Genomic DNA, 288,358 nt, shown 5'->3' with positions numbered 1-288,358 from the left:
CTGTCCGGTAACCGGACGATTCATAGACACGGACCATTCATAGACACGAAGTGCAAAGTTCACAGACAAAAAAAGACCATTCATAGATGGATTTATTTATTTATAGCCTAAATCGTATATTGTCTCTTCAGATTACTTAAATAGACTTTACTGTTACTGTGTGTACATATGTACGAGGTCTATCAGAAAAGTATCCTACCTTTTTATTTTTTAAAAAAACTATATGGATTTGAATGACGTGCGATTACACCAATCATGCTTGAACCCTCGTGCGCATGCGTGAGTTTTTTCACGCGTCGGTGACGTCATTTCCCTGTGGGCAGGCCTTGAGTGAGATGTGGTCCCGCCCTCTCGGCTGAATTCCTTTGTTTCACACGCTGCTTGAGACGGCGCGCGTTGCTTTATCAAAATGTTTTCTGGACCTGTGAGGAATATCCGAGTGGACACTATTCGACAAATTAAGCTGGTTTTCGGTGAAAAGTTTAACGGCTGATTAGAGATTATGGGGTGTTTCTGTCGCTGTAAGGACTTCCCATGGAGCAGGATGTCATGCAGCGCTTCCAGGCGCCGTCGTCGGCCTGTTTCGACCTGAAAACATCCTAATTTAAGGCTTAATTCACCCAGAACGTCGTGAGAGAACAGAGAAGATTCAGAAGAGGCCGGCATGAGGACTTTATGCAGACATTCCACTGTTTAAGGACATTTTGTAATGAAAGACGTGTGCGCAAATTCACCGAGTCGTTTCTGTGACGACTCGGCGAATCTGTGTGCGCAGCGACAGGAAAAACATCTCCGTGTTGAAAACCATTTGTAAAATTCAGGCGGCTTTTGATGGCTTTCAACAAGTGAGTACCTGAGAAATTGTTTAACAGCTGGGCATGTTCCAACTTGCCCATTAAGGTTTCCAACGGAAGTGTTTTTCCTGTTGCGACCCCCCGCGGTCGGGTGCGGCCCGACATGCGACTCTGCCCGCACGTTCTTTCATTACAAAATGACCGTTAACAATGGAATGTTCGAATAAACTCCTCATGACTTCTTCTGAAAGTTCTCTGACGACTTACTGGGTGAACAGAGCCTGAAATGTGGAAGTTTTCAACTTGAAACGGCGAGATGCTGCCGCCTCGAAGCGCAGATCGCCGTCAGGCACCGTGGGCCGTCCTTACGGCGACACTACCAGACCAAAATCTCTCATCAGCCGTTAAAATTTTTACCGAAAACCAGCTGAATTTATCGAATGGTGTCCACTCAGTTGTGCCTTACAGTTTTGAAAAAATTTTGATCAAACAAAGCAGCAGTCTCTGAGCCATTCCCAAAACAGTCAGACGACGTCCCGGATCAACACAGCATTCAGTTTGGAAATGATCTGGTCGTTTCAGCCTGTCAATCGCCGCTCGGAGCGCGGCGCGCCCTCCGCCATTGTGTGCCATCTTTAAACCGGCTGTACCACTCCTTAATCTGTGTGATGCCCATAAAATCGTCCCTGAAAGCCATCTGAATTTTCCGAATGGTGTCCACCTGGCTTTCTCTCACAGTTTCCGGAAAAATTTGATGCAGCGCTGCTCCAGCCGTTCAGACATTTTCCTCACAATGAAAATCCGACGAGGGGGGAGGACGAGTGCTCACTCAAAGCCTGCTCACAGGCGAATGACGCAACCAACAGGCGTGAAAAAACTCACGCATGCGCACGAAGGTTCAAGCTTGGCTGATGCAATCACACGTGATTCAAATCCATAAGGTTATTGCAAAAAATAAAAAGGTCCGATACTTTTCTAACAGACCTAGTATATACAATTTTTTATTGTGTTTTAGAAATGCACCAGGACATTCAGCAGTGACAGCCTGATGTTTCTTAGGGCTCCTTCACACATATTGCGATGTTTGGACGAATATAGTGAAACAGAGCAAAACAGTTCGAATTTGCGCACCACGAAACATTGCGCCGATGGGCAGGTGTGCACGATCCCGGTGCGAGAGGTCATGCATGCAACGGTGTCTTTCAAGCAGGAACAGTGCGAGGTGCACCACATCACGCCGCTTATGTTGAATAATAATAATAAAAAAACAAACAGCAAACAAACAAACCTGTGGGACCACATCACCATCACGCCGGTTATGTGGAATAAATAAACAACAGCAGAAAAACAACAAAACAAAAACAGCCGGTACCTGTGGGACTACATCGTGCTGCTTCTGTGGAATAAATAAACAACACCAAAAAAACAAACAAACACAAAAAAAAACAAAAAAACAGACAGTACCTGTGGGACCACATCACCATCACGTCAGTTATGTGGAATAAATAAACAACAGCAAAAAAACAACAAAAACAGCCAGTACTTGTGGGACCACATCACCATCTCGCCGCTTATGTGGAATAAATAAACAACAACAACAAAAACAGCCAGTACTTGTGGGACCACATCACCATCACGCCGGTTATGTGGAATAAATAAACAACAGCAGAAAAACAACAAAACAAAAACAGCCGGTACCTGTGGGACTACATCGTGCTGCTTCTGTGGAATAAATAAACAACACCAAAAAAACAAACAAACACAAAAAAAAACAAAAAAACAGACAGTACCTGTGGGACCACATCACCATCACGTCAGTTATGTGGAATAAATAAACAACAGCAAAAAAACAACAAAAACAGCCAGTACTTGTGGGACCACATCACCATCTCGCCGCTTATGTGGAATAAATAAACAACAACAACAAAAACAGCCAGTACTTGTGGGACCACATCACCATCACGCCGGTTATGTGGAATAAATAAACAACAGCAGAAAAACAACAAAACAAAAACAGCCGGTACCTGTGGGACTACATCGTGCTGCTTCTGTGGAATAAATAAACAACACCAAAAAAACAAACAAACACAAAAAAAAACAAAAAAACAGACAGTACCTGTGGGACCACATCACCATCTCGTCGGTTATGTGGAATAAATAAACAACAGCAAAAAAACAACAAAAACAGCCAGTACTTGTGGGACCACATCACCATCTCGCCGCTTATGTGGAATAAATAAACAACAACAACAAAAACAGCCAGTACTTGTGGGACCACATCACCATCACGCTGCTGATGTGGAATAAATAAACAACAGCAAAACAACAACAACAACAACAACAAAACAGCCAGTACTTGTGGGACCACATCACCATCACGCCGCTTATGTGGAATAAATAAACAACAGCAAAACAACAACAACAAAACAGCCGGTACCTGTGGGACCACATCACCATCACGCCGCTTATGTGGAATAAATAAACAACAGCAAAACAACAACAACAACAACAAAACAGCCGGTACCTGTGGGACCACATCACCATCACGCTGCTTATGTGGAATAAATAAACAACAGAAAAAAAACAACAACAATAACAAAAAAACAGCTGGTACCTGTGGGACCACATCGTGCTGCTTATGTGGAATAAATTAACACCGCCAAAAAAAAAACAAACAAACCAAAAAATAAATAGAAAAACAGCCGGTACCTGTGGGACCACATCACCATCACGCCAGTTATGTGGAATAAATAAACAACAGCAAAAAAACAACAACAACAACAACAAAAACAGCCAGTACTTGTGGGACCACATCACCATCACGCTGCTTATGTGGAATAAATAAACAACAGCAAAACAACAACAACAACAACAACAAAAAACAGCCGGTACCTGTGGGACCACATCGTGCTGCTTATGTGGAATAAATAAACACCAAAAAACAAACAAACAAACAAACCCCCCCCCCAAAAAGCAGCCGGTACCTGTGGGACCACATCACCATCACGCCGGTTATGTGGAATAAATAAACAGCAGCAAAAAACAACAACAACAACAACAAAAAACAGCCGGTACCTGTGGGACCACATCACCATCATGCTGCTTATGTGGAATAAATAAACAACAGCAAACAACAACAAAAAACAGCCGGTACCTGTGGGACCACATCACCATCACGCCGGTTATGTGGAATAAATAAACAGCAGCAAAAAACAACAACAACAACAACAACAAAAACAGCCGGTACTTGTGGGACCACATCACCATCATGCAGCTTATGTGGACTAAATAAACAACAGCAAACAACAACAAAAAACAGCCGGTACCTGTGGGACCCCATCACCATCACGCCGCTTATGTGGAATAAATAAACAACAGCAAAAAAACAACAACAATAACAACAACAACAAAAAAAAACAGCAGGTACTTGTGGGACCACATCACCATCATGCAGCTTATGTAGAATAAATAAACAACAGCAAAACAACAACAACAACAACAAAACAGCTGGTACCTGTGGGACCATATCACGCTGCTTATGTGGAATAAACAGTGGTGGGCACAGATAACCAAAAAATTAACTTCAATAACAGATAATCAGATAACTGAAAAGTTATCTTTGATAAAGATAAACTGATAAACCACCCAAAAATGTATCGGAAGTTACAGATAATCAATAACCGATTAATTCCAGTATTGGATCTGGTACATTTGCAATTACAAAGAAGCTGAAATTGACTTTTAACACGATCACTTTTGAAAGCATCAAAGCGACAAAAGACCCAAAGAATGAGCCAGTATTTCCATGTTTGACCATGCTGTCCCCTGTAGGAAGCTGCATAGAAGAATCCTGAGAGCACCCACAAAATCAGCTCTCTACTAATCACAATGCTCCGGTCAGGGGGAGGTCTTGAAAAATAATGTCATACTAACTTATGGTTTTGTGAAAATACTGATAGAATAACTCCATTAATGTCAATTCTGTCATTTGTACAAAGTTAAAATATAACATATATCCTTTAATGTTGAATAATGCACTAATTCTGAGGTTTTGTAACAAACACAGACTGCAAAGCATTCTGGGTAAAAGTGCCTTTGCTAAACACTGATTGGTTCAGTCATTCATTATGTAAACCAACTCGTTAATGTGACGTGTGTCGTGTGTTGGTTTGAAGATAAATGTGCTTTTGTAAAATATTCCATTTTTATTTGTAAAAACAGGCATTTTTATGGAGCCCTGGAAGTGTCATCGCAAAATGTTTTGCATGTGGAGAGAATGTGCGCATGTTTTATTAGTGCCATGCGCACGTTTGATGATGTGCGCACATTTTATGATGTTGTAAAATGTGCACTCAATATTAGTAAGTAAGTAAGAAAATTTATTTATATAGTGCCTTTCACAGACATAAGTCACAAAGCACTTCACAGGTTAAAATGCAATAATAAATAATAAAAACATAGATAAAACCAGTTCTTCTTTACCTACAGAGGATAGAGTAGTTTCTTCTGAAAACAGCTCTTTTCTGTTTGCAGAGAGTAGAACAATATACCTATTAGGAAACTTTTAACAGGTAGGTCTCTACTGCTTTTAAGTTTTAAAAATGTTTTTCACTGTTCAGCTGGGTTTACTACATTATCGGTCTAAAAGTTATCGGACTGCAATTCATCGGAAGATAATTAGTCCGATGATGGTTTTTAAAGTTATCTAAAAAGATAATCCGATAATGAAAACATTATCTTCAATAATTATCTGTTATCGGATTATCGGAAGTGTGCCCACCAGTGGGAATAAATAAACAACAGCAAAACAACAACAAAAACAGACGGTATCTGTGGGACCACATCACGCCGCTTATGTGGAATAAATAAACAGCAGCCAATCAAACAAACAAAAAAAAAAAACAGCCGGTACCTGTGGGACCACATCACGCCGCTTATGTGGAATAAATAAACAGCAGCCAATCAAACAAACAAAAAAAAAACAGCCGGTACCTGTGGGACCACATCACGCCGCTTATGTGGAATAAATAAACAGCAGCCAATCAAACAAACAAAAAAAAAACAGCCGGTACCTGTGGGACCACATCACGCTGCTTATGTGGAATAAATAAACAGCAGCCAATCAAACAAACAAAAAAAAAAACAGCCGGTACCTGTGGGACCACATCGTGCTGCTTATGTGGAATAAATAAAAAAGCAAAAAAGAAAAAACATATCACCCACGAGACTCAAACCCGCGCCTTCCAAAAGCTCTGAATGCCAGTCTGAGACTTTACCACTGAGCTACAGAGCTGTCCTTTGAAAGTTGGGGGAATCTGCCTCATATCAAGAAGGACATGGAAGTATTACCAAAAAAAAAAAAAAATTAAATTAAACTCACATACTCTATAAAAATACAGCATTTATCAAGCAAGCAATACAAATATGATCCGTCTGTTCCTCTGGTGATGACCCATGGTCACTGACATACAGTCATGAAATGATATGAATGTGAAGCAGTGTACTCTGATCATATCCACATGTATTGGTCCAGTGCGTCCAGTTGCCGCACACATGTTCTGCCCGACACACGTGTCTTGTGGACGGCTTGCCGCAGCACAGGCACCACGTCATGTGGAACAGAGCTCATGTGGGTGACGTGACTGTCAGATTGCCCGCTGCATGTTCTGATCTGACAGTCCGTTTCAACCTGGCAGGCTGTCATTGTCCGCTCCGTGCGTGTGCTCGCTTGCTGCAGCTTGTCGCCACGGCGATATACGTTTTTATTTATGTCCATAGTGGACAGTTGTTACACTGTAAAAATTTTGACCAAATTGTGGCAACAAAGTGACACATAATATAATTGAATAGATTAACTAAACCTAACCAAAAAGTTAAGTACATGTTAATCAAAGAAACAGTTGAAATGTTTTGGATTTAGTAATAGCATGCCAAATGATGAGTTATATTGCCAAAACATATTTAGTAAATCCTAGTCAATTTCACAAGGAAAGCTGATTCATATTTATCTCAGCAAAAATAATTTAGAATTACTGATTTACTAAATATCTGGGGGAAACCGATTCATATTTACTGATCATCTAGGTGAAATGGACTTATATTTATTAAATATATGGGTAAAATTGATTTACATTTACTACATATCTGCATAAAAATGATTTGGATTAAGTAAATAAAATAAATTATATGAACTCATGTTCCAGCACAAAAGTAAGTCCCTTCGGGTGCTCACTTGTTTGCACTTGGGTTCGCCACAGCAGATCCAAGGTGGACCTGCATGTTGATTATGGCAAAACTTTTTTATGTCGGATGTCCTCCCTGATGCAACTCCACATTCCATTGAGAAATGTGGCAGGGGTGGGATTTGAACCAGGAACTTCCGCACTGAAACGAAGCGCTCTAACCACTAACCAAGTAAGTAAACTGCAGTTCACTTACTACAACAGTGTGAATGTGTTGAATTAAGCAACAATGTGCTAGAACATAAGTTGGGCAGGGGTGGTGGCCACGTGGTTAGTGCACTTGGTTTCAGTGTGGAAGGTTCCCTGTTCAAACCCCACCCCTCCTACATTTATCCACAGATAAATTTTGCAGATTTCGCATTCCGGCATCCGTATCCCCGGAGGCAGTGACCGAAGGGAGAGCACGCGCATTGTGTTCTGCTTGCATTTATCATTTATAGGTATATGATAAAATCGTTATCAAGTTGTTTTACCAATAAATATGGCTTTATACACCCTTCAGAAAACCATACACCCTGAGGCCAAAGTGTCATGATGATGTGTCATGATGATGACGCTGGTGTTTTTGAGGAGGGAATTGACACAGGTGGTCCAAGACGGGAATTCGTAACTCTGCTAATGAAACACCTGAAAGATCGGCCCATTTTTGATGGACCAGAAGGACGGCGGTTCTTGGTTTACAATGCACATGGTATGCATAGGGTTAGATGTGTATTATACTATAGTTGGTTAATGATCATTAATCATATATATCACCTAAGATGTACTTTTTTCCTCTATCGTAAAGTATATAATGTATATTTTCATTTTGCAATATGAATTCATTCACAGCTGTTAGGGAGGATGAATACTTCCTGGCAGGAAAGATGATTGCAGTGTCAATTGTACATGGAGGTCCAGGACCCCATTTCCTGTCTGAAGACCTTGTACATTATTGTGCTGGCCAGCCCTCATTCAAATCAACAGTTAATTTGATAACTGATGAAGAAATAGGGAAAGCTCTGCAAGAGGTGAGAATAGCAAAAAGCTACAGTGTGGTAAGACTGAGTTTTACATAGTTCCTGCAGCGTTTTAAGACAATGTCTATTTCCTATATTGCATACACAGAATTAGCACAATATATGAGGTTTTGATAGGGGAGGGTTATAGCATGCCATATATGGCATATGGCTTGCCTCTACTGGTGGTTGGCTCTCACTGCGGTATTGTATCACTTCCTGTTCCGGAGCACAGCTGTGTTTTTCTGTATCTGTTAGCTGTTTAATCTGCGCAGTTAGATTGATCTAGTTATCTAGATTACGATTTGTTTCCCAGTGTAATCTTTACGTGCCTTAACTAAAGCACTCCTTCTGCTGAATCACCTCTAAATTATTTACACATTATTCACTTTGCATGTTTTTAGGAATCCGCTAGCTTAGCGTAGCTACTAGCTCTTAGCCAATTTAGCATGGCGGCTTCTCCTGTCTCTCCCGCACTTTTCTGCTCTGGGTGTGAAATGTTTAGTTATTCCTCGGCCTCCTTTAGCAGTAACGGTACTTGTAATAAGTGTAGCTTATTCGTAGCTTTGGAGGCCAGGCTGGGCGAATTGGAGACTCGGCTCCGCACCGTGGAAAATTCTACAGCTAGCCAGGCCCCTGTAGTCGGTGCGGACCAAGGTAGCTTAGCCGCCGTTAGTTACCCCATGGCAGATCCCGAGCAGCCGGGAAAGCAGGCCGACTGGGTGACTGTGAGGAGGAAGCGTAGCCCTAAACAGAAGCCCCGTGTACACCGCCAACCCATTCACATCTCTAACCGTTTTTCCCCACTCGACGACACACCCGCCGAGGATCAAACTCTGGTTATTGGCGACTCTGTTTTGCGAAATGTGAAGTTAGCGACACGAGCAACCATAGTCAATTGTCTTCCGGGGGCCAGAGCAGGCGACATTGAAGGAAATTTGAAACTGCTGGCTAAGGCTAAGCGTAAATTTGGTAAGATTGTAATTCACGTCGGCAGTAATGACACCCGGTTACGCCAATCGGAGGTCACTAAAATTAACATTAAATCGGTGTGTAACTTTGCAAAAACAATGTCGGACTCTGTAGTTTTCTCTGGGCCCCTCCCCAATCGGACCGGGAGTGACATGTTTAGCCGCATGTTCTCCTTGAATTGCTGGCTGTCTGAGTGGTGTCCAAAAAATGAGGTGGGCTTCATAGATAATTGGCAAAGCTTCTGGGGAAAACCTGGTCTTCTAAGGAGAGACGGCATCCATCCCACTTTGGATGGAGCAGCTCTCATTTCTAGAAATCTGGCCAATTTTCTTAAATCCTCCAAACCGTGACTATCCAGGGTTGGGACCAGGAAGCAGAGTTGTAGTCTTACACACCTCTCTGCAGCTTCTCTCCCCCTGCCATCCCCTCATTACCCCATCCCCGTAGAGACGGTGCCTGCTCCCAGACTACCAATAACCAGCAAAAATCTATTTAAGCATAAAAATTCAAAAAGAAAAAACAATATAGCACCTTCAACTGCACCACAGACTAAAACAGTTAAATGTGGTCTATTAAACATTAGGTCTCTCTCTTCTAAGTCCCTGTTGGTAAATGATATAATAATTGATCAACATATTGATTTATTCTGCCTTACAGAAACCTGGTTACAGCAGGATGAATATGTTAGTTTAAATGAGTCAACACCCCCGAGTCACACTAACTGTCAGAATGCTCGTAGCACGGGCCGGGGCGGAGGATTAGCAGCAATCTTCCATTCCAGCTTATTAATTAATCAAAAACCCAGACAGAGCTTTAATTCATTTGAAAGCTTGACTCTTAGTCTTGTCCATCCAAATTGGGAGTCCCAAAAACCAGTTTTATTTGTTATTATCTATCGTCCACCTGGTCGTTACTGTGAGTTTCTCTGTGAATTTTCAGACCTTTTGTCTGACTTAGTGCTTAGCTCAGATAAGATAATTATAGTGGGCAATTTTAACATCCACACAGATGCTGAGAATGACAGCCTCAACACTGCATTTAATCTATTATTAGACTCTATTGGCTTTGCTCGAAAAGTAAATGGGTCCACCCACCACTTTAATCATATCTTAGATCTTGTTCTGACTTATGGTATGGAAATAGAAGACTTAACAGTATTCCCTGAAAACTCCCTTCTGTCTGATCATTTCTTAATAACATTTACATTTACTCTGATGGACTACCCAGCAGTGGGGAATAAGTTTCATTACACTAGAAGTCTTTCAGAAAGCGCTGTAACTAGGTTTAAGGATATGATTCCTTCTTTATGTTCTCTAATGCCATATACCAACACAGTGCAGAGTAGCTACCTAAACTCTGTAAGTGAGATAGAGTATCTCGTCAATAGTTTTACATCCTCATTGAAGACAACTTTGGATGCTGTAGCTCCTCTAAAAAAGAGAGCTTTAAATCAGAAGTGCCTGACTCCGTGGTATAACTCACAAACTCGTAGCTTAAAGCAGATAACCCGTAAGTTGGAGAGGAAATGGCGTCTCACTAATTTAGAAGATCTTCACTTAGCCTGGAAAAAGAGTCTGTTGCTCTATAAAAAAGCCCTCCGTAAAGCTAGGACATCTTTCTACTCATCACTAATTGAAGAAAATAAGAACAACCCCAGGTTTCTTTTCAGCACTGTAGCCAGGCTGACAAAGAGTCAGGGCTCTATTGAGCTGAGTATTCCATTAACTTTAACTAGTAATGACTTCATGACTTTCTTTGCTAACAAAAGTTTAACTATTAGAGAAAAAATTAGTCATAACCATCCCAAAGACGTATCGTTATCTTTGGCTGCTTTCAGTGATGCCGGTATTTGGTTAGACTCTTTCTCTCCGATTGTTCTGTCTGAGTTATTTTCATTAGTTACTTCATCCAAACCACCAACATGTTTATTAGACCCCATTCCTACCAGGCTGCTCAAGGAAGCCCTACCATTATTTAATGCTTCGATCTTAAATATGATCAATCTATCTTTGTTAGTTGGCTATGTACCACAGGCTTTTAAGGTGGCAGTAATTAAACCATTACTTAAAAAGCCATCACTTGACCCAGCTATCTTAGCTAATTATAGGCCAATCTCCAACCTTCCTTTTCTCTCAAAAATTCTTGAAAGGGTAGTTGTAAAACAGCTAACTGATCATCTGCAGAGGAATGGTCTATTTGAAGAGTTTCAGTCAGGTTTTAGAATTCATCATAGTACAGAAACAGCATTAGTGAAGGTTACAAATGATCTTCTTATGGCCTCGGACAGTGGACTCATCTCTGTGCTTGTTCTGTTAGACCTCAGTGCTGCTTTTGATACTGTTGACCATAAAATTTTATTACAGAGATTAGAGCATGCCATAGGTATTAAAGGCACTGCGCTGCGGTGGTTTGAATCATATTTGTCTAATAGATTACAATTTGTTCATGTAAATGGGGAATCTTCTTCACAGACTAAAGTTAATTATGGAGTTCCACAAGGTTCTGTGCTAGGACCAATTTTATTCACTTTATACATGCTTCCCTTAGGCAGTATTATTAGACGGTATTGCTTAAATTTTCATTGTTACGCAGATGATACCCAGCTTTATCTATCCATGAAGCCAGAGGACACACACCAATTAGCTAAACTGCAGGATTGTCTTACAGACATAAAGACATGGATTACCTCTAATTTCCTGCTTTTAAACTCAGATAAAACTGAAGTTATTGTACTTGGCCCCACAAATCTTAGAAACATGGTGTCTAACCAGATCCTTACTCTGGATGGCATTACCCTGACCTCTAGTAATACTGTGAGAAATCTTGGAGTCATTTTTGATCAGGATATGTCATTCAATGCGTATATTAAACAAATATGTAGGACTGCTTTTTTGCATTTGCGCAATATCTCTAAAATTAGAAAGGTCTTGTCTCAGAGTGATGCTGAAAAACTAATTCATGCATTTATTTCCTCTAGGCTGGACTATTGTAATTCATTATTATCAGGTTGTCCTAAAAATTCCCTGAAAAGCCTTCAGTTAATTCAAAATGCTGCAGCTAGAGTACTGATAGGGACTAGAAGGAGAGCGTATCTCATCCATATTGGCCTCTCTTCATTGGCTTCCTGTTAATTCTAGAGTAGAATTTAAAATTCTTCTTCTTACTTATAGGGTTTTGAATAATCAGGTCCCATCTTATCTTAGGGACCTCATAGTACCATATCACTCCAATAGAGCGCTTCGCTCTGACTGCAGGCTTACTTGTAGTTCCTAGGGTTTGTAAGAGTAGAATGGGAGGCAGAGCCTTCAGCTTTCAGGCTCCTCTCCTGTGGAACCAGCTCCCAATTCGGATCAGGGAGACAGACACCCTCTCTACTTTTAAGATTAGGCTTAAAACTTTCCTTTTTGCTAAAGCTTATAGTTAGGGCTGGATCAGGTGACCCTGAACCATCCCTTAGTTATGCTGCTATAGACTTAGACTGCTGGGGGGTTCCCATGATGCACTGAGTGTTTCTTTCTCTTTTTGCTCTGTATGCACCACTCTGCATTTAATCATTAGTGATTGATCTCTGCTCCCCTCCACAGCATGTCTTTTTCCTGGTTCTCTCCCTCAGCCCCAACCAGTCCCAGCAGAAGACTGCCCCTCCCTGAGCCTGGTTCTGCTGGAGGTTTCTTCCTGTTAAAAGGGAGTTTTTCCTTCCCACTGTCGCCAAGTGCTTGCTCACATGGGGTCGTTTTGACAGTTGGGGTTTTTCTGTAATTATTGTATGGCTTTGCCTTGCAATATGATGCGCCTTGGGGCAACTGTTTGTTGTGATTTGGTGCTATATAAATGAAATTGAATTGAATTGAATTAAGTAACACACAACCATTTTCATGGGTGCAAGCAACTGAAAATTTTTTGACTGAACATTTTCCGTGAATGGACAGCTGAGCGCTGAAGGTGCGAGGTCCCCTTGGGGAGTCGGAGGCATGCCCCCCTGGAAATCTAGAAAAAATTGTACAATTTGGTGCATTCTGAGAGCACTTTGGTCAGTTTTTGTTGGTTTAAAACACAGTGGTATTTGACTCTTATACTGGAAGAACAAAAATATGTCTCAAGTCTTAATTTTATTAAAATTTATTTTCTATCTTGTATGTATTGTCTGTAATAAGTTTCCACAAATGGACTGACTGTATTAACTGACTTTAATTCTGCTTTCATTGTCTTCATTCTACATTTATCAAATTCTGTCTTATAAAACAAATTAATAATTGCAGCCTTTATGCTTTTAGAAAATAATACACTTAAAGACATGATAAAGATTGCCAATGAAAAGTCTTTTGCCACTTGTAAGTCATTTAAAGCTGATGCAATAGTTAAAAAATTAAATAAAAAAGACCATCAACAGATCAATACCGCATATTAATGCTGAATACGACCACCAGACCAATTTAATTTTAAATAGTGTTGTGAAATACTAACACCAGAATGCAGTGCTTTCAAATGCCACCAGTTTTAATATTAATAATAAAAATCATATCCAGTATCAGGCACGGCGGGTGCCAGGCACCTGAAGTGATTGGACCCAAAATGCAAACTCCCGGACTAGGCTTGGATGTAGAAGAAGTCATGGTCTTTAATTCAGGCTCTGGTTTGGTACACAGGTGATCGGTCGGCGAGACAGAAGCACAAACAGGGTCAAGCAAAAACGCAGTCATGGGCAAGCAGCGTTCAAAGGCACGAGCAGACACAGACATCATGGGCGAGGCAAAAGGCAAAGTCAAAAATACAAAGAAGGATCTGGATACACGGCAAATCAAAACAGGACAAGATACAGAGCTGGTAAGCATGCAAAGACAACAAACGAGCAAGGGTGTGGTGGCTGGGTGGAGATTAAATAAGACAGGAGTTAACAAGGTGCACCTGAGGAACAATCAAGAAAGGGGCGTGGCGAGTGAACGAAGATACTACATTGTGCAAGACAGTGAGGGAGGACAACACAAGGTGGAGTGAAGAAAAGACAAAGATTTGTGAACAGGTGTCAAGAGTGTGACTAAATGAAAACACAAAGCAGACAGAGTTAAAGTGAGAGACAGGGACACATGGCAGGTGCAGAGAGAACATAATCAACTGGCTGTGAGAGATGAAGACTGGAATGCAGGTGCAGCATGTGGAGTGGGAACAAGAGGCAAAAACAAAACTGAGCTACAACTGAATAATATTACCGGGAACAAGAATCAGACATGAACATGAGAACTAGACTAAACATGAACTGGCGAGACGGACTATAACAGGACAGGAAAGCAAACCAGAGATAAACTGGAAAAAACTGCTCAGAGAATAATAAGAAATTTAACACAATGACAAAACTAAACTGGAACAGGCAGACATAAACTAAGTAGAAAAGAAACAAAACCTGACAAGGTGCAAACAGAAAAGAGAACAGCAAAAATAGGCAAACGATAACTAAATGATCAACCATGAAAACACAGATTAATAGAATGGAACTGAGACATGGTCAGAATATAAAAATAACAAGGAAAGAAAGTGACAAAGCAAAATTAGAACGTAGAATAAGCACATGATGACAGTAACAAAAGAAAACAAAGTGACAAATCAAAACAGAACTGAGAATAACCATATGATGAAAATAATATAACTAGTGAATCATAACAAATCAAATCAATTTTATTTATATAGCGCCAAATCACAACAAACAGTTGCCCCAAGGCGCTTTATATTGTAAGGCAAGGCCATACAATAATTACGGAAAAACCCCAACGGTCAAAACGACCCCCTGTGAGCAAGCACTTGGCGACAGTGGGAAGGAAAAACTCCCTTTTAACAGGAAGAAACCTCCAGCAGAACCAGGCTCAGGGAGGGGCAGTCTTCTGCTGGGACTGGTTGGGGCTGAGGGAGAGAACCAGGAAAAAGACATGCTGTGGAGGGGAGCAGAGATCAATCACTAATGATTAAATGAAGAGTGGTGCATACAGAGCAAAAAGAGAAAGAAACTATCAGTGCATCATGGGAACCCCCCAGCAGTCTAAGTCTATAGCAGCATAACTAAGGGATGGTTCAGGGTCACCTGATCCAGCCCTAACTATAAGCTTTTTCAAAAAAGGAAAGTTTTAAGCTTAATCTTAAAATTAGAGAGGGTGTCTGTCTCCCTAATCCGAATTGGGAGCTGGTTCCACAGCAGAGGAGCCTGAAAGCTGAAGGCTCTGCCTCCCATTCTACTCTTACAAACCCTAGGAACTACAAGTAAACCTGCAGTCTGAGAGCGAAGCGCTCTATTGGGGTGATATGGTACCAAGAGGTCCCTAAGATAAGATGGGACCTGATTATTCAAAACCTTATAAGTAAGAAGAAGAATTTTAAATTCTATTCTGGAATTAACTGGGAGCCAATGAAGAGAGGCCAATATGGGTGAGATATGCTCTCTCCTTCTAGTCCCTGTCAGTACTCTAGCTGCAGCATTTTGAATTAACCAAAGGCTTTTCAGGGAACTTTTAGGACAACCTGATAATAATGAATTACAATAGTCCAGCCTAGAAGAAATAAATGCATGAATTAGCTTTTCAGCATCACTCTGAGACAAGACCTTTCTAATTTTAGAGATATTGTGCAAATGCAAAAAAGCAGTCCTACATATTTGCTTAATATGCGCATTGAAGGACATATCCAGATCAAAAATGACTCCAAGATTTCTCACAGTATTACTGGAGGTCAGGGTAATGCCATCCAGAGTAAGGATCTGGTTAGACGCACCTTCACTAATGCTGTTTCTGTACTATGATGAATTCTGAAACCTGACTGAAACTCTTCAAATAGACCATTCCTCTGCAGATGATCAGTTAGCTGTTTTACAACTACCCTTTCAAGAATTTTTGAGAGAAAAGGAAGGTTGGAGATTGGCCTATAATTAGCTAAGATAGCTGGGTCAAGTGATGGCTTTTTAAGTAATGGTTTAATTACTGCCACCTTAAAAGCCTGTGGTACATAGCCAACTAATAAAGATAGATTGATCATATTTAAGATCGAAGCATTAACTAATGGTAGGGCTTCCTTGAGCAGCCTGGTGGGAATGGGGTCTAATAGACATGTTGATGGTTTGGAGGAAGTAACTAATGAAAATAACTCAGACAGAACAATCGGAGAGAAAGAGTCTAGCCAAATACCAGCATTACTGAAGGCAGCCGAACATAAAGATATGTCTTTGGGATGGTTATGAATAATTTTTTTCTCTAATAGTTAAAATTTTATTTGCAAAGAAAGTCATGAAGTCATTACTAGTTAAAGTTAAAGGAATACTTGGCTCAATAGAGCTCTGACTCTTTGTCAGCCTGGCTACAGTGCTAAAAAGAAACCTGGGGTTGTTCTTATTTTCTTCAGTTAGTGATGAATAGTAAGATGTCCTAGCTTTACGAAGGGCTTTTTTTTATAGAGCAACAGACTCTTTTTCCAGGCTAAATGAAGATCTTCTAAATTAGTGAGACGCCATTTCCTCTCCAGCTTACGTGTTATCTGCTTTAAGCTGCGAGTTTGTGGGCTATACCACGGAGTCAAGCATTTCTGATTTAAGGCTCTCTTTTTCAGAGGAGCTACAGCATCCAAAGTTGTGCTCAATGAGGATGTAAAGCTATTGACGAGATAATCTATCTCACTCACAGAGTTTAGGTAGCTACTCTGCACTGTGTTGGTATATGGCATTGAAGAACATAACAAAGAAGGAATCATATCCTTAAACCTAGCTACAGCACTTTCAGAAAGACTTCTACTGTAATGAAACTTATTCCCCACTGCTGGGTAGTCCATTAAAGTAAATGTAAATGTTATTAAGAAATGATCAGACAACAGGGGGTTTTCAGGGAATACTGTTAAGTCTTCAATTTCTATGCCATATGTCAGAACAAGATCTAAAGTGTGGTTAAAATGGTGGGTGGGCTCATTTACATTTTGAGCGAAGCCAACTGAATCTAATAATAGATTGAATGCAAATCAAATCAAATCAATTTTATTTATATAGCGCCAAATCACAACAAACAGTTGCCCCAAGGCACTTTATATTGTAAGGCAAGGCCACACAATAATTACGGAAAAACTCCAACGGTCAAAACGACCCCCTGTGAGCAAGCACTTGGTGACCAGAGGAGCTACAGCATCCAAAGTTGTCTTCAATGAGGATGTAAAACTATTGACGAGATACTCTATCTCACTCACAGAGTTTAGGTAGCTACTCTGCACTGTGTTGGTATATGGCATTAGAGAACATAAAGAAGGAATCATATCCTTAAACCTAGTTACAGCACTTTCTGAAAGACTTCTAGTGTAATGAAACTTATTCCCCACTGCTGGGTAGTCCATCAGAGTAAATGTAAATGTTATTAAGAAATGATCAGACAGATGAGGGGATGGCAGGGGGAGAGAAGCTGAAGAGAGGTGTGTAAGACTACAACTCTGCTTCCTAGTCCCAACCCTGGATAGTCACGATTTGGAGGGTTTAATAAAATTGGCCAGATTTCTAGAAATGAGAGCTGCTCCATCCAAAGTGGGATGGATGCCGTCTCTCCTAACAAGACCAGGTTTTCCCCAGAAGCTTTGCCAATTATCTATGAAGCCCACCTCATTTTTTGGACACGACTCAGACAGCCAGCAATTCAAGGAGAACATGCGGCTAAACATGTCACTCCCGGTCCGATTGGGGAGGGGCCCAGAGAAAACTACAGAGTCCGACATTGTTTTTGCAAAGTTACACACCGATTCAATATTAATTTTAGTGACCTCCGATTGGCGTAACCGGGTGTCATTACTGCCGACGTGAATTACATTCTTACCAAATTTACGCTTAGCCTTAGCCAGCAGTTTCAAATTTCCTTCAATGTCACCTTCTCTGGCCCCCGGAAGACATTTGACTATGGTTGCTGGTGTCGCTAACTTCACATTTCTCAAAACAGAGTCGCCAATAACCAGAGTTTGATCCGAGGCCGAGGAATAACTAAACATTTCACACCCAGCGCAGAAAAGTGCGGGAGAGACAGGAGAAGCTGCCATGCTAAACCGGCTAAGAGCTAGTAGCTGCGCTAAGCTAGCAGATTCCTAAAAATACACAAAGTGAATAATGTGTGAATAATTTAGAGGTGATTCAGCAGAGAGAGTGCTTTAATTAAGGCATGTGAAGATTACACTGTGAAATAAATCTTTATCTAGTTAACTAGTTCAATCTAACTACGCAGATTAAACAGCTAACAGATACAGAAAAACACCGCTGTGCTCCGGAACAGGAAGTGATACAATACCGCAGTGAGAGCCAACCACCAGTAGAGGTGCAGTGAGAGCCCGCCAAGAACACAAAGTGACAAGAAAAACATGGCAGAATAAAACATGATGAAAATAATTACTAATAAATCAAGGCCGCAGCAGACGGGAGACCATGAAAAGGGGAAAAACAAGTCCTCAGCGCCCTGACATGGCCCAGAGTCCCTGACAACCAATAATATATAACAGTATTTTGCAGTGTTTAATTTTACCTCAAAATATATCTAGTCATTTATGAGTCTATTAAAGTGTAAAAACTGAAAGAAATCAATTGTAAGGTCTGAAAGAAGTTTCTGTAGGAGGTATTTTAGCCATAAGTTCAAGTGAGAGGGGGAAAGTGTTGGCTTTGACTCAACGAGAGGATTTAGTACTGTTATAACAGACTGATGCAGCATTGCAACAGTAAGGATGCCGGCTGCCGTATAAGCAACAAAAGAAGGGTTTGTTTTATTGCACAGGGACACACATTTTGTGTTTCGTGTCAAAATAAAGCCATAAAGTGTAAAAACTGAAGGAAATCAATTATAAGGCCTGAAAGAAGTTTCTGTAGGAAGTATTTTAGCAATAAGATCAAGTGAGGGGGGACGTGTTGGCTTTTAAAGTACTTGAAAGACACCGGACTGATTAAACAATAAGGATGCCGGATGTCATTATAAGGCACAAAAGAAGGGTTCGTTTGTTTTATTGCACAGGGACACACTTTTTGAGAGGAGCGCATTTCATATCAAAGCCATAAAATACTTTTTTTTTTTAGTTAGTGGTTTTATATGACATAAGTGGAACATGGAAACAAATTTTGACGGAAATCCGTATAGCTACAAATGGAGGTTTTGCACACATGCCATTTTCCCCAAAGGTACATTTGTTTAGGTGAATTGTAATTGTTGGTAAGATAAATGCAGTTGGAACACAGCAGTGAAAGTGTTTGTGTTCACTTTGCAGATTCAAAGATGGTCTTTCAGCTCTTCAGTTTCTGAGTGCACTACAGCAACACCCTACTTTGCTGACCCCGGTCCTGTGCCACGCTGAAAAGCGACTCACTGCCTTTGAACTTGAAAGAATCTTCAAACCTGACCTCAGCCCTTCAGGAAGTACCAGGAGACTAAAAGAAAGTCAAACGTTGGCCTACTGGGTCGACCTTCTCCTTCATTGTGAAGGTAAGGTTTTTTGTAAGTGCTTGAAAAATCCTATTCCCATGGTATATATTAGTGTTTCTCAACTGGGAGTTGTTTGTGGTGTAATTGTGAAAAAAAAACTTAAAATATCTTTTAAAAAAAGATCCTATTTTGTTCTGGAAGTTACAACTGAATTTAAAATGCATTATATATGTTCATGTCTTTCTTTGCAGAAGGTGAGGCTGCTGTGTCTGTGGAGGATATTTTGATGTTTGCAACTGGGCTGACATCACTTCCCCCATCTGGCTTGGATCCATTGCCACAAATAGAGTTCCTGGATGATTCACCATTCCCAATGGCAAATACATGTTCAAAAGTTTTGAAATGACCACTCCTGGGTTCACACAGTGTGTTTAAATCACAAATGGAATTCGGAATTCAAAATAGTCAAGGATTTGGCTGTTTATAAGCCATATGACTGGATTCCCCTAGAGCTTGGACTCTAAAAATGTTATTTGTTCTTTGGTGCAGTTCTAGATGCACATTGCTTTTGTTAAATAAGTTTTTATAATGTAAGGGTATGAGAGCAGTTAGCATTTTAACAACTGTTTTCAATCAATGATTCTCATAGTGTTGTGTATTTATGAATCACTGTTTTGGATTTAGACTGAAAAAAGTATTTAAAGAGATATTGTTTTCTATAACATAAAATGTAATAAATTCAAATTTATTTGCTTCATTTTTATTCATTATTTCCCAACTTTGAGGTACTGAAGTTGTGTGTGACTAATTCAGACACTTTGTGTACATGTTCCATCATTACAATAAACCTCCCTTCAATTCACAGCTGAGCAGTTTCTTTTAGCTTCAGATAGAGTTCAGTTGAAGACTGGCTTCTGTAAATGAGTGTGCTCCATGGCAAAGTGCATGTTTGCATCCCTGCATGGAGCTCTTGTTGGATGGGCCTCAGGAAAGCCATCAAGTTCAACCTGTTCAACTTTAAATCCAGTCTCTGGAACAAAACCTATGTTAAACAGAAGACATAATTAGATTTATTTAAATTTAAGATAAAAGGAAAACAAACACAAGCATCATCTATCACCAAAGTATTACCTGTGTGGCAAGTAGTAGAGTTCATTGGGCACTCCTCCTGGACATGATGCTGTTCTAGAGGGGTGAATCCTGTGGCTGTTCCACAGTCTCACACACTTATCCAAGTCCTTCTGAATAACACTTCCAAAGCAGTATCTCAGTAAACACTGATGCTCGTGGCTCCTGTTGAAGTATCTGGCATCTCTTATGTCTGCAAATAGCTCCATCTACAACTGACCCCTATAAGAAAATGATAAAATAACACTATCATTTTAAGCATATATGTTTGAATTAATAAATGAAGGTTACACATAATTGAATTACTTTATTAAGGTCACTCACCTTCCCTTTCTGAATATGGACCACCAAGACTCAATCCTCTGGTTGTTTGTGGATGAGCTATACATGTGGCTGGACGCTCCAGAGTAGTAGTCACTGTGGTTGTGACGTAGGCTGCACTGAATTGCGGCCATGGTCTTGTTTTCCGTGCCGCAGTCAGTCCTCAGTCTCATGCGAATGACGCCCAGTTTTCGCACACATGACAGGAAATAGTGAGCGATCACAGCTGTGTTATTATTTGTTGGTCCACATTCAAGCCATAGTACTTTACGTGAAAACCCATCGATACAGCCTGAAAGAGCCAAACCGAATGGCTTGAGTTTAACCATCTGCGTGCCACATATAGTTCAGTCCCATGGAGTGGTAGGTTCTCCTTATGAACCTTCTACGTGCTCTCCTCTCGCACCCCCGTGGATTGAGCTCCCGGAGCAAATTCATTACATGGTCCCTCTTCACTCGCAGATGGTACTTCTGTTTGAGTACTTGCCACATCATGCGGTAGCCAAACAGCTGTCCGGGTCCACGAAGTTCCAGTCATATGGCCCTTGTTATTGCATCTGTAGCGGATAAATCCTTTCTGCGATAAAACCCGGCTTCATTCACTTTGCTTTTCAAAGACCGCAAGCTGATGTGTACATCATGTAAACATGACATCATGTCCACAATTACAGCATACGAATGTCCCTCATTAAAATACCGTATGCACTGCTGCAGCATATCTGGTCTGAGTCCATTCGAATTAAAAACACGAAAAGCAAAACTGCGTTAAGCGGCTCATGTGTTTTCCACAAAATGGGCAAAACATAACTCCATCGCTATCCAACTAAAATAAACTTCAACTTGCTGCTCCTGCTTTCACTTCTGGGTCAACCCCAGAGTTGGGACATTCCCTTTCCAGTTGATACAGAGTGTAAATTTGTTTCGGGACTTGTTAATTTGTTTCAGCATTTGTAAATGTGTTTCATGTCTTGTTAATTTGTTTTCTAAAATGTAAATTTGCTTTGGAACTTGTAAATGTGTTATGGTAATGTAATTTTGTATTATGATATGTAAAATTGTTTTTTTTAAATGTGAATTTGTCTCAAGCTTAGTAAAAGTGTTTCAGAATTTGTAATGTTGGTTTGCACCTCCTGGCCACCGTATTGAAGTCATGTGTGTAGAAATACTTGTGTTTATCAGTCGTGTTACTGCAGTAGTAGTTTGTCTGCAGCATGTAATAGTTCTGGTACCGACCCGTCTTTCATGAAGACCGACAGAACTTCTCTGAGGTCCAGAACGTCGCACGCCGCCGAATCGTTTTCTGACGAGAAGAGGAAACGATCTTCCTCCAGTTTCCCGTGAAGCTCCTCCTTTTCCTCTGGTGGGAACACATCTGGCTCAGTGGCACCTCGGCACCCTCAAACACCACTCATTCTCAAAAGTTCCTACCTGAGGGGGTGGAATTGCTTTTCTTATTGGTTGTCTGTGGCAGGTAAGGCGGGGCCTCTGGGTGAAGGAAAACCAAAGCTTATGAACAGAGATGCTTCACACAGATCAAAGAGCGGATTATATTTTTTTCTGTTACCCAGAAACTCGTTGATTTTCAGAAGCTCCACCTGCAGCCCCTGACCAGCGCTCTCAGCCAGGTGTATGGGGGAGGGGATCTGAGGGTCTGATGGACGCACCTGCACAAAGGTAAAAGTACATGTTGACCATCATCTCACTGGTCTTTCTCCGTCCTCTCAGACTCTTTGCTGTCATGTTAATCAGGTCAAGAATGAGTACAAACCTTCGCTCCTGAGCACAGCAGAGTCATCGTTTCTTCAACGTCACCGCCGCACACAACCTCACAAAGCCTCTGCAAACAAACACATTGTGACTGAGAAGAAGTCGTCAGGCCAGGACCTCCAGCAGGCCCGCAGTCTGACGACGATTCCTGCATCCAAAACGCTCCACACATCACAATAAACCACAGTTAGTGTGCAGCTCAGTGCGGTGTGAAGACCGCGCCTTAAAGACTGTGCCATGAAGACCGCACCTTAAAGGCTGTGCCGTGAAGACCACATGTGAAGACCACGCCCTAAAAGCTGTGCCATGAAGGCCACGCCCTAAAAGCTGTGCCATGAAGACCACGCCCTAAAAGCTGTGCCGTGAAGACCACGCCCTAAAAGCTGTGCCATGAAGACCACACCGTGAAGACCACACCCTAAAAGCTGTGTCACGAAGACCACGCCCTAAAAGCTGTGTCCTGAGGACCACGCCCTAAAAGCTGTGCCATGAAGACCATGCCGTGAAGACCACGCCCTAAAACCTATGTCCTGAAGACCACGCCCCAAAAGCTGTGCCATGAAGACCACACCGTGAAGACCACACTGTGAAGACCACACCCTAAAAGCTGTACTGTGCAGATGCACCCTAAAGGCTGTGTTGTGAAGACCACACCCTAGAAGTTGTGCCGTGAAGACTGCACCCTAAAGGCTGTGCCATGAAGACTACACTGTGAAGACCGCGCCTTAAAGACGGTGCCGTGAAGACCGCACCTTAAAGACGGTGCCGTGAAGACTGCACCTTAAAGGCTGTGCCTGTTGTGTGGGCCGCCAGAAGAGGAGGTACTGCTGGCCCACCACCAGAAGGCACCCTGCCTGAAGTGCGGGCTTCAGGTACGAGAGGGCGCTGCCGCCACGGACACAGCCGGGAGTGACAGCTGTTACTCATTACTTCCTGACAGCCGTCACTCATTCTTCATCACCTCACTCCATAAAACCCAGACGTCATCTCCACCTCATCGCCGAGATATCGTACTTCATTGAAGGTAATATCCTCAGCCGTTTTGTGTTACAATATATCTGTATATTGTGAGTGTTTGCAGGAGTACCGGTTCCTCTTTCTGTGGAAGCTGAGTGAGTGCAGGACGGCACTCTTTTCCCCTGAGGAATCACTGCGGTACTCATCACATATTGAGTGAGAGGTGGAGGTGGCATTCCCACCGTTGTTGTTGCTGTGTGTACACACACCCACACTTGACTGTCTTTGTTCTCGCCAGCAGTACCAGATCCGACAGTCGGAGACGGTGATCACCTGGGAATTCGGGACTTGGCGGCTCCAGTATTCACCAGGTTCGGTGGTGGCGGAAATCATGTGGTTCCGGCCCTTCTCAGGACAGACGTCTTCTATCCTCGAGCCTGCCCACACGTCACCTTTGTAATTTGACTGTAATCATATTCTGAGATTGTCTGTATATTCGTTGTGCACATTTCACAACATTAAATTGTTCCTTTTTGGCTCATCTATTGACCGTTCATTTGCGCCCCCTGTTGTGGGTCCGTGTCACTACACTTTCACAACAGTGCCGTGAAGACCACGTGAAGACCACGTCCTAAAAGCTGTGCCATGAAGACCACGCCCTAAAAGCTGTGCCATGAAGACCATGCCGTGAAGACCACGCCCTAAAAGCTGTGCCACGAAGACCACGCCCTAAAACCTGTGTCCTGAAGACCACGCCCTAAAAGTTGTGCCATGAAGACCACACCGTGAAGACCACACTGTGAAGACCACACCCTAAAAGCTGTACTGTGCTGACTGCACCCTAAAGGCTGTGTTGTGAAGACCACACCCTAGAAGTTGTGCCGTGAAGACCACACCCTAGAAGTTGTGCCGTGAAGACTGCACCCTAAAGACTGTGCCATGAAGACTACACTGTGAAGACCGTGCCTTAAAGACGGTGCCGTGAAGACCGCACCTTAAAGGCTGTGCAGTGAAGACCACATGTGAAGACCACATCCTAAAAGCTGTGCCATGAAGACCACGCCCTAAAAGCTGTGCCATGAAGACCACACCGTGAAGACCACACCCTAAAAGCTGTGTCCTGAAGACCACGCCCTAAAAGCTGTGCCGTGAAGACCACACCGTGAAGACTACACCCTAAAAGCTGTACTGTGCAGACTGCACCCTAAAGACTGTGTTGTGAAGACCACACCCTAGAAGTTGTGCCGTGAAGACTACACCCTAAAGGCTGTGCCGTGAAGACTACACTGTGAAGACCACGCCTTAAAACTTGTGCTGTGAAGACCGTGCCCTAAAGGCTGTGCCATAAAGACCACACCGTGAAGACCACGCCCAAATATCGTGCCATGTAGAATGTGCGGTAAGACCAGCTCTAAAGGCGGTGCTGTGAAGGCCACGTCCTAAAGGTTAGGCTGTGAAGACTGCACCCTAAAGGCTGCAATGTGAAGGCCACACTGTGAAGGCCAAGCCTGAAAGACTGTACTATGAAAACTGCACCTTAAAGGCTATGCTGTGAAGGCTGCACTGTGAAGAGTAAACTCTAAAGCAGGGGTCTCAAACTTAAATTACCAGAGGGTCACTGAGCCTCCAAGCTTGTTGCAAGAGGGCCACTTCAGGTATTGAATAAAAAAGGAAAAAACATTCAAACGTTCGAACAACTGTCCTTCACAACATGAACGATTTTACATTCATATTTGGCTTTTTTTTTTGTCTTATTTGGGTTCACGTCGTAAATATGCTGTGTTCAGGGTCACCTCGGAAATCAGACATTTCTTTCTCAGTCCACACAGTGGGCCAGATTTCACTATATATTGATATCAGGTGGCGGGCAGGATGAAATGGTCTCGGGGGTTGGATTTAGCCCACGGGCCATGAGTTTGAGACCCCGGCCCTAAAGACTGCACTGTGAAGACGGCACTGTCAAGACTGCACTGTGAAGACCGTACCGTGAAGACTGCACTGTGAAGACCGCACTGTCAAGACTGCACCGTGAAGACCGTACCGTGAAAACTGCACTGTGAAGACTGCACTGCCAAAACTGCATTGTGAAGACCACACTGTGAAGACTGCACAGGGAAAACTGCACCGTGAAAACCGCACTGTGAAGACTGCACTGCGAAGTGCCATGAAGGCCCGCCCTGACCTTTGTGCCCACAGCCAATAAGTATTGAGTATAGAAGCTAACGCTAACAGCACAGTAATTACCACCTTACAAACCGACATTGGGATGTTTGTATCTGTTCAAACCATGGATCTTCCCAGTTGGCTATCTGTCCAAACCGTGAACCTTCCCATTCTGGTATCTGTTGGAACCGTGGACCTGCCCAGTCGTGTATATGTCTGAAATGTGGAACTGCCCAGTCGGGTATCTGTCTGAACCGTGGACCTTCCCAGTCATGTATCTGTCTGAACCATGGACCTTCCCAGTCGTGTATCTGTCCAAACCGTGGACCTTCCCAGTCGTGTGTCTGTCTGAACCGTGAACCTTCCCAGTCGTGTATGTGTCTGAACTGTGGACCTTCTCAGTCATGCATCTGTCCAAACCGTGAACTTTCCCAGTTATGTATATGTCCGAACCGTGAACCTTCCCAGTCATGTATGTGTCCAAACCATAAACCTTCCCATTCCAGTGTTTGTAAGATCCAAGCTCTGGCTTGAGATGTTGGATTTGAGGATTGCTGACGGTTTGAGGTTGAGGGTCAGTACCTGTCAGTACCTTCACAGCACCTTTCCTGACTTCCTGGCCCAGATGTTCTGCCAAATTGTGCACCACATGAGAATGTTGGGCACAATCTCCTGATCTACTCATCATACCGAAAAAGACAAAAATATATTGTTGCCCTTCAGACCTGGACCTGTATCCACAGCTGATTTCTCAACACACGACGTACCCTCCAGGTTTTATTTGTATTTGTTGACTCGGAGGTACCTTGTTAATAGGTCAAGGTCTGGAGATTGCTGGTTTGATACTGACCTGGTTCATCAGGGTCTGTGAAGGTGCCAGAGCATGGACCCGTCTGTACTGCCCTTTGCTGTATTTGTTCTGGATGAATGTTGACCTGTCCTCTTCTGATGACTGTGGATGGAGCTGCTCTGCTGCTGGCACAGCTGGAGCCCACACCTGATTGGCCACCAGGTTTCCGTAAGTGATGAACAGCTGGCAGTGAGAAGTTAAATGTCAGCGATGTCCCACCTTCATCTTTATAAAGAGCTGAGGATCTCCTCACCTGGATAAGTGGTTCAGTCCAGACTTTGCTGTCCATCATCAGGCTTCGTACTTTGGACACTTTGCTGCCCAGGTGTCTGTGGTGACCTGAGAGAGCAACGTCATCATTTAGCATGTCTGATGAAAAGCAGAGATTAACCGAGCACAAAATAAAGAAAGAGGAGCTGGACAGTGGATCAGTAATATGTCCCTTATAAAGTCGGACGGGTAGATGAAGATGGCGCTGTGTTTGGACCTTTAGCTGTCTTAAACTTACCAGCGCAGGTGTTACAGATGACAAGCAGCAGGTTGACTGATGCCCACTCAGGATTTGCCTCGCCACAGTCACCACATACTTTGTTGGACGGATTCTCCCAGAGCCGCTGTGCCACCTGGCTGCAGGACAGAGCACTTTGAATCGTTGAGGTCAAGTTGCCCAGCCAGATGGACAGCTCCTTCGACGAAGCAACAGAAAGACTGCAGAAAGGTGGACAGAGACACAGAGAGAAAAGAACCATTTAAAGGAGATCGTGGAGGAGAAACGTGAGCACAGACAGTATCTAAGCAAGTACTTGAAGGTCTTGTATGGGGTGATGAGGGTAAAGGAGTGTTCCCCTGTCGATTTGACAGATGCTATGTTCAGCGGCACAGAGTATGAGGCCACGCCCAGCTGGAAGCCCTCTTTGTTGGGATAAATCCACAGGTCATGATCCCAGACTGCTGCGTAGACACGTCTCCTTGGATCCTTGATGGTGATAAGTCCGTGGCACTGTGAGGGTGTGGGGCTTGGGATACCTCGACATGCCAGCAGAGATGTGACCCAACCATCCTGAACTTCTGAAGAACAAAATGCAAACAAATGTCAGAACCTGCAGCAGTGCCAGAGGCCAGTTTGGACTAAGGGACACGCCTGAACACATTGGAAGAGATACAAAAATACCTAAAACAAAGCATGATAATACCTATCACAAAGCGTGATATGAAACATTTTTCAGAGCAGAGTTTTTACCACAACTTGTACAGTTTTGATTGGGATAGAATTTATTTGATTGCTGATGTGGAAAATGCCTGGAAAGCCAGAAAAACAAAAACTGAGAAGGACTGGTTCAAGTTCAGACAATTATTCATGTCCAGTTGCCATTAGAAATGCTAAAGCAGATCACTTCCTCACTCAAACCACACAAAACCTTAATAACCCAATGAAGTTATGGAAGACAATTAAATCTATTAATCAAACCATTAAATGCACTGAGCTCCCATCTTGTATTGTAACAGACACTCAAAAAATTACAACAAAGCAGAGATGTTGGACTGTTTTAACAAACACTTTGTAGCGTCAGGTTCCTTGTTCGATTCACTTCATAGTACTCACAGAAACTCAGGAGATTCAAGTGTAGATTCTCGTGTTGCTATAACTCACCTTTTAGTTTCACCCCTTTCACAGTCAGTGGGGTACATAAAGCCCTCAAACTCTTAAACATCTCAACATCTTCAGGACCTGACAATCTTGAGCCCTATTTCCTAAAATTAACAGCTGACTTTACAGCCCCACCTTTGACTCACCTTTTCAACCTCATTCTGGCCACAAATGAAATTCCATCAATTTGGAAATCAGCTTTTACTCCCTCTGTTAAAAGGTGGTGATCCAACACTTTTGAACAATTACAGACCAATATCCAAATTATCCGCCTTGGTGAAACTACTGGAATCACTCATCAGTATTCAACTTAAAGAATTTCTCTCTGACACTAATATCTTATCTGATTTTCAGTCTGGTTTCAGGAAGCAACACAGCACAACCACTGCTGCCTTAAAAGTAGTGACATCATAACCACCCTGGAAAATAAACATCATTGTGCAGCCCTGTTCATAGACCTCACACAAGCTTTTCATACAGTTGATCATACATTATTGGAACATAGGCTCACTGCATGCGGACTTTCTAACCAGACAGTAAAATGGTTTCACAACTACCTCTCAGGCCAGACTCAGTGTGTGAAGATAGATGGATTCACATCACAAACACCATCACCAAAGGAGTACCACAAAGATCAGTACTAGGACCTCTACTATTCATTCTCTACATCAATAACATAAATCAGAATATCTTAAATGCACATTCCCATTTCTACGCTGATGACAGTTATCTACAGCTCTGCACACTCACCCGCACAAGCCATCACTCATTTACAATCAGCTTTTGACATTATTCAAAATAACCTTGCTGCCTGTCTTGGCCAGGATGCTCTTACAAAAGAGATTTTTAATCTCAATGAGACTCTTTTCCTGGTTAGATAAAGGTAAAGAAGACATCCAGAAGACTATCGGGAGCCACAGGTCCAGGAAGGCAAAATGACTTTGCTCTGATGTGGACTTGACAGTCCTTATTCCAGTAACCCAGTTAACAGACAGCACCAATGCTAGTATCTGACCCAGAGCTGGAAGAGATCAGGGTCTGATGTGGTACCAGGTAAGTCAGAAGCAGTGGTTTCTGACCTCTTTCATTTTGCCCCCCCACGTGTACTAATGAAAGATAGAGCCCTCCGAGCTCCAACGAATGAAGGGGTTATTTGCAATTAATGAATTAGTTTGTTAATTTATTTATTGGGGTAAAGTTGACATCATGGGTTCCCACATTTTGTCTTTGGTTCATCCAAAGAAAATGGTCTTTGAATCAGTTTTGATGGTCAAGTGTTTTATTATGACCTTATTTCATAGATGAACTTTAAATTTCGATAAAGTCAGAGCAAACAAAACCTTCAGACCAGGTCATCTTTGATGCTCCCCCAAGGGAAGCTCAGACCCCAGGTTGAGAAACCAAGGCATTAGAGTACCATCACTGTGAGCCATGAAGTCGTAGTGCTTCTTCCCGAGGTAGATGGAGAATCTTGCTCGGTCTTGTTTCTTCACATTTGTGACACTGGAAACATGGAACAGCACCTCACTGGACTTGTCCTGAAGAACAAAACAAGTGCATCAATTTCAATTTAATTTATTTCATTTATATGGTGCCAAAACTGCCTCAAAGGCACTTCACAGGAGTACAGTCTAACCTTACCAACCCCTCGAGCAAGAACACAGGAGACAGTGGTAAGGAAAAATGCATCTCAGTGAACCGGTCATTATGGATTAAAATGTCGGCACGTTGCCTCATCTGCCACACCACGAAACTGCAGTGTGTCCTGTTTGGCAAACAGTCAGGCAAACAACTGCTCTAGCCCTACCTTCCACAAGGATCATATCCAGAGAAACACATCATATAGACTAAATGTGGACAATGATGTTCCCTCACAGTGTCAGTGATCCTCCTCATCTGAGTCTCAATAAGTAACTGTTCATTTAAGACAAAGTCATTCCAGTGGGACCCAAGGATCCTCCACAGAGACCTGGGACCAAAGGGATCCAGTCCTCATTTTAGGACACTGGTTAAACTCCATGTCTTACAACCATAAAGTAAGGGTTCTATCTCACTGGGCATGACTGTTGGAGAGCAGTTTGAGACATGAATCAGTGACCAAACGTGAATGAGCAACAGTGCCCACTGAATCAATCAATCAATCAACTTTTTTCTTATATAGCGCCAAATCACAACAAACAGTTGCCCCAAGGCGCTCCATACTGCAAGGCAAGGCCATACAATAATTATGAAAAACCCCAACGGTCAAAACGACTCCCTATGAGCAAGCACTTGGCCACAGTGGGAAGGAAAAACTCCCTTTTAACAGGAAGAAACCTCCAGCAGAACCAGACTCAGGGAGGGGCAGTCTTCTGCTGAGACTGGTTGGGGCTGAGGGAAAGAACCAGGAAAAAGACATGCCGAGAAGGGGGGCAGAGATCGATCACTAATGATTAAATGCAGAGTGATGCATACGGAGCAAAAAGAGAAAGAAACAGTGCATCATGGGAACCCCCCCACAGTCTACGTCTAAAGCAACATAACCAAGGGATGGTCCAGGGTCACCCGATCCAGCCCTAACTATAAGCCTTAGCGAAAAGGAAAGTTTTAAGCCTAATCTTAAAGTAGAGAGGGTATCTGTCTCCCTGATCTGAATTGGGAGCTGGTTCCACAGGAGAGGAGCCTGAAAGCTGAAGGCTCTGCCTCCCATTCTACTCTTACAAACCCTAGGAACTACAAGTAAGCCCGCAGTCTGACAGCGAAGCGCTCTAATGGGGTAATATGGTACTATGAGGTCCCTAAGATAAGATGGGACCTGATTATTCAAAACCTTATAAGTAAGAAGAAGAATTTTAAATTCTATTCTAGAATTAACAGGAAGCCAATGAAGAATGGCCAACACAGGTGAGATATGCTCTCTCCTGCTAGTCCCCGTCAGTACTCTAGCTGCAGCATTCTGAACCAACTGAAGGCTTTTTAGGGAACTTTTAGGACAACCTGATAATAATGAATTACAATAGTCCAGCCTAGAGGAAATAAATGCATGAATTAGTTTTTCAGCATCACTCTGAGACAAGACCTTTCTGATTTTAGAGATATTGCGTAAATGCAAAAAGGCAGTCCTACATATTTGTTTAATATGCGCTTTGAATGACATATCCTGATCATTAATGACTCCAAGATTTCTCACAGTATTACTAGAGATCAGGGAAATGCCATCCAGAGTAACGATCTGGTTAGACACCATGCTTCTAAGATTTGTGGGGCCAAGTACAATAACTTCAGTTTTATCTGAGTTTAAAAGCAGGAAATTAGAGGTCATCCATGTCTTTATGTCTGTAAGACAATCCTGCAGTTTAGCTAATTGGTGTGTATCCTCTGGCTTCATGGATAGATAAAGCTGGGTATCATCTGCATAACAATGAAAATTTAAGCAATACCGTCTAATAATACTGCCTAAGGGAAGCATGTATAAAGTGAATAAAATTGGTCCTAGCACAGAACCTTGTGGAACTCCATAATTAACTTTAGTCTGTGAAGAAGATTCCCCATTTACATGAACAAACTGTAATCTATTAGACAAATATGAGTCAAACCACCGCAGCGCAGTGCCTTTAATACCTATGACATGCTCTAATCTCTGTAATAAAATTTTATGGTCAACAGTATCAAAAGCAGCACTGAGGTCCAACAGAACAAGCACAGAGATAAGTCCACTGTCCGAAGCCATAAGAAGATCATTTGTAACCTTCACTAATGCTGTTTCTGTACTATGATGAATTCTAAAACCTGACTGAAACTCTTCAAATAGACCATTCCTCTGCAGGTGATCAGTTAGCTGTTTTACAACTACCCTCTCAAGAATCTTTGAGAGAAAGGAAGGTTCGAGATTGGCCTATAATTAGCTAAGATAGCTGGGTCAAGTGATGGCTTTTAAGTAATGGTTTAATTACTGCCACCTTAAAGGCCTGTGGTACATAACCAACTAACAAAGATAGATTGATCATATTTAAGATTGAAGCATTAAATAATGGTAGGACTTCCTTGAGCAGCCTGGCAGGAATGGGTCTAATAAACATGTTGATGGTTTGGATGAAGTAACTAATGAAAATAACTCAGAACAATCGGAGAGAAAGAGTCTAACCAAAATACCGCATCACTGAAAGCAGCCAAAGATAACGATACATCTTTGGGATGGTTATGAGTAATTTTTTCTCTAATAGTCAAAATTTTGTTAGCAAAGAAAGTCATGAAGTCATTACTAGTTAAAGTTAATGGAATACTCAGCTCAATAGAGCTCTGACTCTTTGTCAGCCTGGCTACAGTGCTGAAAAGAAACCTGGGGTTGTTCTTATTTTCTTCAATTAGTGATGAGTAGAAAGATGTCCTAGCTTTACGGAGGGCTTTTTTATAGAGCAATGAACACTCATAGCTGAAGATGAATAACATGTTTGCACACAAAGTGTTCAGCTCTTATTATCCTGCTATCCACGTGAAAAGACTGTGGAAATGACCAAGACTGAAACCAATAATGCAAAAAATGAAAGTAATAATAATAAAGTCGAGCGGAGCTCCGTGTGTGTGTGTGTGTGTGTGTGTGTGTGTGTGTGTGTGTGTGTGCGTGTGCGGGGGGTACAGTGCATTTACCGACTTGCAGAAGCATGTCTCTGCTGTCCTCTCTTTAATGACCAGTATACAATCCCTGCTTATATGTGCACTGTGGGAGAGCTGGATTTGAGCAGAGTGCCGCTTAATAAACACATGATGCCATATTTCCTCACTGATTGTGAATTGTCCTCACAGCAAGCACATCAAAGAACTCCACTGCATGTTCTCAGAGAGAGAGGGGGGAGAAAGAGAAAGAGCAAGGAGAGAAAGAGATGGGGAGCGAGAGAAACAGATATATATATATATATATATATATATATATAGAGAGAGAGAGAGAGAGAGAGAGAGAGAGAGAGAGAGAGAGAGAGAGAGAGAGAGAGAGAACAGATCCTGGGGCTGCTGACGACCTGTAGGCGGGGTTTTCCCTGACAGCAGGAAGAGAGCGTATGCACGTGTATGTGAGCTGGATGCAGAGCTGCTGGCTGTGTTTCTGGTTCTGGTTTGGTGTCTGTGGGCTCCATGGCGGTGAAGGGGATGAACGTTTGCACCGCATGCTGTCTGCTGCTGTCGGTGGTCGCCGCCGTGCTCGCGGGGCGGGACTTGTATAAATACCTGGAATCAAACGATTTTTGTTTTCCTGATTATGATCTGCATGGAAGAGCCATGTTTATGTGGCACCTGATATAAGTGCTTCCGGTTTGGTCGGCACCATTGTGGTAAAAGCTGTTTACCAAACACAACTAGGGCAAATGGCAAAAATGGGACTAAAAAAGAATGTACCCTGAAGAAGCAGTAGATGGACTGAAAGCAGCGATTGACAACTTAACTGCAGAAATCTCCGCAGTTAAGAAGCAACAGATGGAGATCTTGAAGTTGGTTAAGGAGGTGAAAGAGTTGCGGCACCGACATGAAGAGAAGGACAAGCACATTGCGCTCTTGGAAAGGTGAGTGAATGATCTTGAGCAGTACACCAGAATAAATGACGTGATTATCTCGGGCATCCAGATTAAATCCCGGTCATACACTTGAGCGGTGAATATTACCAACGGGGAAGAGCCAGATGAGCAAGACGTCAGCTCAACGGAGCAACAGGTGGCTGCGTTTTTACGTACAAAGGGAATCGCTTTGGATTTAAAAAGCATCGACGCATGCCACCTGCTTCCAAGGAAGAACAACGGTGACAAACCAGCTGTTATTTTGAAATTTGTGAGCAGGAAGCACAAAATCACTTTGCTCAAACAAGGTCCTAAATTAAAGGGATCAAATGTTTACATCAACGAGCACCTCACCAAACAAAACGCAGAGATTGCGAAGATGGCGCGCTACCTGAGGAAACAGAAAAAGATACAGAATACTTGGACACTGAACTGTAAAGTCTTTATAAAATTAAATGGGGCACCTGAGGAGGCAACGATACTTGTCATCAAGAGCATGGAGTAGCTGGAAATGTACAAATGAGAAAAGACAAGAACACATACATGAACACGAATTCATCAACTGACAACTTGGACAGCTTAATTCAAAGGATCAATAATATTGACAATACAGAGTTATTTTCCTCTGATCACAGTGATCCAAGCACATGGGATGTGGAATACAATATAGACCCAGATAACTTTTATTTCTCAATGGAAGCAGTTGTCTGTATTACTCTGAAGACCAGTTCAACAGGAACATACAAACAAATGAATCTCAATAATTCATTTGAATAGCAGAGGTCTATATGCTAACTTTGAACAGCTCGAGGATTACTTAAAGCAGCAACCTTTTTATATTTACAAAATCCTGCGGCACACCACTGTCATGTGTCACGTGTCACGCACCACTAACTCAACTGTCTCTACACGGTGCATTAACACGTTAGCAACACGTGCGGTATGACGTAACATAGTATACTATAGTCATGGAGCTGTATATGAGAACTAGAGAGTGCAGTCCCATTGCTGCACACTAAACGAAAAGGTCCCCTTCATGGACAGCGACATGACGTCTCCTAACCGGGCAAAATATTGACAAAGTACCCGGATGTTAATGCATTTTCAATGGAGATCCGTGACTGAACATACTCAGAAAAATGCTTGCAAAATACGTTTTAAAATGCCATTTTGTCCTGGATATCGAGCCAGTAAAATTAAATTACATTAAATTATGTCAGGAAAGTATTAAACTTTCTCTGACACACACACATTCACAAATATTAGTGTTGAAAGTTACACGGATCTGCACTGATAAGCTGCGCTGCTTGGCTGAGCTGCTGCTGTGTTCAACGCAGCGCAGCTCCTAAAACCATTACAATACATTTATATATATTATATTTTTACACAATTATCCTTTATTGACCGAGTTTCATTCATGAAGTCAGCGGTGTGTGTGTGCACATCTCTGTGTGTGTGTGGCAGCACAGCGCCGGTCATTAATCTCATTATTTTAAGGTGCAAAAAAACAAAACTCCCCAGTCTTGTCGAACAATTTTTAGTCTCTAACGACAAGAATTTTAACTAAACATTGGTCTAGCAGTGGAAAATATCAACTAGACATACACTCAACAAAAATATAAATGCAACACTTTTGGTTTTGCTCCCATTTTGTATGAGATGAACTCAAAGATCTAAAACTTTTCCCACATACACAATATCACCATTTCCCTCAAATATTGTTCACAAACCAGTCTAATCTGTGATAGTGAGCACGTCTCCTTTGCTGAGATAATCCATCCCACCTCACAGGTGTGCCATATCAAGATGCTGATTAGACACCATGATTAGTGCACAGGTGTGCCTTAGACTGCCCACAATAAAAGGCCACTCTGAAAGGTGCAGTTTGTTTTATTGGGGGGGGGGATACCAGTCAGTATCTGGTGTGACCACCATTTGCCTCATGCAGTGCAACACATCTCCTTCGCATAGAGTTGATCAGGTTGTCAATTGTGGTCTGTGGAATGTTGGTCCACTCCTCTTCAATGGCTGTGCGAAGTTGCTGTATATTGGCAGGAACTGGTACACGCTGTCATATACGCCGGTCCAGAGCATCCCAAACATGCTCAATGGGTGACATGTCCGGTGAGTATGCCGGCCATGCAAGAACTGGGACATTTTCAGCTTCCAAGAATTGTGTACAGATCCTTGCAACATGGGGCCGTGCATTATCCTGCTGCAACATGAGGTGATGTTCTTGGATGTATGGCACAACAATGGGCCTCAGGATCTCGTCACGGTATCTCTGTGCATTCAAAATGCCATCAATAAAATGCACCTGTGTTCTACGTCCATAACAGACGCCTTACTTACACTCACTGGGTCAACATTATAGCAATATCTCAGATAAAACTGAAGTTATTGTACTTGGCCCCACAAATCTTAGAAACATGGTGTCTAACCAGATCCTTACTCTGGATGGCATTACCCTGACCTCTAGTAATACTGTGAGAAATCTTGGAGTCATTTTTGATCAGGATATGTCATTCAATGTGCATATTAAACAAATATGTAGGACTGCTTTTTTGCATTTGCACAATATCTCTAAAATTAGAAAGGTCTTGTCTCAGAGTGATGCTGAAAAACTAATTCATGCATTTATTTCCTCTAGGCTGGACTACTGTAATTCATTATTATCAGGTTGTCCTAAAAGTTCCCTGAAAAGCCTTCAGTTAATTCAAAATGCTGCAGCTAGAGTACTGACGGGACTAGAAGGAGAGAGCATATTTCACCCATATTGGCCTCTCTTCATTTGCTTCCTGTTAATCTAGAATAGAATTTAAAATTCTTCTTCTTACTTATAAGGTTTTGAATAATCAGGTCCCATCTTATCTTAGGGACCTCATAGTACCATATCACCCCAATAGAGTGCTTCGCTCTCAGACTGCAGGCTTACTTGTAGTTCCTAGGGTTTGTAAGAGTAGAATGGGAGGCAGAGCCTTCAGCTTTCAGGCTCCTCTCCTGTGGAACCAGCTCCCAATTCGGATTAGGGAGACAGACACCCTCTCTACTTTTAAGATTAGGCTTAAAACTTTCCTTTTTGCTAAAGCTTATAGTTAGGGCTGGATCAGGTGACCCTGAACCATCCCTTAGTTATGCTGCTATTGACTTAGACTGCTGGGGGGTTCCCATGATGCACTGAGTGTTTCTTTCTCTTTTTGCTCTGTATGCATCACTCTGCTTTTAATCATTAGTGATTGATTCCTGCTCTCTTCCACAGCATGTCTTTTTCCTGATTCTCTCCTCTCAGCCCCAACCAGTCCCAGCAGAAGACTGCCCCTCCCTGAGCCTGGTTCTGCTGGAGGTTTCTTCCTGTTAAAAGGGAGTTTTTCCTTCCCACTGTTGCCAAGTGCTTGCTCATAGGGGGTCGTTTTGACCGTTGGGGTTTTTCCGTAATTATTGTATGGCCTTGCCTTACAATATAAAGCGCCTTGGGGCAACTGTTTGTTGTGATTAGGCGCTATATAAAAAAATTGATTTGATTTGAATATCGGAAACAAGGATAACGGAAAACAAAGCAGCAAATTTTGAACTGACAGGATATGAACTGAACTACATGAATAGGAAAGATAAAGGAGAGGGAGGAGTGGCTTTGTTTGTGGAGAAAAATCACAAATACAGGGTAACAGACAATATGACAACAACAGGTGGCAATGTGTTGGACTGTATAACAATTGAAATTGATTTAAAGGGTGCTAAAATTATCATTGTTAGCTGTATATATACAGCACCTGGTTCAAGTGTGGAGTTATTTCAAGAATGGATAGAGGAAAAATTTACTAAGAGAAAAAATAATCAAATCTATGTATGTGGAGATATAAACATTGATCTGCTCAACCCACATAACCACAATGCAACAGAAGAATTCATAAATACGATGTACAGTTTGAACTTAATACCCAAAATAACTACACCATCAAGAATCACCATCAATAGTGCTACTCTTATTGACAGTATTTTTACCAACGCTCTGAACAGCGGTACAGTGAGTGGGCTTCTATTAAATGACATCAGCGATCATCTACCAGTATTCACTATAACAAAGCAAATTACCAAAAACAGTAATTTGGACAAAAAGGAATTTTACAAGCGTGAGCGATCTACAGAACACATGAATGTACTAAAAAGGATTTAATGAAGCAAGACTGGAATGCAGGATATGAAACAAGGGATACAGATCAGGCATATGAATATTTTTTAGAAACATTGATTTGTTTGTATGACAAAAACTGTCCTTTAAAACAAATCACTAGGTGCACTAAAAGATCGGAGAACCTGTGGATTACGTTAGGAATTGTAAAAGCATGTAAAAAGAAAAATAGATTATATCAAAAAATTATCAGGAAAAGAACTGAAGAGGCAGAAATAAGATACAAACAATATAAAAATAAATTAACTCCTATAATGAGAAACAGCAAGAGAGAATATGATACAAAATTAACAGATAAGAACAAGGGAAACACAAAGGGAATGTGGAATATATTAAACACTGTTAAAGAGCAAAGGTAATCTTGATAATTACCCACAATATTTTATTGAAAATGGAAATGAAATTAATATGGAGGAGGCAGCCAATAGCTTTAATAGATTTTTTTCTAATGTTGGTTCTGATTTGGCTGCAAAAATCCCTGAACTGAAGAAGGAAGAAAGGCAGCTAGGACAGCTAATAGAAAGAAATCCTCACTCTGTGTCTCTACAACCAGTGGATGAATTTGAAATTATAGGTGTTGTCAGAAAATTTGGATATGACCCCGATTAAAGATGTAATTAATTTAATTTTATAACTGTTAGTTCACGTTTTTAATTTATCATTAATCACAGGTACAGTTCCAAACAGTATGAAGATTGACAAGGTCACACCACCGTTTAAATCTGGTGATAAGCATCATTTCCCCAACTGTAGACCAGTATGTTTATTACCACAATTTTCAATTATTTTAGAAAAATTGTATCGTAATAAACTGGATACATTTATTGATAAACATAAATTATTACATGATAGTCAATATGGTTTCAGGCAAAACAGAGCCACAGCACTTGCTTTAATGGATTCTATTGAAGAAACAACACATTGCATTGATGAAAAGAAAATAATTGCAGGGCTGTTTTTGGATATAAAAAAAAGCATTTGACACCATAAATTGTGATATAAGTTAGAGAGGTATGGGATAAGGAGGGTGGCATTACAATGGGTAAGGAACTACTTAGGAAATAGGAAACAGTTTGTAAAGCTGGATTATTTCTGTTCTTCGTGTGTGCACATGGTGTGCGGTATCCCACAGGGGGCAGTATTGGGCCCTAAGTTATTTATTTTATATATCAATGACCTGTGTAATGTATCTCATGTTTTCAAATCAGTCTTATTTGCTGACGACACAAACTTGTTTAGCGCAAATCACAACTTAAGAGAGTTAATCAGTCACACAGATAGAATTTGGTAAGTTAGCAGAATGGTTTACAGAAAATAATTTTTTATTAAATTTGAAAATAAAATCATGTTTTTTGGAAATTGCAAAGAGACAGAAGAGGTCAAACTTAAAATACAAGTTTCTGTGTAGGCTCTCAGTTGTCCAGGTGGTTTCCATAGTAGAGAAGCTTGAATCTTCAACTGAACTGGGTTGTTTGATGCGAGGACGTTTCGCTTCTAATCGCAGAAGCTTCCTCAGCTAAAATTCTTGCTCTGGTAGTCTGGTTTCTGTCTTGACTCTTGTAGAGAAGAATAACAGAAGCCCGCAAAAGCTGGAGTTTTAAACCTAACCAGACCCCTCCTAATGATGGGACTGACAACTCTCCTGACAATGTGAATGACTCATTACCACAAACAAAAGACTGAAACTGCTTTGATCTGAGTACCCTATTGTAAACAGGGGACAAAGAGTGTCTCAGGCCCCCTCCCCAGTTAAGGCTGGGTTTCAACTCACATACAATGCCTCCTTCACCCCTCTCTCAGACCATTTCTTTTCTTTGGCTAAGATTTTAACTTCCTTGTCCTCAAACATGTGGTTAGTATCTTTAAGGTGGAGATGAACTGCAGACTGAGGTCCACCAGTGCCCTCTCTGCGGTGCCAGTATAGCCTTTTGTGCAACGGCTGCCATAGTGTTACCTATGTAGTGTTCTTTACAGTTTCCTGACATCTGATAGAATAACTACATTGCTCTGTTTGTAAAGAGGGATCCTGTCCTTAGGGTGAACTAATTTCTGTCACATACGTGAGGGCTTTCCGGGACATGTTGTTGTTCTTTAGCCCTTCCCTCTGTAGTTGTGAGCACCTGTAGGGCTCTGTGTTGAAGAGTCCTAATCACCCCGAGCTTGTGTTCAAGGGGGTGGTTTGCGCCAAAGAGCAGATATTGGTCAGTGTGAGTGGGTTTTCTGTAAACCCCTGTCTGGAGCTGCCTGTTCTCTCCAATCATAACATCACAGTCCAAGAAGGCGAAATGTTGTTTCTGGCATCCTCACGTGTGAACTTGATATTGGAGTCCACCGAGTTGATGTGCTCTGTAAAAGACTCCACTTCCCGTTGCTTGATTTTAACCCATGTGTCATCGACATATCTGAACCAGTGACTGGGAGAGATGCCCGTGAATGATGCCAATGCTCTCTTCTCCGCTAGCTCCATGTACAGATTGGCCACAATGGGGATACCGGAGACCCCATCGCACAACCATGGATCTGCCCTGTAGTAATTCCCCCTAAACAGGAAATACATGGTGTTAAGACAGATCTCCAGAGTTGGCAGATGTGGTCTGGTGTAAGTTTGGTCCTTTCAAGTAGAGATGCGTCCTCCAGTAGCCTCTGCCTCACAGCTGAGATGGCCTCAGCAGTGGGGATGCAGGTGAACAACGATGTCACACGAATGACACCATAGTTTCATCTGCCTTCAGCTGAAGGTCCTTGATCTTGTTCATGAAATCTTGTGTGCTCTCCACATGGTGGTCTGAGTTACCCACTAGAGGAGCCAAAATCCACTTGAGGTGCTTTGCCAAATTGTATGTGATGGAATCTGTGCTACATACAATAGGCCTGAGTGGCACGTCCTGTTTGTGGATTTTGGGCAGTGGCGTCCCCAGGGTACAGTCTGTAGTATGCCTGCCTGGGTGATGAGTCCCTCATGATTTTCTTCTTTATACCGCTTGTGGGGTCTCTCTTCAGATGCTTGTATGTGTTGGACTCACTGAGGCAAGTTGTTGACTTGGCCTCGTAGTCCGATGTGTTCAGGACCACCGTGCATCTGCCTTTATCTGCTGGCAGGATAAGGATGCTTTGGTCCTTCTGCAGTGCTGACAAACTTTCCGTTCTTCTCCTGTGATGTTGGATGGACGAGGCTTAGCACTGTTCAGCACTGCTGTGACTCTTAGTCGGAGGGTCCCCAGCTTCTGACTCTGACAGACTGTTAGTTTAATGGCTGACTCTACTGCAGTGATGTAATCTACTGTCAGTATGTGTTTAGGGGGTCAATGAGAAATTTAGTCCTTTAGTGAGCACATCCTTTCTGTCTGTGTAAGAACCCTGTTGGAGAGATTCTTTACCCAGTTTTCCCTGTTCTCACGGAATTTGTCTGGGTGTATCTTTATAACTACCCCCCACTGAAAGTACGCCTTTTCTGCACTGAAGGTTGTGAAACTTCCTGATTTGCTGCGCCTTACTTTTAAATGCTCAGACATTTGAATTTTAACTATGAACGTTGTGATCTTATTATGGGCCTCTTCCCACACTAAAGTTTCTAACCTTTTGTGAAGACTATCAAGATTATTTTGGAGGTCTAATAATTTAAAATTTAAGCCTTCTCAATTCTAAGACCCCAAATCCTCCTAAGCTAACTGTGCTGGATCTTTTTCTGCTGTGTGACCTGCTTCTAGTGCCTCTTTTGCTTCATGCATTTGGGAGAATAACGTTGTTTTTTTGCATCTCAGGTTTAAATCTTAAGTGGTTTCTAAAGTTAGATATCTTTTTAGCAGTCTTTTCCAGTCTTACATACCAGTGCCAGGGCCTCATGCCCACAGTTGGTCGCAATGTTTCTGTGTAGGCTCTCAGTGTGTAGGTGGTTTCCATAGTAGAGCATCTGAATCTTCAATGGACTGGGTTGTAATGAGTCATTCACGTCGTAGGAGGGACAGCTGCCTTGTCATTAGGAGGGTGCTAACTAGAGCCCAATAGGTGCTAATTAGAGCAATTGTTGTCACTAGCCAATAGCAGTCTGCCTCTCGGTCGGCGGGGTTGTTAGGTTTAAAACCTCCCGCTGTGTGGCTTCTGTTTTCTTCTCTACAGGAGTCAAGACAGAAGTCAGACTACCCAGAGCAAGAATTTTAGCTGAGGAAGCTTCTGCAATTTGAAGCAAAAACGTCCTTGCTATCCAGCACACCCAGTCCAGTCGAAGATTCAAGCTTCTCTCCTTTTAAAATACAAGGTGTTGAAATTGAAAGAGTAGTAAAAGAAAATAAATTTCTTGGAGTCATAATTGATGAGAAACTAAATTGGAAGAGTCATATGAAACATAAACAAAATAAAGTCTGAACAAGTCTGGCAGTTTTATATAAAGCAAGCAAACCTTATAAAAACCTTAAAAACCTTATACTGTTCACTAATATTACCATATTTTAATTACTGTGCTGAGGTTTGGGGCAATAATTACAAACTGCTCTAAAACCACTAATCAGTTTTGAAAAAAGAGCAATAAGAATAATCAGTGATGCTGGATACAGAGACCACACAAATCCATTAGCAAAAATTTTAAAAACGCAGGATTTAATAGAGTTTCATATTCTTCAGATATTGTTTAAAGCTAAAAATAAACAATTACCTGTAAATATTCAGAGTCTGTTTATCGAAAGGGAAAATCAATATAATTTGAGAGGTTTGTATTGTTTTCAAATTCAAAAATTTCATACAACATTAAAAGATTTTGTGTTTCTGTGAGTGGAGTAAAAACATGGAATAACTTGAATCAAGAACTTAAATAATGCCAAACAATTCATCAGTTTAAAAAATGAAAAGAAAATATTTTTTCCAAGTATGTCAGCGAAGAGATTTAAGACTGAGTGTTCACAGCTTGAAACTTTGAAGCAGCTTTTGAAGGAAGTTTGAAAGATGTTTTTGTCAATTAAGGACAGATTTGTAAAGGGGGGGGGGGGGTAAAAGTGATTCACTTCTTCCCACTTCTACTCAGACATGCACTTTTTTATTGCTGATATTTTTCTTTCACTATTGTTTTGTATGGGGAAAAAAGGTGAATGTGATGTTTTGATGATAGATCCAATGCTCAATGTCTGTCTGAATCAAATTCATTCATTCATACAGTATTAAAATTGACAGAACTAAATAAATTATTTACAACAATAAAAATTATTTTTACAAGAAAAAGACGCGAGGAGGAAGAGAGGGGAGAGAACTAGAGCATGCCAGATAAAAAAGGTTTCAATAAAATGGATCAGAGCGCTTGTGCATTGCTGCTGCAGAACTGTGCATAAAATAATAGCATTAAATGCGTAAGTCCAAAAAGATCGAATGGTATGGATCTAAATCAAGGCCCAAAAGTTTGTAGATCTGAAAATTAAAAAAAGATTGAAAAAATACATTTTGAAACTGAAAATTAAAGTGTTGTAATCTGAAAATAAAAAAAGACTGAAAAAATAAATTTTGAAACTGAAAATTCAATGTTTGTTCTTGAATTTTATAATAATTTAAAAAAGTATTATCAAAATACAATAAGTGTAGATATATATTTTTCAGTTTAAATAAATTTTTGATTCAGCTCTGTAATTTTTTGATCAATAATTTATTTTCATTCATATTTCTTTTTTTCACCTTCAGATCTTTTTTTCACTTTCAGATCTTATTTTTTCAGTTTCAAACTTTTGGCCCTGTTCTGGTGTGGGAGGGTGTGGCTTCGATTGAGAGGGGCGTGGAATTGTGAGTGACAGGAGAACAATCAGTCCTCACATGATGTTGCTTTCAGGAAACGTGTGTCCTTTGATAGATAATGACTCTGCTCCCGTCTCCATTGTTTATTTACTGCGCAGCAGGTGCGTGAAAGAAAATAGAGAGGATGAACGCTTATTATGAGGCTTATAAACCTCGAGATAAAGCTGTTATTGTGATCGATGTGTTGCAGTTGGTTCAGTGGATCCATATGTTGTACGGATAGTGAATTTATGACGATGTCAAAGTGATGACACAAAGTGGCCGGCAGTTTCACAGTATAAACTTAATGTGACCAGAACCAAGCGGACCGCCCATAAATCCAAATCCAAAGCCGCCAGAAGAGCTCTCCGGCTACCGCTGGTGTAAGAAGCCTCACCGTTACAGGCTGGCACCGTGGCGCTGAGAGAGATCCACCGCTACCAGAAATCCACCAGCTGCTGATTCCACAAGCTGCCGACCAGGTGCCTCGCCGGCCTCCTGCAGAGCATCACAGAGGAGCTCTGAAAGCGGAGGTCGGTCTTGAAGTCCTGAGCGATTTCTCTCACCAGGTGCTGGAAGGGCAGCTTGTGGATCAGCAGCCTCGAGGATTTCTGGTAGCGGCGGAGCACCCAAAGTGCTGCGCCTGTAAATGGCGAGGCTTCTTCACACCGCCGGTAGCCGGAGCGCTCTTCTGGGCGGCTTTGGATTTGGATTTACGGGTCGGTCTGTTTGGTTGGTTTATTTACAGGTATCAAGACAACACAGTGGAGAGAAAGTGTTGAGTCATTATCTATCAAAGTAATCCGGTACAACATATGGATCCACTGAACCAACTGCTACACATCGATCACAATAAACAGCTTTATCTCGAGGGTTAAAGCCTATAATAAGCTTTCATTCTCTCTGTTTTCTTTCACGCACCTGCTGCGCAGTAAATAAACAATGGAGACGGGAGCAGAGTCTTATCTATCAAAGGACACACGTTTCCTGAAAGCAACATCATGTGAGGACTGATTGTTCTCCTGTCACTCACAATTTCCCACACCCCTCTCAATCGAAGCCACGCCCTCCCACAGCAGAACAGGGCGAACAATGTTTGAAACTGTAAAAATAAGATCTGAAAGTGAAAAAAGATCCGAAGGTGAAAAAAATGAAATATGAATGAAAATAAAATTATTTGATCAAAAAAATTACAGAGCTCAATCAAAAATTTATTTAAACTGAAAATATATATCTTACACTTATTTTTATTTTGATAATACTTTTAAATGATTATAAAATTCAAGAACAAAACTTAATTTTCAGTTTCAAAATTTATTTTTTCAATCTTTTTTATTTTCAGATGACGAAACTTTAATTTCAGTTTCAAAATGTATTTTTTCCAATCTTTTTTTAATTTTCAGATTACAACACTTTAATTTTCAGTTTCAAAATGTATTTTTTCAATCTTTTTTATTTTCAGATTACAAAACTTTTTGCCCGTGATTTAGATCCATAGAATGGGGAGTCAATTTCCATTTAATTCAATTTAATTCAAGGGGAGGTGATGGTCTAGTGGTTAAGCGTTGGGCTTGAGACCAGAACATCCTTGGTTCAAATCTCCGCCTAACTGGAAAATCACTAGGGGCCCTTGGGCAAGGTCCTTAATCCCCTATTGCTCCTGGTGTGTAGTGAACGCCTTGTATGGCAGTACCCTGACATTGGGGTGAATGTGAGGCATTATTGTAAAACACTTTGAGCGGCTGATGCAGATGGAAAAGCGCTATATAAATGCAGTCCATTTACCATTTATTTAATTTGTAAAACACCACATTTCATATTTTTTTTTAATTTTCAGTTATATCATGCCAAATCAAAACAAAGTTGCCTCAAGATGCTTTAGATTAGATAAGATTAGATTAGATTAGATTTATTGGTCCCCGTGGGGAAATTTGTCTTCACCGACTGTACAATACATTGTACATAACAAGACAGACAACACAGTAAACTCAATAACACATCACAGGACAGACAACAACAGTATCACAATAGCACAAAATAGGTAGCACAAATATCTACAATAACACTGATAACTAGCCCACTACAGACCAGTTGCCCTGACCTCCCACCTTATGAAGACCATGGAGCGGCTCGTCCTGTCTCACCTCCGCACTGTGGTGAGCGACACCCAGGACCCACTGCAGTTCACCTACAGGCCCAACATCGGGGTACTGCAGCGATTGCTCACCCACCTGGAGACCAGCAGGAGCGCTGTGAGAGTCATGTTCTTTAATTTCTCCAGCACTTTCAACACCATCAGACCGGCGCTGCTGAGGGGGAAGCTGGAGGACATCTCGCCGCCTGGACCATCGACTACCTCACTGACTGCCTGCAGTACGTGCGGCTGCGTGGCTGTCAGTCTGAGGTGGTAAGGTGCAGCACCGGGGCCCCTCAGGGCACCGTCCTCTCACCTTTCCTTGGACTTCACCTACAACATGGACAACTGCCACCTCCAGAAGTTCTCTAATGACTCCGCCACTGTGGGTCGTGTGTCTGAGGGGAACGAGCTGGAGTACCGGTCGGTCATCACAGACTTCATGGACTGGTGTGAGAGCAACCACTTGTGTCTCAACACCAGTAAGACGAAGGAGATGGTGATCGACTTCAGGAGGAAACCACCACCTCACCCACCGGTGAACATCCAGGGGGAGGACATAAAGACTGTGGACAGTTTCAGATACCTGAGTGTTCACCTCAACAGCAAACTGGACTGGACTCACAACACTGACGCCCTGTACAAGAAAGGCCAGAGTCGCCTCCACCTCCTGAGGAGACTGAGATCCTTTGGAGTGAGCAGGCCTCTGCTTAAGACCTTTACAACTCTGTTGTAGCCTCAGCTCTCCTCTATGCTGTTGTCTGTTGGGCCCGGCAGCACAGAGCAGGAGAGAAGAGACTGAATAAGCTGGTCAGGAAGTCCAGCTTTGTCCTGGGCTGTCCTCAGACTCTCTGGAGAGGTGGCTGAGAGGAGGTGTTAGCCAAGTTCAAATCCATCATGAACAACTCCTGCACCGGACTGTAGTGGAGCTGAGCAGCTCCAGAACGATACCACAGGTTGTTCCTCCCTGCTGCTGTCAGGCTGTACAATAACACTGTGAAATAACCACATGCAATAATATGTCCACAAATCACGTGCAATAACAACTCGTTTACAAATCCCAGCACTAATGTCACCTTATCCATCTAAACTCCATTCACATATTTTAATGTGATGCTTCTATAGATGCTTCTATTTTTTTCAATCCCAGTCATATGCACATGTACAGTGGTGGGTACAGTTTCCGATAATCCGATAACAGATAATTATTGAAGATAATGTTTTCATTATCGGATTATCTTTTTAGATATCTTTAAAAAACCATATCGAACTAATTATCTTCCAATAAATTTTCGTCCAACAACTACAAACATTTTTAAAATTTAAAATCAGTTGAGCACCTACATGTTAAAAGTTTCATAGCAGATGTGTAGTTCTACCCTCTGCAAACAGAGGAGAGCTGCTTCTAGGAGAAACTGCTTCTGCAGGCAAAGGAGAACCAGTTAAAAAAAAAAAAAAAAAAAATTCATTTCTTTTAACCACATACTGATATGCTGGCATATCACCAAAGTCACCCAGACGCATACATTTTAACTTATGGTTCCATTTTTAACCAAACTAATTTTGGACAAGTTATTTAAAATTACTGTCACACCTGAAGTTTTATAAAGTGAAAATATCAGATATATGTTTAGTTTTAAAGTAATGCACTAATTTTTAAGGTTTTCGTGTGGACATGCTGTACCCAGCAGTGCATTATGAGTAGGATAGGGTAATCTCAGTATGTTCATGACAGGACAAATGCATTTCAGACACTACTGTTCAGGCTCCACTGACAACAGCATTGAACTCTAGTGCCTAAAACTCTCGTGAATGTATTCTCTGGGTTTATACACATTGTTATTGTATTTGCATTTGTTAGATTACACGCATCTGGAATTTTGTTTTGGCAGGTTTTCACGGTCTCTACTGCCATTTACTGGCCAGTAGTGTTCATGGCAGTATTCGTCCTGAAGCTGGACAGACACTGTATGATATTTTTATTCACTGTACTCTGTTTCAGTTCAAACTGTCTTTAAGTCTTACAGACATAAAGACATGGATGACCTATAATTTCCTGCTTTTAAACTCAGATAAAACTGAAGTTATTGTACTTGGCCCCACAAATGTTAGAAACATGGTGTCTAACCAGATCCTTACTCTGGATGGCATTACCCTGACCTCTAGTAATACTGTGAGAAATCTTGGAGTCATTTTTGATCAGGATATGTCATTCAATGCATATATTAAACAAATATGTAGGACTGCTTTTTTGCATTTGCGCAATATCTCTAAAATTAGAAAGGTCTTGTCTCAGAGTGATGCTGAAAAACTAATTCATGCATTTATTTCTTCTAGGCTGGACTATTGTAATTCATTATTATCAGGTTGTCCTAAAAGTTCCCTGAAAAGCCTTCAGTTAATTCAAAGACTTAGACTGCTGGGGGGTTTCCCATGATGCACCCAGTGTTTCTTTTTATTCACCTGTTTTTGCTCTGTATGCATCACTCTGCATTTAATCATTAGTGATTGATCTCTGCTCACTTCCACAGCATGTCTTTTTCCTGATTCTCTCCCCTCAGCCCCAACCATTCCCAGCAGAAGACTGCCCCTCCCTGAGCCTGTAATTATTGTATGGCTTTTGCCTTACAATATAAAGCGCCTTGGGGCAACTGTTTGTTGTGATTTGGCGCTATATTAATAAAATTGATTTGATTTGATTTGCTTTTGTTGACGTTATGAGTTTTGTCAGCACACCTAGTGAGATACTATCAAATTCTGTAAATCTTGGTAATACCTCACTAGTGGTGCCCACCTCAATAGCAGGGTGTAGTGGCTGGGTTAAGGCATGCTGGGATATGTTTAACCTAATGTCTTCTGTTTTCTTCTTAAAGTAATCAAGGAATTTTTGTGCTGTAAAAGGAGAGCGAACTACAGGTGGTTGTCCATGAATAAGTGTTGCCATGTGTCGAACAAGAACTTTGAGTTATGCTTGTTTTTGTTCATCAAATCAGAGTAATAGGTCCACTTTGTAGCCAATAATGCATGCTTGTAGTCTAAGATGGCATCACGCCACGCAAGGTGGAAGACTTCTAACTTTGAACTACGCCATTTCCGTTCTAGACCATTTTTGATGAGCACAAGCATGATCCGAATAAAACTCATCAATATCTGTGCTCGTGCTGAAGGAAAATTCTCATTGGCTAACTGACTGTCTTCACGCTCTGTGATTGGCCAGTCACACACAGCGCCTGCCCCTCCCTACAGAAACACGTCTGTCTGTGTCGGGAGGGGCACACACACACACACCACACACAGAGGAGTTTGGCTTAATTCTAGCTTAGTGTTCTTCAGCTCGCCTCTTTTTCGGTTTGTATGATATTTAAAGTTACTTGGTGAACTTGTTTCGTAATGAACGCGGTGGGTTTGACAAGACAGAGCTGAAAACGGCTCATGTCGCGTCGGTCACTGCCTGTGGTCATCTTTTTTTAAACCGTTTGTTTGCTCTTTGTTTTCTTGATGATATAAAGTCAGTTGGAAAACTTTGCTCCTAGTGATCGCGATGCTTTTGAAAAGAATACAGTGAACAAGGCTGACATATTATTTCCCTGTTTGCCATCACTGGATGTTTGCATGAATCACCAAGTTCACACAGACCACTAAAAAATCTTACAGACCACTACAGTCTTACAGACCACTTACACACATACACACATGTAGCTGAACACACAAAGTAGCCTATATTAATATTTTTATCTGACACTTTCTCACTGCAGTTCATAAAAATAAACTGGTCAGTTGAACAACCTCTCTCTCCCTCTCACAGTCAGTCAGTCACACACACATACATACACAGACACACATGCACACACAGACACACACACCTGAATAAATATTGTTTAACTTTGTGTGGAAAAAAATGCCAAGAACATTAGGTAGTAAAAATAAATAAATAATTGAGAAAAAAAAAATCACAGTTTGGTCATAAAATAAAAAAAATAAAGTTGTGTTGACTGTGACAACTCTTGTTCATGTATACATAATAGTTCATAATTTCCTACGATATTGAATGTCAATTCTTAGGCTGTATTGTTGTTCATTCATACACTTAAGAAGATTCATGTTCTGAGTTTATAAAAAAAATTGTTCTGTAAATAGTTCTCTTACTTTAGTGATCACAAACATTGAATCTCCATTTTGAGGCTGTTCTATAAATAGTTTTCAAATAAACAATAAATAAAGCAACTTCTGATCAATCCATATCAACTTCACACTTAAAATAATGTACTGATTTAAGCCCCACCCATTTCAGATTAAACCATGCACACTTCCAGTTTATGCCCCACCCACTACGAGTACAGATACAGATAGTGGTGTACTCGTTCATCCCCAGTGATGATCAATAATTAGATGATTCATCAACAATGATTTTGAGGACAGTGATCTTATGTTAATGAGACCCAGACTGGTGGGCAGGCCTCATTTAAGGGGAGGACAGCTGTAGGTTTAAGCCAGCTTTCACATAACCCAGTCATATCTAAGTGATGATCAATAATTAGATCAGTGATCAACAATGATTTTGAGGATAGTGATCTTATGTTAGTGAAACCCAGACTAAGGACCTCAGTGGGGTTGACAGTTGAACGGTTTGGATTTAGGGGTGGTTCCAGAGTAGCATATATAAGATGCCTAGAAGTAGGTTTAGGTTTGAGACATTCCACGCGCGTTGTAGGTAGCAGACACAAAATCTTTGATATTGCTGGAACAACCACTGGGCCATCCTCAATTTCAACATCATCCAATATAGTAATGGATATTAAGTTTGCAAAGCATATCCCTCTATGATTTTTATGGACAGGTCTATGGAAACAGGCCACAGTCTCAACTTATTGAATTTCCCTCCCTGGCAGATAAACTGCACTATCACCATAGTGGATTTTCTGCACTAATTTCCCCGCTAAGCTAATGGATTCCACACCCACATTTGTCATAAGCCTTGCAGGGTCTTTAATCACCTGCTCCGTGGCCTGCTATAAATTCCTAATGTTAGCCTCCCTGTAGAGTTCAGTCTATGTTCGAAGACAAGATGGAGGCACCTTCCCCAGTAGGGTGGAGGCCGTCGTGCATCAGCAAGCCACATCAGCCCCAGAAGGAAGGCCACTTAGCCTTCGTTCTGGGGCCTTGCTGTTTACAAAGTTGTGCCAGCCACCTATTTAATGATGTCAGGCTGCTAAACGCCTCATCAGTACCCCAGGAGGGGAGGGGACCAGAGACTATTAATCGATGTCGACACATCTTTCTGGCAAGGTATATATAACGGATTTTGTATAATGTATTTTTCATTCACATCATATAAAATGTCCCGTCTGATCGCAATGTATTTCCATTAAAAACCCTCTGCAGTCTGGACGTGCACAGCAACAGAGGTACAAATTAAAGTTCAGCTCTTACACACTGGTTTGAAGAAAGTGGAACCGGAGTCATTTCTGTGATTAAAAGTCCGACCGTTTATTTTTTTTCACACCGTGTTCAGACTTGGACCCGCAGCCTGACATGCAGCTGTTAAATCAAACACAAAAGGCTGTGATTTGACACTTTTCTACTTTTAATCCTTCGTTTGTCATCATATTATAACAGTTTTGACAGTGTGCACGCTGATAAATGGATCAGAAAAGTCAGCACATTTACAGCATGAAGAGGAAAATGTCCAGTTTACCTTTGATTTGGAGGTGAAGATTGGCGAAAGAAGAGCTCGTTGAGGGTCAAATTAGTCCAGAATAAAGTATAATCCAGAGACGGAGAACTTTAAACTGTCACACACGTCATTGTATGACACAGAGTTACAGAGCTGCAGCTGCATAAATCAGACTTTAAATTAATTAAAGAAATCATCATAAATTGTAAATTTGATAGCTTAATTATTTTTATATTTATTTTGATAGCACCTGTACCTGGATGTGTTGCTATATGTGGTTAAATGATTTAAAAAATGTTGAAAACATTAAAGTTTCATTCAGTAGTTCAGCACAGTTGGAACCAAAATGGCGCCGTGTTCTGAGTTGATGTTACTCTCTCTATAAAGGCACACTAGTCTCCCCCCCCCCCCCCAACACACACACACACACACACACACACACACACACACACACACACACACACACACACACACACACACACACACACACACACACACACACATACACACACACACACCAAAGCAGGCTGGAGGAGCACATCCAGTCCAAATTTAAAGACGTGCAGGTTAGGTCAACTGGAAACTTTATAATTGTCCAGGTCTCCCATCCAAAAACATCTCAATCTCAATGGGACTAACCTGGTTAAATAATGGTTAAATTAAAAAAGCCTGTCAGTTGATCACATCCTGACCTTGGCTGTGGGAGACACTGACTTACTGTGCGTTTCTTCCACAGAGACATCAGCCTTCCATCCAGAGTTGCCCATAAGACGCTGTGCCTGTGGGACAGAAGACAGATTATAAATTATTTTCACAAAAATCAATTTCACTAATGGCCCTGAACTTGTTTGAACTTTGATTGTTAAATGGAGTTCCTCAGAATCAGTTTTTGGTCCCCACTCGTTTCTATTTAAATGTTATAGTGACATCAGCCATACACAACGCGATGCAATATGAACGCATGTGCTATGTTTCCCATATTACATCATCACGTGCACGGTGTCGTGTTTCGTGGTTGTGCACACAAACACGCACACATACTTGGACAGACTGGAGCAACTCTGCACCTTGAATGAACTGGTATCACGTGTTCACATGACATCCAGGACACACGCACAGAGCCCGAGAGTCCTGAGAGCAAGGACAAAACCACATGTGGGGACATATAAATCCTTCCTGCACTTTGTTTCATTCATGTGCACAATATAAATACTTCATTTTGTAAAAGCTGAAGTAAGTGAAAGGCCCAACCAGGGACAAGAGTTGTGAATTATCTGTAGCTATAAACTCTTTGTGCATCACATCAGTTGCAAACACTGCTTGTTCTATGTCTTATTGCATTAAATAAACAAGTAAATGAAATACATGAAATGTTCTGCACTCAGTAAATGTATTTCTGTGCGTGTTATGATCCACATCAACACCTGATAGCAGCATCTGTCATGTGGGATGTAGGTTCAGTCTAAATTCTCTGCACAGGTCATCTGCACGTCAAGCAGACGCACGTGTGAAAACGAGGTTGTTTGCACACAAACATTTTCAGAGGCTTTGTCACATTCATGTTTCTCTCCATGCAGCTCTGGGGCCTCCATCGCTGACTCTGGCGATGCTGCTGCATGACGTTAATGTGGCGCAAACGCAGTGTGTCATCATGTGGTTTATGGCGTCCCGAGCAGGATGAAGCTTCCCCCAAAACCCACGTTCACGCACGCAAGTGTGAATGTTTCCGACACTCTGAGGTTTGTTTGCTTTGGATGATGACTGTGAGGATGATGATGATGATGACCTGAATCCTTTCCACACGTCTAACCAGCTGGCCCGGACCACTGCGCTCTGTGGGGTTGGACATACGTTGCCCCCCTTCTTCCTTGACACACGAATTGTGGCAGATCTGCAGGAGAAATACACTTAAAACACCAACAACAAAACAAACAAGAAACTGTGTGTGTGTGTGTGTGTGTGTGTTAAGTTGAGACTAGCTTTTTATTGTCATGTGCACAGTAAAAACAGGCAGTTATACCACATAATGAAATTCTTACTGTGTTCATTCTCCCTACAAAATCTGCATGTAGAAAGTTCACATCAGATGATTAAAAACAGATTATAAAATACATATTATTTGACTGAATAATGTATTATATGCACTATTTAAAGGACGTACAGTTTACAGGATGTGCAGTTTATGCAGTATTGCGAATTTTGTGCCATATTGTGTAGTTTTAAGCAGCGTTCCTGCTGTGCAGGAGTCATAAGCTGCACATGTGCATAAACAGCCTAATGGCCTGTAAGTAGAAGCTGTTCCCCAGCTTAGTGGTCCTGGACTTCAGACTCCTGTAGCGTGTGTGAGTGTTGGGGGTGTGTACTGTCCCTGATCAGGCTGTGTGTCCTCTGTAGGACTCTGGTTTGGTAAACATCCTGCAGTGAGGGGAAGGCTGCCCCAGACCTGTGCTCTGAGGTCCTGATCACACGCTGGAGAGCCTTCCTGTCTTGGACTGTGCAGTTCCAGACTGTGGTGGCAGTGGTGAGGACACTCTCAATCAAACACCTGTAGAAGTGCTGAGAATTTTGACTAACCTACCAAATTATCTCAGTCTTCTCAGAAAGTCCAGAAAGACCAGGTGAGGTCATCACTGATGTGAGTGCTGAGGAGTTTGAAGGTTTTCACTCTTTCCATCTCTGTCTCATCAGTGTATAGTGGTGTGTGCAGCTCTCCACTCCTTCTTGGATCAATAACCATCTCTTTGGTCTTGTCTGCATTGAGGTAAAGATTGGCGTCATAATATCAGGCTACCAGATCTGCCACCTCTCTTCTGTATGCTGTCTCATCCCCACCATTGATAACTGTAGTGTCATCTGTAAATTTACTAATGCTGGTGGTGTTCTGGGAGGCTACACAGTCATACATGAAGAGTGTGTAGAGCAGCGGGCTCAGCACACAGCCCTGGGGTGTCCCCGTGCACACAGTTTTTATGCTGGATGTGCGGTTATGAACTTTAACTGACGGGTCTGCCTGTTATGAAATTCAGCACCCAGTTATGGGGGCGGGGGGGTCAGTCTGAGTGGAAGTGGCTTATTTGGGCCACGTGTGTTAAATGTGCATGTCTGCTATGAGTGATGAGTCCTGTCTGCACTTCTTGCCCAACATCCTTTCCTGCTGATCAGTATCTTGGGCCTCAAAGCGAGTGTAGAACTTGTGTGCGCATGCATGTCGTGCATGCATGCGGATGCTTGTGTTTGTGTGTGCATGTGTGTCTACGTGCATTCGTGTGTGTGACTGTGAGCGTGAGTGTGTGTTGTGGGTGTGTGTGGGGGGGGGGTGCATGTGTGCACATGCGTGAGTGGAGTGTGTGTGTGTCTGTGTGGGTGCATGTGTGTGTGTGTGTGTGTTTCTGTCTGGGTGCATGTGTGTGTGTGTTTTTGTGTGTGTGTTGTTTCTGTGTGGGTGCATGTGTGTGTGTGTTTGTGTGTGTGTACAGACTTTGGAATCTTCTGTTTATGGGCTTTTTCTGCTTTTCCAGTTGGGTCGTCACTTTTACAAAGGTGCATCACTGTGTAACCAGGCTCAATGTCCTCTGATTGGTCGACTGAAGTGCTACACAACAAATAGCGTAAAGAAGTGTTATAAATGTGCATAAAATCATCAAACACAGATTCTGATTCATGGAAAACTAAGATGTATCCACTAGGGGGCAGATCACACTCATGATGGTGTGTCTGTTGACTCGCATCCTGTGTAGACTTGTGAATGTCCAGAGACACTTGTGACAGAGGCGTGGCTATAGACAAGTGTCCTGTATCAACCCATGACAGGTCCATGTCCAATGATGTGTCCTCTGTAGACTTATGACACACACAAAAAAAAGCTGAGTAAACTATGGGTTCGGGTTGCTATGCTAACGTCATGTGCAGCTCTCAAGCTTGCCAGGGGACATGGGGGGGAAGCTAATGTCATAATAGCAAAATTTACAACCCCAATTCCAATGAAGTTGGGACATTGTGTAAAATGTAAATAAAAACAGAATATAATGATTTTTAAATCCTCTTCAATTGAATACACCACAAAGACAAGATATTTAATGTTCAAACTGATAGACTTTATTGTTTTGTGCAAATGTTTGCTCATTTTGAAATGGATGCCTGCAACATGTTTCAAAAAAAGCTGGGACAGTGGTATGTTTACCACTGTGTTACATCACCTTTCCTTCTAACAACACTCAATAAACATTTGGGAACTGAGGACACTAATTGTTGAAGCTTTGTAGGTGGAATTCTTTCCCATTCTTGCTTGATATATGACTTCAGTTGTTCAACAGTCCGGGGTCTCCATTGTCATATTTTGCGTTTCATAATGCCCCACACATTTTCAGTGGGCGACAGGTCTGGACTGCAGGCAGGCCAGTCTAGTACCCGCACTCTTTTACTACGAAGCCACGCTGTTGGAACACGTGCAGAATGTGGCTTGGCATTGTATTGTTGAAATAAGCAGGGACGTCCCTGAAAAAGACGTTGCTTGGATGGCAGCATGTGTTGCTCCAAAACCTGGATGTACCTTTCAGCATTGATGGTGCCATCACAGATGTATAAGTTGCCTATGTCATGGGCACTAACACACCCCCATACCATCACAGATGCTGGCTTTTGAACTTTGCGCTGGTAACAACCTGGATGGTCTTTTTCCTCTTTTATCCGGAGGACACAACATCCATGATTTCCAAAAACAATTTGAAATGTGGACTCATCAGACCACAGGACACTTTTCCACTTTGCGTCTGTCCATTTCAAATGAGCTTGGGCCCAGAGAAGGTGGCGGCATTTCCGGATGTTGTTGATGTTTGGCTTTCGCTTTGCATGGTAGAGTTTTCACTTGCACTTGTAGATGTAGCGACGAACTGTGTTAACTGACAATGGTTTTCTGAAGTCTTCCTGAGCCCACGCGGTAAGATCCTTTACACAATGATGTCGGTTTTTAATGCAGTGCCGCCTGAGGGATCGAAGGACACGGACATTCAATGTTGGTTTTCAGCCTTGCCACTTACGTGTAGAAAGTTTTCCAGATTCTCTGAATCTTCTGATTATATTATGGACTGTAGATGATGGAATCCCTAAATTCCTTACAATTGAACGTTGAGAAACATTGTTCTTAAACTGCTGGACTAATTTTTCATGCAGTTGTTCACAAAGTGGTGATTCTCACCCCATCTTTGCTTCTGAATGGCTGAGCCTTTTATACCCAATCAAGACACTCACCTGTGTCCAATTAACCTGTTCACCTGTGGAATGTTTCAAACAGGTGTTCTTTGAGTATTCATCAGCTTTCCCAGTCTTTTGTTGCCCCTGTCCCAGCTTTTTTGAAACGTGTTGCAGGCATCCATTTCAAAATGAGCAAATATTTGCACAAAACCAATAAAGTTTATCAGTTTCAACATTAAATATCTTTTCTTTGTGGTGTATTCAATTGAATATAGGTTGAAGAGGAATTGCAAATCATTGTATTCTGTTTTTATTTACATTTCACACAGCGTCCCAACTTCATTGGAATGGGGGTTGTACCATGGGCCAGACTTCTCATGTCAGCATGGTTGGTTTGGCTTCTGCAGTCTCACTGGATGCAGCCTTAGAAAGATGCTGCTTCTCCATCTGTCTGCTCCCTTGAGTCTGGTCTGCTTGAGGTTTCTTCCTCAAAAAAGGCTTGAGAGTTTTTCTTGACTGTTGTTGCCTCCCTGCTGGCTCAGGTGGGTTGGCATGGTTTGACTTTACCCTTCTAAAGCACTTTGGGATGACTTATGTTGTCATTTTGGTGCTATATAAATTAAATTGAAATGAATGTTGACTGACAGCATTGGTCAACAACAACAAAAAAACCCCCAAAATAACAGTTTTTTCTTGCATGGACTTGGAAAACTGATTTATGGTCATTTTGGGGTGCTGAATCCGAATCTGGGCTCAGATTTCTTTTATCACATCATGTTTTGTTGTGATCAGCATGTTCCATATTGGTGCCATAGGTATTAAAGGCACTGCGCTGTGGTGGTTTGAATCATGTTTATCTAATAGATTACAATTTGTTCATGTAAATGGGGAGTCTTCTTCACAGACTAAGGTTAATTATGGAGTTCCACAAGGTTCTGTGCTAGGACCAATTTTATTCACTTTATACATGCTTCCCTTAGGCAGTATTATTAGAAGCATTGCTTAAATTTTCATTGTTACGCAGACGATACCCAGCTTTATCTATCCATGAAGCCAGAGGACACACACCAATTAGTTAAACTGCAGGATTGTCTTACAGACATATAGACATGGATGACCTCTAATTTCCTGCTTTTAAATTCAGATAAAACTGAAGTTATTGTACTTGGCCCCACAAATCTTAGAAACATGGTGTCTAACCAGATCCTTATTCTGGATGGCATTACCCTGACCTCCAGTAATACTGTGAGAAATCTTGGAGTCATTTTTGATCAGGATATGTCCTTCAATGCGCATATTAAGCAAATATGTTGGACTGCTTTTTTGCATTTGCGCAATATCTCTAAAATTAGAAAGGTGTTGTCTCAGAGTGATGCTGAAAAACTAATTCATGCATTTATTTCCTCTAGGCTGGACTATTGTAATTCATTATCAGGTTGTCCTAAAAGTTCCCTGAAAAGCCTTCAGTTAATTCAAAATGCTGCAGCTAGAGTACTGACGGGGACTAGAAGGAGAGAGCATATCTCACCCATATTGGCCTCTCTTCAATGGCTTCCTGTTAATTCTTGAATAGAATTTAAAATTCTTCTTCTTACTTATAAGGTTTTGAATAATCAGGTCCCATCTTATCTTAGGGACCTCATAGTACCATATCACCCCAATAGAGCGCTTCGCTCTCAGACTGCAGGCTTACTTGTACTTCCTAGGGTTTGTAAGAGTAGAATGGGAGGCAGAGCCTTCACCTTTCAGGCTCCTCTCTTGTGGAACCAGCTCCCAATTCGGATCAGGGAGACAGACACCCTCTCTACTTTTAAGATTAGGCTTAAAACTTTCCTTTTTGCTAAAGCTTATAGTTAGGGCTGGATCAGGTGACCCTGAACCATCCCTTAGTTATGCTGCTATAGACTTAGACTGCTGGGGGGTTCCCATGATGCACTGTGTTTCTTTCTCTTTTTGCTCTGTATGCACCACTCTGCATTTAATCATTAGTGATTGATCTCTGCTCCCCTCCACAGCATGTCTTTTTCTTGGTTCTCTCCCCCAGTCCCAGCAGAAGACTACCCCTCGGTGAGCCTGGTTCTGCTGGAGGTTTCTTCCTGTTAAAAGGGAGTTTTTCCTTCCCACTGTCGCCAACTGCTTGCTCATAGGGGGTCGTTTCGACTGTTGGGGTTTTTCTGTAATTATTGTATGGCTTTTGCCTTACAATATAAAGCGCCTTGGGGCAACTGTTGTTGTGATTTGGTGCTATATAAATAAAATTGATTTGATTTGATTTGATTTGGTGGATTACACAAAAGTTGCTCACTCATGAGTTTGACGCCACTAATCAGCCACAGAGCTATTTAAAAAAATGAGCTTTTCAGTGGTGCCTTACCTGTGATCAGCATAATGTTCCAGATTGTACTTTTTCAGTATATTTCAGTTATTTAGTGTTTGTATACGGTGGTCAATAATGCTCATAAAGGGTGCAAACATCGCAGTAGTTTTGGAAATGCATTCTTATGGGAGTAGCTGCCTTCCAATGCAAACATTATTCTATAAATGGGTGCAACGTAAATTTTTAAACTTTTTAAAATTTTGCTTTCATATCTCAAACACGTGATGCGATTGGCAAAAACTAACACCAGACTCGCATACAGAGCCCCCAAATTACCCCAAATTCACTGAAAAACTCCATGCAGGAGAAATGTGTGTAGTAGTGTGTTATCATGTCAGCATATTAAGGTGTTAGCAGTCGCCTGGCTGAGCTGTGCATTGACCATTAAACTGTCACAGGTGTGTCGGCTCACCCAGACGGTTCCTCTCACAGCAGTTTTGTACCTTTTCTGAGACGTGACATCAAAAGGTGGAGCTTTGCGTCCGTCAGCAGCAGCGTGACTCGACTTAGTTCCAGGATCATCTTCTTCGCTGGTGGACTCTGTGTCAGCTTCCTCCTGGCTGGTCCAAAAAGCCAACGTGGGGATGTCAGGGTCTTCTTTAAGGATGTCAACTGGAGCAGAACAAAACGGGCAAGTCAGACTGATATCACACAAAGACTACGGGGTCATTCCGTGTGAAATCATCAGATTTTCCAAAATCTTCCCGGGTCACCGACTCAGATTCTCATGATTTTTTTTACAAGAACCCACATATGTCTGATGAACACATGCAAAATATTTTGTGCTTAATTTCAAGTAGTTTTTAGATATAATTTTTTTTAATCAGGGTACCCACAATCCTATTTTTCATTTTTAAAAGGCATTATCTCAGCTAAAAATGCAGATATAATGGACATTTGGAATACACCTTATTTGGGCACCCCAGATACAGTAGTAAATTTAAAAAATGGGATACAGAGCTATTTTTTCATTCTGTAGCATCACAAAAATGGCAGTTTGTTCATTCTCACAAAAAATTACAAAATTTCAAAGAGCTGTACTAAAGAAGGGATTCAGTGGATAATCTTCGTATTGTAGAATACACATATCTGGGCTACTAGTGATATGTGTGTAAAACATTGTGGTCATAACTTGAAGTGTTTTTGAATTATTGACTCTTGAAAACTGAACATGATCGCAGAAAGTCAAAAATAGGCCTCCAGTCTCTTTGTGATTTGACCACGTGGGCAAGTGCTCAGCCACTTCATTATTTTTTGTGGAGAGCATATTCATATACCAACTTTATGTCAGAATATTTTTATCTAGCTCAAATGCCTTCATAGTGAAAAAATGTGCAAAGTAGCGTACCGTGACATGGTGTGAACCAATTTGAACCTGTATTTGTATATTCAGAAAGCAATATATCAGCTCTGAATGGAAGCATAAAGCTCAAATTTGGTATTTACAATATTTGGCACCCCAAAATAATGGATCAACTTTGAAAGACAGATTACTCAGCTTATTTTTTCTTTCATGGCATCATAAAATTAAAATTCAGTCAACACAATTTACAAAGTTTTGAAGAGCTGTAGTCCGAGAGTAAATTGAGAGAAAATTTTGATATTTCAGAATTTACTTTCTCTAAGTAAAATATATTTCTCAGGATGGGGGTTTCTCTCTCAAAGCAGGTGAAATCTTGCATGGTACAGTAAAGTGTATAGACGTGTCTATTCTACCTCTCGTATGGTTAGCATACTGCTGTAGTATGGAACTGTGCTTCTTATCCCTTTACCTCATCTTATTAGCAATGGAACATGTTCATCTAAATTCTGGGTCTGTTGGTGAAGCTCAGTTCTAGCTCTCAGTAACCACCTTAGTATTCTCTCTGCTTTGCTGTTGATTGACTGCTGGTCAGTTAATGCCTCAGGTGCAATTATTTCGAGGCACTGACAGCACCACTGACTGATCGTGGCCCTGCACCACCAAGGTGCTGGACTGACCTCAGGATGCCACACTTGTTTCACCACTGACCTGAGGTCTTTGCCTGGACATGAATGCCTGCATATTAAAGACCCAGCTTGGACTCTAATTTTGTTGCTTTTCCATTTCTTCTGTCTGTAAAGAAATTCTTGTGCAATCTGTAAAACCTTGTAACTGTCACAATGGTCTAAGCAGTGGGTCACCGCTCTAAGTCTGGTTTGCTTGAGGCGTTTTTCTAACTGCTGTCGCCTGTGTTCTTGCTCAGGAAGGTTGGTGAGGTTAGACCTTACTCCTGTGAAGCGCCTTGAGGAAACACTGTTGTGATTTGGCACTATACAAATAAATTGAACTGTTGATGCTCACAAGGTGGGAGGAGGAGTTATTACAGTGCTTCCAAGTGCCAAGAACTGGAGTGAGAAGAATCATCGAGCAATTCAAACAGAGTCACACAGAACAGAACAAGATTGGCAGAGGTAGGAAGAAGATTTCAAAGACTCTTGAAAGAAAACTGAGAGACATGTCATCCTGCCAGCATGTCCTTAATGTCCACTTCCACTTCCAGCGCACCTCGATTGGGGTGCAATGATCTACCCAAAGCGAGCTGAACTGACCCAAACTGACTCCCATCATGATAACTGTATATTACGGACACTCATATGGTGGTTGACACTCAAACAGAACTCACCTGTCCAGCCGGACAGCGGGACGCACAGCTTCTGCGTGAGGTGTCATAACTTCCGATTGGTCAGCTGGTGTGCAACCCTCATATCATCCGATCGCTCAGCTGCTCCATGAGGCTGGCAAAATCAGATAGCACCGCAGCCCTGTGGCACATATAATGTCCGATCGCACTGCCTCTGCGGGCAGTGGCGGTTCTACACTGAATTACTCCCCGGCGAGAGCCCCTCTGAGCACCCCCCCCAAAAAAAAACCCAAATTTTGCACAAACACTCATTTTTATTATGCAATTATTATTTTTATATTTTAGAAGTGCCCCTGAAATTGTCATTGAAATTATAATAACTAGAATATAATTTATTAATTTATATAGCGCCAAATCACGAGTAATCGCCCCAAGGTGCTTCACAAACATTTAAAAGCAGAATAAAATGAAATAAGATTAAAACACAATAATAAAAAAAATTTAACCATAATAGGTAAAAGAAGTAAAATAAATAAAAAGACTATCAATCAATCAATTTCAATCAATTTTATTTATATAGCGCCAAATCACAACAAACAGTTGCCCCAAGGCGCTTTATATTGTAAGGCAAGGCCATACAATAATTACGTAAAAACCCCAACGGTCAAAACGACCCCCTGTGAGCAAGCACTTGGCGACAGTGGGAAGGAAAAACTCCCTTTTAACAGGAAGAAACCTCCAGCAGAACCAGGCTCAGGGAGGGGCAGTCTTTTGCTGGGATTGGACCAGAATTTTCCACGGTGCGGAGCCGAGTCTCCAATTCGCCCAGCCTGGCCTCCAAAGCTACGAATAAGCTACACTTATTACAAGTACCATTACTGCTAAAGGAGGCCGAGGAATAACTAAACATTTCACACCCAGAGCAGAAAAGTGCAGGAGAGACAGGAGAAGCCGCCATGCTAAACCAGCTAAGAGCTAGTAGCTGCGCTAAGCTAGCGGATTCCTAAGAACACACAAAGTGAATAATGTGTAAATAATTTAGAGGTGATTCAGCAGAGGGAGTGCTTTAGTTAAGGCACGTGAAGATTACACTGTGAAACAAATCGTTATCTAGTTAACTAGATCAATCTAACTGCGCAGATTAAACAGCTAACAGATACAGCGAAACACCACTGTGCTCCGGAACAGGAAGTGATACAATACCGCAGTGAGAGCCAACCACCAGTAGAGACTAAAAAAAGACACACAATCAAATAAAACAGGGAGAACAGATGTGTCTTCAACCTGGCTTTAAAAGTCTCCACAGAGTTCGACTGTCGCATTAGCGCAGGCAGATCATACACAGAGCTGGGGCGCGGTGATAAAAAGCTCTCTAACCCGCTGACCTTTTCTTCACCCTCGGGACACACAATAGTCCCGCACCCTGTGAACGCAGAGCCCTTGCCGGCACATAGGACTCAACTAGGCCGGCCACATGGGGGGGCGCCAGTCCGTGAACAATTTATATAGGCCAATAGTAACACCTTAAAATCTGATCTCAAGGAGACCGTAAGCCAGTGAAGGGATTCCAGAACAGGCATAATATGATCAAACCTTCTGCTTCGTGTCAGAAGTCTGACAGCAGCATTCTGAACCAGTTGAAGACCCCTGATGCTGGACTGTGGTAAACCAGAAAACAAAGCATTACAATAGTCCAATCTAGAAGAGACAAACGCATGAATCAGAGTCTCGGCATCAGCCATAGACAGGATGGGACGAATCTTTGCTATATTTCTTAGATGAAAGAAAGCAGTGCTCGTAGTGTCCCTAATGTGGAGGTCAAAGGACAATGTATGATCAAAAATTACCCCAAGGTTCCTCACTTTGTCAGTATGATGTATAACACATGAACCTAGGCTAAGCGCTAGCTGATCAAATTGATGCCGATGTCTTGCTGGACCAAGAACCATCATTTCAGTCTTATCAGAGTTCAAAAGTAGAAAGTTGCTAGACATCCAACTTCTCACTGCTGTGAGACAGTTCTGTAAAGATTTTACGTGGACAGGATTTCCAGCAGCGATCGACATATACAACTGAGTGTCATCAGCATAGCAATGAAAAGCAACCCCAAAATGCCGCAAAATGTTCCCAAGGGGTGCCATATACAGGGAAAAAAGCAGGGGACCGAACTTCATGCCCCTAAAGTCAGAGGTAGTGTCATTGCACAAAACACATTGGGAACGACCAGACAGATAAGATGTCAGCCACACGAGCAGTTCCAGTAATCCCAAAACAGTTTTCTAGCCTATCAAGTAGAATATGATTATCAACTGTGTCAAACGCAGCACTGAGATCCAGCAACACCAAAACTGTAGTAGTATCCGAGTCCATTGCTCACAGAAGATTATTAACTACTTTAATAAGTGCTGTTTCTGTGGAGTGATGTCTTCTAAAAGCAGACTGCAGTGGCTCAAAAGGTCATTCTCAGTAACATAGTCCACAAGCTGCCGTGAAACCACCTTTTCCAGAATTTTAGAGCAGAATGATAGATTTGATATCGGCCTATAATTTTTCAGTACACCAGGATCAAGATTAGATTTTTTTGAGTAATGGTTTAACCACTGCAGCTTTAAAACAATTTGGAACAGATCCAGAGTTTAGAGAAAGGTTAACAATTTCCAGCACAGTCGGCCCAAGAATGGGCCAAAGATCCTTAAACAATTTTGTTGGTATCAAATCAAATCAATTTTATTTATATAGCGCCAAATCACAACAAACAGTTGCCCCAAGGCACTTTATATTGTAAGGCAAAAGCCATACAATAATTACAGAAAAACCCCAACGGTCAAAATGACCCCCTGTGAGCAAGCACTTGGCGACAGTGGGAAGGAAAAAACTCCCGTTTAACAGGAAGAAACCTCCAGCAGAACCAGGCTCAGGGAGGGGCAGTCTTCTGCTGGGACTGGTTGGGGCTGAGGGGAGAGAATCAGGAAAAAGACATGCTGTGGAAGAGAGCAGAGATCAATCACTAATAATTAAATGCAGAGTGGTGCATACAGAGCAAAAAGAGAAAGAAACACTCAGTGCATCATGGGAACCCCCCAGCAGTCTAAGTCTATAGCAGCATAACTAAGGGATGGTTCAGGGTCACCTGATCCAGCCCTAACTATAAGCTTTAGCAAAAAGGAAAGTTTTAAGCCTAATCTTAAAAGTAGAGAGGGTGTCTGTCTCCCTGATCTGAATTGGGAGCTGGTTCCACAGGAGAGGAGCCTGAAAGCTGAAGGCTCTGCCTCCCATTCTACTCTTAAAAACCCTAGGAACTACAAGTAAGCCTGCAGTCTGAGAGCGAAGCGCTGTATTGGGATGATATGGTACCTTGAGGTCCCTAAGATAAGATGGGACCTGATTATTCAAAACCTTATAAGTAAGAAGAAGAATTTTAAATTCTATTCTAGAATTAACAGGAAGCCAATGAAGAGAGGCCAATATGGTTGAGATATGCTCTCTCCTTCGAGTCCCCGTCAGTACTCTAGCTGCAGCATTTTGAATGAACTGAAGGCTTTTCAGGGAACTTTTAGGACAACCTGATAATGAATTACAATAGTCCAGCCTAGAGGAAATAAATGAATGAATTAGTTTTTCAGCATCACTCTGAGACAGACCTTTCTAATTTTAGAGATATTGCGCAAATGCAAAAAAGCAGTCCTACATATTTGTTTAATACGCACATTGAAGGACATATCCTGATCAAAAATGACTCCAAGATTTCTCACAGTATTACTAGAGGTCAGGGTAATGCCATCCAGAGTAAGGATCTGGTTAGACACCATGTTTCTAAGATTTGTGGGGCCAAGTACAATAACTTCAGTTTTATCTGAATTTAAAAGCAGGAAATTAGAGGTCATCCATGTCTTTATGTCTGTAAGACATTCCTGCAGTTTAACTAATTGGTGTGTGTCCTCTGGCTTCATGGATAGATAAAGCTGGGTATCATCTGCATAACAATGAAAATTTAAGCAATGCTTTCTAATAATACTGCCTAAGGGAAGCATGTATAAAGTGAATAAAATTGGTCCTAGCACAGAACCTTGTGGAACTCCATAATTAACCTTAGTCTGTGAAGAAGACTCCCCATTTACATGAACAAATTGTAATCTATTAGATAAATATGATTCAAACCACCGCAGCGCAGTTCCTTTAATACCTATGGCATGCTCTAATCTCTGTAATAAAATTTTATGGTCAACAGTATCAAAAGCAGCACTGAGGTCTAACAGGACAAGCACAGAGATGACTCCAGTGTCTGAGGCCATAAAAAGATCATTTGTAACCATCACTAATGCTGTTTCTGTACTATGATGAATTCTAAAACCTGACTGAAACTCTTCAAATAGACCATTCCTCTGCAGATGATCAGTTAGCTGTTTTACAACTACCCTTTCAAGAATTTTTGAGAGAAAAGGAAGGTTGGAGATTGGCCTACAATTAGCTAAGATAGCTGGGTCAAGTGATGGCTTTTTAAGTAATGGTTTAATTACTGCCAACTTAAAAGCCTGTGGTACATAGCCAACTAATAAAGATAGATTGATCATATTTAAGATCGAAGCATTAATTAATGGTAGGGCTTCCTTGAGCAGCCTGGTAGGAATGGGGTCTAATAGACATGTTGATGGTTTGGAGGAAGTAACTAATGAAAATAACTCAGAAGTTATAGGATCAAATAAACAAGTTGTGTTTTTAGAAGACATCACAAGTTTTGTCAGCACACCTAGTGAGATACTATTAAATTCCATGAATCTAGGTAGCACCTCAGTGGTAGTCCCCAGCTCAGTAGCTGAATACAATGATTGGACCAAAGTATGCTGAGATGTGCTCAACCTAATATCTTCTATTTTCTTTTCGAAATACTCCAGAAAGTCCTGTGCTGAAAAAGGAGAACGACCAACAGGTGGCTGTCCATTAATAAGAAATGCCACCATATCAAACAAAAACTTTGAGTTATGCTTGTTTTTGTTGATCAATTCAGAGTAATAGGTCTGCTTCGTAGCCAATAAAGCATGCTTGTAATCTAAAATAGCTTCACGCCACGCAAGGTGGAACACCTGTAGTTTGGAACTACGCCATTTCTGTTCTAACCCTCTAGCCTTCTGCCTAAGGTCACGCAAATAACTGTTGAACCAAGGTGTCCGTGCCTTGGGAAGGCATGGCCTTAATAGAGGAGGCGCAATCTTATCAAGTGTGGTTTTTAGCACTAAATTCAGGCTATCCGCAAGACTGTCTACCGACTGAAAATTTATCAAGCTTGAAGTTAAGATTTCTGGTAGTCTCGCTTCAAGTTCAGTCAAAGTTGAAGGTTTAATACGTCGCCGCAATGATAGGCAAGGTTGTTGCAGCGTAATTGTAAACCTAATAAGCGAGTGGTCAGAGACCGCTGATGCAAGAGGCAGGATGTCAATATTTGTGACAGCAAGGCCACGTGCAAGAATCAAATCCAGAGTATTACCACTGATAAATGTTGACCCATGAATGAACTGCCGAAATCCTGGTGCATCCATGATTTCCATAAATGATTTACAGAGGGGATCAGAGGGCTTATATATATATGAATGTTAAAGTCACCAATAATCAAAATGTTGTCTGCACTAGTTGAAAGACTAGAGATGAACGCGCCAAATTCATCTAAAAAATCAGAATATGGGCCAGGAGGCCTATAGACAGTGACAATATAACATAGCTTATTTCCAGTTTTAGTTCTGACTGGTTAAACTATGCTTTGTCACAAAATAGAGTTGTAGCAAACGGCAAATGTTTGTCTTTGAAAGTACCTACAGATATGAAAATACAGAGCTAATTGTTAACCCAAATGATGGACATAAATAAGTACAATTTTATGGTGAAATTAGATCTTGTGTTTGTTAAGACTGAATTATTGTGATACAGTGAGGAAAATAAGTATTTGAACACCCTGCCGTTTTGCATGTTCTCCCACTTAAAAATCATGGAGGGGTCTGAAATTTTCATCTTAGGTGCATGTCCATTGTGAGAGACATAATCTAAAAAATAAAAAAAAAAATCCGGAAATCACAATGTATGATTTTTTAAATAATTTATTTGTATGGATGTTGGAGTTATTCGGTAGATACACTGTTTTATTTTATCATGCATGTTTTGTGTTCTCTGCCCTGGTAGAATGTAGTTCTCTCTGCTCTGATAAAGTGTATTGTACTGATGTGATGGGTGAAGGTTACTTAAGATATGTGACATGATGTGTTTCTGCAAGTTGTGGTATTTCTGTGTGCACGCTAAGCTCTTTTTATGACATGTGAAGATGACTCAGGCAGGATGCAGCCGAAGCTGAGCAGTAAGATAAAGAATAGAGAATTGAATGTTCCAACCACAGTGTGATTGTGATACATCAGTCCTTTTGCTTGAAGAAGTGTGATTGATCGTTAGATGTCTTAAACACATCTTAACCGAGCCCAAGATTAAAAAGGTTCTGAACATCCTGAATGTATTGTGCAATCAGCAGTTCTGCGGCAACAGCTCACGCGCTATCACTCTTTCCCTCAGGAGCTGTACCGCCCATGTATGTAGGGAAGTCCTAAATAAAAAGAGCGGGAGCGCAGGCCAGACTTTAGTGTAGCTTTGGTGTACAGCCTGACTGCACTCCTCGCGAGCTTAAATTGAATTCTATCTCTCACTTGTTTTATTGCCTGGTTGTCTCTTCCTCTTATGAAAAGGTACAGTATTCTGAACCCGACAATGGACCCATAAGAAATCATAATATAAGAATTACAAGAAATTACATAGAATCACAGATCTGGCAACTTGCTTCTGACGGATTGTTTGTTGCTGTGACGCTACTCTGAACATCACACGGTTGTACACGCTTCTTTTATTTCTGTTTAGCACTCTTCTGGTTATTAACTGTATCTGCTCTGAACGTTATTTAACAGTCTTGTTGTGAGCGGTTAGCTTTCACTAGCTAGGTCGACTCCTCCCCTCCCCCATCATGACTTTTTATAGCTGTTTCTTTTTTACCCGTTTAATACTTCTGTTTGTTTTTCAGTCGAACTGCTGTGAATTTTAAATAATTATTTTACTCCTGTGTAAAATCTTAGGAGCGGCTAGCAGACACCCTCTCTACTTTTAAGATTAGGCTTAAAACTTTCCTTTTTGCTAAAGCTTATAGTTAGGGCTGGATCAGGTGATTATGCTGCTATAGACGTAGACTGCTGGGGGGTTCCCATGATGCACTGTTTCTTTCTCTTTTGCTCTGTATGCACCACTCTGCATTTAATCATTAGTGATCGATCTCTGCTCCCCTCCACAGCATGTCTTTTTCCTGGTTCTCTCCCTCAGCCCCAACCAGTCCCAGCAGAAGACTGCCCCTCCCTGAGCCTGGTTCTGCTGGAGGTTTCTTCCTGTTAAAAGGGAGTTTTTCCTTCCCACTGTAGCCAAGTGCTTGCTCACAGGGGGTCATTTTGACCGTTGGGGTTTACATAATTATTGTATGGCCTTGCCTTACAATATAAAGCGCCTTGGGGCAACTGTTTGTTGTGATTTGGCGCTATATAAAAAAAAATTGATTGATTGAGTATTTTACTTGTGTTAATTTTAGGAGTGTTTTTTCTCTCTTGCTAGGTTGACTCCTCCCCTCCCCTGTCATTATTTTTATAGCTGCTGCTTTTTTATCTGTTTAATACTTCTGTTAGTTTTTCAGTGTAAATGCTGTGAATTTTAATTCATTTATTTGTGTCTGTGTACCCCTTAGGAGTGGTTAGCTTATCCATTATTGGTTAGCTCGTGTTTGCTTGGCTACATTCTTGAATTTCTTAGTGCCCAAAGTACACTACAAATCCTACTTTACACCCTCCGTAAATCCTGCGTGATGTTGGAAGATAGGGTGGCTCTCTTAGAGAGCCGTGTCCGTAAGTTAGAGCAGCTTCTTAGCTCAGTGGAGTTAGATGTTATGGGCACTCCAGATGAGGTTAGTGTTGGGCCGGCAAGCAAGCCATTAGCATCAGTTTTGAAACGCCAGCTATGGAGGATGACTTTCGGACTGTGGCTAGGCGGAGGAAGCCCCGTAGGGCTTGGTGCCTGGTTGTGGCACCACGATCACACTTGCCAGTGCGAACTGTGAATTGGTTCTCCCCCTTGGATTTGCCTGATGTAAATTCTTTGAGCCCACAAGTGACTTCCACTCCTGTCTCCAGGCCGAAACACTGGATTTAGTGATAGGGGATTCTATCACCTGCAAAGTCAGGTTACAGACGCCAGCTTACGTTAAATGTATTCCTGGGGCCAGAGCTCCCGACATCTCATCTTAGGGTGCTGATGCTGCAGAAGGGAAGACAGACAAAGGAACATGACAAGAGATATAGTCACATAGTTATTCACGTTGGCACCAATGATATCAGGATGAAGCACTCAGAGGTCACAAAAATGGACATAGAGAGGACTTGTGACCTTGCCAGAAAGATGTGTCGGCATTGATTAATAGTCTCTGGTCCCCTCCCCTCCCAGGGTACTGATGATGCATTTAGCAGGCTGACATCGTTAAATAGGTGGCTGGCGCAGCTTTGTAGACAGCAAGGCTTTAGCTTTATTGATAACTGGCCTTCGTTCTGGGGCCACCGTGGCTTGCTGAAGCCGGACGGCCTCCACCCTACTGGGGAAGGCGCCTTCATCTTGTCTGCCAACATAGATAGAGCTGTATAGGGAGGGTAACATTAGGAATCTACAGCAGGCCATGGAGCAGGTGATTAGAGACCCTGCAAGGCTTATGACAAATATGGGTGTGGAATCCATTAGTTTAGCGGGGAATTTAGTGCAGAAAATCCACTATGGTGATAGTGCAGTTTATTTGCCAGGGAGGGAATTTCAACAAGTTGAGACTGTGGCCTGCTTCCCTAGTCGTGTCCATAAAAATCATAGAGGGATGTGCTGTCCAAACTTAATACCCATTACTATATTGGATGATGTTGAAATTGAGGATGGCCCAGTGGTTGTTCCAGCAATAGCAAAGATTTCATGTTTGCTACCTACAACGCGCGTGGAATGTCTCAAACCTAAAACTACTTCTAGGCATATTATATATGCTACTCTGGAACCACCCCTAAACCCAAACAGTTCAACTGTCAACCCCACTGAAGTCCTTACACTGGGTCTCATTAACATAAGATCAGTACTGTCCTCAATATCATTGTTGATCAATGATCTAATTATTGATCATCACTTAGATATGATTGGGCTATTTGAAACCTGGCTTAAACCTACAGCTGTCCTCCCCTTAAAGTAGACCTGCATTGAAATAAATGTCGTCAGATTTCAGAAAGAAATAGCTGATATGTATTTATAAGACCCTTGTGAATGCAGTAAAGTAAATCTGTAAGCCCAAATTTGTAATTCAGCGGAGAAATCTTCGTTTAAAAATGACAGATTTGCAGCTAAAATTTAGCCCTCTGTGAAAACAGTTTGTACAGCCGTATCATTTCCATGACGTCAGGGACAAGACAACGCGCTCCCGCCTTCAGTCCGATCCCGCATTGAAATTGATTTTATCTGTTAGTAATGTTACTTATAGACGTCCTGGTTTCAACATCCAAAAGTAAGCTGCAATGAATGTGAGATACAGATCTGTGTGCTCAGATCAGCAACGACATCGACAGCGGGCGCCGTTCTTCCTTTCCCACTCTCTGCCTCCGCTGTGCTTATTAAGTATGCGGGCTCGTTAACGAGCTCGTTAACCACCAACGCGGCCCACTCACACCGCCCGTGTCTGCTTTGCAGCTGATGTTGTGCCAGATTCAGCGCACAACACCGGCATCACCTCTCTGTCTACTGAATAGAGCTGCAGCACACTTGGCACAAGTCCTGAGATTACGCTCGCTGTTTTAATGCGAAGCGGCCGGTACACCTGTTGCTGCAAGGACAGACTTCTTGCGGCAAAATCCACAGCACTGCACGTCTCGGCAATCGGAGCCCCAGAGCTCCATGGACGCTGAGAGAGGTTTATATATTTTTAATGACTGGGAGTCTTTGCGGGTCTCGCCTCCATATCCCGCGATGGTACCGGAGGTGAAAGACAGTAGATTTTCATTGCGACACCACTCAATCAAACGGGCGTATGAAAAAGTCCCCCAAAATAATTTTCAAGCACAAATAAAAGAAATGTGTACTCATCAAACGTGCCGTAAGACAATATGAAGTTTTAAAAAAAGTAGATCCTTCCGTATAAGACAAGAAAATGTGCAGATGCAAACTGACGTAAATCCACAAATTACAGTTGGCGCGCAATGCATGCTGGGAGAGAGGGTCTTCTCCGTGACGTCTCGGCAGCATCCATGATGAGAGGGACAGTTTTGCGGAGGGCTAAATGTTAGCTGTAAATTTGTCATTTTTAAATGAAAATTTCTCCATTGAATGACAGATCTGGGCTTCCAGATTTACTTTACTACATTCAGAAGGCTCTTATGTGTAAATGTAAGTCATTTTTTGGTCCAAAGATCTGACTGCATTTATTTCAATGCAGGTCTACTTTAAATGAGGCCTGCCCACCAGCATATACATTTAGTCACGTCCCTCGTGATGCGAAGCAAGGCGGGGGTGTTGTTCTTATTTACAATTCTAGGTTTAGCTTATTAGCTTTTGGGGGTTACAAATATAACTCGCTTGAGCATCTGATTCTCCGCTCTGCTCAGGATATTACACATTGCCAAGGTCAGAAGAATAAAAATCAGTCGTATTACTTTGTCACTGTATATAGGCCTCCTGGCCCATATTCTGAATACTTTGATGAATTTGGCACGTTTATCTCTAACTTGTCAACTAGTGTAGATAACATTCTGATCATTGGTGACTTTAACATTCATATAAATAAGCCTTCTGATCCCCTCTGCAAATCATTTATGGAATTTGTGGATGCATTAGGATTTCGGGAATGCATTCGGGATTTGATGCACATTAGTGAAAATACCCTGGATCTGGTTCTCGCACGTGGTATTGCTGTCACGAATATTGACATCATGCCTCTTACATCAGTGGTGTCTGATCACTCACTTATTAAGTTTACAGTTTCGCTGCCATGTTTAGTGTAACAACAGCCTTATATATCATTATGGCGATGCATCAACTCCTCAACTAAGACTGAACTCGAAGCTAGACTGCCTGATGTCTTAGCTTCACATCTGACAAATACCCAGTCAGTAGACAGACTTGTGGATAGTTTAAACTCAGTGCTCAAAACTACACTCGAAATGATTGCACCACATGTGTTAAAACAGCGCTCGCCCAAATCACAGTCACCTTGGCTCAATGATTATCTGCGTGACCTCAAGCATAAAGCAAGAGGTCTAGAAGGTAAATGGCGTAGTTCAAAATTAGAAGTATTTCGCCTTGCGTGGCGTGATGCTATCTTAGACTATAAGCATGCATTATTGGCTACAAAGGGGACCAAATGCTCTGATTTGATCAACAAAAACAAGCATAACTTGTTCGACATGGTGGCAACACTTATGCATGGACAACCACCTGTAGTTCACTCTCCTTTTACAGCACAAGATTTCCTGGTTTACTTTGGGAAGAAAATAGAAGACATCATGTTAAACATATCCCGGCATGCCTTAACCCAGCCACTACACCCTGCTATTGAGGTGGGCGCCACTACTGAGGTATTACCTAGATTTACAGAATTTGATAGTATTTCACTAGGCATGCTGACAAAACTCATAATGTCAACAAAAAGCACAACCTGTTTATTTGATCCTATACCAACAAAACTATGTAAGGACCTGTGGCCCACTCTTGGGCTGACTGTGCTGGAAATTATTAATCTTTCTTTAACTTCTGGATCTGTTCCTAAATGTTTCAAATGTGCAGTGATTAAACCATTACTTAAGAAACCTAATCTTGACCCTAGTGTAATGAAAAACTATCAGTCGATATCAAATCTATCATTTTTCTCTAAAATTCTGGAAACAGTGGCGTCACGGCAGCTCGCAGACTATCTTACTGAGAATAATCTCTTTGAGCCACTGCAGTCTGCTTTTAGAAAATATCATTCCAAAGAGACGGCTCTCACTAAAGTGGTGAATGATCTTCTGCTTACAATGGATTCGGACACTACTATGGTTCTGTTGCTGTTAGATCTTAGTGCTGCTTTTGATACAGTGGATCATCATATTCTACTTGATAGGCTGGAAAATCATTTTGGGATTACTGGGAGTGCCCTTGTATGGCTGACGTCATACTTGACCAGTCGTTCTCTCTGTGTTTTGTACAGTAACACTACCTCTAACCTTAGTGACATGAAATTTGGGGTTCCACAGGGGTCTGTCTTAGGCCCCTGCTTTTCTCCCTTTATATAGCACCCCTTGGGCACATATTGCTTGTGGCATTTTGGGATTACCTTTCAGTACTATGCAGATGATAGTTATACATGCCGATAACTGCTGGTAATCTCATTCACATAAAATCCTAAGATTGCCTTGCAGCAGTGAGAAGTTGGATGTCTAGAAACTTCCTACTTTTAAACTCTGATAAGACTGAAATGATGGTTCTTGGTCCAGTGAGACATTGGCATCAGTTTGACCAGTTAACGCTCAGCCTCGGCTCGTGTGTCATACATCACACTGACAAAGTGAGGAACCTTGGGGTAATTTTTGATCCTTCGTTCTCCTTTGGCCTCCACATTAGAAATATTACTAGGACTGCTTTCTTCCACCTGCGAAATATAGCGAAGATTTGTCCCATCCTGTCTATGGCTGATGCTGAGACCCTGATCCATGCATTTATGCCTTCTTGATTGGACTACTGCAATGTTCTATTTTCTGGTTTACCGCAGTCTAGCAATAGGGGTCTCCAATTAGTTCAAAATGCTGCAGCCAGACTTTTGACACAAAGCAGAAAGTACAACCACATTACACCCATTGCGGCGTCCCTTCACTGGCTTCCTGTCCCAGTGAGATTCAGTTTTAAGGTTCTGCTACTAACCTATAAAATTATTCATGGACTGGCACCTCCCTACCGAGCTGACCTAATTAAACCTTACGTACCGGCCCGGGCTTTACGTTCTCAGGGTGCAGGACTACTTTGTGTCCCAAAGGTGAATAAGAAGTCTGCAGGTCACAGAGCTTTCTCTTATCAAGCCCCTGTTCTGTGGAATGATCTCCCTGCATCAATAAAACAGTCAGAATCTGTGGAGATTTTCAAGTCCAGACTTAAGACGCACTTATTTTCCCTTTCATATGGCTAGCATACTGGTACAGTTTTGTTTTACGCTTTTTACTCTTATAATTAATTTATTTGTAATTGGAGCCGGCTGCGGCCTCAACTTTACCTAAATTCTGGGTCTTTTAGTGAAGTTTGGGGCTAGTGGTTGGCGATCACCTTAGTATTTCTCTGTTTTTCTTGTTGTTTAATGCTTGCAAATTATACAGTATTTTTTGTCTTTCTGATGCCTGATTCCGTTTTTTCTCTCTGTTTAAGGTGCAGCTCCATCCAGAGATGGGATTTGTATTTGCCAATTTGCACCAATAGCATTTCTTGTATATTCGTCTGTGAATTGTTCTGTAATTTATGTTTGTAGCATGGCCCAAGCAGAGGGTCACCCCTTTGAGTCTGGTCTGCTTGAGGGTTCTTCCTCAGAGGGAGTTTTTCCTTACCACTGTTGCTCTGGGGGTTGGTAAGGTTAGACCTTACCTGTGTGAAGCGCTTTGAGGCAATTCTGTTGTGATTTGGTGCTATATAAATGAAAATAAATTGAAATTGAAAAATTGTATGTTACTGCTGCAAATAAGTATTTGACCCCCTACCAACCAGCAAGAATTCTGGCTCACACAGACCTGTTAATTTTTCTTTAAGAAGCCCTCTTATTTTGCACTCTTTATCTGTATTAATTGCACCTGTTTGAACTTGTTACCTGTATAAAAGACACCTGTTCACGCACTCAATCAATCACACTCCAACCTGTCCACCATAGCCAAGACCAAAGAGCTGTCTAAGGACACCAGGGACAAAACTGTAGACCTGCACAAGGCTGGGATGGACTACAGGACAACAGGCAAACAGCTTGGTAGAAGACAAGAACTGTTATGATTATTTATTAGAAAGTGGAAGAAACACAAGATGACTGTTAATCTCCCTTGGTCTTTGATTCCATGCAAGATCTCACTTTGTGGGGTAGGGATGATTCTGAGAAAGCTCAGAACTACACAGGAGGACCTGGTCAATGACCTGAAGAGAGCTGGGACCACAGTCACAAAGATTACATTAGTAACACATGATGCTGTCATGGTTTAAAATCCTGCAGGGCAGCAAGGTCTCCCTGCTCAAGCCAGCACATGTCCAGACCCGGTTGAAGTTCACCAGTGACCGTCTGGATGATCCAGAGGAGGCATGGGAGAAGGTCATGTGGTCAGATGAGACCAGAATAGAGCTTTTTGGAATCAACTCCACTTACCATGTTTAGAGGATGAGAACAACCCCAAGAAAACCATCCCAACCGTGAAGCATGGGGGTGGAAACATCCTACTCTGGGGGTGCTCTTCTCCAAACAGGACAGGACGGCTTCCATATTGAAGGGAGGGTGGATAGGGTCATGTATTGCGAGATTTTGGCAAACAACCTCCTTCCCTCAGTAAGAGCACTGAAGATGGGTCATGGCTGGGTCTTCCAGCATGACAATGACCCCAAACACACAGCCAGGGCAACTAAAGAGGGGCTCCGTAAGCAGCATTTCAAGGTCCTGGAGTGGCCTGGCAGTCTCCAGACCTGAAGTCAATAGAAAATCTTTGGAGGGAGCTGAAACTCCAAACCTGAAAGATCGAGAGAAGATCTGTATGGAGGAGTGGACCAAAATCCCTGCTGCAGTGTGTGCAAACCTGGTGGAAAAACTACAGGAAATGTTTGACCTCTGTAATTGCAAACAGAGGCTGCTGTACCAAATATTAACATTGATTTTCACAGGTGTTCAAATACTTATTTGCAGCAGTAACATACAAATAAATTATTAAAAAAAATCATACATTGTGATTTCCAGATTTTTTTTTTTATATTATGTCTCTCACAGTGGACATGCACCTAAGATGAAAATGTCAGACCCCTCCATGATTTCTAAGTGCGAGAACTTGCAAAATCGCAGGGTGTTCATGCTCTAGCTCCGCTGAAAAAGAGAGCCTTAAATCAGAAATGCTTGACTCCGTGGTATAACCCACAAACTCGTAGCTTAAAGCAGATAACCCGTAAGCTGGAGAGGAAATGGCATCTCACTAATTTAGAAGATCTTCATTTAGCCTGGAAAAAGAGTGTGTTGCTCTATAAAAAAAGCCCTCCATAAAGCTAGGACTTCTTACTATTCATCACTAATTGAAAAAACTAAGAACAACCCCAGGTTTCTTTTCAGCACTGTAGCCAGGCTGACAAAGAGTCTATTGAGACAAGACCTAGAGCTCTATTGAGCTGAGTATTCCTTTAACTTTAACTAGTAGTGACTTCATGACTTTCTTTGCAAATAAAATTTTAACTATTAGAGAAAAAAATTATTCATAACCATCCCAAAGACATATCTTTATGTTCGGCTGCCTTCAGTAATGCTGGTATTTGGCTAGACTCTTTCTCTCCGATTGTTCTGTCTGTCTTAATTAATGCTTCGATCTTAAATATAATCAATCTATCTTTATTTATTTTTTTTTTCTTTAATATTTATTTCATTCATTTAAAAGAAAAACAGAAAAGCAAAAAAAAAAGCACCACAATACCAGAATGAAAAGGAGCAGAAAGAAGAACAAGTCTTATGATTTCTGCCCCTTTTAACAATACAATCTTTCAATATACAGCATCATAGTCAACATTATTTAACAGATTGCATTTCTTTAACTTGTCACATACCACTGACCCATTTCATAATTATGACCATTAATTAATAGATTACATCACTGACAGGTTACATACTTACTTAATACATCTAATTTAATATGTTTTTTAACTAATTTAAGCGACCTTAATTCTTTAATTTCTTTATTAAGATTGTTCCATAATTTGACACCATTTACTGCAATACTCCTTTCCTTTACTTTGGTTCTAAATCTTGTTTTTTTAAAGACTTCTATTCCTTTCAATTTATAACTACTTACTCTTTTTTCAAACATATTTTGAATGTTTGTTGGTAAAGTATTTTTATTAACTTGGTACATCGTTTGTAATATTTTCAAATCAACTAAATCATGAAATTTAAGTACCCTATACTTAATAAACAATGGATTAGATGAATCTCTAAAACCACTGTTACTAATCACTTTTAAAGCTCTTTTCTGCAAAATAAATAAAGGTTGTATATAGGTTGTATATGTTGATCCCCAGATTTCTACACAGTAAGTTAAATATGGGACAATCAATGAATTGTACAATGTTAATAAACCATAACTATTTAATGAATATTTGACTTTATGCAAAACAGCAATGGCTTTCGCTATTTTTCCTTTTATGTAATTTATGTGTGACTTCCATGTAAGATCTTCATCAATCATGACTCCTAAAAATTTCATTTCTTTTACCCTTTGTATATCCATTCCATCTATTTGTAATGACACATTATTTTCTTTCGCTCTATCATTAAACAATATGAAATTTGTCTTATTAATATTTAGTGACAATCTGTTTATATCAAACCAATGTTTAACTTTTTCCAACTCTGTATTTATCACTTGTGCTACTTCCTGTATATCTGATCCAGAGTAAAACAGCGTTGTATCATCAGCAAATAAAATGCTGCCAAGCACATTGGATACATTCACAAAATCATTGATATACAAAATAAACAGTTTGGGTCCAAGTACCGATCCTTGTGGTACTCCATAAATAATGTTACACAATTCTGATTTGGTATTATTTATCTGAACAAACTGTTTTCTATTTTCTAAGTAGCTTTTTACCCACTGATGTGCAACACCTCTTATTCCATATTGTTGTAACTTGTGGAGCAATCTTGAGTGGTCTATAACATCAAAAGCCTTTTTCAGGTCAATAAAAATACTTACAAAATAATCCTTATTATCTATTGTTGTTGATATTTTCTCTATTAGTTCCATAATTGCCATAGCTGTCGAATGTTTTGTTCTGAATCCATACTGAGCATTATTTAAAATATGATGTTTCTCAATAAATTTATCCAATCTTGTTACAAAAACTTTTTCCATAATTTTAGAAAACTGTGGAAGCAATGACACTGGCCTGTAATTAGAAAAATTATGTTTGTCTCCATTTTTATATAATGGGACTACCTTAGCAATTTTCATTTCATCTGGAAAAACCCCAGTTGACAGAGACAGATTACAAATATAAGTAAATGGTTCAATAACAATTTTTATTATACTTTTTACAGTCATCATGTCTAAATCTTCATGGTCAGTTGATCTTTTGCTTACACAGTTTTTTACAATATTTCTTATTTCATCTTTTTCCACATTGTCCAGGAAAATACTATTGACCGTATTTACCAATGTACATAATTTATCTTCTATTATTGGTTTATTTCCCACCAGACTTGACCCTACATTTGAAAAATAATCATTAAACCCATTTGCAACTTCTTTTATATCATATATCTCTTTATTTTCCTTAACAAAGTAATTTGGAATAGTTTCTTTCGTTCCATCACTATCAATCACACTTTTTATAATTCCCCATGTTACCCTCATATTATCTTTACTCTTATTTAGTTTTTCACTGTAATAATCTTTTTTTTGTTTCCTAATTATTGTTAATAGTTTATTTTTATATTTTTTGTATTTATGTTCTGATTCCTTTGTTTGCAATTTTAAAAAGCACCTGTATAAATAGTTTTTCTTTGCACAAGCATTTTTTATTCCCTTTGTCAGCCATGGTTTATTTACTCTTTTCTTACTAATTTCAATTAATTTACAATTTTTATTGTATGATTTCATCAATATTTTCATAAATGAGTTATATGCTACATTAACATCACTGACATAAACTTCTTCCCAGTTTTGATTTTTAAGGTCATATTTTAATGCCTCTAAGGCTTTTACTGACTTATCTCTTTTAAAGTTTATATCAGTTTTTTTTGTTGTACCTATTTTTATATTTAAATATTGAAAAAATTGGTAAATGGTCGCTAATATCTGTCATGAAGATCCCATTCTTGATAATTTCATCTGTTCTGTTTGTAAATATATTATCAATTACCGTTGCACTTTGCGATGTAATTCTGGTTGGTTTTGTTATCAAGGGGAATAACCCCAAACTATACATTGTATTCACAAAATCACTTGATCTTTGGCAGCTGGAGCTTTCTATGTTAATATTAAAGTCCCCACACATAAAAAGCGTTTTGTTTTTAATTTGATGGAATAATTCAATTATTTTATCTGTAAATTTCACAACACAAGAATCTGGTGCTCTGTATACACAACTAACTAAAATATTCTTAGATGTTTCATGTACAAGTTCCACTGTTACAATTTCTATGACATCATTCATAATTGTCATTTCTTCAACAATTGTACACATCAGATCTGTTTTTGTATACAGAGCAATACCACCGCCTTTTTTATATCTTCTGTTTACAAAATACAGCTCATATCCCTCCATTTGAACTTCATCCATGAGATCATCTTTAAGCCAAGATTCAGTGATTGCAACAATACTAAATCTATTTTTAAACTGATTTAAATAATCTTTTATTTGTGACATTTTACAATACAAGCTTCGACTGTTTATATGTATGAGTGACAGGGTATCTTCTGCAATTTTTTCACTATTCAGCTGTTCTACTGTATAATACTCACAACCAATCGTTTTTAAGTCAAATATACTTTCATCAATATTAGTGTCTATGTCATATATTTTATCCTCTGTTTCCATGTTTGATCTGATTTTTTGTTGGTCCAATTACCAACAGATGTTATATTTGATTGTCTATTCAGGTCTGTATTTCGTAAGGTCCTCCATGTTTTTGATTTGTATACCGTTTGTTCCTTCTTTCACTCTAATCCACACCCTACAATTCCAGACCCATGTAGCTACAATATGTTTCTGTTTTCTTAGTAGTCTTGCTTCCCTAGCAATATCTGCATTTTTTTTTGTTAGATGCTCATTTATATAGACACTCGTTCCTTTCAAATTCTTTGCCTGTCTTAATAACTCATATTTATATTTTCTGCTTGTAAATTGTATAAGAATGTTAGATAGTTTATTTTTTCTATCTTTAGTTGGAATAGTATAACAGTCTGATATTGTATCTTGATGGATGACAACACCTTTTTGATATAAAAAGTTTGTAACTTGTTGTTCCAATGATTGTCTTTCTTCAGGTGGTGCATTCTCCCCACTGGCTCCACCAGAATCCACCACCCTTGCATATGTCCGATGCCTTGTTTCTAGTCCAGATATTATAACGTCATCTTTTCTAGTAAATTGTTCAAGTTCATCTACACGTTGCTCAAGTTTCTTAATGATCTTGTCCTTCTCTTTAACCAGATTTTGGAGTTCTTTAATTTCCACCATCAGTTTGTCTAGATTAGACATGTCTTTTGATATATGGTTTAATGAGGTCTTTATCTCCTCTATATCTTCCTCGAGTTTATCTGTTTTCCTGGGTGGTGCCATGCCGACTGTCGTGGCTCAGTATGGCCACTATTGATTACAAAAACAATTCTCACCAGTAGCCTCCACCACCACAGGTCCGGTAGCCGCACCCCAACCCTCCCCGTTGCTAACCTCGTTCACAGCCGCCCCAGCCACGGTCGTAGCCGCCGCCAGCCCTGGATGTAGCCGCTGCTAGCCGCGGATGTAGCCGACGCCTCGGGCCTGGATGTATCGCCGCCACCGATGCCTCGGGCCTGAATGAACCGCCTCCACCGATGCCTCCGCTGCTAGCCTCGGACGTAGCCGCTGTTAACCTCGGATGTAGCCGACGCCTCGGGCCTGGATGTATCGCCGCCACCGATGCCTCGGCCTGGATGAACCGCCTCCACCGATGCCTCCGCCGCCAGCCACGGATGTAGCCGCTGCTAGCCTCGGATGTAGCCGCTGCTAGCCTCGGACGTAGCCGCTGTTAGCCTCAGATCTAGCTGACGCCTCGGGCCTGAGGTTTAGCGCTGGGTTCAGTCAGACGCTGGTCCGCTCCTCAACTCGCGTTTTTTCTCAAAATGTGACCCATCTGTGGTGGTGTGCAGCAACTCAGACTCCTCCTGTCGTAGTGTCATGTCAGCACTGACCCTGACCTATTAGTTGGCTATGTACCACAGGCTATGTACCACAGGCTTTTAAGGTGGCAGTAATTAAACCATTACTTAAAAAGCCATTACTTGACCCAGCTATCTTGGCTAATTATAGGCCAATCTCCAACCTTCCTTTTCTCTCACAAATTCTTGAAAGGGTAGTTGTAAAACAGCTAACTGATCATCTGCAGAGGAATGGTCTATTTGAAGAGTTTCAGTCAGGTTTCAGAATTCATCATAGTGTTGTGTGGGCCGCTGAAGAGGAGGTACTGCTTGCCCACCACCACCAAAGGGCACCCTGCCTGGAGTGCGGGCTCCAGGCACCAGAGGGCGCTGCCGCCTCACAGGAGCAGCCGGGGTGACAGCTGTCACTTATCACCTATGACAGCTGTCACCAATCATCTGATCATCAGTGGTATATCAGCAAGACGACATCTCCACCTCTTCGCCGAGATATCGCTCTACCGAGGAAGTAACGTTCTCAGCCGACTATATTGTCTTCCTGACAGGAATACCTGTTGCTTTGTGTGTTTGGATAACAGATATTGTGTTGTTTTCTTCCGACGAGAGGTGGAGGTGTTTTCCCACCATACGTATTGCTGGGTGCAAACGCACCCACATCTAACTGTTTTTGTTCCTCGCCAGCAGTACCAGATCCGACAAGCGGAGGCAGTGGCCACCTGGGAGTTCAGGACTTGGCGGCTCCAGTATTCCCGGGGTTCGGTGGCGGAGGAAATCGTGTGGTTCCGGTTCTGCTTTGGACAGACGTCTCTTATCTTCGAGCCTGCCCACGTGACACATTTTGTGAATTGACTTCTTTTCTATTATTGTAATTCGCCGTGTTTGTTGTGCTTATTCACAACAGTAAAGAGTTGTTATTTGACTTCCTCCATTGTACTTTCATTTGCGCCCCCTGTTGTGGGTCCGTGTTCCTACACTTTCACAACAGGATATCTCGGCCAACGTCATGGACCCCGAGGGGCGTCAACCGGCTGTTGAACGGCCAATGGAAGAGCAGGGCGCACAGGCGTCTGCAGGAGGAATGATTGGTGAGTTGCAGCGTATCCTCACCGCTTTTACGGCTCGGTTGGATCTGATGACCGAGCAGAACGTCCTCCTTAACTGCAGGGTGGAGGCTCTCGCCGCGCAGGTGGAAGCGCGCCCTCAGGGCGCTGCTGCGGCTCCCCCTCCTGTCGATCCTGTGCGCAACAGTGACGTTCCACAGGTCATTCAACGACCCCTCCCACCTTCCCCTGAAGCATACATAAGCCCTCCAGAGCCGTACGGGGGTTGAGTGGAGACGTGCGCAGACTTCCTTATGCAGTGTTCGCTCGTCTTCGCACAACGTCCCGTCATGTACGCGACTGATGCTAGTAAGATAGCTTATGTGATTAATCTGCTTCGCGGTGAGGCACGCGCTTTTGGGCTACAGCGCTCTGGGAGCAAAATTCACGGCTCCTTCAGACATATGATGGGTTTGTGAGGGAATTCAGAACAGTGTTCGATCACCCAAATAGAGGAGAGACCGCTTCAGCCGTGCTGCTGTCAATGAGACAGGGGCGCCGGAGCGCAGCTGCTTATGCATTCGACTTCCGCATCGCGGCTGCGAGGTCCGGCTGGAATAGCACTGCCCTCCGTGCCGCCTTCGTAAACGGACTGTCATTGGTCCTGAAGGAGCACCTGGTGGCTAAGGACGAACCGCGGGATTTAGACGGGCTTATTGATCTCGCTATACGATTAGACAATCGGTTAGAAGAACGCCGTCAGGAACGAGACGAAGGGCGTGGCCGGGCACGCGCCGTCCCTCTCCCTTCCGGTTCCGACCGAGTTCCGCCCACCCCACGCTCCACGGCCTCTACGCTCCATGTGGTTACAGCTCCCCCTGCTGATGAAGCTATGGACATGAGCAGGGCCACATTTAGGCCACCAGATAGACAGAGGAGGCTGGTCCGCGGAGCGTGCTTTGTTTGTGGCTCAATAGAGCATCAAGTGAGGGACTGCCCCGAACGGTTAAACACCAACGCCCGCCCCTAGAAACTGGGCCAGGGGTGGGCCAAGACATTCACGTGGGACATACCCATATTGCCACACGACTCCCAGTTACAATCCTTTATGAAGATTTAACCCTTCAGGCCCCAGCACTGGTGGACACGGGCTCTGAAGGGAATCTGCTAGACAGCAGATGGGCCAGGGAGGCAGGGCTCCCTCTGGTGGCGCTTACTTCACCTGTGCAGGTGCGGGCACTAGATGGCTCCCTACTCCCTCTAATCACACATAAGACACCACCAGTAACCCTGGTGGTGTCAGGGAACCACCGGGAGGAGATCGAGTTTTTTGTGACTCCTGCCACCTCCCGTGTGATTCTCGGGTTCCCCTGGATGTTACAACACAATCCCCGGATCGATTGGCCGTCCGGGGTAGTGGTTCAGTGGAGCGAGACCTGCCATCGGGTATGTTTAGGTTCCTCGGTTCCTCTCGGTTCCCAGGCTAGGGAGGAGGTCAGAGTCCCGCCCAATCTTGGGACGGTGCCAGTGGAGTACCATGACCTTGTGGATGTGTTCAGCAAGGACCTGGCGCTCACCCTTCCCCCGCACCGTCCGTACGATTGTGCCATTGATTTGGTTCCAGGCGTTGAGTTCCCGTCTAGCAGGCTGTACAACCTCTCACGACCTGAGCGCGAATCAATGGAGACCTACATCCGGGACTCGTTAGCTGCCGGGTTGATCCGGAATTCCACCTCCCCGATGGGTGCAGGTTTCTTTTTTGTGGGAAAGAAAGATGGCGGACTTCGTCCATGCATTGATTACAGGGGGCTGAACGAAATCACGGTTCGTAACCGATACCCGATGCCCTTGTTGGATTCAGTGTTCACGCCCCTGCATGGAGCCCAAATATTCACAAAGCTAGATCTTAGAAATGCGTATCACCTGGTTCGGATCCGGAAGGGAGACGAGTGGAAGATGGCATTTAACACCCCCTTAGGTCACTTTGAGTACCTGGTCATGCCGTTCGGCCTCACCAACGCCCCCGCAACGTTCCAAGCATTAGTTAATGATGTCTTGCGGGATTTCCTGCACCGATTCGTCTTCGTATATCTAGACGATATACTCATCTTTTCTCCGGATCCTGAGACTCATGTCCGGCATGTACGTCAGGTCCTGCAGCGGTTGTTGGAGAACTGGCTGTTTGTGAAGGGCGAGAAGTGTGAGTTTCACCGCACTTCTTTGTCATTCCTGGGGTTTATCATCTCCCCCAACTCCGTCGCTCCTGATCCGGCCAAGGTTGCGGCGGTGAGAGACTGGCCCAAACCTACCAGCCGTAGGAAGCTGCAACAGTTCCTCGGCTTTGCAAATTTCTACAGGAGGTTCATTAAGGGCTACAGTCAGGTAGTTAGCCCCCTGACAGCCCTGACCTCGCCAAAAGTCCCCTTCACCTGGTCGGATCGGTGCGATGCCGCGTTCAAGGAGTTGAAACGGCGCTTCTCGTCTGCACCTGTTCTGGTGCAGCCCGATCTTAGTCACCAGTTTGTGGTTGAAGTGGACGCCTCGGACTCAGGGATAGGAGCCGTGCTATCCCAGAGCGGAGAGACCGATAAGGTCCTTCACCCGTGTGCCTATTTTTCCCGCAGGTTGACCCCGGCCGAACGGAACTATGACGTCGGCAATCGAGAACTCCTTGCGGTGAAAGAGGCTCTTGAAGAGTGGAGACATCTGTTGGAGGGAACGTCCGTGCCATTCACGGTTTTCACTGACCACCGGAACCTGGAGTATATCAGGACCGCCAAGCGGCTGAACCCCAGGCAAGCCCGCTGGTCACTGTTCTTCGGCCGTTTTGACTTCCGGATCACCTACCGCCCCGGGACCAAAAACCAGAGATCGGATGCCTTGTCCCGGGTGCATGAAGACGAAGTCAAAACGGAGTTGTCGGATCCACCGGAACCCATCATCGCGGAGTCCGCTGTCGTGGCTACCCTCACCTGGGACGTAGAAAAAACCGTCCGGGAGGCCCTGGCACGGAACCCGGACCCCGGAACTGGGCCGAAGAACAAACTTTACATCCCACCAGAGGCCAGGGCTGCAGTCCTGGACTTCTGTCATGGCTCCAAGTTCTCCTGTCATCCGGGGGTGCGAAGAACCGTGGCAGTTGTCCGGCAGCGCTTCTGGTGGGCATCCCTGGAGGCCGACGTCCGGGACTATATCCAGGCCTGCACCACCTGCACCAGGGGCAAGGCTGACCACCGCAGGGCATCGGGACTGCTCCAGCCGCTGCCTGTACCTCATCGCCCCTGGTCCCACATCGGCCTGGATTTGTCACGGGCCTCCCGCCATCTCAGGGCAACACCACCATCCTCACGATAGTGGACCGATTCTCCAAGGCGGCCCACTTCGTGGCCCTCCCGAAGCTCCCTACTGCCCAGGAGACAGCGGACCTCCTGGTCCACCACGTCGTCCGGCTGCATGGGATTCCAACAGACATCGTCTCCGATCGCGGTCCCCAGTTCTCCTCGCAAGTCTGGAGGAGCTTCTGCCGGGAACTGGGGGCCACGGTGAGTCTCTCGTCCGGGTATCATCCTCAGACCAACGGGCAAGCAGAGCGGGCCAATCAGGAGGTGGAACAGGCCCTGCGCTGCGTGACAGCCGCGCACCCGGTGGCCTGGAGTACCCATTTGGCCTGGATCGAGTATGCCCATAACAGCCAGGTGTCTTCAGCCACCAGCCTCTCCCCTTTTGAGGTATGTCTGGGGTACCAGCCCCCGTTGTTTCCGGTGGTTGAGGGAGAGGTCGGTGTGCCCTCGGTCCAGGCCCACCTGCGGAAGTGCCGTCGGGTGTGGCGCGCCGCCCGTTCTGCTTTGCTAAAGGCCCGGATGAGGGCAAAGTCCCATGCAGACCGTCGGCGGACCCCGGCCCCTGCGTATCAGCCAGGGCAGGAGGTGTGGTTGTCGACAAAGGACATTCCCCTCCAAGTGGACTCCCCTAAACTGCAGGATCATTACATCGGTCCCTTCACGATCCTCAAGGTCATCAGTCCAGCCGCAGTGAGGCTTCGGCTTCCGGCCTCACTGCGTATCCATCCTGTTTTCCATGTGTCCCGGATAAAGCCGCATCATACCTCACCCCTCTGTACTCCGGGTCCGGCACCGCCTCCTGCCTGGATCATCGATGGCGAGCCGGCTTGGACTGTGCGCCGGCTCTTAGATGACCATAGGATGGGCCGGGGCTTCCAGTATTTGGTGGACTGGGAGGGGTACGGACCTGAAGAACGCTCCTAGGTGAAGAGGAGCTTCATCCTGGACCCGGCCCTCCTGGCCGATTTCTACCGCCGCCACCCGGACAAGCCTGGTCGGGTGCCAGGAGGCGCCCGTTGAGGGGGGGGTCCTGTTGTGTGGGCCGCTGAAGAGGAGGTACTGCTGGCCCACCACCACCAGAGGGCACCCTGCCTGGAGTGCGGGCTCCAGGCACCAGAGGGCGCTGCCGCCTCACAGGAGCAGCCGGGGTGACAGCTGTCACTTATCACCTATGACAGCTGTCACCAATCATCTGATCATCAGTGGTATATCAGCAAGACGACATCTCCACCTCTTCGCCGAGATATCGCTCTACCGAGGAGGTAACGTTCTCAGCCGACTATATTGTCTTCCTGACAGGAATACCTGTTGCTTTGTGTGTTTGGATAACAGATATTGTGTTGTTTTCTTCCGACGAGAGGTGGAGGTGTTTTCCCACCATACGTGTTGCTGGGTGCAAACGCACCCACATCTAACTGTTTTTGTTCCTCGTCAGCAGTACCAGATCCGACAAGCGGAGGCAGTGGCCACCTGGGAGTTCGGGACTTGGCGGCTCCAGTATTCCTGGGGTTCGGTGGCGGAGGAAATCGTGTGGTTCCGGTTCTGCTTTGGACAGACGTCTCTTATCTTCGAGCCTGCCCACGTGACACATTTTGTGAATTGACATCTTTTCTATTATTGTAATTCGCCGTTGTTTGTTGTGCTTATTCACAACAGTAAAGAGTTGTTATTTGACTTCCTCCATTGTCCGTTCATTTGCGCCCCCTGTTGTGGGTCCGTGTTCCTACACTTTCACAACACATAGTACAGAAACAGCATTAGTGAAGGTTACAAATGATCTTCTTATGGCCTCAGACAGTGGACTCATCTCTGTGCTTGTCCTGTTAGACCTCAGTGCAGCTTTTGATACTGTTGGGGAGTCTTCTTCACAGACTAAGGTTAATTATGGAGTTCCACAAGGTTCTGTGCTAGGACCGATTTTATTCACTTTATACATGCTTCCCTTAGGCAGTATTATTAGAAAAGCATTGTTTAAATTTTCATTGTTACGCAGATGATACCCAGCTTATCTATCCATGAAGCCAGAGGACACACACCAATTAGTTAAACTGCAGGAATGTCTTTCAGACATAAAGACATGGATGACCTCTAATTTCCTGCTTTTAATTCAGATAAAACTAAAGTTATTGTACTTGGCACCACAAATCTTAGAAACATGGTGTCTAACCAGATCCTTACTCTGAATGGCATTACCCTGTCCTCCAGTATACTGTGAGAAATCTTGGAGTCATTTTGATCAGGATATGTCCTTCAATGCGCATATTAAGCAAATATGTAGGGCTGCTTTTTGCATTGCGCAGTATCTCTAAAATTAGAAAGGTGTTGTCTCAGAGTGATGCTGAAAAGCTAATTCATGCATTTATTTCTTCTAGGCTGGACTATTGTAATTCATTATTATCAGTTTGTCCTAAAGTTCCCTGAAAAGCCTTCAGTATTCAAAATGTTGCAGCTAGAGTACTGACAGGGACTAGAAGGAGAGAGCATATTTCACCCAATATTGGCTTCTCTTCATTGGGCTCACTGTTAATTCCAGAATAGAATTTAAAATTCTTCTTCTTACTTATAAGGGTTTGAATAATCAGGTCCCATCTTAGTTTAGGGACCTCTTAGTACCATATCACCCCAATAGAGGCGCTTTCGCTCTCAGACTGCAGGCTTACTTGTAGTTCCTAGGGTTTTTCCTGTGGAACCAGCTCCCAATTCAGATCAGGGAGACAGACAACCCTCTCTACTTTTAAGATTAAGCTTAAAACTTTCCTTTTTGAAAAAGCTTATAGTTAGGGCTGGATCAGGTGACCCTGAACCATCCCTTAGTGTGCTGCTATAGACTTAGACTGCTGGGGGGGTTTCCCATGATGCACCGTGTTTCTTTTTATTCACCTCTTTTTGCTCTGTATGCACCACTCTGCTTTTAATCATTGGTGATTGATCTCTGCTCCCCTCCACAGCATGTCTTTTTCATGATTCTCTCCCCTCAGCCCCAACCAGTCCCAGCAGAAGACGCCCCTCCCTGAGCCTGGTTCTGCTGGAGGTTTCTTCCTTTTAAAAGGGAGTTTTTCATTCCACTGTCGCCAAGTGCTTGCTCACCGGGGGTCGTTTGACCGTTGGGGTTTTTCTGTAATTATTGTATGGCTTTTGCCTTACATATAAAGCGCCTTGGGGCAACTGTTTGTTTGATTTGGCGCTATATAAATAAAACTGATTTGATTTGATTTGTTCAAATACTTATTTTCCTCACTGTATAAGCAAACCAACTAGCATTGCCCGTACCCAAAACCGCCACTGGCTGCGAGGGGGGAGGGTGGTTGTGGGGGGAGCTTAAACTCCGATCGCACATTGCAGAGGGTCCGTTATATGTGAAAGGAAATGTTCATTCTGAGGGGGCAGTGTCCTGACAGACAGAGTGGGAGAGTGAGGGAGGGGGCGAGCAAAGATGTAACGCATATCACACATGACACATATTGGGCTTTTGGACAACACTGATTTTACACATGCGGGGCATCGACACGTTACATGTGATGGCCCATCACGGACTCCTCCCCTCCTCTCCTGTGGTTGCCTTCCAGACTTTCTGTTTATTATAGATTGAACATCTTGTTCTAATCGTTTGGATGAGCTGTGCTGTGGTGCGCTGTGCTGTCGCAGTGACTCGCACTGACACTCAGTGTTTTGAATTGTTATACAATGTTCACGTGAAGTTCACATCATTAATGTGTGCCAGATTTGAACATTTAAACATTTTCTTTGCACACTTGCATGAAGCCGTGCACGGTTTACAACGGTTTGAGACGAGTTTACTCCCTGCCATGGCAGGTTGCGTATCAGTGCACGGATCAAATTTGTGCAAGTGTCAAGGCACCTTTACACAGCTGTCCCTCCCCAGTGTGTATCAAATTTTTTTTTTTTTTTTTGTTTTTTTTTGTTTTCTCATTCCGGCTGATTCTGCTGATCCTGTACACGTGTTTGAAGAAAGAAGCCCAAAGAAGACCGTCCCCACAGTGAGACACAGTGGTGGAAGTATTATTCTGTGGGGACATGTCAGTGGGTCTGGAACTGTGAATCTCCTCAAGGTGGAAGGAATCAAGAGGAAAGAAGGATGCTGTGAAGATTTTGAAAGAAAACCTCAAGCAGTCAGCAGCAAATCTGGGCTGAGTCATCACTTGTCTTCAACACGACAACGACCCAAAACATATGTGGCATTTATATAGTGCTGTTTGATCTGCATCACACGCTCAAAGCGCTTTACAATAATGCTCACAGTGGATGGCCACGAATTTAGGCAAATCTGACACCAAGCTCAGTCTGTACGTCTAACAATCGATGAGAACCGTGTAGAATCCTTTTGCTTCTTTGTCTTGGTTAAATGACTCATTCTGTTATCTGGGACAGTGCTGGTTGAAACAGCACAGTCCGATTTCAGCTGGGCTGATGGGAAGATCAGTGAGTGAGGATCATCTTGTTCAGGGAAATGTTGATTAAGACCAAGTCTCATCCGTTCTCCGTTCTTCCCGATCTTGTTCCACCCTGTTACCATAATTTAGCACCTGTGTTTAGCAAATCTAAGGCAAAATCTCTTCCTTCGCACCGTGTTCATGATTGTGCCGTAGATCTTCTGCCTGGGGCCAGCCCGCCTCAGGAGAAACTATATTCCGTGTTGGTCCCTAAATGCACCACCGCAGGACTATATTCAGGAGTCGCTCGGTGCAGGTTTGATTCGGCCATTTGGGTTAATTGTCATTTGGGTAAATAACATTACTGTCAAAAACCATTATCCGCTTCCTTTGATTTCTTCCGTGTTTGAGTCAGTAAGAGGGCCCCAAAGTATTTTCTAAGCTGGACCTCCGTAATGCGTATATCATTTGGTCAGGATAAAGCAGGGGGACGAGTGGAAGATGGCTTTTAACCCTAAACCCTTGTAATGATGTCTATGGAGTACTTAAATAAATTCGCCTTTGTTTATTTAGACAACATTCTGATTTTTTCCCTCTAGTAACACTTTATATTAACTGCACACTATAAAGCATAGTAAAGCATTTACAAAGTGTAAGTAAATGCTTAAATAACTACTTAAAACATTTACAAAGTCTTCTTTTTTATTAGCTACTCATTGATAAGCATAATAGATGGCTTAATAATTATTAACAAAATATGTAATGTCTTTATAAAACATTTATAATGATTTTTAAATCTCTATAAACCATTTAAGAAAAGTTCATCATTTACAAACATAAATTCAGACACTATTCATTAGTGATAAAATTACTTTAAAAATCATATTTTTATTGTCTTTACATTTTTTTCCCTTACAATTATTAAGCCTTTACTAGCTTTAGTAAACCATTAGAATGCTCAATGTATCAGTTAGAACATTTGCAAAATTGCATGAACTACTTTTCCTTATTCCTCAATACTTATGTATGATTAGTTAATATGTACAAAGCTCAAGTCTCTTTCCCATCACTATAATGTATGTTTTAAAGACTTTATCTGTGTATGAATTCTTTTTCAATGTACGAATAAGCCTTAACTGAGCATTAGTTAAGCATTTGTAATATACTTGTGTGTGATTAAATTTGTTTTATAACTCATTTGTATATGCTTAATATATATTTTAATCACAATTTCAAACAGTTGACCAATTCACTTTTATATCCATTCACAAACACTTATCACGCATATTTTTGTTTGAGGAGTGCGGGTTCATTCATCGCTGGTCTTAAAAATCTAACGAGGTTTTAAATCCGACGATATAAATTCACATTGATCAAGCGGATAGAAACAATGTGACTGCTTGATGATTTTCAACCTTAGAATACGTCAAGCAGTTAGATTTGGTATGCCTTAACCCAGCCACTACATGAGGTGGGCGCCATTACTGAGGTATTACCTAGATTTACAGAATTTGATAGTATCTCACTAGGCATGCTGACGAATCTTGTAACGTCAACAAAAAGCACAACGTGTTTATTTGATCCTATACCAACAAAACTGTTTAAGGGCCTGTGGTCCACTCTTGGGCCGACTGTGCTGGAAATTATTAATCTTTCTTTAACTTCTGGATCTGTTCCTAAATGTTTCAAATCTGCAGTGATTAACCAGTACTTAAGAACCTAATCTTGACCCAGTGTAATGAAAAACTATCAGCCGATATCAAATCTATCATTCTGCTCTAGAATTCTGGAAGAAGTGGTTTCACGGCAGCTTGTACTATCTTACTGAGAATAATCTCTTTGAGCCACTGCAGTCTGCTTTTAGAAATATCATTCCACAGAGATGGCTCTCACTAAAGTGATGAATGATCTTCTGCTTGCAATGGATTCGGACACCACTATGGTTCTGGTGCTGTTAGATCTCAGTGCTGCATTTGATACTGTGGATCATCATATTCTACTTGATGGGCTGGAGAATCACTTTGGGATTACTGGGAGTGCCCTTGCATGGTTGACATCATACTTGTCCAGTCGTTCTCACTGTGTTTTGTACAGTAACATTACCTCTAACCTTAGTGACGTGAAATTTGGGGTTCCACAGGGTCTGTCTTAGGCCCCCTGCTTTTCCCCTTTATAGCACCTCTTGGGCACATATTGTGGCATTTTTGGATTATGTTTCCTTTTAAACTCTGATAAAACTGAAATGATGGTTCTTGGTCCAGTGAGACATTGGCATCATTTGACGAGTTAACGCTCAGCCTAGGTTGTGTCATCATCATCACTGAGAACGTGAGGAACCTTGGGGTAATTTTTGATCCTACATTGTCCTTTGACCTCCACATTAGCGATATTATGAGGACTGCTTTCTTCCACCTGCGAAATATACAGAAGATTCATCCCATCCTGTCTATGGCTGATGCTGAGATCCTGATCCATGCGTTTATCTCTTCTAGTTGGACTACTGCAATGTTCTGTTTTCTGGTTTACCGCAGTCTAGCATTAGGACTCTCCAATTGGTCCAAAATGCTGCAGCCAGACTTTTGACACAAAGCAGAAAGTTCGACCACCTTACACCCATTTTGGCATCTCTTCACTGGCTTCCTGTCCCAGTGAGATCAGATTTTAAGGTTCTGCTACTCCTCTATAAAATTGTTCACGGACTGGCACCTCCCTACCTAACTGACCTAATTAAACCTTATGTACCAGCCCGGGCTTTGCGTTCTCAGGGTGCAGCACTACTTTGTGTCCCTAGGGTGAATAAAAAGTCTGAGTTTTCTCTTATCGTGTCCTTGTTTTGTGGAATGATCTCCCTGCATCAATAAAACAGTCAGATTCTGTGGAGACTTTGAAGTCCAGACTTAAGACGAACTTATTTTCCCTTTCGTATGGCTAGCATACTGGTATAGTTTTGTTTTATGGTTTTTACTCTTTTAATTCATTTTATTAGTAAACTGAGGTGCCGTGGCCCTCAACTTTACCTAAATTCTGGTCTTTTAGTGAAGCTTAGGGCTAGTGGCCGGCGATCACCTTAGTATTTCTTCTGTTTTTGTTGTTGTTTAATGCTGACAAGTTATGCAATATTTCTTGTCTTTCTGATGCCTGATTCTGTTTTTTTCTCTCTGTTTAAGCTGCAGCAACATCCAGAGGTGGGAGATGTATTTGTGCTGGTGACCCTCCTGTCCTATGCACCAACAGCATTTCCTGTATATTCGTTTTGTGAATTGTTCTGTAATTTGTGTCTGTATCATAGCCCAAGCAGAGGCTCACCCCTTTGAGTCTAGTCAATCAATCAATCAATCAACTTTTTTTTTATATAGCGCCAAATCACAACAAACAGTTGCCCCAAGGCGCTTTATATTGTAAGGCAAGGCCATACAATAATTATGAAAAACCCCAACGGTCAAAACGACCCCCTATGAGCAAGCACTTGGCTACAGTGGGAAGGAAAAACTCCCTTTTAACAGGAAGAAACCTCCAGTAGAACCAGGCTCAGGGAGGGGCAGTCTTCTGCTGAGACTGGTTGGGGCTAAGGGAGAGAACCAGGAAAAAGACATGCTGTGGAGGGGGGCAGAGATCGATCACTAATGATTAAATGCAGAGTGATGCATACAGAGCAAAAAGAGAAAGAAACAGTGCATCATGGGAACCCCCCCACAGTCTACGTCTAAAGCAGCATAACCAAGGGATGGTCCAGGGTCACCTGATCCAGCCCTAACTATAAGCCTTAGCGAAAAGGAAAGTTTTAAGCCTAATCTTAAAAGTAGAGAGGGTATCTGTCTCCCTGATCTGAACTGGGAGCTGGTTCCACAGGAGAGGAGCCTGAAAGCTGAAGGCTCTGCCTCCCATTCTACTCTTAAAAACCCTAGGAACTACAAGTAAGCCTGCAGTCTGAGAGCGAAGCGCTCTAATGGGGTAATATGGTACTACGAGGTCCCTAAGATAAGATGGGACCTGATTATTCAAAACCTTATAAGTAAGAAGAAGAATTTTAAATTCTATTCTAGAATTAACAGGAAGCCAATGAAGAGAGGCCAACACGGGTGAGATATGCTCTCTCCTGCTAGTCCCCGTCAGTACTCTAGCTGCAGCATTTTGAATTAACTGAAGGCATTTTAGGGAACTTTTAGGACAACCTGATAATAATGAATTACAATAGTCCAGCCTAGAGGAAATAAATGCATGAATTAGTTTTTCAGCATCACTCTGAGACAAGACCTTTCTGATTTTAGAGATATTGCATAAATGCAAAAGGCAAGTCCTACATATTTGTTTAATATGCGCTTTGAATGACATATCCTGATCAAAATGACTCCAAGATTTCTCACAGTATTACTAGAGGTCAGGGAAATGCCATCCAGAGTAAAGATCTGGTTAGACACCATGCTTCTAAGATTTGTGGGGCCAAGTACAATAACTTCAGTTTTATCTGAGTTTAAAAGCAGAAAATTAGAGGTCATCCATGTCTTTATGTCTGTAAGACAATCCTGCAGTTAGCTAATTGGTGTGTATCCTCTGGCTTCATGGATAGATAAAGCTGGGTATCATCTGCATAACAATGAAATTTAAGCAATACCGTCTAATAATACTGCCTAAGGGAAGCATGTATAAAGTGAATAAAATTGGTCCTAGCACAGAACCTTGTGGAACTCCATAATTAACTTTAGTCTGTGAAGAAGATTCCCCATTTACATGAACAAACTGTAATCTATTAGACAAATATGATTCAAACCACCGCAGCGCAGCGCCTTTAATACCTATGACATGCTCTAATCTCTGTAATAAAATTTTATGGTCAACAGTATCAAAAGCAGCACTGAGGTCCAACAGAACAAGCACAGAGATAAGTCCACTGTCCGAAGCCATAAGAGATCATTTGTAACCTTCACTAATGCTGTTTCTGTACTATGATGAATTCTAAAACCTGACTGAAACTCTTCAAATAGACCATTCCTCTGCAGGTGATCAGTTAGCTGTTTTACAACTACCCTCTCAAGAATCTTTGAGAGAAAAGGAAGGTTGGAGATTGGCCTATAATTAGCTAAGATAGCTGGGTTAAGTGATGGCTTTTTAAGTAATGGTTTAATTACTGCCACCTTAAAAGCCTGTGGTACATAGCCAACTAACAAAGATAGATTGATCATATTTAAGATTGAAGCATTAAATAATGGTAGGACTTCCTTGAGCAGCCTGGCAGGAATGGGGTCTAATAAACATGTGATGGTTTGGATGAAGTAACTAATGAAAATAACTCAGACAGAACAATCGGAGAGAAAGAGTCTAACCAAATACCGGCATCACTGAAAGCAGCCAAAGATAACGATACATCTTTGGGATGGTTATGAGTAATTTTTTCCTCTAATAGTCAAAATTTTGTTAGCAAAGAAAAGTCATGAAGTCATTACTAGTTAAAGTTAATGGAATACTCAGCTCAATAGAGCTCTGACTCTTTGTCAGCCTGGCTACAGTGCTGAAAAGAAACCTGGGGTTGTTCTTATTTTCTTCAATTAGTGATGAGTAGAAAGATGTCCTAGCTTTACGGAGGGCTTTTTTATAGAGCAACAAACTCTTTTTCCAGGCTAAGTGAAGATCTTCTAAATTAGTGAGACGCCATTTCCTCTCCAACTTACGGGTTATCTGCTTTAAGCTACGAGTTTGTGAGTTATACCACGGAGTCAGACACTTCTGATTTAAAGCTCTCTTTTTCAGAGGAGCTACAGCATCCAAAGTTGTCTTCAATGAGGATGTAAAGCTATTGACGAGATACTCTAACTCCCTTACAGAGTTTAGGTAGCTACTCTGCTCTGTGTTGGTATATGACATTAGAGAACATAAAGAAGGAATCATATCCTTAAACCTAGTTACAGCGCTTTCTGAAAGACTTCTAGTGTAATGAAACTTATTCCCCACTGCAGGGTAGTCCATCAGGGTAAATGTAAATGTTATTAAAAAATGATCAGACAGAAGGGAGTTTTCAGGGAATACTGTTAAGTCTTCTATTTCCATACCATAACTCAGAACAAGATCTAAGATATGATTAAAGTGGTGGGTGGACTCATTTACTTTTTGAGCAAAGCCAATAGAGTCTAATAATAGATTAAATGCAGTGTTGAGGCTGTCATTCTCAGCATCTGTGTGGATGTTAAAATCGTCCACTATAATTATCTTATCTGAGCTAAGCACTAAGTCAGACAGAAGGTCTGAAAATTCACAGAGAAACTCACAGTAACGACCAGGTGGATGATAGATAATAACAAATAAAACTGGTTTTTGGGACTTCCAATTTGGATGGACAAGACTAAGAGACAAGCTTTCAAATGAATTAAAGCTCTGTCTGGGTTTTTGATTAATTAATAAGCTGGAATGGAAGATTGCTGCTAATCCTCCGCCCCGGCCCGTGCTACGAGCATTCGGACAGTTAGTGTGACTCGGGGGTGTTGACTCATTTAAACTAACATATTCATCCTGCTGTAACCAGGTTTCTGTTAGGCAGAATAAATCAATACGTTGATCAATTATTATATAATTTACCAACAGGGACTTAGAAGAGAGAGACCTAATGTTTAATAGACCACATTTAACTGTTTTAGTCTGTGGTGCAGTTGAAGGTGCTATATTATTTTTTCTTTTTTAATTTTTATGCTTAAATAGATTTTTGCTGGTTATTGGTGGTCTGGGAGCAGGCACCATCTCTACGGGGATGGGGTAATGAGGGGATGGCAGGGGGAGAGAAGCTGCAGAGAGGTGTATAAGACCACAGCTCTGCCTCCTGGTCCCAACGCTGGACAGTCACAGTTTGGAGGATCCAAGAAAATTGGCCAGATTTCTAGAAATGAGAGCTGCTCCATCCAAAGTAGGATGGATGCCGTCTCTCCTAACAAGACCAGGTTTTCCCCAGAAGCTTTGCCAATTATCTATGAAGCCCACCTCATTTTTTGGACACCACTCAGACAACCAGCAATTCAAGGAGAACATGCGGCTAAACATGTCACTCCCGGTCTGATTGGGGAGGGGCCCAGAGAAAACAACAGAGTCCGACATTGTTTTTGCAAAGTTACACACCGATTTAATGTTAATTTTAGTGACCTCCAATTGGCGTAACCGAGTGTCATTACTGCCGACGTGAATTACAATCTTACCAAATTTATGCTTAGCCTTAGCCAGCAATTTCAAATGTCCTTCAATGTCGCCTGCTCTGGCCCCCGGAAGACAATTGACTATGGTTGCTGGTGTCGCTAACTTCACATTTCTCAAAACAGAGTCGCCAATAACCAGAGTTTGATCCTCGGCGAGTGTATCGTCGAGTGGGGAAAAACGGTTAGAGATGTGAACGGGTTGACGGCGTACACGGGGCTTCTGTTTAGGGCTACGCTTCCTCCTCACAGTCACCCAGTCAGCCTGCTTTCCCGACTGCCCGGGATCTGCCAGGGGGGAACTAACGGCGGCTAAGCTACCTTGGTCCGCACCGACTACAGGGGCCTGGCTAGCTGTAGAATTTTCCATGGTGCGGAGCCGAGTCTCCAATTCGCCCAGCCTGGCCTCCAAAGCTACGAATAAGCTGCACTTATTACAAGTACCGTTACTGCTAAAGGAGGCCGAGGAATAACTAAACATTTCACACCCAGAGCAGAAAAGTGCGGGAGAGACAGGAGAAGCCGCCATGCTAAATCGGCTAAGAGCTAGTAGCTACGCAACCTAGCGGATTCCTAAAAACACACAAAGTGAATAATGTGTAAATAATTTAGAGGTGATTCAGCAGAAGGAGTGCCTTAGTTAAGGCACCAGACAGGCCATGAAGCAGCACAGGTAACGCACGGCAACAGCGAACGCACGACAACGGTGCTAAAATAAAATAAAAATCCACTAGACACGCTGTGGAGCAGCACAGGTAACGCACGACAACAGTGCTAAAAAAAAAAATAAAAAAAAAATAAAAATGAAAGCGTTAGCAAGCTAGTTAGCTTGCCAACGCTGATGAAAGTTAGCTGATAAAAGTGCTCCGTCGCGATGTTTCGACCGTTAGAGGTCTTCTTTAGGCGTTGGAGCACGGTGAAAAAGTAAAAAAAAAGTAAAAAAGTAAAAAGTAAAAAAAGTCTTGAAAAAGACTGTTAGTTCAAAGTCCAAAGCAGCAGGTAGCAGTCTCTGTGTAAACAGTTCCAACAGAGAGCCAAAATTCTGATGCAACGTCTTCCTCCGTTTCAAGTCTGATGATGTGTTCAGACACACTCTGATGATGTGTTCACACACAGTCTGCTCGAGGTTTCTTCCTCAGAGGGAATTTTTGCTTACCACTGCTGCTCTGGGGGTTAGTAAGGTTAGACCTTACTTGTGTGACGCGCCTTGAGGAAACTCTTGTGATTTGACGCTATATACATATATAAATAAAAATAAATAAATTGAAAATCAGAAGGCTTATTTATATGAACGTTAAAGTCACCAATGATCAGAATGTCATCTGCACTAGTTGACAAGTTAGAGATGAATGCACCAAATTCATCTAAGAATTCATCTAAGAATTCAGAGTATGGGCCAGGAGGCCCATACTCTGAATTTTTATCCTTCTGACCTTGGCAATGTGTGATATCCTGAGCAGTGTGAGAATCAGATGCTCAAACGAGTTATATTTGTGACCCCCAACAGCTAATAAGCTAAACCTAGATTTATAAATAAGAGCAACACCCCCACCTTGCTTCACATCACAAGGGATGTGACTAAATGTGTACGCTGGTGGGCAGGCCTCATTTAAGGGGGAGGACAGCTGTAGGTTTAAGCCAGCTTTCACCTAACCCAGTCATATCTAAGTGATGATCAATAATTAGATCAGTGATCAACAATGATTTTGAGGATAGCGATCTTATGTTAGTGAAACCCAGACTAAGGACCTCAGTGGGGTTGACAGTTGAACTGTTTGGGTTTAGGGGTGGTTCCAGAGTAGCATATATAAGATGCCTCGAAGTAGGTTTAGGTTAGAGACATTCCACGTGAATTGTCGGTAGCAGACACGAAATCTTTGATATTGCTGGAACAACCACTGGGCCATCCTCAATTTCAACATCATCCAATGTAGTAATGGGGATGAAGTTTGCAAAGCATGTCCCTCTATGATTTTTATGGACACGTCTATGGAAGCAAGCCACAGTATCATCTTGTTGAATTTCCCTCCCTGGCAGATAAACTGCACTGTTACCATAGTGGATTTTCTGCAGTAATTTCCCCACTAAGCTAATGGATTCCACACCCACATTTGTCATAAGCCTTGCAGGGTCTCTAATCACCTGCTCCGTGGCCTGCTGTAAATTCCTAATGTTACCCTCCTTGTGGAGCTCTATCTATGTTCGCAGACAAGATGGAGGCACCTTCCCCAGTAGGGTGGAGGCCGTCCAACATCAGCAAGCCACGGCGGTCCCAGAACAAAGGCCAGTTATCAATAAAGCTAAAGCCTTGATGTCTACAAAATTGCGCCAGTCACCTATTTAATGATGTCTGCCTGCTAAACGCCTCATCATTACCCCGGAAGGGGACCAGAGACTATTAATTGATGCTGACCCATCTTTCTGTCAAGGTCATAAATCCTCTCTATGTCCATTTTTGTGACCTCTGAGTGCTTCATCCTGACATCATTGGTGCCGACGTGAATAACTATGTGACTATATCTCATGTCATGTTCCTTAGTCTGTCTTCCCTTCTGCAGCGTCAGCACCCTAAGATAGGATGCAATGTCAGGAGCTCTGGCCCCAGGAATACATTTAATGTCAGCCGGCATCTGTCCAACACGAACCTCATCTGGAGTGCCCGTAACATCTAACTCCACTGAGCTAAGAAGCTGCTCTAACTTACAGACATGGCTCTCTAAGAGAGCCACCCTATCTTCCAACATCACACAGGATTTACGGAGGGTGTAAAGTAGGTAAAGTAGTGTACTTTGTGCACTAAAAAAATTCAAGAGTGTTGTCAAGCAAGCACGAGCTAACCAATAATGAATAAGCTAACCACTCCTAAGGCTCACCCAGGATTCACACAGACATAAATAAATTAATTAAAGTAGCAGAAGTATTAGACTTGAGGAACAGTATAAAAAAACAGAGAGCAGGTAGCAGGTAAAAGAACAGAAGAGGAATGTGATGAACAAATAACAGGTGCAGAGAGAAGTCGTTATTGTGGGATGCTTAAGTGGTTTATAGATAATTAAATAATCACTTATAAATGTGTTATAAAGATATGGATATGTATATATTGTTATTAATAATTATTAAAGACAATAAAAATATGATTTGTAAAGTATTTTTTATCACTAATGAATAGTGTCTGATTTTATGTTTGTAAATGATGGACTATTAATGATCAAATTTACTTAAATGGTTTATCAAGAATAAAAAAAATCATTTATAAATGTTTCATAAAGATATTACATATTTTGTTATTAATAATTATCAAGCCAACTATTTATGTTCTTACCAATGGGTAGCTCATAAAAAGAATGCTGTAAATGTTTTGCAAGCAGTTATTTATTATTATTAAGCATTTAATTACACTTTATAAACAGGCAGGCACACAGCTGCTACTCATGGTGCTTGTGAATGCTAAAAATAAATGATGCACAGCAGAAAACACAATACAAGGTCTGTTAGAAAAGTATCGGACCTTTTTATTTTTTTCAAAAACCTGATGGATTTGAATCACGTGTGCTTACATGAGCCAACCTTGAACCTTCGTGCGCATGTGTGAACTTTTTCACGCCTGTCGATTGCATCATTTGCTGGTAAGCAGCCTTTGTGTGACGTGTGTGTCGTGCGCTCTGCGTTTTTTCATTCCAAGGAAAAAGATGGAACGACTGGAGCAGCGCCGCATCAAATTTTGCCAGAAACTGGGCGACAGCCAGGTGGAAACCATTTGGATGATTCAGACGGCTTTCGGTGACTTTTCAGTCGTGTGACTATCCGAGAAATTGCGGAAGAGCTGGACATGTCACAGCATGTCCTGTGAGACTTCAACACGAAGGCACTTTTGCTGTGCCATCAGCAGCAGCATGAATTTCACAGCCACTCTCTTTCATGGCTAAATCTTCTGTCACAGTGGAATGTACCGAAAAAGTGCTGATGTCCACCTCTTCCACAATTTCTCAGACAGTCACACGACGGTCCCACATCACCACAGTGTTCACTTTGGAAACGATCTGGTCATTTCAGCATGTTGATGGCTGACCGGAGTGTGGCTCGCTCTCCACCATTGTGTGGACGTCTTTAAACCGGTTGTACCGCTCCTTAATCTGTGTGATACCCACTGGATCGTCACCGAAAGCCGTCTGAATTATCCGAATGGTTTCCACCTGGCTGTCACCCAGTTTCTGGCAAAATTTGATGCGGCGCTGCTCCAGTCGTTCCGTGTTTTTCCTTGGAATGAAAAAATGCTGAGCGCACGACACACACCTCACACAAAGGCTGCTTACCAGGAAAGGATGCAGTCAACAGGCGTGAAAAGGTTCACGCATGCGCATGAAGGTTCAAGGTTGGCTCATGCAAGCACACATGATTCAAATCCATCAGGTTTTTGAAAAAAATTAAAAGGTCAGATACTTTTCTAACAGACCTCGTAAAAGTGCTTCATAAGAGGAAGGAATGACAGATTGTAGGAAAAGTGTTTCCCTCTGTTGTGCATCAATGATGTTTAGCACACACGATCACGATGAGTACCAGTTATGTGCACCCCTGTTTATAAATGCTTCTCTAATGCTTTATAGTGTGCAGTTAATATAAAGTGATACCGTTTCTCCAGATCTCGAGACCCACACTCAACACGTCTGGTCAGTATTACAGACTCTCTTGCAGAATGATTTGTACATCAAAGGAGAAAAATGTGAGTTCCACACGTCCACGGTATCCTTTCTAGGGTTTGTTATTGCGGAAGGTAGAATTCAGACAGACCTGGATAAGGTGGCGGCACTGTGTGAGTGGGCGATGTGCGGTAGCCGTAAGCAGTGGTGGGCACAGATCCACTAATCTGCTAATTATCGAAGCTAATGTTTCTTGTTCAGCAAAGGTTCTGTTGGCCACGCATGATTACCGATATTACTGAGTTTGTGAATACCTGTCAGGTTTGCACCATGCACAGGTCCTCCACCTGGCCACCGGCTGGTGCTCTTTTACCTCTGTCTGTTCCTAAGCAGCCTTGGATTCATATCTCCATGAATTTCATCACTGGACTTCTGCCTTCAAAATGACATACGGTAATACTGACTGTGTTCGATCGTCTGTCTAAGATGTGTCATTTTGTACCGTTGTCTAAGTTGCCTTCTGCTAAGGAGCTAGCCGAGATTATGCTAACTCATGTAATCCTAACTCATGGTTTTCCACAGGACATCATCTTTGACTGGGGTCCACAGTTTGTGTCGGGATTCAGGAGGGAATTCTGCCGTCTCCTCTGGGCCACCTCTAGTCTCACATCAGGTTACCATCCACAAGCAAATGATCAGACAGAATGATTTAATCAAGAATTAGAAAAGGTTCTTAGAATTTTATGCTCCCAGAATCCATCCACTTGGGCATCACAGTTATCATGGGTTGAGTAGCGCATAATAGTCTACTATCTGCTTCATCTGGGTTTTCCTCATTTCAGGTCATTTTTGGTAATCAGCCATCCTTGTTCTCTCCCGTTAGTCTGCATTCCCCAGTCCCATCTGCCCTCAGTCTGGTCATTCAGTGCCAACAAACCTGGGAGCAAGCTCGGCGAGCTCTCAGTCACTCTTCCGTCCTTTATAAGGCCGCGGCTGCCTGTAAGCGCTCCTGCTTATTCTGCAGGCCAAAAAGTTTGGTTATCCACCCATAACTTACCTCTTCGTGGGGTTCCTTGCAAGCTGGCTCCCAGGTTCGTTGGTCCCTTTCCCGTGTCTAAGGTCATCAATCCCATTTCCATCCGTCTCCAGTTGCCCAAATCCATGCGCATACATCCCACATTTCATGTTAGCAGTGTTAAACCGTTCTGATCTAGTCCTTTGTGCCCTCTGACCGTTCCCCCGCCTGGTGCATGGAGAGGGGGCCTGTTTTTTCTGTACGGTGGCTTTGCGTCGGCGTGGCTGGGGTGTTCAATAGTTGGTTGATTGGGAGGGTTATGGTCCAGAGGAGCGGCCGTGGGTTCCCTCCCGCTTTATTTTGGACCCTGGTCTCATTAGGGATTTTCATTAGGCCAGTCCTGCTGCTCCTGGGACGTCTGGGGTCGGCCCTTAAGGGGGGAGTACTGTCAGGATGCGAGTTCTGTCTGGTTTTGTTTTCATGTTTTGGCTTGGTTGTGTGCTTTTGTTGGATTTTCTTGGTTTTATTGCTTTCCTGTTTGTTTATTTTATTGTCGGGTTCTTCCTGCTTGGGTCTGTCTGTCTCTCTCTTGTCTGTCTCTCCTGGCTCTTGGTGATGGGCTTCTCCCTCTCTGGCCACTCCCTCATTCTGGTGCATTCCACGCACACCTGCTTTCAATGTGCACCTTGTCACCTGGGTGTATATGTGGCTCCCTAGATCTCTGTCTTTCGTCAGATTGATGCGCCCTGTGCTTTCTCTCCAGCTCTGTTTTTGTATTTTTGACCTGCCAGCCTCACGTGTGTTTTGACTACCTGCTCGTTTCCTCAACCACGCCTTTGCCTGATGCTCCTGATACTGTTGCTCATTTTGGACTATCTTCCTGTGTACCCCGTTTACTATCTCAGGAAACTGTTTTTGCATACAGAGCTTTGTGTCTGAGTCCTGCATTTGCTTGCTGCCTCATCCGTCAACCAGACCTGATCAGTGGCAGAAAATGAGTGAATGAATGATGTACCTGTTTGAGAGTTCACCATCTCCATGATCTTTGACACAGAAGGAGGCTTGTGCTTTCCATTTGCAGTGGGTGGAGCTGATGTCACTCCTCCTTGGTGGGGGCTATCTGTGGGGTTAGCCACACGGCTAACTGTGTCAGCTAAACTGGGTATGCTGGTGCTTAGCGAGCTCACCATGTGGTCCAAACTAGCAGGACAGGAGCCAGCAGTCTCAGGTGTGGAAGTAGAGGTGGAGTTTACCATAGTAGTCATTGGGTTCATAATAGTATTGGCAGCTCCAGCCAAGCTGGCTACGGGGGCAGGGGTGTTGTTAGTTAGGGTGTCTTTGGTGGGGTCGGACCCACTGATGGATGCCAGGACCCCGGCCAGAGAAGGAATGTTGGCGGAGATGATGCCAGTGACACTGGTCAGCGTGGGAAACGCGGCACCATGATTCAATCCAGCAGCAGGGGGAGGAGCATCTTCATGTAGGAGGAGAGGACAGAGATGACATCATTAGCAGCTAAATGTAGATCAGCAAACCAGTTGACACGGCTGTCAGTGAAGTAACTAGTCCTTCAACCAACCTATTTCTCAAATGCTCACAAGAGGCTTTGTCAAATGTCTAAGTCTGTGAAGTCCGTCCGGACTACAACTCTTTATAGTCAAAGGGGGCGAGTATTTTGTTTCATTAAAGTCCAAGAAGTAAAGTTTAAGTAACAGACATATCATGTGACCTGTCAGGGCATTCTTGGGTGTGGTTTATCTGTCAGTCTTACTGTCCCAGCACCAGGATTTGGTAAACCCTAACTGTAATCAATCACACGATAAACCAGCGTTTCATACCTGCACTTGGATGAAGGCCATTAGACAGGTGCTTCTCACTGCCCACATCTCTGCACAGCAAACATGACATTTAGCACGTCAACACCTAGAATTCTCACATAAACTCACAGGTAAACGTACCCCTTTGATGAGGGGGCGGAGCTTAGACTGTTTCGCTGATAACAAGCCCGTGGCTTCGGAACAGGACGAGTCGTCATCTGCAGGAGAGAAAAACATTTTAGTGGACATGTTTACTTTCAATTTCAATTTATTTTCATTTATATAGCACCAAATAACAAAGTTGCCTCAAGGTGCTTTACACAAGTAAGGTCTAACCTTTCTAACCCCCAGAGCAGCAGTGGTAAGGAAAAACTCCCTCTGAGGAAGAAACCTCAAGCAGACCAGACTCAAAACCCTCTGCTTGGGCCATGATACAAACATAAATTACAGAACAATTTACAAAACAAGTACACAGGAAATGCTATTGGTTCACAGGACAGGAGGGTCTCCAGCACAAATACCACACCCATCTCTGGATGGAGCTGCACCTCAAACAGAGAGAAAAAATAGAATCAGGCATCAGAAAGACCAGAAGTACTGTGTAATTGGTCAACATTCAAACTGCACGTCTGAGCCGGTCCACATGGTTCCTAGAAACCTAGACCAGATGATATTCAGTTGGTTTGGGTCTCACAGTACCTTTAGGTGCTCATAACATACATCTGGTTCACAACCTATATATCCCACATGCTTCTGTTGTTTGAAGGGTCCCATTCAGATTTTGGAACTTGGGTTTATTTGTTTTAAGTATTTTTAGTATATATTAAATAACTGTAAGGAAATAATCTAGTGACAAGCAGTTTCAATGTTTTGAACACCAATAAAATTTACCTGCTTATCTGTCTCTGTTCACCTCATTACTGATTTGTCTGTCTGTCTGTTTGTTTGTCTGTCTGTCTGTCCACCTGATTACTAGTTTGTCTGTTTGTTCATCTGTCTCTGTTCATCTGTCTGGTTACTGGTTTGCATGTCTGTTCCTCAGTCTGTCTGTTCATTGGACTTTCATTTCACCTGATTACTGGTTTGTCTGTCTGTCTGTTTGTTTGTCTGTCTGTCTGTTTATTTGTCTCTGTTCATCTGTCTGGTTACTGGTTTGTATATTTGTCTGTTCCCCAGTCTGTCTGTTCATTGGACTTTCACCTGATTACTGGTTTGTCTGTCTGTCTGTCTGTCTATTTGTCTCTGTTCATCTGTCTGGTTACTGGTTTGTATATTTGTCTGTTCCCCAGTCTGTCTGTTCATTGGACTTTCCCCTGATTACTGGTTTGTCTGTCTGTCTGTCTGTCTATTTGTCTCTGTTCATCTGTCTGGTTACTGGTTTGTATATTTGTCTGTTCCCCAGTCTGTCTGTTCAGTGGACTTTCATTTCACCTGATTACTGATTTGTCTGTCTGTCTGTTAATCTGTCTGTCTGCTCACCTGATTACTGGTTTGTCTGTCTGTCTGTTCACCTGTCTGCCTGTCTATCCGTCTGCTTCTTCTTCAGCAGTGTTATGTGTCTGCTCTAACTGTATCTGTCTGTTTACTCGTCTTTAGCTGTCTGTCTCTCTTTTTGTCTGATTTCATGTCTTGTTGTCTCTTTATCTATTTGTCTCTGTGTTCAGCTGTCTGTCTCCTTTGTCTATTGTCGTGTTTGTTTACCTGTGATTTGTCTTCAGTGTCCAGCTGGAGTTCCAGTCGAAATGATTTGTGCTGTCGATCGTCTTTCTGTCTGTTGGTTTCTGTTCTGTGTGAACACTGATGAACACGGCTCGGTTAAAACACTTCATTCAGTGGACACGCCCTGCACTGTCCTGACTGTGCACTGTCCTGACTGTGCACACAGGAGGGCGTCAATGTTTTATAGGAAAAAAAAAAGACTGTACAAAATTTACACAGGTTTTTTTTTAGCTGTATAAAAGTTTGCTCATTTAAAATAATAAATGTCTCAACCTGTACTTAAAGAAAAACCGTGAAAGCTTTTCTGTGTGTGTGTGTGTGTGTGTGTGTGTGTGTGTGTGTGTGTGTGTGTGTGTGTGTGTGTGTGTGTGTGTGTGTGTGTGTGTGTGTGTGTGTGTGTGTGTGTGTGATTGTGAGTAGTGGTGACTTCAGCTGTTTTAACCATTTAAGTTTTAACAGTGCAGTCAGTGAAATCTGGTTTGACCTGTTGGAGGAATGTGTGCTGAGTCACACCTGAGACAAACACCTGGGCCTGAGTCGTCTCAGCGCGTTCCCAACTCAGCCTAAAGATTCCTGCTCAAGAGTCTTTAGGCTGACAGAGATCCAGCGGACATCCGACAGCAACTCTGAGCAAGGAGGAGACAGAAAGTTTGATCTTTGTGAGGAGGCAGGGTTGACCCCATTCCTAGGTATGACACAGTCCTCAAAGAGCTGTGATTGGCTGTCATGGAAAGATGAGAAATAAAAAAAAACAGTGCGCTCGGTGCTCCTAGTTATGAACGGATAGTAAAATCAACCGATCATATAACCTGAACAGTAATAAGAAATGTGTCATCATGAAAATAATTTAATGTCCTGATGATGAAACTCAGCAAAACTAAAAGAATAGTTACACAGCTTGAAAATGTTTGAACAAACCTCATTCACATGTAGATTATCTATACATTAAAAGCGTGCATGAGTTTATTTAGTAAGTTCAATGTAAATACATAATATAATTGTAAATACATTAAAAATACATGGATGACACAAGGAAGTGAAAACATTTCCATTGTGGTCCATTTAAAAATCAAATGACACCATAGAAGTAATAATAAAATATACTGATAATAATAATACAGTAATGATAATATTACTGTGTGTATATGATAACAAGAACCTAAACAATTTATAAATACATTAAGACAGTAAATTAACATTAAAATTACATAATTACATAATTACAGAAAAAAGAGTTGAGTTCTTCTAAAAATTGTTGCAGTCTGAGATTCTAAAAATATTCTGGACTCACACACCATTCCAACTCATAGAAACGCTGAATAATTTATTACCAACTGTGAAAAATGTCAGCTACCTATTTTACAAACATGACCCAATCTCGAGCCTGTGGATCCCCATGGACAACACGCAAGTATATTGATTAGCTTATTGTTAGGTTTCCGCGCTGGTGCGTGCTGTAATCCAAAGCGAGATCAGAGGTTGCAGCACACAAACCAACAGGCGAGTTCCGGCTGCTGACGTCACTGACTTTGATATTAATGACAGAATTTACATGCAATGGTCATTTTCCCCGTGTCCAGGTGTCAGTGTTGTGATGACCTTCATCTCAGGCGTTATTCTGTTACTATGCCAGGTGGGAAGGCAGCTCATTCCTGATGAGGTTGACCACAAACATTATCGCTGCACCATCAAGCCGGCAGCATGTTACTGAATCACATACAGAGAATATCTCTGCTTCCTCTCTGTCTTTCTGCCATCTTCTCTGTTTAAGACACTCTTAGGCTTCTTAAAAGTCCATTACTGTTATGTGTCGGACGCGGGCGGAGAACCGACCCAGCGTTTGACAGGACCCAGCATAAAAGAAGCAGAGCACGGTTCAAAGGAAAACAAGTTTTAATTAACACAGTGTATTAAGTGATAATAACCCAAAAGTCAACGGGCTGGCGAGGTGGAAAAACGGCGCGCACCCAGCAGCGCAAAAGGACCGGAGCCACAGCAATTCTGGACCCCGCCGACACCCCCCAGGTGGCCGCGACAAACCGAGTCTGTGAAGGAAGAAACCGTAAGGTGAGTCCAACACTCTCCACACAGAGAGACAGCTCAAAGGTGCACACAATCAGCAAAACACTTCCTGGCCTAAATGTAAAATCAGCTTCTCTCCCCGCAGGCACGGAACAACTCAGTTCAAAACTCCACTGCAGTAGAAGCTGATTTAGACGATTAGCATAGCATAACAGCTCAATATAACAAGGTGTGAGGGACACCAAATTTGGTGATCAGGGTGAGGTCCTCAAACTCAGCCCCACGTCAGCCACTCAGTCCTGAACGCATACCACCTGGTGGGAGAAACAGAAAAAAAAAACAAAGCCAGCCAAACACCCCAGCCCACAACAATTACTTTTATCTTAGCAAGGGAAAATTCTAAGGAATGTCTAAGAATTCAAGGAATTCTAAGCTTTTTCTTAGAATGATGTCACTAGGAGCTGTTTTTAGCCTGACGATGCTCCGCGGATACGGGCCCTGAAGTTTTAGGGATGACAGAGTCAATCAGCTCCACCAGGATTAAATCCAAAGCAGTTGGAGAACAAAACAAACAAACAGAAAAATCCCAACATGATAAAATTCTAAAGTACAGAAGTGTAATGTATAAAAAAAAATCAACCCAGAAATCACATTTTTCTAAATTAACAACTTATGTTTTAATTTAGACAGCCAGCTCTCTGCCTTTACCAGTCAGACTGCCAACATTCAAAAGTCCACACTTTCATTTCCACCCTTCTGGTTTTCCTCTTCTTTCACTGTCTGTGGACACGTTCTCCTCCTCTTCTTCTTCCCCCAGCAGTAGCCTAATATCCGTCGGCACCCTGTTGGGCAACGGCACCGGTGGCGGTCGTTGTTAACCCGCGCCTCGACCGATCCTCTATGGAAATTTGGTTTGTTATCTGCATCTTTATTTTTTTGGCTCATTTTACACTGGAGGCCCTTCCTGATGCAGCCCTCCTCATTTATCTGGGTTTGGGACACACACTCAGAGTGTACTGAGTGTACATACACACCCCGTGTGGCTAAGAGGAGAAATAAGAGAAAGCAAGATGTTGGCAGCAGTTGTTGCTAGTGATGAGATTTTATCTGAGAAGTTTCCAAAATGTAGCTTAAATCTAAAGTGTCTGTTCCAGTTGTGTGATGGGAAAGAAATAGCACAACACTTTGCAAGCAAATATGAAAATTTGTTTAACAGTGTCCCATCTGATCCTGTAAATATGAAGTACATCTATAAGTATTTGGCCAAATGTGGACAAGCTGAGGACAGAGTTGTAAAATATTGTGATGTTCTTCAGGCTGTTGAAGCATCAAAGTCAAATAAGGGTGACTGTCATGAAGGTTTTATGTCAAATCATCTGATGGTGTCAGGTCCGCGACTGATTATTCACTCGTTAACCTCAGTGTTCACTCAAGGGTACAAACTGAGAGATTTGTTGGCTGGCACAATCGAGTCTATTCCTAAAGAGAAAAGACGTGTGTGTGTGTGTGTGTGTGTGTGTGTGTGTGTGTGTGTGTGTGTGTGTGTGTGTGTGTGTGTGTGTGTGTGTGTGTGTGTGTGTGTGTGTGTGTGTGTGTGTATAAGCACTAACTATAGAGGCATAACATTATGTAATTCTATGTCAAAGATTTGTGATATTATTGTTATGTGTCGGACGCAGCTCGGAGAACCGACCAGCGTTTGAAGGACCCAGTATGAAATAAGCAGAGCACGGTACAAAGGATAACTGAATTTAATACATAACAGTGATGTGATACAAAACAACAAAAGAATGTGCGGTCTGGCGTGGTGGTGATACGGTGCGCTCCCAGCAGCGCTAACGGTCCGGAGCCAGAAGCCGTTCGGACCCAAGGACCCCGCCGACACCCCCCAGGTGGCCGCAACAAACCGAGTCTGTGAAAGAAGGAACCATTATGTGAGTCCACACTCTACACACAGAGAGACCACTCAAAGGTGTATATAAACAGCAAACACTTCCTGGCTTAATTACTAATCAGCTTCCCAACCTGCAGGCATGGAACATCCAGTTCACAAAACTCCACTGCAGTGGAAGCCGATACATGACTAACGTACAGCTCAATATAATAAGGTGTGAGGGACACCACATTTACTGACTGTATAAACGTTAGTCACAAAATCTAACGTACCTCAGGAAGTGTGCTGACGAGCGTGAGACCTCACCCCCTCCTCTTTCACAGACCGTGCATCAAACCCTGGACGTTCTCTGCATCCACTGATGATGAGATGGCTCCCGAGACGACGATCTCACCCGTCTGGTCACAAGGTCGAGTCTCTGGCAAATACACACTGTATACTCCAGTCTTAAATGCCACCATGTTCCAATCCATATAGATGCACCACAGCTGTGAGTCCTGACGAGCCGCAGGTGATCAGGGTGAGGTCCTAATAACCTCAGCTACACAGCCACTCAGTCCCAAATGCAAGCCACCTGGAAGGAAAAACAAAAGACAGAAACAAAAAGGCAGCCAGGCCCCCCAGCCATACAACAGTACCCCATCCTCACGGGAAGCCTCCCGGCGACCACACAAACCTGGCCCAGGAGAAACACCCCCCTCCAGGGACCATGGCTGGAAACCGCATCTGCATTCGTCTTCCAAAAGCATGGTTGATGTCCTCTCCTCTGGCTGCATCCTTGCCTTTGTTTCAGTCAGTCACTTAGCACAGGTGTGGCCAGGAGTTCTTAAACCTGTGCCGTCAGCCTTTATCCAACCATGTGCGGTCATTAGTCATAAAACAAAAAAAGACAAACACAAACAACCAAACCACCCCCCCCTCCCCAGGGGACCGTCCTATCAAATCCCGGGATGAGGAGAAAAGAAAAACCCCAAACTTAAGCTTACAAATAAAATCGCTAAAACACCCCCCCCCCCCCCCAAACGACATGTAGGGACCAACACCCCCCAGAGGACTTCCCGCCAGCTCCAGGAGTAATAACCACAGCCGAGGTCCCTCTGGGATCCAACGTCACCCACGGGGACTCCCAGCGCCTCCCAGAGGACCACTCGTCAACCCCAGGAGACGCCTCCCCACATGACCAACGGACCCAGCGCCGGCCGTCTATGGCTAGATGGACCCACAGCCCTTTCCCCCCCAGAGGACACCACAGTCAAACCCTGAGGGCGGAAACTGGGGGGAAAAACAAGAAGAGAGGAAAAAAAAACATACAAACAAAACAACCCCAACCCCACCCCCTTGGCGCAGTGGAAACTGGAAGCACGTCCAGTGTCACCAACCGTGACTATACCCCAGAAGCCAACCGGGAGGAGTGGAACAGCGGTTATGGCAAACGGCACAAAACGGCGCCACTCCTCTGACTTCTACACCAGCCACTAGCTGCGGGTATATCCCACTGCCCCAAACCTCAGCCACGCCGATGGCAGACGGCCAAAGGCGTGCTGAAGCCGGAGGTGGAACAGGGAATCAAACCCCCCCCCCCCCCCCCCCCCCCAGGTGCAGAGGTTACCCGGGAAACGCCCAGTATAACCAAACTGCACCACTCCAGCAACGCCGACACTACGGCTCACCTGGCTGGAGACAGAGGAGAAGAGAGGGGATAAAAAGAAAATACCCCAAACCCCCCCCCCCCCCCTCCCAGGTGCAGAGGCTACCTGGGAAATGCCCAGCACAACCAAACTGCACCCCTCCAGCAACGCCGACACTACAGCTCACCCGGCTGGAGTCAGAGGAGAAGAGAGGGCATAACAAAAACAAACAAAAAAAAAGAAGAAAAAAAAACCCAAGTACCACCCCATCAGCCCCCAGGGGACCGTCCCATCAAACCCTGGGGAGGTGAAACAAAAAAAAATAAAAAGAAAGACTAACAGACCAACATACAGTTGTTTGGGTCTTTTTTTTTTTGTTTTGTTTTTTTTTTTGTTTTTTTTTTTGACAGTCTGCAGGGTCACAACCCCAGACACAAACAGTGGGAAAAAAATAAATAAATCCCACACAAAAACCAACTCAAAAAACACCCACACGAAATGAACTAACACAAAACAAATCAGTGACGTATACCGTTAAGCTCAAACAAATCGAACACACCTGTTCTAACTTAAGAGCTTAACGGTAATGTGACTAAGTCACCAAAAGAGGGAGCCAAAGTGCTAAAAATGAAAAAAACCCCTTTGGTGACAAAACAAACGAGCTGCATCTCCGTGCGCAGCTGTGTGCAACACACAACCAAAATGTGCTCAACTAAATAACGCCGGAGCTGATACAACAGATGCAGTAGTTATCTTTATCCGGGGAAACGGGGCTACAACTGTAACACAGGAAGCTCAGCGACCCGTGCCACAGAGCTCCGCCGTGCGCGTGGACCCATTACAGACACACTCTTGCAGCTCCCGTTTAAACCTCTTATCCGGTCGGAGCGTGACGCGAAGCCGTCGCCAGTCACACTCCACCACGACCCACGGATAAGGCACAAACACAGGAACACGGCTGCAAGAGAGCACAAATCAGTATTCAGCAATGGGTCTCAAACACGCACCATCCGGGCGGAGAGCACCCGCAACTGATCCGGATAACTACTGAATGTCTGCTGCCGCCTTCCCGGCGCGTTACCGTCTCTGCTACCGCTGGGTCCGTGATGTTTGGCCAGAGACTACTGTTATGTGTCGGACGCAGCTCGGAGAACCGACCAGCGTTTGAAGGACCCAGTATGAAATAAGCAGAGCACGGTACAAAGGATAACTGAATTTAATACATAACAGTGATGTGATACAAAACAACAAAAGAATGTGCGGTCTGGCGTGGTGGTGATACGGTGTGCTCCCAGCAGCGCTAACGGTCCGGAGCCAGAAGCCGTTCGGACCCAAGGACCCCGCCGACACCCCCCAGATGGCCGCAACAAACCGAGTCTGTGAAAGAAGGAACCATTATGGGAGTCCACACTCTACACACAGAGAGACCACTCAAAGGTGTACATAAACAGCAAACACTTCCTGGCTTAATTACTAATCAGCTTCCCAACCTGCAGGCATGGAACATCCAGTTCACAAAACTCCACTGCAGTGGAAGCCGATACATGACTAACGTACAGCTCAATATAATAAGGTGTGAGGGACACCACATTTACTGACTGTATAAACGTTAGTCACAAAATCTAACGTACCTCAGGAAGTGTGCTGACGAGCGTGAGACCTCACCCCCTCCTCTTTCACAGACCGTGCATCAAACCCTGGACGTTCTCTGCATCCACTGATGATGAGATGGCTCCCGAGACGACGATCTCACCCGTCTGGTCACAAGGTCGAGTCTCTGGCAAATACACACTGTATACTCCAGTCTTAAATGCCACCATGTTCCAATCCATATAGATGCACCACAGCTGTGAGTCCTGACGAGCCGCAGGTGATCAGGGTGAGGTCCTAATAACCTCAGCTACACAGCCACTCAGTCCCAAATGCAAGCCACCTGGAAGGAAAAACAAAAGACAGAAACAAAAAGGCAGCCAGGCCCCCCAGCCATACAACAATTATAATATTGTCTAGGTATCAAGATACATTACATACTAGCAACTTGCATTTAAGAATAATCATACTACAGTTTTGTGTACACACATGCTAAAAGAGGTTGTACAATACTATGCAAATAATGGTTCAGATGTATTTTCTTGCTATGTCGATGCAGCAAAGCATTCGATAGGCTGCAGTATGATAAGTTATTGTGCCTCTTGATAGACAGACACTTACCTCCAATTATAGTAAGAGCCATGCATGACTTGTATGATTGACAAAGGTTGTGCATGCACAGGAGAGGTCATGTATCTGACAACTTTGGCACCACTAATGGCATTAGCCAGGGTGGGGTTATATCTCCATTGTTATTCTGTATAGACAAGTTACTCACCAGGTTAGAGAAGAAAGGTGCCGGCTGGTGGGTTGGTTGTCAGTTTTATGGGGCAGTTGGGTATGCTGATGACCTCGCATTATTAGCACCCAAGGTATCATTATGCAGACTGTTTGTGAAGGTTTCAGCAGCGAATACAATGTAAAGTACAATCCTGACCAAACTGTCTGTATGCATTTCACTAAAAAGCAGCAGGAGAATTACAGAGGGGCAAAAAAGTATTTAGTAAGTCCCTGATTGTGCAAGTTCTCCTACTTAGAAAGATGAGAGAGGTCTGTAATTTTCATCATAGACCACTTCAACTATGAGGAGACAAACTGAGGAAAAAAATCCAGGAAATCAAATTGTAGGATTTTTAAAGAATTTATTTGTAAATTATGGTGGAAAATAAGTATTTGGTCAATAACAATAGTTCAACTCAGTACTTTGTAACATAATCTTTGTTGGTAATGACAGAGGTTAAACGTTTCCTGTAAGTCTTCAGCAGGTTTGCACACACTGTAGCTGGTATTTTGGCCCATTCCTCCATGCAGATCTCCTCTAGAGCAGTGATGTTTTGAGGCTGTCACTGGGCAAAGTGGACTTTCAACTCCCTCAACAAATTTGCTATGGAGTTGAGGTCTGCAGACTGGCTAGGCCACTCCAGGACCTTGAAATTCTTTTTACTGAGCCACTCCTTTGTTGCCCGAGCGGTGTGTTTGGGATCATTGTCATACTAGAAGACCCAGCCACGTTGCATCTTCAATGCTTTCACTGATGGAAGGAGGTTTTGGCTTAAAATCTCATGATACATGACCACGTTCATTCTTCCCTTAACACAGATCAGTCGTCCTGTCCCCTTTGTGTCAGGGACTGAGGTGGCGAGGCACAGCGGGCGGATGGACACAAATGCATGACTCAGGTCGATACACAAGGTCACAAGCAGGCAGGCGGCAGTACAGACAGTGTTGAGGCGGCGGCGTGGTCAGTGACAAGCGGAGTTCCAGCACGAGCAAACAGGTGTATCAAAGGAGGCAAAAACGTAGTCAAAAACAAGCAGGGTTCAGGCACAGAGAAGCAGGTTAACAGGCTCAGGCAGAAACGTGGTCAAGGACAAGCAGAGGTCGAGAACGGCAAAAACAGACTATGACAGGATACAGGTGGCTTGGAACGAGGCAGAATGCACAATGAACTAGCAGTGAGCTGTGGAAGACAAGGGGTTTAAAAGCAGAGGATAATCAGGGCGTGATGAGATGCAGGTGCAGGAAAGAAGGCGTGGCTGAGTGAGACGAGTGGAGTGACAGGTGGGCGTGTGAGACAAAAGCAGAAAAAACAGGAATATGACAGTGACAGAACAAATGTTAAACAATTAGGAAATAATGATACCTAGAATACAAATGTGGTAACAGAATAAAGGCAGAAACAGAACAGAAAATTAAAGGCTGGATCTAAACTAGATGAGAACTCAACATGTGGCAGGAGTGTACAGAAAACCCTGATTTACAAATGTGCTCAAGACAGTGACTGAATAACCAGAAAGTGAAGGATGAATACTAAACTAGAACAGAACTCAATAAGTGGCTGAAGTGTAACAGATAATCCTCAAAACCTAATGTGATAACACAGTATGACTAAATAAAAAGCAGAGACTAAACTAGAACAGAACTTAACGTGGCTGAAGTGTAACAGATCATAAAACCAAGACCAAAGTGGAAGAAACAGAAAATAAACATTCAGGGTCAGACAGAAGGACAAAGAGAGGGAAACAGACAGATACTGGGGGACAAAACCAGATTCGGGCAGGTCCAGGACTAAAACCTAACACTTTGCAGAAAAACAGCCTCAAAGCATGATGTTTCTACACCCATGCTTCACAGTAGATATGGTGTTCTTGGGATACAACTCAGCATTCTTCTTCCTCCAAACACGAGTTGAGTTTTTATAAAAAAGTTCCATTTTGGTTTCCTCTGACCACATGATATTCTCCCAATCCTCTTCTGGATCATCCATATGCTCTCTGGCAAACTTCAGATGGGCCTGGACATGTACTGTCTTAAGCAGGGGGACACGCCTGGCACTGCAGGATTTGAGTCCCTCTCTGTGTAGTGTGTAGCCTTTGTTACTTTGGTCCCAGCTCTCTGCAGGTCATTCATCAGGTCCCTCCGTGTAGTTCTGGGATTTTTGTTCACCGTTCTCATGATCATTTTCACCTAACGGGATCAAGGGAGATTATCAATGGTCTTGTATGTCTTCCATTTTCTTACATTTGCTCTCACAGTTGATTTATTCACACCAACCTGCTTAACTATTGTAGATTCACTCTTCCCAGCCTGGTGCAGGTCTACAGTTTTCTTCCTGGTGCCTGCCTTTGACAGCTCTTTGGTCTTGGCCATGGTTGAGTTTAGAGTCTGACTGTTTGAGGCTGTGGACAGGTGTCTTTTATACAGATAACGAGTTCAAACAGGTGCCATTAATACAGGTAACAGGTGGAGGACAGAAGAGCTTCTTAAAGAAGAAGTTCCAGATCTGTGAGAGCCAGAAATCTTTCTTGTTTGTGGGTGACCAAATACTTATTTTCCACCATAATTTACAAATAAATTCTTTAAAAATCCTACAATGTGATTTCCTGGATTTTTTTTTCTCATTTTGTCTCTCATAGTTGAAGTGTACCTATGATGAAAATTACAGACCTCTTTCATCTTTCTAAGTAGGAGAACTTGCACAGTCAGGGACTGACTAAATACTTTTTTTACCCCACTGTATGATGTACAGTTAGATGGTAAAAATCTGGTTTGGGTTAAGTGTGTTAAACACTTAGGTAATTATCTTGATAGTGATATAACTGAAAAGACAGAAATTAGAATGAAAAGGAGTGATCTTGTGTACAGAGTTAATCATAGTGTTGCAACATTGGGCAAATGTAATATGGACATAATTGTCAATATTTTTTACCCAGATTGTATCAGGAGGAGTGGACAGAGACATCTGGACACAAATGCTGGACTCAACAACACAGCTCTGGTTTTTAAGATCATTTACTGAGTGACTCAGTGGGGTCTGGTAGACAATAAAGCAGTCCAATATCAGCAAACAAATCAGAAACATCAGGCGATTAGGCATGGTCGAAAAATCAGGCAGGTGGTCAAAAACACAGCGTGGCAAGCAGAACTAGGAACAAAGAGGTACAGAGCTGGAAGCGAAGGCATAGAACACAATGATCTGGTGGAAAATTAGTGCAACTAGTGAAGCTTATATACACCCTGGTGATGAGCTACAGATTAGAAACAGGTGTGTGGAAAACTCCAGAACAGGGTGTGGCCCAGACAGTGTGCACTGCCCACCACCAAGCACCAAGAGAGACAGACAAGAGAGATGGGGAAAGACAAAGCCCAAACAGGAAAAACAAAACAAGAGGAATCACACACAGAAAACCAAATCAAACTAAACAGAATTAAACAGAACAAAGTATGATCCAAAAAGTCCAGATCATGACAGAATTATGTCATTTCTGTGGTGCTCAAGCATGGAATCTGAGTGATAGGAATATTGTTCAGTTCCAAGCATTGCGGAATAGATGTGTTAGAAGAATTTCACATCTTCCATATATATGACGCATTGTATTTGGTTAGCAGGTCTTGTTCACAGACTCGGTGCCCTTGAGCACATATATTGCAAATTTTTTAAAATGGTCACGTTGATGCTCAATTCTGATAATGGCCAGAGGAATGCCATAGCAAATAAGGCCTTATTAGACAGAAATAGTATACTCAACAAAAATATAAACGCAACACTTTTGGTTTTGCTCCCATTTTGTATGAGATGAACTCAAAGATCTAAAACTTTTTCCACATACACAATATCACCATTTCCCTCAAATATTGTTCACAAACCAGTCGAAATCTGTGATAGTGAGCACTTCTCCTTTGCTGAGATAATCCATCCCACCTCACAGGTGTGCCATACCAAGATGCTGATTAGACACCATGATTAGTGCACAGGTGTGCCTTAGACTGCCCACAATAAAAGGCCACTCTGAAAGGTGCAGTTTTGTTTTATTGGGGGGGGATACCAGTCAGTATCTGGTGTGACCACCATTTGCCTCATGCAGTGCAACACATCTCCTTCGCATCATCCATGAAGAGAACACCTCACCAACGTGCCAAACGGCAGCGAATGTGAGCATTTGCCCACTCAAATCGGTTACGACGACGAACTGGAGTCAGGTCGAGACCCCGATGAGGACAACGAGCATGCATATGAGCTTCCCTGAGACGGTTTCTGACAGTTTGTGCAGAAATTCTTTGGTTATGCAAACCGATTGTTCCAGCAACTGTCTGAGTGGCTGGTCTCAGACGATCTTGGAGGTGAACATGCTGGATGTGGAGGTCCTGGGCTGGTGTGGTTACACGTGGTCTGCGGTTGTGAGGCTGGTTGGATGTAGTGCCAAATTCTCTGAAACGCCTTTGGAGACGGCTTATGGTAGAGAAATGAACATTCAATACACGAGCAACAGCTCTGGTTGACATTCCTGCTGTCAGCATGCCAATTGCACGCTCCCTCAAATCTTGCGACATCTGTGGCATTGTGCTGTGTGATAAAACTGCACCTTTCAGAGTGGTCTTTTATTGTGGGCAGTCTAAGGCACACCTGTGCACTAATCATGGTGTCTAATCAGCATCTTGGTATGGCACACCTGTGAGGTGGGATGGATTATCTCAGCAAAGGAGAAGTGCTCACTATTACAGATTTAGACTGGTTTGTGAACAATATTTGAGAGAAATGGTGATATTGTATATGTGGGAAAAGTTTTAGATCTTTGAGTTCATCTCATACAAAATGGGAGCAAAACCAAAAGTGTTGCGTTTATATTTTTGTTGAGTGTATATTAAGTTCAAATCTGTCTGCGATAACAAAATCAGCTGACTGCGATACAGATGATTTATTAAAGTTTTATGACTCTGATTTTAAAAGGTGTTTTTATAACAAGTATGCACAGACTACTCCTGATGTTGGGCAGACACAGGAACTCCTCTCTGTTTTACAATAAAATATTGTTAATATTAAGGGTTTTACACCAGATAAACTCAGATTTATGTTGTTACAGATATGTGTAAATTAATGGTTCTATTTATTTTTAAACTAGCTGCCTGTTTATTCCATTGGGAACATGGTTCATGTTTTTAGGTATGTAATATTTGATTTTACTTTGTTATTCTGATGGTTGTTTCCTTTTTGTTTTGTTTTTAAAGTACACCATGTAAAACTTGAGAGCATGTGTGTGAATAAACATGTATATATATATATATATATATATATATATATATATATATATATATATAAAGCCATAACAAGCAGTAACGAAGGTGGATTTGTGATGGGAGAGAAACACCACACAGACTGCACAGTCAGACACACCTTGATTTTCTCTGAGTTTAGTCCAATGAGAAGTCACAGGGAGCTGGAGTCTTTCTCAGCAGTCACTGGGTGAGAGGCAGGATAAAGATAAGAAAAACTTTATTCATCCGAAGGAAATTATTTTGTCAGAGTAGCAAAACAGTGAACAATTCTTTTTTTTTTTTTTTTTTTTACAATAATTTCAAGAAATTTATGCAAAATGACTAGAAGACATTTGCACAAGATGTTCGACAATATTGCGCATAAGTGAATCAATGAATAACTGTGAATAACTCAGCTCATTATGTATTCATCCTGCAGAGAGGGGAGGGGTTATACAGCCTGATTGCCACAGGTAGGAAGGACCTCCAGTGGCGTTCTGTGGTGCACCTCAGTGATCACAGTCTACAACTGAAGGTGCTCTGACAGGACGTCAGTGTGGCATGCAGGGGATGGAATTTATGGAAATTATGGATGCATTAGGATTTCAGCAGTGCATTCAGGACTCGATGCACATTAGTGGAAATACCCTGGATTTGGTTCTTGCATGTGGTATTGCTGTCACGAATACTGACATCATGCCTCTTACATCAGTGGTCTCTGATCACTCAGTTATTAAGTTTACAGTTTTGCTGCTGTGTTTAGTGGAACAACAACCTTTTTTATCACTACAGTGAAGCAACAACTCCTCAACTATGACTGAACTCAAAGCCAGAAGGCCTGATCATTGAGCTTCACATTTGGCAAATACCCAGTCAGTAGACAGTCTTGTGGATAGTTTAAACTCAGCGCTCAAAACTACACTCGACATGATTGCACCACCTGTGTTAAAACCACGCTCCCCCAAAACCCAGTCACCTTGGTTCAATGATTACCTGTGTGACCTGAAGCATAAGGATAGAGGTCTAGAACGGAAATGGTGTAGTTCAAAATTAGAAGTATTCCACCTTGCATGGTGATGATATCTTAGACTATAAACATGAACTACTGGCTACAAAGTGGACCTATTACTCTGATTTGATCAACAAAATCAAGCATAACTCAAAATTCTTGTTCGACACGGTGGCAACACTTATTCATGGACAACCACCTGTAGTTCACTCTCATTTTACAGCACAAGATTTCCTGGATTACTTTGAGAAGAAAATAGAAGACATCAGGTTAAACCAGTGGTGGACACAGATAGCCAAAAAAAATTAACTTTGATAACAGATAATCAGAGAACTGAAAAGTTATCTTTGATAAAGGTAAAACAATAAACCACCCAAAAATGTATCGTAAGTTACAGATAACTGATAAATTCCAGTGTTGTCTCTTGTACATTTGCAACTACTAACAAACTGAATTTGAGTTTTAACACCACGATCACTTCTGGTAGCATCAAAAGCGACAACAGACCCAAACAATGAGCCCACACTTCTGTCTTTGAACATCTTGCTCCCTGCTGGAAGCTTTTATTTACTACATGGCTTCCAGCACAGATGCAAGCTGAGCGCAGCCGCAAAGCCCAGCTCTCTATCCAATCACAATGCTCCGGTCAGGTGGAGGTTTTGGAAAATAAAGCAGTGCTGACTCATGGTTTTTATTTATAAATAATATTAATACCGATAGAATAACTCCATTAATGTCAATTCTGTCATTTGTACAAAGTTAAAATATAACATATATCTTGTAATGTTGAATAATGCACTAATTCTGAGGTTTTGTAACAAACACAGGCAAATCGCAAAGGATTCTGGGTAAAATGTGCCTATTCTGCTAAACACTGATTGGTTGAGTCATTCATTATGTAAACCAACACATTAATGTGACGTGTGTCGTGTTGGCGTTTACAGATAAATGTGCTTTTGTAAAATATTCCATTTTTTTATTTGTAAAAATAGGCATTTTTATGGAGCCCTGGAAGTGTCATCGCAAAATGTTTTGCATGTGGAGAGAATGTGCGCTCATTTTATTATATTGTGTGCACATTTTATTATATTGTGCGCATGTTTTATGATGTTGTGCGCACGTTTTATGAAGTTGTGCGCACGTTTTATTATATTGTAAAACATGCACTCAATATTGTCTTGACACATAAATGTTGGCTATTCACCCTATTGACGTTTCAAATCCCGCAAAACCTCGGAGAGGTCGCCGCGCTGCGAGATCTCAGTAACAATGAGAACTGCATTGAGACGCTCTGATCAGGCTGCACTTTAACCGCTGCACACAGATAACACCATTAACATCGCAACATAAAACTATTTTTATATTGTGCCTAAAACTCTTGTGAATATATTCTCTGGGTTTATAGACGTTATTGCATTTATTTTATGTAAACGTGAGAATCACAGACTGTCTCTCTGTTATTTTCAGTGGGAGTTGCTGTGAGCTACACTCGCTTCCTGATCATGTCGTTCTTGGGGAAAGTGAAGTTTGCTCTTTAACGTCTTGATTATTGTTCTTTACAACACTGTTTGTCCTCTTTGTTCCAGAATAATATATATAATATGTCTGAAATTCGGTTTGCATTTATTAAATTCCACGCAGATTAAACGTAACAGGCACGGATTATTTTTTATAATTGTTTTAGCAAGTTTTCAGGGTATCATGCAGCAGTCTCTTATTAACGTGACGAAAAGCATAAAAAAAATACATTTTTATAGTATAATATTCATTTACAACTGTCATCGTGTTGATTCTCTATATGTTGTTTGACTGCAGCGAGTCTCTGGCACGCAAGGGATTATGGGATATGTCAATAGGGCGAATGAACACTACTGGCCAGTAGATGGCACTAGAAACCTTGAATACTTACCAAATCAAAATTCCAGATAATCCGTGTTTGCTACATTTAAGATCCGTGGAATTTAATAAATGCAGACACAATAACATCTATAAACCCAGAGAATATATTCACGAGAGTTTTCGGCACTAGAGTTTAATGCTGTTGTCCTTAGAGCCTGATCAGAGTGTTTCAAATGCATTTCACATGTTGTGAATGTACTGAGATTACCCTATCCTACCCATAATGCACTGCTGGGCACAGCATACTGTATATCCACACTAAAACCTTAAAAATTAGCGCATTACTTTAAAACTAAAACATATATCTGATATTTTCACTTTATAAAACTTCAGACATGGCTTTAATTTAAATAACTTGTCTGAAATTAGTTTGGTTAAAAGTTGAACCACAAGTTAAAAATGTATCCCTGGATGACTTGGGTGATATTGCCCACATATCAGTATGGGGTTAAAAGAAATGAGGTTTTTGCAGAGGGCAGAACTACACATCAGCTACGAAACATTTAGCAGGTAGGTGCTCAACTGATTTTAAGATTTATGAATATTTGTAGCTGTTCAGCTTTATCACGTTATCGGTCTAAAAATTATCGGACAAAAATTTATCGCAAGATAATTAGTCCGATAATGGTTTTTAAAGTTATCTAAAAAGATAATCCAATAATGAAAACATTGTCTTCGATAATTATCGATTGTTGGATTATCGGAACTGTGCCCACCACTGGGTTAAACATATCCCAGCATGCCTTAACCCAGCCACTACACCCTGCTATTGAGGTGGCACCATTACTGAGGTATTACCTAGATTTACAGAATTTGCTAGTATCTCACTAGGTGTGCTGACGAAACTCGTAACATCTACAAAAAGCACAACCTCTTTATTTGATCTTATACCAACAACACTTTTTAAGGACCTGTGGTCCACTCTTGGGCCGACTGTGCTGGAAATTATTTATCTTTCTTTAACTTCTGGATCTGTTACTAAATGTTTCAAATCTGCAGTGATTAAACCAGTACTTAAGAAACCTAACCTTGACCCTCGTGTATTGAAAAACTATCAGACGATATCAAATCTATCATTTTCCTCTACAATTCTGTAAAAAGTGGTTTCATGGCAGCTCGTGGACTATTTTATGGAGAATAATCTCTTTGAGCCACTGCAGTCTGCTTTTAGAAAATATCATTCCACAGAGACGGCTCTCACTAAAGTGGTGAATGATCTTCTGCTTACAATGGATTCGGACACCACTACAGTTCTGTTGCTGTTAGATCTCAGTGATGCATTTGATACAGTGGATCATCATATTCTACTTGATAGGCTGGAAAATCACTTTGGGATTACTGGGAGTGACCTTGCATGGTTGACATAAAATGTAAATTAAAAACAGAATACAATGATTTTCAAATCCTCTTCAACCTATATTCAATTGAATACACCACAAAGACAAGATATTTAATGTTCAAACTGATAAACTTTATTGTTTTTGTGCAAATATTTGCTCATTTTGAAATGGTAGCGTGCAACACGTTTCAAAAAAAGCTGGGACGGGGCAACAAAAGACTCGGAAAGTTGATGAATGCTCGAAGAACACCTCTTTGGAAACAGGTAAGTGTCATGATTGGGTATAAAAGGAGCATCCCCAAAAGGCTCAGCCATTCACAAGCAAAGATGGGGTGAGGATCATCACTTTGTGAACAACTGCGTGAAAAAATAGTCCAACAGTTTAAGAACAATGTTTCTCAACATTCATTTGCAAGGAATTTAGGGATTCCTTCATCTACAGTCCCTAATATAATCAGAAGATTCAGAGAATCTGGAGAACTTTCTACACGTAAGCGGAAAGGCCGAAAACCAACATTGAATGTCCGTGACCTTCGATCTCTCAGGCGGCACTGCATTAAAACTGACATCGTTGTGTAAAGGATCTTACCGCGTGGGCTCAGGAACACTTGAGAAAACCATTGTCAGTTAACACAGTTCGTTGCTACATCTACAAGTGCAAGTTAAAACTCTACCATGCAACGTGAAAGCCAAACATCAGCAACATCCTGAAATGCAACCTCCTTCTCTGGGCCTGAGCTCATTTGAAATGGACAGACGCAACGTGGAAAAGTGTGCTGTGGTCTGATGAGTCCACATTTCAATTTGTTTTTCGAAATCATGGACATTGTGTCCTCCGGACAAAAGATGAAAAAGACCATCCAGACTGTTAACAGCGCAAAGTTCAAAAGCCAGCAGCTGTGATGGTATGGGGGTGTGTTAGTGCCCATGGCATGGACAACTTACACATCTGTGATGGCACCATCAATGCTGAAAGGTACATCCAGGTTTTGGAGCAACACATGCTGCCATCCAAGCAACGTCTTTTTCAGGGACGTCCCTGCTTATTTCAGCAGGACAATACCAAGCCACATTCTGCACATGTTACAACAGCGTGGCTTCATAGTAAAAGAGTGCAGGTACTAGACTGGCCTGCCTGCAGTCCAGACCTGACGCCCATTGAAAATGTGTGGCGCATTATGAAGCACAAAATACAACAATGGAGACCCCGGACTGTTGAACAACTGAAGTCATACATCAAGCAAGAATGGGAAAGAATTCCACCTACAAAGCTTCAACAATTAGTGTCCTCAGTTCCCAAACGCTTATTGAGTGTTGTTAGAAGGAAAGGTGATGTAACACAGTGGTAAACATACCACTGTCCCAGCTTTTTTGAAATGTGTTGCAGGCATCCATTTCAAAATGAGCAAATATTTGCACAAAAACAATAAATTTTATCAGTTTGAACATTAAATATCTTGTATTTGTGGTGTATTCAATTGAATATAGGTTGAAGAGGATTTGCAAATCATTAGATTCTGTTTTTATTTACATTTTATACAACATCCCAACTTCATTGGAATTAGGATTGTACCTCTAACCTTAGTGACATGAAATTTGGGGTTCCACAGGGGTCTGTCTTAGGCCCCCTGCTTTTCTCCTTTATGTATCACCCCTTGGGCACATATTGAGGCATTTTGGTTTACTAGCTAGTTTAAATATATGCCAATAACTGCTGGTAATCTCATCCACATAAAATCCTTAGAAGATTGCCTTACATCAGTGAGTAGCTGGACGTCTAGCAACTTCCTACTTTTAAACTATATGATAAGACTGAAATGAAGGTTATTGGTCCAGTGAGACATCGGCATCACTTTGACCAGTTAACGCTTAACCTAGGCTTTTGTGTCATACATCACGCTGACAAAGTGAGGAACCTTGGGGTAGTTTTTGATCCTACATTGTCCTTTGACCTCCACATTAGAGATGTTATGAGGACTGCTTTCTTCCACTTCCACTTGAAATATAGTGAAGATTCATCCCATCCTGTCTATGGCTGATGCTGAGACCCTGATCCATGCGTTTATCTCTTCTAGATTGGACTACTGCAATGTTCTATTTTCTGGTTTACCGCAGTCTTGCATTAGGGGTCTCCAATTGGTTCAAAATGCTGCTACCAGACTTTTGACACGAAAAAGAAAGTTTGACCACATTACACCCATTTTGGCATCTCTTCACTGGCTTCCTGTCCCAGTGAGATCAGATTTTAAGGTTCTGCTATGAGTCTATAAAATTGTTCACGGACTGGCACCTCCCTACCTAACTGACCTAATTAAACCTTACGTACCGGCCTGTGCTCTGTGTTCTCAGGGTGCAGGACTACTTTGTGTCCCTAGGGTGAATGAAAAGTCTGTGGGTCACAGAGCTTTATCTTATCGTGCCCCTGTTCTGTGGAATGATCTCCCTGCATCAATCAATCAATCAATCAATCAATCAATCAATTTTTTTATATAGCGCCAAATCACAACAAACAGTTGCCCCAAGGCGCTTTATATTGTAAGGCAAGGCCATACAATAATTATGTAAAACCCCAATGGTCAAAACGACCCCCTGTGAGGAAGCACTTGGCTACAGTGGGAAGGAAAAACTCCCTTTTAACAGGAAGAAACCTCCAGCAGAACCAGGCTCAGGGAGGGGCAGTCTTCTGCTGGGACTGGTTGGGGCTGAGGGAGAGAACCAGGAAAAAGACATGCTGTGGAGGGGAGCAGAGATCGATCACTAATGATTAAATGCAGAGTGGTGCATACAGAGCAAAAAGAGAAAGAAACAGTGCATCATGGGAACCCCCCAGCAGTCTACGTCTATAGCAGCATAACTAAGGGATGGTTCAGGGTCACCTGATCCAGCCCTAACTATAAGCTTTAGCAAAAAGGAAAGTTTTAAGCCTAATCTTAAAAGTAGAGAGGGTGTCTGTCTCCCTGATCTGAATTGGGAGCTGGTTCCACAGGAGAGGAGCCTGAAAGCTGAAGGCTCTGCCTCCCATTCTACTCTTACAAACCCTAGGAACTACAAGTAAGCCTGCAGTCTGAGAGCGAAGCGCTCTATTGGGGTGATATGGTACTACGAGGTCCCTAAGATAAGATGGGACCTGATTATTCAAAACCTTATAAGTAAGAAGAAGAATTTTAAATTCTATTCTAGAATTAACAGGAAGCCAATGAAGAGAGGCCAATATGGGTGAGATATGCTCTCTCCTTCTAGTCCCCGTCAGTACTCTAGCTGCAGCATTTTGAATTAACTGAAGGCTTTTTAGGGAACTTTTAGGACAACCTGATAATAATGAATTACAGTAGTCCAGCCTAGAGGAAATAAATGCATGAATTAGTTTTTCAGCATCACTCTGAGACAAGACCTTTCTGATTTTAGAGATATTGCGTAAATGCAAAAAAGCAGTCCTACATATTTGTTTAATATGCGCTTTGAATGACATCCTGATCAAAAATGACTCCAAGATTTCTCACAGTATTACTAGAGGTCAGGGTAATGCCATCCAGAGTAAGGATCTGGTTAGACACCATGTTTCTAAGATTTGTGGGGCCAAGTACAATAACTTCAGTTTTATCTGAGTTTAAAAGCAGGAAATTAGAGGTCATCCATGTCTTTATGTCTGTAAGACAATCCTGCAGTTTAGCTAATTGGTGTGTGTCCTCTGGCTTCATGGATAGATAAAGCTGGGTATCATCTGCGTAACAATGAAAATTTAAGCAATACCGTCTAATAATACTGCCTAAGGGAAGCATGTATAAAGTGAATAAAATTGGTCCTAGCACAGAACCTTGTGGAACAAGGTCAATAAAACAGTCAGATTCTGTGGAGACTTTCAAGTCCAGACTTAAGCTGCATTTATTTTCCATTTCGTATGACTAGCATACTGGTATAGTTTTGCTTTACGCTTTTTACTCTTTTAATTCATTTTATTAGTAAACAGAGCGTGCCGTGGCCTCAACTTTACCTAAATTCTGTGTCTTTTAGTGAAGCTTAGGGTAGTGGCCGGAGATCACCTTAGTATTTCCTGTTTTTCTTGTTTAATGCTGACAAATTATACTGTATTTGTTGTCTTTCTGATGCCTGATTCTGTTTTTTTCTCTCTGTTTGAGGTGCAGCTCCATCCAGATGAAGCAGCAGGACCTTCGTGCCCGGGACGACGGTGGGGGATCGAACCCACGCGGCTCGCACCAAAAGACCGTTCCTCTACCAGGTCAGCCAAAGGGGAACTCCCTGTTAGCCAAGCTAGCGGGAACGTCTTTTCAATTGGAACCCGGGACTTTCATCCCGCTACACATCTCCCCACCATTTTTGACTTCGTCCCGAAGTCACAGGTGCATGTTAGCATAATCTGTGACCCACATCCTGTTCGTGACGCCAGATTGAAGCAGCAGGACCTTCGTGGCTGGGACGACGGTGGGGGATCGAACCCACGCGGCTCGCACCAAAAGACCATTCCTCTACGAGGTCAGTCAAAGGGGAACTCCCCATTAGCCAAGCTAGCGGGAACGTCTTTTCAATTGGGACCCAGGAGATGGGTGTGGTGTCTGTTTCTGTCACCCTTCTGTCCTGTGCACGGCAACATTTCCTGTTTTTTTTTTGTGAACTGTTCTGTAATTTGTGTCTGTATCATGGCCCAAGCAGAGGGTCACCCCTTTGAATCTGGTCTGCTTGAGGTTTCTTCCTCAAATCATCAGAGGGAGTTTTTTTCTTACCACTGTTGCCTTTGCTCTTGCTCTGGGGGTTGGTAAGGTTCGACCTTACTTTTGTGAAACACCTTGATGCAACTCTGTTGTAATTTGGTGCTATATAAATAAAAATAATTTGAAATTTTGTGATAGGTCACTGAGACTTTGTATTGTCTTCTATATGTATCTATGTCTGGTATTTATGTATTGGTAACCAAGTATTGGTGTGGAACAAAATTCCTACTTGGATCCTATTCTGCTTGATAACAACATTCATATAAGGGTGATTCTTAGACTATGGGCACTTATTATGTCCTTTGATCATATTGCATGAAAAACAGAAAAAAGGGGAAATTTCACACTTTTATAGTTATCTTTACAATGAAAGTGTGTTAAGAAATTTGTTCTCATAGTCTATGATGAGTTTTTCACCTTTTTTCAGCATCATTATATGCAAATATTGTTGTTTTGTGATTGTCCCACACCCAGACTTTTGATCTTCAGTGATAAAAATGAATGGTAAAGAAACGTTTTTTCTAATGTTTTAAAATATCTCTGAATAAAATATCAGTAAAATAATCAAAACATAATTGGGGTATTCAATGTCATACAACTGTTGTGATTTTTTTAAACAAAATGTAGTTGTCCCACACTATTGCCATAATTTCCACCACAACACTGTAATGTCCCTTTAAACAGTTTGTATGAAAGATTGTTTGGGTAGTTTCTATGGAGATAAACAGTGACATCAGAGCACATGTATATAGCGCCAAATCACAACAAACAGTTGCCCCAAGGCGCTTTATATTGTAAGGCAATGGTGTGGTGGAAATTACATTTACAAGGCCAATAGTGCCCGTAGTTAAAGAATCACCCATAATGTCTGTCTGACACATACTTGGATGAAATGATAAGTGATACTGCTGTATTTATACATTTGTGGATTTATTTATTATATGATGGCCACTGACATTTTTCAATCTCCCTCTGCACAGGAGCAGATTTGAAAGTTTTTGATTACACTGAACATAGATTTCATAACATGGAATAGAATATTGATCTGGATGGTTTTTTCCTCAATGACATTCATCATTGTTAAAATTTTACTGAAGAACAATTTAAGGAGTATTCTATGACAGATGGGGCATTTTCAATCATACATTTTAGCAGTAGAAGTCTCACTACCAACATGTCTAAAATTCAAGACTGTTTAAAGAAACATTTTAAGAAAATTTTTTCAGTTATTGCAACTACAGAGAGATGGTTCAGGGCCTTTTCACACATAGTACGAATAAGTACAATTTAGGGCAAATCACAGCGGAACAGCTTGTATGAGTGAACCACGAAAATGTAAAACGAACAATGCCGCTGTGACAGTGTTGTGCACATGGGATTACACAAGTTACTGTAACATTTGTATTGGTTTTTACAAATAAACGTGTATTTGTAAATATGTCATTTTTTCCATTTGTAAAAAAAGGCATTTGTAAAACTGAAAATTCTGTTTGTGAAGTGTGATTCAGCACAACGAAAAGCAACCAATGATCACACAATCACCATCCATTAGATTGCAGTGTTCTGTGTAATTTGACACAACCAGAGGTTAGTGAGAGATTAATAATTTCCAGCACAATCAGCCCAAGAGTGGGCTACAGGTCCTTAAACAGTTTTGTTGGTGTAGGATCAAATAAGCAGGTTGTGCTTTTTGTAGATGTTACGAGTTTCGTCAGCACGCCTAGTGAGATACTATCAAATTCTGTAAATCTAGGTAATACCTCAGTAATGGCGCCCACCTCAATAGCAGAGTGTAGTGGCTGGGTTAAGGCATACCGGGATATGTTTAACCTAATGCCTTCTATTAAGGTTTGGTCACTTGGTGAGAGGCTCATGTGATTCCAGAAGGTCACATTTTGGGCTCATACCTGGACTAATTCCTGAAGAATCTGTCTGACCCGAATGGATCAGAATATTCTCTCACACACTGATGACTTTCTCATTGTTGCAATACTGAAGACATGCAAATGAAAAATGTCAACTGGTGTCTCTCTGTGTGTGTGTGTGTGTGTGTGTGTGTGTGTGTGTGTGTGTGTGTGTGTGTGTGTGTGTGTGTGTGTGTGTGTGTGTGTGTCTTGGATTTGTTTCACATCCTGTCTGAGTGTGAAGGAGAGATTGAAAACAGATGTTGGTTCTCTGCATTTTTTGGAGTTACTTCTCCCCCTCCTCTCTCTCTCTGTCTGTCTGTCTGTCTGTCTGTCTGTCTGTCTGTCTTCCTCTTCTCACTTGGTCTCTCTCAGTGTTTCCACTGGATGAAGATTAGGTCACCACAAGAAGAAAAAGCAGAAAGTTTTTGACGTAGCAGAGAGGACGAGGACAGAGGAAGACGACGAGCACAAGAATGAGGTAAACAAACCCAGAGTCTTTTTCAGTCTTTATTTCTGGATTTTATGACCACAGTAGTAAACAAGGACCCTGCTGCCATTGCTTTCTTGGAATGTTACTGTGCTGACATAATATTGATGAGACTGAAGAGTACCAACAGAGTACCAGTGGCATATAGATTAGTACTCAGAGTATTGATAAGTACCAATGGAGTACTGATGAGAATTTACAGAGTGCCAATGAGTACTTATAGAGTACTGAAGAAGCATTACTGAGCACTCAGTATTGTTGAGCATGACTCAGAATTGACCAGTATTCACAGAGTATTCAGGGCTGTGAAAACTCCACGGATCCGCGAAATTCCGCGGATCTCATCATGTGTGTGTGTGTGTGGGGGGGGGGGGGGGGGGGTGTTGAACTCTGTTTTTAAAATCTCTATCACAAAGTGTTTTTTTTTTTTTCATGACATCGTGCGAGTTTTATAAGACCGCGGCGGTCCGCAGACACTGATCTGTGTGTTACAGATACAAATCAGTATCCTCGGATCCGTGGAGTTTGGAGGAGAAAAAATCCTGGCTGTCGCGACAGTTGTCGTAAAGTGAGACTGGTTGGTTGCTGTGGTGACGCTGTGTGTCTCCTGCGCAAAGCTTAAGCTAAACATAGCATGTGTACATCGCAAATCTTTAGAGCTCTAAAGTTTTTAAAAGAACACTTGTGCAGCCCGTCTGTGTCATGGAGCGACGTCAGACAGAGAAGATGGTGAGAAAGACTTTGAAAAAGTCTGATAAGGATCCGTGGAATTGTCGCTGACTTCATCAACACATCTGAAAGATAAAAGAAACGGGATAAGCGAACTGTGCCCTCAAGAAACACGGTAAGAATTTTTCTCTTTCTGGAAAATAAACATTGTGCTGTTCAAACAGGATTTTAGACAAGATTGTGTGACTTTTTTTTATTTAATCTAGACTTTCTTTCAATGGGAAAAAAAAGACTGTGGCTTTGAATGGATTTACGTGAATTTACACAAGAATATTTGGCTTTTTTACTATCAGGTATGTTACTGATATTTTACCACGATTTTCAAAATATTCTCCAAGCTTCTGCTGTGGTTTGTGAAATCTTGTAACAGTCTTTTCAGTCTTCATAAATTTCATGTAGTTTAATTGTTCTGAGTTAATGCATAATTTGGTTTACGATTAAAAGGAAAATCATTCCAGGTCCAACCTCCACATCATATTCTGTTATTTCAACATCATCATTGACGGTTCAAATGAAAAGTTGAATACAGGGTCATTTAAATGTCCACTAATTTTGAGACATTTTGTTCCAGGAGATGCTGAAAATGTATCATTAGATAAAAAATTAATTTGGTTTCTGGGATTCCACGGGGCCCGGGACCCCGGCTCCTGGGGACCTATGCCCCCAGACCCCCTGCAAATTTTCCTCAGATTTCACAATTTTCATTTCACAGCCCTGAGTATTGGAATATTGTCGAGTATATTGGAGTACCATACCATAAAACTGGTATGGTATGGTATGGTATTTACAGATAATTGATGAGTGCACACAGAAGATTAATGAGTACTCAAGAAGCATGGATGAATACAGAGTGAGTATCAATGAATTAGTGACTGAGTATTGATGAGTACTGACAGAGCATTGATGAGCACTCATGGTGCATTGATGAGTACTGAAGGAATATTGATGAGTACTGATGGCGCATTAATGAGTACTGATGAGAATTGATGGATACGGTTGGAGCATTGATGAGTACTGGAGGAATATTGATGAGTACTGATGACCATTGATGAGTACTGATGTAGCATTGCTGAGGACTGAAGGAGCATTGAGTACTGATGTAATACTGATGAGTACTCACATAATACTGATGAGAACAGAAGGAACATTGACGAGTACAAATGGAGCAATGGTGAATACTGATGGAGCATTGATGAGTATTGAAGGAATATTGATGCGTACTGACGTAATACCGATAAGTGCAGATGGAGCAATGATGAGTACAGAAGGCGCATTGATGAGTACTGATGGATCATTGATGAGTACTGATGGATCATTGATGAGTAAAGAAGACGCATTGATGAGTACTGATGGATCATTGATGAGTACTGATGGATCATTGATGAGTACTGATGGATCATTGATGAGTAAAGAAGGAGCATTGATGAGTACAGAAGGTGCATTGATGAGTACAGAAGGTGCATTGATGAGTCTAGATGGAGCAGTGATGAGTACTGACGGAGCAGTGATGAGTACTGACGGGCCATTGATTAGTACAGATGGAGCAATGATGAGTACAGATTGAGCATTGATGAGTGAATGAATGAGTTTATTCTGCACACAATTCAACAAAAAACTCATAACAAAACAACTTTACAAAGATCCCGTGTGGCAGAAAAGGTGAGAGCAGACGCAAAGCTTATAAATACCCACCCCTTATACTAAAAACATACAAAATATATACATGCATGCACACATCAACACAATTTCATAAATACATATCTACACAATCACATATATATTTTATCACTAAATCAAATCAAATCAATTTTATTTATATAGCACCAAATCACAACAAACAGTTGCCCCAAGGCGCTTTATATTGTAAGGCAAAAGCCATACAGTAATTACAGAAAAACCCCAACGGTCAAAACGACCCCCTGTGAGCAAGCACTTGGCGACAGTGGGAAGGAAAAACTCCCTTTTAACAGGAAGAAACCTCCAGCAGAACCAGGCTCAGGGAGGGGCAGTCTTCTGCTGGGACTGGTTGGGGCTGAAGGAGAGAACCAGGAAAAAGACATGCTGTGGCGGGGAGCAGAGATCAATCACTAATGATTAAATGCAGAGTGGTGCATACAGAGCAAAAAGAGAAAGAAACACTCAGTGCATCATGGGAACCCCCCAGCAGTCTAAGTCTATAGCAGCATAACTAAGAGATGGTTCAGGGTCACCTGATCCAGCCCTAACTATAAGCTTTTTCAAAAAGGAAGGTTTTAAGCCTAATCTTAAAAGTAGAGAGGGTGTCTGTCTCCCTGATCTGAATTGGGAGCTGGTTCCACAGGAGAGGAGCCTGAAAGGTGAAGGCTCTGCCTCCCATTCTACTCTTACAAACCCTAGGAACTACAAGTAAGCCTGCAGTCTGAGAGCGAAGCGCTCTATTGGGGTGATATGGTACTATGAGGTCCCTAAGATAAGATGGGACCTGATTATTCAAAACCTTATAAGTAAGAAGAAGAATTTTAAATTTTCTTCTGGAATTAACAGGGAGCCAATGAAGAGAAGTCAGTATGGGTGAAATATGCTCTCTCCTTCTAGTCCCCATCAGTACTCTAGCTGCAGCATTTTGAATTAACTGAAGGCTTTTCAGGGAACTTTTAGGACAACCTGATAATAATGAATTACAATAGTCCAGCCTAGAAGAAATAAATGCATGAAGAAGCTTTTCAGCATCACTCTGAGACAAGACCTTTCTAATTTTAGAGATATTGCACAAATGCAAAAAAGCAGTCCTACATATTTGCTTAATATGCGCATTGAAGGACATATCCTGATCAAAAATGACTCCAAGATTTCTCACAGTATTACTGGAGGTCAGGGTAATGCCATCCAGAGTAAGGATCTGGTTAGACACCATGTTTCTAAGATTTGTGGGGCCAAGTACAATAACTTCAGTTTTATCTGAATTTAAAAGTAGGAAATTAGAGGTCATCCATGTCTTTATGTCTGAAAGACATTCCTGCAGTTTAACTAATTGGTGTAGGTCCTCTGGCTTCATGGATAGATAAAGCTGGGAATCATCTACGTAACAATGAAAATTTAAGCAGTACTTTCTAATAACACTGCCTAAGGGAAGCATGTATAAAGTGAATAAAATTGGTCCTAGCACAAAACCTTGTGGAACTCCATAATTAACCTTAGTCTGTGAAGAAGATTCCCCATTTACATGAACAAATTGTAATCTATTAGATAAATATGATTCAAACCACCGCAGCGCAGTGCCTTTAATACCTATGGCATGCTCTAATCTCTGTAATAAAATTTTATGGTCAACAGTATCAAAAGCAGCACTGAGGTCTAACAGAACAAGCACAGAGAGGAGCCTGAAAGGTGAAGGCTCTGCCTCCCATTCTACTCTTACAAACCCTAGGAACTACAAGTAAGCCTGCAGTCTGAGAGCGAAGCGCTCTATTGGGGTGATATGGTACTATGAGGTCCCTAAGATAAGATGGGACCTGATTATTCAAAACCTTATAAGTAAGAAGAAGAATTTTAAATTCTATTCTAGAATTAACAGGAAGCCAATGAAGAGAGGCCAATATGGGTGAGATATGCTCTCTCCTTCTAGTCCCCGTCAGTACTCTAGCTGCAGCATTTTGAATTAACTGAAGGCTTTTTAGGGAACTTTTAGGACAACCTGATAATAATGAATTACAATAGTCCAGCCTAGAGGAAATAAATGCATGAATTAGTTTTTCAGCATCACTCTGAGACAAGACCTTTCTGATTTTAGAGATATTGCGTAAATGCAAAAAAGCAGTCCTACATATTTGTTTAATATGCGCTTTGAATGACATATCCTGATCAAAAATGACTCCAAGATTTCTCACAGTATTACTAGAGGTCAGGGTAATGCCATCCAGAGTAAGGATCTGGTTAGACACCATGTTTCTAAGATTTGTGGGGCCAATTACAATAACTTCAGTTTTATCTGAGTTTAAAAGCAGGAAATTAGAGGTCATCCATGTCTTTATGTCTGTAAGACAATCCTGCAGTTTAGCTAATTGGTGTGTGTCCTCTGGCTTCATGGATAGATAAAGCTGGGTATCATCTGCGTAACAATGAAAATTTAAGCAATACCGTCTAATAATACTGCCTAAGGGAAGCATGTATAAAGTGAATAAAATTGGTCCTATCAATCAATCAATCAACTTTTTTTTTATATAGCGCCAAATCACAACAAACAGTTGCCCCAAGGCGCTTTATATTGTAAGGCAAGGCCATACAATAATTATGAAAAACCCCAACGGTCAAAACGACCCCCTGTGAGCAAGCACTTGGTAACAGTGGGAAGGAAAAACTCCCTCTTAACAGGAAGAAACCTCCAGCAGAACCAGGCTCAGGGAGGGGCAGTCTTCTGCTGAGACTGGTTGGGGCTGAGGGAAAGAACCAGGAAAAAGACATGCTGTGGAGGGGGGCAGAGATCGATCACTAATGATTAAATGCGGAGTGATGCATACAGAGCAAAAAGAGAAAGAAACAGTGCATCATGGGAACCCCCCCACAGTCTACATTTAAAGCAGCATAACCAAGGGATAGTCCAGGGTCACCCGATCCAGCCCTAACTATAAGCCTTAGCGAAAAGGAAAGTTTTAAGCCTAATCTTAAAAGTAGAGAGGGTATCTGTCTCCCTGATCTGAATTGGGAGCTGGTTCCACAGGAGAGGAGCCTGAAAGCTGAAGGCTCTGCCTCCCATTCTACTCTTACAAACCCTAGGAACTACAAGTAAGCCTGCAGTCTGAGAGCGAAGCGCTCTATTAGGGTGATATGGTACTACGAGGTCCCTAAGATAAGATGGGACCTGATTATTCAAAACCTTATAAGTAAGAAGAAGAATTTTAAATTCTATTCCAGAATTAACAGGAAGCCAATGAAGAGAGGCCAACACGGGTGAGATATGCTCTCTCCTGCTAGTCCCCGTCAGTACTCTAGCTGCAGCATTTTGAATTAACTGAAGGCTTTTTAGGGAACTTTTAGGACAACCTGATAATAAAGAATTACAATAGTCCAGCCTAGAGGAAATAAATGCATGAATTAGTTTTTCAGCATCACTCTGAGACAAGACCTTTCTGATTTTAGAGATATTGCGTAAATGCAAAAAGGCAGTCCTACATATTTGTTTAATATGCGCTTTGAATGACATATCCTGATCAAAAATGACTCCAAGATTTCTCACAGTATTACTAGAGGTCAGGGAAAGGCCATCCAGAGTAAAGATCTGGTTAGACACCATGCTTCTAAGATTTGTGGGGCCAAGTACAATAACTTCAGTTTTATCTGAGTTTAAAAGCAGGAAATTAGAGGTCATCCATGTCTTTATGTCTGTAAGACAATCCTGCAGTTTAGCTAATTGGTGTGTGTCCTCTGGCTTCATGGATAGATAAAGCTGGGTATCATCTGCGTAACAATGAAAATTTAAGCAATACCGTCTAATAATACTGCCTAAGGGAAGCATGTATAAAGTGAATAAAATTGGTCCTAGCACAGAACCTTGTGGAACTCCATAATTAACTTTAGTCTGTGAAGAAGATTCCCCATTTACATGAACAAATTGTAATCTATTAGACAAATATGATTCAAACCACCGCAGCGCAGTGCCTTTAATACCTATGGCATGCTCTAATCTCTGTAATAAAATTTTATGGTCAACAGTATCAAAAGCAGCACTGAGGTCTAACAGAACAAGCACAGAGATGAGTCCACTGTCCGAGGCCATAAGAAGATCATTTGTAACCTTCACTAATGCTGTTTCTGTACTATGATGAATTCTAAAACCTGACTGAAACTCTTCAAATAGACCATTCCTCTGCAGATGATCAGTTAGCTGTTTTACAACTACCCTTTCAAGAATTTTTGAGAGAAAAGGAAGGTTGGAGATTGGCCTATAATTAGCTAAGATAGCTGGGTCAAGTGATGGCTTTTTACATGATTGAGCTAGTGCCTTGCTACAAGTATTTGGGTGTGCTGATTGACGACAGGCTTTCTTTTAAGTCTCATATAGAGAACCTGATCAAAAACTAAAGCTAAAACTGTTTTTTTTTTTTTTTTTTTTTTTTTATCGTAACAGGACATGTTTTAGCTTTGCTGCTAGGAAGAATTTAGTAGCTGCCACCTTTCTTCCTTTATTGGATTACAGTGACCTTATTTATATGCATGCCCCTGCTAATTGTCTCCAGTCTTTGGACTCTATCACGGTGCCCTGAGGTTTGTTACATGTTGCAAAACCTTCACTCACCATTCTACTTTATATAGCAGAGTTGAGTGGCCCTCGTTGGCTGCACGTTATCTCTCACACTGGCACATTTTTATTTACAAAGCAATCTTAGGTTTACTCCCCCAATATCTATGTGGCTACATTTCGAGAACCCAGAGCACTTATTCCTTGCGTTCCAATGATTGTTACTTGCTTAACGTCCTCAAAATTTGTATTGAGTTAGGTAGGCAATCCTTCATGTACTTCGCACCTGCTTCCTGGAACTCACTACAGAGAACTTTGAACTTGAGGGAACTAACTTCTCTTGGAAAATTTAAAAACTTTATGAGGGACATAGTATCTGCCTCATATCGTTCTTGTTCCTGCTTATGAAGGCCCCATATTAACTCTATGATGTGACCAGATTGTATTTTGTCTGTTTTACTGATGTCTGATTCTATGTTCTCCTCTTCAATGCTCTTGAAACTTTGTTTTAAAGCTGCTTTCTTGGCCAGGCTTCCCTTGGAAAAGAGACCTTTGTGTCTCAATGGGATTGACCTGGTTAAATAAAGTTTTAATAATAATAATAATAATAACAAATGATACAGATACCAAAACAATAAGTGGTTTATTGATCAATGATATCAGTGACCACTTACCAATTTTTATAGTAACAGAGCTGAATTTAAATACTAAATGGAAGGAGAAAATATAATATCAAAAACGTCTGCAATCTGAAGAAGCTATTACCGCCCTAAAAAATGATTTACGTCTGCAGGATTGGAATTCCATTTATACAGAGAACGATGCCAATTTAGCATATGTCGAACTTGAAAATATATTTCTTGATATAAATAACAAAAATTGTCCAATTCTACATTGCAGTGTAAATAACAAGTATAAGGCCCATCCATGGATAACAAAGGGACTGCAAAAGATGTGTAAGAAGAAAAATATGTTATATAGAGAGTTTATTAGAAGTAAATCAAGAGAGGCTGAGATTAAGTATAAGTACTATAAAATAAATTAACAACTATTATGCGGAATTGTAAAAAAAAAAAATCAAATTCTAAAATTCTAAATGATAATAAAAATAACATAAAGGAAACATGGAACATACTGAATAGTATTTTAAGAAATAAACCCAAATCAAAGAATTACCCAACTTACTTTACTGATCACAATAAAGATGAATATGACATGAATCAAGTAGTGAACAGTTTTAATAAGTTTTTCGCTAATGTTGGGCCAGATTTAGCAGCTGACATTCCACAAACTACATGGGTAAACCAGCAATTAATTGAGAGAAATCTGTATACTATATTTCTTGGCTTGGTTGATGAGAGGGAAATTCTTATGTTAGTCAGCACATGTAAAAGTAAAAAGTCAGCTGATCATAATGACGTACATATGACCTTATAAAGCAGATAATTCCAGAAATTGCTAAACTATTAACATATATATTTATTAAATTGTTTCAAACAGGAATTGTTCCAAATGGTATGAAAGTGGCAAAGGTGATACCTTTATTTAAATCTGGTGACAAACATCTTTTTACTACAGGCCTGTGTCTTTATTGTCACAATTTTCTAAGATACTGGAAAAAACTTTACAATAACAGACTGGATAAATTTATTGAACTTCACAACCTGCTTGATGACAGTCAATATGGGTTCAGAGCGAAAAGGTCCACTGCTTTGGCTTTGTGCAATGCAATCGAAGAGATCAATAAACATGTGGACCAAAGGGAGATAGTAATAGGTCTATTTATTGACTTAAAAAAGGCTTTTGACACAATCAATCATAACATATTATTTCAAAAGTTGGAACTTTATGGGATTAGAGTAGTGGCTCTGAATTGGATTAAAAGTTATTTGCAAAACTGGAAGCAGTTTGTTAAAATTGGGGACTGTTGTTCTGCATTTCTGGACATCATTTGTGGGGCTCCCCAGGGCTCTGTGCTGAGAACAAAATTATTTATTTTATATATTTATGATTTATGTAAAGTTTCCAATGTGTTTCAAGCAATTCTCTTTGCTGATGAAACAAACTTGTTTTGTTCTGGAGAGAATTTGCAGCAATTATTGTTTGATTTGAGAACTAAAATGATAAAGTTGAAGAGTTGGTTTGATATGAACAAACTGTCATTAAATTGGTCTAAAACTAAAATGATGTTATTTGGAAATTATAACCAGGATGTACAAATACAGTAAATTATATTTTCTAGATATGTATTCAATGAATATGGTTGAGTTGTGTTATATGTAGATGTTGTTATACTGGAACCTTTGTTTTTGTTTTGGGGGGAGCAGTTTGGAGAAATATTTGACTTCTTTTATCTGTAGCTATGTGCTGCTGTTGTTCAGATTGTGTTGGATATAAATGTTTATAAACAGGAATATATGCCTGGTTTGATTTGAGTTTATACGGGGGGCAGGCGTTGATAAGCGTTGCTTCTGCTTACGCCTTTAGGCACCATTTTTTGTTTGTTTCTAATATTTCTTTTCGCCTTTGACTTTTCAGAGTTTGGTTGTTAAGCGCCTTGGGGCAACTGTTTGTTGTGATTTGGCGCTATATAAATAAAATTGATTGATTGATTGATTTGTATACGAGTGAATTTCCGTTATGCATGGGTGTCTAATAAATTCAGTTCAATTCACTATACATACAACCCCAATTCTGATGAAGTTGGGACGTAAATAAAAACAGAATACAATGATTTGCAAATCCTCTTCAACCTATATTCAATTGAATACACCACAAAGGCAAGATATTTAATGTTCAAACTGATAAACCTTATTAATTTGTGTGACCCGCAGACTTTTTATTCACCCTAGGGATACAAAGTAGTCCTGCATGTTGAGAACGCAGAGCCTGGGCTGGTACATAGGGTTTAATTAGGTCAGCTAAGTAGGGAGGGGCCAGTCCGTAAATCATTTTATAGGATAGTAGCAGAACCTTAACCTGTAATGTGGTCAAACTTTCTGCTTTGTGTCAAAAGTCTGGCAGCAGCATTTTGAACCAATTGGAGAGCCCTAATGCTCTAAGCCCTAAACCAGAAAATAGAACATTGCAGTAGTCCAATCTAGATGAGACAAACATATGAATCAGGGTCTCAGCATCAGCCACAGACAGGATGGGACGAATCTTCATTATATTTCACAGTTGGAAGAAAGCAGTCCTCGTAATATCTCTAATGTGGAGGTCAAAGGACAACGTAGGATCAAAAATTACCCCAAGGTTCCTCACTTTGTCAGTGTGATTTATGACATATGAGCCTAGGCTAAGCGTTAACTGGTCAAATTAATGCCGATGTCTCACTGGACCAAGAACCATCATTTCAGTCTTATCAGAATTTAAAAGTAGGAAGTTGCTAGACATCCAGCTTCTCACTGATGCAAGGCAATCTATGATTTTATGTGGATGAGATTACCAGCAGTTATCAGCATGTATTTAAACTAGCTAGTAATCTAAAACATCGCAATATGTGCCCAAGGGACGCTATATAAAGGGAGAAAAGCAGGGGGCCTAAGACAGACCCCTGTGGAACCCCAAATTTCATGTCACTAAGGTTAGAACTACAACCCCAATTCCAATGAAGTTGGGACATTGTGTAAAATGTAAATAAAAACAGAATACAATGATCTGCAAATCCTCTTCAACCCATATTCAATTTAATACACCACAAAGACAAGATATTTAATGTTCAAACTGATAATCTTTCATGTTTTTGTGCAAATATTTCCTCATTTTGAAATGGATGCCTGCAACACGTTTCAAAAAAGTTGGGACGGGGCAACAAAAGACTGGGAAATGAATGATGAATGCTCAAAGAACACCTAATTAGAAACAGGTGAGTGTCATGACTGGGTATAAAAGGAGCATCCCTAAACACTCTGGAGAACTCTTACACACATTTCACTGCTGATATGTTGTCACACTGGTTGTGTTGTCTGCTTATGTGAAGGTCATTAAAATACAATATTGCAGTGATATGGTATTTTTTTTTAATATTAAAATATATTAAATGTACATTGTTAAAAATGATAAATCAAGTGGAGCGGCAGACACACAGGGAGTGGATGGAAGCGTGGCCTCAGGGCCCAGGTCTGGATCCAGACACTCAGTCGATGGTACTCCTAAAAAGTAGGGTGGGGGAAAATTAAATATCAAATGATTTAGATTTTTCCCGTAGCCTTCCTGAGAGTGCCATCACCCGAATCATGGCCCTGATGTGCTGGTCCAACTTGGACAGTTTTTGGGTGTCTGCTGTTCCCCTCTAGTCTGGTTTTGTGATTTTTTTTTTTTGTGTCAGATTTTAAACCGAACCATTTCTTTGTCCCTGATTTCCTGCAGAAGTACCTCCTCCTCTGAACAGCCACAGTTCTTTTTTCTCTTTGCCTGCTGCCCTGAAATTGATTTTCCTTTTGCTTTCAGCACTTTGGTCATCTTTATGAAATCTGTGTTTAGACACAGAAATGCAGTTCCATGACCTTTTATGGGCATTGATGGGCTGTTACTTATGCTAATCATATGTTAATTAGGCTCACCAGGCACACACTTTCAGTTTACGAGATGAGATTCATCAACTTAAGAACACAGCTGTGAACAATTCTGCGGTTTAAGAACATGTTGATGAATCTGACGTAGAGTTTTCTTAAGAACAGCTTAAGAAGGAATCTAAGAAGGTTCTTAAGAAGATATTGGTGAATGAGGCCCTTTGTTTTTGTTCCTCTTCTGTTTTTATATTTCTGTTTTTGTTGTTGTTGTTTCTTCTGTTTAAGAAATTCTTGCAAAATCTGTAAAAACCTTGTAACTGTTCGTTTGGTCACCTGTCTGAGTCTGGTCTGCTGGAGGTTTCTGAGTTTTTTCTTCCAACTGTCTCCTGTCTTCTTGCTCAGGCGGGTTGTTGAGGTCAGACTTCACCTGTGTGAAGCTGCTTGAGGCAGCGTTCTTGTGATTTGGTGCTATGCAAATAAAATAAAGTGAAATCGTGTGCTGGAGGAGTACTGATGAGTACTGACTGAGCATTGATAAGTAAATAAATAAGCAAATTAAATTTATAATGCACATTTAAACACAGCGACACAAAGTGCTGTACAAAAAGTAGATAAAATAGTAAAACAACTAAAAGCATAAAATGCATCATAAACACAATAATAGAAAAAAAAGAACAGAAAGAAACAAACACAAAATCACAGAATGGCCAAAGAAACATTAGAGAATCCAGGTGGGTTTTCAGCCTCGATTTAAAAGCAGAAATGGAGGTGGCACATCTGGAGGCAGCTGGATCCACAGTCATGGGCAGCGACCACAAACGCTCTGTCACCTTCCTGTCTGAGCCATGATTGCGGCACATGGAGAAGACCACTGCCTGAGGATCTGAGGGTCGTGGGGGCTGAGTGGGGCTGGACCAGGTCAGAAATATAGTCGGGGCCCAGCGCATGAAGAGCCTCAAAACAATTCTAAAAGTAACAGGGAGCCAGTCTGAGGAGGCCAGGATGGGGGTGAGATGTTCCTGCCTTGCAGCAGCACGCTGAGTGATCTGCAGATGTGTGAGCAGAGACTGAGGAAGGCCAAGAGACAGAGAACTACAGTAATCCAGCCTAGATGTCATAAAGACCCCTCCTACCGAGAGGCAGACTGCTATTGGCTAGTGACTAAACAATTGCTTTAATTAACACCTATTGTGCTCTAGTTAGCACCCTCCTAATGACAGGGTAGCTGTCCCTCCTAACGATGGGACTGATGCCTCTCCTGATGATGTGAATGACTCATTATCATGAACACAAAACCGAAACTGCTTTGACCTGAGTACCCCATTGTAAACAGGGGACAAAGCATGTCTCAGACCCCCTCCCTTGTTAAGGCTGGGTTTCAACTGCTTCACATACAATGCTTCCTTCACTCCCCTCTCAAACCATTTCTTTTCTCTGGCTAAGATTTTAACTTCCTTGTCCTCAAACATGTGGTTGGTGTCTTTAAGGTGGAGATGAACTGCAGACTGAGGTCCACTTCTATGGGCTGCCCAAAATCCACAAACAGGTCGTGACACTCTGGCCTATTGTATGTAGCACAGATTGCAAATTCAAATTTTCAAATTTATTAATTTATATAGCGCCAATTCACGATGAAATCGTCTGAAGGTGTTTCACACAACATAAAAAAAAAAGAATTAAAAATTTAAACACAATAAAAAGACGACCATTAAAGAATACAAGAATAAAAACACATCATAACTCTAATGATAAAACAAGGAAAACAAATGAGTCTTTAAACGTGACTTAAAAGTCTCCACAGTGTCCGACTGCCGAATGTGTGCCGGGAGATCATTCCACAGAGCTGGAGCATGGTGAAAGCTCTGTGACCGGCAGATTTATTTATTATTCACGCTGGGAACACACAAGTCCTGCACCCTGAGAACGCAAGGCCCGAGCTGGTTACATAGGGGCTTACCAGGTCAGCCAGACAGGGAGGTGCAAGTCCATGAACAATTTTATAAACTAATAACACTACTTTAAAATCCAATCTTGCAGCAACTGGAAGCCAGTGCAGGGATGCCAAAACGGGCGTAAAGTGGACAAACTTTACGCCCTGGCTGCAGCATTTTGAACCAATTGGAGAGGCCTAATGCTGGACTGCGGTAAGCCAGAAAATAGAGCATTACAATAGTCCAATCTAGAAGAGACAAATGCATGAATCAAAGTCTCAGCATCAGCCATAGACAGGATGGGACGAATCTTCGCTATATTTCACAAATGGAAGAAAGCAGTCCTCGTAATGGGCCTCATGTATCAATGTTGCGCACTTGTTAATGCTAGAATAGAATTTAAAATTATTCTTCTTACTTATAAGGTTTTGAATAATCAGGTCCCATCTTATCTTAGGGACCTCGTAGTACCATATTACCCCATTAGAGCGCTTCGCTCTCAGACTGCGGGCTTACTTGTAGTTCCTAGGGTTTGTAAGAGTAGAATGGGAGGCAGAGCCTTCAGCTTTCAGGCTCCTCTCCTGTGGAACCAGCTCCCAATTCAGATCAGGGAGACAGATACCCTCTCTACTTTTAAGATTAGGCTTAAAACTTTCCTTTTCGCTAAGGCTTATAGTTAGGGCTGGATCGGGTGACCCTGGACCATCCCTTGGTTATGTTGCTTTAGACGTAGACTGTGTTTCATAATTATTGTATGGCCTTGCCTTGCAATGTGGAGCGCCTTGGGGCAACTGTTTGTTGTGATTTGGCGCTATACAAGAAAAAAGTTGATTGATTGATTGTGGCGTAAATTTACGGCGTAAACTTGAAATACACCAAAGTCGCCGTGACATGTATCAAGCAGTGCGCACCTGCCCATTTCTGGCATACGCCTGACGTGATCTTGATAAATGCGGCGGGTGGAAACGATCGTAATTATAATAAACACACCCATAAATATTTAGACTCTGCTTCAGACACACCCTCATTTTACGACATGGAAGCTGGGAGACGGCAATGAAAAAGAACTTCACCAATCACGACGCGTGCCAATAGAGCGTCAAAAGCGGCTGTCGTATCAATTGTTTTGTAGTATATAATCAATAAAGTGTTACAGTGGTCCCTCATTAATCGCTGGAGTTACGTTCTAAAAATAGCCTGTAATACGCGAAACCGCGACGTAGTCAGTGTTATTTTTTACCATTATTATAGACATTTCAAAGCTGTAAAACCCCTCACTACACAGTTTATACACTTTCTCAATCAGGCATGAATATTTTCTCACTTTTCTCTCATGTGTAAACACTCTCAAAGTTCAAACCTTAGCAGGAAAATAATACCAAACTGTTTTCAGGCCCAAACATTTGTTTGAGAAAAAAAACGTTTTCCTATAAATAATTATGATGGCGGTATTGTATCACTTCCTGTTCCGGAGCACAGCAGTGTTTTTCTGTATCTGTTAGCTGTTTAATCTGCGCAGTTAGATTGATCTAGTTAACTAGATAATGATTTGTTTCACAGTGTAATCTTCACGTGCCTTAACTAAAGCACTCCCTCTGCTGAATCACCTCTAAATTATTTACACATTATTCACTTTGTGTGTTTTTAGTAATCCGCTAGCTTAGCGCAGCTACTAGCTCTTAGCTGGTTTAGCATGGCGGCTTCTCCTGTCTCTCCCGCACTTTTCTGCTCTGGGTGTGAAATGTTTACTTATTCCTCGGCCTCCTTTAGCAGTAATGGTACTTGTAATAAGTGTAGCTTATTCGTAGCTTTGGAGGCCAGGCTGGGTGAATTGGAGACTCGGCTCCGCACCGTGGAAAATTCTACAGCTAGCCAGGCCACTGTTGTCGGTGCGGACCAAGGTAGCTTAGCCACCGTTAGTTTCCCTCTGGCAGATCCCCAGCAGCCGGGAAAGCAGGCCGACTGGGTGACTGTGAGGAGGAAGCATAGTCCTAAACAGAAGCCCCGTGTACACCGCCAACCCATTCACATTTCTAACCGTTTTTCCCCACTCGGCGACACACCCGGTGAGGATCAAACTCTGGTTACTGGCGACTCTGTTTTGAGAAATGTGAAGTTAGCGACACCAGCAACCATAGTCAATTGTCTTCCGGGGGCCAGAGCAGGCGACATTGAAGGAAATTTGAAACTGCTGGCTAAGGCTAAGCGTAAATTTGGTAAGATTGTAATTCACGTCGACAGTAATGACACCCGGTTACGCCAATCGGAGGTCACTAAAATTAACATTGAATCGGTGTGTAACTTTGCAAAAACAATGTCGGACTCTGTAGTTTTCTCTGGGCCCCTCCCCAATCGGACTGGGAGTGACATGTTTAGCCGCATGTTCTCCTTGAATTGCTGGCTGTCTGAGTGGTGTCCAAAAAATGAGGTGGGCTTCATAGATAATTGGCAAAGCTTCTGGGGAAAACCTGGTCTTGTTAGGAGAGACGGCATCCATCCCACTTTGGATGGAGCAGCTCTCATTTCTAGAAATCTGGCCAATTTTCTTAATTCTTCCAAACCGTGACTATCCAGGGTTGGGACCAGGAAGCAGAGTTGTAGTCTTACACACCTCTCTGCAGCTTCTCTCCCCCTGCCATCCCCTCATTACCCCATCCCCGTAGAGACGGTGCCTGCTCCCAGACCACCAATAACCAGCAAAAATCTATTTAAGCATAAAATTTCAAAAAGAAAAAATAATATAGCACCTTCAACTGCACCACAGACTAAAACAGTTAAATGTGGTCTATTAAACATTAGGTCTCTCTCTTCTAAGTCCCTGTTAGTAAATGATATAATAATTGATCAACATATTGATTTATTCTGCCTTACAGAAACCTGGTTACAGCATGATGAATATGTTAGTTTAAATGAGTCAACACCCCCGAGTCATCCATCCAAATTGGAAGTCCCAAAAACCAGTTTTATTGTTGTTATCTATTGTCCTGCTGGTCGTTACTGTGAGTTTCTCTGTGAATTTTCAGAACTTTTGTCTGACTTAGTGCTTAGCTCAGATAAGATAATTATAGTGGGCGATTTTAACATCCACACAGATGCTGAGAATGACAGCCTCAACACTGCATTTAATCTATTATTAGACTCAATTGGCTTTGCTCAAAATGTAAATGAGTCCACCCACCACTTTAATCATATCCTAGATCTTGTTCTGACTTATGGTATGGAAATTGAAGACTTAACAGTATTCCCTGAAAACTCCCTTCTGTCTGATCATTTCTTAATAACATTTACATTTACTCTGATGGACTACCCAGCAGTGGGGAATAAGTTTCATTACACTAGAAGTCTTTCAGAAAGCGCTGTAACTAGGTTTAAGGATATGATTCCTTCTTTATGTTCTCTAATGCCAAATACCAACACAGTGCAGAGTAGCTACCTAAACTCTGTGAGATAGAGTATCTCGTCAATAGTTTTACATCCTCATTGAAGACAACTTTGGATGCTGTAGCTCCTCTGAAAAAGAGAGCTTTAAATCAGAAGTGCCTGACTCCATGGTATAACTCACAAACTCGCAGCTTAAAGCAGATAACCCGTAAGTTGGAGAGGAAATGGCGTCTCACTAATTTAGAAGATCTTCACTTAGCCTGGAAAAAGAGTCTGTTGCTCTATAAAAAAGCCCTCTGTAAAGCTAGGACATCTTACTACTCATCACTAATTGAAGAAAATAAGAACAACCCCAGGTTTCTTTTCAGCACTGTAGCCAGGCTGACAAAGAGTCAGAGCTCTATTGAGCCAAGTATTCCTTTAACTTTAACTAGTAATGACTTCATGACTTTCTTTGCTAATAAAATTTTAACTATTAGAGAAAAAATTACTCATAACCATCCCAAAGACGTATCGTTATCTTTGGCTGCTTTCAGTGATGCCGGTATTTGGTTAGACTCTTTCCCTCAGATTGTTCTGTCTGAGTTATTTTCATTAGTTACTTCATCCAAACCATCAACATGTCTATTAGACCCCATTCCTACCAGGCTGCTCAAGGAAGCCCTACCATTATTTAATGCTTCGATCTTAAATATGATCAATCTATCTTTATTAGTTGGCTATGTACCACAGGCTTTTAAGGTGGCAGTAATTAAACCATTACTTAAAAAGCCATCACTTGACCCAGCTATCTTAGCTAATTATAGGCCAATCTCCAACCTTCCTTTTCTCTCAACAATTCTTGAAAGGGTAGTTGTAAAACAGCTAACTGATCATCTGCAGAGGAATGGTCTATTTGAAGAGTTTCAGTCAGGTTTTAGAATTCATCATAGTACAGAAACAGCATTAGTGAAGGTTACAAATGATCTTCTTATGGCCTCAGACAGTGGACTCATCTCTGTCCTTGTTCTGTTAGACCTCAGTGCTGATTTTGATACTGTTGACCATAAAATTTTATTACAGAGATTAGAGCATGCCATAGGTATTAAAGGCACTGCGCTGCGGTGGTTTGAATCATATTTATCTAATAGATTACAATTTGTTCATGTAAATGGGGAATCTTCTTCACAAACTAAGGTTAATTATGGAGTTCCACAAGGTTCTGTGCTAGGACCAATTTTATTCACTTTATACATGCTTCCCTTAGGCAGTATTATTAGACGGCATTGCTTAAATTTTCATTGTTACGCAGATGATACCCAGCTTTATCTATCCATGAAGCCAGAGGACACACACCAATTAGCTAAACTGCAGGATTGTCTTACAGACATAAGGACATGGATGACCTCTAATTTCCTGCTTTTAAACTCAGATAAAACTGAAGTTATTGTACTTGGCCCCACAAATCTTAGAAACATGGTGTCTAACCAGATCCTTACTCTGGATGGCATTACCCTGACCTCTAGTAATACTGTGAGAAATCTTGGAGTCATTTTTGATCAGGATATGTCATTCAAAGCGCATATTAAACAAATATGTAGGACTGCTTTTTTGCATTTACGCAATATCTCTAAAATTAGAAAGGTCTTGTCTCAGAGTGATGCTGAAAAACTAATTCATGCATTTATTTCCTCTAGGCTGGACTATTGTAATTCATTATTATCAGGTTGTCCTAAAAGTTCCCTGAAAAGCCTTCAGTTAATTCAAAATGCTGCAGCTAGAGTACTGACGGGGACTAGAAGGAGAGAGCATATCTCACCCATATTGGCCTCTCTTCATTGGCTTCCTGTTAATTCTAGAATAGAATTTAAAATTCTTCTTCTTACTTATAAGGTTTTGAATAATCAGGTCCCATCTTATCTTAGGGACCTCATAGTACCATATCACCCCAATAGAGCACTTCGCTGTCAGACTGCAGGCTTACTTGTAGTTCCTAGGGTTTGTAAGAGTAGAATGGGAGGCAGAGCCTTCAGCTTTCAGGCTCCTCTCCTGTGGAACCAGCTCCCAATTCGGATCAGGGAGACAGACACCCTCTCTACTTTTAAGATTAGGCTTAAAACTTTCCTTTTTGCCAAAGCTTATAGTTAGGGCTGGATCAGGTGACCCTGAACCATCCCTTAGTTATGCTGCTATAGACTTAGACTGCTGGGGGGTTCCCATGATGCACTGAGTGTTTCTTTCTCTTTTTGCTCTGTATGCACCACTCTGCATTTAATCATTAGTGATTGATCTCTGCTCCCCTCCACAGCATGTCTTTTTCCTGGTTCTCTCCCTCAACCCCAACCAGTCCCAGCAGAAGACTGCCCCTCCCTGAGCCTGGTTCTGCTGGAGGTTTCTTCCTGTTAAAAGGGAGTTTTTCCTTCCCACTGTAGCCAAGTGCTTGCTCACAGGGGGTCGTTTTGACCATTGGGGTTTTTACGTAATTATTGTATGGCCTTGCCTTACAATATAAAGCACCTTGGGGCAACTGTTTGTTGTGATTTGGCGCTATATAAATAAAATTGATTTATTGATTGATTGATTGATTTAGAACTAACGAATTAATTTTAACAATCAACGAACGAGGTCGGACAATTAAGAAATTATTAATAGTGACTCACCAGTATGTCACAGATCAGGCCTCTGCGTCCTGGCGCTGCGCCTTTTCCCACTCACATCTCGCTGTAGCAGGTGTGTGTTTCCGAGTGACAAACACAGTTATGAGTAGTTGTTGGTGCTCTTTTCTCTTCTGCGCAACAAGATTCTTATAAACAGATACGCAGAACACAGAACACTGTAAAAAAAAAAGGCATGCAAAATTGGACTAAATACTCCGCGAGACTCCAAGGCCACAACAGGTGAACCGCGTTATAGCGAGGGACCACTGTATTCTCTTTTCACTTCAATAATTCTTGACATGTGGATATTTGCTCGCTCAATTAATAAGACATGCCTAATCTGTCAGATATCTTTATTTTTTAAATGTATTTCTGTATTTATTTTATTGTGACAACCAAATGGAGATGACAAAACCTGATTGCAGCACGGGCGAATTAAGGGAATGACGAAACTGTTGGGAAGGTGTCGTAGCACGGACCCACAACAGGGGGTGCAAATGAACGGACAATGAGTAAGCTAAAAAGTAACAATTTAATGTTGTGATAATACACAACTAAATGTACAGAAATTTGCACAGTCAATAAACACCAGGTGACGTGTGGGCAGGCTCGAAGATAGAAGACCCCTGACGAGAGCGAAGCCGCGTCCCACACGGCTTCCACCACCAACGGTCTGAAGAACACCGGAGCCGCCAAGTCCCGAGTCCCCAGATGGCCTCTGTCTTCAGCGGTCGACCCTGGTACTGCTGGCAGAAAGCAGAGATAAGATGTATGAGTGTGAGTTCGCACACTCAGTAATTCACAGTCCATACACAGTTAGGAGGGAGCTCCTCCACCTCCAATCACACACTCGCACAGCTCCTGGTTTAACCACTTATCTGGGTTGGGATGTGAGGCGAAGCTGTCGCTGTCACACCAAACGGCAATCCCTCAGACAAGGAAACACTCCAGGAAAACGGCTGTAACAGAAGTTCAGGTTAAACACACAAAGTGTCTGTCAGCAGAGAAATTACCTTTTTATGGTAGTCGATTTCTCGGCGGGGAGGTGGAGTTGCAGTCCGGCTTAAGTAGTGGTGAAGATGAGTGACAGCTGGTGTGATGAGTGACAGCTGTCACTTCCTCTGGGTCTGGCGCCCTCTCGTGCTTGGAGCCTGCACTCCAAGCAGGGCGCCCTCTGGTGGTAGTGGGCCAGCAGTACCTCCTCTTCAGCGGCCCACATAACAGGACCCCCCCCTCAACGGGCGCCTCCAGGATGAAGCTCCTCTTCACCCAGGAGCGTTCTTCAGGTCCATACCCCTCCCAGTCCACCAGATATTGGAACCCCCGGCCCTTACGACGGACGTCCAGGAGCCTGCAGAATGTCCAAGCAGGCTCCCCGTCGATGAGCCGGGCAGGAGGCGGCGTAGGTCCAGGTGCACAGAGGGGCGAGGTGTGGTGTGTCTTGATACGGGACACGTGGAATACAGGGTGGATCCGCAGTGAAGCTGGGAGTTGGAGCTTCACTGTGGCCGGGTTGATGATTTTGAGGATTGTGAATGGTCCGATGTATCTGTCTTTCAACTTGGGGGAGTCCACACAGAGGGGGATGTCCTTTGTTGAGAGCCACACCTCCTGCCCGGGCTGGTATGTGGGGGCTGGGGAATGCCGGCGGTCCGCATGGGTCTTGGCCCTCGCCCGGGCCTTCAACAGGGCAGAGCGGGCGGCCCGCCACACCTGGCGGCACCTCCTGAGGTGGGCCTGGACCGAGGGCACACCGACCTCTTCCTCCTCCAGCGGGAACAATGGGGGCTGGTACCCCAAACATGCCTCAAAAGGGGAGAGGCCAGTAGCAGACGAAACTTGGCTATTATGGGCATACTTGATCCAGGCCAGATGGTGACTCCAGGCCGCCGGGTGCGCGGAGGTGACGCATCGAAGGGTCTGCTCCAGCTCCTGGTTGGCCCGCTCTGCCTGGCCGTTTGTCTGGGGGTGGTACCTGGACGAGAGACTCACAGTGGCCCCCAGCTCCTTACAGAAACTCTTCCACACCTGCGAAGAGAACTGGGGACCACGATCTGAAACGATGTCCGATGGTATCCCATGCAGCCGCATGACGTGGTGGACCAGGAGGTCTGCCATCTCCTGGGCCGTCGGGAGCTTCGGGAGGGCCACGAAGTGGGCCGCCTTGGAGAACCGGTCCACTATCGTGAGAATTACGGTGTTGCCCTGGGACGGCGGGAAGCCCGTGATGAAGTACAGGCCGATGTGAGACCAGGGGCGATGAGGCACCGGCAGGGGTTGGAGGAGACCCGAAGTCCTCCGATGGTCTGCCTTGCCCCTGGCGCAGATGGTACAGGCCTGGACGTAGTCCCGGACGTCGGTTTCCAGGGATGCCCACCAGAAGCGCTGCTGGACTACTGCCACGGTCCTACGCACTCCGGGATGACAGGACAGCTTGGACCCGTGACAGAAGTCCAATACGGCATCTCTTGCCTCTGGTGGGACGTACAGTCTGTTCTTGGGGCCGGTCCCCGGTCCGGGCTCCTTGTCAGGGCCTCCCGGACGGTCTTCTCCACGTTCCAGGTGAGGGTGGCCACGACAGTGGACTCGGGGATGATGGTCTCGGTGGGGTTCGACAGCCCCGCTTTGGCTTCTTCTTCGTGCACCCGGGACAATGCATCTGATTTTTGGTTCTTGGTCCCGGGGCGGTACGTGATCTGGAAGTCAAAGCGCCCGAAGAACAGAGACCAGCGGGCTTGCCTGGGGTTCAGCCGCTTGGCGGTCTGGATGTACTCCAGGTTCCGATGGTCCGTGAAAACCGTGAAGGGCAACGATGCCCCCTCCAGCAGGTGTCTCCACTCTTCAAGAGCCTCCTTCACCACGAGGAGCCCCCGATTGCCGACGTCATAGTTCTGTTCAGCTGGGGTCAACCTGCGGGAAAAAAAGGCACAAGGATGGAGAACTTTATCAGCCTCCACGCTCTGGGACAGCACGGCTCCTATCCCTGAGTCAGAGGCGTCCACTTCTACTATGTACTGGCGATCAGGATCAGGCTGCACCAGAACTGGTGCAGTCGAGAACCGGCGTTTCAACTCCTGGAACGCGGCTTCGCACCGATCCGACCAGGCGAAGGGGACCTTGGTGGAGGTCAGGGCAGTCAGGGGGCTAACTACCTGACTGTAACCTTTAATGAACCTCCTGTAGAAATTTGCAAAGCCGAGGAACTGCTGTAGTTTCCTGCGGCTTGTTGGTTGGGGCCAATCTCTCACCGCCTCAACCTTGGCCGGATCAGGGGCGACGGAGTTGGAGGAGATGATGAACCCCAGGAAGGACAAAGAAGTGCGGTGGAACTCGCACTTCTCGCCCTTCACAAACAGCCGGTTCTCCAACAACCGCTGTAGGACCTGATGTCCATGCTGGACATGGGTCTCCGGGTCCGGGGAGAAGATGAGTATATCGTCCAGATATACGAAGATGAACTGATGCAGGAAGTCCCGCAAGACGTCATTTACCAAAGCTTGGAACGTCGCGGGGGCGTTAGTGAGGCCGAACGGCATGACCAGGTACTCAAAGTGACCTAACGGGGTGTTGAATGCCGTCTTCCATTCGTCTCCCTTCCGGATCCGAACCAGGTGGTACGCATTTCTAAGATCCAATTTCGTGAAAATTTGGGCTCCATGCAGGGGCGTGAACACTGAATCCAACAGAGGTAACGGGTATCGGTTGCGAACCGTGATCTCGTTCAGCCCTCTGTAATCAATGCATGGACGGAGTCCGCCGTCCTTTTTACCCACAAAAAAAAAACCAGCACCCATCGGAGAGGTGGAGTTCCGGATCAGCCCGGCAGCTAAGGAGTCCCGGATGTAGGTCTCCATTGATTCGCGTTCCGGACGTGAGAGGTTGTACAACCTACTGGACGGGTACTCAGCGCCTGGGACCAAATCGATGGCACAATCGTACGGTCGGTGCGGGGGAAGAGTGAGCACCAGATCTTTGCTGAAAACGTCAGCAAGATCATGGTACTCCTTTGGCACCACCGATAGATTGGGGGGGACTTTGACCTCCTCATTAGCCGTCGTGCCGGGAGGAACCGAGGATCCTAAACACTCCCGGTGGCAGGTTTCGCTCCACTGCGTCACAACCCCGGATGGCCAATCTATCCGGGGATTGTGCTTCACCATCCATGGAAATCCCAAAATCACTCGGGAGGTAGAAGGTGTTACATGGAACACGATCTCCTCCCTGTGATTCCCAGACACAACCAAACTCACTGGTTGTGTCTGATGTGTGATTAATGGAAGCAGGGTGCCATCTAGTGCTCGCACCTGCAATGGTGCCGGCAGAGCCACCAGGGGGAGCCCTACTTCCTTTGCCCATCTCCTATCCAACAGATTCCCTTCCGACCCCGTGTCTACCAGTGCTGGGGCGTGAAGGGTTAAATCCCCACAAAGGATTGTTACTGGGATTCGTGCAGATTTGCGGGGTTTCCCCGCGTGCGTGTTATGGCCCACCCTTAGCCCAGTTTCTAAGGACGGGCGTTGTAGTTTTGACCGTTTGGGCAGTCCTTCTGCCGGTGCTCACAAGAGCCCCAGATAAAACACTCCCCGCGGGCCAGCCTCCTTTGTCTAATGTTTGTTTTCACTTTGGCCCTGCTCGTGTCCATAGCCTCCTCAGCAGGGGGAGCTGTAGCCACACGGAGCTCTCTGGCAGTGAAGCGTGGGGACGACGTCACCTTTTCGGAACCGGAAGGGGGAGGGACGGCTCGTGCCCGGTCACGCCCCCCGGCCTGCTCCCGACGATGCTCGTTTAAATGGATGTCTAAGCGTATAACTAAATTGACAAGCCCGTCAAAATTCCGCGGTTCCTCCTTAGCCAGTAGGTGCTCCTTCAGGACGGGGGACAGTCCATTTACGAAGGCGGCGCGGAGCGCAACGTTATTCCAGCCGGACCTCGCTGCCGCGTTGCGGAAGTCGACTGCATACTCGGCTGCGCTACGGCGCCCCTGTCTCATAGACAGCAGCACGTTCGAAGCGGTCTCGCCTCTGTTGGGATGGTCAAACACTTGTTTGAACTCCCGTACAAACCCAGTATAAGACGTTAGGAGCCGTGAATTCTGCTCCCAAAGCGCCGTAGCCCAGGCGCGTGCCTCTCCTCGAAGCAGATTTATAACATAAGCCACCCGGCTGGCGTCTGACGCGTACATGACAGGGCGCTGTGAAAAGACGAGCGAACACTGCATGAGGAAGTCTGCGCACGTCTCAACACAGCCCCCGTACGGTTCCGGAGGGCTTATGTATGCTTCAGGGGACGGTGGGGGGGGGGTCGTTGAACGACCAGTGGAACGTCTGATACAGGCCCAGGACCAGCCAGAGGAGTGGCTGCAGCAGTGCCCTGATCGCGCGCTTCCACCCTGGTGGTGAGAGCCTCCATCCTCCGGTTAAGGAGGACATTCTGCTTACTAAATCTAACTGAGCCGTGAAGGCGGTTAAGATCTGCTGCAGCTCACTCAACACGCCTCCTGCTGATGCCTGCACTCCTGGCTCTTCCATTGGCCGTTCAAGCTCGGGTTGACGTCCCTCGGAATCCATGACGATGGCCGAGAAATCCTGTTGGGAAGGTGTCGTAGCACGGACCCACAACAGGGGGCGCAAATGAACGGACAATGAGTAAGCCAAAAAGTAACAATTTAATGTTGTGATAATACACAACTGAATGTACAGAAATTTGCACAGTCAATAAACACCAGGTGATGTGTGGGCAGGCTCGAAGATAGAAGACCCCTGACGAGAGAGAAGCCGCGTCCCACACGGCTTCCACCACCAACGGTCTGAAGAACACCGGAGCCGCCAAGTCCCGAGTCTCCAGGTGGCCTCTGTCTTCGGCTGTCGACCCTGGTACTGCTGGCAGAAAGCAGAGATAAGATGTATGAGTGTGAGTTCGCACACTCAGTAATTCACAGTCCATACACAGTTAGGAGGGAGCTCCTCCACCTCCAATCACACACTCGCACAGCTCCTGGTTTAACCACTTATCTGGGTTGGGATGTGAGGCGAAGCCGTCGCTGTCACACCAAACGCCAATCCCTCAGACAAGGAAACACTCCAGGAAAACGGCTGTAACAGAAGTTCAGGTTAAACACACAAAGTGTCTGTCAGCAGAGAAATTACCTTTTTATGGTAGTCGATTTCTCGGCGGGGAGGTGGAGTTGCAGTCCGGCTTAAGTAGTGGTGAAGATGAGTGACAGCTGGTGTGATGAGTGACAGCTGTCACTTCCTCTGGGTCTGGCGCCCTCTCGTGCTTGGAGCCCGCACTCCAAGCAGGGCGCCCTCTGGTGGTAGTGGGCCAGCAGTACCTCCTCTTCAGCGGCCCACATAACAGAAACTACAGTTGTTATTAGCAATTTCATTGTCTAAAACGATCACACCACATGAAATTAAGCTCAGCGCTGCTCTGGCTCCAGGCTCGAAGCCTGGAGAAAAAGGCGAACAGCGCTTTCTTTGCAGTAACGCTGTGGCCACCAATCGTGCTCCATAACAGTCCCGCAAAGGCGGGATTTGTATTGATTATTATGTAGTATAATCAGGAAAGTGTTATTTATGTAACATATGCATTGATTTGTATAATGGCACTGTTTATCATGTTGATCATCTTCATTTTTATGTGGATTCCAGCGCTGGTTCATTTTGGTGTATAATTTACAACACCTCTCGACCTGGTGTATATTTTCAGCGCAGCGTACGCCAACAACCACATTGATAAATGCCAAGTAACGCAGCCGTTTTGGCGTACACCCCATATACGCTCAAATATCGCCGTACGCAACGTTGATACATGAGGCCCAATGTCTCTAATGTGGAGATCAAAGTACAACGTAGGATCAAAAATTACTCCAAGGTTCCTCACTTTATCCATATGATGTATAACACATGAACCTAAGCTAAGTGCTAACTGATCAATTTGATGCCGATACCTCGCTGGACCAAGAACCATAACTTCAGTCTTATCAGAATTTAAAAGTAGGAAGTTACTAGTCTAGTAACTAGGACATTACTAGACTAGTTACTTGCATCACTTACAATTTGGCCAAGCACCTCAAGTAGATTTTGGCTCCTCTAGTGGGTAACTGAGACCACCATGTGGAGAACACACAAGATTTTGTGAACAAGATCAAGGACCTTCAGCTGGAGGCAGATGAAACTATGGTGTCATTCAGTGTGACATCGTTGTTCACCTGCATCCCCTTTGCTGAGGTCATCACAACTGTGAGGCAGAGGCTACTGGAGGATGCATTTCTATGTGAAAGGACCAGATTTACACCAGACCACATCTGCCAACTCTTGGAGATCTGTCTCAACACCACATATTTCCTGTTGAGGGGGAATTACTACAGGCAGATCCATGGTTGTGAGATGGGGTCTCCGTTATCCCCCATTGTGGCCAATCTGTACATGGAGCTAGTGGAGAAGAGAGCCTTGGCGTTGTTTACGGGCATCTCTCCCAGTCACTATTTCAGATATGTCGATGACACATGGGTTGAAATCAAGCAACAGGAAGTGGAGTCTTTTACAGAGCACTTCAACTCGGTGGACTCCAATATCAAGTTCACACTTGAGCATGCCAGAAACAACCATTTAGCCTTCTTGGACTGTGATGTTACGATTGGAGAGAACAGGCAGCTCCAGATAGCGGTTTACATAAAACCCACTCACACTGACCAATATCTGCTCTTTGGCTCAAACCACCCCCTTGAACACAAGCTCGGGGTGAGCAGGACACTTCAACACAGAGCCCTACAGGTGCCCACAACTACAGAGGGAAGGGCTAAAGAACAACAACATGCCCGGAAAGCCCTCACAATATGTGGGTACCCACGATGGTCCCTGGATAAAGTGCAGAAGTCCCAAGAAGCCAAGAAGAAGAGTGAGTTATTTATTTAGCAGGAGTAGGGGAAAAACTACAGAGGATTTTTAGACAGCACAAAATCCCAGTTTACTTTAAAACTGTTAACACCTTGAGACAGAAATTAGTTCACTCTAAGGACAGGATCCCTAGTTACAAACAGACCAATGTAGTGTATTCTATCAAATGTCAGGAAAACTGTAACGAACACTACATAGGTGAGACTTAGCAGCCGTTGCACAAACGCTACACCAGCACTGCCGGTGAACCTCAGTCTGCAGTTCATCTAAACCTTAAAGACACCAACCACACGTTTGAAGACAAGGAAGTTAAAATCTTAGCAAGAGAAAAGAAATGGTTTGAGAGGGGAGTGAAGGAAGCATTGTATGTTAAACAGTTGAAACCCAGCCTTAACTGGGGAGGGGGTCTGAGACACGTTTTGTCCCCTGTTTACAATGGGGTACTCAGGTCAAAGCAGTTCCAGTCTTTTGTTCATGGTAATGCATCATTCACATCGTCAGGAGAGGCGTCAGTCCCATTGTTAGGAGGGAGGGTGCTAACTAGAGCACAATAGGTGCTAATTAGAGCAATTGTTTAGTCACTAGCCAATAGCAGTCTGCCTCTCAGTAGGAGGGCTGTGGCTAGGTTTAAAACCCCAGCTTTTGTGGCTTCTGTTATTCTTCTCTACAAGAGTCAAGACAGAAGTCAAACTACCAGAGCAAGAATTTTAGCTGAGGAAGCTTCTGTGATTAGAAGCGAAACGCCCTCTCGTCAAGTAACCCAGTCCAGTCGAACATTCAAGCTTCTCTACTATAAAATCCAAGTAGAAAAAAATTTGTTTTTTTTTTGACTGTGAAAACCACAAACTTGTTTAAGAAACCATTTTCATAACTTCAAATGTAAATATAAATTGTAAATTTCAAAAACATATGTACCAATGTAGCAAAAAAACAAAGATAAATACAATACATACATAAATACAATACATAAACACAGGAAACGCTTCAGGCATTTTTTGTACAATTATTTACAAAACAGTCAGATTTCACAATAAGATTTAGAATTTCAAAAACATGTACAAATATAGTGCAGGAAATGCTAATGCTAAACTATTTAGAAAACAATCAGATGTCAAAATAAGATTTAGAATGTAAATATAAATGGTAAATTTCAAAAACATATGTATAGTGTAGTACAGGACATGCTAAACTGTTTGTGCCACTCAAAAAAAAACAAACAAATCCTGTCCAACACAGCACAGGGGGCACATCGCAGGCCTGGCACTTCCACGGTGAGTTACTCCTCTTGTTGTCCACCTGAAGGCACCGTTAGCACCTCAATCTGCTTTTTGTGGCTTTTTGGTGAGGATCTGTGCCTGTCACAATTGGCACAAGAAAGTGGGTCTGGTTCCTGTGCTGTGGGACACCTGTCTTGTCTGTGCCACACAGTTGACACACCAGCTGGGCTGCACTTGCTTGAAACTGCTGATCTCACGATGCAAGATGAATGCATTTGTGGCTGCAATGTCAAGGAAGTGCAGCAACACTGTCCTGTACCAGCGTGCAGTTTTCCGATGGGTGGAGTAGTACTGGATGAGCTGGTCAACTGCACCCATGATTTTATTATAAGCCAACACTGGGGTAGGACAGAGAATGTCTCTCACCGTCCAGCGTCCATCCTTCACCCTTCTCCACACTGTCTCGCCCAAAAACACACAATGGATGGTGGAGCACACAGACACCTCCCGTGTGTCCATCCACTTTACAAAAACCAGAGGCCCCTCTCTTATCCATCTTATAGATCCTCTTTCAGATTTTTTTTTTGTGAGAGCATTTGCCCTCCCTCTGGGGCATCCTCATCTGTTCTCCCTGTATGTGCCACCTGCCCCAAACTTCATGTTAGCCAGGTTCATGAACAGTTTGGGACTTGTGTAAAAATTGTCCACATAAATGTGGTACCCAGTACCACAGATCAGATTCATGACCACATCGTACGGCAGCCCATGCTCAGTCTTGCCAGTGTAAATTGGTGATCTTGAGTGTGTAGCCATTACTTGAAACACACACACACACACACACACACACACACACACACACACACACACACACACACACACACACACACACACACACACACACACACACACACACACACACACATCTTCAACTGCTAGTCCAGTTAAGGGTCGCTGGGGGCTGGAGCCTATCCCAGCAGTCATAGAGCATGAGGTGGGGTACACCCAGAACGGGATGCCAGTCTGTCGCAGGGCCACAAGCAGACAAACAAACACAGACACACCCAAACGCACACCTACGGACAATCTAAAGATTCAAATCCACCTAACCCGCATGTTTGTGGATGTGGGAGGACAACCTGGTCTCACGGCAAGTCGTGTTTCAGCAGCACGAAATATACATTAATCTACCGATTCGTGATATTGTGACAAAAAGCACCTCATTTTCGTCATGGTAGCACGAATTAATTGTAATTTATTCCGTGATGGCTGTACGAAATTAAAAGTGCAGTGCCGGGGGGGGGGGGGGGGGGGGGGGTGGTTGGGGTGGTTATGGTTAGGGTGGGGGAAAGAGTAAGATTAAGTTATGGTTAAGGTTAGGGTCGGGGGTAGGAGTCGGGTTAGGAATAGTGAGTTTAAAAATCCCCGTCATGAAAATTTGACTCATTTTGTCGCGGGAGCATGAAAAAAAATGTGAGACTAGGCTGGGGAGGAAACCGGAGCACCCAGAGGAAACCCATGCAAACTCGGGGAGAACATGCAAAGTCCACTCAGAAAGGCCACAGGTGGGAATTGAACCCATGACCTTCTTGCTGTGAGGCAACAGTGCTAACCACTAAGTCACCGTGCTGCCCATACTTGAAACAGCCAACACAAAAAGTTTTATGCCCCATTTTCTTGGCTTTCCTTCAAATATTGAGTCATTCCAGTTTTTGCCTTTGTCACCACCATCCTTTCATCTACTGCCAGCTCCCTCCTCGGGTGGTAATAAGCCTGGCAGGCACAGAGGATGTCATCATAAAGAGGCCTGACTCGAAACAGTTTGTCATGACCTGCTGTTCCAGAATATCGATCTAAATCTGTCTCTGGACATTACTTTCGCTGGAAAGGGCAAAGACAAAATATGACTTTGTTTCCAGTAGTCCATGGCGACTTGGCAGTGACACCAACGACATGTATATCAGATGTCCAAAAAAATATGTACAGATCTTCCATTTCAATGTCTGTCCAGTTGTATTTTTTTCCCTAATGCCTTTTTTTTTTTTTTTTTTTTTTTTTTTTTTGCAGCAATTTATTGGTGTTTGTGCAAATTGTTCTAAAAGTTGCAAAAAAATAAAAACAAAAGAAAAAGGTCTTTTGGACTTTGGGTGGAAAGTGTAACAACCTGGACTCCTGGTGTTCTCCGAGGCTGGAATCTGCTTACTACTGGACCAGTGTCTGTATCCTCCTCTGTGTTCCAGCAGTCAGTGTTGGGGCGTGTCTCTGCTGTGTGTCTGAGCAGAGATCTGGATCTGGAAACAGAAGCACAAGTTCCGACCCTCTGTTCAGATCTCCGTGCGCACATTGGTGGATCCACCTGCTTTGGTTGCTCCTCCAGAACAGAAGAGGGATCATCTCTTTCATGACCTGAATCCTCACTGTCTGTTTCAGACTCTGACGACTGTGCGCTCCGTCTTCCTACAGTTCAAAAAAAAAAAAAAAAAGAAGCGCTTGCTCCACATTCATAAAATGCCTAATTTTTACAAACAAACAAACAAAAAAGCACTAACCACACACGCTTTCCACCAGTAATAAAGAGAAGATGCGCATTTTCCATCTGTTCAAAGTGCTTTACAATTATGCCTCACATTCACCCTGATGACAGGCTGCTGCCATACAAGGTACTCACTACACACCGGGAGCCATAGTGATTTTCCAGTCAGGCAGGGATTTGAACCCATGATCTTCTGGACTCAAGCCCAACACCTTAACCACTAGACCCCTGTGAATCATCTGCATAAAAATGAAAAGAAATGTTATACTTTCTGATGATGTCTCCTAACGAGAGCATATACAGGGAAAAGAGGACCCAAGATGGACCTCTGAGGGACCCCATAGCAGACAGCAGCAGAAGATGAGTAAAACTGACTAATAGACTAAAGAAATGTCCTATGCTTCAGATCAGAGCAGAACCAAAGTAGTGCTGTCCCCGTAATATCAGTCCGCTGTTCAAGGCAATCGAGGACAAACTTGTGATCTACAGTGTCCAAGGTGGCAAAGGCTGTGAGTACTGATGGAGCACTGAGTACTACTGATAGAGTACTGAAGGAGCACTGAGTACTACTGATAGAGTACTGAAGGAGCACTGAGTACTACTGCTAGAGTACTGATGGAGCACTTAGTACTACTGATAGAGTATTGTTGGAGCACTGAGTACTACTGATAGAGTACTGAAGGAGCACTGAGTACTACTGATAGAGTACTGACGGAGCACTGAGTACTACTGCTAGAGTACTGATGGAGCACTGAGTACTACTGATAGAGTATTATTGGAGCACTGAGTACTACTGATAGAGTACTGATGGAGCACTGAGTACTACTGATAGAGTACTGTTGGCGCACTGAGTACTACTGATAGAGTACTGATGGAGCACTGAGTACTACTGATAGAGTACTGAAGGAGCACTGAGTACTGCTAGGGGAGGTGAGGGTCTCGGGTTAAGTGTTGGGCTTGAGACTAAAGGATCCTCGGTTCAAATCCCCGCCTGACTGGAAAATCACTAAGGGCCCTTGGGCAAGGTCTTTAATCCCCTAGTTGCTCCTTGTGTGTAGTGAGAACCTTGTATGGCAGCAGCCTGACATTGGGGTGAATGTGAGGCATTATTGTAAAGCACTTTGAACATCTGGTGCAGATGGAAAAGCGCGATATAAATGCAGTCCATTTACTATATATTGACTGATAGAGTACTGAAGGAGTATTGATGAGTACTGAGGGAACATTGGGAGAACTCTGGCTCTGGTCCTGAACTGGTGAGCTGCTCTGTGGACTGAAGCTGAATGATGGAGAAGATTCAAACACATCGATTCATTCATCAGCTTTGTCAAAGATTCAGTCATTCGGTCATGGCAGACTGTCCACAGGAGGGCGCTCACAACTGAATCCAAACCGCATCACTGATCATGAATGCCATCGATCCTCCTGGTGGTGCATGTACACACACACACACACACACACCTGGTTGGATTTGTCAGGACTGAGGACTCTGTGAAAGACAGAAAATTGGTTATGATGTCACAGAGAGTTAGTGACATCACAGCTATCTGATTGGTTGTTTTCTTGAGAACATGAAATCAGTAAAGGTGTAAACAGTTGTTTTTTTTCCTTTTGCGTTTCTAATTTGTTTTTATATTTCACTGTCTATGTCGAACAGGTTTTTCTTTCCTTCCATCTCGTTTCATTGCGCCCACAGGAAATACCTTCCTGTTTGTTTTCTTACTCTTCCTCTGTGGTTGACTGACATTCCAGAGTGCCCGGGCTCCACAGGGACCCGCTCTGACTGGATCACTGGCCTCAGTCATATTTTCCTCTGGAAGAAAAATTCCAGAATCCTGCAGAAAGAGAGCGGCCTGTGTTCAGAAGAGATCGGCCTTTCAGACTGGAAAAACCTTCAGATGCGTGAAAGTGTGTGTGTTTGTGTGGAACCCCACAGAGACTGTGGACCGCGTCCAGGATAGGGTGTCCATTTCCATAACAACGAAAAGAAGCACATTTTTCAAGACTGAACACAATCCAGATAAAAACTGGAAAATAACATTAAACCTGCAACATAAGCTGACTCTGGTGTACTGAACAAAGAGGTAAATGTCTGTTTTGGATATTTTAGGTCTTTCCTGGCTGCCTCCAAGAGTTTTTGGTCCATGTATGTGCCCTGTGAAGTTGACACAAATCTGCAGCTCTGCGTCGACACTGTCCACATGCAGACGATTTGCCTCATTTCTCCGTGCTGAGGTCATCATTGAGAAGACACGTGAAGGGAGGTGATGGTCTAGTGATTAAGCTGTTGGGCTTGAGTCCAGAAGATCATGGGTTCAAATCCCTTCCTGACTGGAAAATCACTAAGGGCCCTTGGGCAAAGTCTTTAATCCCCTAGTTGTTCCTGGTGTGTAGTGAGCACCTTGTATGGCAGCAGCCTGACATCGGGGTGAATGTGAGGCATTATTGTAAAGCACTTTGAACTTCTGATGCAGATGGAAAAGCCCTATATAAATGCAGTCCATTTACCATTTACACGTTCTGTATGTGCGTTACTGGACGGAATGGAGAAGATGTAGACGCTGACCTTCCTCAGGTTAACATGTGGGACGTCTGCTTTGGAAAACAGCTTCAGATATCTCTCCTCACTGTGACAACCTTCCATTTATGAAGAGCTGAGAATCTAATATCTCAGAGAGTCCATCCATATCAACATGTTTAGTCTGCAGGCCTGGACTGCATCACTGTGCTCTTCAGAAGACACTTGTGAGGCTGATCTTTGACACTTTGCTCTTCTCAGAGAAGTCATAACTATCACTCACATATTTCTTTGCTCTTTCACAGAACAGAATGAAATCAGCCTCATGTTTCTTTCCCAAATCAGGACTTAGCTGTTTAAGTTTGTTGTTCACAGCAAAGCCAAAAAAAAAAACAAAAAACTGTCCTCCAGCCTCCGATCAAGTTTCCTTTCAGTTCAGTGGTCACTTTAACCACAGAGGTTACGCTGAATGATTTGACCTCAAGTGCTTCAATGCAGCCTGAGATCACCTTCAGAATGTGACTGAGGAAGAACATCTCAGATACTTCAGTACAGTTCTTCTGCAAAACACTTCGACAAAATCTTGGGCCATTCTTCCTCACCAAGGCTCTGAAAACAGCTGCTCAGTTGCTTCCGGTACTTCAGCGTTCGCTGGATAGATGGCAGCAGAGAATCAATCAATCAATCAATATTATTTACATAGCGCTAAATCACAACAAACAGTTGCCCCAAGCGCTTTATATTGTAAGGCAAGGCCATACAATAATTACGTAAAAACCCCAATGGTCAAAACGACCCCCTGTGAGCAAGCACTTGGCGACAGTGGGAAGGAAAAACTCCCTTTTAACAGGAAGAAACCTCCAGCAGAACCAAGCTCAGGGAGGGGCCGTCTTCTGCTGGGACTGGTTGGGGCTGAGGGGAGAGAGTCAGGAAAAAGACATGCTGTGGAGGGGAGCAGAGATCAATCACTAATGATTAAATGCAGAGTGGTGCATACAGAGCAAAAAGAGAAAGAAACACTCAGTGCATCATGGGAACCCCCCAGCAGTCTAAGTCTATAGCAGCATAACTAAGGGATGGTTCAGGGTCACCTGATCCAGCCCTAACTATAAGCTTTAGCAAAAAGGAAAGTTTCAAGCCTAATCTTAAAAGTAGAGAGGTTGTCTGTCTTCCTGATCCGAATTGGGAGCTGGTTCCACAGGAGAGGAGCCTGAAAGCTGAAGGCTCTGCCTCCCATTCTACTCTTACAAACCCTAGGAACTACAAGTAAGCCTGCAGTCTGAGAGTGAAGCGCTCTATTGGGGTGATATGGTACTATGAGGTCCCTAAGATAAGATGGGACCTGATTATTCAAAACCTTATAAGTAAGAAGAAGAATTTTAAATTCTATTCTAGAATTAACAGGAAGCCAATGAAGAGAGGCCAATATGGGTGAGATATGCTCTCTCCTAGTCCCCGTTAGTACTCTAGCTGCAGCATTTTGAATTAACTGAAGGCTTTTCAGGGAACTTTTAGGACAACCTGATAATAATGAATTACAATAGTCCAGCCTAGAGGAAATAAATGCATGAATTAGTTTTTCAGCATCACTCTGAGACAAGACCTTTCTAATTTTAGAGATATTGCGTAAATGCAAGAAAGCAGTCCTACATATTTGTTTAATATGTGCTTTGAATGACATATCCTGATCAAAAATGACTCCAAGATTTCTCACAGTATTACTAGAGGTCAGGGTAATGCCATCCAGAGTAAGGATCTGGTTAGACACCATGTTTCTAAGATTTGTGGGGCCAAGTACAATAACTTCAGTTTTATCTGAGTTTAAAAGCAGGAAATTAGAGGTCATCCATGTCTTTAAGTCTGTAAGACAATCCTGCAGTTTAGCTAATTGGTGTGTGTCCTCTGGCTTCATGGATAGATAAAGCTGGGAATCATCTGCGTAACAATGAAAATTTAAGCAATGCCATCTAATAATACTGCCTAAGGGAAACGTATAAAGTGAATAAAATCGGTCCTAGCACAGAACCTTGTGGAACTCCATAATTAACCTTAGTCTGTGAAGAAGATTCCCCATTTACATGAACAAATTGTAATCTATTAGATAAATATGATTCAAACCACCGCAGCGCAGTGCCTTTAATACCTATGGCATGCTCTAATCTCTGTAATAAAATTTTATGGTCAACAGTATCAAAAGCAGCACTGAGGTCTAACAGAACAAGCACAGAGATGAGTCCACTGTCTGAGGCCATAAGAAGATAATTTGTAACCTTGACTAATGCTGTTTCTGTACTATGATGAATTCTAAAACCTGACTGAAACTCTTCAAATAGACCATTCCTCTGCAGATGATCAGTTAGCTGTTTTACAACTACCCTTTCAAGAATTTTTGAGAGAAAAGGAAGGTTGGAGATTGGCCTATAATTAGCTAAGATAGCTGGGTCAAGTGATGGCTTTTTAAGTAATGGTTTAATTACTGCCACCTTAAAAGCCTGTGGTACATAGCCAACTAACAAAGATAGATTGATCATATTTAAGATCGAAGCATTAAATAATGGTAGGGCTTCCTTGAGCAGCCTGGTAGGAATGGGGTCTAATAGACATGTTGATGGTTTGGATGAAGTAACTAATGAAAATAACTCAGACAGAACAATCTGAGAGAAAGAGTCTAACCAAATACCGGCATCACTGAAAGCAGCCAAAGATAACGATACGTCTTTGGGATGGTTATGAGTAATTTTTTCTCTAATAGTTAAAATTTTATTAGCAAAGAAAGTCATGAAGTCATTACTAGTTAATGGGGTTAACTAGTTACCACTGCTGGGTAGTCCATCAGAGTAAATGTAAATGTTATTAAGAACTGATCAGACAGAAGGGAGTTTTCAGGGAATACTGTTAAGTCTTCAATTTCCATACCATAAGTCAGAACAAGATCTAAGATATGATTAAAGTGGTGGGTGGACTCATTTACATTTTGAGCAAAGCCAATTGAGTCTAATAATAGATTAAATGCAGTGTTGAGGCTGTCATTCTCAGCATCTGTGTGGATGTTAAAATCACCCACTATAATTATCTTATCTGAGCTAAGCACTGAGTCAGACAAAAGTTCTGAAAATTCACAGAGAAACTCACAGTAACGACCAGGTGGACGATAGATAATAACAAATAAAACTGGTTTTTGGGACTTCCAATTTGGATGGACAAGACTAAGAGTCAAGCTTTCAAATGAATTAATTGAATTCAATGAAGTCTTTGCTTTCAGTATTTCAGTGGTTTGTTACCGCTGCAGGTGGAATGGGTGTGTTCACGTCACCTGGCACCGCCTGACGTTAACCACATGGCTGATTTGGATCCGTTGGATCTGTTGACCAAAAGAATAACAGATGTTTATTTGACACCGTTTTCATCCAATAATCTGGTAGAAAGGGGATGTGTAACTGCATGTAACCTGTTTGTTATTTATTGTTTATTGATTTATTTAGACCTATTTAGTTTGTCATTATATACAATTAGATGAAATACAAAAATAGTGATTATCTGAAAAGGACAAATGAGCGTCCAGCTCGAGGCGGCGCCGGACGGAGGACAGACCTTTTTATAACCGGACTGTCCAACTTAAATCTGGATCTGTGGCCACCGTAGTCCAGGAGGAGGGTCCCATTCAGCCTCCTGCTAAACAGGCTGGGGCGGAGCTTCCATGTGTCATGTGACCACACAGTAAATTTTGCAGAGTAAATTTGACTCTTCTGGGATAACATTTGGTCCCAGTCCAAATAACTCAACACAGTGTAAAATCAACTCTTATTGCAGTAGAAACAATTGAATTGACAAGAGGGTGTCGCCAACCGAACGGTCCCCAGTAAAAATCTGTCCCCCCTGCCATCACTGTGCATGTGACCGCGGTTCACCGATTATCACCTGGTTTCTGCTTCAAACTGCCTCCAGTCATCATCTGTCTCAGTGACAGATATCTGAAACCTTTGTACAACAGTCATTTATAGATAAATAATGAGATAAATAATGATAAATTCAGCATTATTTCATCATAAAAGACAGAGGAAGCAATAAGAGCACTGTGTCTACACGAGCTGTTAGCTGATGAGTTCACTGAACATCGTCATTTCAAGGCGTTACCCATTATCACCTCGTTTCTGCTTCAAACTGACTTTAGAATGATTTAAGAGGTTTTACTTTGTCATCTGATGGTTAATCACATTAATCCATTTGATCACTTTGGGTGAAAAGAGTCAGACTCAGAGAGTCAGACTCAGACAAGCTGCTGTGGTCATAAATGATACATGCGCAGTGGAGGTAGGGGGACCGATTTTTAGGGGGGCCATTCGGTCGACGAGACCGGTAGAGCTGATTTCACTCTATAACAGAGTGTATTTTACTCTGTTTAGACTGGGACCAAATGTTATCTCAGCACAGTACATTTTAAGCAGCAAAATGTGCTGTGCAGCTGCTTTATTACAGTCTGTTAAAAAAGCTTTCTTTATGGAAAAAGGTTCTTTAATCCAAAAGTTTAAAAAAAAAAAACAAACAAACCAGAAACCAGTATAAATAGTAAGTAAGCCCCTTTGGCTGCTCCCTTGTTTGCACTCGGGGTTGCCACAGCAAATCCAAGGTGGATCAGCATGTTGAATTGGCAAAAGTTTTACGTCAGATGCCCTTCCTGACACGACTCCACATTACATGGAGAAATGTGGCAGGGGTGGGATTTGAACCCAGTACCTTCTGCACTGAAACCAAGCGCATTAACCACTTGGCCACCACCCCCACAGAAACCAGTTTAAACATGACCACCACCCCCGCAGAAACCAGTATAAATAGTAAATAAATAAAATACAGATGCATCACATTCATATTAAAAAATGCTTGCATAAGTCCAATAAGTTGAATATCACTGTGTTGATATAAATAATACATAAAAGGGGGACACAATACAGAACCCCGTGGTTAAATAAGCCTGGTTAAATAAAAAAAGTCACTCATGGGATTCGAGCCCGCACACTCTGATTACCAGATGGAAACTTTACCACTGTGCTACAATCATTGTCTTGTAACAGGAGCGTGAAATGGCTAAAATCAACAAGCAAATAAATGTATTTTCTCAAAAAGGAAAAAAAAGCTCTGTGATAACTGACCAAACAGTGTTTCTTACGCCGTATTTCTGCTGATACGTGACTGAAAGAGGCATATTTGTCGCACTGTTGGCTTGTCCTGGTCCTACGGCGCACCGCTCATGGCCCTCACGGCCCGAGATGCGTGTCCTGTCAAATGTGACATTCAGATCGCCTGCTGTGTGTCCAAACAGACTGATGGTCCGTTTCTCCTCCCATCGCAAAAGCGATATATGTCTTTATGTATTTCCACACAAGCACACACACGTGTGTGTCCATCAAAACACGGGACGTGTGCTGCATCTGTGAGGTGTGGAGAGCAGTTGGGGCCCAAAGCTGGTCAGCATAAAGGCAAAGTCAGCAGAATGTCACCAACACCAGACATACTTCATACGCCAATGGCTGTTACATTGTTCCGAGCACCGCTACAAACATTCACATGCGAGGCAGGGCTCCTCCCCTGACAGTGCGAGCTATTAATTCCTCTCCAGCATCTCTCTTCCCAAACACCTGACTGACACACACACACACACACCAGGGCCAGCGAACGAACAGCAAACTGCCCCTCCAGCCAAAGGCTCTGACGTCATGAGCACCACCACACAACACATGACCTGTACTCACGGAAACGGTAGGATTCTCCTCTGCCGCTGCTGCATCCCCACATGGCTCCACATCTTACCAAACTCCAGCGTCTCTTATAGGCCATCAAGTGCCACGCCCCAGGTGCGCTGATTGCAGGTCAACACATTAACAAAAGTCAGGTGCTTCTGGGGTTGTCATGACAACCACTGAGGAGTCAAAACTCACAACAAATGAAGCAAAATATACAAACACAGCAACAACAAAAAAGGAAATGTGCAAACAAAAATAAAGCCTTCCCCATGGCCAGTGTTCTGTCGAGATGGGGTGCGTCATCGAGATGAGGTTCCTTGCGTAACTGCATGTGTGCACTGAAAAAATTACTTGACGACGTTCGCTTATTTTGATGGGCAAGTAAATGTATAAATTGTTCATCCAAACGTAGTAATGTATAAAATCTAGTCACTATAAATCTCTAAGTATTTTTAACCTGGAGTTAGCTTATTTCGACAGGCAAAATATACATATACGAGGTCTGTCCGTAAAGTATAGGTCCTTTTTATTTTTTTCAAAAACTATATGGATTTCATTCATATGTTTTTACGTCAGACATGCTTGAACCCTCGTGCGCATGCGTGAGTTTTTCCACGCCTGTCGGTGACGTCATTCGCCTGTGAGCACTCCTTGTGGGAGGAGTCGTCCAGCCCCTCGTCGGAATTCCTTTGTCTGAGAAGTTGCTGAGAGACTGGCGCTTTGTTTGATCAAAATTTTTTCTAAACCTGTGAGACACATCGAAGTGGACATGGTTCGAAAAATTAAGCTGGTTTTCAGTGAAAATTTTAACAGCTGATGAGAGATTTTGAGGTGATTCTGTCGCTTTAAGGACTTCCCACGGTGCGAGACGTCGTGCAGCGCTCTCAGGCAGTGTCATCAGCCTGTTTCAAGCTTAAAACCTCCACATTTCATGCTCTGTTGATCCAGGACGTCGTGAGAGAACAGAGAAGTTTCAGAAGAAGTCGGTTTCAGCATTTTATCCGGATATTCCACTGTTAAAGGAGATTTTTTTAATGAAAGACGTGCGGGCGGATTGCAGCGTCGGCTCGCAGCCGCCGCGACGCTCCATCACAGGAAAAACACCTCTGCTGGAAGCCTTAAGGACAAGTTGGAACATCTCCAGCTGATAAACAGTTTCTCATATACTCACTCCACTGAAAGCCATCAAAAGCCAACTGGATTTTAACAAATGGTTATCAACACGGAGGTGTTTTTCCTGTGCCGCCGCGCCGCGTCGGCTGCTTCCCGACTCGCAGACCCGTCCGCACGTCTTTCATTAAAAAAATCTCCTTTAACAGTGGAATATCCGGATAAAATGCTGAAACCGACTTCTTCTGAAACGTCTCTGTTCTCTCACGACGTCCTGGATCAATAGAGCCTGAAATGTGGAGGTTTTAAGCTTGAAACAGGCTGATGACGCTGCCTGAGAGCGCTGCACGACATCTCGCACCGTGAAAAGTCCTTAAAGCGACAGAATCACCTCAAAATCTCTCATCAGCTGTTAAAATTTTCACTGAAAACCAGCTTAATTTTTCGAACCATGTCCACTTCGATGTGTCTCACAGGTTTAGAAAACATTTTGATCAAACAAAGCGCCAGTCTCTCAGCAACTTCTCAGACAAAGGAATTCCGACGAGGGGCTGGACGACTCCTCCCACAAGGAGTGCTCACAGGCGAATGACGTCACCGACAGGCGTGGAAAAACTCACGCATGCGCACGAGGGTTCAAGCATGTCTGACGTAAAAACATATGAATGAAATCCATATAGTTTTTAAAAAAAATAAAAAGGACCTATACTTTACGGACTGCCCTCGTACATACATTTATGCTCCTAACATAAAATACAGAAAATGTTTTACTTACTAGGCTATAAATACACTGAATACAATTAATAATAAAAAAAACTTGGGTAGAGGAACAAAAAAAACAAAAAATACGCATGCACAGTTGCATGTCGAGCGAGTTACATCATCTCCACATATGCACTTGCGTGAGGCACCTCTTCTTGACGGGTGACATCTTCAAGTCTGGGGTAGAGTGGTGTGCGCATGCATGCGCAGTAGTATGACTCACCTCATCTTGACGGGACACCAGATCACAAGCGCGCAAAACACACGCACACGTGGGCAAAGCCAACACTCTGGCACATCGCATGTGCACTCAGCAACTTCGCAGTCGTGGGGCACTTAGCCACATTTCACTGTCAGCATGACAGTGATCGTCTGCTGACTGTTTTTGTAATGGTTGAGTGCGACTGGCCACACATTTTCTAAGTGCAATGTGAGCGGTGTTAGATGTTCGTGTGTGTCACCTGGAATTTGGCCGACACCTGCCGCGAGACGGTTCAATGGGCTCTCACAGTGCACACTCTATCTTTCAGCTGCTGGTGTGCTCAAATAGTTGTAGCAACAGGTGTACGAGACGTTGGAGGCAGCTACGATTTTACACATTTTGCACATGATTCCTGCTTCTTGTGCACTTTATGCGCAAATTGACCAAAGTCGCACTGTGTGTGAGGGGGCCCTAAAGGACGCTTTTGGTTCCCTGAAGTCGTCTGTAGGTGAGGGATGGATACAAGAAAAAGAACGTGACATTCTCATACGTCAGTAAATTTGTCCACATAGGACAGAGAGGTGTGAGGGAAGCCACCAAGACACAGACAGATGTGAAGTGTTCCAGGCTTCAGCAAGCTGGTCAGTGTCGTGTCAGACATTTTTCAGAACAAAACAGGAACTTGATGGAACAATAAAAATGTAAAGTGTGAGGTGTACTTTGGACCATGACAGAGCAACCTACCATTTCACATAAAACAGTTGGGTGTGGCTACATGTCAAGCTTTCTGCAAGAAGCCACGCCCACTGGTGAAGCCAGTGACTTCACAAACATTATTTTCTTCCTGAAGACACAAGGCTGCTGTACAATGATGATTCCTCATGGTGGCACTGTCAACCATAGTCTGTATGTCTCTGCACATCACAGAGATGGATGCTGATGGTTTTCCAGTTTTCAGGGCCTTTTTTAGTGTTTGGGGTTGGAGGTAGAAAAGTGGAAGAGCTGCAGAGAGTCATGAAGGGAACTTAATTCTGATAAAACAAGCTTTTTCTCACTGATCAGACACATGAACTTTGAACTTGTAATCTCTCACCTCTCATCCTTGATCAGATGCAGCAGCCATGATGGCGTCCATCAGAGTGCCAGGTCTGACCATGCTGTGTTTACTGTCCGGTGAGTAAAACCATGTTCAATCAATCAATCAATCAATCAACTTTTTTTTTATATAGCGCCAAATCACAACAAACAGTTGCCCCAAGGCGCTCTACACTGCAAGGCAAGGCCATACAATAATTATGAAAAACCCCAACGGTCAAAATGACCCCCTGTGAGCAAGCACCTGGCCACAGTGGGAAGGAAAAACTCCCCCCCAACAGGAAGAAACCTCCAGCAGAACCAGGCCCAGGGAGGAGCAGTCCTCCGCTGAGACTGGCCGGGGCCGAGGGAAAGAACCAGGAAAAAGACACGCTGTGGAAGGGGGCAGAGATCGATCACTAATGATCAAATGCGGAGTGATGCATACAGAGCAAAAAGAGAAAGAAACAGTGCATCATGGGAACCCCCCCACAGTCTACGTCTAAAGCAGCATAACCAAGGGATAGTCCAGGGTCACCTGATCCAGCCCTAACTATAAGCCTTAGCGAAAAGGAACGTTTTAAGCCTAATCTTAAAAGTAGAGAGGGTATCTGTCTCCCTGATCTGAATTGGGAGCTGGTTCCACAGGAGAGGAGCCTGAAAGCTGAAGGCTCTGCCTCCCATTCTACTCTTACAAACCCTAGGAACTACAAGTAAGCCTGCAGTCTGAGAGCGAAGCGCTCTAATGGGGTAATATGGTACTACGAGGTCCCTAAGATAAGATGGGACCTGATTATTCAAAACCTTATAAGTAAGAAGAAGAATTTTAAATTCTATTCTAGAATTAACAGGAAGCCAATGAAGAGAGGCCAACACGGGTGAGATATGCTCTCTCCTGCCAGTCCCCGTCAGTACTCTAGCTGCAGCATTTTGAACTAACTGAAGGCTTTTTAGGGAACTTTTAGGACAACCTGATAATAATGAATTACAATAGTCCAGCCTAGAGGAAATAAATGCATGAATTAGTTTTTCAGCATCACTCTGAGACAAGACCTTTCTGATTTTAGAGATATTGCGTAAATGCAAAAAGGCAGTCCTACATATTTGTTTAATATGCGCTTTGAATGACATATCCTGATCAAAAATGACTCCAAGATTTCTCACAGTATTACTAGAGGTCAGGGAAATGCCATCCAGAGTAAAGATCTGGTTAGAGACCATGCTTCTAAGATTTGTGGGGCCAAGTACAATAACTTCAGTTTTATCTGAGTTTAAAAGCAGGAAATTAGAGGTCATCCATGTCTTTATGTCTGTAAGACAATCCTGCAGTTTAGCTAATTGGTGTGTGTCCTCTGGTTTCATGGATAGATAAAGCTGGGTATCATCTGCGTAACAATGAAAATTTAAGCAATACCGTCTAATAATACTGCCTAAGGGAAGCATGTATAAAGTGAATAAAATTGGTCCTAGCACAGAACCTTGTGGAACTCCATAATTAACTTTAGTCCGTGAAGAAGATTCCCCATTTACATGAACAAACTGTAATCTATTAGACAAATATGATTCAAACCACCGCAGCGCAGTGCCCTTAATACCTATGACATGCTCTAATCTCTGTAATAGAATTTTATGGTCAACAGTATCAAAAGCAGCACTGAGGTCCAACAGAACAAGCACAGAGATAAGTCCACTGTCCGAAGCCATAAGAAGATCATTTGTAACCTTCACTAATGCTGTTTCTGTACTATGATGAATTCTAAAACCTGACTGAACCTCTTCAAATAGACCATTCCTCTGCAGGTGATCAGTTAGCTGCTTTACAACTACCCTCTCAAGAATCTTTGAGAGAAAAGGAAGGTTGGAGATTGGCCTATAATTAGCTAAAATAGCTGGGTCAAGTGATGGCTTTTTAAGTAATGGTTTAATTACTGACACCTTAAAAGCCTGTGGTACATAGCCAACTAACAAAGATAAGGTGATCATATTTAAGATTGAAGCATTAAATAATGGTAGAACTTCCTTGAGCAGCCTGGCAGGAATGGGGTCTAATAAACATGTTGATGGTTTGGATGAAGTAACTAATGAAAATAACTCAGACAGAACAATCGGAGAGAAAGAGTCTAACCAAATACCGGCATCACTGAAAGCAGCCAAAGATAACGATACATCTTTGGGATGATTATGAGTAATTTTTTCTCTAATAGTCAAAATTTTGTTAGCAAAGAAAGTCATGAAGTCATTACTAGTTAAAGTTAATGGAATACTCAGCTCAATAGAGCTCTGACTCTTTGTCAGCCTGGCTACAGTGCTGAAAAGAAACCTGGGGTTGTTCTTATTTTCTTCAATTAGTGATGAGTAGAAAGATGTCCTAGCTTTACGGAGGGCTTTTTTTATAGAGCAACAAACTCTTTTTCCAGGCTAAGTGAAGATCTTCTAAATTAGTGAGATGCCATTTCCTCTCCAACTTACGGGTTATCTGCTATAAGCTGCGAGTTTGTGAGTTATACCACGGAGTCAGACACTTCTGACTTAAAGCTCTCTTTTTCAGAGGAGCTACAGCATCCAAAGTTGTCTTCAATGAGGATGTAAAACTATTGACGAGATACTCTAACTCCCTTACAGAGTTTAGGTAGCTACTCTGCTCTGTGTTGGTATATGACATTAGAGAACACAAAGAAGGAATCATATCCTTAAACCTAGTTACAGCGCTTTCTGAAAGACCTCTAGTGTAATGAAACTTATTCCCCACTGCAGGGTAGTCCATCAGGGTAAATGTAAATGTTATTAAAAAATGGTCAGACAGAAGGGAGTTTTCAGGGAATACTGTTAAGTCTTCTATTTCCATACCATAAGTCAAAACAAGATCTAAGATATGATTAAAGTGGTGGGTGGACTCATTTACTTTTTGAGCAAAGCCAATAGAGTCTAATAATAGATTAAATGCAGTGTTGAGGCTGTCATTCTCAGCATCTGTGTGGATGTTAAAATCGCCCACTATAAGTATGTTATCTGAGCTAAGCACTAAGTCAGACAGAAGGTCTGAAAATTCACAGAGAAACTCACAGTAACGACCAGGTGGACGATAGATAATAACAAATAAAACTGGTTTTTGGGACTTCCAATTTGGATGGAAAAGACTAAGAGACAAGCTTTCAAATGAATTAAAGCTCTGTCTAGGTTTTTGATTAATTAATAAGCTGGAATGGAAGATTGCTGCTAATCCTCCGCCCCGGCCCGTGCTACGAGCATTCTGACAGTTAGTGTGACTCGGGGGTGTTGACTCATTTAAACTAACATATTCATCCTGCTGTAACCAGGTTTCTGTTAGGCAGAATAAATCTATACGTTGATCAATTATTATATCATTTACCAACAGGGACTTAGAAGAGAGAGACCTAATGTTTAATAGACCACATTTAACTGTTTTAGTCTGTGGTGCAGTTGAAGGTGCTATATTATTTTTTCTTTTTGAATTTTTTTGCTTAAATAGATTTTTGCTGGTTATTGGTGGTCTGGGAGCAGGCACCGTCTCTACGGGGATGGGGTAATGAGGGGATGGCAGGGGGAGAGAAGCTGCAGAGAGGTGTATAAGACCACAGCTCTGCCTCCTGGTCCCAACGCTGGACAGTCACAGTTTATAGGATCCAAGAAAATTGGCCAGATTTCTAGAAATGAGAGCTGCTCCATCTAAAGTGGGATGGATGCCGTCTCTCCTAACAAGACCAGGTTTTCCCCAGAAGCTTTGCCAATTATCTATGAAGCCCACCTCATTTTTTGGACACCACTCAGACAGCCAGCAATTCAAGGAGAACATGCGGCTAAACATGTCACTCCCGGTCTGATTGGGGAGGGGCCCAGAGAAGACAACAGAGTCCGACATTGTTTTTGCAAAGTTACACACCGATTTAATGTTAATTTTAGTGACCTCCGATTGGCGTAACCGAGTGTCATTACTGCCGACGTGAATTACAATCTTACCAAATTTACGCTTAGCCTTAGCCAGCAATTTCAAATTTCCTTCAATGCCGCCTGCTCTGGCCCCCGGAAGACAATTGACAATGGTTGCTGGTGTCGCTAACTTCACATTTCTCAAAACAGAGTCGCCAATAACCAGAGTTTGATCCTCGGCGAGTGTATCGTCGAGTGGGGAAAAACGGTTAGAGATGTGAACGGGTTGACGATGTACACGGGGCTTCTGTTTAGGGCTACGCTTCCTCCTCACAGTCACCCAGTCAGCCTGCTTTCCCGACTGCCCGGGATCTGCCAGAGGGGAACTAACGGCGGCTAAGCCACCTTGGTCCGCACCGACTACAGGGGCCTGGCTAGCTGTAGAATTTTCCACGGTGCGGAGCCGAGTCTCCAATTCGCCCAGCCTGGCCTCCAAAGCTACGAATAAGCTGCACTTATTACAAGTACCATTACTGCTAAAGGAGGCCGAGGAATAACTAAACATTTCACAACCAGAGCAGAAAAGTGCGGGAGAGACAGGAGAAGCCGCCATGCTAAATCGGCTAAGAGCTAGTAGCTACGCAACCTAGCGGATTCCTAAAAACATGCAAAGTGAATAATGTATAAATAATTTAGAGGTGATTCAGCAGAAGGAGTGCTTTAGTTAAGGCACCAGACAGGCCATGAAGCAGCACAAGTAACGCACGGCAACAGCGAACGCACGACAACGGTGCAAAAATAAAATAAAAATCCACTAGACAGGCTGTGGAGCAGCACAGATAACACACGACAACAGTGGTAAAAAATAAAATAAAAATCCACTGGACAGGCTGTGGAGCAGCACAGGTAACACACGACAACAGTGGTAAAAAATAAAATAAAAATCCACTGGACAGGCTGTGGAGCAGCACAGGTAACGCACGACAACAGTGGTAAAAAATAAAATAAAAATCCACTGGACAGGCTGTGGAGCAGCACAGGTAACGCACGACAACAGTGGTAAAAAATAAAATAAAAATCCACTAGACAGGCTGTGGAGCAGCACAGGTAACACACGACAACAGTGGTAAAAAATAAAATAAAAATCCACTGGACAGGCTGTGGAGCAGCACAGGTAACACACGACAACAGTGCTAAAAAATAAAATAAAAATCCACTAGACAGGCTGTGGAGCAGCACAGGTAACACACGACAACAGTGCTAAAAAAAAAAAAAATAAAATAAAAATTAAAATCCACTGGACAGGCTGTGGAGCAGCACAGGTAACGCACGACAACAGTGCTAAAAAATAAAATAAAAATCCACTAGACAGGCTGTGGAGCAGCACAGATCATCAGTAACACTTTGAAGACGGTTTTTGGACTTTCTCTTTTAAAATGACTCATGGCTCAGTAGTCAGGACGCTACATTAAACAGAGATTGCATTTGACACTGATGCTCGCAGGAGGAGGTGTGTCCTCTCTGGGTTGAGATTATTCTGAACTGTAGTGGGCTGTGATGGTCTTGAGGGTGGTCTAGGAAACATTTGTTCAAGGAATCTGTGATCAGGTAACTCCTTGTCTTTGGTCTAGTGACTCTCAGTCTGCTTTGCAGAGGAATCAAAGTACTTTGTTGTTCTTCCTTACATCACTGCAGTCATGCTGGAAGCCAGCTTGGGTAGGCTGCTGGACTGTTCCGTTGGGTTGGCTTCTTTCAGGTGAGGGTGGTCCTCGTGCTACAAGGAAAACAGCATCTTCACCTGCCTGGAGGAGCTCAGCATCAATTTCACATATCCCTGGATCTTTCACTTCCCTTAGCTGTTTCATAGCCTTTGTCATTTCACCAACAGTTGGTGGTTTGCAGTTGCAACAAGAACTCTGGCACTGGAGATGTCTAATGTCCCAGCAGGAAGATCAGCCCAATACAAATGCTCCAAGTCGCTGGTCCACCGTGACAATACAGCAGGTATTGTCGTTAAAATTAGTCTGTTTAGTTTCTGTGTCGATGCCGTCAAGTGGACGGTAACACTCACTGTAACGTCCAAAGTGAACCTGAACTACACTACCCACAATGCTCCCGGCGTCAACCAGCCAATCATGTTTTAATGCTTAATGATGATGTCATCAGCAAGCAATAGCCACAAACACACAACAGACGGAGTAAAATGTTTGATTTGAGGGTTTACAAATGTTTTTTGACCGTTAAACCTTGCTCACTTTACCAGCAAAAAAATGTTAGCGGACTGAAAGTTATCGGAACTAAATTTATTGGAGGATAATTGGTCTGCTGATGGTTTTAAAAGTTATCTGAAAAGATAATCCGCTAACAAAAACATTAACTTTGATAATTATCGGTTAGTGGATTAGCTGAACTGTGCCCACCGCTGGTTACAGCTAACAATCTGATAATGTTTGATAAATGTTCCTATCATGTTTTGGGAACTTTATTTTGTTCGCTGGGAAAGTGTCATGTCTGGGGCAGCTGTCAAGCTCTGAATAAAAGTTTCCCTCGGTGAGACTTCACTCAGCGCAGTCGGAGCTCAGACATGGGACACGACTCCCAGAGAAGGTTTTAGCCAGAACCTCATAATACCTCATTTACATGGTGCCAAGCAAGCAGTGAGGTAATACAACATCAATCCCGGTCTTCCCAGTCAGGGACGTGGTGGCCTGAAGGTTAAAGAAGCAGCCCAGAGGTTAATAGGTTTAACTCTCAGATCAGAGAGGAAAACTCACTCCGGTTCTTTGAGTAAGGTCTTTAATGTCCAGGTTACTTCTCTTGTGCATTTGGGCACGTTGCGTGGTAGCACCCTGACGTGTGTGTGTGTGTGTGTGTGTGTGTGTGTGTGTGTGTGTGTGTGTGTGTGTGTGTGTGTGTGTGTGTGTGTATGTGTGTGTGTGTGTGTGTGTGTTTGAACTGTTCCCATTTCCTAAAACAATCTGGTCTGTCTGCAGGTCTGGTCTTGGTCTGTGTTGAAGAGAGTTCGCCCCTTGAGTTGATACCATCAGCACCTGAAGTTCTGCTGAATCCAAACTCCAGTTTCATTGTGGTCAGTAAAAATGTTTTTGTTGCAAAGTCCAGATGAGTTCATTTGCAGCGGGGCGATTTTTAGACCAGCAAGCAGACGAGTCAGACTCAACTTTTAAAATTACATGTGTCAGATGGACTGGGTGTCGGCTCAGGTTGTGGAAGCCAATGACATTGGTGAGGAACAGTTTACTGACTTAAACTTTGCCAACAGTGCTGTGATCTTTGGGGTATCAGTGGGTAATCTGATTGAAGTCCACGAGAAGTTGAGTGTCTGGGTTTGTGATGGTCCTGGATCAAGACTAAGAGCCACACTTTTAATGAAATCAATAAAATAAAATAATAAAATATTTACAGAGGAATCTTTCTTTCAGATGGTGAAACAAACACCAAATACTGGCACAAATACTGCTTAGAAATGAACTCTTTTGAAAAAAAACAAAAAAAAACAACTGGCCACTTGAATTTTCAATAGGCAGCCAGGTAGGGGTCGACTGAAGAATTACACAGGGGTCAAAATTTAAATATGCTCCATTCATATTAAAAACTACACCACTTTATTTTTCTGATCATAAATATTCCAAAAAGGTATAGTTTGGACAATCTATGACTGAATGGGCCAGCAAGAACAGATAGATAGATAACATCCGCCTGACATACTCCATACATACTCAGTACATACACAAACATACTCAATCTATGCGCTGTATATTCGCCGTCATCTGCTGATATCCGCAGCTGACAGGGATTTGCGGCTTGGCAGCGGACTAGGACAGTGTGTAAAACGGATATTTTGCGTGCCCATCATGTTCACATCATGAACTAAAATAAGTTGTAGCGACTGCATACAGACTGGCCACGAATAAAGCGTTTTTATTACCTCTGCTGCTTTGCATCTCTGCTTTGCATTGGTGATCGTCTAGTGCAGTAGTGGCCAACCCGCGGCTCACGAGCCGCATGCGGCTCTTTGCCTGGTGTCATGCGGCTCTTACGTTCATGTCCAAGTTTGTGTTTGTGTGTGTATTTATGTGCGTGTTCGCTTCGCTTAAGTTCAATACGGTAATTTTGTTGAATGTGCTTCACTTGGGTTCATTACGGTATTTCGAGATCATGGCAAATGCGCAGGTGCAAAAAGAAAAATTGCAAGAAGAAGAAGAAGAAGGTCAGGGGGTCGATCTTCTGTCAGATCTCAAAATGGCAGGGAAAAAATGTACTGCAAAAAGAAAATATGAAGATGAAAACAGGACGTTTCTAACAGAGTGGGAGAATTTATATTTTTTCGTCGAACGTAATGGCAAGCCATTCTGCCTTATATGTCAGTCGTCATTGGTGCATTTCAAGGCTTCAAATCTTCAGCGTCACTTCAGCTCACTCCACGCTAACATTGACCAGGAATTTCCAAAAGGGACTGAACTTCGCAAGCACAAGCTGACCACTTTGAAAAGTCAGGCAGAAAAGCAGGTACAGGTTTTCAAAAAATTTACGAAGCAGAGACAGTAACACTTGCATCGTATAAACTGGCTTGGAACATTGCACGGGCTAAAAAGCCATACAACGAAGGGGAGTTCGTTAAAAAATGCATAATTGACGCTGTTGAAATCTTGTCTCCTGAAAACGACAAACTAAAACGCATGGCATCAGACCTCCGACTGTCCCGCCACACTGTTGAACACAGAATATCAGACATTAACACAGTTGTCATGCTCGGCCCCGGCTCGGGGTTTAGGTCTTAGCTCTTGGTGTATTTCCTTTGTGATTTTCTGGTTTTGTTTGTTTGTTTGTTTGTTTTGCATTCCTCCCCTCTCCTCTCGTCCTTTTTTTGTTTTCTATCTCTGCTCCGACCTTCAAAATCCCCTACTTCACCAGACTGTGAATTCTTCAAATTAAGATTTGGATTAACCATGGAATTGATCAGCTGGTCTCTCAACGCTATTGACACCAAGAACATGGCTGGGGGACCCTGCATACCCTGATGGAACCTACCCTGCGGGCTATGCTCTCGACGCCTGAGAGAGACGGGGTGTGACATGCTTGGCTCCACTCTCTGTGGAAGATGGTGAGGATGTATTTCTATTCGCTTTTATGGTGGGAGGTTTGGTGCTGATTGGTTTGTGTGCTGCCCTGACCCACAGGAATATTAACAAGACGGCTGCAACTAGAATCTCGTCCCCTCATCTGTCCATCATGATTAATGAGTTGGCAAAGCTGTGTAATCTCAGACTGCATTAACTCTTCAAATCAAAATCAAATCAATTTCATTTATATAGCGCCAAATCACAACAAACAGTTGCCCCAAGGCGCTTCATATTGCAAGGCAAAGCCATACAATAATTACAGAAAAACCCCAACTGTCAAAATGACCCCCTGTGAGCAAGCACTTGGTGACAGTGGGAAGGAAAAACTCCCTTTTAACAGGAAGAAACCTCCAGCAGAACCAGGCTCAGGGAGGGGCAGTCTTCTGCTGGGACTGGTTGGGGCTGAGGGAGAGAATCAGGAAAAAGACATGCTGTGGAGGGGAGCAGAGATCAGTCACTAATGATTAAATGCGGAGTGATGCATACAGAGCAAAAAGAGAAAGAAACACTCAGTGCATCATGGGAACCCCCCAGCAGTCTAAGTCTATAGCAGCATAACTAAGGGATGGTTCAGGGTCACCTGATCCAGCCCTAACTATAAGCTTTAGCAAAAAGGAAAGTTTTAAGCCTAATCTTAAAAGTAGAGAGGGTGTCTGTCTCCCTGATCCAAATTGGGAGCTGGCTCCAGAGGAGAGGAGCCTGAAAGCTGAAGGCTCTGCCTCCCATTCTACTCTTACAAACCCTAGGAACTACAAGTAAGCCCGCAGTCTGAGAACAAAGTGCTCTATTGGGGTGATATGGTACTATGAGGTCCCTAAGATAAGATGGGACCTGATTATTCAAAACCTTATAAGTAAAAAGAAGAATTTTAAATTCTATTCTAGAATTAACAGGAAGCCAATGAAGAGAGGCCAATATGGGTGAGATATGCTCTCTCCTTCTAGTCCCTGTCAGTACTCTAGCTGCAGCATTTTGAATTAACTGAAGGCTTTTCAGGGAACTTTTAGGACAACCTGATAATAATGAATTACAATAGTCCAGCCTAGAGGAAATAAATGCATGAATTAGTTTTTCAGCATCACTCTGAGGCAAGACCTTTCTAATTTTAGAGATATTGCGCAAATGCAAAAAAGCGGTCCTACATATTTGTTTAATATGCGCATTGAATGACACATCCTGATCAAAAATGACTCCAAGATTTCTCATAGTATTACTAGAGGTCAGGGTAATGCCATCCAGAGTAAGGATCTGGTTAGACACCATGTTTCTAAGATTTGTGGGGCCAAGTACAATAACTTCAGTTTTATCTGAGTTTAAAAGCAGGAAATTAGAGGTCATCCATGTCTTTATGTCTGTAAGACAATCCTGCAGTTTAGCTAATTGGTGTGTGTCCTCTGGCTTCATGGATAGATAAAGCTGAGTATCATCTGCGTAACAATGAAAATTTAAGCAATGCTTTCTAATAATACTGCCTAAGGGAAGCATGTATAAAGTGAATAAAATTGGTCCTAGCACAGAACCTTGTGGAACTCCATAATTAACCTTAGTCTGTGAAGAAGATTCCCCATTTATATGAACAAATTGTAATCTATTAGATAAATATGATTCAAACCACCGCAGCGCAGTGCCTTTAATATCTATGGCATACTCTAATCTCTGTAATAAAATTTTATGGTCAACAGTATCAAAAGCAGCACTGAGGTCTAACAGAACAAGCACAGAGATGAGTCCACTGTCTGAGGCCATAAGAAGATCATTTGTAACCTTCACTAATGCTGTTTCTGTACTATGATGAATTCTAAACCCTGACTGAAACTCTTCAAATAGACCATTCCTCTGCAGATGATCAGTTAGCTGTTTTACAACTACCCTTTCAAGAATTTTTCAGAGAAAAGGAAGGTTGGAGATTGGCCTATAATTAGCTAAGATAGCTGGGTCAAGTGATGGCTTTTTAAGTAATGGTTTAATTACTGCCACCGTAAAACCTTAACTGTTTTTTTGGGACTTCCAATTTGGATGGACAAGACGAAGAGACAAGCTTTCAAATGAATTAAAGCTCTGTCTGGGTTTTTGATTAATTAATATGCTGGAGTGGAAGATTGCTGCTAATCCTCCTCCTCGGCCCGTGCTACAAGAGTTCTGGCAGTTAGTGTGACTCGGGGGTGTTGACTCATTTAAACTAACATATTCATCCTGCTGTAACCAGGTTTCTGTAAGGCAGAATAAATCAATATGTTGATCAATTATTATATCATTTACTAACAGGGACTTAGAAGAGAGAGATCTAATGTTTAATAGACCACATTTAACTGTTTTAGTCTGTGGTGCAGTTGAAGGTGCTATATTATTTTTTCTTTTCTAATTTTTATGCTTAGATAGATTTTTACTGGTTGTTGGTGGTCTGGGAGCAGGCACCGTCTCTACAGGGATGGGGTAATGAGGGGATGGCAGGGGGAGAGAAGCTGCAGAGAGGTGTGTAAGACTCCAACTCTGCTTCCTGGTCCCAACCCTGGATAGTCACGGTTTGGAGGATTTAAGAAAATTGGCCAGATTTCTAGAAATGAGAGCTGCTCCATCCAAAGTGGGATGGATGCCGTCTCTCCTAACATGACCAGGTTTTCCCCAGAAGCTTTGCCAATTATCTATGAAGCCCACCTCATTTTTTGAACACCACTCAGACAGCCAGCAATTCAAGGAGAACATGCGGCTAAACATGTCACTCCCGGTCCGATTGGGGAGGGGCCCAGAGAAAACTACAGAGTCCGACATTGTTTTTGCAAAGTTACACACCGATTCAATGTTAATTTTAGTGACCTCCGATTGGTGTAACCGGGTGTCATTACTGCTGACGTGAATTACAATCTTACCAAATTTACGCTTAGCCTTAGCCAGCAGTTTCAAATTTCCTTCAATGTCGCCTGCTCTGGCCCCCGGAAGACAATTGACTATGGTTGCTGTTGTCGCTAACTTCACATTTCTCAAAACAGAGTCGCCAATAACCAGAGTTTGATCCTCGGCGGGTGTGTCGCCGAGTGGGGAAAAACGGTTAGAGATGTGAACGGGTTGGCGGTGTACACGGGGCTTCTGTTTAGGACTACGCCTCCTCACAGTCACCCAGTTGCCTGCTTTCCCGGCTGTTCGGGATCTGCCGGGAGGGAACTAACGGCGGCTAAGCTACCTTGGTCCTCACCGACTACAGGGACCTGGCTAGCTGTAGGATTTTCCAAGGTGCGGAGCCAAGTCTCCAATTCACCCAGCCTGGCCTCCAAAGCTACGAATAAGCTACACTTATTACAAGTACCATTTCTGCTAAAGGAGGCCGAGGAATAACTAAACATTTCACACCCAGAGCAGAAAAGTTTGGGAGAGACAGGAGAAGCCTCCATGCTAAACTGGCTAAGAGCTAGTAGCTGCGCTAAGCTAGCGGATTCCTAAAAACACGCAAAGTGAATAATGTGTAAATAATTTAGAGGTGATTCAGCAGAGGGAGTGCTTTAGTTAAGGCACGTGAAGATTACACTGTGAAACAAATCGTTATCTAGTTAACTAGATCAATCTAACTGCGCAGATTAAACAGCTAACAGATACAGCAAAACACCGCTGTGCTCCGGAACAGGAAGTGATACAATACCGCAGTGAGAGCCAACCACCAGTCAACTTGAGCTCAAATGCAAAATGGATACCATCTTGGAGCATATGGCAGCATTGCAAAGGAATGTGCTGCTGAGGACCGGAGAATATTCTTCATAAATTTGGACTCTAGACGGTCAGAGGTGCAGTAAATGGATTTCTGTATCTCTCCATCTAACATCAACATGGCAGCCTTATCAGCTCCTGGAGGCCAAATTCCCTGCTCTTCCCCCAGAAGGATCTACAGCCTTGGTGAAGGAATTCGGCTCCCCCTTCTCATCTATCTACCCCCCCCCCCCCCCAGCCTGCTGTTGCCTAGCAGTGTCAGACTTTACACACACATAGACAGAAACTGGCAGAAACTTAACTCATCTGCACACAATGCATGTCTGCCTCCCTCCATCCCTACTACCCCCCATGTCTCTCCACTCCCCTCACCCTGGCTTCCTCCCTGCCACCTTGAAGGCAGCTCTGTTTTTACTGCTGCAGCCTTCAACTCCCCAAGCTGTGCGGCACAGGCCCCCCCTGCTGCAGCCTTCACCCACTTTGCCTCAATTCGAATGACGGACTGCTTCAGGTTTATTGCACATAAACAATGTCAAATGTATATGTGTTGTCTTTAATTCTGATGTGTGCCATTATTACAGTAAACAAGTAATAATTGTGGATTAATTGCTGTATCTTGTCTGAGGTAATTGGAGTGTAAACGTAATTTCGTTGTTGTTGCACTCGTGTAATAACAATGACAATAAATCTCATCTCTCATCTCACCCGACCTTTCATTGTCCCTGTTACAATGACAAAGAATCTGTATCTGAATTCAGTCACAGAACATCCAAACTCTACCTTTTTGGAATCTTTATGATTTGACAAATACTGTGATGTAGTTTTCAATATGACTGGATTATTTTAAAATTTTGACCCCTACCTGGCTGCCTGTTGAAAATTCAAATGGCCAGTTTTTTTTTGTTTTTTTTTTCAAAACAGTTAATGTCTGAGGAATATTTTTGCCAGTTTTTGTGCTTGTTTCCAGAAATAAACAACTGTTACAAGTTATTTGCTCCAGTGAAAATCTGGAGCTTTGTCTCTCTGTGCTTCTATCTTGTGATGGACCTGTCTGTGACTCCAGCTGTGTTCAGGGTGGAGTAAGGTGGTATGGCAGCTTCCTCAGGATTGGGACATGGACGGGGTTGTTGTGGAAAACCAAGGATCCACCAGTGTCCTGCGGCTCAACAACGCCACCTGGAGGCATTCTGGGAAATACACCTGTGAAGAGGCATCATCTGATCAGACTCGAGAGATAAACATCTTCATTCCTGGACAAGGTAAGAAAAACCAGTGGGATCCCACAAGACCCACTCAAAGCAATCAGAACATGAGGAGAGCGGCCCAAAGGCCATTAGAAGCCAGCAAAACTGTTCGGAGGGTGACCGTGCGGCTCACCAGAGTCCACGCTGGAGTCATGGCAGAGACCGTGTGACACCTAACAGTCCACAGTCAAATCAGAGAACCGGCCATAAGGCCTTCCAAGGTCCATGGGCAAGTCAGAGAACCAGCCGTGAAGCCAAGTAAAGTCCATGGGTGAGTCAAGAGGTCGGCCATGAAAATGGTCGGAAACTGTGGCAGAGTCATGGGGAAGACAGGCGCAGAGCCAATAATGGCCTGTGGGTGACTCAGGGAACCATCCCTGAGGCCTCTCATAGTCTATGGTAGGGTCAAAGGGGCAACCATGGGGCCTATTCTGGATCACGGCTGTGTCAACAGGATGACCATGGGAATGACTGGGAATCAAAACAGAGTCTGAGGGGAAATGAGGGTCAGAGCTGGAACAGAAAGCCTAAAGGTGGGGCCCAAGCAGAAGAAACAAATCAGCTAAAAACACCTAAAAACAGATAAGCCAATAAACCCATTCAGAACAAAACAGAAAAATGACTCCAAAAACCATCCCCAAGTAATAACAGAGACTAACGGGCGGGAGAACCAATAACATATCATACTCTGGTGGAGATGAAACATTGAAGAGTGTGAAAAGAAAGACTACATGAGAAACAAACCAACAAAAAAACACAACAAAATGAAATGCTTCACGGACCAAGGCAAGAAACTACAACTTTCTGAATGAAAGAATTAAAAAAAAAAAGAAAGAATCAACAAAGCAAACTCAGAGGGCAGTCAAAGCCGGAACACTTAATCAAGGATCTGGGAACGGATTTTAACAAACAATAATTATCAGGCTGGATGGTCAAGAATTGTTGGACACAAATGCTCAGCTCAAACAAACAGCTCTGGTTGTAAAAAGGTTTTACTGGGGTGGATAGCAGAGGTCCAGAAAGAGCAGCAGTAGAAAATCATCAGGCAATCAGCCATGGTCGAAGCAACAGGCTGGAGGTCAGGAACACACCAAGAGGCAGGCAGGACTATGAAATGCAGGAACAGAGCTGGAAAGTGGCACAAGGCACGACAATCTGGCGAAGGACTAAAGCACAGCCAATGAGCTTATATAACCCCAGGTGATGAGCAGCAAATCAACAACAGGTGTGCCTCAGGGTTTATCGCACGGACCTCACTGACACTCAGTCTGTACTAACACCTCGGTCTGATATTTCTCTATACAGACCTCTCACTTGGTTAATAATCCATTATGACTGCAAAATACCAGTAATCACACAGTAATAATAGCAGTAATAATGCGGTAATACACAGGGCCGGCCCAAGCCTTTATGGGGCCTTAAGCAGAATTTAATTTGGGGGCCCCCTACCATCACCTCAGCACCAGATGCCTCATTATTCCATAGGCTACACTGTTATGTGTGTAACGTACCCACAATCATTAGCATTATTTGTAATTATCTTACATCATACAGGTGTCATTCTTGTTTTTAACCTTAAAGGGGTAGCAAACTCATAAATATGTTTTAATTAACTTCTACACACAGAGTGCTGTATAAGTATGGCTCATTAATTTAACTATTTGAAAGTAACATCAGCAGGCAGGAGACTGCATTTATAGTAAACACGTTAAATAGTTTAATTTCTTTCAGATGTGCAATGGTGTGCAAAATGTTCAATATCCACATACAAAATAGAATCAAATGACATTCACATTATCTTACAGAAAAATAAAGTTGTAATCAAAATGAAATACTTAAATAATAAATACAACACTTAATCTCCAAAATGAACATAGAAATCCACAACATAACAGCAATGTTTGTGCATACTAGCAATGCACAAACATTGCACTGGGGGCTATTGCTCTTTGGCCTGCAAACCATTGAGAGCTGAGCTACTTTTCCCCGCCTTTTGCACCAAATTAATCTGAGCAGTTGATCTGCCCTGCTGTTTAACTCTGTTTTTCTTCGTAAGGAAGACTATCAAATGGCTTCGCCAAAATTGGTCCACAACATTCAAATTGTCTGCCATTATGTGCAGCTTGCTACCTAGCTAGCTCGCTAGCTGGGACTGGCGCGAAGCTAGTGTGAAGTGTGTCCGCTTGTGAGTGCTTTGTGACGGTGGAGGGGCTCAGCAGCACCCGCTGCTCGGTAGGGACAGAAACTGTGATAGAAGTTAGAAAGAGTGATAGAAGTCAGTCTCCAAACACAAGCAGCTACAAAAAAACAAAACAAAAAAACACCAGAAACAGAAGCTCGATTTGTCGCTAGTCATTTTTAACAAAGAAAATGCCGCTAAGAGGATTAGGAAAGTCTCCGGTTCAGTTCAGAACAGAATGAAAATGCTCCCACGGATGTTTACACTAAAAGATCACCGATTCGCTCATTTCGCTGTCAATCAAAAAGGGATTCAGCCTCAGACAGATCATCCAATCATCATGCAGAAGCTGAGCGTCCGGGCCATCCGAGACCAGCCCACTGCCCCATAGATCCCCAGACACGCTGAGCGTCCGATGGGCGGGACAAAGCCCAGCATTTATCCAATGACTCGTCTCGTTTCGCTGCAATGCTTTGTGTCGCTATTGAAGTCTACACTGTTTAAAGCACTGTGAAGCTGCGGGTTTGAGTGAGAGTGTTTTGAGTGTTTTTTCTCGTCTTCCAACTTCTTCTTTTTCTTTTCTCTTTTCCAGAGGGATAATTTCTTTTCATGACTTGCACTCACTTCTTTCCTCACGATTAGTCATCGACCACCTGACCCAAGCGGTGCATCTAAATTTGCCCAACGGTGGCAGCAGCCAACAGGAGGCATCAATTAACCTAGTATTGGTATTTTGTCAAAATTATTTTTTTTTCGGGTGTAATACAATTTTGTTTAAATTATTCAATATTATTTTAATTTCATGTATATATTTACATTTTTATCAATCAATCAATTTTTTTATATAGCGCCAAATCACAACAAACAGTTGCCCCAAGGCGCTTTATATTGTAAGGCAAGGCCATACAATAATTATGTAAAACCCCAACGGTCAAAACGACCCCCTGTGAGCAAGCACTTGGCTACAGTGGGAAGGAAAAACTCCCTTTTAACAGGAAGAAACCTCCAGCAGAACCAGGCTCAGGGAGGGGCAGTCTTCTGCTGGGACTGGTTGGGGCTGAGGGAGAGAACCAGGAAAAAGACATGCTGTGGAGGGGAGCAGAGATCAATCACTAATGATTAAATGCAGAGTGGTGCATACAGAGCAAAAAGAGAAAGAAACAGTGCATCATGGGAACCCCCCAGCAGTCTACGTCTATAGCAGCATAACTAAGGGATGGTTCAGGGTCACCTGATCCAGCCCTAACTATAAGCTTTAGCAAAAAGGAAAGTTTTAAGCCTAATCTTAAAAGTAGAGAGGGTGTCTGTCTCCCTGATCTGAATTGGGAGCTGGTTCCACAGGAGAGGAGCCTGAAAGCTGAAGGCTCTGCCTCCCATTCTACTCTTACAAACCCTAGGAACTACAAGTAAGCCTGCAGTCTGAGAGCGAAGCGCTCTATTGGGGTGATATGGTACTACGAGGTCCCTAAGATAAGATGGGACCTGATTATTCAAAACCTTATAAGTAAGAAGAAGAATTTTAAATTCTATTCTACAATTAACAGGAAGCCAATGAAGAGAGGCCAATATGGGTGAGATATGCTCTCTCCTTCTAGTCCCCGTCAGTACTCTAGCTGCAGCATTTTGAATTAACTGAAGGCTTTTTAGGGAACTTTTAGGACAACCTGATAATAATGAATTACAATAGTCCAGCCTAGAGGAAATAAATGCATGAATTAGTTTTTCAGCATCACTCTGAGACAAGACCTTTCTGATTTTAGAGATATTGCGTAAATGCAAAAAAGCAGTCCTACATATTTGTTTAATATGCGCTTTGAATGACATATCCTGATCAAAAATGACTCCAAGATTTCTCACAGTATTACTAGAGCTCAGGGTAATGCCATCCAGAGTAAGGATCTGGTTAGACACCATGTTTCTAAGATTTGTGGGGCCAAGTACAATAACGTCAGTTTTATTTGAGTTTAAAAGCAGGAAATTAGAGGTCATCCATGTCTTTATGTCTGTAAGACAATCCTGCAGTTTAGCTAATTGGTGTGTGTCCTCTGGCTTCATGGATAGATAAAGCTGGGTATCATCTGCGTAACAATGAAAATTTAAGCAATACCGTCTAATAATACTGCCTAAGGGAAGCATGTATAAAGTGAATAAAATTGGTCCTAGCACAGAACCTTGTGGAACTCCATAATTAACTTTAGTCTGTGAAGAAGATTCCCATTTACATGAACAAATTGTAATCTATTAGACAAATATGATTCAAACCACCGCAGCGCAGTGCCTTTAATACCTATGGCATGCTCTAATCTCTGTAATAAAATTTTATGGTCAACAGTATCAAAAGCAGCACTGAGGTCTAACAGAATTTTTAGCACAACGTCTCGGTGCTCTCGGGGCCCCCTAGTGGCGTGGAGGCCCTAAGCGACCGCGTAGTTGGCGTATGTGTTGGGCCGGCTCTGGTAATACAGATTGACCTCAGGTCTGCTGTGGCGACTCCCAGTGAGACCAAGGTAGCAGCCGAAGGGTCTTGTCAGTAGTAATAATATCAGTGATATAATGCAGTAATAACATGAACAATAATACTGTAAAATATCAGTAATCACGAAGTAATAAGATCAGTAATAACACGGTAATACAGACTGACCTCAGGTCTGCTGTGGTGACTCCGAGTGAGACCAAGGGAGCAGCCGAAGGGTCTTGTCAGTAGTAATAATATCAGTGATATAATGCAGTAATAATATGAACAATAATACTGTAAAACATCAGTAATCGTACAGTAATAAGATCAGTAACAATATAGTAATACAGACTGACCTCAGCTCTGCTGTGGTGACTCCAAGTGAGACCAAGGGAGCAGCCGAAGGGTCTTGTCAGTAGTAATAATATCAGTGATATAATGCAGTAATAATATGAGCAATAATACTGTAAAATATCAGTAATCACACAGTAATAACATTAGTAATAATACGGTAATACAGACTGACCTCAGGTCTGCTGTGGTAACTCCGAGTGAGACCAAGGGAGCAGCCGAAGGGTCTTGTCAGTAATAATAATATCAGTGATATAATGCAGTAATAATATGAACAATAATACTGTAAAATATCAGTAATCACACAGTAATAAGATCAGTAATAATACGGTAATACAGATTGACCTCAGGTCTGCTGTGGGAACTCCGAGTGAGACCAAGGGAGCAGCCGAAGGGTCTTGTCAGTAATAATAATATCAGTGATATAATGCAGTAAAAATATGAACAATAATACTATAAAATATCAGTAATCACACGGTAATAAGATCAGTAATAATACGGTAATACAGATTGACCTCAGGTCTGCTGTGGTGACTCCGAGTGAGACCAAGGGAGCAGCCGAAGGGTCTTGTCAGTAATAACAATATCAGTGATATAATGCAGTAATAATATGAACAATAATACTGTAAAATATCAGTAATCACACAGTAATAAGATCAGTAATAATACGGTGATACAGACTGACCTCAGGTCTGCTGTGGCGACTCCGAGTGAGACCAAGGGAGCAGCCGAAGGGTCTTGTCAGTAATAATAATATCAGTGATATAATGCAGTAATAATATGAACAATAATACTGTAAAATATCAGTAATCACACAGTAATAAGATCAGTAATAATACGGTGATACAGACTGACCTCAGGTCTGCTGTGGCGACTCCGAGTGAGACCAAGGGAGCAGCCGAAGGGTCTTGTCAGTAATAATAATATCAGTGATATAATGCAGTAATAATATGAACAATAATACTGTAAAATATCAGTAATCACACAGTAATAAGATCAATAATAACACGGTAACAAAGACTGACCTCAGGTCTGCTGTGGCGACTCACAGTGAGACCAAGGGAGCAGCCGAAGGGTCTTGTCAGTAATAATAATATCAGTGATATAATGCAGTAATAATATGAACAATAATACTGTAAAATATCAGTAATCACACAGTAATAAGATCAATAATAACACGGTAACAAAGACTGACCTCAGGTCTGCTGTGGCGACTCCGAGTGAGACCAAGGGAGCAGCCGAAGGGTCTTGTCAGTAATAATAATATCAGTGATATAATGCAGTAATAATATGAACAATAATACTGTAAAATATCAATCAATCAATTCAATCATTTTTATTTATATAGCGCCAAATCACAACAAACAGTTGCCCCAAGGCGCTTTATATTGTAAGGCAAGGCCATACAATAATTACGTAAAAACCCCAACGGTCAAAACGACTCCCTGTGAGCAAGCACTTGGTGACAGTGGGAAGGAAAAACTCCCTTTTAACAGGAAGAAACCTCCAGCAGAACCAGGCTCAGGGAGGGGCAGTCTTCTACTGGGATTGGTTGGGGCTGAGGGAGAGAACCAGGAAAAAGACATGCTGTGGAGGGGAGCAGAGATCAGTCACTAATGATTAAATGCAGAGTGGTGCATACAGAGCAAAAGGAGAAAGAAACACTCAGTGCATCATGGGAACCCCCCAGCAGTCTAAGTCTATAGCAGCATAACTAAGGCATGGTTCAGGGTCACCTGATCCAGCCCTAACTATAAGCTTTAGCAAAAAGGAAAGTTTTAAGCCTAATCTTAAAAGTAGAGAGGGTGTCCGTCTCCCTGATCTGAATTGGGAGCTGGTTCCACAGGAGAGGAGCCTGAAAGCTGAAGGCTCTGCCTCCCATTCTACTCTTACAAACCCTAGGAACTACAAGTAAGCCTGCAGTCTGAGAGCGAAGCGCTCTATTGGGGTGATATGGTACTATGAGGTCCCTAAGATAAGATGGGACCTGATTATTCAAAACCTTATAAGTAAGAAGAAGAATTTTAAATTCTATTCTAGAATTACCAGGAAGCCAATAAAGAGAGGCCAATATGGGTGAGATATGCTCTCTCCTTCTAGTCCCCGTTAGTACTCTAGCTGCAGCATTTTGAATTAACTGAAGGCTTTTCAGGGAACTTTTAGGACAACCTGATAATAATGAATTACAATAGTCCAGCCTAGAGGAAATAAATGCATGAATTAGTTTTTCAGCATCACTCTGAGACAAGACCTTTCTAATTTTAGAGATATAGTGTAAATGCAAAAAAGCAGTCCTACATATTTGTTTAATATGCGCATTGAATGACATATCCTGATCAAAAATGACTCCAAGATTTCTCACAGTATTACTAGAGGTCAGGGTAATGCCATCCAGAGTAAGGATCTGGTTAGACACCATGTTTCTAAGATTTGTGGGGCAAAGTACAATAACTTCAGTTTTATCTGATTTTAAAAGCAGGAAATTAGAGGTCATCCATGTCTTTATGTCTGTAAGACAATCCTGCAGTTAGCTAATTGGTGTGTGTCCTCTGGCTTCATGGATAGATAAAGCTGGGTATCATCTGCGTAACAATGAAAATTTAAGCAGTGCCGTCTAATAATACTGCCTAAGGGAAGCATGTATAAAGTGAATAAAATTGGTCCTAGCACAGAACCTTGTGGAACTCCATAATTAACAGTCTGTGAAGAAGATTCCCCATGTACATGAACAAATTGTAATCTATTAGATAAATATGATTCAAACCACCGCAGCGCAGTGCCTTTAATACCTATGGCATGCTCTAATCTCTGTAATAAAATTTTATGGTCAACAGTATCAAAAGCAGCACTGAGGTCTAACAGAACAAGCACAGAGATGAGTCCACTGTCTGAGGCCATAAGAAGATCATTTGTAACCTTCACTAATGCTGTTTCTGTACTATGATGAATTCTAAAACCTGACTGAAACTCTTCAAATAGACCATTCCTCTGCAGATGATCAGTTAGCTGTTTTACAACTACCCTTTCAAGAATTTTTGAGAGAAAAGGAAGGTTGGAGATTGGCCTATAATTAGCTAAGATAGCTGGGTCAAGTGATGGCTTTTTAAGTAATGGTTTAATTACTGCCACCTTAAAAGCCTGTGGTACATAGCCAACTAATAAAGATAGATTGATCATATTTAAGATCGAAGCATTAAATAATGGTAGGGCTTCCTTGAGCAGCCTGGTAGGAATGGGGTCTAATAGACATGTTGATGGTTTGGATGAAGTAACTAATGAAAATAACTCAGACAGAACAATCGGAGAGAAAGAGTCTAACCAAATACCGGCATCACTGAAAGCAGCCAAAGATAACGATACGTCTTTGGGATGGTTATGAGTAAGTTTTTCTCTAATAGTTAAAATTTTATTAGCAAAGAAAGTCATGAAGTCATTACTAGTTAAAGTTAAAGGAATACTTGGCTCAATAGAGCTCTGACTCTTTGTCAGCCTGGCTACAGTGCTGAAAAGAAACCTGGGGTTGTTCTTATTTTCTTCAATTAGTGATGAGTAGTAAGATGTCCTAGCTTTACGGAGGGCTTTTTTATAGAGCAACACACTCTTTTTCCAGGCTAAGTGAAGATCTTCTAAATTAGTGAGACGCCATTTCCTCTCCAACGTACGGGTTATCTGCTTTAAGCTGCGAGTTTGTGAGTTATACCACAGAGTCAGGCACTTCTGATTTAAAGCTCTCTTTTTCAGAGGAGCTACAGCATCCAAAGTTGTCTTCAATGAGGATGTAAAACTATTGACGAGATACTCTATCTCACTTACAGAGTTTAGGTAGCTACTCTGCACTGTGTTGGTATATGGCATTAGAGAACATAAAGAAGTAATCATATGCTTAAACCTAGTTACAGTGCTTTCTGAAAGACTTCTAGTGTAATGAAACTTATTCCCCACTGCTGGGTAGTCCATCAGAGTAAATGTAAATGTTATTAAGAAATGATCAGACAGAAGGGAGTTTTCAGGGAATACTGTTAAGTCTTCAATTTCCATACCATAAGTCAGAACAAGATCTAAGATATGATTAAAGTGGTGGGTGGACTCATTTACATTTTGAGCAAAGCCAATTGAGTCTAATAATAGATTAAATGCAGTGTTGAGGCTGTCATTCTCAGCATCTGTGTGGATGTTAAAATTGCCCACTATAATTATCTTATCTGAGCTAAGCACTAAGTCAGACAAAAGGTCTGAAAATTCACAGAGAAACTCACAGTAACGACCAGGTGGACGATAGATCATAACAAATAAAACTGGTTTTTGGGACTTCCAATTTGGATGGACAAGACTAAGAGTCAAGCTTTCAAATGAATTAAAGCTCTGTCTGGGTTTTTGATTAATTAATAAGCTGGAATGGAAGATTGCTGCTAATCCTCCGCCTCGGCCCGTGCTACGAGCATTCTGGCAGTTAGTGTGACTCGGGGGTGTTGACTCATTTAAACTAACATATTCATCCTGCTGTAACCAGGTTTCTGTTAGGCAGAATAAATCAATATGTTGATCAATTATTATATCATTTACTAACAGGGACTTAGAAGAGAGAGACCTAATGTTTAATAGACCACATTTAACTGTTTTAGTCTGTGGTGCAGTTGAAGGTGCTATATTATTTTTTCTTTTTGAATTTTTATGCTTAAATAGATTTTTGCTGGTTATTGGTGGTCTGGGAGCAGGCACCGTCTCTATGGGGATGGGGTAATGAGGGGATGGCAGGGGGAGAGATGCTGCAGAGAGGTGTGTAAGACTACAACTCTGCTTCCTGGTCCCAACCCTGGATAGTCACGGTTTGGAGGATTTAAGAAAATTGGCCAGATTTCTAGAAATGAGAGCTGCTCCATCCAAAGTGGGATGGATGCCGTCTCTCCTAACAAGACCAGGTTTCCCAGAAGCTTTGCCAATTATCTATGAAGCCCACCTCATTTTTTGGACACCACTCAGACAGCCAGCAATTCAAGGAGAACATGCGGCTAAACATGTCACTCCCGGTCCGATTGGGGAGGGGCCCAGAGAAAACTACAGAGTCCGACATTGTTTTTTGCAAAGTTACACACTGATTCAATGTTAATTTTAGTGACCTCCGATTGGCGTAACCGGGTGTCATTACTGTCGACGTGAATTATAATCTTACCAAACTTACGCTTAGCCTTAGCCAGCAGTTTCAAATTTCCTTCAATGTCGCCTGCTCTGGCCCCCGGAAGACAATTGACTATGGTTGCTGGTGTCGCTAACTTCACATTTCTCAAAACAGAGTCGCCAATAACCAGAGTTTGATCCTCGGCGGGTGTGTCGTCGAGTGGGGAAAAACGGTTAGAAATGTGAACGGGTTGGCGGTGTACACGGGGCTTCTGTTTAGGACTACGCTTCCTCCTCACAGTCACCCAGTCGGCCTGCTTTTCCGGCTGCTCGGGATCTGCCAGAGGGAAACTAATGGCGGCTAAGCTACCTTGGTCCGCACCGACTACAGGGGCCTGGCTAGCTTTAGAATTTTCCACGGTGCGGAGCCGAGTCTCCAATTCATCCAGCCTGGCCTCCAAAGCTATGAATAAGCTACACTTATTACAAGTACCATTACTGCTAAAGGAGGCCGAGGAATAACTAAACATTTCACACCCAGAGCAGAAAAGTGCGCGAGAGACATTAGAAGCCACCATGCTAAACCGGCTAAGAGCTAGTAGCTGCGCTAAGCTAGCGGATTCCTAAAAACGCACAAAGTGAATAATGTGTGAAATAATTTGGAGGTGATTCAGCAGAGGGAGTGCTTTAGTTAAGGCACGTGAAGATTGCACTGTGAAACAAATCGTTATCTAGTTAACTAGATCAATCTAACTGTGCAGATTAAACAGCTAACAGATACAGCAAAACACCGCTGTGCTCTGGAACAGGAAGTGATACAATACCGCAGTGAGAGCCAACCACCAGTAGAGGTGGTTGGCTCTCAATAATGCCCGTGACAGACAACAGTCTAACCTGCATCTCTAAAATAACTCTTTTTTTGAGATTTTTTTATCATACTTTTCCAGGTCCAAAACAATCCAAGAATATACATCACATACTTCTCATTTAGTCATCTGCAATTGTAACACTGTAACTTACAGTAAAATGTCTTAGATTTTATAAGCAGTACAAAAAAAGTAGTGACCCATTAGGCATTCATACATCTAGTAGTATCTATCTATAACCATTTTTTAAACATAATTACATAAAAGCAGACAAACGAGCAAATGTGTAAAATGTTGGGGTAAAACACACTGACACATAAAGCACTCTACAGGGAAAATATGGAATAAAACAGAGAACGGACCCAAAGAGCCACTTTTACACAAATGATGGTCGTATTGGCGTGACTTACATTATCTACCTTTCCCATCTTTTCAAAAAAGTTTCTTGTTGCAGTCTTAAGGCAAAGGTAATCCTCTCCATCTTAAACGTATCATAGGTTATTTCGATTCTTCTACTGCAGGTACTTCAGGTTTTAACCACCTCCTGGTAATAGCTTTCCTGCTAGCAGCACTTAGGATCCGAAATAAGTATTTGATATTAGCGGAAGCATTTTGCGTTGTAATGGACCCAAGTATAACGACTCAAATTTAAATTGGATGTCCAACTGAAAAACATTTTGCAAAACTTTATGTACTTCCTGCCAAAATGGAACCAATGATGCACAGGACCAAAATATGTGGAAATGGTTTGCTTCAAGGCATCCATCCACACTGTCGCTAGCATGCAGAAGAATTTGTGTAATGCCTCTTTTGAGCAGGGGTGATAAAAACCTTATAAGGGTCTTCCAACAAAATTCTCACAATAAAGTTGAGCTTGAAGTTTTCCATTGTATCTCACATAAATTCTCCCACTCTTCTTCCTTTACAACAAGCTTACCTTCCTGTTCCCACTTTTGTTTTATATAATGAACTACGCTTTATTTGTTGTAACCCCTTGTAAATTTTTGAAATGAGTTTCTGGTTAGAATGAACACAATTAGCATCCATAAACACCTTTAACAGAATATTGTCCCATCCTGTTTGTGAACATCCCTTCCGTATTTGATTGATGTAATGCCGGAGTTGAAGGTATCTGTAAAAGTCATCTTTATCCAAGCCAAACTCCCGCTTCAGATTTTGAAAGCTCTTTAATGTCCCTTTATGTAAAAATGTGCAATATGCTGTTAAACCTTGCGCACCCCATCTCTCAAATCTTGTGTCCCAACTTTTAGGCAAGAAATCTGGGTCAAATGCACACCATCTCAAGACCTTCACCTCCTCTTTCAGATAATTCTGAGCTGCTACTTTGTTCCACATCCTAAGTGACAAACACATCCATGGATTACCCAATGCCTTTAAATTATTGCTCAGGCCCTTATCCCCAACTGCAGCTTGTATTGGAAATTTGTCTGATAAAGCACCTTCAATCTCCTTCCACCGAGCATCGTATTCTGGGTTGCACCAGCATATCAATGGCCTCAATTGAGCAGCAACATAATAGTCTTTTAAGCATGGAAGAGCAATCCCACCCTTGTTTTTTGCAAATTGTAAACTCTGGTATCTGATTCTTGGCCTCCATCCTTGCCAAATGAACCTCGAAATGTGCCGATCCCACTCTTGGAATTGTTTGTCAGATATATCCAGTGGAAGGGATCGAAAGAGATACAACAACTTTGGTAATATAACCACCTTGACCGATTCCACACGTGATCCAACACTGAGAAAAGGTATGAAATTCCATCTCTCTATGTCTTCTCTTATCTTTTTATTCAGGGGGAGGTAGTTAAGTGATAACTTTGTCAGATCTTGTGGAATGTTTACCCCCAAATAACTAATTGATTCTGAGTCCCATTTCAAATTGTATTTATTTCTCACATTTACATAGGGCATGTATCTAAAACAAAGAATTTGTGTTTTGGGAACATTTAGCATATATCCAGAGAAGGAGCCGTATTGCTCCAAGAATACAAATAACCGTGCCAAAGACTGTTCAGGGTTAGATAAATACACTAATATATCATCAGCAAATACTGAAATAGTTTGTTCCCTGCCCCTTTCATTGCTATTCCTTTAATATATGAGAAGTTGTCCTGAATGATCCATTGGCTCAGGAGCTCAATACAAATTGCAAACAAGAGAGGGTTGAGTGGGCAGCCCTGTCTTGTTCCTCATTCTAATGATAAGGGGTTAGATACAGCCCCATTAATTTTAATTCTTGCCATTGGATTATCATAGAGAGCTTGTATTTTTTTTAATAAAGTTGCTATCAAATCCGAATTTGTCCAAAACTTTATACAAAAAGGACCTATTTACACAATCAAACGCCTTCTCTGCATCTAACCCTACTAATACTGCCTCTAAATTGTGTTTTTTTATATGGCTAATTACATGTAATGTCCTTCTGATACTATCTTGAGTTTCTCTTCCTCGCATAAAACCCCTCTGATCAAGGCTAATAATTTGTGGTAACAATCATTCTATACGTTTGCATAGTATATGAGTAAAGATTTTGTAATCCTGGTTCAACACACTTACTGGTCTAAAATGACCACAATCAGACTTATCTTTCCCCTCCTTTGGGATTACTGATATCACCGCCTCCCTCCAAGATGGAGGTATACTTTTTTCTTTAAGAACCCAGTTAAAGATGGATTGCAACATAGGGACCGAAGAACCCCCCCCCCTCCCCCCCATGACTCGGTACCATTCCGAAGGGAAGCCGTCCGGACCTGGGGCTTTATTTGGTTTGAGATGTGATATGGCTGAACGAATTTCTTTCTCTGTTATTTTAACTATAAGATTTCTACTTTGTTCATTATTCAGTTTAGGCAGATTAATGTTCTGCCAGAAATCTTCCATTTTCACTCCATCATTCTGAGGTTGAGAATATAGTTTTTTATAATATTTTTCTAAACAGTCCTGTATTTCTTTGAGTTTGTAATATACAGTATTAGTATTAAGATTTTTTATTTTATGAATCGAATTCTCTGCTTGTTGTTTTTTCAGCCTATAAGCTAATAGTTTACTGCCTTTTCTTCCCCCTTCATAATATTCAGAATTTGCAAAAAAGTATAATTTTTTGTATATCTTGAGAATAGATCTGATTTATTTTATTCTTTATCTTCCTCAGTAGCTCTCTAGTTTTCGAATCATTTGTATCTTTGTGATTTTGTTCCAACTGTTTTAATTCCCCTTCCAACTGAACTAACTCTTTCTGCCTTGCTCTCTTTAGGTGAGCACTGTATCCAATTATCTTACCTTATCTTATCTTAGCTTTACACGCATTCCATAGTACTGGATGGGAAATTTCACTGTTGTCATTCTGTTCCAAGTATTGAGCGATATCCTTCCCAATTTGTTCCTTCATCTGACTCAATACAAAAGTACGTATTTAATCTCCACAAGGTGTCCCTCTGGAACTGTTTCAGATTTAGTTCTAAATAAATAGGGCTATGGTCTGAGAGGTCCATGCTCCCCACATCGCAGCCCCCAACTTGATTTAGATCTTGTGCAAAAGTAAAAAAATAATCAATTTCTCCTTGAAGGATTAAATTCTCTCCAGATACCAACTAAACCGATTTCTTTCATAGCCAAGTTAAATTTTTTGTTTATCAATTTAGGCTGGGATAAATACATATTTGAAGAATCCATTTTGGGATTCAATCTAATGTTAAAATCCCCCCACAAATTAGGACCCCATGAGTCTCCGCTGTTATCAAATCAAATATATGTTTAAAAAACTTCCAGTCAGAATTAGGGGGAGCGTAAATATTTAAAAAGTAACCAATGAGCCCTCTAAATTTCCCCTAACTAAAACAAATCTTCCCTCAATGTTTTTCAAAGAGGGGTTCAAAACTGGTCTTATCAGAGATTAATACTGCCACCCCCCTCCTATGGCCGCCCAAATAAGAAGATGAGTACGGCTGTTTGAAACTCAATTGTTTTAATTTAGCATGTTCTATAACAGAAAGATGTGTTTCCTGTAAAAAAAAAAAGCCACCTCAGCCCTGGTAGTAGGAGGGCTCTAAGGTAAAGCCCCCCCCGCCTTAAAAGTGGGAGAGGGCCTTTATGCATATATTATCTCTATCCCAGCAGCCTATATAAGAAAGTCTCCCGACGTTTACATTATAATCTTAGCTTTAAAGCCTATACAGTGCTTCTTTGATAAACAGGACATGTTAAACAACCAATTCCTCCCTCTGCTGGGAGTCCCCAGAGAAAAAGTGTAAAAGAAAATAAAGTCTCACCGGGCTCACCCGTTAAATTCTGAGTAAACTCGCTCTCAGCAGTTTTCAGTTCACTTACAGTAACTCTGGGACCTGTCGTCTGAAGGCCTGTAGTTTTTCCTTAAAGACCGAAGCTCTGCCACGATTCCCTTGACCCCTGACGAAGCGCCATGTGAACCGCTGGATCCGTTCCAACAGCGAGTCCGGTTGTTTAATTACAGACACCGGGAGCCCCCTCTTTGCCATATCCTCCGTCGCCTCCACCGCTGAATCATATACCACAACTCCCTCCTAGTAGAAGGACTCTGAACCTGGCGGGGAACGGCGTCTGAAATCGGATTTTCCTCTCCTTCAGGACCGCTTTTGCTTCTGAAAATTCCCTTCGTTTTCTTAAGACATCAGGCGCATAGTCGTGATCCAGATTGACCCGTTTTCCGAGGTGTTCGAATCCCCGCTTTTGCCAGGCCATTCTCAGCAGTTCTTCTTTCATCCTGTAGCTCGGTAACTTGACGACGATGGATCTCGGCAGTACGTCCTCCGGCGGCTTTGGCATCAAAGCACGGTGAGCTCTTTCAACACGTAGCTCAAATGTGGTCGGGAGCTCCAAACCCTCCCACAGCAAGCGCTCTACAAACAACACCATCGATGGAGAAATCTCCTCTACACGCTCTTTAACACCATGGACTCTGATATTTTCTCGTCTGGAGCAGCCCTCTAGGTCTGTCAGTTTAGCATTCAGGTGTATCTGAAGGTGCAGCAACTCCTGCACCGTATCCTCTGCCACCTGAAGCTGTGTTTCAGTCTCATCAATCCTTTTCACCACCTCTTTGATCCGAGCACTGCTGTTAATTTCTTCCCAAATCACTTAGCTGCTGACTGTTGTCTTCTCTGAACTCTCTTAGTTCCTTCAATATGAGCTCCAGGTCTCCACTCACTCTTTGACCACTTTAGGGTGCATACACATCGCGACGTCCTCCTCCATTACGCTGCTAGACGAGGACGTTTGGCTAGCTTCATCAACTCTGTCTGCGTTAACTTTCTGCTTTTCTTCATAGGCATTCTCAAAACCCACAAACTTTAATTAAACTATAAAATAATTAAATTTTTACTATCCGGGTTGCAGCGAGTAATCCTTGACTCAATTTGTCAAGAGCATGTTCACTAAGCTGCCATCGCTTGGCTCGTCAAACCGGAAGCCCTAAAATAACTTCCTATGTACTGCAGCCAGGTGAGATGTTGGCATGTCTTTGGTCTCCTCCAGCCACCGGGGTGCTCATCACATGAACACCATAGAAATGCACCACATGGCCAAAAGGTCAAAGTTTATGTGAGTCAGTGGTGTCAAACTGATTCTAGAATGGGCTGAAAGGGTGCAGGTTTTCTTCGATTAACATCACTGTGAGCAGATGGAATCAGTTAAAGTCACCTGCTGGAGTGGGTGGTTACAAAGAAAACCTGTACCGTCTCTGCCTGTTCTGGAATCAGTTTGAAACCTCTGATGTAAATGATCCTCTTCATCTCAGTCTCCTGAGTACCTGAGTCATTCCAGCTGGACAAAGGATTCTCTGTGGAGGATCCTTGGTCCAAAAGACATCCAGCCCTCACCCTACATCACTGGTTAGATTCCAAGTCTGACATCCACACAGACAGGAAGCACCGGGACCCTAAAGACTTAGACCTTTGTTCTCCTGCAAAGATAGCAGCATCATCAAAGACTTTTAACCTCATGATTCCATAAGATCTTCCCAGGCGTCTCTGTATCCCAAAGGCTGAGGACCCAGAGACATGAAGGTCCCTGCTGAGATCAGTGAATGTCAAGGATGTCATTAAGTCTGGATCCAGGATCATCACAAACCCAGGCATTCCGACTCCTCACTCAGCTTCTGGTGTCACGTTGGCTCTGCTGCTTTGAGCAGTTGTATCAGGCTGATCTTCCTGCTGGGATGCTAGATATCTCCAGGGTGAGGGTTCTTGTAGCTGATTCCCCAGTCAGGTGTGAACCACCAAATGTTGAGCTCACAAAAGCTGTGAAACAGCTGAGGGTGGGGAAAACTCCAGGGATCTGTGCTGGGATCATTGCTGAGGTCCTCCAGGCGGGTTTAGATGGTGTTCTTCTGATACTGCAAACAGTCTTTATTTCAATCTGAGAAATGGGTTTTATTCCTACAGACTTGTCCCAATCTGAAACAGAAAGGGTGACCATATGGACCGTATCCACTATAGAAGGGAATACTACTCTCTATGCAGGGAAAGGTGCTTACAAGGACTATTGTAAATAGCCTACAATAATAATAATAATACAGTAAAAATATCAGTAATAAAGCAGTAATAATATAGCAATACAGTACTAATCTCAGTAAAATATAATAATACAATAATAATATCAATAAAATACAATAATGCAGTACTAATATACAACCCCAATTCCAATGAAGTTGGGACATTGTGTAAAATGTAAATTAAAACAGAATACAATGATTTGCAAATCCTCTTCAACCTATATTCAATTGAATACACCACAAAGACAAGATATTTAATGTTCAAACTGATAAACTTGATTGTTTTTGTGCAGATATTTGCTCATTTTGAAATGGATGCCTGCAACATGTTTCAAAAAAGCTGGGACAGTGGTATGTTTACCACTGTGTTACATCACCTTTCCTTCTAACAACACTCAATAAGCGTTTGGGAACTGAGGACACTCATGATTAGGTATAAAAGGAGCATCCCCAAAAGTCTCAGCCGTTCACAAGCTTCGTGAACAACTACGAGGGCTGTCAATAAAGTAACGGTCCTTTTTATTTTTTTCAAAAACTATATGGATTTCATTCATATGTTTTTACGTCAGACATGGTTAAACCCTCGTGCGCATGCGTGAGTTTTTCCACGCCTGTCGGTGACGTCATTCGCCTGTGAGCACTCCTTGTGGGAGGAGTCGTCCAGCCCCTCGTCGGAATTCCTTTGTCTGAGAAGTTGCTGAGAGACTGGCGCCTTGTTTGATCAAAATTTTTTCTAAACCTGTGAGACACATCGAAGTGGACATGGTTCGAAAAATTAAGCTGGTTTTCAGTGAAAATTTTAACGGCTGATGAGAGATTTTGAGGTGATTCTGTCGCTTTAAGGACTTTTCACGGTGCGAGACGTCGTGCAGCGCTCTCAGGCGGCGTCATCAGCCTGTTCAAGCTGAAAACCTCCACATTTCAGGCTCTATTGATTACCTTGCTTGCCTCTACTGGTGGTTGGCTCTCACTGCGGTATTGTATCACTTCCTGTTCCGGAGCACAGCGGTGTTTTTCTGTATCTGTTAGCTGTTTAATCTGCGCAGTTAGATTGATCTAGATTACGATTTGTTTCCCAGTGTAATCTTTACGTGCCTTAACTAAAGCACTCCTTCTGCTGAATCACCTCTAAATTATTTACACATTATTCACTTTGCGTGTTTTTAGGAATCCGCTAGCTTAGCGTAGCTACTAGCTCTTAGCCGATTTAGCATGGCGGCTTCTCCTGTCTCTCCCGCACTTTTCTGCTCTGGGTGTGAAATGTTTAGTTATTCCTCGGCCTCCTTTAGCAGTAACGGTACTTGTAATAAGTGTAGCTTATTCGTAGCTTTGGAGGCCAGGCTGGGCGAATTGGAGACTCGGCTCCGCACCGTGGAAAATTCTACAGTTAGCCAGGCCCCTGTAGTCGGTGCGGACCAAGGTAGCTTAGCCGCCGTTAGTTCCCCCCTGGCAGATCCCGAGCAGCCGGGAAAGCAGGCTGACTGGGTGACTGTGAGGAGGAAGCGTAGCCCTAAACAGAAGCCCCGTGTACACCGCCAACCTATTCACATCTCTAACCGTTTTTCCCCACTCGACGACACACCCGCCGAGGATCAAACTCTGGTTATTGGTTATTTTGAGAAATGTGAAGTTAGCGACACCAGCAACCATAGTCAATTGTCTTCCGGGGGCCAGAGCAGGCGACATTGAAGGAAATTTGAAACTGCTGGCTAAGGCTAAGCGTAAATTTGGTAAGATTGTAATTCACGTCGGCAGTAATGACACCTGGTTACGCCAATCGGAGGTCACTAAAATTAACATTAAATCGGTGTGTAACTTTGCAAAAACAATGTCGGACTCTGTAGTTTTCTCTGGGCCCCTCCCCAATCGGACCGGGAGTGACATGTTTAGCCGCATGTTCTCCTTGAATTGCTGGCTGTCTGAGTGGTGTCCAAAAAATGAGGTGGGCTTCATAGATAATTGGCAAAGCTTCTGGGGAAAACCTGGTCTTGTTAGGAGAGACGGCATCCATCCCACTTTGGATGGAGCAGCTCTCATTTCTAGAAATCTGGCCAATTTTCTTAAATCCTCCAAACCGTGACTATCCAGGGTTGGGACCAGGAAGCAGAGTTGTAGTCTTACACACCTCTCTGCAGCTTCTCTCCCCCTGCCATCCCCTCATTACCCCATCCCCGTAGAGACGGTGCCTGCTCCCAGACTACCAATAACCAGCAAAAATCTATTTAAGCATAAAAATTCAAAAAGAAAAAATAATATAGCACCTTCAACTGCACCACAGACTAAAACAGTTAAATGTGGTCTATTAAACATTAGGTCTCTCTCTTCTAAGTCCCTGTTGGTAAATTATATAATAATTGATCAACATATTGATTTATTCTGCCTAACAGAAACCTGGTTACAGCAGGATGAATATGTTAGTTTAAATGAGTCAACACCCCCGAGTCACACTAACTGTCAGAATGCTCGTAGCACGGGCCGGGGCGGAGGATTAGCAGCAATCTTCCATTCCAGCTTATTAATTAATCAAAAACCCAGACAGAGCTTTAATTCATTTGAAAGCTTGTCTCTTAGTCTTTTCCATCCAAATTGGAAGTCCCAAAAACCAGTTTTATTTGTTATTAGTGGGCGACTTTAACATCCACACAGATGCTGAGAATGACAGCCTCAACACTGCATTTAATCTATTATTAGACTCTATCGGCTTTGCTCAAAAAGTAAATGAGTCCACCCACCACTTTAATCATATTTTAGATCTTGTTCTGACTTATGGTATGGAAATAGAAGACTTAACAGTATTCCCTGAAAACTCCCTTTTGTCTGATCATTTTTTAATAACATTTACATTTACCCTGATGGACTACCCTGCAGTGGGGAATAAGTTTCATTACACTAGAAGTCTTTCAGAAAGCGCTGTAACTAGGTTTAAGGATATGATTCCTTCTTTATGTTCTCTAATGTCATATACCAACACAGAGCAGAGTAGCTACCTAAACTCTGTAAGGGAGTTAGAGTATCTTGTCAATAGTTTTACATCCTCATTGAAGACAACTTTGGATGCTGTAGCTCCTCTGAAAAAGAGAGCTTTAAATCAGAAGTGTCTGACTCCGTGGTATAACTCACAAACTCGTAGCTTAAAGCAGATAACCCGTAAGTTGGAGAGGAAATGGCGTCTCACTAATTTAGAAGATCTTCACTTAGCCTGGAAAAAGAGTTTGTTGCTCTATAAGAAAGCCCTTCGTGAAGCTAGGACATCTTTCTACTCATCACTAATTGAAGAAAATAAGAACAACCCCAGGTTTCTTTTCAGCACTGTAGCCAGGCTGACAAAGAGTCAGAGCTCTATTGAGCTGAGTATTCCATTAACTTTAACTAGTAATGACTTCATGACTTTCTTTGCTAACAAAATTTTGACTATTAGAGAAAAAATTACTCATAACCATCCCAAAGATGTATCGTTATCTTTGGCTGCTTTCAGTGATGCCGGTATTTGGTTAGACTCTTTCTCTCCGATTGTTCTGTCTGAGTTATTTTCATTAGTTACTTCATCCAAACCATCAACATGCTTATTAGACCCCATTCCTGCCAGGCTGCTCAAGGAAGTCCTACCATTATTTAATGCTTCAATCTTAAATATGATCAATCTATCTTTGTTAGTTGGTTATGTACCACAGGCCTTTAAGGTGGCAGTAATTAAACCATTACTTAAAAAGCCATCACTTGACCCAGCTATCTTAGCTAATTATAGGCCAATCTCCAACCTTCCTTTTCTCTCAAAGATTCTTGAGAGGGTAGTTGTAAAACAGCTAACTGATCACCTGCAGAGGAATGGTCTATTTGAAGAGTTTCAGTCAGGTTTTAGAATTCATCATAGTACAGAAACAGCATTAGTGAAGGTTACAAATGATCTTCTTATGGCTTCGGACAGTGGACTTATCTCTGTGCTTGTTCTGTTGGACCTCAGTGCTGCTTTTGATACTGTTGACCATAAAATTTTATTACAGAGATTAGAGCATGTCATAGGTATTAAAGGCATTGCGCTGCGGTGGTTTGAATCATATTTGTCTAATAGATTACAGTTTGTTCATGTAAATGGGGAATCTTCTTCACAGACTAAAGTTAATTATGGAGTTCCACAAGGTTCTGTGCTAGGACCAATTTTATTCACTTTATACATGCTTCCCTTGGGCAGTATTATTAGACGGTATTGCTTAAATTTTCATTGTTACGCAGATGATACCCAGCTTTATCTATCCATGAAGCCAGAGGATACTCACCAATTAGCTAAACTGCAGGATTGTCTTACAGACATAAAGACATGGATGACCTCTAATTTCCTGCTTTTAAACTCAGATAAAACTGAAGTTATTGTACTTGGCCCCACAAATCTTAGAAGCATGGTGTCTAACCAGATCGTTACTCTGGATGGCATTTCCCTGATCTCTGGTAATACTGTGAGAAATCTTGGAGTTATTTTTGATCAGGATATGTCATTCAAAGCGCATATTAAACAAATATGTAGGACTGCCTTTTTGCATTTACGCAATATCTCTAAAATCAGAAAGGTCTTGACTCAGAGTGATGCTGAAAAACTAATTCATGCATTTGTTTCCTCTAGGCTGGACTATTGTAATTCATTATTATCAGGTTGTCCTAAAAGTTCCCTAAAAAGCCTTCAGTTGGTTCAGAATGCTGCAGCTAGAGTACTGACGGGGACTAGCAGGAGAGAGCATATCTCACCCGTGTTGGCCTCCCTTCATTGGCTTCCTGTTAATGCTAGAATAGAATTTAAAATTCTTCTTCTTACTTATAAGGTTTTGAATAATCAGGTCCCATCTTATCTTAGGGACCTCATAGTACCATATTACCCCATTAGAGCGCTTCGCTCTCAGACTGCAGGCTTACTTGTAGTTCCTAGGGTTTGTAAGAGTAGAATGGGAGGCAGAGCCTTCAGCTTTCAGGCTCCTCTCCTGTGGAACCAGCTCCCAATTCAGATCAGGGAGACAGATACCCTCTCTACTTTTAAGATTAGGCTTAAAACTTTCCTTTTCGCTAAGGCTTATAGTTAGGGCTGGATCGGGTGACCCTGGACCATCCCTTGGTTATGTTGCTTTAGACGTAGACTGTGTTTCATAATTATTGTATGGCCTTGCCTTGCAATGTGGAGCGCCTTGGGGCAACTGTTTGTTGTGATTTGGCGCTATACAAGAAAAAAGTTGATTGATTGATTGATCTATCGTCCACCTGGTCGTTACTGTGAGTTTCTCTGTGAATTTTCAGACCTTTTGTCTGACTTAGTGCTTAGCTCAGATAAGATAATTATAGTGGGCGATTTTAACATCCACACAGATGCTGAGAATGACAGCCTCAACACTGCAATTAATCTATTATTAGACTCTATTGGCTTTGCTCAAAAAGTAAATGAGTCCACCCACCACTTTAATCATATCTTAGATCTTGTTCTGACTTATGGTATGGAAATAGAAGACTTAACAGTATTCCCTGAAAACTCCCTTCTGTCTGATCATTTCTTAATAACATTTACATTTACTCTGATGGACTACCCTGCAGTAGGGAATAAGTTTCATTACACTAGAAGTCTTTCAGAAAGCACTGTAACTAGGTTTAAGGATATGATTCCTTCTTTATGTTCTCTAATGCCATATAACAACACAGTGCAGAGTAGCTACCTAAACTCTGTAAGGGAGATAGAGTATCTCGTCAATAGTTTTACATCCTCATTGAAGACAACTTTGGATGCTGTAGCTCCTCTGAAAAAGAGAGCTTTAAATCAGAAGTGTCTGACTCCGTGGTATAACTCACAAACTCGTAGCTTAAAGCAGATAACCCGTAAGTTGGAGAGGAAATGGCGTCTCACTAATTTAGAAGATCTTCACTTAGCCTGGAAAAAGAGTCTGTTGCTCTATAAAAAAGCCCTCCGTAAAGCTAGGACATCTTTCTACTCATCACTAATTGAAGAAAATAAGAACAACCCCAGGTTTCTTTTCAGCACTGTAGCTAGGCTGACAAAGAGTCAGAGCTCTATTGAGCTGAGTATTCCATTAACTTTAACTAGTAATGACTTCATGACTTTCTTTGCTAACAAAATTTTAACTATTAGAGAAAAAATTACTCATAACCATCCCAAAGACGTATCGTTATCTTTAGCTGCTTTCAGTGATGCCGGTATTTGGTTAGACTCTTTCTCTCCGATTGTTCTGTCTGAGTTATTTTCATTAGTTACTTCATCCAAACCATCAACATGTTTATTAGACCCCATTCCTACCAGGCTGCTCAAGGAAGCCCTACCATTATTTAATGCTTCGATCTTAAATATGATCAATCTATCTTTGTTAGTTGGCTATGTACCACAGGCTTTTAAGGTGGCAGTAATTAAACCATTACTTAAAAAGCCATCACTTGACCCAGCTATCTTAGCTAATTATAGGCCAATCTCCAACCTTCCTTTTCTCTCAAAAATTCTTGAAAGGGTAGTTGTAAAACAGCTAACTGATCATCTGCAGAGGAATGGTCTATTTGAAGAGTTTCAGTCAGGTTTTAGAATTCATCATAGTACAGAAACAGCATTAGTGAAGGTTACAAATGATCTTCTTATGGCCTCGGACAGTGGACTCATCTCTGTGCTTGTTCTGTTAGACCTCAGTGCTGCTTTTGATACTGTTGACCATAAAATTTTATTACAGAGATTAGAGCATGCCATAGGTATTAAAGGCACTGCGCTGCGGTGGTTTGAATCATATTTGTCTAATAGATTACAATTTGTTCATGTAAATGGGGAATCTTCTTCACAGACTAAAGTTAATTATGGAGTTCCACAAGGTTCTGTGCTAGGACCAATTTTATTCACTTTATATATGCTTCCCTTAGGCAGTATTATTAGACGGTATTGCTTAAATTTTCATTGTTATGCAGATGATACCCAGCTTTATCTATCCATGAAGCCAGAGGACACACACCAATTAGCTAAACTGCAGGATTGTCTTACAGACATAAAGACATGGATGACCTCTAATTTCGTGCTTTTAAACTCAGATAAAACTGAAGTTATTGTACTTGGCCCCACAAATCTTAGAAACATGGTGTCTAACCAGATCCTTACTCTGGATGGCATTACCCTGACCTCTAGTAATACTGTGAGAAATCTTGGAGTCATTTTTGATCAGGATATGTCATTCAAAGCGCATATTAAACAAATATGTAGGACTGCTTTTTTGCATTTACGCAATATCTCTAAAATCAGAAAGGTCTTGTCTCAGAGTGATGCTGAAAAACTAATTCATGCATTTATTTCCTCTAGGCTGGACTATTGTAATTCATTATTATCAGGTTGTCCTAAAAGTTCCCTAAAAAGCCTTCAGTTAATTCAAAATGCTGCAGCTAGAGTACTGACGGGGACTAGAAGGAGAGAGCATATCTCACCCATATTGGCCTCTCTTCATTGGCTTCCTGTTAATTCTAGAATAGAATTTAAAATTCTTCTCCCTTACTTATAAGGTTTTGAATAATCAGGTCCCATCTTATCTTAGGGACCTCGTAGTACCATATCACCCCAATAGAGCGCTTCGCTCTCAGACTGCAGGCTTACTTGTAGTTCCTAGGGTTTGTAAGAGTAGAATGGGAGGCAGAGCCTTCAGCTTTCAGGCTCCTCTCCTGTGGAACCAGCTCCCAATTCAGATCAGGGAGACAGACACCCTCTCTACTTTTAAGATTAGGCTTAAAACTTTCCTTTTTGCTAAAGCTTATAGTTAGGGCTGGATCAGGTGACCCTGAACCATCCCTTAGTTATGCTGCTATAGACGTAGACTGCTGGGGGGTTCCCATGATGCACTGTTTCTTTCTCTTTTTGCTCTGTATGCACCACTCTGCATTTAATCATTAGTGATCGATCTCTGCTCCCCTCCACAGCATGTCTTTTTCCTGGTTCTCTCCCTCAGCCCCAACCAGTCCCAGCAGAAGACTGCCCCTCCCTGAGCCTGGTTCTGCTGGAGGTTTCTTCCTGTTAAAAGGGAGTTTTTCCTTCCCACTGTAGCCAAGTGCTTGCTCACAGGGGGTCGTTTTGACCATTGGGGTTTTACATAATTATTGTATGGCCTTGCCTTACAATATAAAGCGCCTTGGGGCAACTGTTTGTTGTGATTTGGCGCTATATAAAAAAATTGATTGATTGATTGATTGATTTTATCCGGATATTCCACTGTTAAAGGAGATTTTTTTAATGAAAGACGTGCGGACGGGTCCGCGCGTCAGCTCCTGGCCGCCGCGACGCTCCGCCACAGGAAAAACACCTCTGTTGAAAGCCTTAAGGACAAGTTGGAACATGTCCTGCTGTTAAACAATTTCTCATATACTCACTCCACTGAAAGCCATCAAAAGCCGCCTGGATTTTACAAATGGTTATCAACACGGAGGTGTTTTTCCTGTGCCGCCGCACCGCGTCGGCTGCGTCCCGACGCGCGGACCCGTCCGCACGTCTTTCATTAAAAAAATCTCCTTTAACAGTGGAATATCCGGATAAAATGCTGAAACCGACTTCTTCTGAAACTTCTCTGTTCTCTCACGACGTCCTGGATCAATAGAGCCTGAAATGTGGAGGTTTTCAGTTTGAACAAGCTGACGACGGCGGCTGAGAGCGCTGAGCGACGTCTCGCACCGTGGGAAGTCCTTAAAGCGACAGAATCACCTCAAAATCTCTCATCAGCCGTTAAAATTTTCACTGAAAACCAGCTTAATTTTTCGAACCGTGTCCACTTCGATGTGTCTCACAGGTTTAGAAAAAATTTTGATCAAACAACGCGCCAGTCTCTCAGCAACTTCTCAGACAAAGGAATTCCGACGAGGGGCTGGACGACTCCTCCCACAAGGAGTGCTCACAGGCGAATGACGTCACTGACAGGCGTGGAAAAACTCACGCATGCGCACGAGGGTTCAAGCATTTCTCACTGTCCACTTGCAAGGAGTTTAGGGATTCGAATCAATCAACAAACAAACATTAGTAAATCAACAACTCATTAACCAAAAATGACCAACAATAAATACACAAACATCAGCAAATGAACAAATCAACAACCAATCACCAAACATTAGTAAATAAACAAGTCAATAATAAATTAACAATAAAACGCAATCATCATGTGCACTAGACATGAACACTGCACAATCACGCTGAATACACAGTGTGTCACAGTGACTCAGCGAATCTCCGTGATGCGCTGATGCACACTGCAGCCGTGTGGGCAGGGTCTAACGGCCATGATAAGATGATAATACAGGTACATCCTCTGAAACATGAGGTGGACTGACAATGGATCAGTGATTACATGCACATTATGGCCGTAAGTGCCGCACCACGCAAAGCCTTTGAGTCGCCGTGGGGCAGGGCACCACGCAGCTGTATGTGATGTGATAGCTATGATGCTGATCATAATCCACTTGACCATGTATCTGTAACAGCCCAGTCAGGTGAGCTGCACAGTGAGTCAGTGCGTCTGAGAGCCGGCTGACCGGGCTGTCACTGTGACACTGAGCATCACGTGCCATGTTTGACTGTGATATAAACATGTTTAAAATCAAAAAATAAAAGATGACAGGTTGAATCTGCACCCCCACTGAGGAAGAGGAAGACTGTGAAGGGTGAAAAGGGGACCATCTGCGGATCACGGATCACCTCCTGCTGGAGACAAGTGCATGATCGGTGTTAAAACACACTTAAGGGGAAAACCTCAGTACCGACTACAACCCCAAGTCCAATGAAGTTGGGACGTTGTGTAAAATGTAAATAAAAACAGAATACAATGATTTGCAAATCCTCTTCAACCTATATTCAATTGAATACACCACAAAGACAAGATATTTAATGTTCAAACTGATAAACTTTATTGTTTTTGTGCAAATATTTGCTCATTTTGAAATGGATGCCTGCAACACATTTCAAAAAGTATAAAGGAGCATCCCAAAAGGCTCAGCCGTTCACAAGCAAAGATGGGGTGAGGATCACCACTTCATGAACAACTGCATGAATAAATAGTCCAACAGTTTAAGAACAATGTTTCTCAACATCCAATTGCAAGGAATTTAGGGGTTCCATCATCTACAGTCCATTATATAATCAGAAGTTTCAGAGAATCTGGAGAACTTTCTACACGTAAGCAGCAAGGCCGAAAACCAACACTGAATGCCCGTGACCTTCGATCCCTCAGGCGGCACTGCATTAAAAACCAACATCATTGTGTAAAGGATCTTACCGCGTGGGCTTAGGAACACTTCAGAAAACCATTGACAGTTAACACAGTTCGTCACTACATCTACAAATGCAAGTTAAAAATCTACCATGCAAATTGAAAGCCATACATCAACAACATCCAGAAACGCCGCTGCCTTCTCTGGGCCCGAGCTCATTTGAAATGGACAGACGCAATGTGCACATTTCAGATTGTTTTTGGAAATCATGGACGTCGTGTCCTCCAGACAAAAGAGGAAAAAGACCATCCAGATTGTTGCCAGTGCAAAGTTCAAAAGCCAGCATCTGTGATGGTATGGGGGTGTGTTAGTGCCCATGGCATGGACAACTTACACATCTGTGATGGCACCATCAATGCTGAAAGGTACATCCAGGTTTTGGAGCAACACATGCTGCCATCAAAGCAACATCTTTTTCAGGGACGTTCCTGCTTATTTCAGCAAGACAATGCCAAGCCATATTCTGCACGTGTTACAACAGCGTGGCTTTGTAGTAAAAGAGTGCGGGTACTAGACTGGCCTGCCTGCAGTCCAGACCTGTCGCCCATTGAAAATGTGTGGCGCATTATGAAGCGCAAAATACGACAACGGAGAGTTGTACATCAAGCAAGAATGGGAAAGAATTCCACCTACAAAGCTTCAACAATTAGTGTCCTTAGTGACAGTGATCACTGTCCTTGAAATCCCTGTCGATTAACAATCTAATTATGGATCATCACTTGGATATGATTGGGTTATGTGAAACCTGGCTCAAACCCACAGCTGTTCTTCCTCTGAATGAGGCCTGCCCACCAGCGTATACATTTAGTCATGTATCTCGTGGTGCGAAGCAAGGCGGGGGTGTTGCTTTTATTTCTAAATCGAGGTTTTATTGACTGTTGGGGGTCATAAATATAATTAGTTTGAGCATCTGACTCTCCACTCTGCCCATGATGCTCCGTACTGTCAGGGTCAGAAGTATGGAAATGAGTCATGTTATTTTGTCACTGTATGTAGGCCCCCTGGTCCATATTCTGAATTCTTAGATATATTTGGTGCATTCATCTCTAGCCTGTCAGCTAGTGCGGACAACATTTTGATTATTGGTGACTTTAACATTCATATAAATAAGCCCTCTGATCCCCTTTGCAAATCATTTGTGGAACTTGTGGATGCATTAGGATTCCAGCAATGCATTCAGGACTCGATGCACATTAGTGGAAATACCCTGGATTTGGTTCTCGTATGTGGCCTTGCTGTCACGAACATCGACATTTTGCCTCTTGCCTCGGTGGTCTCTGACCACTCATTTGTGAGGTTTACATTTACGTTGCCGCGTTTAGTGGAGCGAAAGCCTTGTCTACTTCTGTGGCAATGCATTAATGCCTCAACTATGACTGAACTCAAAGCTAGACTGCCTGAAATTTTGGCTTCAGGTTTGGAGAAAGTTCAATCAGTGGATAGTCTTGCGGATGGCTTGAATTCAGCGCTCAAGGCTACACTGGATACGCCTTCCCAAGGCACAGTAGTCTTGGTTCAATGGTTACTTGCGTGACCTTAGGCAGAAGGCTATAGGTATGGAATGGAAATGGCGTAGTTCCAAATTAGAGGTGTTCCACCTTGCATGGCGTGATGCTGTCTTATATTATAAGCATGCACTCCTGGCTACAAAGTGGGCCTATTATTCTGATTTGATCAATAAAAACAAGCATAACTCAAAGTTTTTGTTTGAAACTGTAGTTTTTCTCATTCATGGACGGCGACCTGTTATTCACGCTCCCTTTTCAGCACAGGACTTCTTGGACTATTTAGAGAAGAAAATTGAGGATATTCGGTTCAGCATATCTCAGCTGGCCTTGGTCCAACCACTGCATACTGCTATGGAGGTGGATGGTCCCACTGAGGTGTGACCCAGATTTACAGATTTTGATGGTATCTTGCTAGGCGCGCTGACGAAGCTCGTGGCGTCTACTAAAAGCATAACCTGTTTGTTTGATCCTGTACCAACAAAACTGTTTAAGGACCTGTGGCCCACTCTTGGGCCGACTGTGCTGGAAATTATAAATCTCTCATTAACTTCTGAATCTGTTCCTAAATGTTTCAAGTCTGCAGTGATTAAACCATTACTTAAGAAATCCAATCTCGACCTTAGTGTATTGAAAAATTACAGACCGATATCAAATCTATCATTTTGTTCTAAAATCCTGGATAAAGTGGTTTTGTGACAGCTCGTGGACTATCTTACTGAGAATAATCTCTTTGAGCCACTGCAGTCTGCTTTTAGAAAATATCACTCCGCAGATACAGCACTTACTGAAGTTTTGAATGACCTTTTGCTAGCAATGGACTCAGGCACCACTACAGTCTTGATGCTGTTGGATCTTAGTGCTGCATTTGATACCGTGGATCATCATATTTTACTCGATAGGCTGGAGAATCATTTTGGGATTACGGGAACTGCCCTTGCATGGTTGATGTCATACCTGTCCAGTCATTCTTACTGTGTGTTGTGCAATGGCACTTCTCCTGATCTTAGAGATATGAAGTTTGGGGTTCCGCAGGGATCCATTTTAGGCCCCCTGCTTTTTTCCCTTTATGTAGCACCCCTTGGGAATATACTGCTGCGTTTTGGGATTTCCTTTCATTACTATGCTGATGACACTCAATTGTACATGCCGATAACTGCTGGTAATCTCATTCAAATAAAATCTTTGGAAGATTGCCTTGCATCAGTAACAAGTTGGATGTCTAGTAATTTCCTAATTTTAAATTCTGATAAGACTGAAGTGATGGTTCTTGGTCCAGCGAGGTATCGTCATCAATTTGATCAGATAGTGCTTAGCTTAGGTTCGTGTGTTATACATCATACGGATAAAGTGAGGAACCTTGGAGTAATTTTTGATCCTACATTGTCCTTTGATCTCCACATTAGAGACATTACGAGGACTGCTTTCTTCCACCTGCAAAATATAGTGGAGATTCATCCCATCCTGTCTATGGCTGATGCTGAGACTTTGATTCATGCATTTGTCTCTTCTAGATTGGACTATTGTAATGCTCTATTTTCTGGTTTACCACAGTCCAGGATTAGGGGTCTTCAACTGGTTCAAAATGCTGCTGCCAGACTTTTGACACAAAGCAGAAAATTTGACCACATTACACCTGTTTTGGCATCCCTGTACTGGCTCCCAGTCTCTGCAAAATTGGATTTTAAGTTTCTGTTATTAGTTTATAAGATTGTTCATGGACTTGCACCTCCCTATTTGGCTGACCTGGTAAGGCCCTATGTACCAGCTCGGGCCCTGCATTCTCAGGGTGCAGGACTTCTGTGTGTTCCCAGGGTGAATAAAAAGTCTGCCGGTCACAGAGCTTTCTCCTACCGTGCCCCAGCTCTGTGGAACGATCTCCTGGCACACATACGGCAGTCGGATACTGTGGAGACTTTTAAGTCACGTTTAAAGACTCATTTGTTTTCCCTGTTTTATCATTAGAGTTATGATGTGTTTTTATTCTTGTATTCTTTTATGGTTTTGTCTTTTTATTGTGTTTTTAAATTTTTAATTCAGTTTTTTGCTGTTTTTATTATGTTGTGTGACGCGCCTTCAGACGATTTCATCGTGAATTGGCGCCATATAAATTAATAAATTTGAATTTGTAAACATACCACTGTCCCAGCTTTTTTGAAATGTATTGTAGGCATCCCTTTCGAAATGAGCAAATATTTGCACAAAAACAATAAAGTTTATCAGTTCGAACATTAAATATTTTGTCTTTGTGGTGTATTCAATTGAATATAGGTTGAAGAGGATTTGAAAATCATCGTATTCTGTTTTTATTTGCATTTCACACAATGTCCCGACTTCATTGGCACTGGGGTTGTAAATAATAAATATAAAACAAAAGCAATAATAAAACAGCTACATGATGTTATGTGATGTCATAAGCTGCTGTTTTGGATTTGCTGTTACTTACTTCTTGTGAACCCCGAACAGGTCCAGATGAATGGTTTGTTCCAGTGGGTCCTGGTCATGTGATGAAGGAAGGTGAAGAAGGTACCATCCCTTGTGTGGTGTCCAACCCGCAGCTCAATGTCTCGCTGTACCGACGGCCGGACAGGATGCTGGTTACCACGGCAAGTTATGACCCAAGCCGTGGTTTCACAAGCCCTCTGAACGATACGTCATATGTGTGCATGGCGTCCCTCGGAGGAGAGCAAAGAGAGTCTCAGGTCTACTATGTCTTCAGTATTGTGGGTGAGTTTCAGTGGTTTTCTTGACATTCAGCTTGAATTGTGTTTGGATTTATTGTATCACTTTTGTTCCCTGCATGCATTATGTGGTTTAATCAAGTCAACTTTCACTTTTATGACACTGTTTTTTCCAAAATAAAATGGGCATTTGACTGTTATTTATAGTGTCACATGTGCTGAGGAGACACTGATGGGGAAGGACTTGGACTCATCCAAGCCAATTTCTTGGACACTGTTACTGAAGTGTCGTATTCCAATGCCGGGGAGCATGCTAGCGTGCTATCTGTTAGTTTGTTGTTGGTAAAGTTTCTCTTGTGGTGACTCAGCTGCTATTATTGCTGTCTGTCTGACATCCTGTCTGCTAGATGTCTGGAACCAAGGTCGGAGGAACGCAAGGAAGATGACATCCAGTAAGCTGCCAAATATGGGAGCAACTGGATCATTCCAGTTGAGATGAGCCTGGAGAGAAGGGGAATGAAATTCAGTACGAACAAGGCTGAGTCCATGTGTGTGAAAGAGAGGGAGCCCAGTGGAATTGTGCAGATACAAGGAGTAGAAGTGATGAAAGTAGATGAGTTTAAATACTCAGGGTCAACTGTCCAAAGTCATGGAGAGTGTGGTAGAGAGGTGAAGAAGAGAGTGCAGGCAGGGTGGAAGGGGTGGAGAAAGGTGGCAGGAGTGATTTGTGACTGAAGAATAGAGTTGTGCTCATATGTTTACATACTGTCAGAGTTGTTCAGAGTTGGACCTGAAAAGAACAACTCAGTTAACACAGAAATTATCACACAGGAGACACTGAGTTTCTTTTCCTGAATCAGGAGAGAGCAGAATGAACGTGACCCTCGTCACCCACTGTCTCGTCAGCTCTGAAAGGCCCCGCCCAAAGTTACATACAAGCATATGGAATCGACAAAATACAAAACACGTAAGCAACACAAAGTCTGGTCTCATGTTGATATGAAATTGTTATGGCTTTAAGCCTCCAGTCTCACAAAAATAAACAGCGTAACCCTGAACTAATACGCAGGTCACACTGCTCCCTGCTCAAGGCTGGACTGTTAATTAAAATGTACATCTGTGCTCAGCAAAAACATGATCTCAGCAAAACAGTCTGCACTCACTGAGCCAAAGTTCATCTGTTCATCTTCCCGTGTGAGCAGTTCAATGATTACTTAAACAGTTCAGTGAATATAGTGAATATGTATGTATCATTCAATCAATGTAGTGAATATAACTACTTTAGCAATTCAGTGATTAACAAAGAGAGTAATATTAAAATGAAACACATTATATAATTGAAACACATATATAAATGTGTATATGAAGAATGAAATCAAAGACAAAATCAAAGACAGCATGTAAAGACATTAATAATTGATAATATATTGAAAATTCCTGACACATACCCTGACTTTTTTTTCCCAGAGAATATGAATAATAACACAAAACTTTTTTTCTCACTGTTTTTTTTCTCACTGGTTGTGTGAAGCCATTTATTTTCAACCAACTGTGTTTACACAGACTCTTAACCTGAATTAGTTGAGTTTACTAGAAAATTGCGTGGAAACCCGTTGCCTTAAACCGCTTAAGTTTTTACTCAAGCTAAAACTAATCAGGTTAAGTTGTATTAACAAATCACAGTAGTAGTTGTTACTCAAATTCATTAGTTCACATAAATGATTTCTCATTGGTGTATAAAATAACTATTTTAAGTTAAACATACATAAACATTTATAACAAATAACATAATAAACATTATTAATAGTTAAAACAATTTCTTAATATAAGTAATGTCTTGTAATTTAATTAACTACTCCATCTTTATTTTGAAGGGAAGGAATTAAAGAATACTGTGGCGAGTGGTGTGGAAGAATGAGACGCTCTGAGCTTTTCTGCACTCTGCCGCAAGGAGGTGCCATTTTATTTACAACCCCAACAACACAGAAAATGGTGGAAAGCATCAAACGCAATACACTTTTCACTTATGGTGGCAACAGACACTTAACTAAACTTGACTAACCCAACTGAACTATGAACACAATAAATCAGTAACACTAACCACACTATTAAACTAACATGAAACACATTAACAACACTTAAAACTCTCAAAACCCTGTACTCCCATGATGCACTGCGGCATAACAGTTCACAGTCTTAGCAACCGGCCTGGCGATTGCTACAATACATTTAAATGTTCCAAAGACTTTTATTTAAAAAATATTACAAAGGAACACCTCATGAACTCCTTGTCAACCAAAAGACAAGTAAAAACAGGAAAAAATGCATTAAAATTGTACTGTAAAAAATGTGACAAATGTTTACTAAAAAAGGCAACAAATTGACATAATATAACTGAATAGATTTTAAGTTGTACAATTTTGTTTACAAAGTATTTAATACATTAACTAAACCTAAACAAAAAAATTAGGTGCATGTTAAAAAAAGCAACAGTTGAAATGTGTTTGATTTAGTAATAGCACACCAAATGATGAGTTATACTGCCAAAAAATAACTTCAGTTTAGCTAACGTGTTCTCACTGGACCACTCTTTGGGATAAACTAATTTCCAGAAAGTTATCAACAAATAACTAACTTGAAGCCTACATTCCACTTTCTTTAAGTCAGTGTTTCTTTCAAAAACCCACAGCCAAGTGTACACTGCGTACAGCGGAGAGAAAAAAAAGAAGAAGCAGTACTTAAACACTAAGCTATTTTCAGTGAACCGTCTTTTGACCAGAAAGTTATGTGTTGCTCTCAAAATCTACAGGTTTTGAATTTGAGCACAGCAAGCCATGAGCAGAAGCAGCAGGATGAGTGGAGTCTTCACACTTGACATGGTTGCTAGGTAGAATTTCAAATGGGCCCCTCCCCTCCCTTACAGAAACGTGAGACAAAAAGTTAACTCTGCTTAACATGATCATTGCACCGAAAATTTCAGTTGAATAGTGCAATCAACTAATTTAGTTTAGTAATGAGAATGCTTTTTTACAAAACGCGAAAGAATAATTAATGATAACTCAGAAATTTAAGTTAAAACAAAATCTGGGTTAAGAGTGCAGTTGGTTCTCGGTCCAGTGAGGTATCGGCATCAATTTGATCAGCTAGTGCTTAGCTTAGGTTCATGTGTCATACATCACAATGACAAAGTGAGGAGCCTTGGGGTCATTTTTGATCCTACTCCTTTGATCTCCACATTAGAGACATTATGAGGACTGCTTTCTTCCGTTTGCGAAATACAGCGAAGATTCGTCCCATCCTATGACTGATACTGAGACTTTGATTCATGCATTTGTCTCTTCTAGATTGGACTACTGTAATGCTGTATTTTCTGGTTCACCACTGTCCAGCATTAGGGCTCTCAAATTGGTTCAAAATGCTGCTGCCAGAGTTTTGACACGAAGCAGAAAGTTTGACCACATTTCACCCATTTAGGTGTCCCTGCACTGGCTTCCAGTTGCTGCAAGATCAGATTTTAAGGTTCTGTTATTAGTTTATAAAATTGTTCATGGTCTTGCAACTCCCTGTCTGGCTGACCTGGTAAGGCCCTGTGTATCAGCTCGGGCCCTGCATTCTCAGGGTGCAGGACTTCTGTGTGTTCCCAGGGTGAATAAAAAGTCCGCCGGTCACAGAGCTTTCTCCTCCCGTGTCCCAGCTCTGTGGAATGATCTCCCGGCACACATACGGCAGTCGGATACTGTGGACACTTTTAAATCATGTTTAAAGACTCATTTGTTTTCCTTGTTTTATCATTAATGTTATGATGCATTTTTATTCTTGTATTCTTTTATGGTTTTGTCTTTTTATTGTTTTTAATTTTTGAATTCAGTTTTATTCTGCTTTTGTTATGCTGTGTGAAGCACCTTGAGGCAGTCTCATCGAGAATTGGTGCTATATAAAATTAAAAGACATTTGAAATTTTGATAATGACAAATCTGTTCATAATGACAAAAGAAACTACCCAAATGACCCCGATCAAAAGTTTACATACCCTGGTGATTTTGGCCTGATAACATGCACACAAGTTGACTCAAACAGGTTTGAATGGCTAACCATTCAGGTAACCATCCTCACCTATGATCTGTTTGGTTGTAATCTGTGTGTGTGTGTGTGTGTGTGTGTGTGTGTGTGTGTGTGTGTGTGTGTGTGTGTGTGTGTGTGTGTGTGTGTGTGTGTGTGTGTGTGTGTGTGTGTGTGTGTGTGTGTGTGTGTGTAAAAGGTCAGTGAGTTTCTGGGCTCCTGACAGACCCTTGCATCTTTCATCCAGTGCTGCACTGACGTTTCTGGTATCTGAGTCATAGCGAAAGCAAAATAATTGTCAAAGAAAAGGTAACTGAACTGCATAAACAGGAAAAGAGATATAAAAAGATATCCAAGGGACTGAGAATGAGAATCCAATCAGCAGTGTTCAAACCTAATCAAAAAGTGGAAAATGAGGAATTCTGTTGGAACCAAACCATGGCTAGGTAAACCAACAAAAACCTCAGCAACAGCTGCCAGGAAAATTGTTGGGGATGCAAAGAAAAAACCGCAAATAACTTCAGCTGAAATACAGGACTCTGAGAAAAAGCTGTGTGGCTGTTTCAAGATGCACCATAAGGAGGCACTTGAAGAAAAACAGGCTGCATGGTTGAGTCACCAAAAGAAAGCCACTATGTATATACCAAAATGTATCTGCTTCCAATCCACCAAACAACACAGAGAACAAAGTCATTTGGAGTGATGAGTCTAAAATTGAACTTTTTGGCCACAACCATAAATGCTACATTTGGAGAGGAGTCAACAAGGCCTATGATGAAAGGTACACCATTCCTACTGTGCAGCACAAAGGTGGATCGCTCGCTGATGTTTTGGGGATGTGTGAGCTACAAAGGTACAAGAAACTTGGTCACAGTTGATGGTAGGATGAATGCAGCATGTTAACAGAAAATACTGGGGGAAAATTTGCACTCATCAGCCTGGAAGCGGTGCATGGGACATACTTGGATGTTCTAACATTACAACCATCCAAAACACAAGGCCAAGTCGACCTGTCATTGGCTACAGCAGAATAAAGTGGAGGTTCTGGAGTGGCCATCTCAGTCTCCTGACCTCAGCATCATTGAGCCACTCTGGGGAGATCTCAAACATGCAGTTCATGTAAGACAGCCCATGAAGTTACAGGAACTGGAGGCTTTTTGTCAAGAAGAACGGACAGCTTTTCCATCAGAGAAAATAAAGAGCCTCATCCATAACTACCACAAAAGACTCCAAGCTGTCATTGATGTTAAAGGGGGCAACACAGTATGAAGAACAGCGGGGTGTAAACTTTTGATCAGGGTCACGCTGGAGATTATGAGTTCTTGACCCTAGGGGAGCAAGTGGGATGAGTCAAAAGCACAACACAATGCAAAGTGAACCACAACACACTGAAGCTTCATCAACCAGAGTTGAATGTCACGCTGATATCTGAGGGTTGTCACTCCCTCAGTTACATCTTCTAGGCTCTAAAAACCCTAAAGCAGCTCATTATGTCTGTCTGTGTCTGTCCCTGTCAGTCCCTAAAGCCATGGAGGTCGAGCTGACGGCAACCGAAAGTGTTTTACGGCAGGGTGAAAATTTGACTGTTAACTGCACCGTCAAAGACATCGAGATGGTCTTTTTCTCCTGGAACTTTCCCCGCAGACAGGTACCTTTCTGTCTTTATATCGGTCTGTCTGTCTGTGCTGTTTCTGTCAGTAAACTATTGGTTTTGTATCAGAGCCACGCAGTCGGAAGGTCTTGGTTTGATGCCGACTCACTCTTGGCTGCTTCCTGTCAGTGTTGGTTTCCTGACAAAATAAAATGCACATTTGCTTCATTGTTCTGTCACTTCAGCTTTAAATGCTCCAGCAAATTCAAGTGATTTCTGCTGAGAAACACTAAAAAGACTGTAGTGATTAATGAAGCCTGTAGGGGAACTATCATGGCTCTAGCAATTTTTTTCATTTGTAAACAATGACAATGTGAGTTTAGTTTTTTTTTTTAAGAGGAATGTTCCATTAATTTGATGGTTTGTGTTGGTCCAGGATTTCGAGCCGCTGACGGAGTTTCTTCCCGGTCGAATCCGATCCTTCATTAAAATTTCTCCTGCAACACTTGCAGACTCGGGTAGGTAACTGACTTGACTTGTTTAAATTGATAAAGGATGAGAACAGTCTGTCAGGGTGACCTCAGCGAACAACAGAACAAAGATCTTTTTGTCACCGTAGCAACACATCAGGATAACAGGAAAATAGTTCCTTACCTGCTGTGTTTGAAAGACAGAAAAGTTGATGAGGCTCATGAAGGAAAAAAGTCAAGAGACTGAAGCCTTGGACCAGAAAGCTGTTTCACATATGCACAGGATGTGGTGGACCTGAGCCACAGGGTGCGTGGACTCCGTTATGGTGTTTCAGGGTTTCATAGTCGGCTTTATTGTCAATTTTTCACATGTACTAGACATACAAGGAATCAAAATTTCGTTTCTCACTTTCCCTCGGTGATGACAAGACAAGACATTTCGACAATAAGGACAAGTATTTAGTATTTACAGTGTAGTGTCTGAGGTAATAGTAAAAGTGGAAAGTGCAGTAGTGCAACCATTCAGTATTTGTTGCAGCAGCAGATTTTTGTTAAGACACTGTGTAAGTTGTGTGATGGTGATAAAGTGAATCAGTGCAGGACATTGTCATAGGCAACAGATATTGTGTTGTATACAGTGAACTGTGTATTATACAGTGTATTATATATGTGAACTGGGAGGGGTCTAGGGTGGGGGGAGGATGGATTTGATGTGTGACATGCACATCCTAGGTGTGTCATACACCACACTGACAAAGTGAGGAATCTTGGGGTAATTTTTGATCCTTCGTTGTCCTTTGACCTCCACATTAGAGATATTACGAGGACTGCTTTCTTCCAACTGTGAAATATAATGAAAATTCGTCCCATCCTGTCTGTGGCTGATGCTGAGACCCTGATCCATGCGTTTTTCTCTTCTAGATTGGGCTACTGTAATGTTCTATTTTCTGGTTTACCACAGTCCAGCATTAGGGCTCTCCAATTGGTTCAAAATGCTGCAGCCAGACATTTGACACGAAGCAGAAAGTTCAACCACATTACACCCATTTTGGCGTCTCTTCACTGGCGTCCTATCCCAGTGAGAACAGATGTTAAGGTTCTGCTACTAGCCTGTAAAATTGTTCATGGACTGGCACCTCCCTACTGAGCTGACCTAATTAAACCCCACATACCGGCCTGGGCTATTAGTAAACGGAGCGTGCCGTGGCCTCAGCTTTATCTAAATTCTGGGTCTTTTAGTAAAGTTTAGGGCTAGTGGCTGGCGATCACCTTAGTATTTCTTCTGTTTTTCTTGTTGTTTAATGCTGACAAATTATACTGTATTTCTTGTCTTTCTGATGCCTGATTCTGTTTTTTCTCTCTGTTTAAGGTGCAGCACCATCCAGAGATGGGTGTGGTATTTGTGCTGGAGACCCTCCTGTCCTGTGCACCAACAGCATTTCCTGTATATTTGTTTTGTGAATTGTTCTGTAATTTGTGTCTGTAGCATGGCCCAAGCAGAGGGTCACCCCTTTGAGTCTGGTCTGCTTGAGGTTTCTTCCTCAGAGGGAGTTTTTTAAGATAAGATAAGACTTTATTCATCTCACAGTGGAGAAATTCACACCACTTTTTCCTTACCACTGTTGCTCTGGGGGTTGGTAAGGTCAGACCTTACTTGTGTGAAGCACTTTAAGGGAACTTTGTTATGATTTGGTACTATATAAATGAAATAAATTTAAATTATCCTGACAAAATAAATATTTTACCATTCAGAAAATTTGCTGTAATTTTGCAATATGTCACAGAAATAAATGCACTTCATTCATTCATTCATTTTTGAGACTTGCTAACTCCAATCAAGGGTCACGGGGGCATGGAGTTCCGGAGCCTCGCCCAGCAGTCACAGTGTGGAGGCGTGGTTCACCCTGGACAGGGCGCCAATCTGTCACGTACAGACAGACAGACACATTCACACCTGCAGTCAGTTTAGCGTCAGTAGGTCACCGAACCTGCATGTGTTTGGAAGAGGGACGAAGTGGGAGCACCTGCAGAGAACCCACGTGAACACGGCGAGGACATACAGACTCCACACAGAAAGCACCAGGACTATCCCAGAACCTTTTTGCTGTGAGGCAGCAGTGCCACCACAAATTTACTTTACATTGGCTGGATTTGATTGACAAATAAATTTGGTCAAATTCTTTCAAAAATCAAAACTAACTACAACTTTGAACTCTGTCCTCATTGGAACAGGTAGAAAGTAAAGTTCACACACTGTCAGACTTTAATCATCGGACTCAGTGAGTCCAACCACCTCAACTGCACCACCGATAGGTCCCACACCTGACCTGACCTAAACCGACCTGACCTGACCTAATCAACCTGACCTGACCTGAACCATCCTGACCTGACCTATCTTTTAATGAGCTCTGCATTTCTCCAGGTGTGTATGAATGTGCTGTACAGGAAACAGTGCAAGAACAGACTGAGAAGAAAAACATCACTGTCAGGGTACTCGGTGAGTCTCCACCCACCTGAGCTAAACTCCACCCACACCCAACTCTTGACTAACTCTGTCTGTCTTTGATAGAGCGAGGTTATATCCACCTTCATCACTTGGCTGCCACAAATATTTCATCTTTACTCCATCAGACAGTTGTCTTGAGTCTGAACATTGATGCTCACCCAGCCCCCACCATCATCTGGACCAAGAACAACCAGACTGTTGCTATGGAAACTAGTACTGTCACCACCACACACCTAAAGGACAGCAGGTGGGTTAATTTTCAGAACTGTTCTTCTACTTTATCACAGTCATCATCAGTATCATCTGATGCTGTGCATTCCCACATCCGCCACACTATAAAACCTCACCAGGTCCTGGAAGGCAACCACCCAGGCAGACAACCAAAACCATCCCCACATTTCCAAACTTAACTTCTATGTACTAGTAGAAGACCAGCCTGTAGACCCCGTGACCAAACTCAGTTAACAAAGGTTTGAAAGCGGCTCTGGGTTCACTGATAGATTTTGACCATTTCTTGCTTGGTGTCATCTTCAAACTTCGGGGCATTTTTGGGAGGGGGCAACAAAGGTCAAACAAGGGTCAGAATTTAAAATTGTCCCATTTGTGTCAATATGCACATCAAATTACTTGATTACTCATAACGATTCCAAAAATATATAGAGTGTTATGCATCTGAACTCAAATTAGGACACTATTGCCTGAAATATTAAAAGGTCACTGAACTTTTGAAAGCATGAAAATTTGGAAAGAACAGTTAACCTTGTTGATATTTGTGACTAACCACATGTTTTCCTGCATGAGAAATTCAAGTACTTTTGCAAAACATAAATGATAAGCTTGACCTTGTCATTTCAAAATGGCTATCATTATTTGTACAAAAATGCAAGAATTCAATTTATTTAGTTTCTATAGCATCAAATCACAACAAAGTTGCCTCAAGGTTACAAATGATCTTCTTATGGCCTCGGACAGTGGACTCATCTCTGTGCTTGTTCTGTTAGACCTCAGTGCTGCTTTTGATACTGTTGACCATAAAATGTTATTACAGAGATTAGAGCATGCCATAGGTATTAAAGGCACTGCGCTGCGGTGGTTTGAATCATATTTGTCTAATAGATTACAATTTGTTCATGTAAATGGGGAATCTTCTTCACAGACTAAAGTTAATTATGGAGTTCCACAAGGTTCTGTGCTAGGACCAATTTTATTCACTTTATACATGCTTCCCTTAGGCAGTATTATTAGACGGTATTGCTTAAATTTTCATTGTTACGCAGATGATACCCAGCTTTATCTATCCATGAAGCCAGAGGACACACACCAATTAGCTAAACTGCAGGATTGTCTTACAGACATAAAGACATGGATGACCTCTAATTTCCTGCTTTTAAACTCAGATAAAACTGAAGTTATTGTACTTGGCCCCACAAATCTTAGAAACATGGTGTCTAACCAGATCCTTACTCTGGATGGCATTACCCTGACCTCTAGCAATACTGTGAGAAATCTTGGAGTCATTTTTGATCAGGATATGTCATTCAAAGCGCATATTAAACAAATATGTAGGACTGCTTTTTTGCACTTACGCAATATCTCTAAAATCAGAAAGGTCTTGTCTCAGAGTGATGCTGAAAAACTAATTCATGCATTTATTTCCTCTAGGCTGGACTATTGTAATTCATTATTATCAGGTTGTCCTAAAAGTTCCCTAAAAAGCCTTCAGTTAATTCAAAATGCTGCAGCTAGAGTACTGACGAGGACTAGAAGGAGAGAGCATATCTCACCCATATTGGCCTCTCTTCATTGGCTTCCTGTTAATTCTAGAATAGAATTTAAAATTATTCTTCTTACTTATAAGGTTTTGAATAATCAGGTCCCATCTTATCTTAGGGACCTCGTAGTACCATATCACCCCAATAGAGCGCTTCGCTCTCAGACTGCAGGCTTACTTGTAGTTCCTAGGGTTTGTAAGAGTAGAATGGGAGGCAGAGCCTTCAGCTTTCAGGCTCCTCTCCTGTGGAACCAGCTCCCAATTCAGATCAGGGAGACAGACACCCTCTCTACTTTTAAGATTAGGCTTAAAACTTTCCTTTTTGCTAAAGCTTATAGTTAGGGCTGGATCAGGTGACCCTAAACCATCCCTTAGTTATGCTGCTATAGACGTAGACTGCTGGGGGGTTCCCATGATGCACTGTTTCTTTCTCTTTTTGCTCTGTATGCACCACTTTGCATTTAATCATTAGTGATCGATCTCTGCTCCCCTCCACAGCATGTCTTTTTCCTGGTTCTCTCCCTCAGCCCCAACCAGTCCCAGCAGAAGACTGCCCCTCCCTGAGCCTGGTTCTGCTGGAGGTTTCTTCCTGTTAAAAGGGAGTTTTTCCTTCCCACTGTAGCCAAGTGCTTGCTCACAGGGGGTCGTTTTGACCGTTGGGGTTTTACATAATTATTGTATGGCCTTGCCTTACAATATAAAGCGCCTTGGGGCAACTGTTTGTTGTGATTTGGCGCTATATAAAAAATTGATTGATTGATTGATTGAAGGTGCTTCACACAAGTAAGGTCTAACCTTACTAACCCCCAGAGCAAGAACACAGGAGACATTGTTAAGAAAAAAACTCCCTCTGATGATTTGAGGAAGAAACCTCAAGCAGACCAGATTCAAAGGGGTGACCCTCTGCTTGGGCCATGATACCATAAAGGTTTATAACACATAACACAATACAACAACAATTGACGAGAGTCCATGCAGGGGTCCAGTCCACCATTGGGGGGGTGGGGGATTGGTGTCATTGAGCCAATCGTTGGATCTGTTCCTACAGTGGAGTCTGTCCTGCGTCCGCCACAAAAATCATCTAATACAGCATGTAGATTCAGCTGCATTCTGGACAGAGAGCAAAAGAAAACAGAATCAGTCAGCCATAAAAACTACACTTAATGTATAATTTGTCAGCATTAATCAACAAGAAAAACAAAAGAAATACTAAGGTGATCGCCGGCCACTAGCCCTAAGCTTCACTAAAAGACCCAGTATTTAAAGTTGAGACAGTGGCCCTCTCCATTTACTAATAAAATTAATTTAAAAGGGCAAAAAGCATAGTAACATACTATACCAGTATGCTAGCCATACGAAAGGGAAAATAAGTGCATCTTAAGTCTGGACTTGAAAGTCTCCACAGAATCTGACTGTTTTATTGATGCAGGGAGATCATTCCACAGAACAGGGGCATGATAAGAGAAAGCTCTGTGACCTGCAGACTTCTTATTCACCCTAGGGACACAAAGTAGTCCTGCACCCTGAGAACGCAAACCCGGGCCGGTACGTAGGGTTTAATTAGGTCAGCTAGGTAGGGAGGTGCCAGTCCATGAACAGCAGGGGGCCTAAGACGGACCCCTGTGGAACCCCAAATTTCATGTCACTAAGATTAGAGGTAGTGTTACTGTACAAAACAGTGAGAATGACTAGTCAGGTATGACGTCAACCATGCAAGGGCACTCCCAGTAATCCCAGTAATTTTCCAGCCTATCGAGTAGAATATGATGATCCACGGTATCAAACGCAGCACTGAGATCTAACAGCACCAGAACCATAGTGGTGTCTGAATCCACTACGGAAGAATTAAGTGTCAAACACACCTTGGATTATCACATCCTGCTTTTCAGTGTCATGTCCATCAGAGGCAAAGTCAGAATCACTGTCAGAAGCACAAGTTTCTGAATCTGTGTCAGATTCTGCAGTGTCAATTGTTCCAACACTAAGCAGACGTTCAGGGAGTGCTGGTTTGGAATAACGTAATGACCAACATTTGTCCTCATGTAATTTCCATCCATGCTGCAGTGGTGATGGTGGAGCATCTGGTGTGATGTCGTTCAGCATGATGAATGCCTGGTAGTCGGCTCTAGTTACCTTAAGTGTGTGTTAGTCTTTGGAGGAATCCACTGAGTAGATTTTCTTTTCATTGCTTCCCACGTTTTGGCTTGTGCTTCAGCGAGTGTCTTGCTTCCTTTGTCCTTATATACGTATGTATTTTATAGTAAATTGCTCTCTGTCTTGCAGAGTTTGGTCTGTTGCTGGAAGACTTTCACTGAGTCCTTTCAGTAACTCAAGTGCCTCTGGACATTTCTTGGCACTATCAAATGTGGCTTGCTTGCCATGGCACATTTGACATTTCTATATGTTGTTATTTATGTCCACTCAGCCATCGTCGGCCCCAGGGGGTTAAACCTTTAGATCTTCAGAAAATGTATGTATAAAGAGAAACTGCATGAACTACACAAGTTTTTTTTATTTTCTAATAACAAGTTTATTCAATGAGGAGAAAAAAATGTCAAAGTATTGTTGTGTCATAACTTAATTTTTGTTCAGCCTTTGTGACCTGTCTTCATGAAGTTAGATACAAAAATTTTGCAATTGGCCCTATCCTGCAATGATAAAGAATCCTTAAAAAAATTACTGGATCTGGATCGCGTTCCGGATCATTACTTCTTAGTTAGGCCAAGATACACCCCTGGTAAAAATTTAATTGAAATCCGTTGAGGATTTTTTGAGTAATCCTGCTAACAATCCAACCAACCAACCAGCCAACAAACAAACGGACGCGATCGAAAACATAACCTCCTTGGCGGAGGTAAAAATAATACATGCCACCCACAGGATTCAAACCTGCACTTTACTGATTGCCAGCCTGAAATGTGACCACTGAGCTCCCATCGCTGGCCTATAAACTGTGCGGGAACAAGCCTGAAATCAACAAAGAGATGGACATATTAAAAAAATAAATAAATCCACACACAGCATTCTACTGAATCACTCTTATCAAGTATGATCCATCTGTTCTTCTGTAGATGACCCCTGGTCATCATATATATAATATATATATATATATACAACCCCTGGCAAGAATTATGGAATCACCGGCCTCGGAGGATGTTCATTCAGTTGTTTAATTTTGTAGAAAAAAAGCAGATCACAGACATGACACAAAACTAAAGTCATTTCAAATGGCAACTTTCTGGCTTTAAGAACACTGTAAGAAATCAAGAAAAAAGATTGTGGCAGTCAGTAACGGTTACTTTTTTAGACCAAGCAGAGGAAAAAAATATGGAATCACTCAATTCTGAGGAAAAAATTATGGAATCACCCTGTAAATTTTCATCCCCAAAACTAACACCTGCATCATATCAGATCTGCTCGTTAGTCTGCATCTTAAAAGGAGTGAACACACCTTGGAGAGCTGTTGCACCAAGTGGACTGACATGAATCATGGCTCCAACACGAGAGATGTCAGTTGAAACAAAGGAGAGGATTATCAAACTCTTAAAAGAGGGTAAATCATCACGCAATGTTGCAAAAGATGTTGGTTGTTCACAGTCAGTTGTGTCTAAACTCTGGACCAAATACAAACAACATGGGAAGGTTGTTAAAGGCAAACATACTGGTAGACCAAGGAAGACATCAAAGCGTCAAGACAGAAAACGTAAAGCAATATGTCTCAAAAATCTAAAAATGTACAACAAAACAAATGAGGAACGAATGGGAGGAAACTGGAGTCAACGTCTGTGACCGAACTGTAAGAAACCGCCTAAAGGAAATGGGATTTACATACAGAAAAGCTAAATGAAAGCCATCATTAACACCTAAACAGAAAAAAAACAAGGTTACAATGGGCTAAGGAAAAGCAATTGTGGACTGTGGATGACTGGATGAAAGTCATATTCGGTGATGAATCTCGAATCTGCATTGGGCAAGGTGATGATGCTGGAACTTTTGTTTGGTGTCGTTCCAATGAGATTTATAAAGATGACTGCCTGAAGAGAACATGTAAATTTCCACAGTCATTGATGATATGGGGCTGCATGTCAGGTAAAGGCACTGGGGAGATGGCTGTCATTACATCATCAATAAATGCACAAGTTTATGTTGATATTTTGGACAATTGAAAGGATGTTTGGGGATGATGAATCATTTTTCAAGATGATAATGCATCTTGCCATAGAGCAAAAACTGCAAAAACATTCCTTGCAAAAAGACACATAGGGTCAATGTCAATGAGCAGATCTGATTTGATGCAGGTGTTAATTTGGGGGATGAAAATTTACACGGTGATTCCATAATTTTTTCCTCAGAATTGAGTGATTCCATATTTTTTTGCTCTGCTTGGTCTAAAAAAGTAACCGTTACTGACTGCCACAATCTTTTTTTCTTGATTTCTTATAGTGTTTCTTAAAGCCAGAAAGTTGCCATTTGAAATGACTTTAGTTGTGTGTCATGTCTGTGATCTGCTTTTTTTCTACAAAATTAAACAACTGAATGAACATCCTCTGAGGCCGGTGATTCCATAATTTTTGCCAGGGGTTGTATGTATATATATATATATATATATATATATATATATATATATATAACAAAAATATAAACGCAACACTTTTGGTTTTGCTCCCATTTTGTATGAGATGAACTCAAAGATCTAAAACTTTTTCCACATACACAATATCACCATTTCCCTCAAATATTGTTCACAAACCAGTCTAAATCTGTGATAGTGAGCACTTCTCCTTTGCTGAGATAATCCATCCCACCTCACAGGTGTGCCATACCAAGATGCTGATTAGACACCATGATTAGTGCACAGGTGTGCCTTAGACTGCCCACAATAAAAGGCCACTCTGAAAGGTGCAGTTTTATCACACAGCACAATGCCACAGATGTCGCAAGATTTGAGGGAGCGTGCAGTTGGCATGCTGACAGCAGGAATGTCAACCAGAGCTGTTGCTCGTGTATTGAATGTTCATTTCTCTACCACAAGCCGTCTCCAAAGGCGTTTCAGAGAATTTGGCAGTACATCCAACCAGCCTCACAACCGCAGACCACGTGTAACCACACCAGCCCAGGACCTCCACATCCAGCATGTTCACCTCCAAGATCGTCTGAGACCAGCCACTCGGACAGCTGCTGAAACAATCGGTTTGCATAACCAAAGAATTTCTGCACAAACTGTCAGAAACTGTCTCAGGGAAGCTCATCTGCATGCTCGTCGTCCTCATCGGGGTCTCGACCTGACTCCAGTTCGTCGTCGTAACCGACTTGAGTGGGCAAATGCTCACATTCGCTGGCGTTTGGCACGTTGGAGAGGTGCTCTCTTCACGGATGATGCAAAGGAGATGTGTTGCACTGCATGAGGCAAATGGTGGTCACACCAGATACTGACTGGTATCCCCCCCCCAATAAAACAAAACTGCACCTTTCAGAGTGGCCTTTTATTGTGGGCAGTCTAAGGCACACCTGTGCACTAATCATGGTGTCTAATCAGCATCTTGATATGGCACACCTGTGAGGTGGGATGGATTATCTCAGCAAAGGAGAAGTGCTCACTATCACAGATTTAGACTGGTTTGTGAACAATATTTGAGGGAAATGGTGATATTGTGTATGTGGAAAAAGTTTTAGATCTTTGAGTTCATCTTATACAAAATGGGAGCAAAACCAAAAGTGTTGCATTTATATTTTTGTTGAGTATATATATATGGGTGATTCTTAGACTACGGGCACTTATTATGTCCTTTGATCATATTGTATGAAAAACAGAAAAAAGGGGAAATTTCACACTTTTTGTAGTTATCTTTACAATGAAAGTGTGTTAAGAAATTTGTTCTACAACCCCTGGCAAAAATTATGGAATCACCGGCCTCAGAGGATGTTCATTCAGTTGTTTAATTTTGTAGAAAAAAAGCAGATCACAGACATGACACAAAACTAAAGTCATTTGAAATGGCAACTTTCTGGCTTTAAGAAACACTATAAGAAATCAGGAAAAATAATTGTGGCAGTCAGTAACGGTTACTTTTTTAGACAAAGCAGAGGGAAAAAATATGGAATCACTCAATTCTGAGGAAAAAATTATGGAATCATGAAAAACAAAAGAACGCTCCAACACATCACTAGTATTTTGTTGCACCACCTCTGGCTTTTATAACAGCTTGCAGTCTCTGAGGCATGGACTTAATGAGTGACAAACAGTACTCTTCATCAATCTGGCTCCAACTTTCTCTGATTGCTGTTGCCAGATCAGCTTTGCAGGTTGGAGCCTTGTCATGGACCATTTTCTTCAACTTCCACCAAAGATTTTCAATTGGATTAAGATCCGGACTATTTGCAGGCCATAACATTGACCCTATGTGTCTTTTTGCAAGAAATGTTTTCACAGTTTTTGCTCTATGGCAAGATGCATTATCATCTTGAAAAATGATTTCATCATCCCCAAACATCCTTTCAACTGATGGGATAAGAAAAGTGTCCAAAATATCAACGTAAACTTGTGCATTTATTGATGATGCAATGACAGCCATCTCCCCAGTGCCTTTACCTGACATGCAGCCCCATATCATCAATGACTGTGGAAATTTACATGTTCTCGTCAGGCAGTCATCTTTATAAATCTCATTGGAACGGCACCAAACAAAAGTTCCAGCATCATCACCTTGCCCAATGCATATTCGAGATTCATCACTGAATATGACTTTCATCCAGTCATCCACAGTCCACGATTGCTTTTTCTTAGCCCATTGTAACCTTGTTTTTTTCTGTTTAGGTGTTAATGATGGCTTTCATTTAGCTTTTCTGTATGTAAATCCCATTTCCTTTAGGCGGTTTCTTACAGTTCGGTCACAGACGTTGACTCCAGTTTCCTCCCATTCGTTCCTCATTTGTTTTGTTGTGCATTTTCGATTTTTGAGACATATTGCTTTAAGTTTTCTGTCTTGACTCTTTGATGTCTTCCTTGGTTTACCAGTATGTTTGCCTTTAACAACCTTCCCATGTTGTTTGTATTTGGTCCAGAGTTTAGACACAGCTGAGTGTGAACAACCAACATCTTTTGCAACATTGCGTGATGATTTACCCTCTTTTAAGAGTTTGATAATCCTCTCCTTTGTTTCAATTGACATCTCTTGTGTTGGAGCCATGATTCATGTCAGTCCACTTGGTGCAACAGCTCTCCAAGGTGTGATCACTCCTTTTTAGGTGCAGACTAACGAGCAGATCTGATATGATGCAGGTGTTAGTTTTGGGGATGAAAATTTACAGGGTGATTCCATAATTTATTCCTCAGAATTGAGTGAGTCCATATTTTTTTCCCTCTGCTTGGTCTAAAAAAGTAACCGTTACTGACTGCCACAATTTTTTTTCCTGATTTCTTCTACTGTTTCTTACACCCAGAAAGTTGCCATTTGAAATGACTTTAGTTTTGTGTCATGTCTGTGATCTGCTTTTTTTCTACAAAATTAAACAACTGAATGAACGTCCTCCGAGGCCGGTGATTCCATAATTATTGCCAGGGGTTGTAGTAGTCTGTGATGACTTTTTCACCTTTTTTCAGCATTATTATATGCAAATATTGCCGTTTTGTGCTTGTCCCACACCCAAACTTTTGATCTTCAGTGATAAAAATGAATGGTAAAGAAACGTTTTTCTAATGTTTTAAAATATCTCTGAATAAAATATCAGTAAAATAATCAAAACATAATTGGGGTATTGAATGTCATACAACTGTTGTGATTTTTTTTAAACAAAATGTAGTTGTCCCACACTATTGCCATAATTTCCACCACAACACTGTAATGTCCCTAAACAGTTTGTATGAAAGATTGTTTGGGTAGTTTCTATGGAGATAAACAGTGACATATATATATATATATATATATATATATATATATATATATATATATATATATATATATATATATATATATGCGCAGCACCAAATTCTGGGCCCTGGGTACTAGCCATATTGAAGACCCCCCCCCCCCCCACACACACACTGTTATATTCTTTTTATTAACGCAAACACCAAATTTCTAATGTGTAGTCAAACCAGGACTAAATCATGTATAGATCTTAGATCACACCTGGGAGTCAGAACCCTTTTTAAAGTTGGGGGAGCAATATTGAGTTGGGGGGTCTGGGGGACCAAATTTCACCATTTTCTAGAAATATGGTGCAATTTGGTGCATTCCTGTGCATTTTAACAGACGGGAATGCACCAAATTGCACCATATTTCTAGAAAATGGTGACATTTGGTCCCCTAAACCCCCAACTCAATATAGCTAGCTTTTAAGCTCCTCTCTTTTCAAAGAATTTGGTTAGCAGCTGCTTTCCCTCATTTAGTTTTCTTTCCCTGTCCTTTTTTCCCTCTTCTTTTTTGAAATCCGGACTTTGATTTTTTAGGAAAGACATATTGTATTTCAGCCTAAACACTAGGGCTGCAACTAACGATTAGTTTAGTTATCAATTCATCGATCGATTATTTTTTAGATTAATCGTTTTGGTTTTTTTTACTTACATGTGAGTTTTGCCATTATTTCTTTAAGTGAGTTATTATTAAAAGGCCTTTGTCACGCAGCATCAACGTTTGAGCTTGTAATAAAGTTATGATGTTATATTCTCATCAAAAACATACCTGGAGTAGTGTTTTGTTTTATTTTGCACATACATACATCACCGACACACAACAAAGAGATCAGGTTTCACCCGATTATGAGCATTTTTAGATGCCTACAGCAACTATCTCAACCACTGACAACATATTACACCAAGAGGCCACAAAAGTATTTTAAAGACCTGACTAAAGTGTAACATGTGATCTTTAAAAACATATTTTCATGAAAAAAGACACAGATGTGCAGTTAACTGCATTTTATTTTTTTCTTGTGTAAAAACACAGCTTAGATGTGGGTTGACCAAAACAAATTGTCATTAAACTTAAATAAAATAGGGGTGAAGTGGAGGTTTAAGAGTCACTAGGTGTTCAGAGGAAACAATTATTTATTTCTATATTTATTTATTTATTTATGTTCATTGTTAGTTGGATTTATCTTTTCTGTTGTGTTTAATCAGGTTCTTTTGTTTCTTTTTCTAAAATTGTATTGTAGCATTACTGGTTATTATTAATATTATTGTTGTTGCTATTATTGCTAATATATAAATAAAAAATAAATTAAAAAAATATTACAATTTGTAATACATTTGACTCTTTTAGCACACAAATGTGCTGACAGCTGCAACAGCTTAATGCTAACTTGAACATTGAAAACGCCATAGACATGCTAATGCGTTAGCATCTGTCCCGTTTTTAAGTTATAAAATACATCTATCAACTGTTTCAGAAGACCATAACAGGTCAGATTAACATAAAAATGTAAATATTACTCACAGACATATGCTCTTTGGGTTTTAGCGGGGAAAAATTAAGATAAAGTGGAATAAAAAATGAATGAATCAAAAAAGCAGCAGATCGAAGCACTCCTTCGATCTGCGAATCATTGCTTCGATTGGTTCAAGGTTCAAAGCAAAGCTGCACTGTAGAAATGGTTGATTTATATGGAAGAAATGAAACATTTGTGGTAAAACAAAGTTATTTAACAACTAATCAATGACTAAATTAGTTGACAACTATTTTAATAATCGATTAAATCGATTAGTTGTTTCAGCTCTACTAAACACCTCTTTCTGTCAGATCCCGTTTGGGATGTGTGTGTGTCAGTGTGCTGCCTGTGCGACTGGGCTAAACCATTGTACAACTGTGCAGGGGTGGAAGGGCCCTCAGAGATCTTTCAATATTATTGTTAGAGCCGAATTATGTTTCGCAACATTTATACATTCATTCTAATTATATTCTTTTACAACATGAATTGTATGAACATTAATGACATGCAACACAAAAATGTATTTAATACCAGTTTTCGTACCCTTTACATACCCTTTAGTACCCTTTATACATAGTACCCTTTATAGTACCCTATAAACATAGTACCCTTTACCCCCCCAGTCCGACGCCCCTGGATATATGTGTGTTTTTATTTATGTCCACTCATTGACATTCTACATATGGAGAATATCTCTGCTTCCTGTCTGTCTTTTCTGCCGTCTTCTCTCCTCGTGACGTGGTCCCTCTTCACTTCTTTAAAGAAGTTTTTTCTACCTTCGGGCAGTCGGTTCTGACTGTTATAAATAGCAGCCTGTCCTCTGGTGTCGTCCCTGTAAGCTTCAAACACACAGTAATACAACCTCTGCTGAAGAAGCCTGGACTTGACATGCACAGTTTTAGAGGATTTCAGCCCAATCTCCAAGCTGTCATTTGTCTCTAAAATTCTGTAGAAAATTGTTTATGCACAACTAAAAACTTTCTTTGATGAACACAACATGATGGAGGTTTTTCAGTCTGGTTTTAAAACATTGCATAGCACAAAACTGCCCTTTTAAAATGTTTTAATGACATTTCAATAGCAAATCATAGAGGCAGCTATGTTGTTCTTGTCCTCCTCGACTTGACCACTGCCTTTGACACTGTAGACCACAGTATTTTCTAAAATTGTCTGCAGCAGCTAGTTTGCATCGGTAGTTGCGTCCTGGACCGACTTAGGTCCTATTTAGCAGACCAGACTATGAGCATTGCTCTTGGGGTTTGTGAATCCTCTTCTGCTCCACTTTTTCACAGGGTCCCACAGGGTTCAGTTTTAGGACCCTTGTGTTTCTCCCTGTGTCTGCTTCCCCTTGGGTCTATCCCCAGAAAACATGGTGTGGATTTTCATTGTTATGCTGATGACAGCCAAATATATGTCCCCCCGAGGAAACGTGCTGCCTTTTCTCTCAACCCTCTGCTGTCATGTCTTGAGGATATTAAAGCCTGGATGGCCCTAAATTTCCTAAAATGTAACCAAGAAAACCGAGGTGATTGTGTTTGGCCCCGGCAGCTCTTGTGTACCCTCCCCTGTTGATTTGGGTCCATTGGCAGTTTATGTGAAGAGTACTGTTACTAATTTAGGTTTTAAGATGGGCAGCAATTTTAAATTGGATCGCCAAATTAGTGCAGTAGTTATGTCTAGTTCCTTTCACCTCAGGCAGCTTGCTCAGGTGAAGCTTTTTCTCACACTTCAGCACTTTGAAACAGTAATCCGTGCCTTCATTGCCTCAGCTGGATTACTGTAATGCACTTTATTTTGGAGTTAGTCAGTCCTCTCTTGCATGTCCCCATTTGGTTCAGAACGCTGCCGCTCGTCTGCTAACTGGGGTATGGCAGAGGGAGCACATTACACCGATCCTAGCCTCCCTCCACTGGCTGCCTGTGCACTTTAGGGTTCATTTTAAGATTCTTTTATTTGTTTTTAAATCTTTAAGTGGCCCCGCCCCACCCTCCCTCTCTGAGCTGCTTCACCCCTTCGCCCCTGCACAGTGCCTCCGCTCAGCTGATCATCTGCTCCTTGAGGTACCGAGGTCCAAGCGAACACACAGAGGGGATCGAGCGTTTTCTGTTGAAGCTCCTAAAGTTTGGACTGATCTACCTGCACATTAGGCCTCTTTACTGTCTGTTTTTAAAACCAATCTTAAAACCCACTTTTATTCACTGGCTTTTAACACGATATGAGACTTTGCTCTGTTTTAGTTGTTTTGCTTGTTTATTGCTGTGTTTATTGTTGTTGGGTTTCTTTGTTGTTTTTATGACCTTCATGTGCAGCACTTTGTTTCAGTTTTGGCTGTTCAAAAGTGCTCTATGACTAGTGTTGAGTTGAGCTTAAGACACTCTTAGGCTTTTTAAAAGTCCCCTTCCCTCCTCTTAACAGTTTTTTAGGAGCTCTCTTAAGGCCTAAGGTGTTTTGCAGACAGCTTTCATCTTACCAAAGGAGAATTCTAAGAAATGTCTAAGAATTCTAGAATAACATTACTAGGAGCTGTTTTTAGCCTTTGGCTGCCTCTTGGATCCGGGCCGGGGTCTACAGGCTGGTCTTCTACTATACCTGTTGCAGCAAGGTCAAATGTGGACATGTTCTTGACTGTCTCCAATTATTGAGGTCCTCAACACTGAGGCAGCTGCTTGCTGCATCATGTCCAGGGGAACACACCATATGGACAAAATGTAGCTGAGGCTCCATCACAGTGATCCTCCTCATGTGAGTCTCATTCAGTCCCCGAGTCACTGCAGTGAAGCAGCACCTCAGGTGTAAAAAATCACATTCAGGTGTTGTGATGAAGATAAAAAGAGCTCAGGAGTAAATGTGCCGGATGACGTGAGCCGTGTTTCATCTGTCAAAGGTTCACTTGCAGTTAGTCACATCCAAGACACCCTGCAGGACAAAGTCAGCAAGCAGAAGAGGCCACTGGTGTCAATCATGTTACCACAAGCTGGAACTGTCGGCTAGACCAGGGCTGGACAAAAAGATACCCACAACAGTTGTGAATTCAATGATTGATTGGCTGGTTGATTGATCCATAGGTATGTGACCTCACTGGTGCTGGTTCGGATCCAGATGGATCAAAGAGGAAGATACATTGTGACCATTTCCAATGATGATGACCTCAAGGAGGCAGTCTTTAACTTGGAGGTCAAAGGTCAGACTGATTTCTCAGTTCAGGGGTTCAGTTGGTGACTAAAATGGTTGACAGGTTAATCTTTCACTCTCTGTGTGTGTGTGTGTGTGTGTGTGTGTGTGTGTGTGTGTGTGTGTGTGTGTGTGTGTGTGTGTGTGTGTGTGCGTGTGTGTAGTGCCCCCTAGGATTACCTCCCTGGCAGAGGTCAGCAGTCAGACTGTGCTGTGTGTCGGTGAAGGAGCCCCGCCTCCGTCCATCAGCTGGTACACCTGTCAGAGCTCACACAGGTAACACACAGTTCAATAATCTGTTTCTACATCACCACAACGAGCAAAGTAGACCAGGTCACAAACCCACGAGCAAGCATGTAGGCAGCAGTGGTCAGGAAGAAGCCTCAAGCAGACCAGACTGAGTGGAGTGACCTCTGACCTTTGGCCAAAATACCAACAAGCCTGTCAGAAGAAACAATTGGGTCCCCCTGACCCAGGTGGAGCTCCAGCCCTGACCTAGAGTGTCCCGTTGTCCAGCAGTACTACTCATCCTGAACCTAAACCCAATCAGAGACAATTTAACCACGGGTTATTCTAAATCCTTAATCCTTTCAATGCCAACAAGCATTAGTGCGCCAGAACCAGATCCAGAGTCCTGTTCAGTCACTCCATGTCATCACTGCAACGATGCATCCACTGCTGACGTCCATCCAGTGATGTGATACGCCCCCCCCAAAGGCTCCGACACTATGAATCTTCTGGTCTACTGCCATGGCCACTCAAATGGCCACTGTGGCTACACCACGCTCAAATGGCCGCTGTGGCTACACCACGCTCAAATGGCCGCTGTGGATACACCACGCTCAAATGGCCACTGTGGCTACACCACGTTCAAATGGCCACTGTGGCCACACCACGCTCTAATGGCCGCTGTGGCTACACCACGTTCAAATGGCCACACCACGTTCAAATGGCCACTGTGGCCACACCACGTTCAAATGGCCGCTGTGGCTACACCACGTTCAAATGGCCACTGTGGCCACACCACGCTCAAATGGCCGCTGTGGCTACACCACGTTCAAATGGCCGCTGTGGCTACACCAAGCTCTAATGGCCGCTGTGGCTACACCACGCTCTAATGGCCGCTGTAGCTACACCACGTTCAAATGGCCGCTGTGGCCACGCCACACTCAAATGGCCGCTGTGGCCACATCACTTTCAAATGGCCTCTGTGGCTACACCACGCTGCTGTGGCGGCTCCACTCTCAAAAGGCTGTCCTGTAAATTTGGTGCAATTTTTCCAGGAGGTCAAACTTCCAAGTGCAAATCCAAAGGACTTTTTCAAGTGAGAGGTTGGAAATCTTCAAATTTTTAAATGTCTAGAACATGTTGTTAAACTGTCATTAATATTTCTACACCAATGTCAAAATGGGTAAAGTTTGTCAAAATGTGTGTGTGCATGTGTCTTGTGCATGTGTGTCTCACATACACGACTCCTTGTTTCCTCCTGAAGGTGTGGTAACTTGATGGGCGGCTGGCAGAACCTGTCAGCTGTGTCGGAGGGCGTGGCATTACATGAGAATATTACTGAGCAGGAGGGAAGGGGCGGACTCGCCCAGGTACAGAGTGACATCATCAGCAGGTTCTGAATAATGGACAGTATCCATGACTGACTGACGATTGACAGCTGTGTGTCTGATGCGAAGGATGATGGACAGCTGTATATCTAACCTGGTATATTATTGATAGATGATTGCTGTGTGTCTGACCTGACAGATGATTGACAGCTGTGTCTTTGACCTGACAGATGATTGACAGCTGTGTGTCTGACCTGACAGATGATTGACAGCTGTGTGTCCAGTGTGACAGATGATTGACAGCTGTGTGTCTGAACTGCAGGTTCGCAGCCAGCTAATTCTGCACACACTCGGATCACTGACCGCCGTTCGCTGTGAGGCGAGAAACTCTGCAGGACGTCGAGCCTGGGACCTGCGCCTGCCGACCAGCTGTACGCAGTAGTACTGCAGTACTGATGTGGCATCTGTGGTGGACTGTACAAACGTCTTCTTTGTCTTTCAGCTCTTGTCTCTCAGCTTGCTGTGCTGTCTGTGGTCTTGGTGCTGGTTGTCATCACTGTCATCTTCCTCACCATCCTCATCATCCTCTGGAAAAAAGTATGTCCAGATAGTGCAGTAATACACTTTGCAGTATTGCAGTAGTGACATTTGCAGTCACAGTCGTCATTCCTGTTTGAAGTTTATGTTGAAGTGATTTCTCTTTTCCTGCAATTTTCTGCTTCCTGCATCCAAAGAAACCTCGTTATGAAGTTCTCTGGAAGGTGATTGAATCAGTGAGTCACGACGGACTGCAGTACAATTACCTGGACCCCACCCACCTGTCATACAACTCTGCATGGGAAGTCCCCAGAGACAACGTGGTCTTGGGTAAGATGAACTGTCTAAACGTGCTCAATCACATTTCAATTGATAAGATAAGAGACTTTCTTGTCATTGGATATTTTTATATATCAGAGGCAGTTGTTATCGTTAGAGGTCCAAATGGGACCGGACTGGTCAGGTGATTGACTCAAATGCTGGGAGCAATGATGAGAACAGGAGTGAACAAAAGCAGATTTATTTACAATAATGTGCAACAAAGGAAATATTGCTGAAGCTGCTAAGGGAGCCTGCCGAGTGAAGACGGGACGTGGTGGAAAGCCAGCAGCTGCAGTGCAAACGGAACCAGGTTTGGAGGTGGAGAACTGGTTGGAATCCAGGGCAAGACAGGACAGGAACCGGAACCAGGTGGCCGCAAACAGAGCCGAGGCTGGAAGAACGTTCTGAGGAGACGAGGAGGCAATGCTGAGTGATTTGCACTCGTAACACTAGAAGTGATAACAACAGAATGTTCAGAGTTTAGCACGGAGGCTCAGTTCAGGAATGTTCACAGTTCAGAAATGTTCAGAGGTCAGAGGTCAGCAATGCAGTTAAGCAGTAGCAAGTCTTATGACGCAGTTCAATTTAGCTGGAACTCGGCTTCAGGATTGACTTGGAAGTTCTTAGTAGTTCTGCTCACAGTTCATACAGTTCTTCGAATAAACAGATGAAGTCACAGACAGGAGCAGAGTGAAAGTAGAATCTCCAGAACTCATAGACAAACAGGAACTTAGCTGACAGGAGCAGAGCAGCTCACTCTGAGGCAGGCTGCAGGTCAACTGTGGCACAGCTGAGCGTTCCTAAAGTGACGTGGTAGTTTGCAGCTAGTGGAATGGAAGCCAGTAGATGTTGCGGCATGGAAGCTGCACAGGAAGGCGTCTGGAAACACCAAAGATCAGAGTACTCTATTACGGGAAATAGCTCATGCTGAGGGCATCTCAGGGAAATCTCTTGGAAGGTTCTCGCATCAGACTCGGGAGCGATCAGGAATGAGGTCCTGCAAGCAAAGATGAGATTCTGGCAGGTCAAGGTAGATTCTGGCAAGGTATGAGCTCAAAGAGCCCAGAGAGCAGACTTTAGTCTACAGTGAAAATCCCCCCAAAGTTTAGCATATGACCAACCTCCTCCCTTTTTATATAAATGAGCTGAGTCCCTGTGTGCTTTGTATACCCTGCATATGTAATAACATATTGAGGCTGACACAGGTTTCAGCATAGAAAAGCAGCCTATTGTTTCTTTGGAATGTGCCAATTAACACTTGAAGGCAGTTTCACTTCGGCACCAACCTCCTCCCTTTGAACTCTCACTGAGCTGAGAGTTCATCCATAAATAGGGGATGCTTTCACACAGACCCCAGATTTTACAGTGTCACAACCAATGCAATCAAGAAGGATCAGCTCTCAGGAGGCCTTCTTAGCAATGCGACAGAGCATGTCAGACTGTGAATCTGATGGTGGAAATGTGGGCAACATTGCATTTCAGAATGAAAACGTCATCACCAACTCTTCAAGTGATGAGGATGTGGCTGCTCTTGCACCAGCAAATCAAAGACGCACCAGGCGACAGGCGGTCAAGTATGCGATTGAGTAGGACAGTTCAAAGACAGAAGCTATATCGGATGAAGAGTTAGACACAAAGCATGGCAACACCCCTAGTAGAGAAATTTTTTTTTTGATGATTTGAGCATAATACCTGGCTCTGCAGAGAAGGCAAAAGATGGCACTGTTTGGTCCCACTGCAACGCTGGAGACTATTCTGTTCATGAAACTCCACAGACAGCGTTCAGTGGATCTGGAGGGCCAACAGAGTTTGCAAAATGCAAAATCACGACTCGCCTTCAAAGCTTCCTGTGTTTACTGGATATCAGCATGGTGTTGACCGTCAGAGACTGCACAGTCCAGGAGGGCCGTAGAACAAACCCCAGCTGGCAGATGAGTGTCTATGAGCTGATGGCATTCCTTACAATCCTTTTCCAAAGAGCTGCCAAGGGCTCCGTTGGTGCCATGTGATTCATGTGGGCCAGTAGATTTGGCAACCCGGATATCAAAGCCATAATGCCCTGTAACTGCTTAATACTTAATACCCATTACTACATTGGATGATTTTTTGAGGATGGCCCAGTGGTTGTTCCAGCAATATCAAAGATTTCGTGTCTGCTACCGACAACTCGCGTGGAATGTCTCAAACCTAAGCCTACTTCCAGGAATCTTATATATGCTACTCTGGAACCACCCCTAAACCCCAACAGTCCAACTGTCAACCCCACTGAGGTCCTTAGTCTGGGTCTCATTAACATAAGATCACTATCCTCCAGTGTTGTATAAAGTACCGGAAAATCACACTTAAGTAAAAGTACAGATGCCCATTTAAAAAATGACTTTGGTAGAAGTTCAAGTCACTGATTGAAATGCTACTGAAGTAAAAGTCTTAAAGTATCTAGTATTTATTGTACTTAAGTATGACAAGTAATGTACAACTAAATGTACTCAAGTATTGAAAGTAAAAGTACAAGTAAATGTTAATAATCAAAAACAGACTGATTTATTTTAAATAAAAGTTTATCTAGGCTTGTAAATGACTGGTAGTATTAGTCAAAATACTGAAAATTGTGCCCATCATACAAAAACACTTCAGAAACAAGGTTTCAAAACCTAAACGAGAGTAGGCTACTCACTAGGTGTTCACAGAAAACAGTTATTTATTTCTATATGTATTTATTTATTTTCATTGTTACATGGTTTTATCTTTTCTGTTGTGTTTTGTTTCATTAGGTTCTTTTTGTCTCTTTCTCTAAAATTGTAACATTATTAGTCTATTATTATTGACTATTATTGTCTATTATGTAGACTATTATTGTTGTTGCTATAATATATGAATAAAAAAAAACAATTTGACTCTTTTACGACAATGAAAGTTAAGCCATTAATTGCAGAGAAAACAAATCAACACAAACATGCTGATGTGAACAGCTTAATGCTAACTTAACATTGAAAACGCCTTAGACATGCTAACGCGTTAGCATCGGTCCCATTTTTAAGTTATAAAATACATCTATCACCTGTTTCAGAAGACCATAACTGGTCGGTTTAACATAAAAATATTAAATATTACTCACAGACATATGCTCTTCGGGGTTTTAGCGGGGAAAAATTAGGATAAAGTAAAATATAGCAATCAATCCACAAATAATAAATCGAAGCACTGCTTCGACCTGTGAATCACTGCTTTGATTGGCTCAAGGTTTAAAGCAAAGCTGCGCTGTAGAAAAGTTGATTACAGACCCGCTGCAGGTCTGTAATAGAGAAATGTTCATTTTGCTGATAAACAAGTGCGCAAGTGCGCAACTGCAAAAAAGCCTATCGGACATGCCTCATGACAAATTAATGGGTTTTTTTTGTAACGAGTAACGGCATGGCGCATAGAAAATGTATCGGAGTAGAAGTATGCAATTAAGGTCGGAAATGTAGTGAAGTAAAAGTGAAAGTAAGCTGAATTTAAAAAACTCAAGTAAAGTACAAAGTGTCCCAAAAAGTACTTAAGTACAGTAGTGAAGTATTTTTACTTCGTTACTATACAACACTGCTATCCTCAAAATCATTGTTAATTAATGATTTAATTATTGATCATCACTTAGATATGATTGGGTTATGTGAAACCTGGCTTGAACGTACAGCTGTCCTCCCCTTAAATGAGGCCTGCTCACCAGCATATCCATGTAGTCACATCCCTCGTAATGTGAAGCAAGGCAGGGGTGTTGCTGTTACTTATAAATCTAGCTTTACTTTATTAGCTGTTGGGGGTCATAAATATAACTCGTTTGAGCATCTGATTCTCCGCTCTGCTCAGGATATTATGCATTGCCAAGTTCAGAAGAATAAAAATCAGCCGTATTACTTTGTCACTGTCTATTGGCCTCCTGGTGTTGTGTAAAAGTGTAATGACACGGACCCACAACAGGGGGCGTAAATGAACGGTCAATGGAAATAACAAGTAACACTTTTAATGTTGTGAAATGTGCACAACGGATACAGATACAATTCAATACTACAGTCAATTATACAGTTGGTGTCGTGTGGGCAGGCTCGAGGATAGGAGACGCCTGTCCAGATAGGAGTCGGGACCCACACGATTTCCACCGCCAACGGATCTGGAACACAACGGAGCCGCCAAGTCCCGAGTCACCAGGTGGCCACCGTCTCCAGCTGTCAGATCGGGTACTGCTGGCAGGAAGCAGAAACAGTCAAGAGTGGGTGTGGGAGCACACACCCAGTAAACAGTCAGCAGAGTTCTGATGATAAAGGGAGAAAAACACCACCTCCCACTCTCACAATATCCACAGTCGTGCAGATCCCAAATCACACTTAACAGCTGAGGAGCGGGAACGCCAACTCCTCCTGACCAGCTGCAAGTGTACTGAGATACGTCTGCAAACTCAGAATATAGATTACAGCTTTTCGAGCTTAGCAGCAAAGTACGTTGCGACAATAAGCTTAGCTGAACAAGACACAAAGACGGCTGAGAGTTTTACCTGAATACTTCAGATGATTTCTCGGCAGGGGTGTGGTGTCTTGTCCAGGCTTTTATGGTGCAGTGATGAGATGATGAGTGACAGCTGTCAGGGTCCCTGAAGCTCCTGGCGGCGAACTGCGCCCTCTGGTGCCTGAAGCCCGACTACAGGCAGGGCGCCCTCTGGTGTTGGCCAGCAGTACCTCCTCTTCGGGCGACCCACACAACACCTGGCCCATATTCTGAATTCTTAGATGAATTTGGTGCATTCATCTCTAACTTGTCAACTAGTGCAGATAACGTTCTGATCATTGGTGACTTTAACGTTCATATAAATAAGCCTTCTGATCCCCTCTGCAAATCATTTATGGAAATTGTGGATGCATTAGGATTTCTGCAATGCATTCCGGACTCGATGCACATTAGTGGAAATACCCTGGATTTGGTTCTCGCACGTGGTATTGCTACATCAGTGGTATTTGTTCATTCAGTTATTAAGTTTACAGTTTCGCTGCCGTGTTTAGTGGAACAACAACCTTATATATCACTACGCCGATGCATCAACTCCTCAACTAAGACTGAACTCGACCCCAGACTGATGTCTTAGCTTCACGTTTGGCAAATACCCAATCAGTAGACAGACTTGTGGATAGTTTAAACTCAGTGCTCTAAACTGCAATCAACATGATTGCACCACCTTCATTAAAACCACCCCCCCCCCCCCCCAAAACACAATCACCTTGGTTCAATGATTACCTGCATGACTTCAAGCATAAGACTAGAGGTCTAGAACATAATTGGCGTCGTTCAAAATTAGAAGTATTCCACCTTGTGTGGCGTGATGCTATCTTAGACTATAAGCATGCGTTACTGGCTACAAGGTGGACCTACGAGGTCTGTCCATAAAGTATAGGTCCTTTTAATGTTTTTCAAAAACTATATGGATTTCATTCATATGTTTTAACATCGGACATGCTTGAACCCTCGTGCGCATGCGTGAGTTTTTCCACGCCTGTCGGTGACGTCATTCGCCTGTGAGCACTCCTTGTGGGAGGAGTCGTCCAGCCCCTCGTCGGAATTCCTTTGTCTGAGAAGTTGCTGAGAGACTGGCGCTTTGTTTGATCAAACTTTTTTCTAAACCTGTGAGGCACATCGAAGTGGACACGGTTCGAAAAATTAAGATGGTTTTCAGTGAAAATTTTAATGGCTGATGAGAGATTTTGAGGTGATACTGTCGCTTTAAGGACTTCCCACGGTGCGAGACGTCGCGCAGCGCTCTCAGGCGCAATCATCAGCCTGTTTCAAGCTGAAAACCTCCACATTTCAGGCTCTATTGATCCAGGACGTCGTGAGAGAACAGAGAAGTTTCAGAAGAAGTCGGTTTCAGCATTTTATCCAGATATTCCACTGTTAAAGGAGATTTTTTTTAACGAACCGTGTCCACTTCGATGTGCCTCACAGGTTTAGAAAAAAGTTTGATCAAACAAAGCGCCAGTCTCTCAGCAACTTCTCAGACAAAGGAATTCCGACGAGGGGCTGGACGACTCCTCCCACAAGGAGTGCTGACAGGCGTATGACGTCACCGACAGGCGTGGAAAAACTCACGCATGCGCACGAGGGTTCAAGCATGTCTGACGTAAAAACATATGAATGAAATCCATATAGTTTTTGAAAAAAATAAAAAGGACCTATACTTTATGGACAGACCTCGTATTACTCTGATTTGATCATCGAAAACAAGCATAACTCAAAGTTCTTGTTCGATACGGTGGCATCACTTATTCATGGACAACCACCTGTAGTTCGCTCTCCTTTTACAGCACAAGATTTCCTGGATTACTTTGAGAAGAAAATAGAAGACATTAGGTTAAAGATATCCCAGCATGCCTTAACCCAGCCACTACATCCTGCTATTGAGGTGGGCGCCAATAGTGAGGTATTACCTAGATTTACAGAATTTGATAGTATCTCACTAGGCGTGCTGACGAAACTTGTAACGTGAAGAGAAAGCACAACCTGTTTATTTGATCCTATACCAACAAAACTGTTTAAGGACCTGTGGCCCAATCTTGGCCCGACTGTGCTGAAAATTATTAATCTTTCTTTAACCTCTGGATCTGTTTCTAAATGCCGTGATTAAACCATTACTTAAGAAACCTAATCTTGACCCTAGTGTATTGAAAAACTATCGACCAATATCAAATCTATCATTTTGCTCTAAAATTCTGGAAAAAGTGGTGTCACGGCAGCTCGTAGACTATCTTACTGAGAATAATCTCTTTGAGCCACTGCAGTCTGCTTTTAGAAAATATCATTCCAGAGACGGCTCTCACTAAAGTGGTGAATGATCTTCTGCTTGCAATGGATTCGGACACCACTATGGTTCTTGTGCTGTTAGATGTCAGTGCTGCATTTGATACCGTGGATCACCATATTCTACTCGATAGGCTGGAAAATCACTTTGGGATTACTGGGAGTGCCCTTGCATGCTGATGTCATACTTGACCAGTCTTTCTCACTGTGTTTTGTACAGTAACACTACCTCTAACCTTAGTGACATGAAATTTGGGGTTCCACAGGGGTCCATCTTAGGCCCCCTGCTTTTCTCCCTTTATATAGCACACCTTGGGCACATATCGCAGCATTTTGGAATTACCTTTGCCGATGATACTTAGTTATACATGCTAATAACTGTTGGTAATCTCATTCACATACAGTCCTTAGAAAATTGCCTTGCATCAATGAGAAGTTGAATGTCTAGAAACTTCCTGCTTTTAAACTTTGATAAGACTGAAATGATGGTTCTTGGTCCAGTGAGACAGCTGCATCAATTTGACCAGTTAACGCTTAACCTAGGCTTGTGTGTCATACATCGCACTGACAAAGTTTGGAACCTTGGGGTAATTTTTGATCCTATGTTGTCCTTTGACCTCCACATTAGAGATATTACGAGGACTGCTTTCTTCCACCTGTGAAATATAGCGAAGATTCGTCCCATCCTGTCTGTGGCTGATGCTGAGACCCTGATCCATGCGTTTGTCTCTTCCAGATTGGACTACTGCAATGTTCTATTTTCTGGTTTACCACAGTCCAGCATTAGGGCTCTCCAAATTGTTCAAAATGCTGCACGAAGCAAAAAATTTGACCACATTACACCCATTTTGGCATCTCTTCACTGGCTTCCTGTCCCAGTGAGATCAGATTTTAAGGTTCTGCTTCTAACCTATAAAATTGTTCATGGACTGACACCTCCCTACTTAGCTGACCTAATTAAACCCTACATACCGGCCCAGGCTCTGTGGTCTCAGGGTGCAGGACTACTTTGTGTCCCTAGGGTGAATAAGAAGTCTGCAGGTCATAGAGCTTTCTCTTATCGTGCCCCTGTTCTGTGGAATGATCTCCCTGCATCAATAAAACACTCAGATTCTGTGGAGACTTTCAAGTCCAGACTTAAGATGCATATGGTATAGTATGTTACTGTGCTTTTTACCCTTTTTAATTCATTTTATTAGTAAACGGAGCGTGCTGCGGCCTCAACTTTACCTAAATTCTGGGTCTTTTAGTGAAGTTTAGGGCTAGTGGCCGGCGATCACCTTCGTATTTCTTCTGTTTTTCTTGTTGTTTAATGCTGACAAATTATACTGCATTTCTTGTCTTTCTGATGCCTGATTCTGTTTTATCTATCTGTTTAAGGTGCAGCTCCATCCAGAGATGGCAGTTGTATTTGTGCTGGAGACCCTCCTGTCCTGTGCACCAACTGAATTTCCTGTATACCTTGAGGCAACACTTCACTTCACTTTACTTCACTTTTTTTTTATATAGCGCCAAATCACAACAAACAGTTGCCCCAAGGCGCTTTATATTGTAAGGCAAGGCCATACAATAATTATGAAAAACCCCAACGGTCAAAACGACCCCCTGTGAGCAAGCACTTGGCTACAGTGGGAAGGAAAATCTCCCTTTTAACAGGAAGAAACCTCCAGCAGAACCAGGCTCAGGGAGGTGCAGTCTTCTGCTGAGACTGGTTGGGGCTGAGGGAAAGAACCAGGAAAAAGACATGCTGTGGAGGGGGGCAGAGATCGATCACTAATGATTAAATGCGGAGTGATGCATACAGAGCAAAAAGAGAAAGAAACAGTGCATCATGGGAACCCCCCCACAGTCTACGTCTAAAGCAGCATAACCAAGGGATAGTCCAGGGACACCTGATCCAGCCCTAACTATAAGCCTTAGCGAAAAGGAAAGTTTTAAGCCTAATCTTAAAAGTAGAGAGGGTATCTGTCTCCCTGATCTGAATTGGGAGCTGGTTCCACAGGAGAGGAGCCTGAAAGCTGAAGGCTCTGCCTCCCATTCTACTCTTACAAACCCTAGGAACTACAAGTAAGCCTGCAGTCTGAGAGCGAAGCGCTCTAATGGGGTAATATGGTACTACGAGGTCCCTAAGATAAGATGGGACCTGATTATTCAAAACCTTATAAGTAAGAAGAAGAATTTTAAATTCTATTCTAGAATTAACAGGAAGCCAATGAAGAGAGGCCAACACGGGTGAGATATGCTCTCTCCTGCTAGTCCCCGTCAGTACTCTAGCTGCAGCATTTTGAATTAACTGAAGGCTTTTTAGGGAACTTTTAGGACAACCTGATAATAATGAATTACAATAGTCCAGCCTAGAGGAAATAAATGCATGAATTAGTTTTTCAGCATCACTCTGAGACAAGACCTTTCTGATTTTAGAGATATTGCGTAAATGCAAAAAGGCAGTCCTACATATTTGTTTAATATGCGCTTTGAATGACATATCCTGATCAAAAATGACTCCAAGATTTCTCACAGTATTACTAGAGGTCAGGGAAATGCCATCCAGAGTAAAGATCTGGTTAGACACCATGCTTCTAAGATTTGTGGGGCCAAGTACAATAACTTCAGTTTTATCTGAGTTTAAAAGCAGGAAATTAGAGGTCATCCATGTCTTTATGTCTGTAAGACAATCCTGCAGTTTAGCTAATTGGTGTGTGTCCTCTGGCTTCATGGATAGATAAAGCTGGGTATCATCTGCGTAACAATGAAAATTTAAGCAATACCGTCTAATAATACTGCCTAAGGGAAGCATGTATAAGTGAATAAAATTGGTCCTAGCACAGAACCTTGTGGAACTCCATAATTAACTTTAGTCTGTGAAGAAGATTCCCCATTTACATGAACAAACTGTAATCTATTAGACAAATATGATTCAAACCACCGCAGCGCAGTGCCTTTAATACCTATGACATGCTCTAATCTCTGTAATAAAATTTTATGGTCAACAGTATCAAAAGCAGCACTGAGGTCCAACAGAACAAGCACAGAGATAAGTCCACTGTCCGAAGCCATAAGAAGATCATTTGTAACCTTCACTAATGCTGTTTCTGTACTATGATGAATTCTAAAACCTGACTGAACCTCTTCAAATAGACCATTCCTCTGCAGGTGATCAGTTAGCTGTTTTACAACTACCCTCTCAATGTTATGTGTCGGACGCAGCTCGGAGAACCGACCAGCGTTTGAAGGACCCAGTATGAAATAAGCAGAGCACGGTACAAAGGCTAACTGAATTTAATACATAACAGTGATAATATAATAACAAAAAGGTGCGGCCTGGCGTGGTGCGCTCCCAGCAGCGCTAACGGTCCGGAGCCAGAAGCTGTTTCGGACCCAAGGACCCCGCCGACACCCCCCAGGTGGCCGCAACAACCGAGTCTGTGAAAGAAGGAACCATTATGTGAGTCCACACTCTACACACAGAACACTTAAAGGTGTACAAACAGCAAACACTTCCTGGCTTGATTACTGATCAGCTTCCCAACCTGCAGGCATGGAACATCCAGTTCACAAAACTCCACTGCAGTGGAAGCTGATACATGACTAACAAACAGCTCAATACAATAAGGTGTGAGGGACACCACATTTACTGACTGTATAACTGTTAGTCACAAAATCTAACGTACCTCAGGAAGTGTGCTGACGAGCGTGAAACCTCACCCCCTCCTCTTTCACAGACTGTGCATCAAACCTGGACGTTCTCAGCATCCGCTGCTGATGAGATGGCTCCCGAGACGACGATCTCACCCGTCTGGTCACAAGGTCGAGTCTCTGGCAAATACACACTGTGCACTCCAGTCTTAAATGCCAACATGTTCCAATCCATCCAGATGCACCACAGCTGTGAGTCCTGACGAGTCGCAGGTGATCAGGGTGAGGTCCTGACAGCCTCAGCAACACAGCCACTCAGTCCCAAACGCACGCCACCTGGGAGGAAAACCAAAAGACAGAAACAAACCGGCAGCCAGGCCCCCCCAGCCATATAACACTCAAGAATCTTTGAGAGAAAAGGAAGGTTGGAGATTGGCCTATAATTAGCTAAGATAGCTGGGTCAAGTGATGGCTTTTTAAGTAATGGTTTAATTACTGCCACCTTAAAAGCCTGTGGTACATAGCCAACTAACAAAGATAAGTTGATCATATTTAAGATTGAAGCATTAAATAACGGTAGGACTTCCTGGAGCAGCCTGGCAGGAATGGGGTCTAATAAACATGTTGATGGTTTGTATGAAGTAACTAATGAAAATAACTCAGACAGAACAATCGGAGAGAAAGAGTCTAACCAAATACCGGCATCACTGAAAGCAGCCAAAGATAACGATACATCTTTGGGATGGTTATGAGTAATTTTTTCTCTAATAGTCAAAATTTTGTTAGCAAAGAAAGTCATGAAGTCATTACTAGTTAAAGTTAATGGAATACTCAGCTCAATAGAGCTCTGACTCTTTGTCAGCCTGGCTACAGTGCTGAAAAGAAACCTGGGGTTGTTCTTATTTTCTTCAATTAGTGATGAGTAGAAAGATGTCCTAGCTTTACGGAGGGCTTTTTTATAGAGCAACAAACTCTTTTTCCAGGCTAAGTGAAGATCTTCTAAATTAGTGAGATGCCATTTCCTCTCGAACTTACGGGTTATCTGCTTTAAGCTACGAGTTTGTGAGTTATACCACGGAGTCAGACACTTCTGATTTAAAGCTCTCTTTTTCAGAGGAGCTACAGCATCCAAAGTTGTCTTCAATGAGGATGTAAAACTATTGACGAGATACTCTAACTCCCTTACAGAGTTTAGGTAGCTACTCTGCTCTGTGTTGGTATATGACAATAGAGAACATAAAGAAGGAATCATATCCTTAAACCTAGTTACAGCGCTTTCTGAAAGACTTCTAGTGTAATGAAACTTATTCCCCACTGCAGGGTAGTCCATCAGGGTAAATGTAAATGTTATTAAAAAATGATCAGACAGAAGGGAGTTTTCAGGGAATACTGTTAAGTCTTCTATTTCCATACCATAAGTCAAAACAAGATCTAAGATATGATTAAAGTGGTGGGTGGACTCATTTACTTTTTGAGCAAAGCCAATAGAGTCTAATAATCGATTAAATGCAGTGTTGAGGCTGTCATTCTCAGCATCTGTGTGGATGTTAAAATCGCCCACTATAAGTATCTTATCTGAGCTAAGCACTAAGTCAGACAGAAGGTCTGAAAATTCACAGAGAAACTCACAGTAACGACCAGGTGGACGATAGATAATAACAAATAAAACTGTTTTTTGGGACTTCCAATTTGGATGGAAAAGACTAAGAGACAAGCTTTCAAATGAATTAAAGCTCTGTCTAGGTTTTTGATTAATTAATAAGCTGGAATGGAAGATTGCTGCTAATCCTCCGCCCCGGCCCGTACTACGAGCATTCTGACAGTTAGTGTGACTCGGGGGTGTTGACTCATTTAAACTAACATATTCATCCTGCTGTAACCAGGTTTCTGTTAGGCAGAATAAATCAATACGTTGATCAATTATTATATCATTTACCAACAGGGACTTAGAAGAGAGAGACCTAATGTTTAATAGACCACATTTAACTGTTTTAGTCTGTGGTGCAGTTGAAGGTGCTATATTATTTTTTCTTTTTGAATTTTTATGCTTAAATAGATTTTTGCTGGTTATTGGTGGTCTGGGAGCAGGCACCGACTCTACGGGGATGGGGTAATGAGTAGGCAATGGCAGGGGGAGAGAAGCTGCAGAGAGGTGTATAAGACCACAGCTCTGCCTCCTGGTCCCAACGCTAGACAGTCACAGTTTGGAGGATCCAAGAAAATTGGCCAGATTTCTAGAAATGAGAGCTGCTCCATCTAAAGTGGGATGGATGCCGTCTCTCCTAACAAGACCAGGTTTTCCCCAGAAGCTTTGCCAATTATCTATGAAGCCCACCTCATTTTTTGGACACCACTCAGACAGCCAGCAATTCAAGGAGAACATGCGGCTAAACGTGTCACTCCCGGTCTGATTGGGGAGGGGCCCAGAGAAAACAACAGAGTCCGACATTGTTTTTGCAAAGTTACACACCGATTTAATGTTAATTTTAGTGACCTCAGATTGGCGTAACCGAGTGTCATTACTGCCGACGTGAATTACAGTCTTACCAAATTTACGCTTAGCCTTAGCCAGCAATTTCAAATTTCCTTCAATGTCGCCTGCTCTGGCCCCCGGAAGACAATTGACAATGGTTGCTGGTGTCGCTAACTTCACATTTCTCAAAACAGAGTCGCCAATAACCAGAGTTTGATCCTCGGCGAGTGTATCGTCGAGTGGGGAAAAACGGTTAGAGATGTGAACGGGTTGACGGTGTACACAGGGCTTCTGTTTAGGGCTACGCTTCCTCCTCACAGTCACCCAGTCAGCCTGCTTTCCCGACTGCCCGGGATCTGCCAGGGGGGAACTAACGGCGGCTAAGCCACCTTGGTCCGCACCGACTACAGGGGCCTGGCTAGCTGTAGAATTTTCCACGGTGCAGAGCCGAGTCTCCAATTCGCCCAGCCTGGCCTCCAAAGCTACGAATAAGCTGCACTTATTACAAGTACCGTTACTGCTAAAGGAGGCCGAGGAATAACTAAACATTTCACACCCAGAGCAGAAAAGTGCGGGAGAGACAGGAGAAGCCGCCATGCTAAATCGGCTAAGAGCCAGCAGCCACGCAACCTAGCGGATTCCTAAAAACACGCAAAGTGAATAATGTGTAAATAATTTAGAGGTGATACAGCAGAAGGAGTGCTTTAGTTAAGGCACCAGACAGGCCATGAAGCAGCACAGGTAACGCACGGCAACAGCGAACGCACGACAACGGTGCAAAAATAAAATAAAAATCCACTAGACAGGCTGTGGAGCAGCACAGATAACGCACGACAACAGTGCTAAAAAATAAAATAAAAATCCACTGGACAGGCTGTGGAGCAGCACAGGTAACGCACGACAACAGTGCTAAAAAATAAAATAAAAATCCACTAGACAGGCTGTGGAGCAGCACAGGTAGTAACGCACGACAACAGTGCTAAAAAATAAAATAAAAATCCACTGGACAGGCTGTGGAGCAACACAGGTAACGCACGACAACGGTGCTAAAATAAAATAAAAATCCACTAGACAGGCTGTGGAGCAGCACAGGTAACGCACGACAACGGTGCTAAAATAAAATAAAAATCCACTAGACAGGCTGTGGAGCAGCACAGGTAACGCACGACAACGGTGCTAAAATAAAATAAAAATCCACTAGACAGGCTGTGGAGCAGCACAGGTAACGCACGACAACAGTGCTAAAAAATAAAATAAAAACGAAAGCGTTAGCAAGCTAGTTAGCTTGCCAACGCTGATGAAAGTTAGCTGCTAAAAGTGCTCCGTCGCGATGTTTCGACCGTTAGAGGTCTTCTTTAGGCGTTGGAGCACGGTGAAAAAGTTAAAAAAAAAAAAGTAAAAAAGTAAAAAAGTCTTGAAAAAGACTGTTAGTTCAAAGTCCAAAGCAGCAGGTAGCAGTCTCTGTGTAAACATTTGGGTATTTTCTCCTCCAAACATTCTTAAAACCTTTGATAAGACAAACAGAGTCAAGAAACACCAGTGAGACAGAAAGTCAAATTAATCACGCGCGGAGTGCGGCCAGGCTGTACACCAAGGCTACACTAAAGTCTGGCCTGTGCTCCCGCTCTTTTTATTAGAGATGCCCTCATTACATCATAAAACTTGTCCTAAGGGGGGGGGGGGGGACAACGCGAGACAAGTTTCTTCCCGTAACATAAACACATACGTCAATAAGCGCAGCTCCTCATTCCCAGTTCAGATTGACCCCAGCATGCTAAAACAAGGTTGAATAACACGTACATTCTCGGGGTCAGGTGCAAACAGCACAACACTGTTCTCATCAGAAAGAAGACAAAAGGTACAAATGTTTAACAGTGATAACATATATATAAAATCTTTAACATTCCCCTCCTGTTTATCACCTGTTAAACATACAGTAGTAGTTATCACCTAGCTTAGCACTTCTTTTTGAGATTTTCACTAAGAGGTTCATCATGGTATGTTCTATAGGCTTACACCCCAGAGGTGATGTCATCATTGTCACCATCATCGGTGTCTGGGTCATCATACTTCCATTGGTCTGGGTACAGGTCATGGGAGTCATCGTCCTCCTCGGTGTCGTCTTGCCCCAGGAGTGGATATGATGCTGGTCCCCCTCCTGGTCCTGGACTTATTGCTGTGGTTATCATTCTATTTACAAGGCCTCGGAGACATGGAATACAACAACATCCACACAATGTTAGAATTGCAGCAAATACTGCTATAGACACTAATAGTGAAGAAATCAAAGACCTCCATCTTCCCATCCCTTCCAGCCACCAATCCCAGCCTTCGGTGTTTACTCCACTGTGCTCTTTCATCTTCCTGTTCAACGTTCTCAGCCCGTCAATGGCTTGAGTGAGACTGCCGTCTGCAGCCGTGTTGTTGGGAATGAATGTGCAGCATTGTTCTCCGAACATGGCACAAACACCTCCTTTCTCCGCCAACAACATATCCAGAGCAATACGATTCTGGAAGGCCATAAGGGACGTGGCTTCTAACTGTGAATGGACAGCCTTAAATCCTTCCTCAGTCCAATTTCCTAATTTCTGTACATTGTAGTGGATGTAGTTTATTCTGTCCACGTTTTTATTGATTGAACACCACCAACAGATGGAAGATTCGAATCCAGCTGCTATTTGATCAACCAGTTTATACTCGTCAGGCACTCCTCTGGGGACTCCTATTGCATCAATATATGTTGGATTTCCTACTCCTTTCCACTCTCTTTTTACTCTATGTCTGGCTATGCCTTTCTGCCAATCTTCAGGAATAAGAGAGGCTGCATATGTCGTAACGTCTTCAGGGGTCATGGGTATGGCTTTAACTGGTAACAATAATGATATTAATGCACAATAACCTGACACATTTCGTGGCAGTCTGTCAAAGATTCTGTTATCACCACACCACCACCATACGTCACTCCTACCGACAGGTTTGAATGTGGGAGTACTATGGACCACATTCTTACACCAGGCAGTGTGGTTTAAGCTACCCAAAGTCTTACTTGTCCCTGTCAAGTGTACACATGTATGGTTAGCATGCCCAACTTTGCTTGAAAATAAAGGTTTGATCTTAGTCAATTTGGTCAATGGATAGATCTTGTCCCACTTAGAACATTTGTTGTTTGCTGCAATGTATGTCTGTGTCATAACCGTCAGCAGACAGTCTTTGGGTAATGCTGCCGGTATTACCTGTAATATAGGTCTGGGTCCCATACATACAACACAGTCCTTCTTTGCTGCTAGTCCTGCTTGTTCTGCCATTAAAAGCCAATTGTTATTTTGTCCACTAATTCCTGTAGTTACTAGGAACCAGTCATCTGCCTTCATGTCTTTTGTGCCTTGTACGGACATCCCCTTTGCTTGTATGGGCACCCCCTTTGCTTGTATGGGCACCCCCTTTGACGTACTTAATTCGGTCAATATTGGTTGCTGTACTCTATCTGTTTCACAGAGGAAAAAATGGAAATACGGATCTTTTCCTTGTTTGTATACCTAAAGGAGGAACATCCAACAGTCTCCCTCTATATCAGGTGGGAATATGGTTCCTTTTTCTGTGGTATTCACCACTATAGACAGCTTATCATCTGTTTGATACATTTTTACCAAATCTACACAATGTGTCCATGGTCTGCCTGTTTCCTCCATTGTCTTTCTAAGTCTGTTTTTTACTGTTCCATTCATCCTTTCCACTAATCCGGCGCTTTGTGGATGATAAGCACAATGATTTTTGAGATTGACCTGTAACGCTTCTCCTACGTATTGCACTATTGTATTAACAAAATGCGCTCCATTATCTGAATAGACTGTTTCTGGTATTCCAAATCGTGGAATGATGTCTTTGCACAATGCCTTAGTCACTGTAAGTGCATCTGCATGTTTTGTAGGGAACAATTCTACCCATTTTGAGAAGGCATCAATTATGACTAAACAAAATTCCTTCCCTTCATGTTTACTCAGCTGTATATAATCCATATGAATCACTTGAAAGGGATATTGTGGTGTTGGAAATTTGCCTCTTTGGGGTCTCAAATTGCCTTGTGAGTTGTGTTTTGCACATATCATGCATGCTCTACAATGCTGTTTTGCATATGCATCGAACCCATAAAGACAAAAAATAGATTGCAATTGCGATATCATACCCCCTGATGAGACATGCGTCACGCCATGGCTCATAATAGCTGCCCATTTAAACATATTTTTTGGCAATATGGGTTTCTTTTGTGGTCATACGTACAAATCATTTGCATACGTAGCCCCTTTAGCTATCCACATTTGTTTTTCTCTGTCAGTTGCCTGCTGTTGCATGTCAGCAAGCAGTGTATGACCTAAATGCAAATCTGGAGTAGTGTCCTGTACAACAAAAATAGAAGAAGCTGCTGCTGCCTCTTTTGCTGCTCTGTCAGCAAAATCATTTCCTTTTGAAATACTGTCAGAGCCTTTGGTGTGAGCCGCACATTTGCATATAGCAATTTGTTTAGGCAATTTCACAGCCTTCAGTAGTGCAGTTAGGAGTGTGGCATGAGTCACTGGCTTTCCAGATGATGTCACCATTCCACGCTCTTCCCACAGTTTTGCAAACACATGCACTGTGCTGAAAGCGTACTGGCTGTCTGTATAAATTGTTACAGCCGTACCTTTAAACAGATAGCAAGCTGCAGTTAAAGCAACTAATTCAGCTGCTTGTGCTGAAAATGAGGATGGCAATGAAGCAGAATCCAATACTTCTGAATTTGTGACAACAGCATATCCAGATTGTGTTTGTCCATAAGCGTTTTTAGTGGAAGAACCATCCACATACGCAATTGTACTGTTTGGAATGGGTGTGTCCTGGAGGTCTGGGCGTGCTTTCGTCTACATCAAGACAATTGTGCGGCTCACCATCCTCAGGTAAGGGTATCAATGTGGATGGATTCAATGTTGTACAGCGCTCTACCGTAAGATGTGGTTGTGATAATAGCAAGGACATACACGAAAGATGTCTTGCTGGGGACAAAAGGCTCATGTTTGTCTGCAACAGAAGTGCAGAAACTGCATGTGGAACTTTCAGTGTCAACTGATGGAATAGAACAACATTACTGCTACTTTGAACAGCCATAGAGGCTGCAATAACAGCCTGTACGCATGGTGGTAAAGCACTTGCTACTGCATCCAATTTAGATGAGTAGTAGGCAACTGGCCTCAATTTTGAGCCATATACTTGAACCAAAACACTAGTCATGAACTTATTCTTACAATCAACTGTTTGAATGAATGGTTTACTATAATCTGGTAGTGCCAAAACTGTGGATGACACTAATGTTTGTTTTACTTTTACAAAAGCTTCCTCAGCTTCTTTGTTCCATTCCAACACGGTTCACATTGAAATATCATCCTTGTACATCAAATCAGAAAGTGGACTAGTCAATTCTGCATAGCAGGGAATCCATGCCCTGCAGTAATTAGTCAGTCCAAGAAATGACATCATCTGCTTTTTGGTTTGTGGTTTTGGAGCATGCAAAATTGCTTCCTTCCTGTCAGACAGGATCATGCGCCCTGTGGCTGATAATTCATGTCCTAAATATTTTACTTTACCCCTACACAACTGAACTTTGTTTTTACTCACTTTGTGGCCATTATCAAATAAGAAACATAATAATGCTACTGTGTCAGTTATGCAGTTTTCTCGTGTGTCAGAGGCAATCAAAATGTCATCAACATACACCAATAGTTGGCTATCTGCCGGTGGAACGAAATTGGCTAAACATGCTGACATGACTTGAGAATAAATAGTTGGACTCTCTGCGTAACCCTGCGGTAATCTGGTGAATGTATATCGTTGTCCTTTAAAGGTAAAAGCAAACCAGAATTGACTATCTGGGTGTACTGGCACAGAGAAAAATGCATTACTTATGTCAATTACTGAGAAACTATTAGAATTTGGTCTCAGCGAATTTAACAAGGTGTGTGGATCTGGGACACATGGTGCTCTTTTAATCACAGCAGCATTTACTGCCTGCAGATCTTGAATCATTCTCCACCCCACTGAGGGCGGAGCCTTTTTTACAGGAAATATGGGTGTGTTACATGGTGAATCTGGACATGGCACTATTACTCCTGCTGTTAATAAATTCTCTATTACTGGCCTGATTCCGTCAATTGCATCAGGTTTCAATGGATACTGTCTTACACATGGTCTGTATTCTGTTTTTGGTCTTATAACTACAGGTTGTGCATTTTTTATCAGTCCTACGTCTGAAGGACCTGTTGTCCACAATCCTGATGGTACAGAAGAGAGAAGATCATCCTCTTCAGGACTCAACTGAAACACTCAGGATTGTGAAGTGGACACATCAATGTGTGTTCCAGCTGTCAGCACCAATGAGACATTAACTGGCACTTTATACAATTTAGTTGATGGACTGAACTCCGTTCGTGGTCCAACTCTGCTCCAATCAGTGGCTGACAAAGCTGTTATGACTGTCAGTCCCAATTCTTGCCATTCTGTCAAATATGGTTTACAAAGTGACACATGTAATGGCATACCTGTGAATCTCAATTTTAAAACATCTTCAGTGGCACCTGTTACTGTTATGACAGCTGTTGAGTTGCCATCATGAATCAAATCGGTCATTGTCAGCTTCACAGGTGAAATATTTTTCAATTTGTTTTCATACACTGGTGTTCCTGGCAATATGCCACTATGGACTCTAAATACACTCTCAAATCTGCATCTAAACTCTATCCATGGTTCTCCTTCTTTCTGAGTTGTCCTGGTAATTTCAGTATAATTTATCTTTGGTCCTAACACACCTTTTGCCCGTGTAATCATAGCTTCCACTCTTGTTTCTAAGACTGGATCATCATGTGTCCGTGGTACGCCTTGTTGGTCTGCAGGATTCCAGTCTCCGTGTACCTGACTCCATTTAGGGCCACATGCTTTCATCCACACCTGTTGGACTTCAGGTCCACTAAGGTGGTAAGAACTTCTAATGTTTTCTATATCCTGCATAAATCCCTCAATATCGACATGTGGCGATGGTATCATGTCGACTGCTGCTTTGATATCATCAGCATTCCATGTTCGATATACGAGCATGGTTGATCGATATCCTGCTGTTCCTGCACGAGGATTTGGTACTTCTATCATAGGATAGGCACCTCCCTGGTCACTGTGTTCCACCATGGGAGGGGCTGTAGGCACTTTCGCTTGACTGCGTGTTTCTGGTTTTTCTGGTTTTTCACTTTTTACCTTAGGTTTTACTGCCAAATCATACTGTGGTGGCGGTACATCGTCATCCTCTGGTAGAGGAGATAAGGGTGTTGTTGTCACGACGATCCAGCCGGCGGTGGTTGTTGAGGCTGTTCTGGTTCTCTGTGCTGAATTATCACATCTTCTTCTGCCTTACCTACAGCTTTCTTTTTCCTTGCTTTCTCTAATCGTCGCTTCTCTGCTCCCTTCTGTCTGTTCTCTGCTTCCTCCTCCCAAAATGCCACTAAATCTGCCCCTACTTTCTGCATCTTTTTCTCATCACCTTTATGTTTCTGTTCTAACTCCTTCTTTAGCTTCTGTATGCTGATCAGGTTCAGTCGTCCGTCAAAGTCATGTTTATTTATCCAGGTCTCCAATTTCTTTGTTGTTTTTGGATTTTTTGCTTCCATACATTTCCAGTCGTCAGTTGATAAATTTCCCTTATTTATAGACGTCTTACCCCCCATTTTTATTATCCCTTGTTATAATTTGGACTTCAGACGGGGGCACACCTAGGGTGTTCTAAATCTGAAGTTTTCACACTTTCTTTGGACGTGACAATTAATTTGCCGTCGTGTGGTTGATTCCTTTCACCTCCCCGTAGGAAGCGGAATCACTTGCCTCTGCTTCCACACGCACGGTTGTCACTAACGTTGTCCAAAGTATTACACTTTCACACAGTTATTTACACTTACACAAAACACTATTTACACATAGAAACACTTTTAATAATCGTACGCGTATTCTTATGCCAGGGGAGCTCGCCCTCCCGTGAAATTTAACTAATGTCCTGCATTAGAGGACTCCGCCGTCCCTGCCAAATTTAACTGCTTTTTTACAGTGCACGTATTTCTACCCGGGATTTCCTTTACGTATTAAAACAGAGGAGTCCGTATCCTCCTTCCGGAATTTAACTACGTGCGTCCCTCGCAACCGTAGAGGAGTCCGCCCTCCTTACAGAGTTTAACTGTGTTTCATTAACAGACGATTCTGTATCATCACTTACGGAGTTTAACTGTTTTATGTGATCACTTTTATCCCCTACCGGTACGCGTATATAAACAGAGGAGTCCGCACCCTCCTTACAGAGTTTAACTGCTTTGCATTAACAGATGATTCTGTATCATCGCTTGCGGAATTTAACTGTTTATGTGATCTGATCACCACTCACTCAGTACTGTTTACAAAGAAATTTTACTCACTGACTCGACTTCCTGTCTGTCTTCTTCGGGAAAATCTCGTCAACCAGACGATGCCAACGGTGGTCGACAATTGCAGACACGATCAATCGATCGGACCTTGGCCAAGGATTTACGTCTGGACTTGACGACCTCCGCTGGACACCTCCGGTATTGTTGAGCTCCCGGACGAGCCCCCAGTCAATGTTGGGTATTTTCTCCTCCAAACATTCTTAAAACCTTTGATAAGACAAACAGAGTCAAGAAACACCAGTGAGACAGAAAGTCAAATTAATCACGCGCGGAGTGCGGCCAGGCTGTACACCAAGGCTACACTAAAGTCTGGCCTGTGCTCCCGCTCTTTTTATTAGAGATGCCCTCATTACATCATAAAACTTGTCCTAAGGGGGGGGGGGGGGGGGGGGGGGGGGGACAACGCGAGACAAGTTTCTTCCCGTAACATAAACACATACGTCAATAAGCGCAGCTGTAAGGAAAAACAGTTTCTTTCTTTTACTCTTATCGTCGGAGGTCAGCACATCTCGTTCGTCTGTTGCAGTTATCAGCTGTTGTGCATCTGCCTGGAGTGTCCTGGTCTTCACGCTAAGCATCACATCACAACAGTCAAAACAACCTTCAGGTCTATTACTCCCAGTTCATGACTGACCCCGTCATGCTTCACTCCCAGTCGTTAGCGGCTACAAAAACAAGTTGTATAATAATAATAATAAGTACATCCAGCTCCTCATTCCCAGTTCAGATTGACCCCAGCATGCTAAAACAAGGTTGAATAACACGTACATTCTCGGGGTCAGGTGCAAACAGCACAACACCGTTCTCATCAGAAAGAAGACAAAAGGTACAAATGTTTAACAGTGATAACATATATATAAAATCTTTAACAAAAAGACTGTTAGTTCAAAGTCCAAAGCAGCAGGTAGCAGTCTCTGTGTAAACAGTTCCAACAGAGAGCCAAAATTCTGATGCAACGTCTGTTGTGATTTGGTGCTATATGAAAATAAATTGAATTAAAATTATATATTAACCTGTGTATGGAACACTTTTAAGCATTTTAATAATTTTAACCTGTCACACTTATTGTCCTTAACAACGCTGGGTATCCCAGAGTCATGTATGTATATATGTGTGTGTGTGTGTGTATGAGATGTCTGAAATTCAGTTTGCGTTTATGAAGTTCCACACAGATTTAACGTAGCAGACATGGAATATTTGTTTAGCAAGTTTTCAGGATTTCATGCTGCAGTCTGTTATGTGATGAAAAGCATTAAAAAAAAATATTTTTTTTTCATATAATGTTCATTTCCAATTGTTGTCATTATCAGGTCTGGTTAACGGGAAGGCTGGACACAAATGCAGGACTCGAGAACAGACCTCTGTGTGTAAAAACTGTTTACTGAAACAGCAAACGGGGTCCGGTGCACAAAAAGTCAGTCCAACAAGAGCAGAAGTACTTGGAACATCAGGCTTAGGTGTGGTCGGTAATACAGGCAGGTGGTCAAAACACACGAGAGGCAAGCAGGTCAAGAATACACAAAAACAGAGCTGGAGAAAAGGAACAAGGTGCATCAATCTGGTGAAGGAGCAGAGCAGAATGAGGAGCTTAAATACACCAGGTGACAAGGTGCAGACTGAAAGCAGGTGTGTGTGGAACACACCAGAGTGAGGGTGTTCCTAGTCAGAGGGAAACGCCCACCACCAAGACCCAGAAAGACAGACAAGAGAGATAGAGACAGAAAACCTCAATCAAGCAAAACCCAGCAAGAGAATAAACAAACCAGAAGCAACAGAACATGAAAAAATAAACCAAAACATGAAAACAAAATCAGACAAAAACTCACATCCTGACACTCATATGGTTTCTCTGTGCTGTTTTGACTACAGCGACTCTCTGGCAAGCAAGGGATTATGGGATATCTCAAAAGGGCAAATGGAACAGTTTATTTCATATTAACAGCTTTTTTGAGATATACACCATCATGGATTTTGCAAGTGAATTTGAAAGATAAACTGCAGCCCATTTCTTGGTATTTACTTGACCATTTCCATTGTTCACTTCTTACACTGTAAGTAAAATGCACGCAGTTTCCTTGTTTCAGTTTAACATAATGCAGTGTGTTTGCTGATAAAACTACCAGTTAACGCTGCTTCTCACATCATGTGGTTTACATTCATTGCTGTCACTGGTCTTTATGTCTTTTATCTAATCTTCTGAGTTCTAAATATTTGTCCTGCATACCATGAATCTGAGTGTTAGCACAGCTAATGACCTTCCATCAGCATGTGTACAATGTTAATCTGTTTAGCATTAAAGGGCGTGGTCTCAGGGCTGTGCGTGTGCGAGGGCACGGGAGCAGCCATCAATTTGAGGTCATTTCCCAGTCTGAGTTCTTGCCACACAGTGATGTAAATAAGTATTTGATCCATTTTTCATTTTATTTTTCAGTTCATACAGCACCAAATCACAACAGAGTTGCCTCAAGGTGCTTCACACAGTAAGGTCTAACCTTACTAACCCCCAGAGCAACAGTGGTAAGAAAAACTCAAGCATACTAGACTCAAAGGGGTGACCCTCTGCTTAGGCCATGATACAGACATAAATTACAGAACAATTTACAAAAACGAACAAAACAAAGTGGCTGGGTTAAGGCATGCTGGGATATGTTTAACCTAATGTCTTCTATTTTCTTCTCAAAGTGATCCAGGAAATCTTGTGCTGTAAAAGGAGAGTGAACTACAGGTAGTTGTCCATGAATAAGTGTTGCCACCGTGTTGAACAGCAACTTTGAATTATGCTGATTTTTGTTGATCAAATCAGAGTAATAGGTCCACTTTGTAGCCAGTAGTGCATGCTTATAGTCTAAGATAGCATCATGCCACGCAAGGTGGAAGACTTCTAATTTTGAACTACGCCATTTCAGTTCTAGACCTCTGGTCTTATGTTTGAGGTCACGCAGGTAATCACTGAACCAAGGTGTCTGTGTTTTGGGGAGTGCGGTTTTAACACCGTTGGTGCAATCATGTCAAGTGTTGTTTTGAGCACTGAGTTTAAACTATCCACAAGTCTGTCTACTGATTGGGCATTTTCCAAACGTGAAGCTAAGACATCAGGCAGTCTAGCTTCAAGTTCAGTCGTAGCTGAGGAGTTGTCTTGTGCTCCAGCATGGACTCCCAAAATTTCCTGTATAATTTTCTGTATTGTCAATTGTGTCTGTATCATGGCCCAAGCAGAGGGTCCCCCCTTTGAGTCTGGTCTGCTTGAGGTTTCTTACTACTGTCACCTGTGTTCTTGCTCTGGGGGTTGGTAATGTTAGATTTTACTTGTGTGAAGTACCTTGAAGCAACTTTGTTGTGATATGGTATGAAATAAATGAAAATAAATTGAATAAATCGAGTTGATGCATTGCTGCAGTGATAAATAAGGTTGTTGTTCCACTAAACACAGCAGCGAAACTGTAAACTTAGTGATCAGAGACCACTGATGGAAGAGGCATGATGTCAATATTCGTGACAGCAATACCACATGCAAGAACCAGATCCAGGGTATTTCCTCTAATGTGCGTCGAGTCCTGAATGCATTGCCGAAATCCTAATGCAGCCACAAATTACATAAATTGTAAAATAAATGTATAAATTATCAATAAACTCCAGCCCATTATTTCTGTCTGTCTGCCTGTTTCTGTCTCTGTGTGTCTGCGTCTGTTTCTGTCTGTCTGTCTCTCTTTTCCTGTCTGTCTGTCTGTCTGTGTATCTGTCTGTCTGCCTCTCTGTTTCTGTTTGTCTGTTTCTGTCTGCCTGTCTGTCTGTCTGTCTACCTGTCTCACTCTCAGGCCCGGTGCTGGGTTCGGGGGCCTTTGGTCGAGTGGTCCAGGCTTCGGTCTCGGGTCTGTTTCACGCTCACTCTGTAACCAAGGCGGCAGTAAAGATGCTTAAACGTACGTATCCTATTAAGTGTGAGTTTGTGTTGCCAGTTTCAGTTTAAAATGACAATTTTCATTAAGTAAGTATGTAAAGTTTATTTGTACATCACCTTTCAGGATAAACTCACAAAGTGATTTACAGTAATTTAAGAAACACAGAAACAAAAAAATGCAGAAACTGAAAACACCACCAACATAAAACTAGTTCAGATGTTTGTTGGTGCTGATTCATTTTGATTTTACAGACTGGTTTTCTCTTTGATGAAGATCAACCTTACTGCTCCGGCTGCATCTCTCTGACTGTGAACCTTCTTCTCCAGGCGCAGGCCACTCTTTGTTCTTTATCTGCAGATGCTTATCTTCTTTATCATTTTACAATGTTTTTCTTGTATTTCTGTCACACTGCTTGTCTGTTGTCGTCCTGGGTCTATGGAGGATCAAGCGGCTGGCACTGCTGGATCATGTGAGAGTCAGTCTTGCTCAGACACCTTGGACAGAGCGTGGTGTAAAGCCCCTGTAATTTTTACAATCTAGATGATAGTCCTTTACTTTCCAAACAGGGTCTGGTCTGGGATCATGTGTTGTTTCTGCATGTCACTGCATCCAACCCAGAACATTGCCTTGGGTCCTAGATGGCAACCACCCAAGCACACAACTGGTCCTTCCCCACTTCTGCAAAATAACCAAATATGTGCTGTAGTCAGGCAAAATGTAGGCATTTCCATCGACAGCTGAAACCTGGACATGTCCTTGTCCTTTTCCAGTCTCCAGGGTCCTCCACACTGAGACACCTGTGTACTGGGTCATGTCCAGAGAAACTCTCCACATGGAGTAAATGTGTGGTATCTGATGTTCCCTCACAATGTCAGTGATCCTCCTCATCCGAGTCTCACTAAGTAACCGTTCATTGGACACAAAGTCATTCCAGCAAGACCCAAAGATCCTCCACAGAGACCTGGGACCGAAGACATCCAGTCCACACCTTAGGACACTGGTTAGAGTCCAAGTCTGACAACCAGATGGTCAGATAGGAAACACCAGGACTCTAAAGACTTGGACCTTCATTTAATTCTGCTGCAAAGATATCAGCATCACCAAACACCTCTGACCTTTGACCTCAAACCTTCATAAGATCTTCCTAAGTGTCTCTGGATCTCAAAGGGTGAGGATCCAGAGACATGAAGGTCACTGCTGAGGTCAGTGAACATCTCCACATGTTCAACACTTTCACCACAAACAGAGACATTTCTGATGGACAAATCTAGGAAGTCACTGAAAATCTAGATCTTATTCTGGATCCAGATCCATCTCAAATCCAGACACACTGAAAAAAAATGTCAGTCAACATTTCCTGGCTAATAAAACCAACTAAGTTACTGGTTTCCACAACCTGACTCTACACCAGGCAAACACAAAGTCCATGGAAGCACTGAACAGCGTAGGAGCCAGAATGCATCGGTCAGAGAGTCCACGCAGCAGTCCGAGTGTCTGTGTGTTTTGTGGTTATGATGTCCAGCCACTGACTGGGGAACCTGTGAATTTTCAGATGTTTGTTAATATATGGTGAATTTAAAAAAACAAACAAATTCAGTGTTAATTTATTTATGTTACAATATGACACTGTTACAGACGGCTGTCTGCCACAGTTTCTCCTCGTCATTGTGTCTTTTAACTACTTTTTAGTATTTATTTATTTTTCTACTACTGCTTTCCTTTAGTTAATAGTTTTTAATAATTTACTGGCCAGTGACCACATGCTGCTTCACTCCTTATTTATCGCTTCCCTGGTGTTTGGAGTATTTGTTCTGTGTGGGGTCCCAGCCATGGTGGAGCAGCGCCAGCGCTCCTTTGTTTACACCAGGGAGCAGCTGATGGAGCTCCAAGTCAGCAGCCCAAATGGGGAAAGACCTGATATCTCTGAAGAACTGCGGCCCTATCTTCCTTCCATTGTGATGGGGAATGTAAGATTGCTAGCGAACAAAATTGATGAATTAACATCACTTGTGAGGAACGACAGTGTGTTTCACTCAGCTCGACTGTGCTAAAAATCTAAACTTACGTTTGCCGAGCATTAAACCTTCAGCAGTGCAGTCAACATCACATTTTATTTTTAAATTAATCTCACCTCGAGAAAGCTGCAGAACTAAGCTCTGTTGGTCCAACTGGGTGTTTGTATATATCCAAAAGTGAGGAATTTCTGATTTAGTCGGTCTGCTCCATCACCATGGCTCTGTGTCTTCCTCTGCCCCAGAATGATGCCTGTACTCCGGCTCCTCCATGCGGCTCTGCATGCTGTCATGGTTCGATCAATGCCTCACCAAGTCATCAGTCATCCCTCGGCTCAGTGTCACTCTGAAAAGTAGCTGGAAAAAACATTTCTCCCAGCAGGATGATGGGAGACTTGTTCGACTGCTGTTTTTTTAAGCTTTTTTGTGGTTCTACAGACACAAATCCAAGATGGTGATCGCTCAGCTTTTTCGAGTTGTGGAAACAGCCAGAGTGTGACATAGCAATTTCTGCCCTCCTTGCTGCTTCCAATGTGACGCATCTGACATCACTTATTCATTGAGGGGCATTAACTGCTGCGTCTGATGCTTCTTGTCTGAAAGGCCCTTCAGGGAGACACCAGCCACCCCCCCCTCCGAGGAAACATACGAGGTCTGTCCATAAAGTAAAAAAAATAAAAAGGTACGATACATTATGGACAGACCTCGTATTTCAGCCACTTGTACTCGCAATCTACTTCTTTCAGTCATGACCTGACCCTCAAAGTGAAACTTAAGTGAAAGTGCAAGTATCTTACCATAAAATTACTTTATGTTAGGCTCGTTTAAAAATATTACTTGAGTAAAAGTATCTGAGATTTACTGTTCTTAAGTATCAAAAGTAAATTTCTCACATAAAATGTACTTTAAGTAAAAGTATTGAGTAAAAGTAAAATCCAAAACAAGTGGAGAGTGAAACAGCAACACAAAAAGAAAGACAGTGTGGTGTCTGCATAAACCAGGAGGGGGCCCCAGCCCCTATAAAAGGCTGGATGTGCCTCTGGCAGAGCAGTTAGTGTTGGTGACAGGATGAGTGAGCAACAGGTGGAAGGAAATAGCTGTAAATAAAGTTGCCGTTCTTTTTCCTGGAAGACGCACACACACGTTTCTGTTAAACACAACAGCCAGGCTCTTGTCAAACAGACAGTCATTTATAGCTACACAGTTGTACCAAATTTAAGGAAAAGTTATAAAAATAACAACAACAATGCAAGCATCACCACCACCAACCACTGCAAAGCAACCAAACGCAGCGCTCTTTGGGCTCTTGAATCCAAAACATGGCACCGCTTTTATGCAGTGCTTCTCTGCAAAAAAAAAAACAGCCACACTGGCCAGTTTACAACCCCAGTTCCAATAAAGTTGGGACATAGTGTAAAATGTAAATAAAAACAGAATACAATGATTTGAAAATCCTCTTCAACCTATATTCAATTGAATACACCACAAAGACAAGATATTTAATGTTCAAACTGATAAACTTTATTGTTTTTGTGCAGATATTTGCTCATTTTGAAATGGATGCCTGCAACACGTTTCAAAAAAGCTGGGACAGTAGTATGTTTACCACTGTGTTACATCACCTTTCCTTCTAACAACATAAGCATTTGGGAACTGAGGACACTAATTGTTGAAGCTTTGTAGGTGGATTTCTTTCCCATTCTTGCTTGATGTATGACTTCAGTTGTTCAGTCCGGGGTCTCCGTTGTCATATTTTGCACTTCATTAATGCGCCACACATTTTCAATGGGGGACAGGTCTGGACTGCAGGCAGGCCAGTCTAGTACCCGCACTCTTTTACTACGAAGCCACGCTATTGTAACATATGCAGAATGTGGCTTGGCATTATCTTGCTGAAATAGACAGGGACGTCCCTGAAAAAGACGTTGCTTGGATGGATTGGTGTTGTTCCAAACCCTGGATGTACCTTTCAGCATTGATGGTGCCATCACAGATGTGTAAGTTGCCCATGCCATGGGCACTAACACACCCCCATACCATCACAGATGCTGGCTTTTGAACTTTGTGCTGGTAACAATCTGGATGGTCTTTTTCCTCTTTTGTCCAGAGGACATGACACCCATGATTTCCAAAAACAATTTGAAATATGGACTCATTGGACCACAGCACACTTTTCCACTTTGTGTCTGTCCATTTCAAATGAGCTCGGGTGGTGGAGAAGGCGGCTGTGTTTCTGGATGTTGTTGATGTATGGCTTTTGCTTTGCATGGTAGAGTTTTAACTTGTATTTGTAGATGTAGTGACGAACTGTGTTAACTGACAATGGATTTCTGAAGTGTTCCTGAGCCCACGCGGTAAGATCTTTTACACAATGATGTCGGTTTTTAATGCAGTGCTGCCTGAGGGATCGAAGGTCACGGGCATTCAGTGTTGGTTTTCGGCCTTGCTGCTTACGTGTAGAAAATTCTCCAGATTCCCTGAATCTTCTGATTATATAATGGACTGTAGATGATGGAACCCCTAAATTCCTTGCAATTGAATGTTGAGAAACATTGTTCTTAAACTGTTGGACTATTTATTCATGCAGTTGTTCATGAAGCGGTGATTCTCACCCCATCTTTGCTTGTGAACGGCTGAGCCTTTTGGGATGCTCCTTTATACTTTTTGAAATGTGTTGCAGGCATCCATTTCAAAATGAGCAAATATTTGCACAAAAACAATAAAGTTTATCAGTTTGAACATTAAATATCTTGTCTTTGTGGTGTATTCAATTGAATATAGGTTGAAGAGGATTTGCAAATCATTGTATTCTGTTTTTATTTACATTTTACACAACGTCCCAACTTCATTGGAATTGGGGTTGTAGTCGGTACTGAGGTTTTCCCCTTAAGTGTGTTTTAACACCGATCGTGCACTTGTCTCCAGCAGGAGGTGATCCGTGATCCGCAGATGGTCCCCTTTTCACCCTTCACAGTCTTCCTCTTCCTCAGTGGGGGTGCAGATTCAACCTGTCATCTTTTATTTTTTGATTTTAAACATGTTTTATATCACAGTCAAACATGGCACGTGATGCTCAGTGTCACAGTGACAGCCCGGTCAGCCGGCTCTCAGACGCACTGACTCACTGTGCAGCTCACCTGACTGGGCTGTTACAGATACATGGTCAAGTGGATTATGATCAGCATCATAGCTATCACATCACATACAGCTGCGTGGTGCCCTGCCCCACGGCAACTCAAAGGCTTTGCGTGGTGCGGCACTTACGGCCATAATGTGCATGTAATCACTGATCCATTGTCAGTCCACCTCATGTGTCAGAGGATGTACCTGTATTATCATCTTATCATGGCCGTTAGACCCTGCCCACACGGCTGCAGTGTGCATCAGCGCATCACGGAGATACGCTGAGTCACTGTGACACACTGTGTATTCAGCGTGATTGTGCAGTGTTCATGTCTAGTGCACATGATGATTGCGTTTTATTGTTGATTTATTATTGACTTGTTTATTTACTAATGTTTGGTGATTAGTTGTTGATTTGTTCATTTGCTGATGTTTGTGTATTTATTGTTGGTCATTTTTGGTTAATGAGTTGTTGATTTACTAATGTTTGTTTGTTGATTGTTGGTGATTTGTTGTTGATTTGTTCATTTACTAATGTTTGTTGATTGTTGTTGATTGACTGTTGACTTACTAATGTTTGTTTTTTGTTGTTGATTTGTTCAACTGGTGCATGTTTCTTTATTGTTGGTGATTTATTGTTGATTTATTTTTGAATTGTTAATTTATTAATATTTGTTAAGTGCTGGGTGATTTATTGTTGATTTATTGTTGATTTGTTCATGTACTAATATTTGTTTATTTTCTGATTGTTTATTGTTCATTTGTTTATTTAGTAATATTTATTTACTGTTGGTGAATTATTGTTGATTCATTCATTTGCTAATATTTGTTTATTCATTGTTGGTGACGTATTGTTGATTTGTTCAATTTCTCATATTTGTTTGTTCCTTTGTTGTTGATTTGGTCATTTACTAATATTTGTTTGTTTATTGACATCACCGAGGTCGTTAGAAAGCTCCTTGGTGGCAAGGCTCCTGGTGTGGATGAAATCCGTCCTGAGTACCTTAAGTCTCTGGATGCTGTGGGACTGTCTTGGCTGACACGCCTCTGCAACATCGCGTGGCGGTCAGGGACAGTGCCTATGGATTGGCAGACCGGGGTGGTGGTCCCTCTGTTTAAGAAGGGGGACCGGAGAGTGTGTTCCAACTACAGGGGGATCACACTCCTCAGCCTCCCCAGTAAGGTCTATTCCAGAGTACTGGAGAGGAAAATTCGACTGATAGTCAAACCTCGGATTCAGGAGGAGCAGTGTGGTTTTCGTCCTGATCGCAGCACACTCGACCAACTCTACATGCTCCATCGGGTGCTCGAGGGTTCATGGGAGTTCGCCCAACCAGTCCACATGTGCTTTGTGGATCTGGAGAAGGTGTTCGACCGTGTCCCTTGGGGCACCCTGTGGGGGGTGCTCCGGGAGTACGAGGTCCGGGGTCCTTTGCTAAGGGCTATCCGGTCCCTGTATGACCGCAGCAGGAGCTTGGTTTGCATTGCCGGTAGTAAGTCAAACCTGTTTACAGTGCACGTTGGCCTCCGCCAGGGCTGCCCCTTGTCACTGGTTCTGTTCATTATCTTTATGGACAGAATTTCTAGGTGCAGCCAGGGTGTGGAGGGGGTCTGGTTTGGGAACCACAGAATCTCGTCCCTGCTCTTTGTGGACGATGTGGTTCTGTGAAGCGTTCGGGATGAAAATCAGCACCTCCAAATCCGAGGCCATGGTTCTTGACTGGAAAAAGGTGGTTTGCCCTCTTCAGGTCGGTGGAGTGTCCTTGCCTCATGTGGAGTTTAAGTATCTCGGGGTCTTGTTCATGAGTGAGGGACGGATGGAGCGTGAGATCGATAGACGGATCGGTGCAGCATCTGCAGTGATGCGGTCGCTGTATCGGACGTTGTGGTGAAGAGAGAGCTGAGTAGGGGGGCAAAGCTCTCGATTTACCGATCGACCTATGTTCTGATCCTCACCTGTGGTCATGATATCTGGCTCATGACCGAAATAACGAGATTGCGAGTACAAGCGGCCGAGAAGAGTTTCCTCCGCAGGGTGGGTGGGTGCTCCCTTAGAGATAGGGTGAGGAGCTCGGTCACTCGGGAGGAGCTCGGAGTCGAGCCGCTGCTCCTCCACGAAGCCAGTTGAGGTGGCTCGGACATCTTTTCCGGATGCCCCCTGGACGCCTCGCTGAAGAGGTGTTCCGGGCACGTCGCATTGGGAGGAGGCCCCAGGGAAGACCCAGGACACGCTGGAGGGACTGCGTCTCTCGACTGGCTTGGGAACGCCGTGGGGTTCCCCCAGAGGAGCTGGGGGAGGTGTGTGTGGATCGGGAGGTCTGGGCGGCTTTGCTTGAGCTGCTGCCCCCGTGACCCGACTCCGGATAAAGCGGAAGAAAATGGATGGATGGATGTTTGTTTATTGTTGTTGCTTTTATTTATTTACTAATGTTTGTTTATTGTTGTTGATTGACTGATTGTTGATTTGTTCAACTAGTCCATGCTTCTTTATTGTTGGTGATTTATTTGATTTATTGTTGATTTAGTTTAGAAATTTTAATTTACTGATATTTGATTATTTTCTGATGTTTGTTTATTGTTCATTTAGTAATATGTATTTAGGGTTGGTGAATTATTTTGATTTATTCATTTACTAATATTTGTTTATTCATTGATGGTGATTTATTGATGATTTGTTCATTTACTGATATTTGTTTATGTATTGGAGGGGATGTGTTGATTTGTTCATTTACTAATATTGCTTTATTTATTTATTACTGGTGATTTGTGTTTATTTATTGTTGGTGATTTGTTGTTGATTTGTTCATTTTCTAATGTTTGCTTATGTATTGTTAGGGGATATGTTGATTTTGTTCATTTACTAATATTTCTTGGTTTATTTATTATTGGTGATTTGTGTTTATTTATTGTTGGTGATTTGTTGTTGATTTGTTCATTTTTAATGTTTGTTTATTTATTGTTGGTGACTTATTGATGATTTGTTCATTTACTGATATTTGCTTATGTATTGTTAGGGGATGTGTTGATTTGTTCATTTACTAATATTTCTGTTTATTTATTATTGGTGATTTGTGTTTATTTAGTGTTGGTGACTTGTTGATTTGTTCATTTTATAATGTTTGTTTATTTATAGTTGTTGACTTGTTCATTTACTAATGTTTATTTATTGTTGATTTGTTCATTTATTAATGTTTGTTTGTTGTTTATTTATTGCTGATTTGTTCATTTACTGATGTTTGTTTATTTATTTGTTGGTGATTTCTGTTCATCTACTAATGTTTGTTTCTTCATTGTTGATATATTGTTGATATGTTGTTCATTTGTTCATTTACTAATTTCTTTGTTTATTTATTATTGGTGATTTGTGGTTATTTATTGTTGGTGATTTATTGTTAATTTGTTGATTTACTAATCCTTATTTATTGTTGATTTGTTCATTTATTAATGTTTGTTTGTTTGTTTGTTGTTGATTGACTGACTGTTGATTTGTTGTTGATTTGTTCAACTAGTGCCTGTTTGTTGTTGGTGATTTATTTGATTTATTGTTTATTTAGCTTAGAATTTTTAATTTACTGATATTTGTTGATTTTATGATGTTTGTTTATTGTTCATTTAGTAATATTTATTTACTGTTGGTGAATTATTTTGATTTATTCATTTACTAATATTTGTTTATTCATTATTGGTGATGTATTGTTGATTTGTTCATTTTCTAATATTTGTTTCTTTATTGTTGATGATATATTGTTGATTTGTTTATTTACTAATATTTCTTTATTTATTATTGGTGATTGTGTTTATTTATTGCTATTGATTTGTTCATTTTCTAATGTTTGTTTATTTATTGTTGGTGTTTTATTGATTATTTGTTCATTTACTGATATTTGCTTATGTATTGTTAGGGGATGTGTTGATGTGTTCATTTACTAATATTGCTTTGTTTATTTATTATTGGTGATTTGTGTTTATTTTTGGTGGTTTGTTGTTGATTTGTTGATTTTCTAATGTTTATTTATTGTTGGTGATTTATTGATGATTTGTTCATTTACTGATATTTGCTTATGTATTGTTAGGGGATGTGTTGATGTGTTCATTTACTAATATTGCTTTGTTTATTTATTATTGGTGATTTGTGTTTATTTTTGGTGGTTTGTTGTTGATTTGTTGATTTTCTAATGTTTATTTATTGTTGGTGATTTATTGATGATTTGTTCATTTACTGATATTTGATTATGTATTGTTAGGTGATGTGTTGATTTGTTCATTTACTAATATTTCTTTGTTTATTTATTATTGGTGATTTGTGTTTATTTATTGTTGGTGATTTGTTGTTCATTTGTTCATTTTTAATGTTTGTTTATTTATGGTTGGTGATTTATTGATGATTTGTTCATTTACGAATGTTTCTTTATTGTTCATTTGTTCATTTATTAATGTTTGTTTGTTTGTTGTTTATTTATTGCTGATTTGTTAATTTACTGATGTTTATATGTTGGTGAATTCTGTTCATCTACTAATGTTTGTTTCTTCATAGTTGATATATTGTTGATGTTCATTTGTTTATTTACTAATTTCTTTGTTTATTTATTATTGGTGATTTGTGGTTATTTATTGTTGGTGATTTATTGTTAATTTGTTAATTTACTAATGCTTATTTATTGTTGATTTGTTCATTTATTAATGTTTGTTGTTTATTTATTGCTGATTTGTTCATTTGCTGATGTTTGTTTATTTGTTGGTGAATTGTGTTCATCTACTAATGTTTGTTGATTTGTGTTCATTTACTGATATTTATTTGTTTTTTGTTGTTGATTTGTTGTTGATTTACTGGTGTTTGTTTATTTGTTGTTGGTTTCTTCTTCATTGTTGATGCCTTTCTTCAGCCAGCAGTGGTGCAGCTCAGTCTCTGATGTCAGAGTTGAAGGTTCTCATCCATATTGGTCCACATATGAACGTGGTCAACCTGCTGGGAGCATGCACGCGAAACGGTACATGCACAGAACTGTGCAGAACAGCACGTCAGAACAACATAACAGAACACACATTAGAACAACACAACAGAACAACAGAACGGAACACATATTAGAACAACACAACAGAACAACACCATAGAACAACATAACGGAACACATTAGAACAACACAACAGAACAACACATTAGAACAACACACAGAACAACATAACGGAACACAGAACAACACCACAGAACAACATAACAGAACACATATTAGAACAACACAACAGAACAACAGAACGGAACACATATTAGAACAACACAACAGAACAACAGAATGGAACACATATTAGAACAACACAACAGAACAACACATTAGAACAACACCACAGAACAACATAACAGAACACATATTAGAACAACACAACAGAACAACATAACGGAACACATTAGAACAACACATTAGAACAACACACAGAACAACATAACAGAACACAGAACAACACCACAGAACAACATAACAGAACACATATTAGAACAACACAACAGAACAACAGAACGGAACACATATTAGAACAACACAACAGAACAACAGAATGGAACACATATTAGAACAACACAACAGAACAACACATTAGAACAACACCACAGGACAACATAACAGAACACATATTAGAACAACACAACAGAACAACATAACGGAACACATATTAGAACAACACAACAAAACAACACATTAAACAACACCACACAACAACATAACGGAACACATATTAGAACACCACAACAGAACAACATAACAGAACACATATTAGAACATCACAACAGAACAACACATTAGAACAACACAACAGAACAACTTAATGGAGCTAATATTAGAACATAACAGAACAACACATAGAACAACACAACAGAACACATATTAGAACACCATAACAGAACAACACCACAGAACAACATAACGGAACACATATTAGAACAACAGAACACCACATTAGAACAACACAACAGAACAACTTAATGGAGCTAATATTAGAACAACACATAGAACAACACAACAGAACAACATAACTGAACACATATTAGAACACCACAACAGAACAGCACCACAGAACAACATAACGGAACACATATTAGAACAACACAACAGAACAACACATTAGAACAACACAACAGAACAACTTAATGGAGCTCATATTAGAACAACACAACAGAACAACATAACGGAACACATATTAGAACAACACAACAGAGCAACATAATGGAACACATATTACAACAACGCAACAGAACAACACAACAGAACAACACATTAGAACAACACAATAGAACAACATAACGGAACACATATTAGAACAACACAACAGAACAACGCAACAGAACAACAGAACAGAACAACACATTAGAACAACATAACGGAACACCTATTAGAACAACACAACAGAACAATGCAACAGAACAAAACAACAGAACAACACATTAGAACAACATAACGGAACACATATTAGAACAACACATTAGAACAACACATTAGAACAGCACAACAACATATTAGAGCAACATATTAGAACAGCACAACAGAACAACACATTATAACAATGCAACAGAACACACATTAGAACAATACAACAGAACAGCACATTAGAACAGCACAACAGAACAACACATTAGAACAACACAACAGAACAAGACATTACACCAGAACAACATAATGGAACACACATTAGAACAACACAACAGAACACAGCAAACACAGATAGGAAACACCACAACTGACAGCAACAAATAGCTGTCAGTTGTGGTGAGTAAAGTGAACAGAGAGTGTCCAGGGTGGGACGAGTCTTTTACGATGGTGTTGGCTCTCCTGACACAGTCAGAGCCATGAAGGTGCCCCAGTGTGGGTCGAGGGCACCCAGTGATCATCTCTGCCATTTTTGTAACCCAATGGAAGTTTTAAACTTGCAGACCAAACCAGAGTTCCAGTGATACAAACATGAAGGCCCATAATAATAATAATCATGATATTTTAATGATACTGGCCTTCATCAGGGCATAAAACCAGGATGTAAAGCAAGGCATAGGCACCTATGAGTGTTAGATTGGTGAAATCTTCTCTGTGTGTCAAATGTCATATGACTGACAAATAGATCAGTCAGTAGTTTAGGCAGCCAGTGAGGTGAAGTCAGCACTGGGATCACATGATCAAATGTCTGAATTCCTGTTGAAATTGGATCAGCCATATTTTGAATTATCACCTGCCGGGTAACATCCAGAGTCCTCCAGAAATCGCCTTCAGCAGCTCCAAGCTGGGTGTGTTTAGTTCACAAACCCTGGTTTTGCTGTGGCAGGGAACTGTCAGTTTAGAAGAACAGCAGAGATGTTCAGGACAACAGGAAGCTGGGACTCCACATGAAGACTGCAGTGTGCTGGACCTACATCCTCAATACTGTCCTGCAGGACAGGGGACCTGCACCTGCACATCGTGAAGCAAATAGTCAGAATTAGGTGGAATGACCATGCTGCAGAGCAAAGGCCCCAAGATCTCCTTGTTGCAGCAGCATTGCAGTCGCTGACTTTGCACAGCCTGATGGGCAAATACCAAATGGATCTACATCAGTGATGGGTGACCCCATGAATGGACAACCACAGAGCACCTTCTGGACATGGTGCTTTCAAAGGCACTGCAACAGAGCCCATGTTGGGCTTTTTTTTTTTTTTACCAAAGGGAACTGCTCATCAACACAGACAAATCCTTTCTTCATGTTGCACAGATTCACCTATTTGTAGTCTCCTCCCTTGGTGATGGTCTCTTTCTTAGTACCTCATTTCTGGTGATTGCCTCAGCTAGCTCATCATCTGCTCGTCATCTCTGGTGACTTCCTCCACTAGTTTGTTATCTCTGGTGGCTTCCTCCACTAGCTCCCCATCTCTGGTGACTTCCTCCATTAGCTCCCCATCTCTGGTGACTTCCTCCACTAGCTCGTTTTCTCTGGTGACTTCCTCCACTAGCTCCCCATCTCTGGTGACTTCCTCCACTAGCTCCCCATCTCTGGTGACTTCCACCACTAGCTTGTTTTCTCTGATGACTTCCTCCACTAGTTCGTTTTCTCTGGTGACTTCCTCCACTAGCTCCTCATCTCTGGTGACTTCCTCCACTAGCTCCCCATCTCTGGTGGCTTCCTCCACTAGCTCCCCATCTTTGGTGACTTCCTCCACTAGCTTGTTTTCTCTGATGACTTCCTCCACTAGTTTGTTTTCTCTGGTGACTTCCTCCACTAGCTCCGCATCTCTGGTGGCTTCCTCCACTAGCTCCCCATCTCTGGTGACTTCTTGCATTAAATCATCATCTCTGGTGACTTCCTCCACTAGCTCTTCCTCCACTAGCTTGTTTTCTCTGGTGACTTCCTCCACTAGCTCATTATCTCTGGTGACTTCCTCCACTAGCTTGTCATCTCTGGGGTCTTCTTGCACTAGCTCCCCATCTCTGGTGACTTCCTCCACTAGCTCGTTATCTCTGGTGACTTCCTCCACTAGCGCCTTCACGTCTGGTAACTTCCTCCATGAGCTCCTCACATCTGATGATTTTCTCCACTAGCTCCTTGTCTATTCTGAGTTCATCCAAAACCTCTCCACCTGTGGCCTTCCCTCAGCAATCCCTTGCCAGTTCATTAGAGTTTCCACAGTCCTGAAGATCTTGCTCTAGGGGGCGTGGCAAACACTCCATTCTTCCCGCTTCAAACCACAAGCAAACAGGTCCTTTCTCAGTCGTATCACTGTCCTGTCCTGTCTGTGAGATATATTTGGAATAAGGCCTGTTTAATACAATGATTTTAATATTAAATATTAAAGTGCAGCAGACTCCGACTGGCTCGAGACATTAGTGAATGAAGCATTAAACACCTTCACGTGGTGGTGGAAAAACGTTCTGCCACATGAATACCTGTGTGTGTGTGTGTGTGTGTGTGTGTGTGTGTGTGTGTGCGCAGGTCCCATCTACCTCATCACCGAGTTCTGTTGCCATGGAAACCTGGCAGGCTTCCTGCAGTGTAACAAACACACCTTCCAGCAGTCGGACTGTCAGCAGAAAAGGTCTGAACAAATGGAGAAATGTTGAACAGCAAATATTTGGGGCTTTTCTCAGTGCGGTTGTCCGTCGTCCTGCAGTGACACTGATGGTGGCTACATGGACATGACAAAAGAGGACGGTGCTCAGTACGTCGCCATGCAACAGCTCAGCTCCGCCTCCGTCCAACCTGCCATGTACGAGACTCCGTACGCACACAAAGGTGACATCATTGTGAATGTTGATGCAGCATGTGATCAATTCCAGACGTGGTTTGTGGTCTGATCGAAACGGTTTGTTTCATAACTGGGGGGGGGGGGGGGGGGGGGGGGGGGGTACTTAAAGCACTGCTGTGCTACAAAATGGTTTTCTGTTATATGTCATGTCACTGTCAACAACTGACAAATGTGAAAAGAGGAGTATGAAGACACTTTTTTCACTATTTCGCTCTCTCTGTTTCTCTGTTTCTGTCTGTCTCTCTCTGTTTCTCTGTCTCTCCGTCTCTCTCTGTCTCTCTGTTTCTCTCTGTCTCTGTTTCTCTCTGTCTCTGTTTCTCTGTCTCTCTGTTTCTCTGTCTCTCTGTTTTCTCTCTCGCTCTCTCTCTCTCTGTCTCTCTGTTTCTCTCTCTGTTTCTCTCTCTCTCTGTCTCTCTCTGTTTCTCTCTCTGTCTCTCTGTTTCTCTGTTTCTCTCTCTCTGTCTCTCTGTTTCTCTCTGTTTCTCTCTCTGTCTCTCTCTGTTTCTGTTTCTCTCTCTGTTTCTCTGTTTCTCTCTATTTCTCTCCATGTCTCTCTCTGTTTCTCTCTGTTTCTGTTTCTCTCTCTGTCTCTGTCTCTCTCTGTTTCTCTCTCTCTCTGTCTCTCTCTGTTTCTCTCTCTCTCTGTCTCTCTCTGTTCTCTCTGTTTCTCTCTGTTCTGTCTCTGTCTCTCTCTCTCTCTCTGTTCTCTCTCTGTTTCTGTTTCTCTGTTTCTGTTTCTCTCTCTGTCTCTGTCTCTCTCTGTTTCTCTGTCTCTCTCTGTTTCTCTCTCTCTCTGTCTCTCTGTTTCTCTCTGTTTCTCTCTGTTTCTGTTTCTGTTTCTGTTTTCTCTCTGTCTCTGTCTCTCTCTGTTTCTCTGTCTCTCTCTGTTTCTCTCTCTCTCTGTTTCTCTCTCTCTCTGTCTTCTCTCTCTCTCTGTTTCTCTCTGTTTCTGTTTCTCTGTTTCTGTTTCTCTCTCTGTCTCTGTCTCTCTCTGTTTCTCTGTCTCTCTCTGTTTCTCTCTCTCTCTGTTTCTCTCTCTCTCTGTCTCTCTCTGTCTCTGTTTCTGTTTCTCTCTCTGTCTCTCTCTCTCTCTGTCTCTCTGTTTCTCTGTCTCCCTCTGTTTCTCTCTCTCTCTGTTCTCTCTGTTTTCTCTCTGTTTCTCTCTGTTTCTGTTTCTCTCTCTGTTTCTCTCTCTCTCTCTGTCTCTCTGTGTTTCTCTCTCTGTCTCTGTTTCTCTCTCTGTCTCTCTCTGTTTCTCTGTCTCTCTCTGTTTCTCTCTCTGTCTCTCTCTGTTTCTCTCTGTTTCTGTTTCTCTCTCTGTCTCTCTCTGTTTCTCTCTGTTTCTGTTTCTCTCTGTTTCTGTTTCTCTCTCTCTCTGTCTCTCTGTTTCTCTCTCTGTCTCTCTGTTTCTCTCTCTGTCTCTGTTTCTCTATCTGTCTCTCTCTGTCTCTGTTTCTCTATTTCTCTGTTCTCTCTCTCTGTCTCTCTCTGTCTCTGTTTCTCTGTCTCTCTGTTTCTCTCTGTCTCTGTTTCTCTCTCTGTCTCTGTTTTCTCTGTCTCTCTGTTTCTCTCTGTCTCTGTTTCTCTCTCTCTGTCTCTGTCTCTCTGTCTCTGTTTCTCTCTCTCTCTCTGTCTCTGTTTCTCTGTCTCTCTGTTTCTCTCTCTCTCTCTGTTTCTCTGTCTCTTTCTCTCTGTTTCTCTCTCTCTGTTTCTCTCTGTCTCTCTCTGTTTCTCTCTGTCTCTCTGTTTCTCTCTCTCTCTCTGTCTCTCTCTGTTTCTCTGTCTCTCCGTCTCTCTCTGTTTCTCTGTCTCTCTCTGTCTCTGTTTCTCTCTGTCTCTCTGTCTCTCCGTCTCTCTCTGTCTCTCTATCTCTCTCTGTCTCTGTTTCTCTCTGTCTCTCTCTGTTTCTCTGTCTCTCTGTCTCTCTCTGTTTCTCTCTGTTTCTCTGTCTCTCTCTGTTTCTCTCTCTCTCTGTCTCTCTCTGTTTCTCTCTCGCTCTCTCTCTCTCTGTCTCTCTCTGTTTCTGTCTCTCTCTGTTTCTCTCTCTCTCTGTCTCTCTGTTTCTCTGTTTCTCTCTATTTCTCTCTCTGTCTCTCTCTGTTTCTCTCTGTCTCTCTCTGTTTCTCTGTTTCTCTGTTTCTCTCTGTTTCTCTCTGTTTCTCTGTTTCTCTCTCTGTCTCTCTGTTTCTCTCTCGCTCTCTCTCTCTCTGTTTCTCTCTCTGTCTCTCTGTTTCTCTCTCGCTCTCTCTCTCTCTGTTTCTCTCTGTCTCTGTTTCTCTGTCTCTCTGTTTCTCTCTCTCTCTCTGTTTCTCTGTTTCTCTCTATTTCTCTCTCTGTCTCTCTCTGTTTCTCTCTGTTTCTGTTTCTCTCTCTGTCTCTCTCTGTTTTCTCTGTTTCTCTCTCTGTTTCTCTGTTTCTCTCTATTTCTCTCCATGTCTCTCTCTGTTTCTCTCTCTGTTTCTCTCTCTGTTTCTCTGTTTCTCTCTATTTCTCTCCATGTCTCTCTCTGTTTCTCTCTGTTTCTGTTTCTCTCTCTGTCTCTCTCTTTCTCTGTTTCTCTCTCTGTTTCTCTCTCTCTCTGTTTCTCTCTGTCTCTCTCTGTTTCTCTCTGTCTCTGTTTCTCTCTGTCTCTCTCTTTCTCTCTGTTTCTCTATCTGTCTCTCTCTGTTTCTCTCTGTCTCTGTTTCTCTCTGTCTCTCTCTTTCTCTCTGTTTCTCTATCTGTCTCTCTCTGTTTCTCTCTGTCTCTGTTTCTCTCTCTATTTCTCTCTGTTTCTCTCTCTCTGTTTCTCTCTGTCTCTGTCTCTCTCTGTTTCTCTCTCTGTCTCTCTCTTTCTCTGTCTCTCTGTTTCTCTGTCTCTCTGTTTCTCTCTGTCTCTGTTTCTCTCTCTCTCTCTGTCTCTGTTTCTCTCTGTCTCTTTCTCTCTGTTTCTCTATCTGTCTCTCTCTGTTTCTCTCTGTCTCTGTTCTCTCTCTATTTCTCTCTGTTTCTCTCTCTCTGTTCTCCTCTGTCTCTGTTTCTCTCTCTATTTCTCTCTGTTTCTCTCTCTCTGTTTCTCTCTGTCTCTGTTTCTCTCTCTATTTCTCTCTGTTTCTCTCTCTCTGTTTCTCTCTGTCTCTGTCTCTCTCTGTTTCTCTGTCTCTCTGTTTCTCTCTCTGTCTCTCTCTGTTTCGCTGTCTCTCTCTGTCTCTCTGTTTCTCTGTCTTTCTCTCTCTCTCTCTCCCTGACTGGTGCATGCTGGGAGTCTGGGCGTGAGTGGAGGGTGCGGGCGTGAGTGTGACGCAGCTCAGGTGAGGTGGCGTTTTTTTCCTTCCTTTTCGGGAGTTTGTTGCTTTTCGGTTTGTTTGTTGGTTGTTTA

At 42.2% G+C, this 288,358-nt stretch overlaps 2 protein-coding genes and 2 long non-coding RNA genes across 4 annotated transcripts in view; 3 read left to right on the top strand and 1 right to left on the bottom strand.

Annotated features, from left to right (window-relative positions):
* Positions 1 to 6,701, top strand: part of LOC117516726 — a 7,169-nt gene extending 468 nt beyond the window's left edge. Inside the window, exons 2-3 of the long non-coding RNA XR_004562535.1 lie at positions 1,661 to 1,662; positions 6,689 to 6,701. This is a non-coding gene — a long non-coding RNA (uncharacterized LOC117516726). The remainder of the gene's footprint in view (positions 1 to 1,660; positions 1,663 to 6,688) is intronic.
* Positions 1 to 107,105, bottom strand: part of LOC117516723 (arf-GAP with Rho-GAP domain, ANK repeat and PH domain-containing protein 1) — a 153,319-nt gene extending 46,214 nt beyond the window's left edge. Inside the window, exons 1-17 of the mRNA XM_034177556.1 lie at positions 106,969 to 107,105; positions 105,409 to 105,485; positions 105,289 to 105,338; positions 104,466 to 104,924; positions 59,515 to 59,683; positions 54,983 to 55,096; positions 53,291 to 53,395; positions 52,223 to 52,283; positions 29,655 to 29,775; positions 27,393 to 27,657; positions 27,098 to 27,297; positions 26,843 to 26,928; positions 26,590 to 26,772; positions 22,621 to 22,689; positions 22,417 to 22,516; positions 22,281 to 22,337; positions 22,086 to 22,209 (exon numbers count right to left, since the gene is read on the bottom strand). Coding sequence (XP_034033447.1) covers positions 22,086 to 22,209; positions 22,281 to 22,337; positions 22,417 to 22,516; positions 22,621 to 22,689; positions 26,590 to 26,772; positions 26,843 to 26,928; positions 27,098 to 27,297; positions 27,393 to 27,657; positions 29,655 to 29,775; positions 52,223 to 52,283; positions 53,291 to 53,395; positions 54,983 to 55,096; positions 59,515 to 59,683; positions 104,466 to 104,924; positions 105,289 to 105,338; positions 105,409 to 105,485 — 2,240 coding nt within the window. The 5' untranslated portion in view covers positions 106,969 to 107,105. The remainder of the gene's footprint in view (positions 1 to 22,085; positions 22,210 to 22,280; positions 22,338 to 22,416; positions 22,517 to 22,620; positions 22,690 to 26,589; positions 26,773 to 26,842; positions 26,929 to 27,097; positions 27,298 to 27,392; positions 27,658 to 29,654; positions 29,776 to 52,222; positions 52,284 to 53,290; positions 53,396 to 54,982; positions 55,097 to 59,514; positions 59,684 to 104,465; positions 104,925 to 105,288; positions 105,339 to 105,408; positions 105,486 to 106,968) is intronic.
* Positions 19,206 to 19,813, top strand: LOC117516725. Its single transcript, XR_004562534.1, has 2 exons — positions 19,206 to 19,463; positions 19,655 to 19,813. It is a non-coding gene; the product is annotated as an uncharacterized LOC117516725 (long non-coding RNA).
* A 24,210-nt stretch (positions 107,106 to 131,315) lies between the features above and the next one.
* LOC117517273 (platelet-derived growth factor receptor beta-like) lies at positions 131,316 to 285,049 on the top strand. Its single transcript, XM_034178225.1, has 19 exons — positions 131,316 to 131,512; positions 174,012 to 174,074; positions 180,857 to 180,951; positions 187,764 to 187,959; positions 219,680 to 219,940; positions 225,471 to 225,601; positions 225,981 to 226,062; positions 228,437 to 228,511; positions 228,584 to 228,767; positions 242,783 to 242,898; positions 243,053 to 243,164; positions 244,381 to 244,486; positions 244,767 to 244,875; positions 244,947 to 245,041; positions 245,179 to 245,311; positions 270,529 to 270,633; positions 280,631 to 280,735; positions 284,688 to 284,790; positions 284,866 to 285,049. Exons 2-19 carry the CDS (start codon positions 174,023 to 174,025, stop codon positions 285,047 to 285,049), a joined length of 2,244 nt encoding a protein of 747 aa, XP_034034116.1. The 5' UTR covers positions 131,316 to 131,512; positions 174,012 to 174,022.
* The last annotated feature ends 3,309 nt before the right edge of the window (positions 285,050 to 288,358 follow it).

This window comes from Thalassophryne amazonica, chromosome 9, assembly GCF_902500255.1.
Source record: "Thalassophryne amazonica chromosome 9, fThaAma1.1, whole genome shotgun sequence".
NCBI lineage: Eukaryota > Metazoa > Chordata > Actinopteri > Batrachoidiformes > Batrachoididae > Thalassophryne > Thalassophryne amazonica.
This window is presented reverse-complemented; position numbering and strand designations above follow the sequence as displayed.

Excerpts from the sequence above, each read along its gene's own strand:
- LOC117517273 (XM_034178225.1), top strand. The coding sequence starts at position 174,023 with ATGATGGCGTCCATCAGAGTGCCAGGTCTGACCATGCTGTGTTTACTG. Across the intron at positions 245,042-245,178 it reads TCATCATCCTCTGGAAAAAA|AAACCTCGTTATGAAGTTCT; the intron begins GTATGTCCAGAT and ends CTGCATCCAAAG. Across the intron at positions 245,312-270,528 it reads CAGAGACAACGTGGTCTTGG|GCCCGGTGCTGGGTTCGGGG; the intron begins GTAAGATGAACT and ends TCTCACTCTCAG.